Source organism: Bicyclus anynana, chromosome 5, assembly GCF_947172395.1.
Source record: "Bicyclus anynana chromosome 5, ilBicAnyn1.1, whole genome shotgun sequence".
Taxonomy (NCBI): Eukaryota; Metazoa; Arthropoda; class Insecta; order Lepidoptera; family Nymphalidae; genus Bicyclus; species Bicyclus anynana.
In genome coordinates this window covers 12229248-12517605 of record NC_069087.1, presented here as the reverse complement: position 1 = coordinate 12517605, position 288358 = coordinate 12229248, and the positions used below count along the sequence as shown (strand labels likewise).

Sequence of the window (288358 nt, the reverse complement as noted above, 5' to 3'; positions counted from 1 at the left end):
AACCAAGTCCTTGGTAGAAGACACATGAGTCACATTTCTATTTCTTAATTTTCTAAGAATACATTCAAAACTGCACTTGTATGACGCAGTATACTAGCTACTCGCAGTTCAACGACCTCTAGATAAACGTGTGTATTTATGACGAATGGAAGATACTTCATATGTAAATTTTGGTTATCACTCGCAGCTATCTTTATGATTTTATACGTAAAGTTGTGTATAAATTTTGTATGTAAAAAAGATGTGCAAAATGCGAGACGGAGCGACTTTGAAATGACGTGAATTGATTGCTAACTGCTAAGCTGTTATATACTTTGTACAGAGATATCTTATTACAAGGTAGGTACATACACCTGATCGTTAACCTTACCAGGCCCAAAATATTTTTTACGCTTTAGGGAATTTAAATTCTACGTAGGTACAAATAATAATATGTAACCTAAAGTATCCACGCGGACTACATATAAAGTCATCAATAACACTACTCCGATATATGTATAAAGCTATTGTTACACATGCTCATTTCAAGCACGACACCATGCTACTATTGAGCAGTTGCTACTTATTAGCATGTGTATCGCAACATTGCTAATAATGAGCAAGCTTATTTCGAGCTTGCTCAAGAATCAACAGTCGTGCGATTTATGAGCTTGCTACTTGCTGCGCGGGTGGAAGGGAACGTGCTTTTAGCGCGTCTGAACAGGTTTGCTTATTGAGTATGCTAGTCGATTGCTATTCTGTTCTGTTTTCTCTTCTGTATTCTCTTCACCTTCATCTCTCCCTGTCTAACCGTATCATGTTAGACAGAGATCGATAGATACAAATTACCATGTGTAATTAGAATGTTTGCTTTGAGCATGCTTATTTAGGAGCATACTTAAAAATAGCATGCTTATTGCTAGCAAATGTAAACTGATGATAAGCATGCTCGTATGGAGCATACTTAATAGCACGTTTTTAGCATGCTATTTTAGAGCATGTGTAACAGTACCTTAAGGAATACTACGACCCGTTTAATACGATGCGTCCGATACGTACGATGCGGATCTGTGGACGCCTACCATAATTCGATGCACTTTCGTAATTTCTTTACTTTCGCTTATGAAGTTATATTCATATATTGAGGACATCTGGAACCAGTATCTGTAGTAATCTATCCGTGCTACCGTTAAAGCGTGTCTACGGTTAATTAGAGGAATTTTAAATAAGGTATATATCAAAACCTCTGACGTTAATCTGAAGGTTTGTGACAAACTTATCGAATATGTAGAACACAAAGTATTGTGTTCTAAATCTTAATCACATTTCCGATAAAGTATCATCGAATGTTTTTATAGGTAGCAATGTCGAATGGACAGCAACTATTTTCTTTTGATTATGTATGTGCCGTAGGCTCTATAATGGGATCTCAGGGGCGTCTCTGGGGCAATTACAGCATTTTTGACCTATTGATATATTGGTCTTTTGTATAACAATGCTGCGTACGTCTAGCTCTATGTCACAGGATCTATCTACATCGTAGGAGTTTACGGTTACTGAATTTTCTTATGTATGTGAGGATGAACGTTGTCGAGAGACATGGAAATCATCTGATAGTTGTTAATTTAGCTATTATAATGGTGATATTTCTATCTCAAAAATACCTTTCATCATACTTAATGAAAAAATGGTATTTTCGGACTGACTTAGGGATATAATGGAAATTCAATAACCATTAAAAATCTTCTTCCAAATCAGTCTATAGCTGTAACGGTATAGCTAACTACTCATTTTCTAGCCGGGTGTAAAAATATGTCATTACTGGTTTAGAAGCCAAATAATTAGTTTTGCAGATTATAATAATTTTAGTTGTTCTTGATTTTACTTTTGATTGACAACATTTTCTCAACAAAAGAAAGTGACAGTAATATTTTAAAGCATTGAATTAAAATCTAGCTGTAGAACAAAGTTTGGATTAATTCTTAAACTCGTGCTGTCACAGTTGGTTTAACACCTTTGTGCACGACGCGTCCTTTGATTACAGAACTTTCGAATACTTACTTACCAAAGTTAGTTTATGATAATATTATTGTAATATGTTGTAGGGTTGCCAGTCTGCCGGGTTTCTACAGGGTTTATTTCGGAGAGTGCCAGGAACTTTTCGATCTAGTTCCGTCTTCACCTTTTTATTACAGAACTGCCAGGCATCGTAGAGGTCTGCATCCATACGTAGTTGATGTCCCTTGGACGCGTACGAAGTGTTTTGGCCCTTCGTTCCTGATAAATTGTAGAATGGAAATCCAGCTTCCGTTTTCCCTACCACATGGGTATATTAAAGTCAAGATTGAATATTCATCTGCTAGGCATATGCATTCCCCAATAGGCTGCAACATCGCTTACTGTCAATCAGGGTTGCAGCCAAGCGCTCGCTTATAGGTATAATCCACCTACCGTCATTTGTCCATATACCATCTCTTTTTTAATACATACCGATAACTATTTTGCTCATAATATTTCACTTCAATTATAGGCTTATTAAAAGTGTCATTATATCACTCTACGGTGGCTGTATTAACCATAACAGTTTTAGTACCAATTTCATTGTAACTGAGCTGTTAACTAAGTTATTTACTTTTTATTGTTTATTTCACAAGGTTTCCAATAGTTGGGAATAGTGTTTTTGTTAAGTTCTTGTCCATCTTGCTTGTTTACTTGAATTTTTTGATAGACATTTTTTATTGTTTACAAATATAATACAGTTTCGGTTATATCCGGACATTGTGAAGTTCCTTCTTTGATTATGTAAATAAGAAAAACAATGTTACAGATTTTGCTACTAAATTTATTTTTGACTAGTTGACGCCGCGCGGTTTCACCCGCGTGGTTCCCGTCTCCTTAAGAATATGGGGATAATAAATAGCCTTCCTCGATAAATGGGCTATCAAACAATGAAAGAATTTTTCAAATCGGACACCTAGTTCCTGAGATTAGCGCGTTCAACCAAACAAACAAGCACACAAACACTTCAGCTTTTTAATATTAGTAGAGATAAGATAAAGAATTTAAGTATTTGTCATCTTTATTATCCAACGGCGTCAAACTTGGCTATAAAACTGGTGATTTGCACCACTTGTTTTTATTATGACAATAACTTCTAAAATTATAAATACTGTTGGATTTGGCAGTAAACGATTGTTACAAAGATACAAAGAAAACAGTAATATACCATTCAGTTAATCTTTTAGCTAAGGAAAATCGATGACGTTTTTCATAAAATTGTTCTAAATTGTTAAGCTGCACTTCAGTTATTTTAAAGTAGAAATATAGTCCAAATCACAATAACCTTGCAATGGTGTAAAATTGTACATTAATTATAGACAAGATCTATATGTAAAATTATATAGAGATTATTTTCGTTTTGGCCATGTTCATTTTTAGGCCCACCTGCTGAGAAAAACTCTGCTGAGGTCATTGAGCATGGTACTAAGGCCATCCAGAGACTCTGCCATGATGAATACATCATCTGTAAACCGGAGTTAAGTGATGTACTCGCCATTGATGTTGATGCCTAGTCCGTCCCAGTCCAGAAGCTTAAAGGCGTCCTCCAATGCGGTGGTAAATAGTTTTGGAGAGATAACATCTCCCTGACGCACTCCACGCTGCAAATGGATTGGCCTCGTATCCTGTATACTGTAATAATAATGGAATAGTTGTAAGAAAGGGCGAAGTGGTAGCAACTAAATATAATAAATGCAAAATATTGTTGGTATACGGGTATATCATCCTGAAGGTAAGAGATTCTCTCTGCCTCTTACAATGTATCTTCTACATTTATAATATACGATATACGTGTATCCATACTTTACTATAGTTTTGTCCTCCCCTACCTTAATTTTCCCAATATGGTCTGAAGGCCGCGTATTAACCCAAAGCAAAATTTATAGCGATGTACCTATACTTATAATGAGGTATCTTTATGACTGTAATATTATACTCATTGCATAGTGCCGCTTGCAGTGGATTATTTTAATGAACCCTCCTTTGTTCTCCCTGAAAAGGATTGTCGGAATAAGAAACTAGAACTTTCGCTGCTATTTTATTTCGTAATTGAATTGAATGGATGAGTGTGGCTTAAAAGGAATCCCTTGGTATTAGACAAATAATATGCTTCTGCTTTAAACTATAGCGAAAGGAATTGCTTGGTTTTACATGTAATAAACTAGTACGTGTTGTGGTAGAAAATTAATTTCTAAAACAGTTTAAAAATCATTTATATAAAAGATAATATAGATAAAAAAGTGGTACACCATAATTTTCTAAATACATTTTTAATCTACCTACGGACAAACATCACTATTTTTTGCGGTCCGTTACACTATATTTATAACTACCAGACGTCCCGCGTGGTTCCTGTTCCCTTGAAAATATTAGGAAAAAATATACCCTATAATACTCGCAAACAACGTGGCTATCTAGTGGTAAAAGAATTTTCAAAATCGGTTTAGTAGATCTAGAGATTACCCCCTATAAGATTTTTCACGTACAGTTTCACTACATTTAAAATGTAGACTTTAGCTGTTTGTTTTAAAGCACCCTTTATCTGGGACTTTCAATGGCCTTTTATTTCTCCAAGTTAAAAGTCGTTAAGAACATAAAAATAGACCTTATGACCAAAGGGATAAGAGCTGGCTTTTACGTCTTACGTTCACACAAATTGTTGCCTTGTTTGCCTCTCGGGAGGTTCAGTACTTTGTCCTCAGCTAGTCTAATGAAATGAGGTAAACGAATACACGTCCTGATTTCCCCAGCGAGAGATGCTAAACGATTTCGGTTGAAAGGCTTCCTCAAGGATTGTAATAAGTGACTGATATGCGTTTGATTACGTTCTTTATTCGAATTATAAGTAGGATGACTGAACTGTGTGGATCATGATTTTGATGATTACGAATGTAAAGAAATGTAACAAGTAAATCTGCCACTTAGAATATGTATGCATATGCATTGAAATACTGCTAAATATAAATATTTTCATTAATTCATTCATCGGCATTATCAACCCACATTCGGCTAACTGCTCGAGAGTCTCCTCTCAGAATGAGGGGTTAGGCCCACCGCATATATAATCCACCACGCACCACGCATGGCTCAATGCGAATTGGCAGACTTCAACACGTATAGAATTTAGAAAATTCTCAGGTATACAGGTATCCTCACGATGTTTTTCTTTCACCATTTGAGACACGTGATATTTAATTGAGAGCCGTGATAGCCCAGTGGATATGACCTCTGCCTCCGATTCCGGTGTGGGTTCGAATCCGGTCCGGGGCATGCACCTCCAACTTTTTAGTTGTGCATTTTAAGAAATTAAAATATCACGTGTCTCAATCGGTGAAGGAAAACATCGTAAGGAAACCGGCATACGAGAGGATTATTTTAATTCTCTGCGTGTGTGAAGTCTGCCAATCCGCATTGGGCCAGCGTGGTGGACTATTGGCCTAACCCCTCTCCTTCTGAGAGGAGACTCGAGCTCAACAGTGAGCCGAATATGGGTTGATGACGACGATATTTAATTTCCTTAAATGCACATAACTGAAAAGTTGCATGAAAGTTGCTGCATGCCCCAGACTGGATTCGAACCTGCGCCCTCCGAATCGAAGGTAGAGGTCATATCCACTGGTTTATTGTATTATGTAGTCGTAAATATTAAACCTATGTTGAATAGCAACATTAAATTAACTAATAATAGAGATATCTTGTTAAATAGTAAGAATGTAGTAGTTTGCCTGTATAACTTTCGCTTTCGTTTCATTAGCATAGAGACATTATTCAAGGCCAAAGCTCTGCAAGGATTTAGCCCGCAGGCGCTCGCTTTTCCATACTGCAAGGCAACTTCGAGAAAACTTATCCCCGCTGGCAATTGGAACGTCTTGCTCTGATAATAGAAGGAGCTACAAAGGACTTGAATTTTCATTTTATTACAGTAAGTGAGTTGGAAATGAAAGTAATATCTTTGTATTCTTCACTGTAAAAGTTAGGATAGACGATCCAATTGAAGCCGTGGAAAACAATGCTAAATCTTTATATCACGCAATTACTTTTTACCACAGAATAGAAAACGCTAAAAGCTATCTTTAATCCGTGCTTTTTACCATGGCACTAATGTCTAATGTGCCTTTATCTATTTGAATATACTTTGGGCCCATACAAAACGATTGGCTCCTTGTTCATGTTTCACATAGCAACTATATAGAATGCGCTTTCAGCTTGCTTTTTCCCTATCATCTTTTCATCATATCACCCGATAGACTGCAGAACAGGCCTTTTGTAGGGACTTCCAAACATCACGATACTGAGCCACCTGCATCCAGCGGATCTCTGAGACTCACTTGATATCGTCAGTCCACCTGGTGGGGGGTCGACCAACACTGCGCTTTCTAGTGCGGGGTCGCCATTCCAGCACATGGGGACCCCAACGTCCATCGGCTCTTCGAACTATGTGTCACGCCCATTTCCACTTCAGCTTCGCAACTCGTTGAGCTATGTCGGTGACTTTGGTTCTTCTGCGGATCTAATCATTTCTGATTCAATCACGCAGAGATACTCCTAACATAGCCCATTCCATCGCCCGCTGTGTGACTCTGACTATATTTTTTTTACTAACTACATATTTAATAAAAATCAGTTTGATAAGTTTGGGAGGTAATGAATTATTAAAATGATATTTATGATTAAAATGGTAGCGTAAGTATTTTCCAACACGGTTGTAAATTCTAAGCAGCATAAAGTTAATGGCCTAATAAAGGACTGAATTAACAAGCAGCCTTAACTTTTAAGACAACTTGATCTTAAATATTAATATCTTGAGTTAAGATTAACGTAATTTATCACTAGCAATAATGAAATATATTTAACTCCACATGACAGGTCGAGTCGTTTCTGTGGTGTCACAGATTAAAAAATAACTGGCAGATAGAGCGCACGGAACACGGCAGTGATGTATTCCAAATACAAATTCAAAAACCACTACATTTTCGAATCAGTATACGACATAAAGAGTTGCATCATTAATTTTCTATATTATTCAAGAAAAATGTTTTTAAATATTTTAGAAACCGTTTACAAAAAAAAATGAGATGGAGTGTTTTTTTATAGGTAAATATTGATCATTACTCTAATAATATATATACGTAATTGTAGTTAGTATTAATATATTAATATATATAATTGAAAAAAGTTTGTATATGTCAAGGACACGCGTGACGTTTGTTTTATTTTCATGGGTGTCACCGGCTTTACGGCGCCCCTTCTAAAGACTCATTCTGTCATCATCATCATAAACCCATATTCGGCTCACTGCTGAGCTCGAGTCTCCTCTTAGAATGGTTAGGCCATTAGCCCACCACGCTGGCCCAATGCGGATTGGCAGACTTCACACACGCAGAGAATTAAGAAAATTCTCTGGTGTGCAGATTTCCTCACGATGTTTTTCCTTCACCGTTTGAGACACGTGATATTTAATTTCTTAAAATGCACACAACTGAAAAGTTGGAGGTGCATGTCCCGGACCGGTTTCGAACCCACGCCCTCCGAAATCGGAGGCAGAGGTCATATCCACTGGGCTATCACGGCTCCACTGGGCTACAGCCGTGATAGCTCATTCTGTATCATTCTTTGTTCTGTGTGTGGTGTGAACAAGATGGCGTATAAATTGCGTTCACACTGCACAATGGGGATGATGACTAGGTTGGAATATATTGATTTTTATGATACATTTGGATAAATAGGGTCAATGTTAACAAATTTATAAATAAAAAGCAAAGATTGTCTGGATATTTGCAAAATAAATGAGATTATAAAATTTCAAAAACTACTAAAATTTTTTTATCGTAATTAGATAAAAATTTATACAGTTTTAGCTTCCTTACATTAAATGTGACATTTTTTAATAAATGAACTATAAAGATAAACGCACAAATAACAAAGATATTAGTAATTTTGTTTGAACGCGCATACAAATCTAACGATCATTACATTGCCTATGACGTCATTTTTTCGAGCCATTTTGTATGGAGCGTTTTTCAGGGATCCGCGGCAGCGCCGCAAATCTGACTCTTTAAATCCCTGTAGCTCCAAAAGTAATGATCGCAGACACCCTGTTCCTTTTACAAAATTGCTTTACTATTAGTATACTCTTAATTTATATACAATTTAAAAAACTGTCATCATCCCTATTCTCGCTACCCATAATATTGAAGACATCAATCATTGTTCGCAATTTACCGTGTGCAATGAGTTGTTGGGATTTTTAAAAAGCTGCGGAGGATAAATCTTTAAAATGATTGAATAGACCAGAACGACTTTTTCCATTTAAAATCGTTTATGTACAACTAGCCATCGCCCTGCGGTTTTACCCGCGTAGTTCTCGCGATATGGGGATGAAATATAGTCTATAACACTCACAGATAACGTGGCTTTCCACTGGTAAAAGAATTTTTAAAGTCTGTTTAGTAGGTCCACAGATTACTCCCTCCTAAACTTAACCTCTTTATAATATTAGTATAGATGGAAGTACGTGTGTGTAAATAATTTAAAAAAATAATTATTTTCATGAAAAACTTCAAAATCAAAAATCATTTATTTCAAGTAGGCTCAGTTTACAAGCACTTTTGACACGTCAGTTGACTATTTGTAAAGATTCTACCACCGGTTCGGAAGGCAGGTTCTGCTGAGAAGATACCGGCAAGAAACTCAACAGTTGCTCTTTTGAAAAAGTCATACAGTATTATAATTTACAATTAATAACAATTACTGTTTACATTTCTTATAGTTTTACTTTCTGTGTGAAGGTGGAAGCTGATCCAACGGCCTCCAAGCATCAGCACTTACGACATAACTTCTATTTACTCGGTTCAGCGATACCGCTTTTGCCCATTGTCCTTTACACAAATCTCATTATAATATTAATTTAGAAGTTTAGATTATTATCATAGCGAAATGGATACTTTTCTAACTAACTAACATAATTAATTTAATTATTAAGACAAGTTAATTTATTATAATAAGTACGAAAATTTATGAGCTGTCCGAATTATTTATTAATATTTCCCAACTTTGCGAAGACATTTTTAGCAACGAACTTTTTAGGTAAAACTCAAAATAAAACAAGTCATATATCATGTCTGCTCCGTTAAATTTAGTCCAAACTAAGACTATGCGTAATATTAAGACGGATATAATAAACATATAAATATGAATATTATTTAAACGGGTACATACCACGATAAAACGAAATTGAAATTCGAAAATACAATAATTTCAATCGGGAAGATGATTTCAAACTAGCCAGCGAATGGAACCCGGTGGTAGAATTGTGCAAACCAAGAGGGCGCCGCGAAACGCCTAATAACAAAAGCGATGTCGTGAGTGTGGTTTGCCTAAACAGCTAAAAACGCGAGGTTGTTGAAAAAAGAAAAAGAACAAGAAAGAGAGTAGATCGATTCTGCCCCTAACAACTTCGCATCCCGCAACTTCAGTCCCGTCGTGACCACGATCCATGCAACTGGGTCGAAATATCGACATTCAAAATCTCGTCGTTTTATCGTGGTATGTACCCGTTTAAATAATATTCATAACAAGCTCACCGCGCGCGGTTTCACCCGCATGGTTCCCGTTCCCTTAGGAATGCAGGGATAAAATATAGCCTACAGCCTTCCTCGATAAATGGGCTATCTATAACACTGAAAGAATTTTTCAAATCGGACCAGTAGTTCCTGAGATTAGCGCGTTCAATCAAACAAACAAACAAACTCTTCAGCTTTATAATATTAGTATAGATGAACAACCACGAAATAAGTTTAAAATCATTAACATATAAATATGTTTAGTCAAGTTCGCCTTTCAGCAAATGTCAGATGATAATCGTACAACATCAAAGGGGACGTTTACGCATCGTTTCGAAATAAAACACTGGCCGGTTACAGATTACATCGCATCCGGTGCATCCGAAACTGAAGTGTTAACGGAACAGTGGGTCAACGATATAAACAGACACAATGACACGTATAGGACATCAACTTGGTTCGCTATACAATCAAAATGACACGTATACGAAACCAACTTGGTTCGCTAAACTTACTGCCAATATACTGATATTAGAAGATTTTTTTTTTTTATTACTTACAAGTTAGCCCTTGACTACAATCTCACCTGATGGTAAGTGATGATGCAGTCTAAGGTGGAAGCGGACTAACTTGTTAGGAGGAGGATGAAAATCCACACCCCTTTCGGTTTCTACACGGCATCGTACCGGAACGCTAAATCGCTTGGCGGTACGTCTTTGCCGGTAGGGTGGTAACTAGCCACGGCCGAAGCCTCCCACCAGCCAGACCTGGACAAATTAAGAAAATCCCAATCTGCCCAGCCGGGGATCGAACCCAGGACCTCCGTCTTGTAAATTCACCGCGCATACCACTGCGCCGCGGAGGCCGTAAAAAAGATCCGTAAAAAAAAAATCCGTAAAAAATCCGTAAAAGATCCGTATTTGAAACGTACTTCACCCATCTTTCAAATCAAACTCATTTATTGCCTTTTTTTTTCTGTCTGAGTAGGTGCCGATAGCTCTCTGCGGAACCACTACGGCGTCACCGGGAGGGTTGGGCGAGCGCAGAAGCATCGCCTGATGTGACCCGAAGGCTAAAAGAAAGATAGAGGACGGAACGGCTCTCTAAGGGCGTCTCCTATGAGACTCGGACCTCGGCTTAGAGGGCCATTCTGGAGGAGGTAACCGTGACCTGAGTGAATCAGTCCGGACGCCCCCAAGATCGTGAGTTAGAAAACCCACGTCCGGGTGACGTTAGATATCGGGGACCTTTCATTTATTGCCAGAATCAATGATATATTTGGTAATGTACAGTTATTCAATTGGTGTGGCTCAATTATAATCTGCCTAATAGGCGTGCAAGAATTACGTGCAAAGAAAAAAAATATACGCGTCGAAATGAGAACTTCCTCCTTTTTTTTTGAAGTCGGTTAATAAAGAGGTTTAAGTTTGTAGTATTGTAGCGTAATCTCTGGATCTATTAAACCGATTTTGAACATTCTTTTACCACTACAAAACCACGTTATTTGTGAGTGTTATTGACTATATTTTATCCCCGTAGACTAATAGTGATTAAAAATTGACACTTTCCATTTTTCGCAACAGACTACATCAGAGTAGCTTTGTTTTAATTCAGTATCTTTCACTTTTAATTATGATATAAACGTCCTTGACTATGAGAAATGAGGCACAAGTTCTCGAAGTTATTTAATTTGCTAATGAGTCTTACTCGAAATTTGTGATAAAACTAAAAGGTTATTTATTAGCACTTTCAGAAAACTAATTCAATTGCTAATCACAATACAAGAAAAGCTAAATTAAAATGCACGATTATTTTTGGCAGACATCTACTTAAACGCATGCATGCATGTAGGTACATTGTAAAGATACTTGGCTTGCGTTTTTACCCGACTGCGTCAGAAGGAGGGTGATGTTTTTCGAGCGTATGTATGTGTGTATGTGTGTATGTATGTCCATTTCTTTGGCACGCCCTACAGCACAAACGGCTGGACGGATTTTGACATATGAGGTGTCATTGAGTTCGTTAGAATTGTGGTAGTGACATAGGCTATATAAATTTTCAAAATAGCGCCCGTAAATGAAAAAAAGGTGGGGGATGGGTTAGTTTTTTTTTTACCTTACTCTAACAATATGGGTATTGAAAGGTCGTAAAAAGACAATTTCAAACATATTATGTTTATATTATTGTTTTAACACAAATTATCAAAAAAAGCGTACCAATTATATGTATTGGGAACATTGAAGTAAAATTTACTAACTAGAAAGGGTTCAAGTTAGGAATGGCATTGTCTGTACTTACTTATTTTAAAATAAAATGTATGTCTTGAAGAAACTAAAAAGTTCTAATAACAATCTATACTAATCTATACTAATATTATAAAGAGGTAAAGTTTGTAAGTTTGTAAGTTTGTCACATTTTTTAAATGGGGTAATCTTCGGAACTACTGGTCCGATTTTAAAAATTCTTTCACCAGTAGAATGCTACATTATCGGGGAGTGCTATAGGCTATATTTTATATTGGTATCATATATATTAGCCGAGTTATCACAGTTTTTGTCATACAGGTCGGACTGAAAATCCTCTTAAACAGACTTATTCGCATGCGCTGCCTTAACTATTGTGTTAAATTGAAATTAATGTATGGAGACTTTATGTATCTTTAAAAGTTCTACAAAAAAGTCCGCGACACCATATATCTATCTTCTATATATTAGCAAATATAGTACCTTTTGTGTTTTAAAAATTATTAATTTTATATACCTAGGTTTACGTCATTATTTATACAACTAAACTTCAATCCTTATTAAAATAAATTATTTAATAATCACAAGGATATTATGGAGATAAGATTTGCCCTTTACAGTATGTTAATTACTTAAATAGTTTCGGAGATAATACAAAATTTCTAAAAGACGCAGAAATTCCGCTATATGACGCCCGGCGCTATCATTTACGTAGTTCCCGTTCCCGTGTGAATATGGGGATCAAACATAGCCTATGACATTCGCAAATAACGTAGCTTTCTATTGGTAAAACAATTTTCCAAATCGGTCCAGTAGATCCAGAGATTACCTCCTACAACCACACGAACTTTACCTCTTTATATTATTAGCATAGAAGTCTCTATTTCTCTTGGTCATACCACCACTCTCGAAGGACTGGACCGATTTTGCTAAGGGTAGGAGTAAGATAGAGAAGTTACAGGGTAGGGTAATGTACGGGTAGGGAAGCGTAGGGGTAGTGTAGGGGTAGGGTAGGTTTAGGGCCGGGTTTAGGGTAGTGGTCGGGTAGGGGTAGAGGTAGGGTAGTGGTAGGGTAGAGGTACGGGTAGGATAGGGAAGTGGTAGGGTAGGGGTAGGATAGGCGTAAGATAGGGGTACGGGTGGGATAGGGGTAGGAAAGGGATAGAGTCGGGGAGGGTAGGGGTAGAATGGGGGTAGGGGTAGGATGGGGGTAGGGTGTAGGTAAGGTAGGGTTAGGGTAGTGGTAGGTTTGGGGTAGGGTAGGGGTATAGTGGGGGTAGGGGTAGGGTAGGGTAGGGGTAGGGTAGATGTAGGGGTTGGGTAGGGTAGGGTTGGGGTAGTGGTAGGGTAGGGGTAGTAGTAAAGTTGACATCGAAATTTACGCGGACGAAGTCGCGGGCGTCCGCTAGTATTATTATAAAAACAAAAACCCCGACTGCTTAATGAACTGAAAAGAGAAAAACAAGTAGGGCATTAGGATCGATGACGAATAATCACGAATTTTCAACCAACTTCAAAAAAAAGAGGAGGTTCTCAATTGGACGCTTATGTTTTTTTTTAATGTTTGTTACCTCATAACTCCGTCATTTATTAACCAATTTTGAAAATTCTTTTTTGTTTGAAAGACTATATACTTCCAGATTGGTTCCATTTAATTTTTATGAAAATCAGTTTCGTAATTTTGTGTTAAAATCGAAATAACTGAAATACCTACGTCTTCGAAGTCGGTTCCATTTTATGTTAAAAAGATTATACCTGTCATTGATATAATTATAGTGTAGAGGAGGCGTAACAATCTTACCAATGCTTTCAGACTCTTTTTTCCAAAATGATTTCATTGATGCTGTAATCAACCCGCGTTTCTTTGACAAGGATTTACAATTAATTTGGAGACGGTATTTAATTAAACGGATGGTAAATTTGTTCATTACTGTAATTGTTTAAACTTCCTGATAATTAAAGTCTTGTCAATGGTTACCAATTCTCTAATCTTCAATTGGGAGTTCGGGACACGGGCGCAATTTACATAAATGTCGATGACTCTCGTTAATTTACGAAAACGAACCTTAGTTTATTTACGAAATAATTTAACGCTATTCCCGATCGTTTTAACGAATTTTGTCAACTTAAAAAAAATAGTAAAATTGGTATAACGGATTTCTTTTAAAACTCCATCAGAAAAAAAAACAAATAAAAATGATTTTTATTTTAAAGTGAAAGGTTATTTTTTTTAATTTCGCACTATCTTGATGGGAATTAAGTGGATCACTTACTTCCAAGACATCATTTTCACTAGTTCGGAAGTCAGGAAAATACTCAAAATCGGACTACATATTGTACTAATGTTTGTTTTTAAATGAGCATATGTTTAGCATAATAATGATAGCAAAGTATGTTAAAAAAATACGTTCTTATTAAAAACAATTAATAGATTAATAAGAATAATTCCTTGTTTCAGATACAGTGTTATTCTGACAATATCTACAACATCCTCCGACGGGTTTGCTCTGATAAACGGTAAGTATACTTAGTAATGATGCAGCTTACTGTGCCGTTTAGAAGCAATACCATGTTACATAAGGAGCTTGTATAAAACATGGTGCCGGCTATAAGCGTAATACTGTCTGATTTGCTACGTATTTTAAGTATGGTGCACCAGGATTTTTTTCTCAGTGTATAGTTTAATTTTTTGATCCCATCATTACTATCATATCTTTTTTTAATATCTACAATATCTACAACATCCTCAGATGGGTTTGCTCTGATAAACGGTAAGTGAAGACTTGCATACGCATTACTGTTTTTACAGAATTGAAATTTATTTCCAGCGTAACATATACAAAGCAAATACTATGGGATTCAAAGTCATTGACATGGACAATTTGTGTAGCAGTCACTAATGAATTAATGAATCATAAACATTATGTGTAGACCGCCGGTTATGATGTTGCCGCTGCTTAGGACTTTTCCATAAGTCCAATTTTTAATAATCTTTATAATGTTCATTAAAAAAAAATATATATTATTAGGCAGCATTGGACCGCAGGTTGGTTATTGTACAAGTTTGCCTAACTCAGTAAAAACGATGTCGGTAAGATTACCAGAATATCACTCTTCAATATTACTTTTATGTTACTGTTAAAACATGAAAAAGTTTTAAGAATATGTTCGCAACTCACAGTTAAATAGGTATTTCTTTGGACATTCCTCTAACAAATAAGCTCCATTGGAACCTTCAAAAGATTCTTCTAATAGGAATAATTTAATAACAAACTGAAAGTACACAACACAACACACAATGAAAAGTTTGCTACAAACTTCTTAATAAAGTTGCGTAAAAGTTAAATTGAATCACTTACGAACTTTGGAGAAAACGTCTTGGCATTATTAAATAAATTTATATAATGTCAATTGATACGTGTAAATATTTGTTGGAGATTTAGTTTAATTTATCATTATTTCAGCCGGTAGTTGACTTAAAACATTTGGATTCGACCAAAATTCTTAACTTTTAACAATGAGGAAATGTCCAGGTTTTTATTACGATATTTTTGTGATCAAAACGTAGATAAATGCAGATGGTTTGCATATCTGTATTCCTTAACGAACCAGTGTGCTATTTACTTATTTTACTAATATAATATTTTTTCTAATTTTTTGATCCCATCATTACTATCATATTTTTTTTGTTTCAACACATTACACGATTCCCAAGCGTACATGAATCAATCATGTCAGATGTAAACTTGTAAAACAGTTATTGGACAGTATTTATTTAAATCAGTACGAATGCTTTTTTATATACACTCAATACCCACGTACCTTTTTTTTATTCTTTACAATAGCCCTTGACTACAATCTCACCTGATGGTAAATGATGATGCAATCTAAAATGGAAGTGGGCTAACTTGTTAGGAGGAGGACGAAAATTCATAACCCCTTACGGTTTTTGCAGGACATCGTACCGTAAGCCTCCACCAGCCAGACCTGAACCAATTCAGAAAACCTCAATCGGCCCAGCCGGGGTCGAAGCCAGAACCTCCATCTTATAAATCCACCGCGCATATCACTGCGCCACGGAGACCGTCAAAAAATCCACGTTTAAAATTATAAATAGAACAAAAAGTGAAAACATTTTTTACATCGTTGTTGCTTATTAAGCTGTAATATCCACAAAAAGCAGAGGACACATGACGTTTTTATTTATAGCTTGGTAAAAAATAACGTTACAGCCCTAGTAAAAGATTTATTTACGCGCGTTACGCTTTATGAAGTCGGCTTTAGCTCGTGGAGGGCGGCGCAAGGGCGGGTAATGTCAGACGGTCGATTCTCCCGTTCTTTACTCGTAATCTAAGATCCGGTATTAAAAATATATACCCTCATCTGTTTTTTATTGTTGATGAGAAATAAATGATAGATAAAAGTTACAGTGACACATTGCACATAGGATGCTTAGTTAAATTGCGGCCAGACACATTTTTCATACAAAATCTATGAAACCATGAGCAAAAGCAACTTAAAACAGTTTAAGAATAAAATAAGCTTTCCTTTGACATCTCTCTTTCTTCTCTTCTTGGTCGCATTCTTCATTGCTGAAGGTCGTGTCAACACTGCAGTCCCCTCGATGCGTTGTTTACCATTCGCCTCCAAACAGTTCGGTTCTCAGGTTTTCTAATGGCTGTTGTTACAGGGAGTCTAGTGAGTGATTTAACCTGGTCAGACCAGCGAGCATGTGATCGGCCGCGTGGTTATTTCCCTTGCACCTTGCCCTTTGACATATTAGATGACTAAATAACTGATGAGGATATTGTAACATTAATTAACTGTTTATAAGTCTGCCAATCCGCATTGGGCCAGCGTGGTGGACTACTGGCCTGACCCCTCATTCATTTTCTCATGAAAAAAGACTCGAGCTCAGCAGTCAGCCGAATACCCATGGATTGATAACGAACATTTATTTCACTTTATACTGTACAACTTTATACAATATGTCAATGTGAATATATTCTATCATTTATTTCTTATTCCAAATATCAGATGAGGTATATATTTCTTATGCTGGATCTTGTACTATAGCCTAATTGCTAACTAATCGCGAGTGCAAACTGTGAAAGACAGAGCTTATCGACTGGTCTTTTATCGCAAGATCCGTGTTCATTATGTTTAGCAGCATTTTCCTTGTTCATAATTGCCAAATGAAAAACATTCGTTACAGCTTAATAAATGTTCGTGGGTATAGAATGTGTTGTTTCGTTTTTGAAGATTAGTTGTAGGTACGAGATATAAGACATATTTCAAATATGATAATATTAAATACGTAGGTAACATAAGAATACATAAAAATAAACGACAGATGTGTCGGTAAGAAGACTTTTTATACAAATCACTGAATATTTTTTTTCAAAATAGAAGCATTAATCGGATACACATGCAAATATATATAAAATTCTACTTAATAAGTTTTGTGTATAAGCAGATATATATAACTTCAGTAATTATATTATACATGTACCTATGTACCTATATCGTGCCTATGTCTATAAATGTAATATTTTAACCTTTTTTTTTATTCCTTACAAGTTAGTCCTTGATTACAATCTCACCTGATTGTAAGTGATGATGCAACCTTTGATGGAAGCGGCCTAACTTGTTAGGAGGAGGATGAATATCCACACCCCTTTCGGTTTCTACACGACATCCTACCGGGACGCTAAATCGCTTGGCGGTACGTCTTTGCCGGTAGGGTGGTAACTAGCCACGAACGAAGCCAAAAAAGCCTAAAAAGCTCCAATATAAAGAGTCCAGACTTAAATTCGCAAGGTCTAGATTCGATTCGCGCTCGTCGGACTGACTGTAGCTACTCGTAATAACAAGCTGTTTGCTTGGGTGTTTTAAAAAAACAAAATCCTATGAGCATTTTCTCTAATTAAATTTAAAATTCGAACTAAAAGTCGACACGTGCAAAATGCGAGCGTGCATAAAAAAAAAATCTCGCACCCGCACAAGTAAAGAGGCCAGCGCAGTAATTGACAGCGACACTGTGCGGCGGGGGGAGGGGGCACCGCTCAAGGTCACCGGTGACGTCACCGCCTGCGGACAACGACCCCCCAAAACAGTGATGGCCGAACGTCGATGATGACTTGTCGCCACATTACCCACTTACTTATTTTCATTGTCAATTTGTTTGCGCTACATTTTAAACAGTAGGTCTCACTTGATACAACATTGACTGTTTAAATTATTTATGTATAAGCTAAAGCTAAGTGCCGTGATAGCCTAGTGGATATGACCTCTGCCTCCGATTCTGGAGGGCGTAGGTTCGAATCCGGTCCGGGGCATGCACCTCCAACTTTTCAGTTGTGTGCATTTTAAGAAATTTAATATTACGTGTTTCAAACGGTGAAGGAAAACATCGTGAGGAAACCTGCACACCAGAGAATTTTCTCTGCGTGTGTGAAGTCTGCCATTTCGCATTGGGCCAGCGTGGTGGACTATTGGCCTAACCTCTCTCATTCTGAGAGTAGACTCGAGCTCAGCAGTGAGCCGAATATGGGTTGATGATGAAGCTAAAAGCCGTGTATTCTTTTCATAAGGTACCATTAATAAATTAGTCTAATTTCAATGGCTGTTATGCTGTCCCTATTTTATTAACCAACTTCAAAATGGAGGAGGTTCTCAATTTCATCAGTATTTTTTTTATGTATGTATTTTTTGTTTTGTTTTGTTTGTACATTATTAACTATCCATCCAATTTTATTACATGTACATAGTTCTACACACATATTAAAGTTAAACAAAGCGTAATTGCCAACACTTAAGTGTGATCTCCCCCCTTAATTACGTAGATGGTCGTAAACTAGGGTTGGCATCTATTAATTGAGAGGTACAATCAGTTGTGTTAAATTATCGTAATTACATAAACGCCTGTTAAGATAATATTTTATACAAGTGTATGCGATCTTTATGTAAGTAACTATAACAATAATAAAAATATATAATAATAATGAAGAAGAAGAAGAAAAAAGACACAAAAAATATATAAAAATAAATAAAAAACGTTAAAATGAATAAATTAAACTAAGAACTAGCATGCAAAGGCGGCTTTAATGCTGTAACCAATCTCTACCAGGCACCTCCTGATGACAGGACTTGCGAACAAAGAGTGGCTATGTAAGGTGAGGTCCGCGATTTTCTCAAAAACTTTTTTGGTTCCGATTTTAATGGGTTTTACGTCGATTATGTATTCCATTGCTACAATTTTATATTATTGTACTATGAAATGAGAAAGAGAAGAATGTATTTAATGAATTCTTAATGCAATTAATTATATTGGGCATCATTTTTATGCAAACTAAAAATATGAAGCTGTCAACCTTATATAAATTACCAATAGACAAGACAAAGTGAAAATGAAGAAATTATCATCTTTCACAATTCGCTGACGCAGATAATTATAGCTTGCTTGTCTGAGTACTACGCCTTTAATCATAATTATCTAATTATACTGTGAATGATTCTGTTAATAAGTTAGCTACGAATAGATTAACGAATTATTACTACTTATAAGTATGTTTCACAAAAAATAAGTATATTAGATTTAAAACGACTATTTTCACAAAAATATTTTTGTTTAGAATTACTTATGGAAACTAATTAGATAGTAGCACCTGCTTTTTGTAACTAAACAAAATTTTAGCTTCGTCCAAATTAAAAATTCCATAGCAAATATGGAATTTAAAAAGGGTTAAAAATACAATATGAAAGAGAAAACTTTCTTCCAATTATTTTTAAATTGTCTCTAATAAAGAATTTATACAAACGGGTTAAAAATAAAATAGTAATAGGGGTCTATTCATAAATTGAGATGCGGGCAAAGGGACCACCCAGCTTGCATACTTCGTACATATTGTTCTAGAACATTTCCTGTAAAATGTAAGCCATTATTTTTAATATAATAATTATGTATGATGTTAGTCTACCACACATTTTACCCTTATCTCTGTACCAAACTCACAAAAAGATCTCAAACCAAGAAATATCTCACAGTGAAACTAAGGCAGCTATAAAGGAGATGGTCCAAAATTGTATGGAGCCCAGGATCAGATAATGTACCCTGGCGGAAATAAAAGCAAATATTATTTTAACTATTTTTGATTATATAAATCTACGAATTTATTTAATTCTTTCGAAATAATATTCATTCTCTCTTAAGAAATGCTACACTAGTATGGGCACAGAAAACATATGTACAAGGTATGGGTATTAATGGCGGATTGATGACGTTTTCATTGCAGTAGTAGATTGGACGTTTGCTGTCAATTGTCATGTCATAGTTTCTCTATGGGCGCCATCTTGATAAAACTCAAAAACTTGGGTTTTAATTTTATTTACTTCTTTTTATTTAGTTAGATTTATTCACTTATTTAGATTTTAATAAAATCCTTGTATTTTTTAAATTAAATTTTTTTTTAATTTTTTATATTTCAAGGGGTACAATGAAATGGACCATCTTCTTTGACTAATTACATGTAATATTGAAATCTTTTACTAATCTAATGTACATATTTTATTGTAATACTAATAACGGAAGATGAAAGTTAGTTATTTATGGTTCGTAAACATAAATAACTAACTCAAAGTTAAAAAAAAAAACAATAAAGTAAAGTAAATATTAAAATAAACGTATCAAGCCTCCACAAAAAGTAGGCACGAATATAGCGAATGAAATAGGAAACAAAATAGAAGAAAAACGTTCTCCGAGTCCGGGGCTTAATGAGTTTCTATTGTGAGATTTAAAACGAGAGCGATTAATCAAGTGTACAGAATCACCTGAAATGATTTACCCAAGAGCTCACGACCGAGGTGACAAAAGTGCAATGCAAACAATCGTCGTCATCAACCCATATTCGGCTCACTGCAGAGCTCGAGTCTCCTCTCAGAATGAGAGAGGTAAGGCCAATAGTCCACCACGCTGGCCCAAAGCGGATTGGCAGACTTCACACACGCAGAGAATTAAGATAATTCTCTGGTATGCAGGTTTCCTCACGATGTTTTCCTTCACCGATAATGCAAACAATAGCCGGGTTTTATTGCCGGGCAGAATGGAATTTTACTTAGGCATGATGTAAAATATGTCGGTAATAAAATCCTGCGCAGGCCGTGCGACGCGTAGACAAGTACGCGCGCATCCTGTTTTAAAACGAATATGTAGAAAGCTATGTTTTGCATGAACATTATGAGGGACGGTTCTAGTCTTATTATACAAGTACTAGCTGACGCCGCGCGGTTTCACTCGCGTGGTTCCCGTTACCGAAGGAATACGGGGATAATATATAGCCTATAGCCAGCGCCGGACCGAGGTGAATTTTAGAATGGAGCGAGATCCAATTATGGCGCCTTTCCTGTTTGCTCCTAACATTATATACTAGGGACGTTTGAAAAGTTCGTAGAATAATATATATATATATAAATTTCTTTTCGATCTTGTCTTTACCATTTCGGCGCCCCCTAGGATTTGGCGCCTGGAGCGACCGCTCCGTTCGCCGTATGGACGGTCCGGCCCTGCCTATAGCCTTCCGCGATAAATGGGCTATTTAACACTGAAAGAATTTTTCAAATCGGACCAGTATTTCCTGAGATTAGTGCGATCAATCAAACAAACAAACAAACTCTTCAGCTTTATAATATAAGTATAGATTTAAGAATAGATTGAATTCACAGTAGACTTGTGACTATCCAAAGACTATAATCAGCACATTAACATTTATAAAATAAGCAATAAATATAATTCGACCGATTTCTTTCAAAAGTTCCTTTCATTACCATCGATTTTTTACGCCCATCAAAAATTTAAAAGCCCTAAACATTATAACTGTTCATCTTAGTTAAAAGAGTGCACCTCCAGAGTCCAGATATGGGTGATTACTAAAAACGAACATCGGACAGACACATAATTAAAAGTAATAACTTTGACTAATATATCCTTAATAAAGTGACGACAGTCCTACTAGAGATATCCATCGTTTCTCAGATTATTTCTCTATTCTGAGCGTCGCTTATAAATTTCAGAAACTTATTCAGTTTCGTTAGATATCGAAAACACGTTATATCATCAACTTAGCAACCATTTGCCTTTTCAAGTTCAAATAGCGGGGGGATCAATTTAAAAACTTGGTAAAGTTCAGTCTGGGGAGCAAGTACTTAGCAGTTTCCTCCATGATTCAGAAAAGGTTCAAGTTACATACGTTCGATTCAATCTAAGAGATTAATTTTGACGAATAAAAGTGATCGTATTACTGAAAATTGATATTTAAATTGAATCTTTCTGACTCTTAATTTAGTACATACTCATCCTTTGCAAATATTAATCAAATCCATGATTTTGGTTTGGAAATTACCTTACTCTTAAAACAGTTTTGTGGTATAACTTCCCGTAGCTGCAAATTTTTCAATTTATATAATTTTCTGATTCTAAGATTAGTATTACCTAAAGTGATTTTAACAAAATTTCTATTCGGTGCCTATTACAAATTTCACTTCGATTTATTTTGTCAATAACATTACAGTAAGTCTTACTTGAAAAATTGGACCAAAAAACTTCCTCGCAACATCCAGAATCATAATCTGCATGAGATCAAAATTGTGAACAGAATTCGGTCCTCATATCACGCACACTGGTCTATAATATAATATTAAAAATATTTTTTCTGTCTGTTTTATAGGATCAAACAGAAAATATCTTCTTATGCATAATATGCACGGAGACTGGAAGGAAGTTTATAATATATATTTGTAATACAGATGTTCCACGTGTAAGAGCAGGCTTATTATTCTGAGCCAGTGTCGCGAATATTGATATCATATTAATCATAATATCATGATACCCACCCATCAATCATATCTGCTCGGTTATTTTGGTACGGTACAATTTATGTAACTCAAATATGCGTGTACGTGGTACATCCTAATTTGAATCAGATTTTTCTGTCAGAAGATTTTGTTCGATTTTGTATTTATGTTTTTTTTTTATTATTCAAGCAGAAAATTGGCTTGTATAGTTATTTATATTAACGTTAGGTATTTAATTTCTTACAAACTTAGATAAACTGTGTGCCTAGTGGAATTTTTCAATATTTTTATGTTACTATCGCGTTAACGTAAACACGAACGAACGAACGACGAATGACGAACGAATTTATATGGAATCGAAACAGTAGTGCAGTAGTGCCACTAGAGTCAATTTATTTACAAATATTATTTTTTACCTGTAAAAGTTTTATTCTAAATCAAGACCTAAATTATTGAATTTAACATAATTTATACCTACTGTTTTGGAATGAATGAAAAAATTGGATTTTCCATGACATGACATTTCAACATTCTCTTATTTACTCGGGCAGATTTAGAAAATAGACTTTTCAAAAGGAGGGACGGAGGTAGATGAGCAGCTAATTTTGCAACGCCAACAAGTTTATTTATGTAAAAAAATATAACTGTATACTGCACTACAATCTATTTATTTATTTATACTTTATTGCAAATAAAAACAAATTACAGAGAAAATAGTAGAATACATAGTATAAAGGAACATGTGCAAAAGCCCTTTACTAAAATCTACTAACTTTTTTTAGTTTCTGAGATCAGGGGATGTCAGTAGTTTCTGATTGAAAGCAAATATCTTACGTGCTCAGTTATATTTTGTTATTTGTTCACATATATTTTGTTTATTAATTTTTTTTTAATGTTTATTTGTATTTTTTAAATTTTTTTTTTAATAATGTTTTGTGTGCAATAAACTTTTTCTTTTTCTTCTACATTCTACAGTTTATTAAAATTATTAAAATAATTTTATTGGATGTATTTTACAGTTACGTTATAAAATTATTTCAATAAATAGCAATTGTTCACTTGCCGTAAATTTAATAGTAAAGTTTCAGAGACCCTTAAATTTGGCCAGTCATACGTAAAAATTATCTATCAAGATACGAGTTATAATGAGAATTAGCTATTCCTATGATAATAATGAATGCCTGTGAAAATAAATCTTTTATTGTAAACCATAACTGAAGCGAATACAGAATTACCAAGTCATGCTTAAAACGAAAATTAGAAGCATTAATAACCGCTTTAGTAACCAAGGACATTACTATAGACATGTTACACGCCTACAAAATCACTGCAAAAAGTGATCCAAATTTAGCTACTGCACTGAGCGCATACATGCACAATTTTGTGTTTAATTCGATTATATATTTCCTTATAATATAGTTTTTAAAGTTTACTAAACTCGAACTGAACACACAACTCGATATTGTATACAAATATTTGTGATATACTATTGTAACCATTATAAAATCTTTGACCAAAACACAAATTAAGTAGGTATGCCAACTCGGACATAACTTTTTCCACAAAAATTACACGTATAATACTTGTAAAGTATACTACGTGAAAAATGCATTACATAAGTAGACATACATACCACAGTAGATAAAAATTATCATCTAACAAATTAACTAACTAAAAATGTGGTTATATACCGTAGAAGTGGGTGTAAAAGGAACACCAGCTAAATTTATTTTTAATCTTCTTAAACACCTCAGTCTATCTAGAACTGCTTCTAAGAAGCTCGATATAAGTGTAATTATCCTTAGCTGCTCTATCATACCAAATTTGGTTAGGCAGGGAAAACAACACGAGAAGAGAAGGAGAGTGTTTATTAGTTTTACAGAAATTCCCCACAAGTCGTTGATTCTTATGCTTATATTCTAAAACACTTCAAAATTCCAATAGAATTCCCAGCTAAAAAGTGATAAATTAAAACAAAGAATTTCCTGGAAAGTCGATAACTAAACAATAATTGCCTGTCAGACCTCAGTCTTCGCAGTTCGCGGCATGTCTCAGCTCTCCACTAGTCAAGCCAGGCACCATTAGGCTTAAATTTTCATTACTCCATTGATTCCAAGGATCTGTGGCAGTCGCAAATTTATTGCACCATTACTCAGCCTGGGGCCTAATTGATTACTTTGTTTACTTCATGGGAGGGTTCTGTGGGCAGATTTGTTTTATTATCGCATAGTACGCCTTGGCTGCGCCATTTAAAATCGTCTTCAGAATTTTCTAATTAGGCAGCCTCTCTGCTTAGACGGGGATTCTGAAATTGTTTTGCTTTCTGCATTGCCTTCAAGAACCTATAAATACCTTATGTAAAGAAAGAAAGAAAGAAAAGAAAAACGTCTACTAAAAAATTGTGGCACACTCCACAATGCATAAGCACTATTGTAGTGTCTGAAGCCTCAAGCACCTGGGCAAGGCAAGACCATAACATAAGTCGAAAAAGCATCAAACACCACACCAAATTGTCATGTTTGGAACAACCTTGAAAAAAAAAGTATCAGCTCAGGAAGCTGCTGCATGAATCTATCCACTAATATTTCAACTGCTAATGAAAAAAATATTTGTGCTTTGATTTAATAAGTGGAATATTTCTAAAAAATGCTGCCCCCACTTCTAATCTTGTCTTTATCCATGTACTTTGTTATTCTGTCCATCACAACCATTATCGATTTATCCTCAAGTATTAGGTATTCCAAAACAAAACCAATAAAATAACGTTCGAAAAAACAAAATGTTCATTGGCGAAATGTTGCCACCGCATAAGTATGGGCGGATTTTTTTCAGTCAGGTCACATACAATAAGCTGTTAAAATAGTATATGCACGTACTAGATGACCGATAAAGGGGTCGTGGACGAACAAAATAATATGAGCTAAGACCTCAATGTCACAGGTTTCAATACAGTCTATTGTATATTGTTGGTTTGTTTGTCATAAAATGAGACAACTCAACTGAACGAAAATGACATTCTCATGGTCAGTTGAGTGCTTTGTAATAAGATACGATGTGATAGATCCCTTGCAAACTTAACACCGCTTTGTTTAATGGTAGAACGAATATAAATTCTTAGATATTATAATATTTAACTTGTTGACCCTGATCTAAATAATTAAATATGCAATATTATGCATATAATAAACATAAACAAAGAATTCCTCGTGTTCATTAAAGCTGAATGCTTCGTTAACATTTAAGTTTCTCCGGACGGAGTCACATGAAAAATCTAGTTAGTTAATGTAAAATGTATAGATTCCAAAGCTAACGATTGGTCTAAGGGGCGACGACCGACCTTGCTTTCGAAATTAACGTAATTCAGTTGGAATTATACCAGTTGGTCACGCACAGTGTTGGTTCAAGACAAGCATTACATAAACTATAATTGCTTGGAATCGTTTAGTCCAGCGATTCCCAAATAGAGTGCAGTGACCCAGCTCATTTCCAGGAAAATGTTGCTCTCCTACCGCGTCTCTTTAACTTGCAACTTTGTTAGGTAAATGAATTTGTAATCTGCAATGTAAGACTATGTTCTTGTGCTAGATACGAGTAAATTGTTTGGGGCTTATCATACAGTTAGCTATTAACTGATATCTTAAACAGCAGCCTTTGAAGAATTAAACTCATATGCAAAATGTCAGGGTCTAGCTGCATTTAAACGGCGTTTTATTTTTTACTTTTTAACTTGTATGAATTTCAAAAATGACGGTGTATTCGATCCTTATGAATCGAAATTATAGTACGTCTTAGTTTTAATCTAAAAAAATATTTATTGTGATATTTATGGATGAGGTTTTTGTTATTTAAAGCAAAGAATATATTTGCTACCGGTTTAATTTTCCCAAATTTTGTTAGGAAAGCACCCAACTACTAAATAAAAATATCCAAAACATTAATAAAAACTGTACTTTTTACGTAAGCTGTTAAGTTTGGGGAACTGTAGTTCAGTAACTATAGTCTATTTAGCGGTCACTCCTACGAGCCGAGTCAAGTACAATAGGATGAGGTCATAGATGCAGTTTTACGAGGCGATTATTTTGTGGGTGCAGTGATGCCACTTGTAGCTCGTTCTCAAATTGGCTCGACAGACGGCGCGTCGGATGTTGCAATTGTCACCCACCGCCAACCGCACCCAAACATTGCTAATCGCCACTTGGATTGCTTCAGGTTAAACTAATCTACTGTTGTTAGGCTACTTTTTGATGTAACATTCGCAGACAATGCTTACGACACCTTTTTTATCAGTTAGTTAACAAGACAAGTAATGAAATACCTTTTTATCAGTTAGTTAACTAGACAAATAATCAAAAAAATATGTGCATTTCATCAGTGCAATATCAAGAATTGCATTTTTATATGATATTATGTATAACAACAACAAAGTTTTACTTTATTCAGTCAAGCGTACAAAAAGCAATGAAATGATAATTACGTGCACTTGACATTCATTTAACTTTTTTATTATTTTGTTTATAATTTCTTTTACCATAATTATAACCATAATTTATTAGTCTCAGTCTTAAAATATCTAACTTTACTAAAAATTGTTGTTCATTGTCTCTTAATAAGTCACTTAGCACTACTATTTTTGTATTAGGTATTTTATCAATATTCTAATGATAATTTAACTTCATCAACCTCGACTTTAACTCAAAATCTATTTCAATAAGCATAAAAGTAAGTTTTTTTTTAACAGATACTCACGCATAATATTATGTCTGAATTTACTTACTCTAAAAGACAGTCATACAAGAAATTTTATCAAAATATATATATATATATATATATATATATATATATATATATATATATATATATATTAGTAGTTAACTGGAAAGTAAAAGATCGTGTGACAATGATTGCTTGTTTCAAGTACGCAAATGGCATACAACTACCACTGCAAACGGCTCACGTCCGCTTACCACTTATTCGAACATGTATGGGTACAATGAAACAGCAACCAACTATTTTACATCTGTGATATTATGTGTATGTGTGACTTTAAGTATTAATTGAATCAAGTATTTATGTCTAGCATAATTAGAACATTGATATTGTCTATTCAATTTAACTCTAACTTCTATTTCAGTGATAACTACATTGTCATTCTTACCACAGTTATTTGTAGATACTGTTTGTCTATTTTTGGAAGTCGTTTGTTTTTTAATGAAGAAGTTTTGTAGCGGTAATACCAAGGCAAATGATTACGTAAATGACAAAATTGCTTGGAAATGAAATGTATTAGGTACATGACATGTACATGACAGGCTACTTAATACCTACTGTTAAATGGTTATAAACTAAAAAAGGATAAACCTGGCTGAGTTTGTTGTGGGCTCTTCTCGGACCAAGGCGCGTTTGGAACCCTCGTAACTTTAATTTTAAGTTTTCGAATAATTATTATCACCATTATCTTAAGTTTAATATTATTATCTGACGTTTCGAAAGAGCTTGTAAGCTAAGCCTATTTGAAATAAATGAAATTTGACTTTGACTTTGAATGGACTTCCTGGAATAGATTGACTAATCATGTGTTAAGAATTTGATGAGAAAAAAAGGTTTGTTTTTATTCCGTATAATCGGAAAGAGTTTCGAAATTTCAGGTAGTTTTATTAATTAAACTAGATTTTGTTTCAATAATAAAACTACCTAAAATGCGATAGCCTTTGTCGTGATTAAAAAACCAAAACCGAACAAAATCAAGTAAATAAGTGTGACAAACATAAAGAAAATTCGTAAACCTTGAATGAAGCGTTACATTCAACGAACTTATTGTGAACTATATATTTATGTATCGGCATGTAGCCTTGAGCTCTGCGGGCGTACGACCTCGTTGCCATCATAGATCACACTATTCCGGTGCGTCACTAGAGTATAGCTTGACAATTGATATATTTACTTCAACCTTCGCTGTAATAATTATAATGGTTACATTTATGACTACACCAGACAATGATGGCAATTGCACTGGTTTATTCGTCATAGGAAATTACTATCGTGATAGTGTTATCACATTAAATTACACTTTCAATGGTGAGCTATTGGCTTCATATCACGCAACGGTGCTCTAACTGTCCTTGTTACCAACTGTCAAATATTTCCTTAGGGGCGTTACAATAGCTGAATAGCGAAAATCTATACTAATAGTATAAAGCTGAAGAGTTTGTTTGATTGAACGCGCTAATCTCAGAAACTACTGGACCGATTTAAAAAAATATTTCAGTGTAAGATAGCCCATTTATCGAGGAACAGGAACCACGCGGGTGAAACAGCGCGGCGTCAGGCGAAACCTTAATATTCAAAAAAGTTGTTGACTAATTCTCTGAACCAAATATTTTAAAATAAATATCATAATGAACTTCAGTTTCTGGAGAATAAAGTTACCATTTAATATTTCTTTAATATTAATACTTTTCTTAAAACAGCAATTAAAAAGTGTTCCGACGTACAAAAAAATATTTTACTCATTCAAAAATCAAACAGGTTTTTGCAATTTTTGCAGAATTTTTAAGTGTAAGTCGAACGGATAAATTGTTTTGGAACGAAATTACAAAAAATGGTAAGAACAATATTGTTTTTAAATTGCCGTTGAAAGAAAATTGATTTTTTAACATAAAATATGTAACATTATTCTTTACAAACTGATGTTTTTTATAGTATTTTTTTATATTTCATTTTAGTTTATAATTTGTTTAAAAGCTATTTACGTGATTCAGCTTTGCATTCCCCTCAATCGTTATAAGTAACTTAATTTACTCTCTTGTTGTGCTTTGAAGCACATTTACATAGTCTATGCCACCCTAAGCATGGTAAGCGTTAGAGGAGCGGAACACTGATGAGTACGAACACAGATATAAGAGGTAACTAGATTTATAAAGTGCCAATTCTTTGTATTAAAACCAGCGTACCCAGGGACGCAGCCTAAATGGCTGTTTAATATTAAGTGAAAAATGAAATATGTCACCCTTACTTTAGAGTTGAATATTATTTCATCCTTTTGTCACAGAACAAAACAAGACTGGTAGTACAAGCGCGGACACGCTTGCGATGTTCCGCACACCCGGGTGTACGCGGGCCACGCCCTCTTGCTACTTCTATTGCTAAAAGCGTTGGCTTCGTTGTCTGTTCTGTGGGTACGCATATAGTTTTGTACTTGACAGTCACGTGCTGGAAAGGAAGCCACAGGTCTCGTGAGCGAGCAGGATATTCGCCCTACAGCGGTCGCCGACTCTGACTCTAACCTTGAGATATGAACGCCTACTATGCTAATATGAGATCGATTCGCCGAAACGTTACTAGGATTCTCCGTTGTTGCAGGTCAGTTTGATGCAAATGGGTTACGTTCAAGGATATATTTTTTACGGTTTACTAAAAACTCACATTTAGGTAACCTACGGTAACAATTATTAGTCTAGCGGATTTATACTTTATTGTTATTTTTTATTGTAAAGTTGCAATGAGGAAACATTATTTGTAATTCTTTGAATTGAAATAGTGTTAAAATTTTGCACGAAGTTTTCTCTTTTAAAATTCCGATACCGGTGCGTATTTGCACAGTTGTTTTATTATAATTTACTACTAATGAGATGTCTGTAGGTAGGAATAAATTTTGAAGAATTTATAGGATATAAACAAGATAGTTGTATCCTCTATACTTGAGCATTTATTGGCAATTACGTACTGCAATTAGCTGCGCGGAGTTACTGCACCGATAGCTGCTGCAGTTCGCTCCCCTCCAGTCAAGCCATCTAATAAAGATAGATTTATATTAGCCTCAAACATAAAATAACGCAAAGCTATATTACTAGAGTAATAAATTCATATGGGAGATGTAAATTCAAACGCACACTTCCTCGTGTAGGTAACTAAATCTTTTTTTGTTAAATGAACTCATAAGTTTAAATAGTGAAATTCACATCTGCAGTAATATAAAGTATAATTATAATAATTAAGAGAATTACCAAAAAGATAAATCTTTAGATCTCACACCCGGATTAAACGAACACCGAAAGCGTGTGAAAAATCTGGCCTCCAAAACATACCGATCAATGCAACCAGAAACAGAATCACTTATGAGATTTTTGTACAAACGAAAAGGAGCGAAGCAGAATTACTCGTAAAAATTTTTCCTTTGATAAAACAGCGAAGCAGTGAGAATAAATTATCGTGAATGTCACATGTATAAATCTTGATATTATTTTCTTTGTGTGAAGTGCAGTGTGATTACCAGGTGACCAGATAAGTGTAAGCCATCGTTCAAACTGGATACATGTGGCAATAATCCAACGTTGCCTCTCATTAAGCTCACAATCCTGCTCCACAGGTTTCGCTACTAGTTCTTCTATAAATAGTGCTACATCAGTGATATTTAAACAACTCATTCAACTACTTCCGTCAATTGATAATGAAGCGAATGCTATATTTTATAAGGTCCATTTTTCAACTGGATCTTCCGCTACTTATACGTCATTTGGTAAATAAACTTCAATGTGCACAGTGGCCCAGTCGCAAGTGGTGGAATGAAATTCGTAGACTGCTTGCACTTTCAATAAGTCTCGCTTTATAACTTGATTCAATGTTGACTCTCTCTGTATAACTTATAACAGCTCAGATTTATTATAAAATAGCTTAGTTTTCAATCAAACAACTGTAGTTCAAAATGTATTTTCGCTAACAGAACGAATATCAGTCATTTTACTTTTTAATATTATCAAATAAATGAGCGAATTCACCCAGAATTATTAACCAGGTTTTGTTTGTATAATACGTAAATAAGCCATTATTAGTGAGCTAATATAGCTTTAAATAAACACTAACCAATGCGCTATTATAATAGGTACTTGTTATATAAAGTGTATTCTTGTAGCGAGTTAAAAATGCAACAATTTACAACAACTGCACCCTTTCAGAAGTAAATTGTTTGCTACCTGTATTATAGAAGCAAATTGATTCCGTTAGATGTTTATGGGAAATAATTGTATAAGACTTCCTTCGTTTCTTGGAAATTGAAACCCACACTGGTCGGGTTGTTTAATATATTCCTTCCTATCCTTTATCGATGTGTAATTTTAAAATTCACGTTTAGTAATATAAAATTGTTAGTGGGCATAATTTTCAATAAGGCAAGGTTCATTTCGGTTTAATGTTAGCAAATTGGAATTTATTTCAATAGCCCAGTTGCCCCGCATAATTTTATGCAAATCTCTTACGAATATGGATACTTGATGTTTGAAAAATATAATAAAACGAGATGATTTTGTGACTCACACAACGTAATTATAACGTCGAACACATTCTAAATATGGACTTTTGTTATACATAATTTATTAGTCGTCTTTTACGTGTACCGCAAGTAGGAAATATCAATTCCTTTCAAATCATTTTTTTTTTATATTTCAAGTAGGCTTAGTTTAGAAGCACTTTTGAAAAGACAAGGTTGGCTATTTGTAAAGACTACAGGCTCGGAAGGTAGGTTTTGCTGAGAAGAGCCGGACAACTGAATCTTCTCTATAATTTTTCTATGTTTTTGTTTATGTTGTAATACCGATCCTAAAAGTTTCATCTTTCCTAAAATCACGTAAGTCTGGGGTGACGGATGGGATCTTGGTCTATAAAGCCTCTATAATGAAATTTGATTTTTTAGAATAACATTGTATATGTGTAAGTATAGTCTATCAACTGCGAACTAGAATGTGCTTTTGGGGAATTTTTTAGATGAATTTATAACGTCTTTAATCATTATATGCCTTTAAATAATTTTCAAAAAACACGTGACTCTTGTCGTGGAAAATATATTTATGCCCGTAATTTTGAAAAAAAATTATTTAAATGAATATTAGAGTGATTATTTAATAGCGAATGGAGTAGGAATGTACGACAACCATATAAAGCTTTTAATGTTAACGATGATAAAATTGTTTTACGGTGATGCATACGTTATAATCTGCACCAACACAGCACGGTAGCGGCTTCTTTGTAACGCCATAAAGCCACTCGCCTAACGATGCATCGGCTTACCCTCCAGCAAGAACCAAAGCTATTAAATAACAAACACGGTTTAATTGTGTAAATCGATTACGATGATGAAGATAAATAAAAAATTAATGATTCGTAATCCCTTCAGCGTTTAAAATCGATTAAAATTGATGAAATTAAAACTTTAACTGGTGGTGACGCGTTTTTAATTGAATCTGATACCTCAAAAGAATGAAAAGTTAATTATCCATAGTGTCTAAGCTAAATCTTAGATGAATAAGTGCATATTATGCTAAACTATAAGATAGAATTAAAGAAATCTCTTTCAATCAATATTAATAATAGCAAATAATACACTAATGTAAGAATTGAGTGGATATTTAAAGCTTGAAAATTTAGTAAATGCAAAAAATATTCGCTACTGGCTGATTTTATATTTAAGGTTTATAATATTTCTTGAATAAACGTAAGCCTAAGTATATTAAAACAAAACTCTTTTAAAAGTACTATTGTTGAATTTTTCTATTTAGATTATCGCAGTAGTCGATCTAAAAGCGATGGACAATAGTATCGAAGTCAAGTATTTCTAGCCTGTAGTAAAAACCGCAACTTCGAAACAAATACAGTTGATCACACAGCTGCTGTTCTAGTAGCTCCGTTATACTGAATGCAACAGTAAATATCATGTAATAAAACCACAATTTTAAGGTTGACGCAGACGTTCAGTTGACCAGTATCCAATATCCTGTTGAATAAAAAATGTAACCTATCCTTGAATAGCGCACAGTGGAACATTGTCCGGATGCTATAAACAATTCAATGTTGTCTTACAGTTTGAAAAGTGCTATTAAAGATCATTTTGTTTTATTCAAGGGGCGAGCTAATAAAATATATATCGTGCAAGCAAGCACAAGTGCAGCACGAATGAATAGCTCTTTGTTTCGTACACCACTTAAAGTTTAAATGTATTTTAAATCGCTATGCTAATTTGATTGTAAGCAGACTTTAAATATACGTTGTCCTTTGGAGTTTAAGACACATGGTTTAGCCGAAAGCAATTAAATCATTGAGATTTATGTTTTAGCTGTGGATTAGAGATTAGTTAAGCCAGTAATCTAACGATGTATCCGAATCGTTAAAATTTAAAATGCAACATGAAAATGTTAAAAAAACTATATCCTCACAACGGTATAAACATAAGTAAATGGTAAAGTCGACTATTGTAATTGACATCCATCAAACTATATATCTACTGAATGTAGGTTATGTTACGCGATTATGATAACGCGGTCGAATATTCATCAAAATAGGATGAAAGTGCCACGGAGGAGCATACCTACAAAAATACAAACATAAGTATATTATATACATATAAAATTATAATCCTACGCCGTAATCGGGTAAAAATACAATGTGATTCCAATAAGAAAGCATTTAGCTTTCATAACTGATTCGAAAAATCCTAAACGCGACCCAAAAATGTAGCACGGACGTCGGTAAAAGCCAAGCGCTCTGATTCCCGTTACAATACAGAGATTAAAGTCAACGAAAGAAAGCTTGAGAAGCTGGACTGCATTCCGTGTGTTGTTTTTTCTAACCGATTACGTCAAGCGCGTTGGCCCATCGAGTTTTTACTTCGAATCAGGTCAAAAATTTGGGTTGAACTCACTATAGACGTTTGTTCACCTCTCTAGGTCACGCTGGCGCTCTATCTCGCTCACACATAAGCAAATGGCCGATTTGGCAGGGAAAACTATTATGGCAATCGACGTATAAGTAGCACAACATGAATCGCTTTTCGCTTGATAGGTGGGACGATAATTGTGTTCTTTGCTTTTAGTGTATTAATCGTTTACATTTATACCTGTTTGATATTCTTAGGATACGATGATAAGTACCCTATTAGTTATATATAAGTACTACAACCTATTATTATTTGATTAACTACCTGACAACTATATAATTTATTATAACATTCTTCATTACATAAGGTATCTTTGAAATGACAGTTTGTCTGACTCCAACCACGAGTTCTGTAAGCAGACCCTACTGAGAAGAGTTACTTCACAGGCTACTGTTATTACCTACGAGTATTTCTTTGTTATTTTTGCGAAGGAACTCTCGTGATTTTAGTTTATTTGCACAACGTCGTCGAATTTTCAATCATTAATCGAGGTTAAACAATTCAATAAAAGACATCGTATGATGTTATAAAGCTAAATAGATCGTAACAAGTGAAACACTAGATTCTAAACAAGCGATAGGAAATGCTAGAATCTCCCTCGCACACTGACCCAATGGACGAGTAGGAATGGTCTAAAAAGGAAATCCTACTTGCGCCCGCAACAGATATGAGTGCCGCGTTCTACAACCATTTCAATTATACTCCACTATATATAATTAACTATTGAAAGGTCGGAATAGTTTGCTATTTTAACTTTAGAACAATAATATTTTTCGCGGGTAGGCATACAAAAAGTAAACACATGTTTAATTTGTTCTCTCATATTTTTAATTAAATTATTGGTAAAATCAGTATAGTTTTGTGAAGTGATGTGTTAAAAGTTCTTTTACCTACCAGGTAGTGATTCCTATTAAATCTCCACAGTGATTTAGGCGCTATATTTTCCAAAGTGATACTGTCATTAATTTCACACTTCAATCTAACACTATAACTCAATGGAATCTATTCAGCAAACCGTTACACAACTAAGTGCACATTTTAATGAGCGAATGGATGAATTCCAAAAACAATTGCAGCATTCTATACCAGCTACCAGTCCTACTTCTAATATTGCAGCTCAATTTCAGTCTTTTAGAAGTTTTGTATTGACAGCGCTCGAAGGCCTCCAACTGCAAATGCAGCTCCTTCATAGATCCTTGGATGATTTGGAAATGAGAAGCCGGCGCAAAATTCTGTTGGTCCATGGCATATCCGAGGCGAAAGACGAGAAGTTGGACTCTGTCACTGTTAAGACGCTTTCTGATCATTTAAAGATGCCAATCAATCAAGAGTGTGTAAGTCGCTGCCATCGTTTGGGCCGTCCTAAGGATGGCAAACCCAGAGCCATTCTAATCAAGTTTCATGATCTGTCACTCAGGAACAATCTGTGGTATGCCAAAACCGCTTTAAGGAACTCAGGCATTACGTTGTCTGAGTTCCTCACTAAGGAGCGACACGATCTTTTCATGGCAGCTCGTCAGCGGCTCGGAGTCAACAAATGCTGGACAAGGGATGGGAATGTCTTCGCAATACACCAAGATGGGTCCCGGCGCCATCTGCGTTCGATTGCTGATCTGGATGTTATTGCAGCTCCAATGGTGACAGTCCCAGCGCCAATAACTTCTGCTGCTGTTCCCTCTGTTGCTTCAGGAAGTTCTAAATTTCCACTGGCCCCGCGAGCCAAGAGGGCACATAAGAAATAGAACTCTTTTTGCCTATGATAAAGGCTATGTTGCTGTTTTGTTTATTGCAAACTTGTATTAACTTTTCTTTTCTGTTACTTTTGTTGTGAGGCATTAATATTATGTTTGTTCTTTATTAAGTAGTTAGTCTATGCAAATATCACTCTTTTAAAAAGGGTAATGATATAATTTTTAATTTTTAATTTTGAAGGTTCTTTAAATAATGTTTACAAATTACAGGATGTAACTGACGTCTGACAATGACAACCGAAATCGTACGTCAGTATTGCCTATGTCAACCACAGAGTAGTATACATGATGTCAACTTGTCATTTGTCAACGTAGTGTCAAAGCACCACAGGCTAATTAAAAATGTTTACTAAAAATGTTTAAATTGATACAAGCATCTTGTGGTTCTGAGGAATTTCAAGATTCGTTTATAATAATATAAAAATTAATATTTGGAATATCTTTACCATTCGTGCTCAAATTTCTGTTATTAATATTGCTATTTATTTTTGACTTAATTCTCTTTTTTTTTTATTATTGTTGCTGATTCTGTGTGTTAGCATTATTAATTAGTTTTCCTTATGTTTATCTGGAAGGTAAGGGTTCGATTGGCGATCAAACGTCACAAGGCTTATTTACTTTTATATTTTATATTATTTTATTATTATTATTATATTTTTTTTTTATTATCTAAAATATATATTTATTTTAATTATTATTATTATTATAATTTTTTTTTTTATTATCTAAAATATATATTTATTTTAATTAGTATTATTATTATTATTATTTTTTTCTGCTTTAACTATTTTTAATTTATTTATATAGTATATTATAGTACTATACTTTACATGTCTAGTCAAAATGAAAACCTTGACGATTCATTTTTTTCACTTTCATCCCTCGAGGGAATCAATAGTGATTCCAGTTTTCACAGCCTTCCTTCTTTATCTGATGATCTTACTTCTCACTTCTCTGATGTTCCTAAAAATTTTAATGTTGTTCATATCAACGCCCAGAGTATTCCTGCACATTATCCAGATTTGCTCTCATCTTTTGATAATAAGTTCATACACGCCATTCTGATTTCAGAATCATGGTTAAAACCGTGTCTGTCCTCTACAACCTATGCAATCCCGGGATTTCAACTAATACGTAATGATCGCATTCACCGGACTGGGGGTGGTGTTGCCATATATTTACGCTCTCACATACCCTTTAATATCATAAATTTATCTGACGCCCAGGCCGCGCCGGGAGCGGAACATTTATTTATCGAAGTATTATTTTCTAATACTAAAGTTTTACTTGGCGTGTATTATAATCCCAATCTCACTATTGACTACTTCCCTGCTTTTGAAACTCTTTTAGACAGATTTATTCCATTGTATTCGCATAATATTATTATGGGGGATTTCAATACCTGCCTGCTAAAAGCAGATTTCCGCTCTTTGCGTCTAAAAACAATAGTGAGAGCAGCCAACTTACAAATACTTCCTCTTCTAGCTACACATTCTTTTCCTAATTCGTGCCCATCTCTTCTGGATATCATCTTAGTTTCTTCCCCTGATCATGTCGCCAAACATGGCCAATGTCCCGCTGATGCCTTTTCGTATCATGACTTGATTTTTCTCTCATACAAAATTCGTCCACCTAAAACTAAATCGAGAATCCTTCTGCTGCGTAATTTTGGTAGTATGGACATAAATCGCTTGAGGGAAGACGCTGCTGGGATTGACTGGACCAATGTTCTTACTGGAGCTAACATTGACAGTAGGGTTGAGAGCTTTAATTCTCTCCTTACTCAACTATATGAAGTACATGCTCCAATACGTCCTGTTCGGCTTAAGCACCTCCCTGCTCCCTGGCTTACTGAGGAAATTAAAATTTTACAGGGTAAAAAAAACTCGGCTAAAGCCAAGTATAGATCCAACAATTGTGATGCCAATAAGGAAAAATATCATATTATTCGGAATCGCTGCAACAGGTTGTGTAGAGACATGCAACGACGCCATATCCACAAATCCATACTCGAAGAAGAAGATTCAGGTCGAGTGTGGACATTTCTTAAGTCTCTAGGAGTTGGGAAAGCGCGTCAAAATAATAGCTCCTTCAACATAAATTTAAATCAGCTTAATAGCCACTTTTCCTCTACTTGCGTCATTGATGACGCCACTAAACTTACTACTAAAAATAATTTACTAGCTTTACCCACTTCTGATGATCCTGCTTTTATTTTCTGTCAAGTCACTGATAGTGATGTTGAGAGAAGTATTCGTGAGGTCAACTCTGATGCTATTGGTACTGACTGCATTAGTCGGAAGATGATTATTCCTCTCATCAACCTACTAGCTCCAATAATTAAATCCTTATTCAACTTCTCCATGTCTTCCGGGAGTTTTCCTTCCTCTTGGAAGGATGCTCAAGTCATTCCACTACCCAAAAAATTAAATCCTTCCTGCTTTTCTGACTATAGGCCTATTTCCATCCTCCCATTCCTTTCGAAAGTTTTTGAGCGTTTAGTCCATCGTCAATTAAGCCTTTTCCTAACCCGACAGAATCTTTTAAATCCTTTTCAATCTGGTTTCCGCACTGGTCATAGTACGACTACTGCATTAGTAAAAATTACCGAAGATATTCGTTTTAATATGGACAATCAGTGTGTCACAGTGTTGGCCTTACTAGATTTCAGCAATGCATTTAATAATGTCGATTTCGAACTTCTACTAGCCAAACTAGCTTCTCTCAACATATCTCCTAATGTGATTGACTGGTTTCATAGTTACTTGTTCGGACGTCGGCAGCGTGTGCGAGTCAATGACTCTGTGTCTGATTGGTGCACAATTTCTGCCGGCGTACCGCAAGGTGGCGTGTTGTCTCCTCTTCTTTTTTCTCTTTTTATAAGTTCTATTACTCTTCAACTTACCTCGCTCTATCACCTGTATGCAGATGATCTCCAAATATATGCTCAGTCCAAACTGGCTGATTTACCCAATGCAATAGATGCCATAAATAAAGATTTAGATTGTATAGTGCAATGGAGTAAGGCTTATGGCCTTAAAGTCAATCCGTCTAAAACCCAAGTTATTATTATAGGCAGTCACAGTTTGGTTGCACGTATTGACTGGGATAATATTCCATACGTAATCTTTGATGGAACGCGTGTGCCATTTAGTGACACGGTTAAAAATCTCGGAGTTACTTTTGACAAGTATTTCACTTGGGCCCCTCAGGTAAGCAGAGTAAGTGGGAAGGTGTTTGCATCCGTGGGGTCACTTCGTAGGTTACGAAACTTCCTTCCTTTATCTACTAAAATTGCGCTTGCACAATCTCTCCTGTTACCAATTCTCGATTACGCGGACACTTGTTATCTAAATTTGAGTGAAGAATTACTGGATAAACTTGAGCGCATTCAGAATGTTTGTATAAGATTCATATTTGGACTTCGCAAATATGACCATGTTTCCGAATTTCGCGAAAAACTCAAGTGGCCCTCGATCCGCCTTCGCAGGAATACTCACATTCTGTCTTTTTTGTATAATGTCCTGTTTAATCCTACGACTCCGATTTATTTAAAAGAGCGTTTTAGCTTTCTAAGTGATAATCACTGTCGCTCCCTTCGCTCTGAAGACAACCTAATCTTAAAAATTCCTTCCCATAATACTTCCTTCTATTCTAAATCCTTTTCTGTTAAAGCTGCTCGGCTCTGGAATTCATTGCCCTTAGACATTCGGCGTGCCCAATCTCTAACCTCTTTCAAACGGCTGGTAAACATGCACTTTTTTCCTCCCTGATCTTTTAATTTAACTTATTAATCCAAATTACGCTTGTATGTGTATTATGTTTATTTATTATTATTTTTGAATTATTTTGTTTATTTATTTTTCTTTTGTCTTCCCTTAGATGCCGTCTTGTTTTTATGTTTTGCAGGTTTTCATGTATGTATGTATGTATGTATGTATGTATGTGTGTATGTATGTATGTATGTATGTATGTATGTATGTATGTATGTATGTATGTATGTATGTATGTATGTATGTATATATGTATTTCTTTGTATATATGTATGATGTAGTTAAGTATAGTCTATGTATTATTATTATGTATTATTGCTTAATATTTATGTATTTAAATTACTTAACTTTTCTTATTTTTTGTGTGCGTATACCCGAATCGGTGCTTACGTTTTTTTTTTCTCTTCCACAGTGGTTGTCTGGAAGAGATCGCTCTTTAGCGATAAGACCGCCATTTGTACATTAGTTTCTAAGTGTTATTATAAGTTATTGTTTATTTTTGTTTTTAATGTACAATAAAGTATATTTCTTCTTCTTCTTCTTCTTCTACTTCAAAAATACAGACCTTCTCCAATTTATTTATTTATCTGTTTTATTTTTATTTTTTTTATTGAGAAAGAATACAATAAGAAACTTAAGCTAACTTATCCTAATAACTATACAAATCATGCCACCATCATCATCTGTTTTATTACATTTAACTCATCCAAAGTTTGTATTCATGTTCAGTGTTTTTTTTAAATTCCTCACCTTGTGTATAAATATTTATTTACTTATTGAGGAATTAAAACTGAAAAACACTGAAGATGAATACAAAGTAATGAACATTAATTACTTTTTGGTCGTCTACATTGTGTGTAAGTTTCATCTTAAATTCAAAATCCAGAATTCATTTATATCTTGCTTAGTTTAGAAGCAATTTTGTAATATTAAGTTTGAATATTTTGTAAAGACTCTGCCAATTAGATAATTTAGTTAATTCTTATATAATCGTGACTAATGCAGTCGTATAATTTATGAGTGTAAAATAGTCTATAGTATCTAATACTAATTCGCTTTCGTCAGGTGATTAATTACCTTTTGGTTTATAAAACCTTTCAACTATACTTATATAGTTATCTATATTAATGTTTTAAAAAGGTGAGTACAAATTCTGAGTAATATCGACTAAGTTCTCGATCGACGTTATTATTGCTCTCAAGCTCCAATACATCGCCATCACTGCCAATCGTTCGTAAAGGTAAAACCACACTTTTATTATAATAATTAAATTTCGTCTGGAAATAGGCACCACCTAGTTTTGATTCCAAATTTCTTTCTCCTCTAAAATATCGATACACATGAGAATATACGTATTACCACGATTGCTATGCATATCAACAATAACGCTTCGAGCAGCGGTTAAAAGTTTTTGATCAAATGAAATATTAATTATTTTTACACGTATCGACATCATTCAGAAATGTGAAAGAACATTTTAAGGATTACAGACAAACATAATGTCATTAGGGTAGGGTACTGTCTATAACTTTTAGATTTGAATAAATTTGTTTTCTTTGTTTAACATAAATGCAATGTAATTTTGTTTACCATTTCTTCAATTTTTAATATAGGCATACTAGTTACAGAAACTGTAGCTCTGGAAATTCTGGTATATCTGGTTGTCATGTTTTCAAAAGATTGCCAAACAATAATAGATCAGACATCAAAATTACTTTTATATTTATTCGTTATTTTGTGATTCATCAACAGACGTTGTTAGGTTACCTAGATTAGATCAGACTACAGACATCAGATCAATTTTTTTAAGTAATTCAATAACATAGGTCCCATTACTTGAATCGAAACAGTATAGTTTAACCAACGAGGTAATTGCTACAAAATCATATGTTATTGTTAAAAATATGCCAAGTGTGGATGCGGCTTTAGTCGTACAAATTGAACATACGAACATAATCGCTTCATCCTAAATAAAAAACGATCACTTCAGCATTACAACACCCGCTGCTAAATAAATATAGAGGCATAAATCAAACACCTTTGTAATTATACAAGCGAAGGTGCGTTTTTATTTATGCGTATTGATTTATATGAGATTATCAATTCAGTTTGGGTGGAGCGTGGGTGGGACGTAGGTGAGGGTTGACTATATGCAAGGCCGACGTGACCTCTGGAGGTGTTAATTGCTAAGCGCTGCAAGCAAAAACCGACGGTAGCCGGATAATAAAAGAACCGTTTAGAATTATTTTCGTTTTATGTAACGATTTGTGATTTGATCTGTAAGGTGAATGACTGCCTCGTTGGTCTAATGACTAGTTAGGTCCGTATCGTTAAGTCCTGGATTCGATTCTTTGGTTGAGCTAAGAAAATGTTAGGTTGTTAATGTTGAAATTCTTTGTAAGAGCCTGGAGTTGGGAAGTTATGGTACCGGTCATTGTTATTACCATTCGATAGTGATTTTTAATAAACATTGTCTTAAGCTCTAAACCCATAGGTTCATGATCTTTATGTTTAACTTCATCAACATAGAAGCCCTATTTTGAAGGGAGATTCAAGAGGTCCTAAACAATTTTAATCTGTTGTTAATTTTCATTCCATTTTCTTTTAATTCGATAATAGTGTCTTTGGTTTTAGCACTTCTTACTGTGTTAATAACTGTAAATTATATCAACAATGTTAACATCTAACGAAATACACAACTACACTTAGGAAATGACATAAGACATGCAATATACATACAGCTGAACATAAAAGCTCCTCTTTTTGAAACACAGTTCAAAATACTCTTCATCATTGCAAATAGAAGTCGCCTAACAATTGGCGTAGTAGGTAATTAAATATATCATCATCATATCATCGACAACCACCCTTTCCTTATGTATCTATAGAATTCGATTCAATTTTAAACATTAAAATTTTATAATCTTGTAATCCCTTTTATAGCGAATTCGTTAGAAGATCAAATCTTACCAAACCTTTCAATAAACGCCCTCGCACCGTATATGCAAAGTTTAATTATTATTAAAATGTTCGTTGCGTTTATCGGATCAATTATTTAGTGTTAGCATTTATAACTCAGACCCAAAAAGGTTTTTAATGATCACTTTTATGAAATATCAAAATAAGCATACGGGGATGGTCATTGACCTTGTCATTAGAAATCAATAAAGCTTGTTAATGTATGACTTAAAGTTATGAGATATATATTCAAAATTCATTTATTACAATTAAACTTACTTTACAAGCACTTTCAAAACGTCAGGTTATTATATTATTAGATAATGGTTATAATAATTAATCGAAAACTTAAAATTAAAGTAACGAGGGCTCCAAATGCGGCTTGGTTTTTTTTTTTTTTATTCTTTACAAGTTAGTCCTTGACTACAATCTCACCTGGTAAGTGATGATGCAGTCTAAGATGGAAGCGGGCTAACTTGTTAGGAGGAGGATAAAAATCCACACCCCTTTCGGTTTCTACACGGCATCGTACCGGAACGCTAAATCGCTTGGCGGTACGTCTTTGCAGGTAGGGTGGTAACTAGCCACGGCCGAAGCCTCCCACCAGCCAGACCTGGACAAATTAAGAAAATCTCAATCAGCCCAGCCGGGGATCGAACCCAGGACCTCCGTCTTGTAAATCCACCGCGCATACCACTGCGCCACGGAGGCCGTCCGAGAAGAGCCCACAACAAACTCAGCCAGGTTTTTCTTTTTTAGTTTATCACCATTTAATATTTTAGGAAGTTAGTCGTGCAGTAATTTGAAGCTTCAGTGTTGTTTGCTTGCAGTAGGTAAATCTACTAGCTACTACTAATATTGACGTTTGTTACTTTTCATTTACGAAATTAGCGGACGTCTGCGACCTCCTTAATCCGGCCCTATCACAAAATCCGTTCTTAGAGATACTTACTAAGTACACTACATTATACACTACCTCCCTGCCAAATTTCATCTTTGTACATCAAGCGATTTTTGAGATTTCGTGAGGAATGGCCTTTCGCATTTATATATTAAGATTTACCAACTAGTTAAGTATTGGTAATTATTTTGAAGTCATGTGATTTTGTACTCACTATTTATTTAATGTGAACTGATCAAAATTGAGATTATAAGTAAAAAAATGTTATTCGGTGCCTACTGTCAACCCTTCGTGGATCATAGAGTAGGTAGATGACATTTCTCAGTTGACATTATTGTTAACAATGCGGTTGTTATTAATTTGACGTTTATTCCATTAGGAATCTAACTTATAAATGTCAAATTTAGTGAATTGACCTCAGACCAATTATTGTATAGGACCTGCCTCGCTAGACATTACTTTTCTGTCAAAGTATATGATCAACGATCTAATGCGATTATAAAAACTGTCTCTATAGTATCGATGTTAAATAGTTGTATTCGTGTTCGTCGGTTAAAGAGCTCCGTAAAAATACCTTTCTGTGTAATTGCTTGGTGTAATAAAAATTTTAATAAAAAAAATTCAACCGACTTCCAACTCAAATATTAACCTAAACTAAAAAGCAAAAAATAACATCTTACCTACGTGCTAACTTCTGATCAGTTTGAAGGCGGTGCCAAGCCAGTGATGTTTTAATTCAAGCCGTATAAATTACACAATTTCGGTGGTTCTTTCAGAAACGGCTTTAATTAAAACATGTCACTGGATTGGCACCGCCTTCAAACTGATCAGAAGTTAGCACGTAGGTAAGATGTTATTTTTTGCTTTTTAGTTTAGGTTAATATTTGAGTTGGAAGTCGGTTGAATTTTTTTTATTAAAATTTTTATTTTTTAATTTTTAGTGTTAGCACACCTACTGAGTGTGAACAAAAATTAATGAGCAATTAGTTGAAACGTTATTTTCTTATGATAAGTATCTAAGTCCTACAATTCCAATTTTAAAAATACTACCTTAACTCATATACAAAATTTCACTCCCCCTTCACGTAATATGAATATTCAGAAAAACGTGAATGGTGACTGTCTTCCGTCTTCATCACCAGACCCCCTGTGCAGTCACAATCCATATGGGTGGAAAACATCAATATAAAATTTATCAAGTCCAAACACAAGGTAGCTACTGTGAACCGTCGAGGAGTTCCCTTAACTCTCCTTCATCTCCATCACCAGACCCCTAATACAGTAACAATCTATCCAGGTGGAAAGTTCTCATCAATACAAAATTATCAAGTCCAAACACAAGGTAGCTACTGTGAACCGTCGCGGAGTTCCCTTAACTATTCTTCATCTCCATCACCAGACCCCTAATACAGTAACAATCTATCCAGGTGGAAAGTTCTCATCAATACAAATTTATCAAGTCCAAACACAAGGTAGCTACTGTGAACCGTCGCGGAGTTCCCTTAACTCTCCTTCATCTCCATCACCAGACCCCTAATACAGTAACAATCTATCCAGGTGGAAAGTTCTCATCAATACAAATTTATCAAGTCCAAACACAAGGTAGCTACTGTGAACCGTTGAGTAGTTCTCTTAACTCTCCTTCGTCTTCATCATCAGACCCTTAATACAGTCACAACCCATCTAGGTGGAAAGTTCTCATCAATACAAATAAATCAAGCCCAAACAAAAGGTACCTGCTGTAAATCGTTAACGAGATCCATCGTCTGTGTATCGGCTCCATCATCAGACCAACTCCAGACCTTCATAAAATTGTAGTGGTTTAAAATACCTTATGGAAACACTAACAAACGCACTAGCCGTCTTTACGATTTTCGAAAGTTCCCCTCGATTTCTCCAGGATGCCATCATCAGATCCTGACATGAAAAAAATGGGACCACCCTGGAATCAAACCCTTCAAAATAAAAAAAGAATTTTCAAAATCGATCCACAAATGACGGAATTATCGCTGGACATACATAAAAAAAAAAAAAAAAAAAAACATACATACAGCCGAACGTAGAACCTCCTCCTTTTTGGAAGTCGGTTAAAAAACGGGCAAAAACTTCTAGTTTAGTGGAAGATATATACCAAATCTAAGCTCGTTTTCTTCAGAAAATGACAGACAATTTTGTTCGTGACTATGAGTGCGATACAGGTCCTTTTATAATTGGTATGAGGAATTGACCGACAAGACTTCCTCCAAGTTCGAACAAAGTTAACGAAAATTGACTATAACGTTGACTTATTCAGAAGTTCCGAGCTGGTAATAGCTTGTTTGTAGTCAGTTATGACTGTTTGTGTCGCGGTTACGTTCTTGCAAAATGCGAAAATGCTTCGCGCACTGCCCACAAAAAGATCTAAACGTTTATGTGGCATTGTCCGGCTTTAGAAGTTTTCATGCCCATCAAGCCCTTTGTCCCGTCGGCGGACTTTCACGTACCTGGAGCCCCATAACAAACCGGTGGGCCCATTCAAATGCAAGACCGAAGTTATCTATGCGAAGACCACACCCATGCCTTTTCTCCTCCTTTTTAGGTTGCGAGAAACAAAGCTGTTCGGAAGCAACATTTTCATTATTCACCCGCTAAAACTATACATTTTTATTTACATTTATGTATCTTCTGTTGGTTTATCACAAGGCCAATTATGTGCTGAATTTGTATCTTTTCGTTTTTCAGTCGTTCGTATTACGAGTATGTATTTAATCAAAATCAAAATACATTACAAAAGTAGGCTTAGTCTCACTCACTTTTGAAACGTCAAGTACATCTATTTTTACACCGTTATGTTAAAGGTATCAAGGTATGTACAACCTCAGAATACAGAAAACCACCAGAAGCCACGTTTAGATGTCAGTCTATAGTGCGCAGTGTGTCCAAAAATTGTACACAACAGCCTGCACTCGTCGCAATTCTCACCCGCGTAATGTTGCTAGTACATGAGGCTGTTAAATTTTTCCCTATTTTGTGGTAAAAATTTATAATGTTAAAAGGAAAACAATAAGTGTACAGTTCATCACATTAAATGTTAACTTGTATGGTAAATAATAAAAACAGTGGGACCGGTTTTCTAGTGATTGCTAAGAGTCAGCAAGAAAATGAACTCTAAAAAATTTAAGACAAGGACAAATAAATAATAGATATAATAAGACGGTTATTATAAAACTTATCAACTAACAAACTAAAGAAATACATATTTACCATAATAATTTTATATATTCCATATAATTATATTATATTATTATTATAAATATGTATTTCAATTGTGTGCACAGTTATTATTATCTCGTCTTATTTCTCTAATTTTTATGTCTCTTAAAATTCAAGTATAAATAAGGCCATTGAATTGGTTTAATATCTTTTAAGAATGTGTTTTGAAGATAAAAATATTTTATTTCATCCTCTTGCTCAAATAAACAAGCAAACAAGTAGGTACACAAACAAACAAAAGACCAAACAAGCACACGAAAACAAACAAATGTGCAAACAAACACACAAACAGACAAGAACGAACGAACTTATTATAATATAGCACGCCATTGTTATTTGTAAAATTTTAAAGCTTTAAGATTATTTTACACTTTCTTTATCTGCGCTGAGTACCACAATTTTATTTCGACTTAATTGCCGGAACCTATGCCTACCTATTTAGTTGATTAATATTTTACATAAATAATAAATCCTTGAATTGAAATTAAAAGTAGGGAAAATCAAAACAATTACATTGGCAACACTTACAAAATGAAGTCATCGGTTTCTATGACAACTAAATTCACGTAAAAATTATTCATTATTTTAACATAAGAATATTTATTTGTGCTACTCACACGTGAAATGTGATCCTATTCAGTTTCTTTTTTCTACCAACGGCATTTTTACACGAAGGAATAGCACAAGACGGCTTAATTTAATTAAATTTGTCACCTGTATAGCACGTCAAACAACACGACAAACACAGAGTGAGTAATCGTAAAATGTGTAGTTTAAATGGCTTCACTTCTTTGCGCTATCACTCCTTCTGGTGGTTTTCTGTATTCTTAGTGTACAACATAGAAAATATAAAAAAAAATGTTCTAATGCTGATCGCCCAACATTGGAGATGTCCGAAGTTGGGCCCACTTTTCAGAACGATACAGAAATCGAAAATGTATTAAAAATATACGCCAACAGAAAAAATAAACTGATTTCATTATTTGCATATAGTTTTGCAATAGTGATTTTTGTATCCTCTTTGATGTATTTCACTGATTGTCAGTTGTATTTGCCAACGCGGGCTGTCAATGTCAAAGTCAATCAATTAATGAGATGTCAATGTCAAATGTTCGGTTTAACAAACTGACAGTTTTCCTAGGGATTTGACAATATTGTCTAATTGTGTCAAGTTAGTGTCAAATCCTTATTAAAACTGTCGCCTGTCAGTTTGACACTGATAATGTAGTGTATTTTATGTCAAAGGGATACGAATCATTGTCCACCTGTAACAAGTAATTTAACTGATTAGGCAAATATAGATTTCTTTGAAAACTGGCCTCATGAGTTCTCCTTAATTGTCCTAATTTACGGCCAATTTTCAGCTCTATACCTTTCGTACAATTTGAGCCCGAGTTTGTATGGAGATTGGGTTTCTCATTTACATTCAATCAATTAAAAGATCTATAATAAATCTGCCCCTGTAGCCAACCGGCAAGTCGATTCTCTTTCTACGATCGCAAACGCTTTGAAAATTAGAAAAATGTATGGGAATAACATTTGCTATCGACAGGTCACGTGATCAAGATTTGTAATTCCCATACATTTTTCTAGTTTTCAACGCGTTTGCGATCGTAGACACAGAATCGACGTGCCACGTAACTACAAGGGCTAAGTAGCAAAGAGATCTTATATACTGCATGTGCATAAACCGTTAATAAAAAAAATATGTAACATATTAAAAACGTTTCATGCTCGTTAGAGTAAGGGAACATAAAACGTCCCGCTTGCTCCAACCATTAGTGTACGACGCTAATTAGACGACTGGAAACTTCACGCCATGCGCACGCGCGTACAGCTGCATTTCTACATGCATTACATCCTTGCGTTAATATGTAGGTATACTAATGTAACGTGGATGACATACCACTATATATCATCTTATTATAAGCGGCTAAAGTTTCTGATAGTCATAATCATTATCAACCCATTTTCGGCTCACTGCTGAGCTTGAGTTTCCTCTCAGAATATGAGAGGTTTTAGGCCAATAGTCCACCACGCACGCCCAATGCGGATTGGCAGACTACACACACGCAGAGGATTAAGAAAATTCTCTGGTGTGCAGGTTTGCTCACGATGTTTTTCCTTCACCGTTTGAGACACGTGATATTTAATTTCTTAAAATGCACACAATTGAAAAGTTGGAGGAAAAACATTGTGAGGAAACCTGCACAGTGCACATGCAGAGAATTTTCTTAACTATCTGCGTGTGTGAAGTCTGCCAATCCGCATTGGGCCAGCGTGGTGAACTATTGATCTAATCCTTCTCATTCTGAGAGGAGACTCGATCTCAGCAGTTAGCCTGAATATGGGTTGATTAGGAAAAAAATGATAGATAAAGAACATGAATTTATTGAAAATGTTATAAAACAAATAATATTAATTGTTACGCTAATAGCAAAGCGTTTAAAAAATTACAATTTTATGACGTCATTTCCAGTCCCGCCCAATGCTCGCGTGACGTTTCCCCCGAGTGTTCCTGGCAATGATCCGGGCGCCGGCGGAAGTGCAGATTGGCATCCCGGGCGACTTCGGAGGAACAAACGCGATGTTGTTTGAACAACACTACATCCCGTTTAGAATGATCGCAGCACGTTTTGAAAACATACTATCCTGAAAGGATTTTTATTGTAAACCTTGTATTTATATCACTGTAATAGCAGGATGTGCAGACGTAGCCCGGTGGTTATGACCTCTGCCTTCGAGGACGTAGGTTCGAATATAATAATAATCCGGTCTGGAGCATGCACCTCCAACTCTTCTATTATGTGCATTTTAAAAAATTTAATATCACGTGTCTCAAACGTTGAAGGAAAAACATCGTGAGGAAACCTGCACATCTGAGATTTTTTTTATTTCTCTACGTATTTGAAGTCTACCAATCCGCATTGAGCCAGCGTGGTGGACTAAGGCCTAACCCCTCTCTAAGAGACTCGTGCTCAACTGTGGGCCGTTAATGATGAATAGCAGGATGTGCTGATCTGACCAAGTCCGCACTCCGCACCACATAAATATAGAAAAATATGGCACAACATCTTAAGGAATAGATCTTATACCTTAAGATGTTGTGCTATCTCTGATCAGAGATGGAGGTGGTCACGACCCTCACACATGAGGAGTGCGACTCACGGAGGAGGAGCAGCATATAGCGTGCAGATCAGCTGATGTTATGTAATCATTGCCGCCCATTTTCATTTGAAATACCAGAGACAATTTAAAGCGTCGGCCTTTGGGTACCTAACCTGTTAGGCTGTCATTTCATTTCATTTCATTTCATTTCATTTCATTTCATTTCATTTCATTTCATTTCATACCTCAGCGGGTGTTTTGAATAGTGCAATTGGATGAAACGATCTGGTAAATCTTGTGTAAGGAAAGGCCTCCTGTAAGGAAGTTCTTACAAAAAGCCTTTGGAAATCCAAACACCATGGTCTAGAACCGATAGCATCCAACGGCTTTCCGTAACCCGCTTGGTATAGGGGGTAGGTTATTCCTACGCTTTCCGGTGCGAGGTTGCCATTCCAGCGACTATCAGCTCTTCGAAATATACACCCCGTCTTTAGCTCTTTAGCTTCATGACTCGTTGAACTTAGTGACTCGGTCACTTTGAAATTTTTACGGATCTCCTCATTTTCAATTTGATTAGTCAGATATACTTCGCTCGATCTATCGCTCGTTGAGTAACTCTTAGTCTTCTTATGAGGCACATAGTTAGCGACCAAGCTGAACAACACATGCACTGTTCGAAGATTTTCGTCGTCATCATCATCAGCATTATTTTATAGTATCTTTGATAACCCACTTCTGGGTCAGACCTTTGTCATTGTATCAGAGGTTCTGGACTTACTCGTACCATGCTACCCATTACACATCCGTGTTTCCATTAAATACTTGGATTTCTGATAGTATTACGAATATCACAATCGAAAGCAAATGTTTTGTTTCAGTATCTTCAGTAGGTTCTCGTATTTATTTTCAGATTTGTTTAATTAAACTCATTATTTTAGATGTCGCATTAAAGTCAATTTGGCAAAGAATACCTGACTGTTTGGACGTTTTGTTAATTAAGAATCGTGGTTCTTCAATATGAGAATAATTTGTTGTTTCCCCGGCTTGATGTGGCGTGACGCCCGCGGCACTCCGTATCTCTTTTCATACGTCATTTCAATGTCACTCCAACTACTATAATCCAAAAATAAAAGCGTATTTTCGCAACTTGATGCCGTTGAGAAAAAATTCCAAATTCTCGAAACAAATGTTATTTTGTCAATTACAGTCGGGGACTTTTTTTGATCTCGAAAGATATATGGATACAAATTTGATAATAAAATCTGACTGCTACGGTGAAGGTGATCTACCTTTTACGTTGACGTCATTGTTTTTAGCTACTGTTATGTCTTAATTTGTAAATTCAAATTTAATTGTTCTTTTAAATTTAGCTACCTATATTTTTACTTCTTACATTTCTGTTATTTAATATGGGTATTTTGTTGAAGGTATCATTAATATAGGTAATTTAATCTTTTACTTTTTCAATTCCTAGCAGACTCTCGCGACTTTTTAGGAGTAATCCCGTTTTCTATTTTCTATTTTGCAATTACCTGATTGTTAAAGAATCCATCTTCCGTGTATACAGATCGTTCAAGTGACAGAAATTCATACAATCTTTCAACTACATCTATTGCACCCCTTTAATTTTGAATTGCCTTACAAAAAATCGCTTAGCTATGTTCTCGAAGGACACTTGGTGGTTCGTGAAAAGGTGACAGAAAGACTGACAGACAAACTTAAAGATGGATTTTTAGAATTATGTTGATTGTTGTAAATTAAATAAAAAGTAGATTTATTACCGGTATTTGCGTGTTGTTGATATAAACTTAATTTGAGCAAACATCAAAGGGACGCGCCAGTTGATGTTTCAATAGTTGATGACGTGATCAAATCATCTCATTCAAGATTCTAGTGAGATTTTAGTGAGCGCAGTGCGTGACGCCGTCGTACGTGCTCTGACAACCTTGAGCGTGTTTCGCATTATAGCCGAGTAGATGCGATGTATGGCTAGAAGCTAGCCGGCTAGATCTCGCCAGCGCTCACTACGCCCGCTATTATTAAACGAGTTCATTGGAACATCTATTTGCGCAATTTGTAGCATCGCACCTAAAGCATTCCGATGACCTTACTCTGCCTCCGCGCATGCATTCATTGCTTGTTACTTTGTTATTTCTTCCTTTAAAAATGGCACTCAAACATTTGTGATTGGAATCTGATAAAAAAATAATGATTTACAATTAGCTACAGCTTTCTTTAAGTTCTTTAAGTCGGAGCTCTTACAATCATTATTAATTCTAACACTTCTCATACGACCGAAAATTTAACAACGACTTCGAGGGCGCCGTAAGCGATGCAATGCTTCTTTCGCGCATCGCTTTTCATTATATGCCCACAGAATCCTTTCAATGAGACGTCGCACAGTGTAGCGTTGGTTAAGTTAATATTCAATCTATTGGTCGGCGTCGCTTCGACGGACTTCCAGATTTTAAAGTCAAATTTGAAATGAAATTTTAAAATATTTATCGGTAAATGCGTTCGGCTCGCGGCGGAGACGAGCGGGCGGCGAGGCGAAGCTCCGCGCCTCCCGCGAGTGTGCGCGAATGCGCGTGTGGTGGTGAAGCGGCGCGCCGTCGCCCGTCGCCCGTCAGTCGGCGGCAGCGAGTCACGCGCGTCGTCTCGTCCAGCTCTCTCGCCTCGCTGCACTCCTGCCCGCACACCTGCTGTCGCTCAGCTTCGTCGGCTATCACGCGAGCGGAGGTCGCTGCGACCTCGCGACTCTGTTTCGGTTCTCGGCGATTTCACCGACCGCGTGTTACAGCAATCGCCGCGGTCTCCAAGCGCGAAGTGAAGCCAGTGCTGTGACCGGACCTCTCCGCTCTGTGACAGTGAACTCGTGTCTAGTTAATCTAGTTACCTTGGTGCGGATGTGCAGTGATGGATCAATGAGACAGAAGCGCGAGTGAACGCGCGAAACGACGAGTCTTCTTTTCTTGGGGTGCGAGAACGGGCCGTCAAAATTGAGCCCAAACTGTATCTAGGTTGGTATCCGATCAGGAAAGCCGGTGAGAGCGCTGGCTTCTGGCAGTGTTCGCTGAATATTTATAGCCTGCAAGGAAAGTGTCGCGTGGTGGTAGGTGGCCGGGCCCACACTATGGCATGGTACACATACTTGCTCGCTAGTCTCTCAGCTGATCCTATACTCTCCCACGAGTACAAAACATTTCTATTTCGTCACAGTTAAAGCGGCTAACTATATGCCGTGACATTTGATTGATGTATTTAGTTCATTGCTTGTGTAACGTTTAATAATATAAAAAAGTCGTCTGGTGATTTATGATGCTCACCATTGTTTCTTGGGAACTGTTTCATGTCCCTGTCATGCCAGGCTTAAATTACACTAAGTTTGGGCCGCCAGCACAATGAAGATTGGATAACCTATTTCAAATGTCTGTCATAAGCGGCACTGATAACATCGCTGCGGCATTAATTTGCTGTTTAATTGGAACTAGAGACTGAACTAGAAATACTTGTAGATATCTATATACTCGTAACGTTCTAATAACTCCTTTATATCTATTTGCTTTTAATAGATACCAAAGTAGAACAAAATCAATATGTAGAGTGAGAATCTACGTAGGTACCATTTTATTTAGTTCCACAGTCACATAGAAATAGGTAATTTAAATTGTAACAACTGTAATATTGGTAGAATTGGTTGTAATTCTGGTAGATATTGTTTTCTACATTATTTCTGCTAATTTGCATAACCTCATTTATGAATACCTACGCGATGTCTTGTACGGGAAAGTAATTATAATGAAAACGTTTATGTTTCATTTTACTAAAATTTTAGAAACCTACTTTTCGATATTTGATACTTAAGTTACTTGTGTTATGTAAACATTCATCATCATCATAATCATCACTTCCTTCCTTCCTTCCATCATCACACACATCTTCTTTCATCCACTGCAACCACCTCTTCGTAGTCCTAATCAAATACCAATTATGAAAAAATAAATATGAGTGAAAATTTTACTCATTTTTATTTATGCCACTGTAGCACGAGTGATTTTTGTGCAATAAGGCAAAGCCGAATTGCACAATAGACCGCACGAGCAGTGGTATACAATACTTTTTCTTTGATCATAATAAAAGAAATAAAAGAATTAACAAAACTTGGTAAATGATGAAGCCTCCTCGATTTTGTATCGCCGTGGAATCTTAGATTTTGTCTCTGGAAGCCCGAATTTTTTCAGCCAATGAGATGGAACTATCTAAAAATTAAAAACAAAAAACATTGTAGCACTGTTTCCCGTTAGGTAATGAACATTACCAACATCCTATAGGAATGAATACTTTTGTTATAAGGTTAGAGTATTTATATTGAGTAGTTTACGAAATGAGTGTAGAAACATAATATAGTTACTCGATAGTTGACAGTTCATAGCTGACTCAGGTCAACAACATGCAACTGTAAATAGCTTAACGTTAGCTGCGCAAATTGAATTAGATTCCCTCAAGTCCAATAAACTAGTATTAGAAATAATGTCCTCATTGCATAACAGGTTAGTGCTGGTTTTACTGATACTTTCATTTCCTACATTTCCCTTTAGTTCACAAGAAACAACCTTTCATAACTTTCTATCTAGAGCATTTAAATTATGATCAGGTAAATTCTATTGGAATCGGAAAATTCAAAATTGGAACTCTTGTAATTTTATTTCTAATTTTCGAGTAATTCATGGTACCATAAAACAATGACATAATTTGAAGTCTCAAAAATGTATGTAGGTATACTAAGCCTAATGGAAATAAATGAATTTTGATTTTGACTTATTTTGACTTTCCATGAAATGGGTTTCAATTTAGTAACAAATAAAACTATAAATAAATTTTGACCTCTATATTTTCTGTCTTCTGAAGTAATCAAAAAAAATTGCAACACATGTTTTCTATATTTAGTATATGATTTACACCTAGTTAAATAAGAGTATGACGTATCTTCATTATTATATTATCTATTTAAACTAATATTTAAGTACTCGTATGTATGTACACTGTTTCTTAACTCATCTATCTGGATCTGGAAAATCTTTCGTAAAAACAGTTCGCTTCATTTTATTCTAGCTTATATGGTCTAACTTCTGTTGATGTTGTCCTATATGAACTACGCAAATATTTTGGCTTTTACTTTCAAAAGTATATTTACACACAGCCTTACGCCGGTCTTAGCTAACGATATAATATAGCTACTTTCACCATTTGTAAAGTATTCTTAAGTAGTAATACTATATATTATCATTTCACTTTTATATTACAGCTAAGTACAACAAACTAAATGGAATGTATATATTATTTGTTTTATTAATGTTATTTATTAAATAACCCAAATACAAACAAACTATAATAAATTGAAACGTATTAATTCTCAGCTGTTCTATTAAATTTCATGGAAGAGATCCGCGCGCTCGTAAATAAGACTTGTACCACTTAGCATATATTCGAAGAAGCAAATTAAAGGCTACTAAAATACTAAATTATTAATAAATAAACAATAAACATATAATAATATTGCTCAAACATATAGTGCTAATGTTTTTCTACCTTCTAATTTAAGGAAAAAATTGTAAAATGAATGATAACATAGGAAATGAATTTGTCGGAATATGCAAATACTTTGCTGAGCAAATCATAAGGATATTGACATAAATATAACTAGTATCTGTAAATGTGATGACATAAAATCATCTATTTAAGTAATACTCAATTGAAAATTTAATACAAAAAATACAAGGAAGAGGTCACCGAGCGTTACTAATAGAAAACAGATAAATAAGTTTCCGTAAACATCAGATATCTGATCTGAATACAAACATTACAAAGAAATATCACGAAAAGTTGCTAACACCTGCTTGGAAGAAATTAAAAAACCATTTTCTTCGTTTGACAACATCAATACAATTTCTGTGGAATGTGGCTGGGCGTGACGGCTTCGTACTTGCTTACCACTGACGGTCTCACAACGAGCTCAATTGCTGTTTTCTTGCTTTAACAAGTGGTAAATTATAATGTATGCAATGATATAACCATCGGGTTTGAACCAATGATATATTTATCGGTACTAAACTTAAAGCGCGCTGTAAGTATTAAGTATGTTAACCCTGAGGCAGTCTTTAAAATTCAAAGCACGCGGAAACCTTCTGAAAGTACTTTTAAACAAGTCAGTCATAATCACATATATAAAAGTAATAAGATATAGAGTAATAGTAAATATAGAGTTATAGAACCCTTTTTAAAAGTCCTCCCCCTTATTTATCTATACTAATATTATAAAGCGGTAAAGTTTGTAAGTTTATAACATTCTTTAAATGGGATAATCTTCGGAACTACTGGTCCGATTTCAAAAATTCATTCACCAGTAGAATGCTACATTATCGGTGTCAGATAAATGTAGCATAATTGAACATCTAGCAGCAAAATAAAAATCCATCAAATGCCATTGTAAAGCAATTCTGTAGCTTAGTTTCTGTATTAGACATCCTCTTTTTAATTATTTATTTATTCTTGTTATCTTGTTCTTGTTTGAATTGTGGGTTAAATTATAACTGACTATTTAAATATTGGTTTCAAATATGGTATTGCCATGTGATTGCACATAAAATGTTACAATCTAAAATTTACGACTACCTATAATTACATAAATATGTCCAGGTAAATGGAAATAACAACTGAGCGAGAAGAAACTGACGAAATGCTGAAATCATACATGAATAATTCATTTGTAGTTCGCTTAAGAACATTCAAACTTTGCAACTTCTTTTTTCTGGTAACGGTCGTCCATTAAATTGAATGTTTTGGCGTAAATCACTTTATATTGGAAATGTAATTTTTGACAACCGAAAAAGTGTGAGGTATCTTTGACTGGTTTGTATTAGTTATTACGTTGGCCATGATTCAAAGAATAGAAAAAAAATGTGCCAATTTTTAGAATCAGGGCAAGGTTGTGCCCCCGTTTTGCATATGGGGATCATCAAGTACGTGAGTAAATTCGTCTGCCTCTTGTAACTTGATATTGACAACGCAGTGGTGTTCATTATGGTGATTTGTTGGCTTAATTACAATCATCATCAGATTTTGGGTGCTTAAAATCATCACTAGATTTGGTTCTACTTTGTTTACTTTTGCTTAATTAAGCTCTTAAGTTTAATTATTATTGTCATTGTATGATCATTGATTATCAACTGTAGATAAAACATTTTACCTTCAGAATCATCAACTTTCTATTAAATACATTTTCTATCAATGTCTATAACTTTGTTATTGAAACATTACAATTACTCTTATTTCAAATTTATTTCAAATTTTAAACATAATCAAAATCTAGATAATTATATGGTTCTCAATTTTAATCTACACATTTGGTAGATATTTCTGTGCTTAACTTCATATTTTATAGTCCGTACTTTGCATTGTACTATGCGTGACGGTCACGCTCATCAGAACAAAAGTAGATAGCTTTAGATTCCTATTTGTCGTTTATATCTAGCTCCACTCTACCTATAAAATATCTAGGAAGTTTCAAGGTTAGATCACTAAAAAAGCAGCGACCATTTTCTTCATTAGTATCAATGGCTTCATGAGTTCGAACGTCTAATGACGTAAGCGAACGCGTTAATTTCCTCCTCGATTTGGTATTCAATCAAAACCGGTTGTCCTTTCGAGAACATGAAGTGGGTATCTACTTGCGAACAAACTTAATTCTAAATCTCGAGTGTATTGCACCGACATTCATTATCACTTTAGGCGTCATGTCGGTTGTTCGTTGCTTATGTCAACAGAGACGCGATTGCAGGTGCCTTAGTACGCGCGGTCGTTCACCCCGGCTGACACCGATATTTGGCTACCATACACACCCATACGTTTATAAGAAGATAACGGACCCGCGCCGAATGTTGTCGGGAACCGGGACTCGTCACGATGACTAATTTTATTTTCGAATGTCTAGTCACTTGGTACTTTCCTATTGCCTGGTACTTCGTTTCATTTACATATTCGAGTAGTGTGTTCATAAAGTATGAATATTAATATTTATATGGCCTATTATTACTGCCACGCAACAGATATCATTACCAGAACCGACAATTTATATACGATGTTAATTATAAACTGTATCACGTGAAATTAGTTCAAACTCTATACAAATAAACCATTGAAAATGCAACTAAAATATACAAGTAAGTAAAGTTTCTTGGATATAATTTTCTTAATGAAAAGTAAAAACTTTATATACTAAACCAAAATGCGTCTTATCTCATAAAATCCTATTGAAATCCTATATGGTAATTAACCGTTAAGTATTATTAATTTTGTTATTTCTAAAGAAGCAATCGTAACCAATTTTTTTTCCGATCATTTTTAAACGTAGACTCAAAACCGGTAGTTCAGGTTTCAATTCGGTTCCAGTGTGCTTGCGACAAATGTTCAGTTGGGTTCGGTGTCACATTACATGACTGTACTGTCAATTTAGCGGGTTTAATTATTTGTTGAGACATTTGCAAAAATAGTTACATTAGCACATGCTTACATATTGGGACAATTATTACGATAACTTACTTCATTGTCTAAACACATTCATCAAAATTAAAAAATGCATCTACTCGTAGTTCGCTATACCAAGTGTTATAGCCAACTAGATGCACAACCGTATCATCGTCATCATTATCATCATCATCATCATCTCCTTTACCTTCTCCCACTTTAGTGAGGTGGGCAAATTATTTCAATCTCCATTTGCTTCTATCATTCTTCAACTTATTATTTACTCTTTTTACACACATGTCTTCTTTCGCACACTCCAACCATCTCTTCTTTGGTCTTCCTTTCCTCTTGTTTCCTTCCACTTGTAATTTCAACATTCTTTTGGTTCCGCATTACATATCAACATCAAGATAACCTTTTACTCCTCAACTTTACTGTCACTTGCGTCACTTTCAGACTGCCTATTATTAATTTTTATACTCATTTTATAATTTATACTTACAAATATACAAAGTTATTAGTAAGTTATGAGTTCTTAGCTTCAAATTAAGAATTACTGTCTATTAGTTATGTCGACATCGTCGAGTAGGTAAGTGAATTTCCTTATTGACTTCTAAATGTCGCGCCGTTTTAAGCTCGTCTTCTTAGTTTGAGTATGTAGTATTTGATAATATAGGTGTTTTCCGATTATAATGTAAAGCCTCTATTACTGACACTTAAAATCACATGTAGGAAGGGTTAAAATGTCTGACTGTAAGTTTAGAGTGAATTTCAGAAACTCGACGGACGATTTGTATAAAAAAATGTATATTATTTGATGTTTTTGAGCTTTTTACGTTTGTCAATATAGGTGTATTTCCTAAGTGATTTTACATGAAAAAGCTCACACGCCCAGGCTTTGAGAAGAACTTATGACACATATATACGTCGATACACGGAAATAAATACTTGAAACCTGCTCAAAGAAAACAGGGGGCATAAATTGTTAGCATTTAATCAATATATAAATTTTATTTAAACCAAAAAATGCTCGAAACCCGTTCACAAGAATACATGGAGCTACAGAATGAGATTACAATATTATAAATGTAACTTTTTATCGCTGGATTTCAAAAATCTAAACATACTATCTTAAACTATAACTTTATAAGCTAAAACATTAATACGTTAAATTGTTAGCATTTCATCAATTCTTTATACCGAAAAATGCTCGAAACCCGCTCACAAGAATTTAAACTCATTATCGTATTGTAAGATGACAATTGACAATCTACATAAAAATGTTAGAAAATCTGATCATAAGAACTCAAGGCTTTTAACACATAGGTAATAATCTGAACTATTAATACGTTAACATTGCAATTGTAAGGCTAAGATCACACTATATCGAAAGATGCTCGAAACCTGCTTAAGATCTCAGGGCCTCGCACGCGGTCAATCACACGGGGTTAAAATCCGGGCGCGCCGGTAAAAAACCGGGCGCGCGTCCAGACCTTACACGAGCGGGACACAGAAGTGGGACACCGTGCGAGTTATTTCGGTGCCCCGAATTGGGGCAGCCCGTTAACTTCGGGGTTTCCGAGCCGAGGCGATAAAAACAAATAGTTAAATATAAATATTTGAGTGGGTGATTTTTTTCTCTGATAACGCGGTAAAGTGGGAGATAGGATGTTAGATAATGAAATTTACGATACACGAGTACAAATATAATTTTTTTGAAGTTAGGTAACTGTTTATTAAACAACCAGCAGGCTAATTCACTAACGTTGACGTTGACATAACCGAAATTGAGATTCTATGTAACAAATGTCATCCTAGCAAATGACAACCCTTTAGTGAATGTCAAACAGTAGGTAGGTGACATCATGACCAAATTAATGAATAGGCTGATATGGTCAAAAATGTTCTCTAACCTGTCCAGTTGTTAATTTTGGAGATCAAACTATTTTTAGTAGATATAAATAATAAATTGTTATTTAATAGATTTATTTATTGAGAGAGTCTCCGTAGTTTATTATTTAAATGTAATACAGCTCCAAATTTTTCTGAGTTGTCTTCATTGACTAAAAAAAATTAAAATATAATTTTCTAATTTGTAAATCAATCCAGTGTAAGTACTATGTAACTTATATGATACGCATACAATAATATTTCTGTATACCAAAATAATAAATACTAATTGAGATTTAACTTTATAAGTAGGTATTAGTTAAAATATAATAGGCATGCAGTTGGCATACTTCTAATTAGAAACTCAATTATATGTTTCTCTGTAAGTATAGTTAATGTTGGCCAGAAATGTTCCAAGTTATCTTTAAGTAATATCCAGTTAACTATCGTGCGAATGTGAAAATTGTCGTTCGTCATCTGGTTTGTCGGGTTTCTTGCAAAACGCGGGCACGAGCAACTTGCGCAGTGAACGCAAAAACAGAATCAGTTGCACATAATAATACAATTTATGAGAAGTATTATTGTTAATTACATGAACTTTCATCATTTTTCAAAAAAAAATCTTACGTACAAACTCTAAACCAGAAACTGAAACCTGCTAGCCCACAACATTCGATTTATCGTGTACATCGCAAGAAAATCGGTCAGCTAGAGGAACCATCATATTCAGCTCACTGCTATGTTCGAATATCCTCTCAGAATGATAGGGATTAAGCCTAAACACCACGCTAGCTCAATGCGGATTGGCAGATTTTACACACGCATAGAATTAAGAAAATTCTCTGGAATGCAGGTTTCACGATGTTTTTCCTTAACCGTTTGAGACACATGATAATTTCTTTAAAAAAAGCTAGAGGAATAAAAGCTTCAGCTAGAGGAATAAAAAAATTTAATTACTTTAATATTAATTCAGAGTCTGACCCCTTTAATTGCGCAGTGAACGCAAATAACCTTTAATTTATGAGCGATTTTTTTATTACTAGCGGCCGCCTGCTAGTATGTTTCATTAAAATTGAACAATTAAAAAAAAAAACATATTTTTTGAAATTTGCTAGCTCAAAACTTCAGATCTTAAGTGTACATTGCACGAAAATGGGTCACGTAGAGAAATAAATTATTATGGAGACATTCCTGGTACAAAATATCGAAAAATTACTTTTTATACTTGGACAATTAAGGGTATGGGGCCTTAAATCCTCTCACCTTCCAAAGCCTTACTCCATAATTGACTACCTTGCTTATCAAAGTTCGGTGCCTAGGCCTTTCTAAAACGAGTATTTAGTTATCTAAGCTCTCGATTTGCTAGATAGCATAATATATTAAGCAGAGGAGCTGGCAATTTGTGTTGCGTCACTAGCCGGAAGAGCTAAACCTAATGCTTGATTGACGGCCTCCGTGTCTAGACAGTAAATATAGCCAGATTGAACACTATTCAACATACTAATGAAATGAACAAGTAACTTCAAGGTCTCGTGTCATTTGAAATTTTTGTCATCGGCATCTTGCAAATTGATTTCAACCTACCTACGAATAACTCCGTACCAGGGCCTGTATCCACGTGGCACATCGATTCTCTTTCTATAAACGCTAACGCTTCGAAAATTAAAAAATGGATGGGAATGATAACTGCTATCGACAGCTCACGTCGTGATCAAGTTGTCGATCGGATTCCCATACAATTCGTTAGTTTTCGAAACGTTAGTGTTTGTAGAAAGAGAATCGATGTGCCGAGTGGATACAGGCACAGGTTAGTCAAACAAAGTTTTCCTCGGAATGATAGATAAATAGCTCGTAGTCGTGTCTTCAATTTGGACGTTCTTAAACTACTGGTAATTGTGCTGCGGGCTCTCTGTTCGCAGTTAGGAGTTTCAAAATGTATTTAAATAGAATTTGTTGCAAATTTTGTGCTTCACAACTATTTTACTTAATAAACATTTACATCATTGGCGCTAGATGAACTGAGATAATCGGGTCACAATAACTGATTTGACCTTGAATAACTTCGGTGCAGATTCGAGATATTAAATGACTTGAGACTAGTTTTGGATCAGGAAAATGTGTGTTTGTTTATTTTATTCTTATTATCTTATTATATTTGTATCAGCTTATTATCTCTTATTCTGAGCCTCTGAGGTTAACCTCTTTATTTTGCTTTATTGACTGGGTCATTAGACGTTATTATTAAAATCTCTTTAGAAGTAGTAGTGCCGATTTCGACCAAATCCTTTACCAATTGGTTGTGTTCTTTTCAAATTTGGTTGACGGCAAGAACCTGACAATATTATTCATGTTTGTTCTCGTCGTTGAATAAATTGTATTTTTTTGGCCAGGTCACTGGTTACGCGTGCGACTGTTTTTATGCATAGAATATTATGATAATTTGATTATCTAACCACATCGGTGGTTCTGAGCCGGTCTATTATAGCTATGAATTACACCACATTATTACGGGTAATTTTGATTCAAACAATCGGGTACGAAGACAATTTTAGCGAGCGATACAAAAAAAGAACATCCCACGTTTCGGAGCAATTATAACAGGAAAGCAATTTGTGGGCTACACATATTTCGAGTTTGTTTATTAATTTAAGTACATAATTGCGAGTTGGGTAAAATTAAATTATAAGGCAGCGGAATCGGTAACGAAAAAGTCGATAGTCGACGCACTCGAATACACTTTCAAATCACGCCATCTCAGTCCGTCCCAATGCATTCCACAACTCGCTCACCCACAGTGGACCGGTCTTCGAGCATTGTACGAAACTTGACTACACGCACAAGTTGTGTAGCCAGTTACTTGGCTTATGAGTGGAACTGGTCAAGGGATATTTTCATGAGTAGGATTATACGAGGCGAGGTGCGGTCTCAAGGTAAATCGGCGCGGTCAACACACGCTCGGTTCGATTGAATGCCTAGACCAAACATTGCCGCGTGCTCAACTACGAGTATAAATATGTAATACCAAGCCTTACCCTAAATTTTTATTCGTGATCATCTGGCTTTGAGTGTTTGGACAATGGAATTAGTTCATTAAATTCATCAGTTACTAAATCGTAGGTAATTCTAACAGCGATATGCGGATTGAAAACACGTGGATTTTTTTAACCGACTTCATTAGAATAATAATTTGCTATAATTGTTTATTTAGGCAATTGAAGTAGGTACCTACTTTATCTGGACCTCTCCACTTCCTCTAAGGAGCTGAGACGTGCTTAAAGATCGGCACACCGAAAACGGCTTGACGTCTTCCACATGTGGTGCTTAAGGAAAATGCTCCGGAACATATGGGAGTGCATTTCGGATTAAAGCTCAAACTCTATATATACTTACTTACCAAACTCAAAACCAGAACTAGGCTCTCTACAATGCGAATCATTGAGTAGGTAGGTACTTCAAATAAATTGCCCAGAAAAACGGGAAATAATCTCGAAAAACTAAGGTCTATTGAGTGAATAAATTTATTAGCCTAAACGTAACAAACAAACAAAAAACCTAATCTTACATCTTCACAATATTAGCTTAGATTATTTGTCAGTGCAGACGAATTAAATACCTATTCGGGTTAAAGATCCCATTAATAAACATTTTTTGCTGATCGGTTACCGTGACTTCATTATCTATGCTCCGATTTAGCGATAAAAAGTATAGTGTGAAAAACAAAGACTGCGTGGGCTTCGAATCTCGACGCTCGTAAATATAATTTGCTTTAGAAGCCGGAACTCCATGAAATTTGAGTGTTTAATTATATTTGTGATGAAAGAACAAACAGTAAAGTAAACTTTATTGGGGAATCACTTGATTGATTAAAATCCATGAAAATCTTAATAAAATTACTTTTAAAGCAGCACTTTTTAAGACTTGTTGTTCTGGACTGGTCATCTACTAAACTGTCATGTCTGCAAAGATTTAAAACCAGAATAACGTGTGTTAATAATAATCGTTATCCTCCATACTAGAGGTCTGGAGTATGGTGGGTTTTTACATAAATAGGATACATGGATTTTATTGATCTAAAATACTTACCTAATGTAGAGTGTCACTATCGGCAACTAAAAGCTTACTCCGTTATAAGCGTATCTATATAATTATGTTGAATATAGACGTAAAGCATACTCCGCATTAAGCATTTTTAAGTCGATTTTCCCCTCTCCTACTATAAGAAGGAAGGTCTGTCCCAATTGTGGGCCGTTAAATAATAGACTGATAATGATAAACCCCCACCAGGTGGACTGACGACATCAAGAAAGTCTCAGGGTATCGCAGGATGAAGGCGGCTCAGGATCGTGAAGTTTGGAACTCCCTACAGAAAACCCATGTCCTGTGGACGTCCGTTGGCTGATATGATGATGATGATGATGAAATCGATTGTACATACTGTCACTAATTGGTTTCAGACTGTACAAGTTATTGAATTAACACTATACAATGTACATAATGTCTGCTTTTTTGCCATTTGATTCAACCAGTTCCAAACAAGTTCGCAAAGGGTAAATTTGAAAAGCTCTACTTATGCGGTGTTACATAAATTCGGCTCGCACGTGCAGCCTTGTCAACTCGTATGAGCATTAGAGCCAAAGCTTTTGTGTAACCGACGGCATTCTTCATTTAGTTCATTAGGGTTCCTTACCTAAAGGTAGAGGTGTAGCGTGCCTTGTATTAAAATTATTTAGGGGGCCCATTTGAAGGATAAAGATTTCTCACAAAAGAAACAAATAGCCGCTTTAAATGAATATGGTAGTGACTTATCCTATATAGGATGTGGAGACACGCTTAACCAGGAAAAAAAGAAATTGTGAATTACCTACATTTTACTAATTTCTGCTTTCACACGTTAGGGGGCCCCTATAGTCAGGGAGCCCCGTATCTATACTAATATTATAAAGCTGAAGAGTTTGTTTGTTTGTTTGATTGAACGCGATAATCTCAGGAACTACAGGTCCGATTTCAAAAATTCTCTCAGTGTTAGATAGCCCATTTATCGAGAAAGGCTATATATTATCCCCATATTCCTACAGGAACGGGAACCACGCGGGTGAAACCACGCGACGTCAGCTAGTCATTGATACGACTAAAACGGCGGTAACTACGCCCCTGCCAAAGGGTAAAGCTCTATAGTAATAGAGTCCTGCTTTACCCTTTGACTATCTGTTTTTCGTCCGTCCGTCTGTTACCAGGTTGTATCTCATGAATCGTGATAGTTATACAGTTGAAATTATCACAGATGATGTATTTCTGTTGCCGCTATAACAACAAGTACTTAAAACAGAAAAAAATATTTAAGGGGCCCCCATACAGCAAACATCATTTATTGCCCTTTTACTTTTACGGAACCCTGCGTGCGCGAGTTTGATTCGCACTTAGCTGCATTTATTTTAAATCCTAACCCTAAATATCGATGTCAATGGAGCGGGCAGAATGGGGGCCCCACGGCCGTTGACCGAGATAAAAAACGAGAAAGAGGAACCGGCGTTTAGAAATTTAAGACTCGTGATTCGTATTTGCGCGGCGCCTTTTGCTCTTTTAAGCATTAACCGAAGAGTTAATTTTATGTAAAACGAGCCTGTGCAGTCAAAATCTTTTGAATTGAAGATCTTTTGAATTTGATACGGTGTGTGATATTATTCAGAATGGAGTAATTAAATTGTTTAGATGGAGGTAAACAATTTCTAGCGTAACACAAATTGTGTAACAAAAATATTGCATGTTCGGTGCAATTACTATGCCTAACAGTTTAATAAATTAATCTTTAATTAGATCCAAAAAAATAAAATCAATAATTGAAAGTTAAATGATTAATTGATTACAATAACTTTGACAATATTTATTGATTTTGTGTTAGCTAAATTCCCTAAAGCCAGTTAACTAAAAATCTTTTAACAAAGAGTAATCATGACTATTAGCCTATTTTTAAGAGCCTAATTAGAGAATAGACCCTACATTGCTCCAATGTGGGTAACTGGGCTATATCCTATAGGTCCAAAACCTTACCTAGGTAAGTTATATAAGTACCTTGGACTCGTACGAAGCGTTTTGGCTCTACATTCCTGGGCCCTGTAGCCATGTGACAGTAGCCATATTCAAATTATACCTAATTACGATACATCCCTGTATTTGGGTAACTAAAATGTATATGTGTACCAAATTCCAACTGGATAGGTCAAGAGCATTCGGAAAAAACAGACAGACCTTAAAATGTGCGCGAGGCGGATTATAAGGGTTACGTTTTTGTACTACGTACGTTCGGAACCCTAAAAAGTATTATTAATAAAATTGGTTTAATACGTTTAAATTATAACCTACATCTTATTGTTTATAATCAACTTAAATAGATTTTTACAGACAATGGAAAGGGCGTGGGCCAATACAACTAGAGCATATCTTCAGATGCCCTAGATAGATATATCTAACTGCATTACACGCATAGACGGGCATGAAACGAGTTTCATAGTTGGTTCTAGAGGAATTTAATTTCTTGTGGCATCTAAAATTGCCAGAATTTTAGTTCTGTAGATATTGAGTTTGGTAGAAGTAAAAAATGTATATTTCATTATTTACACAATAATATCTTAAATTAGGTAATTTTCCTTTAGTATATTTAAATGCAGATTTAATTATTTACATACTAATATTTTAAATAACGATGTCCTAATTTTCCTTCCGTTTAATAAATTTTGATGGATTTTGTTACAGCGACAAATTGAACTTTGAACAATTTTTGTTGCTTCGTAGATGCGGCATTTTACGGCCTTCGTAGCGCAGTGGTATGCGCGGTGGATATACAAGACTCAGGTCGTGGGTTCGATCCCCGGCTGGGCCGACTGAGGTATCCTTAATTGGTCCAGGTCTGGCTTCTGCCGTGACTTATGCCGTGAGTGACGTAGCGTTCCGGTACGGTGGGGTAGAAACAGAAAGGGGTGTGGATTATCATCCTACACCTAACAAATTAGTCCGCATCCATCTTAGATTGCATCAGGTGGAATTTTTAAAATCATAGTCGTACTCATAGAGTAGGTATGGTATGGAGTTGTTTGTCTAATTTTTTGAGTTGTTAGTCGTTCAGTATTTTAATACGAAGCTTTGTAGTAAAAATAGTCCACAAACGAATTAACAATTACGAAACATATTTAAACATAGACCTACATAATTAATAATGTATGCGTCATTAATATATGTTTGTCAAGTTTAAGGTTATGGTAACCAGGACCTATAATAAGCGCCAAAAATTTTCCTCATCCTGAATCAGCGGTCTCTTATCATTAAGGGCAATGAACTCTACACCAACTGAAGGTCAACATACGCAATGTAATAATGGATTCATTTTCTATGCAGTTTAACTTAAAAAGTTTGCCATGCTACTAAATTAAATGACTTAAAGGTTGTCAATTAGATACCAAGCATTGTTGACTCCTTTAAATGAATCATCAAAGGTGGATAAATTATACCATGAGTCTATACAACCCTTGCTATCAACTTACAAGTTTCAGAATAATCATTATCAATCCATATTTGGCTCTCCTGACTGCTGGGCTCCACGGAGTCAAAATGCGGATTGGCAGACTTCACACACGCAGAGTATTAAGAAAATCTGCGTTAGCGATGGTAGAAAGAGAATCGACTTGCCACTTGGTTACTGGGGCTGGAACGCGATAGTCAGTCACAAAAGCAGCTAAGGATACGACCGGTCGTAACGCTGTAAGTGACCAATATTCCCGCTTCTCTCCAATTAGTCGGGAAATACTGTGTTAGGGATGGTTATGATATTATTGGAATAGAAATCAAAGCTTTAATTATACAACGACTTGTTATAGTCGTTAATTTTATACAAACCATACTCTGTGTCTATAGTGACTATATTAATTCCTCTGAGTCTCAGTTTTTATTCAGTAACGAGTGATGATCCATCACAGACAGACGCTGTCACGCCCAAACTCTCGAGCTTGTTCAAACGACACTGCCTGCTCAATATTTTTAATTAAACCGAACGAGGCCAAACTGCTGTGACAAGCCACAATCTACGCTCTTTAATTATGTAAAGATTCTTCTTATAGTAGCTTCGCACAATTACGCTTTTTGAAGATATTTTTGTCATTGCTATTGCGGTACACTAATTCACTCGAGAACTCCACGTAGTTCCCGTTTCCGTGGGAATACGGGGATAATATCATCGTATAATGTATACTTATATACTAACTAGCGGACGCCCGCGACTTCGTCCGCGTAAAATTAGTTTTTTTGGAAATCCCTCGGAAACCATGGATTTTTCCGGGATGAAAAGTAGCCTATGTGTTAATCCAGAATAAAATCTATTTGCATTCCAAATTTCATCCAAATCGCTTTAGCAGCCGCAGCGTAAAGGAGGAACAAACATACACACACACACAAACTTTCGTCTTTAAAATATTAGTGTGATAGCGGTCATGCTTTCGCTTTCGCTTTTACTTATGTACACATCTTCCCTACCCCTACCTTACCCTACTCCCTACCTAAACCTACCCAACCCTACTGTGCCCCTACTTTTCCCTTACCCTACCGCTAACCCTAACCCTACCCTACCCCTGCCTTACCTCTACCCTAGCTTACCCTACCCCTACCCGTACTCTACCCTACTCGTACCCTACCCCTTCCCTACCCTACCTCTATCCTACCCTTCCCTATCGTACCCCTACCTCTACCCTACCCCTACACTACACCTACCCTACCCTAACCTACTCGTACCCTACACCTTCCCTACCTTACCCCTACCCTTCCCCTACCTTTAGCAAAAACGGTCCTGCCCTTTGAGCGTGGTGCGATGACCAAAGGACTATTTGCCAAGAAACTAAAGTGGGGTAATCTCTGGATCTAGTGGACCGATTTAGAAAATTCTTTTACCAGTAGTAAGCTACGTTATTTGCGAGTGTCATAGGCTATGTTTGATCCCCATATTCACACGGGAACGGGAACTACGTAATTGAAAGCGCGGGGCGTCATGTAGCGAAATTTCTGCGTCTTTTAGAAATTTTGTATTATCTCCGAAACTATTTAACTAATTAACATACTATAAAGGGCAAATCTTATCTCCATAATATCCTTGTGATTATTAAATAATTTATTTTGATAAGGATTTAAGTTAAGTAGCATAAATAATGACGCAAACCTAAGTATATAAAATTAATAATTTTTAATACACAAAAGGTACTATATCTGCTAATATATAGAAGATAAATATATGGTGTCGCGGACTTTTTTGTAGAACTTTTAAAGATACATAAAGTCTCCATACATTAATTTCAATTTTACACAATGGTTAAGGCAGCGCATGCGAATAAGTCTGCTTAAGAGGATTTTCGGTCCGACCTGTATGACAAAAACTGTGTTAACTCGGCGAATATATATCATACTAATATAAAATATAGCCTATAGCACTCCCCGATAATGTAGCATTCTACTGGTGAAAGAATTTTTGAAATCGGACCAGTAGTTCCGAAGATTACCCCATTTAAAAAATGTGACAAACTTACAAACTTTACCTCTTTATAATATTAAATATTAGTATAGATTAGTATAGATATACAAAGCTGAAGAGTTTGTTTGTATGATTGAACGCGCTAATGTCAGCAACTACTGGTCCGATTTGAAAAATTCTTTCAGTGTTAGATATCACATTTATCGAGGAAGGCTATATATAGGCTATATATAGTATCCCTGTACCTACGGGAACGGGAACCACGCGGGTGAAACCGCGCGACGTCACATAGTATACTACTACTACTACTACTACATCTAATTCAGCCATTATGATGATTATCCGACTTCCAAAAAGAAGGAGGTTCTACATTTTACGTGTCGTTTACTGATGTGTGTCGGTGTGCGGAAAAACTCAATAGAGTTTATGTCACACCGGTAAGTTACATTGAGAAATGTTGAAAATGTAATGTATAGATATTATTGAAATAAATATCAGCCAGTAAAAGTCCCGTAAAAATTGGTCTAGTCGTAACAAGTCAAGCGGGAACAAATTGACAGATGTAAATTTTTAAAATATTTTTTTTAAATACAGTGACGATTTGGTAATTTAATATTACAAATGATAGAAAAAAAAGGAAAGCAATCGGCTCCGTTGTCTTCTGCACGAGACAGGTTGACATGAATTGTACGAGTGAATTATTGTAACTTTTATTAAAAAAAAACTTCGTAGTGGCTTTTTTCAATAGGTAGAATATGTATCAGATTCTGTTTCTAAAGAATCCCTGTGAAAAAGCTAATCCTACAAGTCTACTTCAAATAAATGAATTTCATTTTAAATATTTTTTTCAAAAACTCGTCACGAATTAAAAAAATGAATCAGGAAACAGGGTAGTCAAGCACGAAACCTGTCGCCGTTAAAAATAACCTTAAAGTGTGCGTTCACTTCACATTCCACATACTGGATTGCTCAAACATATAAGAAATGTACGGACTTTTTGTACGTCGAAATGTCGATGTCCATTAATTAGATACGGTCGAGATATCCTTTAGGGCATTACACCCAAAGGGATAATTCGATTCGTGTCCTCTACCTCTACTGTTGTCAAAGTTTCTTCTATCGTTTAAACTCATCTATCTCAAGGAGATAATCTCTTTTAAGGATGAGAGGTCAATGTTTTAACTGTAAAATTATAGATGCAGCTGATGAGCAATCTTTTAAGTATCAATATTTCTAGCAAAAATAATGAAACCGAACTATGTGTGACCGAATTTTGATTTTCATACTCTCTTCCTTAAGAACCGTGCTGATTTTCTAGATCTTACTAATATTATAAACGCGAAAATTTGTATGGATGTTTGTTTTTTTTTTATTCTTTACAAGTTAGCCCTTGACTACAATCTCACCTGATGGTAAGTGATGATGCAGTCTTAGATAGAAGCGGGCTAACTTGTTAGGAGGAGGATGAAAATCCACACCCCTTTCGGTTTCTACACGGTATCGTACCGGAACGCTAAATCGCTTAGCAGTACGTCTTTGCCGATAGGGTGGTAACAAGCCACGGCCGAAGCCTCCCACCAGACCTGGACCAATTAAGAAAATCTCAGTCTGCCTAGCCGGGTATCGAACCCAGGACCTCCGTTTTGTAAATCCACCGCGCATACCACTACGCCACGGAGGCCGTCAAATAAGGATGTGTGTTTTCTTTAACGCCGCAACTTCTGAACCTATTTGGCTGAAATTTTGAATGGAAATAGATTTTACTCTGGATTAACACATAGGCTATCATCCCGGGAAAATCCATGGTTACCGAGAGATTTGTCAAAAACTAAATTACACGCGGACGAAGTCGCGGGCATCCGCTAGTGACCAATATTGCCCCTCTTGGTCCCAAAGACTGTGTCAGGAGTGAGTGCGACAATAGTCCACCTGGCGGAGATCGTATCCATGACTTCTGTGTGAATCTGGCCCGTTTACTGCGAAGCTATAGAGGCATACTTTTTTTACAAGTTAGTCCTTGACTGCAATTTCACGTGATGGTAAGTGATGATGCAATCTAAAATGGAAGCGGGCTAACTTGTTAGGCGTAGGATGAAAATCCAAACCCATTGAGGTTTCTATACACGACATCCTACCGGAACGCTAAATCGCGATACGTCTTTGCCGGGTGGTAACTACCTACGGCCTAAGCCTCCCACCACCCAGACCTTACTTCCTTGAAGACATTATAAAGGAGAAGGAGGAAATGAGGAGAAAAACAACAACAACGACATAAGATATAGGCAAAAGTGTTACCGTGTTATAGGCTAAAAGGCGGGAGGGGTTTTTGCCGGTAAGAGTCCGGCACTACCCTTTAGGGTGTCCATGAGGATTTCCTCTCCTGAAAGTAAAAAAAAAGCCAGACTTGGACCAATTAAGAAAACCTCTATCGGCCCAGCCGGAGATCGAAACCAGGATCTCCGTCTATGCCACAAATGCGCCACGGAGGTCGTCAATACTTTCTTGTCCTACTTTAAGTTTTCATCATGGAGATCTACGGGTTACAGGGTTCATAGGTCTTATTGCGCAAACGCATTGACAATGGGCGCCGGAGTCGTGTCGACCTACTTGCCCATTGTAGCGGCAGATGTGAAATCCGGCCAAGGTGATGTGATTGTAGATTATGGCTTATGGCTTATAAATCGGGAACCATTCAATACTGTTAATAGCCTATTCAAAATATAAGTGCTTTTTGTGGTACATTTTAATACTTTTAGGCGAAAGCTAAACCAGTATTGCTTTCATGGTTAATTTCCATTTGTTATGCTACCTTCAGACGTTTGACTTTACAGTCCTTCAGATCTTTATAAATCACTAGCTGACGCCGCGCGCTTTTACCCGCGTGGTTCCCGTTCCCGTAGGAAAACGGGGATAATATATAGTCTTTCTCGATAAATGTACTATCTAACACTGAAAGAATTTTTCAAATCGGACCAGTAGTTCTTGAGATTAGCGAGTTAAAGAAAACAAACAAACAAACTCTTCAGCTTTATTATATTAGTATAGATACAAAAGCAATAAATACTTATTTAACTGACGCTGGAAAAGTCGGCTTATTTTTTCTTAATTTCCCAACGAACTTAAAATTGAAGATTATTTAGACCACGGCTTTAATGCTTTGTCTAAGTTCCGTAACTTAATGGTTTATTACTTAAATCATCTTCATGTATATGTACCTACTTACTAATTATTAAGAACAGGTAGAGTTTGTGAGGTTGTAGGGGGTAATCTCTAAATCTAATTAACCGATTTTGAAATTTGTTTTATCAGAAATCTACGTTATTTGTCAGTGTCATAGGTTACATTTTATCCCCAAATTTTCCCGGAAGCGGAAATTACGCAAGTGAAATCACGAGCGTCGGATAGTACAATTTAATTTAAACTAGTTCTAGTAGTTGGTTCGTGATTTCTACCTACTAAGTTATTGCGAAACTCAACAATATTACTGAATTAGTAGTCGGAAGTAGAATAGACACGTGTAAACGTTCATCTAGCAACCGACTGGTTATAGTAGACACCGGACTATCGATCGCAGGCCAGTCGCCGCCGCCTCCGTTACCGCTAAAAATACTACCATCCGATTATATTTACATCCACTGTATCCATTACTCGCTGCTTAAACAATGAACAGCAGACACTGCTAACAAAACCCGCAGTGGAAATATACTTCAAGCTTCTATGAATATAGTCTGCGTCGGTTACATAACACCATCGGTCACTATTCTCTATACGCCACATCAACAATGTTGCACACTGGCACACCGGCTCACACACATGCGCATTCCTTCGCGTGACTGAATAAATATTTCAAGTCTTTCGATGTGTGCAGCGGAAGTATTTTTTTAAACACATAGAAGAAAAAATGCTTGTAGAATGATGGGAATTTGCTTTATAGGTACTTTCAGTTATTTGATATTCTTTTATAGGTCGTGATTGCGAAAATCCAAAACGTGTTAAGTGTCTGTGTAGCTCAGCATAAAAAATGTTACGCAAAATTAGTGAGTAGGTTTAAAACCCTTGTTTTTTTCATGTAGGTACCTATTTTAAATGACTAAAACATACTAGGTTAGGTACCTTATATATATTCACATAGAAAACTAAGTCATTAGCTGCGTTGTTGATCTGTTCGCGATAAACTGGATAACCACTGAATGTATTTTCATGTGGTTTTCACCAATAGATAGAATCATTCATGGGGAAGTTTTAGGTGTATTTCGCAAATGATGTAATATGTCGATATTTGTTGGAAGTATCAGAAAAGTCAAGGCTTTGTATTGATTTACCAAGGAGGTTTTATTGATAAGCCTTAACCCCTTGAGATATATATCAAAACATAGTTAGCTATCCATTTTCCGCTCACTGTTGAGTACGAATCTCCTCTCAAAATGAGAGGGGCTAGGCCAATAATCGTTATGCTGGCCATATGCGGATTGGCAGTCTTCAGAAACGTAGAGAATATTAAGAAAATTCCACACGATGTTTTTCGTTCACTGTTTAAGACACGTGATATTTAATTTCTTAAAACGCACATACTTAATTGCAAGGTTGGAGGTGCATGCCCTGGACCATATTTGAATTGACGCCCTTCGAATCGAAGGCAGACGTCATATCCACTGGGCTATCATGGCTCTAACGAAACTATGGATATTCCACTTTTACAGATGTATTCCACGCGGCTCATCTGTTTGTATTGTTATACAGGATGTTGCGGAGTCCTTACCTTACCTTATCAGTCCCTAGACGTCCATTGGTGGACATAGGCCTCTTGCATGGACCTCCAAGCACAACGATCTCGAGCCGCCAGCATCCAGCGGCTCCCTGCAACCTGTATTTCCCTTAAATTCAAGGTGTTTACAAGTCTTCGTATAGAAAATGAACTGCATAACTATTTTTTTTTTTTAACAATAAAACCTTTTTTTGTTTTCATACTAAGTAATCAAATAATTCTGACAGTCCATGTATTTATCGATATTGACGAGATATCGCAACTGGCACTCCGCACTTCACTAGTAAGCTACTTCATGATATTTATCAATGAATAAGTTTTGCTAGGTCATAATATATGGATGCGACACAATTTAAAATTCATTTACAAAAGAAATATTTTTTACTCCGAAAATATTCATTTTAGAAAACAATGTTTCTTAGACATTGTTAATTAATTTTGCTTAAAGAATATATCCCTAGAGTTATGAAAAATACTCCCGAGCACCCTGTATATTGTACAATCTTTGAAGTTAGTATGTTATTAACTTGATAGGGGACCAACTCGGTTCCGTGTGTGCAAAGTTGTAGGTCAGTGAAAGTCGTGTTCCCTAGTTCGCAAGTAGTTACGTTGAAGCAATTTTTAATGCACATACATTTGTCTTGTCTTAACTTTGTGCACTACTTTGCTGAACTACCAGAATATTTTACTGAAACTGTACAAAGTTACACAATACAACACGATATGTATACAATTATTTATATGGAATCCGAAAAATATGAAGGTATGTAAACTTATTTCATAAGAAAATAAAGTTTAACATTAAAGGAAAATCATCGTGAGGAAACCTGCATACCAGAGAATTTTCTTAATTCTCTGTGTGTATGAAGTCTGTCAATCCGCATTGGGCCAGCGTGGTGGACTATTAGCCTAACCCCTCTCACTCTGAGAGGAGACTCGAGCTCAGCAGTGAGCCGAATATGGGTTTATAATGATGATTAAAGTTGAGCCTTTTAACGTTTTTACGAGACTGTAATTGTGTTTACACATTCTACATAATAATTGAACAATGTTTTATTAATCATCATTTATAATGATCATATTTCTAATGACCAACTATAGAACCTGGCTCAGTGGCGTGCATAAGGTTTTAAAGTAGGGTATGCACTATAAGTAAAAATTGGAAAATTCTTGGTCCAACTATGTATTCTGTGATCCAACATAGGTTTGTATTTAGTCCTTAGGGTAGGCAGTGCATTTTTGTATCTGTGAAGTGCACACGGGGATTTAGAGCTTTAACTCAAAACCCTACTCCTACGCGTGTCGGTTGCATTAGAGTAGACCTAGTGCCATTACTTAGCATACTCTCCGAGATACAGGAATGCTGTATCAGCCACTTCCCGAATTCGGGAATTTTCTTGAAAAAAGATAAACTAAATATTTCATAGCCCAACCTATGATTAAAACTTAGGACCTTATGATCCAAAGCCGCATAGCTTCACCAGTGAACCAATGAGACAGTTCAAGTCAACAGCTGAATGGGACTGTATCTTGGCAAATTCGTTCGTAACACTCCCGATCGTTCGCGCGGGCCGGGCGGGGGGTAGCGATACCCCGCGCGCACACAAGCTATAGGTCCAAAGATCCAAACCATTCCTGTTCAACCAAATCTTGAATAGGAAGTATACACGATAACTCTGTCAACGAGTGCGTAAAGCCACCCATTACAGTTTACTAAAGTGGGGCTACACGAAGCGGTGCCCCTATTCCGTCGAATTAGGAATAGATTTCTGGGAATTCTTCGATATAGTTGATGGAAATATGAGGAAGACGAACTTTGTAAGACATTTACAGACTTGCCAACTCCTTAACTCCAATATACATGTTAAAAGTCGATTTAAATTGGCCTAAACTATAAAAATAGTTGACCTTTTTTAGTTGGATTAGTAGTAGAAATAGCAGCAGTTCAAAAGTTCAGTACTTTTAGGTCTGACTGACGGAATTCCTACAAACAATTTTAAAAGTGCAGATCAGCTGTGGACTGTTTGCAAGCAAAATATATTTGAGATTGTAGTCAAGGGCTAGCTTGTAAAATAAAAAAAGGGTTCCGTTTTTGTACTACGTACGTTTGAAACCCTAAAAAAAAAGGAAAATATATATAAAATCTATAATTGCATACCGTACGTACCTACAGGAGCGCAGAATGACGCAATTTCAGTTTTTATAAAGTGTCAACGAAATTCTAGCCATCACAACAACAAAAGCCTTGATTTCCACCATACATTCTGCACTATAGAAGTACATTCGATATTTTGATGATTCCAAGCAATTACTCTGCTATAATATGTTATCGCCGTGTTGGCAGCTTCTAAACTTACATGTTTTTAATAAATAGTGTAGGAAATAGTAGTCTGTGACGGATATGACGTCGCTCGATCTCGTGTTGGCTTCAGTGTGCTCGTAGCGTTCGAGCCATCCACATCTCTTGTTGTGTAATTCTTTATGGGTTACTTGGGCTAGGCGGGGAGAGTGACTTGAGTGGAAAAGGTGAATGTTTGTTAACAGTCAAAGGTACCTTTAACCCTACACATCGTTCACAAGTACGTGACTTCACTCAAGGTTGGCAGTTGTCACTGCAAAGTTGGCAAGAATGGCAGAGAATGTCTGCCATTCTAGGGTTATTTTAGTTACAGTTTGATTTGTTACTAAGTTGTCCTGACAAATGTTGTGAATCATAACCTTTGTTCGACATTAGTTTTCTTATTTTTGTAATCACCTTTGAGTCTGCTAAAAAATAACAACGAATGTACCCGTTAACGATTTAATTAATCATTTTCGAACAGTCTGCCGTTAAGTCGGTGCTGTTAGAAATTGGCACGTCTGTAGATCCGTGTATTGATTCGGGGTGTTCGGAGGAAGCGGCGCGCGGGGCTGGTTGCGGCAGAGGCGCGGCCAGCCGTTTGGGCGGGCGGTGCGTGCCGGGGTCAAGGGCGGGCCCATTCAACTTTGAACACGTGCCCAAAGTAAATATAGTACTCGCACATCCGTAGTACTCCGCCGTAATATGACCGCTAAATTAAATAATTGCCCCCCCTCTTGTACGGTCTTTTTGTGTTCGGCTTTTGTGACTTTAAGGTCTGATGTTGAAAAATTAAGTTTAACTTTTTTTACTGTTTTGAAGCATATATAGGTTTCAGCCACGTAGTTTCCATTCCCGTTGGAATACTAAATAAATATAATACTCTATTATTAGACAAGCCAATAATTAAAAAAATAAAAAAACCCGCTAACCTAACCTAACTGCTCGCACCTAGTCATCCGCCTCGCGTATTTTGTATAAAAAAGTAAATAAATAATAAAATAGCCTTTACCTATTAATGAAGATTTTTGTCAACGATATACATTGTATCGTTGATTTTGGTACACTTTTTTTTAAATTATATAGGTACAATTAAAAGATGTCCCTAATCTCATTGTGCCTCATGGCAAAGGCCTCCTCTAGATATATATTATTATTTTGTATCGCGATTAATAAATAACGTTTTTCTAATTGCAATTTTTTATTTAATATGGCCATTGTATACCATTTTTAAATCATCTTGATGAGACCTTGAATTTGACACCCATATCACAATATTCGAAAACATGAACTAATGAACATCAAACCCCTTCTTAGTCTGGATCGCTACTTCCAAAAGTATGATTCAAACTCCATAGTTAACATACTTGTATAATGAATGATGAATATCGTTTCCTTCTGCATTTGTACCGCAAATTATATTAGACAAACTGAATAAGCAAACAACAACAAGTTGAAGCTAATATCGTGTAAAGGAACTGTACCAACAATTCAATAACACTGTAATAATATTCACGAACGTGTCTGCTCCAAGGTTTGCAGAGATCTATTAGCTGTTTATTTTGAAGAGAATTTTCGTACACTACATTTATGAACTCTATTCTATTCGTTTCAAGAAAATAACAACACAATTTTGAACGTTTCAAGTAAAAACAACACAACGCGTTTTGGTTTTGAATTATTATCACGAAATGTTCAATTCTGTAACTACAGAGATAAACTGAAGGTTTAAAACTGCATGTGTGTAGCACGGGTATATAACTATTTACGCGTGCTACAGACGTTCAGTTTTAACTACACAATGTTATTTGTACAGTCGAACTGTTCAGTTAAATATAGTTTTCGTCAGTTTCAACTGTACAGTTTTTTCTAATTAATTTTATTGAAGTTACGATCAGATAAAACTGTGCAGTTAAATCTAAAGATCTGTAGTCTGATTAAGTGAGCTGTAAAAACCTTTCTACACGAGAAACTGTACATATTTTAGTCCCAATATTATTTTTAGCGTTGGGCAGTTATAAAGATGAATATTTCTATGACTTCTACTCGAGTAAGTAACTCGTACAATACGTTCGAAACTGAATAAAGTTCTGCTTTATCGTTTCGCAGTTCAAAATGCTAGCTTAATAAGTTTATTGTCAATTTTATCAGGACCCAGTGTAGCGAATAGTCTTTCAGCTATCCAGCTTCAGTAATAATCGTGTTGACAATTGCCGGAGATAAAATTTACAATATTTCGAGACGAGCACGGGCATTCTGCTGCTATTCAATAGAATTCTTCATTATTGGACGCAAACAGATCTTAAGGAATTTAATAACGAAGATTTTTGATGAAACAGGATCAAACAGCGCTTTGTGTACTTTACATTGTAGAAATTATTATTGTACTTAGTAAAAATGTACAGTTCAGTTCACAGTTAACAATATATAATATTTTATAGCCGCGATAGCCCAGTGGATATGACCTCTATGCCTCCGATTCCAGAGGATGTAGGTGTGAATTTGATCCGGGCATGGACCTCCAACTTTTCAGTTGTGTGCATTTTATGAAATTAAATGCCACGTGTCTCAAACGGTGAAAGAAAAACATTGTGAGGGAACCTGCGTGTGTGAATTCTAATAATCCGCATTGGGCCAGCGTGGTGGACTAATTGGCCTCACCCCTCTCGTGTTGAAAGGAGACTCGAGCTCAGCAGTAAGCCAAATATGGGTTTATGATGTAGAAGATGAATATTTTATATAAAATTTCCTAGTTTAGACTATTATTTTTTTCTTGCTACTTTTCTGAATATCTGTTTGCCAAAGCAAAGGCCTCTTCCAACCTCATCCGTACGAGTTTTTCTTTAGCTACTCTGTTCCGTGTCATGCCTGTCACTTTTCAATAGGTCAACGGTAAAGTGGAGACACTCACGCTGAGAGGTCATGGGTTCGATCCCTGCATGGATTATTATCGTAACCCGGTTTTTCCAACTTACTGGAGGGGAAATTAAATTAAAAATATTAGGCAAATGTACTATATGTTATACTTTCTGGTTTTCTCAGGAATGTCGAAAATAAATCACGCAGTAATGTAGCTATTTGTATAAGCTCTAGTCATGGATCCATTGCAGGAGCGGCAACAGAGCGCTCTCCCGATAGCATCGCACGCATTGTACGCAACGCGATCAATAAACAAACACTGGAACAAGAACAAAACTGTCGCGGAAATATGTAGCCAGCGACGCGTTCAAAGGGCCCCTTATCCGTGTTCCCGTATAATCATAAACATAGAGAACGCACAAAAGCCTCTCGGCGTCGCGTCGCTGTCAGATAAAGTTGTTGCATTTCTTTTGCTAGACGCGGTAGGAGTGAGGGAGGGAGGTGCACGCGAGCGAGACGGCCGCCGCCGATCGTTAGCCCTGATCTTCAGCGCGCCACAAACACAGAGCCCGACCGAGAGCGAAATTGCAGCGAGAATGCACCTAGCTGTGTTATTACCGCGACGGCCGCTGGAAAACGGCCTTCTTCCTCCCATAGCGCAGCGGAAACTCGACCTAAACCCGACCCCCCAAGCGCTACGTTGCCAACGATGCGCCACAACCGGTTATTTTCTCTGAACAAGCAATTGTGGACGTTGTCGTGGCGACATAAGTTCCGTTGGCGCGATGCATTGCAGGAACGCGGCGGGCCTGTATATTTAGCCCGCATTACGAGCGACTCTCACAGTGGGTGTATTAGGTCGCTCGCACGCACTGCTGAACTAGTCGGAGGGCTTCCTATTATCGATTTATGTTGCTGTAGGACGGCCGCGCGGCATGTTTTTGCACTTTTTCCGACTACTTTTTCTCTGTTTTTCAATGCGACGCGATTTCTCTTTCATAGGAAACTTCGAGTGAAACTTGTAGACGGAAAATATGATGCTTTCACTTCATGTATTAATTCCGATCGCGCTTGGAAGTCTTTGATGCGTTCCGTGAAGCGGATGCGCGCATCTGCACTTGTAAACAATTGAACGACGAGCAGCATATGGTAGGATTTATTAATACTGCAGCTACATTGTATTCACGTAGTCTACTATACCTAAATCATTAATAACCTTGTGCGATTAAAATCTACACCTCACCTACAACCACGTACTCACATTTAGGTAAACACCGTATTTTCGTAGATTTCAAAATTCTGCATAAAATCACATAGAACATTATAATTTGTAGGGATAAAAACAAAAACAAAATATAACACCGTACCTATTAGTACGGTGTTATATTTTGTTTTTGTTTTATCTATAAAAACCATAACATCACGATCTTATACAAAGATTTCCATCCAACGAATGTAATTCCACCTGTAATTACTACAATAAGTACTACGCAACCGCACAGTACTCGTATGTAACAAATGGAAGAACGAAATACTTTCAGAGTTAAGCCCCTGATACACGTGCATATGTGCATGTGATTAATTTTGTGCCTTTTTCTTGCTTTTCTGTGTGACATTACCACATAGAAAAAATACACAGAGTAGGTAACAGGTACAGGAACAGAATTTAGTAGTCAGTATTAAGTCGTAAAACACATCAATCAAGTCCAAGTTATTGATGAATTTGACAACGATGCTTCGAGTTAACTTGACCGGCTTTCATTATCACACCGTAAATAAAAGTAATAAATAATAGTAGTAATTGTAAAAAATTGTAATTTGTATAAATATTTTTTAATTAATATTTAAAGTAATGATTATTTCAAAACAACAACTGCTAAGTTTCTTGCCACCTCATCTATATAAAGTAAAATCGGTCATCAAAATACTGCCAAAACTGTACTGAGGGCCCAGTGGCAGTTTGATACTTTCACGATCACGTTAAAGTAAACGCGAATTTCTAAGGAATTGGAACAGTGCCATCTAGTGGCACTACTGCACAACTGTTTCAATTCCATATAAATTCGCATTTACGTTAACGCGATAGTAACAGTATGAAAACATTGAAAACTCCCACTCCGAAACAATCAAACTTTACGTTTCAAAAGTGCTTGTAAACTAAGGCTTTGTTACTTGTTTTTTTTTAATTTCTTTTTCGCGTGTGTATCACGCGCCTAATAGAAGTCCGGAAATCTAGGGCCGGGAGAGGCTTGCGGTTACGCCCACACGCAACGCGTTCGCTCTGAAACCACAAAAGCCGGCTATGCGAACAAATAGTAGAAAGCCTTCCAATGAATATGAACCCATTTTAAGTCTCGTGCACAATATTCCCGTGCGTTATGGCTTTCTTACCACCAATGTTATGTTGTCATAGTTTCTACAGTCTGCTCTATCTGTAACTCTACAGTATACAGGTTGGTTTGTGTGTCTATTTATGTTGTGTTGTATTTTTTTTAAATACAAGTTAGCCCTTGACTACAATCTCACCTGATGGTAAGTGATGATGCAGTCTAAGATGGAAGCGGGCTAACTTGTTAGGAGGAGGATGAAAATCCACACCCCTTTCGGTTTGTACACGGCATCGTACCGGAACGTTGAATCGCTTGGCGGTACGTCTTGCTAAATCGCTTGGCGGTACGTCTTTGCTAGTAGGGTGGTAACTAGCCACGGCCAAAGCCTCCCACCAGCCAGACCTGGACAAATTAAGAAAATCTCAATCTGCCCAGCCGGGGATCGAACCCAGGACCTCCGTGTTGTAAATCCACCGCGCATACCACTGCGCCACGGAGGCCGTCAAAAATTCATCATTCTTTTAAACGGTTCACTACACTGACTTTCTTATAGGAAAATGGGGTTTATAGTTTCGACCCATGACGCTGCTCCTATACGGTTAAGTAGGATAATATATTGAACGATCGCTATTCGATATCATTCATCATCATTCACCCATATTCATAGCTCACTGTTGAACACGAGTCTCTTCTCAGAGTGAGAGCGTTTAGGCCAAATGCAGGTCTAGCACGCTGGCCCAATGGCTGGCAGACTTCACACACTCAGATAATTGAGAAAATTCTCTGGTATACAGGTTTCACACGATGTTTTTCCTTCAGCCTATCACCTAAATGATAATGAACGGGATCGGAATCAGCTTAACGTGCTCTCCAAGGCACGAACGAGGTTGTTACAAGCGAACTTTCCAATTGTGAACTACTAATTAGAAATTATTAGAAATAAGAACATTTAAATCTCGAACCCTGGACCCCATGATCAGTACCCAGACAACTTTACTGAACCAACGCGGCATTATAACTACAGGGACACGAGGCTTTATAAAGGAAAACATCGTGAGGAAACCTGCATACGTTCCTACTTGCGAATTTTCTTAATTCTCTACGTGTATGAAGTCTTCCAATCAGCATTGGGCTACTGTGGTGGGCTATTAGCCTAACCCTCTCATTCTGAGAGGAGACTCGTGTTCAACAATGACCCGAATATGATTTTGTTAATGATGATGATATATGACATATATCATCATCATTAACAAAATCATATACAATTCGTGTTCAAGTAATTAGTACTTATAATGACTCCTTTACAACTCTAGCGTGATGTGCATCAGTACCTTGACAAAGGGAAATGGGAGTGACATCTATTCACACAGTTCAATGCTGTTGCCCTCCACAATAACATGCTAAAGCTACACACTTAATAACAAGTGTACAAGTAAGCCAGCTCCTTGAAACTCGTGATTATTTCCCAAAGTATGGGTCCGAGACGTGCAATTGTTATTTGTCTTGACAACTGGGCAATAAAAAATGCAGCCTTGCGTATTGAATGGAGTGTTTGCGAGATTTGCCTTTTTAATGTAACTTTATTTCCGAGAAGCAGCCATGAAATACGTTCGAGAGTTAACTTTTTGTACCGTCCGCGGAAAAACTAAGCGCGAATCCGTTTTGCGCATCGAAGCTTTCTGTCTGTATTAATTTCCTTACAATTAGTAACGAATAATTCTTAATATAATTTATTTATAATGTAGACAATTTTGACTCTATAGTTTGAGCATTGCTTATACCTAGAATTTTAATACGAACGCTTTAGGATTTTTTGAATTTTGCACAAAAACCAAACCGTAAAATTTCGGCTAACATAATTATATTGTGTTATTTTAGTAGGTCTTGATGTCAGCTATCACCCTGTAAAGTATGTCGTAGTATTTACGGGACACCCTGTATATAATCCGCCCTTACAAAAGTAGTTATATCCTTTCAGGGAAACCCTACGTACATTTTCAAAATACTGTAAAATGAAACAGTACAAAAATAAAAGAAGATGGTAATATAAACATTATATTCAGTCTAAAATGTGTCCTTTTTCAAGTTAGCCCGCTTCCGTCTAAGATTGCATCATGACTTACCATCAGGTGAGATTGTAGTCAGATAACTTGTAGAGTATAAAAAAGTCTGCACTCTATAGTTTCAGTATTTGTAATACCTTCATGCCTTTGCCATATAATATCATATCAGAGAAACATGGCATTCAATTTCAAAGTCAGGTCAACAGTACAAAAATAAAAGCAGGTGCAATACCTAGTAAAATACACTGTTCAGTTTAGATAGACTCTACAGTCTGCACAGCCCCTCTAGCCAAATGGCACGTCGATTCTCTTTCTACGATCGCTAACGCTTCAAAAACTAGAAAGATGTATGGGAATGACATTTGTTATCGACAGTTCACGTGATTAAGATTTGTCATTCCCATACATTTTTCTAGTTTTCAGAGCGTTTGCGATCGTAGAAAGAGAATTGACGTGAAACTTGGCTAGGGGGGGCTGTATAGTTTCAGCACTATACGTATAATCGCGCCCTTGCTAGTAGACTATATCCTTTCAGGGAAACCCTACAATCATATTGAAAATACTGTAAAATTAAAGAGTACAAAAATAAAAGTCTATAAAATGGTAATATAAACATTGTGTTCCGTCTACAATGTGTCCTTCTACAGTCTGCACTTTATAGTTTCAGTATTTGCATAACCTTCATACCTTTGCCGTATAATATCAGAGTAACGTAGTACAATTTCAAAGTATCGTGATACATAACAGTACAACAATAGTAAATTAAAGCCACAGCTTAGTCTAGACTTTACAGTCTGCACTTTATAGTTTCAGTAGGTATTTGTATAACCTTCATACCTTTGCCTTATAATATCCGTTCAATTTCAAAGTATCGTGATACAAAACAGTAAAAAATAGTAAAATAAAGCCACATCTCAGTCTAGAGTAGACTCTACAGTCTGCACTTATAGTTCCAGTATTTGTTTAACCTTCATACCTATGCCGTATAATATCCGTTCAATTTCAAAGTATAGTGATACAAAACAGTACAACAATAGTAAAATAAAGCTACAGCTCAGTCTAGAGTAGACTCTACAGTATGCACTTTATAGTTCCAGTATTTGTTTAACCTTCATACCTTTGCCGTATAATATCCGTTCAATTTCAAAGTATAGTGATACAAAACAGTACAACAATAGTAAAATAAAGCTACAGCTCAGTCTAGAGTAGACTCTACAGTATGCACTTTATAGTTCCAGTATTTGTATAACCTTCATACCTTTGCCGTATAATATCCGTTCAATTTCAAAACATCAAAACAGTGATACAAAACAGTACAAAAATAGTAAAATAAAGCCACAGCTCAGTCTAGACTCTATAGTCTGCACTGTATAGTTTCAGCACTACGTATAATCGCGCCCTTGCTAGTAGCTATATCCTAGCGGGGAAACATGGCGTCCAATTTCCGAGTACAGTGAAATGCATCGCTAAATATAGGCCGTCGGGAAGCGAAGCACCTAGTTGTGCGTGGTCAGGATTCGTCCCCCTTCCCGCCTCCCTCGCCCACCCCCGCCGCGTCCAGGGTTGCCTCGAGGTCGCGCTACTTTGAACTTTATACTGCGCACTATATAGTAATGTAATATTCTTATTTTAACTAATAATATGAATTTAGAGACTCAATAGGTCTGCGTTTATAAGCGTTTGGCTGGTGGGAGGCTTCGGCCGTGGCTAGTTACCACCCTACCCTATTAGCGACTTCGTCCGCGTGGAAATCAATGTAAACTTTCAACCCCTATTTCATGCCTTTACAGGTTGAATTTTAAAAAATCATTCGAATCACATTATACTTCGTATTTTTTTAAATGATTTATAAATAAATTTTTAAACTATAACTCGAAAAATTAAGGACATTCCATATAAACTTTCAACCCATTCTATCATTTTAGCGTCAAAAATACCCCAAGTTTTGTTCCAAGGTCCCATTTACCATTATACCAAAATTCATCTTGATCGGTGTAACCGTTTAGTCGTGAAAAGGTTAATAATAATAATAATAATAAATCTTTATTTCAGATAATAAAATCCATAAATTACATTCAATTGATTAATTTTTAATATCCTATTGTTAGTAATATTACTAGTTATGTTGGTTGACACGACATTAGTTTTTTTTACTTACTTCACTAACTTCGAACTACATGAAACGAAGCTCATTATGTTCCCAAAACTAAAGGTTCAATGTTTTTGAAAACCACATGAAAATCTAATTGGTAATAAAACATTAAGTGAATTTAACAATCTTGGTTTTGTTACTTTTGTTCACCACAAAATAATGTCTGATATTATAATATTCAATGTACAGATTTACTACTTGCAGGTTCACTGGTTTCGACGCTGTTTCAGTCCAAAGGTCTAAAAGTAGTCCATTTTCAAAGTGTTTCAAAGTGCCGTATTTCGGTAACAAAATATTGCCCTACATAGCACCCGTTTTGCTTAATTTATCACAAATTTAATGTTCTATACATTACCTTTAAAGCTTCCGATGAAAAATACATGGATTAGGAGATATAGAACAGAATCTAAAACAATTCCAAAGTTTCGCAGTTTTTCGTGCGTAAAAATTTTTCCAATATTTGGGTAGGGAATAGGTATACAAAGCCATAAAGAATAAGATCATCATGGTTATAAGAAATACATAGTGTTTTACGAATTAAGAGATTTTTGTGCCGATTTTGACTGGCCTAAAAAGGCATTTACTTCCAACATTGCATTTCGTCAAATCATAACATTGGCTTCGGACAAACTTGATTTAATTTAGGATTGTTTGTTTGACCTGATATTATTTATTCAATAATGTTTAATACATATTTAGGTACATATTGAATACTAACAATATTATTTGGCAGTGTGCCAGTTTTTCATCTGTTACCAATTTGTCCATGCGAAAGTACATTCAGTACTGTGGTTTATTTTTTCCAAGCGTGTTCTAAAAAGACGTATTAAATGTAACGGGTATCTTTTATATGGCAGAGGTACGAAACAATTCTTTGTCGTATTTTTAGGGTTAAGTAGACTTTATGGTTTCGACATGTCGATTTGCCAGTTTGTCCTTCTGGGTTTAGCTCAGATATTATTGCACATGTCTCCATAGCTAACTAAATAGGGTTTTTTTTTTATTCTTTACATGGAAGATGATGAAGATATAAGATAGAAGCGGGCTAACTTGTTAAGAGGAGGATGAAAATCCACACCTTTTTTCGGTTTCTACACGACATCGTACCGGAACGCTAAATCGCTTGGCGGTACGTCTTTGTCGGTAGAGTGGTAACTAGCCACGGCCTAAGCCTCCCACCAGCCAAAATCGTAATCGAAATTGAAATAGTTACAGACGGACTGTAGTATATAGGACTGCATGTCAATGACATGACATGACAAAATTCAGTGTTATTACCGGATGTTATCAATATTCTGACAGCCGGGTGCAGTCAGAACACGATGTCAATATACCAAGTATTGAAGTAACGAGTGTATAAATACAAGCCTCTCGTGACGGTGGGGCTCATTCTAGTATTATAGCGACAGCAATAGGGTACTAAGTAGATACAGTATTCAATTAAGTGAAAGTAATTAATTGAGTGATCAAATTACTGATTAAGTAAATCACTAGTGTGTGCGTGTACATTACACGGAATACCCAAAAAACACTATTCTATAATGACAATAGTGACGTACACTTGGCCTATTTTATTTTATGTATTAGATAGGTTTTCGCTTGACAACAATCATGTCTGATACAGCAAATACATGCCAGGAACTGTCTGTCTGTTCTGAATGGCATTCCACAAGCTTTTCTAATTAGAAACGTAGATGAGAATCGTTTCGTGCGAGTCGACTGAATGTCAACTACACATGGATGCCAATGTTCACGACTTTTCACTGTTCTGTGTTAGAATGAAAATGGAGAAACTAGATTATGAAGTTTCAGAGCACACTCTTCAGTGTAAGTGCAAATATACCTACAGTAAAGACTGATATACGAGAGACCTATTCAGATTTAGAAAATATATAACTACTAATATTATAAACGCGAAAGTTTGTATGGATGTTTGTTTGGATGTTTGTTACTTTAACGCCTGAACTACGGAACCGAAAAGTCCTTAGATTTTGCGAGATTTGCGAAAAACTGTACACGCGGACGAAGTAATTAATAGTTAGTGAAAGACTAAGATTAAGTTATTAAACGCTGAATCGGTTGGCGGTACGTCTTTGCCGGTAGGGTGGTAACTAGACACGGCCGAAGCCTTCCACCAGCCAGACCTCGAACAATTAAGAAAACCTCAATCGGCCCAGCCGGGGATCGAACCCAGGAGCAGAACCAGTAAATTCACTGCGCCACGGAGACCGTCATGAACGGGTCCGATGTCTTAACGAGCTTTCAAAGGTTTCCCGACTCCAGGTGGCTAAGAAGAAAAATCCAATAAGTTTAGTGTCCTAGGATTCGATCACAGGACCTCATGATACGCAGACCTTAACCACTGATAAACTGCCAATTCACGGGACTAACGAGACTTTATAGGAACAATCAGTGGATTGCACTTAATAGATGCAAAAATGCTTTGCCCCCTATAGTCACTCAATTTTGGACCACAGAATTGTTGGACAAGGAGTTTCCAATTTTTATTTATAGTGCATGCCATAGTAAAACACCTTAAGCACGCCATTGGCTACAATGTAGGAACATCGGCTAATTAACTAATGCAGTTGTTATTTAAAAACATCCTTGGTGTTCGCTTTACATTCCCCCCTCGTGGGGAAAAAACCAAATCAAAATTTCAGGCGCGTGACTCAAGTTAGTTCACAGTTGTTTATAATTCCTGACCTAAAGCAATATATGCGTCTCGTTTTCCCCACTGACCGTCCGACGTTTTTAATCCGCCACCCTGAAATAGCCATTGTGTATTAGAAAGTTTACTTTATTCACAGTGTGTTAAAGTTTACAGTCATTTGCGTATACAGGGCTGTATATACGGATTGTTTACAGTTTATGTATGGCAAATGTGCAAAACGACGCAAGCGCAATTCTCTTATGGTAAGGTTTCCCTTGGTATACAATCAAGGGGTGTCATATGTTTAGGAACAAATAAAAATAATCATCCATCTAAAATAGTTTTTTTTATCAGTCAAGATTTTTATTTACATTTACTTTTACAAAGATTGTAAGGAATAATAAAATCTAAATTGAAATAAATTAAATAAATATTAAAATTCATCTAAAATTAAAAATACCAGTTTGTCTAGTTGATTGGATTTAGGCTAAGTTTGAAAACAAAAACGTCTGAATGGATTCAAATAAAATTGTTACAATATTTAGTGCTTCCTTTATTTAAAGAGCTGTGATAGCCCAGTGGATATGACCTCTGCCTCCGATTCCGGAGGGTGTGGTCCGGGGCATGCACCTCCAACTTTTCAGTTGTGTGCATTTTAAGAAATTAAATATCACGTGTCTCAATCGGTGAAGGAAAACATCGTGAGGAAACATATCTGCATATCAGAGAATTATCTTAATTCTCTGCGTGTGTGAAGTCTGCCAATCCGCATTGGGCCAGCGTGGTGGACTATTGGCCTAACCCCTCTCATTCTGAGAGGAGACTCGAGCTCAGCAGTGAGCCGAATATGGGTTGATGACGACCGACCTTTATTTAATATAGTAATTGATTAGGACGATACGAGTATAGTTTTTAAAAACATTAAGGACTGGGTAGGCACTACCTACTTGAATTTTCAAAAATTTTCCGAGTGAGTGAAAATTGTGTTCATTTTTAAAATAAATTGTGTGTTAAACTTTATCCTAATTCTTTTCTGACTTTTTAGTGTAACTTTATATGTAAAACATGAGTACCTAACTGATACAATACAATTACCGGCTTAAGCTAATATCTTAATCATCTCGACTAAATCATGCAAACTAAAAAATCTTACGTGTAACTTCTAAGGTTGTCTGGAGGAGTTCTCTTTTTGGTGATGTTTCGTTGCCATTTGATTTTAGTATGAACAATTTAATAATTATAATCTTTTTGTGGTAAATATACAAAAGTTTTACATGAATATATTTAGCTTTATTTCTGTTTGTTCTTTAACAAAACGAATTAACTAACGTGCGACCTTTGTAATCCTCTTAATTTAGATTTAATGTGGTTTTGCGTTAATCCACCACAAATGCCTTATAACTAATGTGATTTAGATCTGAAGCCTGGCACTGGACTACACAAATAGACACAAAGGACTATAGTTGTATGTAAATAATCGCTAACGTCCGGTCGACTGCGGCGTTTGTAAATAAATAACTTGGAGCGAGTAATATTGCAATAATTGGTCGGGGTTTAGTTATTGAATGTTGGTTATAGTTTTATAGCAGAAAGGGGGACGAAGGAACTTCGTTGAAATTGATTATTGTATTGAATGTTGGTTATAGTTTTATAGCAGAAAGGGGGACGAAGGAACTTCGTTGAAATTGATTATTGTTTTGAATGTTGGTTATAGTTTTATCGCAGACTGCCACAAGGGGGACGGAGGAACTTGGCTGAAATTGATTATTGATTACAAAAAGGAAAAACTTATTGTGTGACCTTTTAGCATTTTTTGAAACGTTTTGTTTGTTTTACAATCTTTCAAATCTATACTTCTATACTCATATTATTAATGCAAAAGTAAGTCTGTCTGTCTATTTTTATTAAAAACATAAAAACATGTTTTATAGATTTTTTTTACGAAAACAACTCGGTTAGTTGAAGAGAACAAAACGAGGTCGCGAACCCACGCGCACACACTCACGGCGTTATGTATGTGTGTGTAAAATAAACAGACCTGTCAACACTTACACACACGTGTACAACAAAATAATATAATATGTACGTTCATTTGCATGCCGTAGATGTAAGCAATATGGCGGCTCGCTATCGAGTAGAATACTCGATCAGTATGTCAGTTATGAAATTATAGTTAACGATTTTAATTGCGAATTTAGAAATGTACCTATCTAATTTATTAGATTAGAACAGAAGAGACTTGTTAGGACTTTAGTCTTCTCAATTTTCCTTTATCGCGCCGAAGCCTGGACGATAAGGGCCACAGACAGAAAGAAGATAGATGCCTTTGAGATGTGGTGTTGGAGACGGATGCTTCGTATAACGTGGACCGCTAGAAGAACAAACATCTCGATACTGAAACAGCTTCGCATTTCCACTAGACTTTCAACTGTATGTTATCAGAGGAGCTTGAGTTACTTTGGCCATATAGCCCGTCGCCTTCCCGATAACCTGGATAAAGTAATAGTGGTGGGCAAGGTGGAAGGGAAACGACCACGCGGCCGATCACCTACCCGCTGGTCTGACCAGGTTAAGTCACTCACTGGACTCCCTGTAACAACAGCCATTAGAAAAGCAGAGGACCGGACTGTTTGGAGGGGAATCTTTAACAACGCATCGAAGGGACTACAGTGTGGACATGACCTTCAGCAATGAAGAATGCGACCAAGAAGAAGAGAATTTATTAAGAGCTTTAATTTCAGATTTAATTAATGACGATAAACATCAAAGTCAAGTATAATATAATGCCAAAACTAAATAATAAATAATCTACAAATACAAAAACAAAGTCTGTCGTTGGCATTTCAAAGGAGCCCATTCAAATGCCAAAAATAGATTCTAAAACTTTTCTTTTAATAGGATACTAGCTGACGCCCACGGCTTCGTCCGCGTGAAACTCGATGTAAACTTTCAACTACCTCTACCCTACCCCTACCCTACCCTACCCGTAAAAAAAAGTATAAAAAAAGTAAAAAGTATTCCATGACCTTCTCCTGGCTCTAAACTACCTCCCTGCCAATTTTCAGCTAAATCGGTTCAGCCGTTCTTGAGTTATAAGAGGAGTAACTAACACGACTTTCTTTTATATATATAGATTTATAATTCTATTAATGAGACATGGTGAGAGTTGGAATACTAATTCCACATTAATGAAATGATATCAATACGTCAGTCGTAGTCACCAGTGTCTATGAGCTCTATATTTATGCGCTGGCTCCAATGATTGGGGTCAAAGAACAGTGGTGTAATCACTGACAGAACGTTGCGTAAGAAAGTGTCGTTTACCCCGTGGCCTTCGCGCATATTTCATAGACCATCATTGGCATCATTCACAACTACGCCATTTAATTTTATGGATATAGTGCTTGTTATATGAATTTATTGCATAAAGGAAATAAATAGTTGTTATGTTATGTTATATTTCGGCGATAGTTATGTAATGAATTAGTATTATTTATATCTGTCTAGGATAGTCCTTGAACTTTAGAAGTATGGAACGCTAAATCTTTCCTACTAATATTCTAAATGCGAACGTTTGTATGTATGTTTGGATGTTTGTTACTCTTTAACGCCGCTACTACTGAAGCGATTTGGCTGAAATTTGAAATGGAAATGCTTTTTATCCCGAAAAAATCCATGGTTTCCCGAGATTTGCGAAAACTGATGATTTTGATGATACGAATGTGTGTTGCTCTTTCACGTCTCGACTACTGAACCGAATTAGCTGAAATTTGGTATTTAGATATTTTATAGCCTGAATTAACACATAGGCTACTTTTTATCCCGGAAAAATCCATGGTTGCCGCGGGATTTGTGTAAAACTAAATTACAAGTAGTATATGTATTAATCCAGAGTAAAATCTATTTCCATTCCAAATTTCAGCCAAATCGCTTTAGTAGTAGCGGCGTTATAGAATAACAAACGTCCAAACAAACATTCAAACATACATCCAAACATCCATACAAACGTTCGCGTTTATAATAGTAGTAGGATTAGTAGTATCTTTTTGAGTAGTTTAATACAATTTAGTAATTCTACTCCGTGTTCATTCTTAAATATGAATTGAAAGATCTTTAAAATGACGAGCTCATTTTTGTCAGTCATTTTGAAGATTTTTTTTAATTCTTATTAGACTTGCGCTTGACTACAATCATGCCTGGTGGAAAGCAATAACGAGGTCTAGGTTGGAGCGCACTTGCCTAGAAAATGCCTATTCACTCTTGTTACAGAAGCCGAAAGGGCATTCCACATCTTCGCTGTTCTGTCGATGCGACGTTTTGTGTGAGTCGACTGGACATCGACTACAAAAGGATGTCAATTTGCACGGTGTCTCGCTGTTCTGTGGTAGAATGGGGATGGATGTACTTGATTGAAAAGATCCTGTTCGCTCCTCCTCCTCCTATCTATCCTCCGAAATATATTCGGTAAAAAACCGAAAGACAGGCAACGTTACGTCGGTGTTGAAGACTTTGCCCCCGACCCCGGTCCTACGGTCCCAAGAATTTAACAAATAATAAAAAAATCAAAACAACCATATCATAAGAATGCCTTCGAATTTGGAAAGTGTTTGTAAATTAGAGTTTGAATAAAGAAATTGTACGAAATTTTATGTGTTACGTACGAATACATTATAATTGGGAATTGTTTACCGGTCTCGTCCCAAATCTGTATGAAAGTTTGAGAAAGTGTATTATAATCACTAATTAAATTAAATTAATATAATAATTTTATTTTATTTTGTTGCAGATTACAACGCCGCCCCGCTGTTCGCCTCCGAAAACGCCTCCAGTGGTGAGAACTATTTATTTATTAACGTATTCCTTAAAGTATTATAAACAAAGCGTTATACAATAAGTGTTTAATATTAGATTTAATATAACTTAATATAATAGTTCTTAATATTAGATTTAATAGAACTTCTGCCCTGAGTAATAAGTTGTCTCTGTTATAAAAACTTTAATTTCAACAAAACGAAAAAATGATAATTTTTATTTAAACAACATTATTTTTCGGCATCTGAAAATTCACATAATAAGTAGAGAAACTCTCGTTCGACGATTTCCTTAAAAAATAGACAAATTATTTTTCAAGGTCGTTGGCATTAGGAGCAGCCTTAAGTGAACTACTAATTGTTTGCTATTAAACCAATAAAACAGAGATCTTTAATGATCTCAACTGCCAGTTCTGCATTTCCCGTCTGCTCTATGATAAGATTTGCACAAGCGATGATAAGGCGAGCGTGATTGCACACTCCAATACTCGGCTATAGGTTGTTAACCCAGTGAGATAAGGTATCGCGCGCGCGTCGCGTCCTACATACTTCCGCGCGCGGCGGTATGCGCTGTCTGCAAGAAATTTTGTTTTGTATTTATTTGTACGTGGCTATCAAGGTCACCTGCACTTATCAATATTCAGGGTTAATAATAATGTATTATTGACGCATTTACAAATACCTACATTAAGAAGACTTAAACGGATAAAATCATTTTAGTTTTCTATATACTTCTTTATAATGACTAGTGTAGTGTTTAGGGCTATGCATTTAATATCACATGAACAAAGTGATATAGGCTAATAGTTAAAGTCAATTAAGTTATTGGACTATATCGAGTTATTATAAATTTGAGTTGAAAAGTCAAATTATAAAATAGAAAAAAAAATAGTAGTGGAACATCTTTTTAATATGAGAACCTAAAAGTATTAAAGTACAACAATTAGCGTTCCTTCATCATTTTCCAATATTGAGATAGGCCTCCCTCCATAAAGGATATGAAGCTTAGAACCACCACATTCCAATGTGGGTTTGCGGGCTTATGGTAATAAAATTTCGACTATTTAACAAAAAATCCGGGCTAAAAATTTGCACAGAAATTTCTAGTAAGAAAGAAAAGTTCAGTATTTCACACAAACTACATAAGGACTACACAGAGACATACCACTACATATATAGAGAGCCGTGATAACCCAGTGGATATGACATGACCTCTGCCTCCAATTCCGGAGGGTGTAGGTTCGAATCCGGTCAGGGGCATGCACCACCAACTTTTCAGCTATGTGCATTTAAGAAATTAAATATCACATGTCTCAAACGGTGAAGGAAAAACATCGTGAGGAAACCTGCGTACCTGAGAATTTTCCTAATTCTTTGCGTGTGTTAAGTCTGCTATTGGACCAGCGTGACTGGTCTACTGACTATTTGGCTAAACCCCTCTCATTCTGAGAGGAGACTCGAACTTATCAATGAGCAGTAAATACTTCGCTCGCCACTAAAGCGAGCAAATCACGATGTTTGCATGAGCTTGAGAAAATATCAACATCAACTGGTTTCCATGTGATCATTTGCAATATATTTAGCATATTAGACGCGGTCTACGGCGGTTATTAAACGAAAGTTGCTGCCATTGACCCCGTGGAAACGTATGTTTGCAATGGAAATTACTTTCTCTTGTTAACTATGAATGGTGTCTGATTTCTAATCTGTAATCACCTAAGTGTAAGGATATATCCAGTGCTGTTTCAAGTGATATAGCTATCGTTATTAACTATCTGATTATTATAGTTATTGACGTGCTTATGTTAGGTTTGAATGCATAGAAAAGAATAATCCTCCCTATGTTGTAGAGAAAAGGATCTAATAGTTGTCTTTTTTATACAAGATAGGCTCGCGTTTGACCATGATCTCACTTGACACACTTGCCTATAGTCTGGCAAGTTGATAACACTCCCATGATATGCGGACGACAGGGGGACCCCCCCTACACAGCAAAAAAATAAAATTGCGTCCTCTAAAAAACGCAAGTTAAGGCCTAAAAAATGTAACATTTCAATAGACTATAGAGATGCATAATTATGAATAAGCCTCCGCTATTACGGAGAAAAATATTAATGTCACTTGTCATGTCTATGGTTATTACGTCACTACGCAGCCTGGCTTTCTTTTTCCCGCCCCCGTACGATCTGCGCCGAGTAGAGTAATACTCTCGTTTTAAAGTACTTACACACTTTCAGTATCAATTATACGTCTACTGTAGACGTATAATTGATATACTGTAGACGTTTCATGTAGTAAGGTGCGGGTGACAGTTCGTTTCACTCTTGAAATTTTGCCACGAATCGCGATAATAGTACGTATTATTACATACAGATTGTGTTTCCTGACATCTACAATTTGTGCACCTTCAAGGCAATAGTGAATAGGCATCTTCTAGGCAAGCGCGTTTCATCTTAGACCTCATCATTGCTCACCATCAGGCATGGTTGTAGTCAAGCGCAATCCTATCCAAGATAAAAAAAGACTCACCGTACCCATGCTATCTGAAAAACACTTCAACTACTGTATCGAGTTAACAGTACATCAACAGCTCATAACCGAGAGATTGAATAAATGTTTTCAAATAAGCCGATACAAACAACATCAATATTTGTGTTGTATGCCGGACGTAGTTCATTGGGTACCTTTGATATAATTGAACAACAAAATTCATAATATGCGCCTTCACATCCGAATTTGACTTTGAAACCATCCAGGTGCGCCTCTAACCGTTGCACTCAACGGACTACCAAAGATGTACCTAATACAAGAAATAGTCGGAGAGACAATGACCACTTAATAATTAGTAGTTAGTTAAAAACAAAAATATATTTTTAACAAAAAAAATTAACCGATTTCAAAATCATAAAAATAAACTAAAAAGCGAAAAATAACATCATGTGCTATCTTCTGATCACTTTGAAGGCAGTGCCGATCACGTATTAATTAAAGCCGTTTCTGAAAGTACCACGGGAAAAAACTTTCTTTATATCATAAAACTTTATGATTTCAACACTTTCTTTAAATCATAAAACTTTATGATTTAAACGGGTTTGGTCTGCTTTAGTTAATGCATCACTGTTTTGGCACCGCCTGCAAAGTGATCAGAAGGTAGCACATACGATGTTATTTTTCGCTTTTTAGTTTATTTTTGTGATTTTAAGTTGGTTCGTTTTTTTGTAAAATGACTTAATTTTTTTCTATTTTTAGTTTGTACTAGCATAGAAAACGATAGCGCCACAGTACGGGCAATTTCGTTATTTTCCTTTTAACACAACATTACTGAACCGATTTTCATGAAAATTAAATGAGACCAATTTGAAAATATACTCCTTCAAAGAAAAAAAATACTTTTAAAATTGGTTAAGAAATGACGAAGTTATAACAAACATTAAAAAGAAAAAAAACACGCGTCTTTTTGAGGACGATAGGTCATTAAATTAATTAAAAACTTACAATTGTATACTTATCGAGGTTTGTACATTGGTATATAAGGGTACAAGTGTAAGTTTTTTGTACAGTTTTCGTTGGTATAAATTCGTGTCTATTCTTTGCAGTTACAAAGTTGCTGGTAAAAATGTATGCTGGTAAAAATGATGGTGAATTTTCAATATAAGAATAAAATTTTAAAGTGTGCACACACCCTGTATATTGTTGTCTGACGGTCGCCGATATAACAGAGTGATAGTACTTTAATCTGGCGATCACTGGCTCTCGGTCAATAGCGATAGCGCATTGGTCGGCTTTCAAACGGGACGTTGAATAAAGAACGTGTTACCAAATACATTGAAATTGATGCAATCGGTACATGAAACTGCGTCAATGAAAAGTGGATATTGCCGGTGTCGGATTATTTTAAATTGCTTCACTGGTCGATATTTTTTTTTATTTGTTTGAAATCTATGTATAGGTTATATTTATCGTCAATTTAAATCAATCAATTTTTCCTTCCTTTTACACGCGAATAAATAAAATAAAAGTGCCTGTTTGAAATTTTAAAGGAGATGTCTGCAATTTGGGCCCACTTTTTAGAACGATACTGAAATGAAAAATGTACTAAAAATCTTGTATATTTTACTTGATTACTCCATTAGAATCTTAGCCGACATAATATTCGGCAACAGAAAAAATAAGCTGATGTCATTATTTTCATATCGATCGTAGTGATTTATGTATCCTCTTGGATGCGTATTTCACTGATTGTAAGTTGTCTTTGACAATAGACTGAGTTTCTCCTTTACAGTTTTTCGTAATATGAAAATCATATGTTTAAAAAATCTATTTTAAGGGTTTGTGGGTCGGTTTGTTTCGTTTAATCTCTGAAACGGCTACATCAATTTTGACGGGACTCGAAGTTAGCTGATACAATATGTTATAAGAAGTGACACAGGTTAGATTATAGCGGGGCTAGTCAAAAATAAACGTGAAATGTAAAAATATGTCATAGCTAAAAGCTTCAGCCTAAAATTTCTTGTATGTTATTTCTGTGAGCGTTTTATAGGTCAGCATAAACAAATGGTTGTTATTTATAAGATTAAAAAATTGCGATTCCATTCAATACCGATTCGTCGCGCGTTCGTTTTGTTTAAAAACATAACTTTTTTATCGTATAGCGTCAGGGTATTTACAATACTCTACCGTATATTGTCAATTTCTCCTGGATACGTACTAAACTTTTCACGTTTTGATTCCTCGTTATACGAAAAGCCGACGCTCGTCGGTTTCACCCGCGTAATTCCTGTTTCCGTGAGAATACGAGGATAAAATATAGCCTATGACACTTACAAATAACGTGGCTTTATAGTGGCAAAGAAATTTTCAAAATCGGTTTAGTATATCCAGTGGTAATCCCCAACAATACCAAAAACTTTACCTCTTTATAACGGTAATTCAACTACGAGATTCACTGTTTTCGATTTTTTTTCTTTTTGCTACATGGTTCTAGGTCAATGAACTCGAACTCGATACTTAGACTTATGAAGATTTACAATTCACAACCGCATAATTACTTAGGTTTCAATGGTGCGCACAAGGTTTTAAACTAGGGTAGGTTCTATACATAGAACTTGAACAAAAATGAAAATTCCTCTTTTAATACACGTTCATAATGAATCCTAAGGATATGCATTGTGTTTATGCATCTATTACTGCACGCCACTGTAGGCTTAGGTACATATCCTCCTGAAATAGCATTTTAATTTGTAAGCAAAAAAATAACTGTCACAATTTGTACAGTCGCGAAAGTTTTAAGTGTACTTATTCAGCTTTCTATTTCACTTAAAAAAGCTGTTTACCGTAAAAGTTGAGTCTATCTTAGGCTCTTTCGAAACACTGCAAGAACTAGTTCGTAAACTTTCATCTGATTTACGTTTAGTAGTTACATAAAAACAAGCTTGTGCCCGGGATTTCTTCGTGTTGATCATACTACGCACATATCACTTTAGTTATTTTTTAGTTCACTCTAAGATAATGCACAGTGAATAGGTACTGAACGTTTTTAAGTACCTACGATATATTTTTTTAATATTCGCCGTGTCTTTTTAAACATTGCTAATATTCTTTGCCCCAACTTAATCAATGTTTCTAGAATAGGTACGGTATAGTTATTGATATACGGTATTCCGACTATGAGATGTGATAGCCAAGTGGATATGACCTCTGCCTCTGATTTCGGAGGGTGTGAGTTCGAATCCGGTCTGGGGCATGCACCTCCAACTTTGCAATTGTGTGCATTTTAAGAAATTAAATATCACGTGTCTCAAACGGTGAAGGAAAACATCGTGAGGAAACCTACCACCAGACCAGAGAATGTTCTTAATTCTCGGCGGTTGTGAAGTCTGCCAATCCGCATTGGGCCAGCGTGGTGGACTATTGGCCTAACCTCTTTCATTCTGAGAGGAGACTCGAGCTCAGCAGTGAGCCGAATATGGGTTGATAATGATGATTCCGACTAACAGGAATCAAACCAGACATCTCTGTCTGTGTTCAGCAGCCTTGATTGTTCAGTCTTCAATTTCCCAACTATGGAATGTAATATTTTTTACTGAAAATTAAGATATCTATCTCACTACCATTATATAGGCGAAGTTTGTGTGTAAGTGTGTATGTTTGTTCCTCCTTGCTACAGAAGCTATTTGGTTGAAATTTGGAATGGAAGTAGATTTTACTCTGGATTAACACAGACTATATCATCATCCCGAAAAAAATCTATAGTTCCCGCGGGATTTGTAATATACTGAATGCCACACGGACGAAGTCGCGGGCTCGCTAGTCTTAGATAAAGTACCAAGTACCTAGTGATCTAAGCCACATAGGAACGATAAGAGGCAGATTTTTCTATATACATATTTTCAAATCCTTTATTTATAAAAATAAAGGATTGTGTAAATATTTACTCAACCCTATCGAAAACGCACCTACCTGTGCCATTATTATTTTCTTATCGTATCGTGTTGGAACAATGCTGCAATACAATTTATTATTAATATAAATAGAACAGGTATTCCGATTGTATCTGCGTAACGAATTAGGGACCGCGGACGGTTGACATTGTTCGTTTTTATCCGACCGGTTATATCACAGCATACGGGTAAACATGATCACTCATTTAAGCCTATTGTATATTTTTTTAAATTATATAACGCCAGTTACACACGATCAAGTATAATGTCATGTCTGCAACGCGCTTTGGTGCAAGGAAAAATATCGAAACTATATCCATCGATACTTACGGTTTTTTCAAAAGTATTCAAATTAGTTTTAGCTAAGTAGGTGGTGTATCTACCATTTGTTTTTTATCCATTAATTACGGGATACCCCGTAAGTCCCTATGCGCGTTGCAGACTTGACGGTAAATTTGACCGTGTGTGGTTGGCGTTATGGGCTAACCATGTTGAAATTCAGTCATCCGAGGTTGTGGAATTATGATATTTAAACCTTTATAAACGTACTAGACTTCGTCCGCGTGGAATTCAGTTTTTTACCATTTCCGCTGGAACCATGGATTTTTCCGGTATGAAAAGTAGCATGTATTAATCTAGAGCAAAATCTATTTTCATTCCAAATTTCAGCCAAATCGTTTTAGTAGCCGCAGCGTAAAGGAGGAACAAACATACTTACACACTTACACACACGAACTTTCGCCTATAAAATATTAGTGTGATGTGAAGTGTAATTATACGAGCTCGTATTGCTTTAAATCGCAATTAAATCTATTTAACTCATTTAACACAACGGCTGGTTGTAATTTTGTGGTGAGTACATACATACACAAGTACCTTTTCCTAAAGCTGGCTTTTACATAGTGGATATACATATATCCACTTGTATATCCACTATGTAACTATATATAGGTTTAGTTTTGCACTTACTTTTTTAAATTACCTAGTTATACAATTAGCAAATATATCATTTTCTATTCTAGGTAGGTCTTCCTCTCAAAATAAATGTACCTGCTATTACTCACATTTTATCTTAAAATAATTACAGATACGTGTCCAAGATATATATGTTTGGCTTTGACGTTAATAAGTCCTCTATGAAAGAAAATCCCGAACGGAATAGCCAAAAGTAGGGTGGACATTATAGAATCATTTGTAGGACTCTTGAGTTGTAACGAATCCCTTTATAGTGAATTTTTATGGTTAATGTAGAGATAATTAAAAACTCTATACTAAAGAGTAGAGACTAAATGTCTGTACTTGATAAAATTAGGAAAACAGAATTCAAATACCAAATTTTTAAATTATTTTCTGTCAGTCTAACTTCCAGACCTACTCATCAGATTCAGATGCAATTTTCACAGGTAGGTTAAACTTTGTTATCCCAAAAAACACAATTTCATGCAGAAGGGAGTGCGGTCATGGATGTCATCTTCTAATGTAAATACTTATATCGAAGTAATAAAGCGAAATAGTAAATAACTGAAAGGTCATCTCGATATCTCGAAAATCTAAACGTAGAAAGATGGTCATGGAGGTAATTTATAGTTAGTAGACGTCCATTATGAAAGGATTTTCCGACAGGGCCGGATTAAGGAGGTCTAAAAGTGGACGAAGGAACGGGCGTCTGCTAGACCAATATGATATTAGATCTAGGGCTAATAATTTTTTGTAAAGAATATTTGCTTTATGTTTTTAACATGACCTTCTGGTCCTGTCTAAATAGCCGGAAAGACGGAGTGTTAGGAGTGGGTACAATAATAGTCTGCTGGATCAAACCCAAAATTAAAAAAACCGTATAAAAAGTTTACAACTGAAAATATCATCCATACAACGCAATATCTTTGTATTATATCCTGAATCGGCAATATCGAAGATGGTTTTGCTATACCGACGGGCCCATTGTCCCTTTGTCAATGTGTGAAAAGTCCAGACAAAAGGGCGTATACTCTGTGAAAATACGTGTTTTTCTTGTATCAAATCCGAAATTAATGGATAGATATTATATCTGATTTCGTTGTTTTCACTCGTGCCTCAGCTTAATGAATACATATTATCAGCATTTCGTAAGGCATTTTCCTTGCATGGCCTGAAAAATGATGAATTTTCCACTTACCATCATGTGGGCCAACTGCTTAGTCAATTAAAAAATTATATTGGAAAGAAGCTACAATACCCAGAATAAATAACAGCACCCATTACAAATATCAATGCATTTTTATTCTACGAGTTATTTCAATAATTCTATACGAAATAAGTATATCTATTTGCAAGTGCCTGTGCTAAAATAAACGCTGTAATAGTTATTACAACAAAACTCAGAGTCACATAGCGGGCGATGGAACGAGCTATGCTAGGAGTATCTCTGCGTGATCGAATCAGAAATGAGGAGATCCGCAGAATAACTAAAGTCCCCGACATAGCTAAACGTGTCGCGAAGCTGAAGTGGCAATGGGCGGGGCACATAGTTTTAAGAGACCACCCACCAGGTGGACTGACAACATCCAGCGAGTCGCAGGGATTCGCTGGATGCAGGCGGCTCAGTATCGTGATGTTTGGGAGTCCCTACAAAAGGCCTATGTCCTGCAGTGGACGTCCATCGGCTGACATGATGAAGATCATGAATATAATATATAGGTATACCAGGTATTATAACAGGTATTTTTATATAATATAAATACCTGTTATAATAGTTCAACATTAGTAAAACTTCTTGGAAAAGGAGGCGTGGATACACACTACACTGGCAAGTCAACGGGTCAAATATGGGTTGAACAAACAGCGAGATTGTTATTGCCGATATCGTATCAATGGTCTATTCAAACATAACCAAGTTCAACTTTTACGTCAGGCACCAGTCAGTGGGAAAGAAAACTTCTTAACGAATTGTAAATTACACACAGTTACTGTAGGACACAGAGTCACAGGCTGATTGGAAGATTTCGTAAAATAATGTAAATGTAGAGTCCTTATCGTGAAAGAATTCCCGCGGCTAAAACCTGATCTAATAGACAGCTCCTTACACAATTGACAATAAGCCAATAAAGCATTAGCGCCGCGTCAGGGGGACTTCCTTCATGAAGGAATTAGCGCCGCGTCTGCGGGACTTCCTTCATGAAAAGGACTCTACATTTACATTATTTTACGAAATCTTCCAAACAGCCTGTGACTCTACACAGAGTACCTATCATTTAGATCACTAATTTTATTACATTATCATGGACTAACGACGCTTACCTACTTACTGTATTTGCTCAGGAAACCGATAATAAATGTAAAGTAATTATTTAATCTTTGTAATTTTTTTACTGTAAAAATTAAGTCAAAATCAGAATATTTTAAAGATATAATGCACTATATTTATGTATCTTTTCAGGAGTTAACATAATTTATCAAAACTTTACCAAGCTCTACTGATTTTTCTTAGATATTACACCAACAAGTTATCTCTTATACCTTTAAGTAACTCGTACCTAAATGCACACAAATTCAAACTGTTGGTAGATGATATTGGTAATTCTCTCAGTAGCCTGACGTTATGTTTGAATGAACCTTTGAAATGGTTGAAATCGTTGAAGCGTGTATCATATCTGTCGTTTAATGTCGCAAGCGATATGTGTATCAAGCGACGCGGCGGCTCGTTGACCTATAAACTAAAGTGTTGTGGTACAAATTAAGCATAACATTTGGACAGGTGGCGTGTGTAAGGAAATGTTTTGATTGTTTGTGTGGCCCAATAGCCCAAAGCTTAAGCAGTCAAATCAGAAATGTCGTGTATTCGATCCCCGCCCCTGGTGTATCATCATACCACTACGGGAAGAATCATCAAAATCAAAACTTTTGTACACCTTGGGTTATATTATTGGAGTTTCAGGAAGGATCCCTATTTTTTTGAAAATATTTTATAGCCTATAGCATTCCTCGATAAATGGGCTATCTAGCACTGAAAGTATTTTTCAAATCGGACCAGTAGTTCCTGAGATTAGCGTGTTCAATCAAACAAACGATTAAACTCTTCAGCTTTATAATATTAGTATAGAAGTATAGATTACGGGACACCCTGTATACTCGTATATATCTATGTTAAATCGCGGTTAATTACCTCCTCTACAGAGTGGCAATTAGCTGCTCAACAAAGCAGCTAGTCAAGTTTTTGCGCAAATAATCAGCGTATTAGGTTATTCAGCGCCGAAATTCAGCATACTTGGCACCATTCCACGCTTGTAATTAAATTAGGTTATTGAATCCATTACTCAGTCACATGAAATCTTTGAACTAGACCAATTAGATTAGAGTGTGAACACGTGACTTTATAATCACGTCATCTAACATTAAAATGATTGGTCGATGTGACCAATTATGACATTGTTATAATATTTAATGGTAGAGCCATCCCCCGAGTGTGGAAACGGGTTGAAACGTACCGAGAGGGTTTGTTTATTGATTTCCACCGCAAAACCTATATAATAGGAAAGTGAATAAATTACCCATTTTCATCTTAACATCTGAGAATACTGCGATTTCGCTTTAATTTGCGATATTTTGCAGATAAAAACAATAATGTAAATGAAATATTCATTGTTAATAATAAAATTCCGGAAAACAACCTGTTCGTTAATCAACACTCTTTGAAAAGGTCAACCTTGGAAGTTATTATGGGAGAGTTTATTCATTAACGTCAATTCATTCAAAGTTTAGACATTATATGAAATCTTGCTGATTACGGAGGGTCATCAAACAATTGTACTCATGGTATTACGTTTCCATGACGTTACAATTAGGTATTTTCTCTTTATGAGTACGCATTACAAAGAATTTAATATAAATATAATAATAATAATATGCTCCCGACCTACTTTCTCGGTCACGGCGGCTAATCTCATGGTGAGATTAACCATGTACGCAGGAGATATTATAGTGCACAAGTGTATGCGCAAGCACAGGTGCACTCTCTCTTCCCTCACTCTCGAAATCCGATGGGACGGCAGCGATACGACCGGTGAGAGATCAGGCGCAAGACCGACGGCTTTACGTGCTCTCCGAGGCACGGCGGTGTACTAACACCGCCAACTTCCCAACTCCAGGCTGCTATTAAGATTTTCCTTGTAAGAAAAATACCAATTTGTTTTTGTTGGCCTGACCCGGGATTCGAACCCTGGACCTCATTGTCCGTAGCTGAACCAGCTAACCACGGGACCAATGAGGCAGTAAATATACTAATATTATAAAGAGTAAATATTGTAAGGAGTTTGTTGATCTCTGGATTAAACTGATTTTTAAAATTCTTTTACAAATAGAAAATCAAGTTATTAGTGACTGTCATAGGCTCTGTTTTATTCTTTTATTCCTATAGGAATGGAAATAACGCGGGTGAAACCGCGAGGCATCTACTTGTCATAGATAGAATCTTTCGATTACGAAGAGGTACTCGTATCAAACAGTGTACTAATTACTCGTATAATCTCTTAACAGATTTCGTACGAATGAAACTTGCAAAATGTAATACTATTGGCACATTTTTTTTAAAACCAGTTTACTGAAAAAAACGCACGAAAATCCATTAGCTTATTAGTGATGCTTAAACAAGGCAGACAGACGAAACATTTTAAGCAGCTGTTTTGTTTTTTTTTTCATATTCTTAACAAGTTAGCCCTTGACTACAATCTCACCTGATGGTAAGTGATGCGATCTAAGATGGAAGCGGGCTAACTTGTGAGAGGGATGAGAATCCCTTTTTGGTTTCAACACGACATCGTACCGGAATGCTAAATCGCTTGGCGGTACGTCTTTGCCGGTAGTGTGGTAACTAGCCACAGCCGAAGCCTTTGCTTTATCATTATTATAATTATCAGTCTATTTTAACAATCCCTGGTCTCGCTCTTTGTAGGATAAGGGATATAGCTTAGACCCATTACGCTTCTCCAATGTGGGTTGGCGAACTCACAGTTTAGAGATTTACGAGATTGTTATATAATAGGTAATAGTCTGACAATATTGCAAATCATACTATTCGTGTCTCGGCCCAGCAAGGCACGTACTCATATTGATTGTAGCTCGGATGTAGGTTACCGGGGTCAAAGGTCACGGGTAGGTCACCTGCAATCTATCTGTAACCGACGTATGGACGCGCCTACCTATCTTGACTATTACGCCTTTCACATGTAGGTGTGACATTCACGTCGATATTGTTGCTAGGTTGCGAGCTCTTCGAGAAAGTATTACCTACCTATTTCTACCGCCAGCAACTTTGCTATATGTATCTGGATATTTTTTTTGTTACAGCTAACAACTGCTAGTTTAATGGGCGCTGGACAGTGCTTAGTTACATGTTTATAACACTAGTTAGCTACACACGATAAGTTTACTGTTCAATAGGATTGATGACAGTTCAATCCTACTAATATTATAAACGTGAAAGTTTGTATGGATGTTTGGATGTTTGTTACTCTTTAACACCACTACTACTAAAGCGATTTGGCTGAAATTTGAAATGGAAATAGATTTTACTCTGGATTAACACATAGGCTACTTTTTATACCAAAAAACCCCATGGTTTCCCAATATTTGCGAAACCTAATGATTTTGATGATATGAATGTTTGTTACTCTTTCACGCCTCGACTACTGAACCGAATTAGCTGAAATTTAGTATTGAGATATATTATAGCATGGATTAACACATAGGCTACTTTTTATCCCGGAAAAATCCATGGTTTCCGAGGGATTTGTGAAAGACTAAATCCGCTAGTTGTATATAAATTATAGGGTGCTAATAGTAAAGCAATTTTGTAAAAGTAACAGGATATCTGCGATGATTACTTTCGGAGCTACAGGGATTTAAAGGGTCAGATTTGCGGCACTGCCACGGATCACAGAAAAAGGCCCCTTACAAAATGCACGAATTAAAACTAGTACTAGTACCTAAATATCACTCAGTATATTAACAAACCTTTACCTTAACCACAAGGTACAACAAAGTAATAAAGACGAAACAAACTGTTAAACATTGTAATTTGCAACCTACATAATGGGACACGGTCGTTTTAGTTTAGCAACTTTGTAGGAAACGCCTTTGTACACTTGTATTTAGAAAATGAACAACATAATATGTTTTGTATATTTATTATGTTTTAAATTTTAGTATAGTCAATCTATTCCAGGAAGGCTTTGGTTAAGTCAGCCATTGACGGTCAATTATTCTCACGTTTCTGCAGCACAAACGGCAGCGAAGACGTTTTATAAGTCGAGCCTTCATGCACGCAGTGACCAATACACGATCAGTTACAGTCGTGGGTGCTGCAGAAACGTGAGAATAATTGATCTTCAATGACGTGCATAAGATGGAAGCGGGCTAACTAGTTAGGAGTAAGGTGAAAATCCACACACCTTTCGGTTTCTACACGGCAACGTACCGGTACGCTCAATCGCTAGACGGTAGGTACGTCTTTGCCGGTAGGGTGGTAAATAGCCACGGCCGAAACCAGCCAGACCTGGACCAATTAAGAAAACCTTAATCAGGCTGATTGAGGACTAGAGAATCGAACGCAGAACCTCCGTCTTGTAAATCCACCGCGATACCACTGCGCCACGGAGGTCGTTGTCAGGTGGGGATTCGGGCTACGAGGCTTGGCCTCGCCCGAGTTAGACGTGGGGGTGCTTGCTCCCCTGGTCATTTCTTCCAGCAACTTTCGAGACTCAGGCGTCTCGGCCTATGAGTCGACTTTTTTTTTAAATCTGATCAGTGCCCCTGCGCAGACTGCGATACCTCGCTACCCAGACCTCCTTGGATAAAAACTGTTTATTTTTATTTTACTAACGCGCCGTTAGTCAACTGTATAATTAAACACTAGTCTATACACCCCACCACTATCGCATTAGTCAAACAGACTTTATGGAAAAGTAGACAATCTGTTAATTATTATTGACGTTTTAGAATTTAGACGACTACAAAGGTTATTTGATGAAAGAAGATAAATCATTTCGAGAGATGATTTTCCTACGATTATATATTATGTACTTTAGTTAGATGGAAACTATTTAGTAAGATTATTGACATATTGTGTAATGTGTCATATGGTGTTGTCGCCCACATTATGTAGTTAACGAAAGATAACAAAAGTTATCTCTACATTGCATAAAAGGAAGAAGTCGTTTCCACCTACTTCCGTAGCGTTCACTTCGTAAATCGTTACAGTTTCACGTACTCTATGTACCTATTATTGAATTCATCAGTTCAAAAAGTTCAAAAGTTCAAAGAGTTGTTAAAAAAACGCATCTGCGGTAACGTATAATATTACCCGTGTAGGAAAAATTTTAAGTCTTTAATTATAATTCTTACGATTTTCAAATGCAACCTAAATGGATTATTATGTCTTGCCAAGATCATTAGCTCTGTGTAACAGCGTATCACTCTATTCGTTATATCTTTGAGGATGTTCCAATCTTTTAAAAAAAATACACAGAAATTGTAAAAAATATCACAAAGAAGCTGGAATAGGCTTTCTCATTAACACAGACCTAAAGCTAGCACTCTGCTCGAGTACCTACACATTGTTGAGCTTATGTGCTTGTAATAACTTTCGATTTTGAGATAGGTAGTACCTAAGGAGTGTCATTAGATTTACAACATCAGACTTGATGACTGCACTTTCCTAGACATCGAGACCGGCTTATTGGGTCTAAAGGTTTTTTCTTTTTTGTTTTCTGTTTTTCTCATGCAATCAGCCAGCAGACTATCAGCGGAGGTGTTGTAGGAAAATTGATGGTAAACCATCAATGGAAAATTTTCCAACCAGATTTTAACATTCGCATTCGACTATGCACTGTTGCAACCAACAACTAACTTACTTAGATTATTTAAACCAATTATTAACAAACGGAATGGCCGGAAGTTTTGTCATATTTCGACTGCTTTAGGATTCATGAGAATAAATGCGCCAGTTACACAATAATGCAGAGAATGTAACGTATAACTCACCATAGTTTACATTACCATATTACGTAGGTACGTTTGCCTTATGTAGTTTAGGACCACCGACAAACAAAAGCCTTCCCTTGAAAACAATGTAATAAATCCTAGAGAGTTCACTCCAAAGTGGTATTGCGAAGTGAAACACGACCAACAACAAACGACCTCTTGTTCAAAATTATGTGTAAGAAACTGCAGTCGAATCTAAATTGGCCGTGTAAACTGCATTGATACTTTCTCACGCTTTGAATGCACAGAGCCAATTTTCCACAACAGCAAAAATAACACGAATTCAATTAGGGTGCGCTTTCTGTTTTGCGAAAGGGAATTTATGGGTGTAACGTAAATAGTGTTGGTGAGAGCCAATCAGCAGATGGGGGGAAGCACGGGCAAAGTGGTACTGTAAAAAAATGCAGTCGGAAGAAACTTTTCATTTTATTTCTGTTCCCCACTTGCATAGTTTAAACGTAATCGTCCAGTCATCTAAGGGCTTAGATTTTCATGAACCTTTATTTTGCAATTCTAAATATTATCTCACAAAATAGTATTTGAAGTCCCGAGCGAGTCTCCTTAAATAATCAAGGTCAAAGATAGCAATGTTGTTTCCAACAAATTTTGTATGAAAAATATTTTTTGGAAAATATTTAGCATGGCATTTTTGTAAAAATATCTCAACAGATGTTTTTGTAAAAAAAATATGATTTAACTCCCTGTTCCTAGCAATCCTACTTGACTTCTCAAGTTGCTATTTACTCGTGAAAAATTTGTGTTTAGCAAATAATATTAACTATATTCTTACTGTTCACAATTTTTCTATGCAGCCACCTGCATTGAAAAATTAGTAGGTAGTGTTAGGGGTAGAGATAGTGATCGTAGGGATCATTAGCTATCAAATTGAACAACAGTATACCGATTTTGAAGAAAAGAGGCTTTTCTCTTTTTTTTTCTTTTTTTGTATATTCAACCAGGACAAACTTATCAAAGCAGTATTCCAGGACTTTATTTACTCTGGAGATAATACTTTACTTTCTTTGAAGTCTCCTAAAAATTTAATAAATATTCACTCAAGTAATAATCCAAGATTAATTCCAAGAGTAAAACAGCTAGACGCCTTACTTAATATGTATTTTGAGGTAAAAGCTGAACGATTCGATAGGCTGAGACGGCATCACAGAAATATTCGCACTAGAAGGAATTTTATTCAATATCTGACTTTAATTGAGTTGGAACGGGAAGATGATTTAGCGGAAAAACTTCAAATAGACTCTCTTTTATACTCACAATAAGAAATCGACGGAAATCAGATCATCAATCAAGTGGCGGACTTTTATTCGCAAGCATCGGATAGTAAATCAGCGGTGGAATTTTTATTAAAAAGTATATAAATAGGTGATTTTAATAGTAATGTATACCTACTTAGTATTATAAAGTTGTAGATTTTGTTTGGTTCAACGAGCTTATTTTAAAAACTGCTTCGTTTTTTAACCGACTTCAAAAGTTGACCGGTATCTTCTAGCTATCAAGCCATGAATATTGAAAATTTTTCAGACAGTGCTCTTTCATGTTGTACTAAGAACGGCTTAAATTAATACGACACCGTCTTCAAACTGTTCAGAAGATAGAACATAATAATATTATGATGTTATTTTTCACTTTTTAGTTTTGTGGGTAGGTTTTGAAGTCGGTTGTATTTTTTTTATTAAAATTTTATTGTGATGGATAGTCCAACTATCAAGAAAGGCTATAGAGAATTACGGCATGATTGGATTATTAATAAATTACATGCATGCAAAAAGGCAAAAAATGTGGGTCAATAAACTATTTCTTTTGAGAGATAAGATACTACAGATACAGATCAAGAGATGTAAGTTTTAATAATATCCCAATGTTGAAGTTATTTATTCGTTGTAAAAAAATCCACAGTCCGTAGCAATTGATCGGATACGCGGCAGCGTATCAGCCAAATTTAAACGATTGCCAGCCATTAAAATTTCATTATATCAGCCGATGGACGTCCACTGCAGGACATAGGCCTTTTATAGAAACTTCCAAACATCACGATCCTGAGCCATCTGCATCCAGCGAATCCCTGCGACTTGCTTAATGTCAGTCAGTCCACCTGGTAGACCAACACTGCGCTTTCTAGTGCGGGGTCGCCATTCAAGCACCTTGCACCCCAACGTCCATCAGGTTTTGTGGAAACTTCCAAACATCACGATCCTGAGCCGCTGCATCCAGCGAATCCTTGCGACTCGCTTAATGTCAGTCAGTCCACCTGGTAGACCAACACTGCGCTTTCTAGTGCGGGGACGCCATTCGAGCACGTTGCACCCATCCATCGGCTCTTCGAACTATGTGCCCCGCCCATTAAAATTTTCCGAGAAGAAAACCTTCGTGTCCAAAAACTGTTTTGATGAATGTGTCCGAGTAACCTGTATAGCCACTTCGAGCTATCTTATACCCTTGTAGGCGCAGTCGGGCCGAAACGAGGGCGCCGGATCGATAGCAGACTCAGACACAACAGCCGAGCGACCGCGCACTGCGAGCCTGCGGGCCTCCCGCCGCGCCTACAGCCTACCTTTAAAGCCTCCGCAGACTAACAATAGGCTAGTGACACTTTTTAATAGTTCTCAAATTGTTCATTATCAATAACGCACATACAATTAAAACAAAGTGTGGACCAGACTTGACTAACCACGACTGAAACGCGTTGTGGAGGACAGGAAGGCTTTTCACATACTGACTACTCTAATATAGGGATGGCACCACGTGATCATGATGACTTGGAATAACGGTCCGAAATATACCTAAAGTGATTAATGGACGCCTCCCGTGACCAGAAGGCGGTAACTTCGTTCGTAACACTCCCGATGGTCTGCGCGGGCCGGGCAGCGTGTAGCGATGAATGAAAACCCCACGACTGATGCACCTCAGTCTGTGGGTGAGTCCCCATGAGTCCCATGTCCCATGAGTACAGATGGGGAGTCTGTCCCCCCATCGCCCGCATATCATGGGAGTGTCATCAACGAACCTGGCAGACTATAGCAATATATAATATTTAGCTATACTCGTACCTATTAGTACTGCGATTAAGTCGGTCATCTTACAAATGTCTGTGGGTACCTACTCTTTGAAACAAACATAGACTCATGAGTCATAATGTAATTGGTGAACTAAATTTTAACGAGACCGCGATCGTGCTTGTTAATAATGCACTCGTTTTCTTACGTCTCTGTTGCAAGTTTGACTTGTTTTGGATGTATGGTTAATGTTTGTGTTGTGTATATCAGCTGATACAATATGTGTTTTTGTTGAAATATTCCTTGTGTCAAATAATACGTACCTACAATTGTGTTTAATTAACCTACAATACTAATTATACGAAGGTGACCGGACGAAAAATGTGCACTTTTAAATGCGATGTGAGCATATTATTATAATTATGTAATAATATGTATTAAAATGTTATTAATTGTACTATTTACGAATACAATTTTAACGGTAGAGTCTGAGGAAACTAAGTATAATAATAACATGAGCATAAGTCTCATCTTAGAATGAGAGAGGTTGGGCCTTAGTCCACCACGCTGGCTCAATGCGGATTGGCAGACTTATTATTTGTACTATTTACGAATAAACTTTTAACGCTATGGTCTGAATAAACCAAGTTTAATAATAACATAATCCTACTAATATTATAAACGCGAAAGTTTGTATGTTTGGATGTTTGTTACTCTTTAACGCCGCAACTACTGAACTGATTGGGCTGAAATTTGGAATGGAAATAGATTTTACTCTGGATTAACACAGCTACTCTTTGTCCTAAAAAAACCCATGGTTTCCCGAGATTTGCAAAAAACTGATGATTTTGATGGTATGAATGTTTGTTACTCTTTCACACCGCGACTAATGAACCGAATCACCTGAAATTTGAAGTAGACATATATTATAGTCTGGATTACCACATAGGCTACTTTTTATCCCGGAAAATCCATGGTTCCCGAAGGATTCGTGAAAAACTGAATTCCACACGGACGAAGTCGCGGGTGTCTGCTAGTTATTTATAAGCGAACTAGAAGCCATACATTCGAACATTCATTCGAGTGAAGTATTCAATAACCTTGGCCATTTCAGTAAAAGTCATACGAATCTTTTTATGAACATCCGACATCACGATCTATATTTTCTCTAAAATATTTTTAGCATTATCTTTGATGTTATTAACGTTCAAAAAGGTATAATAAGATTTGGAAATTATTACATTACGATTTAAGGTTGTTTGCATGAGTTCTTCCATTCAAATATATTTTTATTGCACTTACATATCTTGAGAGTACATTTTTATTGCACCTTTATTGGTATGCAGCGTTTTCACCATTACAGGAATGTGAACTCCTTTGTTCCTCCAATATTCATTGCTTTATGATATTTGCGTAGATAAGTAATAAAATATGAAATATTGTTATGACTTCCTCTAGTGATACCTATAGTAAGTCTCTTGAATATTGTCCGCAAAATGTAGTTGTTAAAATATTCCGATGATATTTGTGATGGCTACTTTATTATGTTCTTAACTTCTACTTGATACTAACATCTTAAATTATTAAATTAATAGATGGATTTGGCACACACATCATTCTGCTGTTTCTGATCTGTGCAATACAACATCTTCTGAAGATGCTCTGATTATGCAGAAATATACGATGGGTGTATTTATGGCATAAATAGTAAATAGTGAATCTAGAAATTAACTGGAGTTCTTCTATTGAATAGAAGCGGTCTATTCAATAGAAGAACTCTAGTTAATTTCTTCAGCTAAGATCTTTCAACTAATCGTATTGACTATCCTAATTTGTACCTCTATCGCATGTAGAAAAGCATTAATTTATTCATTAATTTGATCTAGAGGTTTTGGTTTTCGATTTGTTTCGCAGCTCGTGTCAATTTAGGATTCTATATTTCAAAATCTTTGTATTTTCTGGAGAAATGCGGGTGCGGTTTAGTAAAGCTTCGGTGAAATACTGCCAAGAAATGTAGCATTTTCCTAAACCCAATTTCTGCATATAAACCAGTCCAGTGACATTTTTATTATTGTCATCATTAACAACCCATATCACTATTTACATATTTGGCTCACTATTGAGTCTCCTCTCAGAATGAGATGGGTTAGGCCTTAGTCCACCACGCTGGCCCAATGCACACGTAGAGAATTAAGAAAATTCTCGGGTATGTAGGTTTACTTACTATGTTTTACCTGACAAGTTTTGAAACAAGTGATATTTAATTTCTCAAAATGCATATAACTGAAGCATTTATGATTTTGCAAAAAGAAACAGACTTCAGAATGTCATCAATAAAAATATAGGCATCAATATGAATTAGGATTATTAAATATGTTTCATCAAGATAATATTATACATGAGTAGGTACTGATTGGACAAATTACAGAACCAAAGAAGCATACGATCATAGATCGTAATTTGCGAAAACCAATTCATGAGGAAATCATTAAGGTCAATTAGATTAATGTTGTTTACTCTGAACGGAATTGTCGGAGGCCTAAGTAAACTGAACACTCATTGCTTTCAAACACGTGAATCGGTCATTTACGAAATTGTTTCAGTAGAACATCTTTATTAGAAGAACTTGTATCTAAATATTTACTCTGAAAGCTTAGATTTGCAAGCTTAGGTGCCTTAGACACAATATCAATCAACAAAATTTATGATCATCATCATCATCATCATCATCATCATCATCATCATCATCATCATCGTCATCGTCATCATCATCATCATCATCATCACGGGAATGATGTCCACTTCTTCCTGTCACCCGCTCGATGACGTCATTCCACCTAGTAGGGAGTGTAATATTAAGAGTAGCGTAGTGTTGGTCTACCAACTCTACGGTCTTCTTCTTCTTCTTCTTCGTCGTCACACTCTTGACAGAGTGGTCGTGGTCGTCATTTGGGCGCGGTGGCAAGCCTCACTATCCGTCGCCATTCCTCCCGCAGTGTGGCTCTCCTAGAACATTCGTGGAGCGATCCATGGAGAGCGGTTTTTACTTGATCAGTCCAGCGCATTGGTGACCTGCCACGTGCTCTTGTGCCCTCCACCTTTCCTTGCACCACAAGTCTCTCTATGGACGTGTCATCTTTTCTTGTAATATGACCAAAGAAAGTCAGTATGCGACATTGGACTATTGAAGAAAGACGCTGTTTGATGCTCAGTTCTTGGAGGATTGAAATGTTGGATCGGAACTGAGTCCAGGATATGCCAAGCATTCTTCTCCAGCACCACATTTCTAGAGCGTCTATCTTTTGTTTCTCGCTTTCTCTCAGAGTCCACGTCTCAGCACCATAAAGAAAGATGGGAAACACCAATGCCCGGACTAATCGCATTTTAGTGGCCTTTGTGATGTTCCTGTTTCTCCATATCCTTTTGAGTCGATCCATCGCAGATCGTGTAATAGCCATCCGTCGTTTAATCTCATCAGCGCATCCACCACTATTTGATATTAGTGCCCCGAGGTAGATATATAATTGAACAACGTCGCAATTCGCAATTTTAGTAACTTCGGGCGAATTGCCATTAGCTCGATCGATAACCATAATCTTTGTCTTGCTGCGATTTATCTTTAGACCGAAATCAAGACTAACTTGCTCCATTTTGGCCAGTAAGCATTCCATATTTTCGATGCTAGTTGCAAATAATGTGGTGTCATCTGCATAACGCAAATTGGATATTTTATAGCCTAACTCTACGGTATTCAGCGCGAATTGCCATTCCAGCACTAAAATTTATAAAGAACCGAATCGAATCCATGAGATGTTGAGAATATCAGAGAGTCATAATACAGATTCAAAGTTGTAACTGTCTTTATTTATTTACAGTTAACGGCATTTTGTTTTTACTATAATAAATGTTCACTATTTTTCATGTAAATGCAAAGAACAAGAACACACGACATTTTACGGTGCAGAAAATTCGTCCACATTTACGTTCTTTTAGTATAGTTGCTCAACACTTTCATTTAGATAAAGGAATGCAAGTTTTGGTGCGCCAGTGTCGACGATGGTACATTTGGATGCAAAATTCAACTCGCACGGATGGCTTCAGGCGCCCTGAACGTAGAGCTTCCATCTTATTCTGAATACAAACTTCCAAGTTAAAACATTCTGAATCAGCTCCAACAAGGAATATAGCAAAATTTGTAAAACTAACTTGGATAACCTTAAACTGCTTTATTATATCAAACCTGATAATAACATGATTTTATAAAACTTAAAGAATAAGATAGGAGTTTTTAAAATTCAATACTAAACTCAATTTGCATACTAGTAAAAGCACATTGTTAGTTATATCGATTGATTGGTCTTCTGCATGGATTCCATGGCGCATTTTACTTTTTTTGTGTTTTCTTCATATGTTTTGTGAAATAAAGATATCTATCTGAAGACAATATTTTCTATATTTATGATGAACTTCGTGAAAAATTAGATATCTTGTTTCTCCATATTAAACTACACAGGTTTTGTTAAATTGAATGTCATACGACAATAATTAATTTGGCTAATCTAGTTCAAAACAGCATGAATCATTAAACGGTGACAATAGTTAATTCTCATTGACTAGTAACACGTCTAATTAATCAAACAAAACCTTGATTGGTGGGTCTTTGCTCTATTCAGTATTTTGGTCTATAACCTATTAAAATGAACATCAAATCAATTGAGAAATGTCATCTACCTTCTGTATCATATCCACCAGATAAATCGAATCGTGAGTCGTCATGTAGGTATTATGTTTACTCGATTGGTAATTAAATTTCCACACAATAAATACAACACCTCCAGTAGTAGGCGGTTATTTACGACCGCCATAAAAAGATACAAAGGACACCATCAAGATAAATCCGGGCAATTACCGCCGAGTGCAGATTTAGTGCGGGCGAGTCATGTACTTACTCATTACTTCTGTGAGGATATTTTGAATATTGGCACGATTTTCTTTAATACATACCTCGTTGGCTCACTGGTTCATCAATCAAAAGGTCCTGGGATAGAAACCTGGGTCCATGATGCAAGAAATATTAAGCTTTTCTTTCTTGAAAAAAAAAATAAACAATTAAAATCTTCAGTCTGAAGAATTGGTGGTTTACACTTTACTTAACTATTGGATATCAATAGGTACAAACAGTGGCCTGCATAGGGTTTTTAGGGTTCTCTAGTCCACAAAGAACTCTTATAGTTTCGACATGTCCGTCAGTAAGATAACTAGAGTTTGTTAAAACTAGAAAGATAAAGTTTTGTATGGGGATGTATATTAATTTCGTCTATGAAATGGAAATGTTTGAAAAAAGAAAAGTATTTTGGGTTTCTTCCTTACATGCAAAGTGAGGATGAATTTTTCATCGTCTATCCCATGGTGTGGAAAGTACGCTTGTGTGCGTGTCGGGGAATGAAATTAGCTTAGCTTTACGCTCACATGGCCACAGAAGTGACTTACGTTTGGAGTAAAAGATTGTTAGGTTGTGAGTCTATAGGTTAGTCTTAGTCTCCAAAGAAAAGTGTTGCACTGCGGAAATATAACTTTGAGTTAAAAGGGAAAGCTATATCTTATTCGTATGGATACGAATCTTCAAGGATAATTTTCTTTTATCCTAAAATATGAATGCTCTCATTTCTCCTAACATAACTACGAGTTCAGATTTATTTTATGTTATATCGAAAACACATTCAAATGCATTGTTCGCTGGACCATTTTGCAATAATAACAAATCTGTCGATTTGAAAACATTTTCTATATGCATTATACACCACGCTATAAAATTCAGAACTTTATTCTTTAGTACTAATAACTGAATAGGAAAATGCTAAACTACATAAATGTAGTTCAACATGAATAAACTACATAAAATAAAAATAATAATATTATTAAGTATACAAACTGTAAAGTTAGTGACACAATTTAAATTTTCCCTTACAAAAGAAAACTAAGTTGAAAACCTTAAGTTCTAGCAAACATTGAAGTTTGCAATAACTTAAGGTTATAAAGAACAAACAAAAATCTTCTTGCATCGTCAATTGTTTGTATACTTAAGTATAATATTCATTCTGTGGTTACATATTGCAGCCATAATGTTATATGATATTTTGTTACTGAACCTTTCATTGTAAATAAACTGAACCTTAATTTTTTAACTATATTAAAGGAGAATGGCGAGATTGAATATATTTTGGGACTAGTTGATAGAAGTAGCGTGCATTATGGAAACCTATTAATAGCTGTTTATCGTGATTAAACTAAGAAATAAGTAAATGGTAAGCAGTCTTAAAAAGCAGGGAAAAAGATATACCTTAAATTAGTAGGTACCCTATTTAAACATAAATGTGAAAAACACCACCTTTGCTTGCTTGCTTGGTTGCTTCATAAATACGACAAGGCGTTGTTACAAACCACATTTTTAGTTAATAAAATGCACTTTCTTTTCTTTTGATTCCCGTTCAGTAAAACCCTAATATTTTTTTACATGTATCTTACAAAATAATAGTTTTAATCAATACAAATGTATAAGTGTACGACACTTCAGAGTGTTACTCCCACTTTCGCCAACCTCCTTTGTTATAATAACAATAAATAAATAGAATGTGAAGCAACAATACATAAGTTCTTATGTTATGGGCCTTTGTGCTCAACTGCTCATCTCTATCTACTAAACTGGCATATTTTCAGTTCGCTTCGTTTTCTTATTTTTCCACGCAAATGAAGTCATCTGCGGCGGTGAAATAATATTTTGACCTTAGATTATATATAACCTACAGTGGACTTCAGGTGCTTAATCTATGGTGTTGCCCTTTTGTGACCAATTTATACTAGTAACTTACTTAACTTCGGTATTTACTATTTACTCTTACTCTTAATCATCTTGATCATCAACGGATCTTTTCACAAATCTTTTTGCGAGACTTTTTAATTTTACTCTTCTCTTCCAATAACAGTAACACGATTTTGTTATAGTATTTAATACTTTTATCATCTTCTTAAGCAATGGGAGGCATATCAAATGGCAACTCAATTATCTTCTTACATTATGATACAAATACGGAACATAATGTGCAATTACAAAATATGAAACGGTCATCTTTTATCCGATGAATGTTTGACTCTCCTTTTGCAAGACCGTACATGGTACGATCAAACCACTCTTTCTTAACCATCCTGACATATGGTATACTTTTAAATCATTCATATCACATATCGGTAAGGTAATCAGCTTAGGTTTAATCGTAGGTATAATTTCATATAAGACTTTCGTAATATATAACGAAGTCGTGTCAAGCTTGTAACTGGTTTCCATCTTGTGATAAAGTTCTGCCATTTTATTGAGCTGTCTAACAATCGAGGCGTGTGATATATCTATACAATTTGTATTGTTCATAACGAAATTATCGTTCTTGCATTGAGTATTAAATTCGCCTCTTTAGTTTCTCAATATTAATACTATGTACAATCCTTAATTCTTCAATGTATAACTTTTATTCTATACCTTATCAGCCGATAGACGTCCACTGCTGGACATAGGCCTCTTGCATGGACCTCCAAGCACAACGATTTGTCGAGATTTATTCTATATATTTAAGTATTTTTGCAGGTATTTGGAAACTACTTGGTTAAGGCTTTGGATCAGTAGGATCCTTAAAGGAAGGACTCATGACTGTTCGAGTTGTGAGTCCTTCCTTTATGGATCCTTTCGTATGAATCGTACTCTTTTAAGAAATCTCAGTTACAATTGTCGGTCATTATCATTAATATCGTATAGTGCTTGTTATAAGATTTAAACATTATCATCCTACGCCCACCATTTACATTTTAGTGGCATGGTGGGTTGTAGGCCCTGCAGTGGGCCATAGAAATAGGCTAATAAGTATGACTAATACAACTGTCTGGTAAAATAATAAATAATAAATAGAAAGCCTTTATTATTTCCCATTTACAAGCGATAATTATTCTAATAATCTTTTATACAATACAAAATAGTTAACACTTTTACTTATTACATTGCAATAGGCATATCTTTTTATTTTTGTAATGTATTTGCTTTCCTTTTTGTATTTGTGGTGTACTTACTTTTTGTATTTCTGGTGTACATTATTTCGTTATAGTTAAATCTGCAATTTGTTATAATCGAAAATTATTTATGCATTATGCTTAGTATTTATACATCTTTTTTTTCTTCATTTTGCATTATTTTCAGTATATAATTTTAAATACTGTCTGATAAAACGCTCACTAAAATATCACGATGGAATAAATTTATTCAATAATCCTTATAGAATACGTCTTCATTTATCATACGTTTTAATATTATGTAAAGAAACTAGATGAAAATCCTCCTTCACTCACTATTTTCAATAAAAATACGAGTATCTCTAGCCAGATAAAGTATTCCCAGGATTTCAGGAGCATACTCTGTGAATGCGTCGATAAAATTGCGACGTGATTCCTTCGCTGAATTCTCCAATCTTTTCATTTCCTTTGGATCGTCAGCTATAGCAACTATAGGAGTAGGTAAGCATGTAGAATATCGTCTGGTGTGAATATCTATGGCATTCACATTCTGAGCGAATAGAGAAATCGTGTTACCGTAGCACTCCCGCGTGGATATTGGAAAATATTGGCAGTTTCAAAGATTTGTACGGATTTTGTTCTATTTCAAATAAGTCCAAACATTATAACGTCTGACTCACAGATCCAGATGAGCTGTGATAGCCCAGTGGAGATGACCTCTGCCTCCAATCCCGGAGGGTGTGAGTTCGAATCCGGTCCGGGGCATGCACTTCCAACTTTTCAGTTATGTGCAATTTATGAAATTTATGAAATTTAAATATCACGTGTCTCAAACCGTGAAGGAAAACATCGTGAGGAAACCTGCATACCAGAGAATTTTCTCAATTCTCAGCGAGTGTGTCTGCCTATCCGCATTGGGCTAGCGTGGTGGACTATTGGCCTAACCCCTCTCACTCTGAGAGGAGACTCGAGCTCGGGATTGAGCCGAATATGGGTTGATACCGACCGACTCACAGATCCAATGTAGAGTGTTTTTAAATATTTTAAAAATTATTCAACAAGGTTACGTAGAGTACTGTGAAATAAAAAGAAAGTGATACTTGGAGTTAAGACATCTAGTCTGCAATCCTTGAAATTTCTCCAGGGCGCTGCATGCATAATGTAATGTAAAGATTGTCGCGGCAAATGTTATTTAACTTTTTTAATTTATTTAATGAAATTTGCTCTTGTCGGGCGGGATATAAAAGACGACAGCGCTCACAGTAAAGGAAAATTCTCTCATTTTTGTAATTCATCTAGTCCATTCATGTCATTATGCATTTTGATTCGGATACACCGTCTGACTGTAATTAAAATCTAAATTACAAAACTTTTGTTTAAAAAAAAAAGAACCGGCGAAGTGCGAGTCGGATTCGCGCACTGAGGATTCCGTACAAACCTGGGTGGCTATTCTGTAATGATGTTTTGTATTCAAACTAAACGGTAACGGGAAAAGTTTAAAATGATAAAAATATTTTATATTCGATGTACCTAAAAATTTATGGTTTTCGCAATTTTTCTTCTAGCTACCTGTGCTATAAGACGTTGCTTCCTACCATATTTCAAGATTCTCAGTTCACGGGAAGTATGTATAGGTTTTGATTATTTTGATAGAGTCGAAAATTTTTAGATAAACGAATGTATTTTTTGATTGTATTGGCTTAGAAGTTTGATTTTTTCACAACTCTAAGGGACAGTAGACCTGAGTATTTGATATGAATTTCAGCTTGATAGATCTACGTGTACCTCAGAAAAAGGGTCTTAACAGACAGACAACGTAGTGATCCTATACGGGTTCCGTTTTTTCTTCGGAACCCTAAAAAGGTGACAACCACCGTAGTACCTACTGTTTATATATAATGTATATAAGTTAATTATCATGGGACTACATCCCGTGGGAATGACAACAATTTGCTTCACGTCACCGTTGATTTCAATAATTCATGACGCCCGCGTCCGCTGCGCCGAACTCTCTAATTACGGCATACAACACAATCGACTTATTCCCACCTCGCTCGGTTATCGAACTCACCTCCTAGGACCATTACGCCTTACAATCGCGATAACAAGGTCGTTAGTCCATCAATGACGCAATAAACCGACGGTGACCTCGCCGAATATATCACGCAGCGCGCTAGGGTCGCTTCGCTCGTAAATTCTATTTCCGCATGGACAATTCCTAATCTTCGTGAAACGCAATACCTACGTGTTCACGGGCACTGCATACAGATTGCATTATTTCGAGTGTTGTGTCGCGACTAGCAATACATCATCGTGTCGAATGAACCTATTGAAATTCAGGGACGTACTGAAAAATTTACACAATGGTATGCATTACAACAATGTAGGTAGTTTGTTAAAACTTGTAACATCAATATATTTGTCAAATTCTCAATAAAAGATTGTATTTTGTCTTGTCTTGTTAAATGACCTGCTCATTCCTGATTACGCAGAGAAACTCTAAGCATAGCTCGCTCCATCGCCCGCTGAGGGACTTTGAGCCTAGAAGGCTCAAAGTCCCATAAGGCCCATAGTCAGAGACTTCTCCAAGACTTTCACATCCTCAACCGATTTTAATCAAACATGTCTAAAAACATTCGCCCGTAAATCACCTTTATTACAAAATAAACTAAATTGAAATCGCTTCATCCGTTCAGAGTCTCTGGTGCCACAGACAGACTGACAGACAGACAGGTAGACAGACACGTCAAACTTATTCACCCCTCAACACCCCTCTTTTTGCGTCGGGGGCTAAAAAGAGAATCTCTTAGATTTTCATTGTTACTGAGAATATTAGAAACGTAAATAGAGTACTGATATATTCCTCTGATTGCTCGCTACATATTTTACCCTAACATTATCGTAATGAGCCATATAAGTTTATCGTTTGTCGTAAAAGAGTTTCCTCTGTTTGGTTCGAAGGCTTGGAGTGATGACGTGGGATCGTCGGCGTCGATGTAACGATGTGGGCGATCTGCGATCTTAGACCCACGGGATTGAACTTTGCACACATTATGCTAGCCACTCACTATCCAATAAGTTTACAAGTCTGCAGCGTTAGGATATCCGATAAAACTAGTCGTGTGTTGGTCGCGATGTGCGTCATGCACATCGTTTATGTCCTGCTGTTAGCGATGCCGGTACGATGTCGCGTAGACAAGTAAGCCCACTTCCATCTTAGACTGCATCGTCACTTAACTACAGATGAGATCAGGGGCGTAGCCCGCCGTATCAGCCGTATCAATGATACGGGGGCCCCGGACTGCGGCTTACGTGTGAAAGTAAAAAATTGTAAATATTAATCTACAATATTACCTACTTAATGTGGTATAGCTTCCCAGGAAAGAAAATCATAAAGCTGCAGAAACGACAAAAGTAAAAAAGCAACACTTTGTGGTGAAAGAGTTAACGTAGAGCAAATAAAAAACTAAAGAGATTCTTCTAATATAATTGATACAAGGCCCAGTACCCAACAAATTTTGATACAAGGCCTTGCTAAGGTACGCTACGACACTGGATTGACAAGGGCTATTTGATAAAATAGTTTAACTTGTCCGTAAAATGGAATCCGTTAATAAAATGGACCTGTAGCTAAGTTACACATCAATTCTCTTTCTACAAACGCTAACGATTCAAAAACTAAATAAGTTAAATGTAAATTATTGACAAACTTAACAAAAACTCCGAGTTAGCGGCTATAAAGGGGGCATTGATTTATTTATATCAATAAAACAATGCTATTCAATGAATAAAACTCAAGTTACATAAATATTATTATATTTTTATAGTTGAAACCGTCTGTAACGTAACAAATAGCGAACATCACGCAACTGTGAATCACTTCGAATTAATTATATTACGTTTGCAACTGTCAGCTATTTATAACCGGAGCTTACTATCAGATTTATGAGTAGTTTATTTTAAGCATTTTGGCATATACTTGTTACTGTAATCAATGGTGTAAAGACTTCATTCATTATCATTTCAGCTTTTCAATGGAGCTTTCCGATTCTTTCTCTAGGTTAAGTTCTAGTTCGCTTAATTTCTTCACTTAAGTGCATATTACTTCCTCACGTTATTCAGTAATTAGATATTTCGTTGTCTATTCTCTGTACAAATATAATAAATGCAACTGGGAGTCAGAAGAAATTAAATAATATTAACAAAAAATTAAAATATAATAGCAATGGGGCATACGTTACATGAAAAGGTACAAGAAAGATTTTTCAGAAATGTATTCTAGGGATGGCAAAAGGAATAAAGGGAAGATGATTTCCGGAAGGTCACTGGAAATAAACGAACAAAAAGTGACAGAAAAATGGATATCGGTGGGAGTCTATATCGAAGGAAAACCTGTATGTTACCTATACGTAACTAAAATTATGGGCCTCATAAGGAGACTCGAGAGTCTTTCAGCGAACGACGGAGCGAGCTATACTCGGAGGTTCTCTAAATGAAGAAATGAGGAGATCCGCAGAACAACAAAAGTCACGGTTGTAGCTCAACGAGTCGCGAAGCTGAAGTGGCAATGGACGGGCACAAATTTCGAAGAGCCGATGGACGTTGAAGTCTCAAAACGTTTGATAGCAACCAGGCATTGGAAAGCGCAGTGTTGGTGACTCCTCACCAGGTAGACTGACATCAAGTGAGTGGCATCAGAGAGTTGCTGGATGTAGATGACTCAGGGCAGTAGTGTTTGGAAGTCGCTATAAAAGGCCTGCAGTGCACTGATGTGATAATGACCTAAATCAAGTCTGTTTTTGTGACTAGTTCCTCATTCATCCTCCTCTCGTTAATGTACTATCGATAGATAGATTTTCATCGTTGATTTAAGTTATTTGTAATCTAATAAAATGATCTTACTGCGCAAGGAGATTAGTAGTTTCTCCTATAAAACGATAGGCCTAAGTATATACTGGCGAGAGACCGAGAGTCAATAGAAAGCTCGACATTGGCCGGTATCGAAGTGGGTTGTTGCAGCGGCGGCGGCGCAAGTAGGTGAGCGTGTCGAGGCCGTGACGTCACTCGCTTTCTCTGCGCCCGCGTCCGTTGTGCAACACTAGCGTTTGCGATGCGTTTTTCGGAGTTTACGTATATTTTTTTTTGTGCGAAATACCTATGCACTACATTTAATACTTTCGTTATTATCATCATTATCATCCGATGGACGTCCAATGCTAAATATAAACCTCTCCTATGGACTTCCAAACAACTATGTTTTGAGCTATCTGCATCCAGCGGCTACTTGCAATGAGCTTGATATCTTAGGTCCATCTAGTGGGTAGATTTTACTTTCACTTTAAGGAACAATATTCCCCCTTCCTAGTAGGTGGACTTTGCTTTAACTTCAAGAGATTTCCTCCTTCCCCTTTTTAGCGCATGGCAGTAAGACGCCGCATGTACTTGCATGTGATGTGGAAGTCTAGGTAAACAATTTGCTTCCATTTCTTCAAGGCAAGAGTGAATAGGCAACTTCTAGGCAAACGCGGTCCAACTTAGACCGCATTTTTTATAAAAAAAACTTCTTCGTTAGTCAGGTTTGGTTTAAGTCCGGATCCTGGGTTCGATTTTAATATTTGACGAAACAAACGTTTAATAATAGTTTATTTCATGCATTTTTATATATACTCGTATGTACCACTCTCTAATCATATTAGACTTTAGATTACTTTTACGGATTACGGGGGACACCTAGTTTATCGAGCTCAGAGCTGTGATAACCCAATGGATATGACCTCTGCCTCCGATTTTGGAGGGTGTGGGTTCATGCATGCACCTCCATCTTTTCAGTTGTGTGCATTTTCAGAAATTATATAACACGTGTCTCAAACGGTGGAGGAAAACAACGTGAGGAAACCGGCATACCAGAGATTTTTTCTATTTCTCTGCGTGTGTGAAGTCTGGCAATCCGCATTGGGACAGCGACAGGTGGACTATTGGCCTAACCCCTCTCATTCTGAGAGGAGACTCGAGCTCAGCAGTGAGCCGAATATGGGTTAACAAAGACGACCTAGTTTATCGACGCTGGCCCAAAATACTTATATATTTTTATAATAAATCATCCTTCATATTTAGAAAATAAAATTGTGGATTAAACAACTATTACAAGACAGAATAAAGACCGGGAGCTGCAGCAGAACATGCTGAAAGCGGTAACTGGCTCAAGTATGCCTCTCTGACTGATAGTTACATATTTGTTCCTTTTGCCGTGGAAATCCTTGGGCCGTGGGATCGCAGTGCCAAAAACAATTCTCTGAATCATTTCACCGCGGCTAGGTGCCCCGCACCGGAAAGTTGTTGTCGACACGTCGACACAGTGTTGGTCGACCCCCCACTAGGTGGACCGAGGACATCAAGCGGGTTGGAGGGAGCCGCTGGATGCTGGCGGCTCGAGACCGATTTGTTTGGAAGTCTATGCAAGAGGCTTATGTCCAGCAGTGGACTTCCGTCAGCTGTTAATGATGACAATGATGAGGTGCCTCGACTGGTGAAGGACTGGCTCATTTTTGCGCAAAGGATCAGCCTGGCTGTCCAGCGCAGAAATGCAGCTAGTATTCTTGACACCATTCCATTGTCTTCTTCTTGTTCCTTCTTACTTCTTCTTATTCCTTATTGTATTCTTCTCAATAAAATACCTTAAATAACCTATTACAAGTAGGATTATTTAACTAGTTTAATGCGTTGTGAGCGGAAAACCGCCATTTACTCGTAGTTTATGCGTCGGGTTCATATTCTCGTGCGTGTTTTGTGCAATACACAATTTATATTTTATATTCTGTCGTAAAATGTTTAAGACACAGTTTAGTTTTCCTCATAAAACAATATAAACATGCATATCTAGCGCTCGAATGCACATGCAACCCGATTACATTTACATCAACTGTTTCGTACAATTTTAGTAACTACACAGGTAAGGTAAGGTAGGTAGGTATAAAATAATCATTTAACTAAAAATGGAACCGACTTCAAAGATGTATTTCAGTTATTTTGATTTTAACACAAAATTACTAAACCGAATTTAATGAAAATGAAATGGGACTAATCTGGAAGTATGTTCTTTTAAACAAAAAAGTATTTTCAAAATTGGTTAATAAATAACGAAGTTATGAGGTAACAAACATTAAAAAAAACAAACATACGCGTCGAATTGGAGAACCTCCCCTTTTTTTTTGAGTTCGTTTGAAAAGTTTGTAATATAATACAAACATTTTATTCTCGTTTATCTAATAATAACTTCCAGATGTCTAAAATTATAAATCTTTACTATAATACATTTGCCTGCTTGTAATTATCTAATTAACAAGTACAGAATTTTAAATTTCTTTGACATTAAATTTCTATATTGTCTGATATTTAAAAAAATCTGATCCTATCCTTCTCGAACTTCTTTGTAGTCGGTAGCCGTACGTGTTATTATCCTTTTCTCTACTACTTGTACCTATAAAAAATTAAGTAATTAAGGAATTTAAATATACAGGTAGGCCTTAAATATAGATAATTTTTTAACCTATTTTTAATTGAGCTGTACAATAATATACATAAGTATTCTTTTTTTTATTATTTACAAGTTAGCCTTTGACTGCAACCTCACCTGATGGTAAGTGATGATGCAATCTAAGATGAAAGCGGGCTAACTTGTTATGCGTAGGAAGAAAATCCACACCCCTTTCGGTTTGTACACGACATCGTACCGACACGTCCTTTGGCTTCTTCTTCGTACGTCTTTGCCGGTAAGGTGGTAACTAGTCACGGCTGAAGCCTCTCACCAGCTAAACCTGGACCAATACATTTTATTTTAGAGCTCTGTAGGGATTGAATCGTGCCTGCATAGGTCTGTACAGTAAAAATTTATAACCCTAACAAACGGTCATATAATAAAGTAACTAAACGAGTAAAGGAAAAGTGCCACATGCATTTTATTTTATGTCTTTACAAGCGCGACTCACCAAGCAATGGAGATTCGAGATTTCTCGTTATCACGATCAACTGTAGACGAGTTAACCTACTTCGTGACAAAGTGTACTTTGTTGTTGTTTATTCAAAAAAAAAAATATCCAAGGTCGTAATATATGACCTTATGAACAATGATATGTATAACAATAATAAAAGTTTGATCGGTATGACTATTAAATTCTTGATTATTATTTGAAGGATGAAATAAAATAGCCGAGTTTTAATTTAAAAAACATTATTTTGAAAATTACTTTAGTGTTTTAACCGACTTCATATTGATAGAGCTCGTCTAGAGATTATAACCACCATGTTATTGTTCAGTTGAACAGCATTGCTGTGTTTTGATCTGATGCTTCCTCAGTTGAGGATTTACGCTACAGCCCAGAAGGCCCAGGCGTAGAGCGGCTAGATGTTAGGGACGGCCATTAGTGACAAAAATTAGGGAATAAGCAATGTAAAAAATAACCAAATTTCGCCAATTATAATAATATTTAATTTTAACACTTTATTTTTCTTAAAACTTGAAATCGTTTTGAATCTTTTGTTAATACACTAGCGGCTGTATTGACTGTAGCTTACACTGACTGCAATCTCACCTGATGGTAAGTGATGATGCAGTCTAAGATGGAAGCGGGCTAACTGACTTAGAGCAGAGAGTTTCAGGACGTGCTTCTGGCATGATCAGCGACCTGTTGCTCTATTATACGTAATGATTTTCCACTATACTTATTTAATTTTTTGTCGTATTCATAGTTTAACGAATCAATTTTACCCCCAAGGGTATCCAAATCCACGATATATCATGCAATATCGCCGTCGGTTCAACGCTTGTGCCAAGGAAAGGTCGTAAAAGGTTACACCCTAAGACGCTAGATTGTAACTAACTAGAGCTTATAATTTGGCTATCACGATTTCAAGGCACACTTTAATTAACTAGCCGTGTATGAGCCAGCGTCCTTCGGTTCATGTTATCCACTAATCAACCTTTACCTGAGACCGGCTGTTAATTTACTTTGATATGAGTTATTTCACGAGATCAGGTTGTAATATACGGTTTTCATTTTAGGAAATAAGAAAATTTTGACGTATACGAGCGTAGTGTAACTAAGTAACTAGCTATTCCGTTTAAAATTCTATCTATACACCTAAAAGCCACTGTCGAGTTGAGACTCTTCCCGATATAATCCTGCCTCCATTCTTAATATGACAGACTTGATTATTCAGAAGGGCTTTTATAGAACCTATCTACTCCAAATAAAGCTATTTTAATTTTAATTTGAATGTATAATAAATGTGTAGAAGCTGAAGCAAATTCTGTAAATTTTAATACAAAGTAAGCAAAAAATAATCTTATTAGTTTACTTATCTATTAAATTAACATTATCTTTTACGCTCTTGTTATTAGATATGCCGTTTTGTTTCAACGCTGTGTAATGTTTTGTGCCAGTAACTTAATTTGAATTACCAAAAGACAAAAAAGACGTACGCGTTGAATTAAGAACCTCCTTCCTGCTTTTTTAAATAGAGATAAATAGAGAGGTAATTTTTGTTCAAGGGCTTGTAGTCTATTATATTTACTAGGCTATCACGGCTCTCACGTGGCATACAATACTTAAAAGTGTTTCTGTTTTGTCCGCAGAAGTGTGGAGCGCGAACGGCGGGGGCGGCGCGACAGCATGCGGTAGCAGCGGCATGGACTTGAAACACGAGGTGGCGTACCGGGGCATCCCGGGCCAGGTGAAGGCCGAGCCGGGGGTCAGCCACAACGGGCACCCCAACGGGCACGTGCGCGACTGGATGGCGGGCGGGGGGTCACCGTCGCCAGCCGCCGCGCCGCCGCAGCCCAACGGGTACTCCTCGCCGCTCTCCTCGGGAAGCTACGGCCCCTATAGCCCCAATGGTAAAATAGGTGAGTGTTTCATCTATCTCATCACCACCGTCATCACCAGCATCACTTTTTTTTTATTTCTTCACGTCATATCATTCAGGATCAGACTCAAAACATTCATTATGGATCATGGTCACCGAGGTAATGGGTGCGATTCTGACCGTTGGACTATGTAGCCGTAGCCACTCCTAACAGAATCCATATGAACCATTGAATGGTTTAATTAAAAAATATCGCTAATACTCTTGCCAATGGATGTCCACAGCTGGGCATGGTCTCTTTGTAGGGACAAGCGCGTATTAGTGCGAAAGGTTTCTGTAAACACGAACCAGAGGTTGACTCTAAAAAAAAAACATCGATGCAGCTTGTTCGATGTGATCCGAATTTAGCTACTTTTACTGAGCGCACACATGCACAATTTTGTGTTTACTTAAACATTATATATTAATGTAAATAGTTATACAGTTTTAATACTTCTTGGACACACAACTCGACATTGCAGACGATATTTAGGTGTTATTTGTTTAAATTACTTTCGGTTTTTATTGTGCGACTAATGAAATTAAGACAATTAGCCACCTTTGTTCGCCCCAATTTCAACGCGCTAGTGATTTATCTATTAGTCTAAAATCTTTGATTATGAATATTAAAAAAATATTAGAAGTAGGTACCTAAGGATACTTTATGTACAGTTGATTTTATTGATACAGTTTTACAGTTGATATCTTGTCAATGACGCTACAAATACAAAGTTTATACATACAAATTATATTTAACCTTTTTATAACCTTCGCAGGTAAGTACTTAGATATATAATGTGGCAGTTTCGCTGCGGGCGACGGGGGGAAAGACTGCGCGGGTGTGAAATCGTGCGTGCAGGAAAGTGAGGTACATCAGTCGTGGGTCTTTCATTAATCGCTATACGCCCCCCGGCCCGCGCGGATCGTCGGGAGTGTTACTAACGAAGTTGCCACGCTATAGGTACTTATTACACGCAACCCATATTTCAATTTTTTATAACGTTCTCTTTGAACTTTTCTCGAAGCCATTTTACAATACAATACCAAATAAATGAATGTAAAAAAAATACCGCTGTTTATTCGAAAAGTAAATATTCCCTTTCATTCCTCGCAATATGATTTCTTTCATGAGTTCAAAGAAAATCAACAAACAAAGAAACGAGCTACTGGAATAAACCGCTACGTAGTTGATATTTTCATTGAATAGAATAAATACTCATTCATTTCCATGTTGTTTAGCCAAATCTTAAATATTTTAGAAAATAAAAACAAAAATTTTCACATTTTTTTTTTTTTTACAAGTTATACCTTGACTACAATCTCACCTGAGGGTAAGTGATGATGCTATCTAAGGTGGAAGCGGTTTCTGCACGACATCGTACCGGAGCGCTAAATCGCTTGGCGGTACGTCTTTGTTGGACGGGTGGTAACTAGCCACCCACCAGCCAAACCTGGACCAATTAAGAAAAACTCAATCGGCCCAGCCGGTGATCGAACCCAGGACCTTCGTCTTGTAAATCCACTGCGCCACAGAGGCCGTCAAATCTATACAGGGTGCTGGGGAGTATTTCCTATAACTTTAAATTTATTAAAAAATAAAATTTTTGGAGTAAAAAAAATTTCTTTTTGTAAATATATTTTAAAATGTGTCCCATACAAGCATCATTAAAATTATGACGTAGCCAAATTATTATAATTTTTAAATACAAGGATAGATAATAGCGTGTGTTACATGGACAGACGGAAATTTGAATTACTTTGTATTAAAATATACATATTCGGCTCACTGCTGAGCTTGAGTCTCCTCTCAAAATAAGAGGGGTTAGGCCAGTAATCAACCACGATGACCCAATGCGGATTGGCAGACTTCACACACGTAGATAATTAAGAAAATTCTCTGGTATGCAGGTTTCCTCACAATGTTTTCCTTCACCGTTTGAAACACATGATATTTAATTTCTTAAAATGCACACAACTGAAAAATAGGAGGTGCATCTCCAGACCGGATTCGAACCAACACCCTCCGGAATCAGAGGCAGAGGTCATATCCACTGGGCTATCACGGCTTCATTAAAAGATTAAAATATACAAAGTACTCCTAAATTCGGCTAAGGACTAGACACCTTGAAGTTATGGTAAATAATCCCCAGCACCCTGTATAATTTTCGTAATAGGTATATTTGTCCAATCTCGTTACAAAATAAAGTTCGTTGAACAGGCTTTAAAATCCATTAGAAGGAATGAACACGCAATCTGACAATTAATAAATCTACATGGCTTCATGTTACACAGCATAAAAAATATTAAACAAAAAAATGTTATCGCTGCTAAATGTTTATACACATTTTTATACACTACTCGTAAAAACATTATCATACTGTAAAGGAAAAAGTAATTTAAAGTACCTACTGCATTATTATCCAGAATCCCTAATATTGTGATTCGGTTATTTTTAGAACTTATTATCTAACTTGAGAACTCGGTGTGATATCGGATTTTTACGCATCGCATCAAATGGATTTTAGTATTCTTTGTATAGAAAGTCATATAAGTGCGTCCACTGATCCACATGGATCGTAACGAACGATGCGATGCGTCACGTACGATCGGATCAATTTACATCTGCCATTACAGGATTTTTTTGGAGTGCTCAGTGCTCAGGGGTGGAATTCCCTTATTTTACACTCCTCTTCGAACTTTTGCCCGAACACGTATTGTTAGAATTTGAACTTAATGTTTATGTTATAACTAGCTGACGCCGCGTGGTTTCACTCGCGTGGTGCCCGTTCCCGTAGGAATATGGGAATAATACATAGCCTATAGCCTTCCTCGATAAATGGGCTATCTAACACTTTAAATCGGACCAGTAGTTCCTGAGATTAGCGCGTTCAAACAAACTCTTCAGCTTTATAATATCAGTATAGATGTCACAATTAAAATGTGTGTGATTTCACTAAAGAAGTTGCCATGGAAACGAATGACGTCACAGCTCTGTAACTTACAGAATGCAGGGGAAGGAAGCTTATAATTTAGTTCCTCCATCTCCAAACTACAATAGAACGTCGAAACTCCTTTTGTTGTTGACATCTAATCGACTGGAATGTTACATTTCGCATCGACGTTTCTAATTAGAACATCTAAGAGGAATAGCTTTCCGCCGTCAGTGTTTCGTGACACGTATGATTTCACTTTCAAGACAAGAGTGAATAGACATCTTCTAAGCAAGCGTAAGCCTTTTTAGTGTAAACCAATTAGAAACGGGATCAACTCAGATTAAATTGCAGGGCACTGCTAGTATTTTATTTAGTTTTTGTTTTACTACAATATCACCTGATGGTAAGTGACGATGCAATCTAAGATGGAAGCGAGCTAACTTGTTAGAAAGAGGATGATCCACACCCCTTTCGGTTTCTACACGACATCGTACCGGAACGCTAAATTACTTGGCGCTGCGATTTTTCCGGTACGATAGTAACCACGGCCGAAGCCTCCCACCAGCCAGACCTGGACCAATTAGGAAAACCTCAATCGGCCCAGCTGGGGATCGAATCCAAGACCTCCGCGCATGCCACTGCGTCACGGAGGCCGTCAAATAAGTAAAAAATATGTCAAAAAGACATACCTACTTATTAACTAATCTTAACAAGTAAAAGTGAACGAGTAAAGATGTTGAAACATACCCACATAGTAGATTCGTTCTGCGTTAAACAGTAGGGTGCTTCCCACTTTAGCCCACATACTGTTTGCAAAGAGCATTTCCTAAAAGCCTCCAGCCATCAACGGCGGAAGTTGTATGTATAGCCATATTGCTATTAAACAAGGATACACACATTGCTAAACCTTATCTTCTCAATTGAATATTTTATTTCAGATATATACATTAGTTTCAAATTATGAAAATAAATATTAAGTTAAACATACGTGATAGCACAGTGTATATGACCACTGCCATCGATTCAGAAGGCGTAGATAGGAATAATCATAACTTTTCAGTTATGTGCAATACCCCGTGTCACAAAAGGTGAAAGAAAAACATCGTGAGATCTGCATACCTGAGAATTTTCTTAAGTCTCTACGTGTGAGACCTCTGCATACCTGAGAATTTTCTTAATTCTCTACGTGTGAGAAGTCTGCTAATCCGCATTGGGCCATCTGAGCGCAGACTCATGCTCAACAGTGAGCCGAATATGGGTTGTTAATGATGAGTTTCAAAATATATTTTCACGCTCTCTTAGGAAAATTATCATAGCATAGAGATGGAATATGGATAAATAAATATTGTATTATTTTTGAGGTACAAGAGCATTACAAACCTCGCTTTTTTGAAAAATTGTACAAGTATGTGTAACAGTACAGGGCCTGTAGCCAATTAAAAAAAAATATGGGATTGAAATTTGCTATCGATAGGTCACGTGATCAAGTTGTCGATCGGATCTGTCATTCCCAAACATTTTGTTAGTTTTGAAGCGTTAACGTTTGTAGAAAGAGAATCGACGTGCCATATGGCTACGGGCTCAGTTTTGTCCTTTTATCTAAACATTTTGTCTATAGATTTTTGACAAATAAAATACTTAGAATATCTTAAACAATCATTCACGTAATATTACTACTTCGGTACGATATAAGAGTCGAAAAACTCTGTAGCCTTGACCAAGTAAGCTTCATGTAAATCATGATAACCTTCAAATTATTTTTAACAAGCAATGCCATTAACCCAAAATGGCTATCAGATGTTGTATTAAAGAATCATAAAGGACGTCTGTCGTCTTTCTAGTAAATTTTTGAATAAGACATTGTTCCGTGGTTTTAAAGATACCGTTTATTTTCTTTCTTCTTCTTCTTGGCTAGACTGACTTGACTTTAAGACTTTTTTAAAGTACAAATTTTTGCGTATTTAAAAGAACGAGATTGTATAACTCCTACGAATTAAGAAAGTTTCAGTAGCTAATGAGAAAAAGAAGTACTAAATCCTGTAATCAAAAGCATGCAGGGCGTCCCAGGTTTTATTATGCGGATTTTCTTTTGTTGTCATCAATTGTAAATTATAATACTGTATGATTTTTTTTAAAAAGAAAAAACAGCCGGTTTCTTCTCAGCAGAAGCCTTCTAAACCGGGGTATAATCTTTACAAATAGCCAACTGACGTGTCAAAAGTGAGCCTACTTGAAATAAATGATTTTTGATTTGATTTAAGCACCTCACAGTGAGGAATTCGAAATCACAAGTAAGCCTTAACATTTGCCTGTAATTTCAGAAGCAACGTTTCATTTCGATCAAAATCGTGGTGTTAGTATGTATTGACGGCCGCGTGGCGCAGTGGGTAGTGACCCTGCTTTCTGCATCCGCGGCCGTGGGTTCGATTCCCACAACTGGTAAATATTTGTGTGATGAGCATGGGTGTTTTCCAGTGTCTGTGTGTATTTATACATTATATAAGTATTTATATGTAGTTTATAATTATATATTAATATTATAATATCAACTATCTTAGCACCCATAACACAAGCTCTGTATGCTTACTTTGGAGCTAGATAGTGATGTGTATTGTTTAAGTAAGTATATATACTGACACCAGTAATCACTGCAATGAGTGACTACTACTACTATATTTTTTTTCCAATTTTGACTACCTCTAAAGATATTGAGAACACCGCGCGAGGTTAATATATCAATTTTTACTGTGACGTAGCTCTATGTTAACCACAAACAAACAAATTCAATTCGGTAGGTAACCAAATATTGACTAACCTCTCTCGACCTGAGTGACACTGCGCAGCCAAGGACGTATCTTATATTATCGCATTCCTAACCAAAAACAAATCTGTGAAGTTATGACGTTAAAGAACCTCGCTTGCCAAAAAAGCGTTCGGTATTACAGCTCATATTAATTTGGCTGGTCGTTTATCTTCGTTAAAGGTTTTTTCCGTGTAGCTATCGTGCCAAACCCGATAATGAGGGCAATGAACTAAGTAGCGTGATGTGCCGAGATAACACAGTGCTTATAATTTGTACTGAAAATAAATGCATTAGACGTAAGCTTTATGATACTATCATTACGTAAATAACTGTTAATCTACATATATATATACTTATATAAGTACAATAGCAGACGCCGCGCGGATTCACCCGAGTGGTTCCCGTTCCCGTAGGAATACAGGGATAGTGTAGCTTCTCAACAGTGAAATAATTTTTCAAATCGGTTCAGTAGTGCCAAAGCCTATTCAAAACAAACATCAAATCTTTCCTCTTTATAATATTAGTATCGATTAATATTATTTGTCTTCGTTAGTCTTACTGAAACTGCTTGATAAATTGTTTTGTTTTATTGGGAAAATCCAAAAGAACAGCCGAAAAAAATAAAATAGTTAAAAGCTTATAATTTTGTACGGGGACTTCGTCAAACACTCTAGACTAATATTGTGGAGGTAAAGTTTGTGGTGTTCTAGGAGTAATCTCTGGATCTACTAAACCGATTTAGAATTTTTTTAACCCCTAGAAATCTACGTTATTTACGAGTGTCCGCAGGGCGTCGGCTCGTTAATAATCTGAATTAACACATGGGAAATATTTTATCAAAAACGGTTTAGTAGATCCAGAGGCTACCCCTACATCATTTATCATCATTATCAACCCATATTCGGCTCACTGCTGAGCTCGAGTCTGAGTCTGAGTCTGAGCTCTCAGAATAAGAGGGGTCATGCCAAACCGCGTTGGCCCAATGCGGATTGGCAGACTTCACACACGCAGAAGATTAAGAAAAACCTCCTGTGTGCAGGTTTACTCGCGATTGTTTTCCTTCAACGCTACAAACGGCAAACTTGAATTTTTTACACTACAGATATCAAAATATTTTAGGTCAAAATAATTTAAGGACAATAAAAATATCAACTAAGGGTTGTTTGTAACCTCTATAAATACAAGTTCATGTTATCTGAAGAGCATTTCCTGCACAGTCTGTACGCCCCGTTGTGCATTGCATTACACTACATTTATTTTGTTGAGTGTTTAAGTGCTTTCTCTATCACTGAGCTACGCAAGCAATGCTCGACCTCCTCGAGTCATAATACGGGACCGGCCTGCGATGGCTAGACAGACTTCTTTTGATGTAAAACATCTATAGCCGCACGTAAAACCGATTTCTTTCGTGGCGACGCATGCTGTAGCGACGCGTCGCTACGCTATATGATGGTATATATAAAGTCTATATGCAGTAGTGTGTACGGTGGCACGTCGATTCTCTTTCTACAAACGCTAACGCTTCGAAATCTAATAAAATGTATGGGAATGACAGATCCTTTTTTTTTTACTCTTTACAAGTTAGCCCTTGACTACAATCTCTGGTAAGTGATGATGCAGTCTAAGATGGTAGCGGGCTAACTTGTTAGGAGGAGAATGAAAATCCACACCCCTTTTCTTTTTCTACACGACATCGTACCGGAACGCTAAATCGCTTGGCGGTACGTCTTTGTGGCGGGTGGTAACTAGCCACGGCCGAAGCCTCCCACCAGCCAGACATGGACCAATTAAAAAAATCTCAATCATCCCAGCCGGGGATCGAACCCAGGACCTCCGTCTTGTAAATCCACCGCGCATACCACTGCGCCACAGAGGTCGTCAAAATCCGATCGACACCTTGATCGCGTGATCTATCGATAGCAAATTTCTTGAACGTGCTGCAGAACTTCTATTGACTTCTCATTCTTACAGCACAGAAGTATAGAAAGTGCGATCCCTAAATGATATTTGCAGCATTCGCTGGTAAACCTTATATTTAGTAAATTAATATTTGAGCATTGAAGCAAGGCCAAAACGAATTTAGTGTGAAGTTTTGTTGCTAAGCGAAATGAAAATGGAAATGGAAATATTCCAACGCGGCACTTGAATTCAAATTGACCGCAACGTGGGAGGCGGATTGTTAGCAACTCTGCGCTAATGAATCTATGAAAACAATGACTATGTGGATTGTAAATACAATACAGTGTTCAGTATATAGAGGCAGCACATTCATAATGATCGAAATATTCCTGCTCCAATTATAGAGGAATTAAATTCAATGTAGGTTTGAAATATGAATCTTGGTTCAATTATAGAAGAGTATTTCTATAATCTATCTATTGTTATCGCCGCGTTTTAACGACTTGCGATACGGACGGTGTGCTCGTGGCGTTCGAGGCGTCCACAACTCTTGTTGTGTAATTCTTTATGGGTTACTTTTGACAGGCGGGGAGAGTGACTTGAGTGGAAAAGGGGAGTGTTAGATATCTGTCAAAGGCGCCTTTAGCCCTACACACATCGTTCACAAGTGCGTGACTTCAATCAAGGTCAGTCTCTGACATTGTAGGGTCTTATTTTGGTTACAGTTTGATTTGTTAATTAAGTTGTCCTGACAAATGTTGTGAATCAGAGTCTGCTAAAACTATACTAATATTATAAAGCTGAAGAGTTTGTTTGTTTGTTTCATTGAACGCGCTAATTTCAGGAACTACTGATCCGATTTGAAAAATTCTTTCAGTTTTATTGAGGAAGGCTATAGGCTATATTTTATCCCTGTATTCCTACATAACCACGAGGGTGAAACCCCGCGGCATATACTAGCTCATTAATATACGTACATTACTACTGAAATACAGTAATACTTCTTTACTAATACTAACGGACGCCCGCGATTTCGTCCGCCCTTAAACATCTCCTTAATCTGAACCTTTTATAAAATAAGTTCTTAGCGGCCTTCTATTAACTATAAACTACCTCCCTGCCAAATTTTTACTTGGTACGTCAAGCGGTTTTCGAGATTTCGATGATAATCTTTTACTTATGTAAAGTTTATGAGATTGTATGGATCTACTTAACTGAAAAATCTTTTACCAGTACAAATCCACGTTATTTGTAAGTGTCATAGGCTATTTTATCCCTAGGTATTCTCACAGGAACGGGAACTACGCGAGTAAAACCACGATGCGTCGGCTAGTCTCCAATAAGTCAAACAAAAACATCCTTAATTCACCAAAACCAACGATAGCTCGTATACCTAATCCGCAAAGATAAAACCAGTTTTCCGGGAACCAATTAAGAACAACTTGTCTCGAAATATTCGCCACCCCACTAAAAGCATCGTGTTGCGGCGTCCCTCATTAATTCCTCGTTAAGATTTATTTCATGACACCGGCCGCCAAGCTCTCCGCCAAATAAAACACTGATATTATCTTATTCTACATTATCTATACTTCAGTCGGCCAAGAACTTCGGTTTAAAAACTCTACAAAAAGTAATACATAAGATTCTATAGCACCGGATGCATAGATTTTGCTTAGGTTTATTTCTTTGATTGCTTTATGTGTGTGGAATAATTATTGTGTTCTTACAGTAGGTAAATTAATCTTGAGGAGTGATATAAGCTCAGAGTCACACAGCGGGTGATGGAACGAGCTATGTTGGGAGTATCTCTGCGTGATCGAATCAGAAATGAAGAGATCCGCATAAACCAAAGTCAGCGACATAGCTCATCGAGTTCTGAAGCTGAAGTGGCAATGGGTGGGGCACATAGTTCGAAAAGCCGATGGCTGATATGATGATGATGATGATATAAGCTACTTTAAAGTTGGAGTACTAAAGTTAGCCGGAGGAGGTTGGAATGGATGAGTTAATTTTCTATGAAAGCATGTTTTTTTCGGTCTCGGTCATCTGCTTGTCTAGTTTGTAAACTTCTATTTTTTTTTAATTTACGTGTAGTAATTTTATCGCTATAATAGCAAATGGCTCACTTGATGTTATCTGAACTTTTGCAGCACTATTAGAAGTGCTGCTAATGCGTTGCCAATCCTTTAATTTTTTTATTTAACCTTATAGACGGAGAGCCAGCGCAAGCCAGACCTTCGCTATTTTATAAAAGCTGAAAGTTTGTCAGCTCATGCTCTTTCCATAGATGAGTACCGTACCTTTGGGAGGTAGCAGGCTTCAAGGATTCAGACCCTAACTATCGGCATAATACAACAAATGATATCCCCATTCACTTTCAAATTAAATAGTGTTTTTCGAAGGGTTGCCATGAAGCTAAGTGACTAGCGACTAGGAATATAACTTCTTATATTATGCCGAGGAAAACATTAAAAAAAATTAAACTTTATACTTAAATGGTTGAGTGTCTGGATGCTTAAAACCTGCTACCTCCCAAAGCCACCACCATACGTACTTATGATAGGAACATGAGCTGACAAACTTTCAGCTTTTTTAAATTGACAAAGGTCTGGGGTTTACGGGCTCTTAGACTAAGCATTCAACATTTGCTTCCAACACCAAACATTGAAGAATTACCGCTAAATGTCACACAGTTACTTTAATCCTTTGATCATAACTATACAATGACAGCAAACAGTACATTCTTACAGGCCATTTAGAATGCAACGATCAAAGAATTCTAATTTAATTCTTTACAAAACGTTCGCAGCACAGCGTGGGTTGCACCGGGACGGTAATATTTTAAAATGCACTAAAAATAAGACTTTTATTGAAAGTCACAAGAACAGGAAATTTCAATTATTTTATTTTCAACTTTTTTTATGACCAAATTGCTACCGCAGAGATGCGCAAATTATCTTTGTCATCAAAAAATTCCACTTTCTTCTGTAAATTATAAAAAAATAATTATTATAAACATTAAAAATGCTACACTAATGTATTAAATTGACGCGTTTGACGAGTTTTTGTTTAGAAGTGCTTAAATCTAAAATTAATTGATTAAAAAAAGAACTTTTTGTACTTGAGGAATCAATCAATCAATCAATCAAATCATATATATCGTAATAATCGTAGACAAAAGTTACAAGCCATTACAACATAAACTATGTTTTATTGTGGATCATGATCATGAGGATGATAAAGTACAATAGAACTGATACTTGTACTGACTAGACTTTAGCGGGTTAATATAAAACCGCTCGTGATCGAATCAGAAATGAGGTGATCCACTGACGAACCAAAGTCACTCACATAGCTCAGTGAGTCGCGATGCTGAAGTGGCAATGGGCAGGCCACATAGTTCGAAGAGCCGATGGATGGGGGTTGGAATGCTAGATACTAATTAATTACCAAGCCATTTACAATCTGATGTGATGACTGATAACTATGTATGATTGATGCATCAATAGATAGATCGATAAAAACATACTTTCACAACTCTCAAGCAAGGCGACCTCGTTACAGAGTCGGTCCCAGTTAATTATAACATCGGAGATAACAACCTAGGTGGCTTCTTAATTAAAATTTCTTCAACCTTTTTATATCTGTCAATCATGCGTACCTTTAGGGTACTTAATAAAATCTTAATGCTCGAAGTCTGAATTATTTTGTATCTCAATGGACAGGTCATGAACATAGTGCAATTAATACCTTCTTTTCATTGCGTAACATTCGTGACCAATGGAGATGACCTTCGTGTCAGCCACTGACGATCAAGTAATCTCATGCTGGCATGTGAAATTACTTGATCGTCAGTGGTTGACAATGAATGCTAATCGAGTCTACGGTATAGATTATGGCACGCGCGGTGATATTTAAAAATGCAGTAACTGGGCGACCAAGATTTGTGTGTATATTTTTCTCTAAAACTGTATTTCGTTTTTATAATCACTCTGAATGAGCAGCTCCACAAGATCATATTTTCATTTTTAACCCCCGACGCAATAAGAGGGAAGTTATAAGTTTGACATATCTATCTGTCTGTCTGTCTGTCTGTGGCACTTGTGGCACACACAATTTAGTTAAAAATAAACTAAATTGTGTATTAACATGTTTGCTGCGCCACTGTTTTTTCTGTACTTTTCTCTGGTGCGGTACGAGATTTTTTGACCTCATACTAGAACTTTATGTGGTGTGGTGCGTGGTCAATTGACCTCGTGCCGCAGCGAACGTGTTAAAGGTGACTTACGTGCGAGTGTTCTTAAATATGTTTAAAAGTTGTGGGGGGGTGAGAATGGGAAAGAACAACCGAATCTATGCAAATATACTCGAGTGCGACCTCAAATGAAAGCGCACTGAAAGAGAATATTGATGACTTGATCGAGAGTGTTCTTTGTTTCGTTTGATGAGAAAATTGGTGGTGAGAAAATTGGGACATGGAAATCCGATTGTTCATGAGCTTCGGGGCTTTTTCAAAATTTTTAATTATATGTCATTAAACCAACATAGTATTTTGAATGCTTATATGAATTTATACAAGGCACGTTTGAAGCCCTAGTGACTCAAATTTTCAGTTTTCAACTATAAAATTAAATTATATCACTATTATCTCATAACCTGACGTTTCAAAAATTCTGATAAACTAAACCTAATTGAAATAAATGGGTTTTGACTTTGACCATGCACTAATACTCCTCGTTATTTCCAAACGAATTACGTTTGCGATTTACAACTTGATTTACTTTTATTGGTGAATGTGCAATTTTGTTTATTTATGCGGCAGTAAACGCAGCTCATTGCTAGTTCATACTAAACAAGCCAATTCCTCCAATAAAGATGGTCAATGAGAGGCAATAATACATGGAAGTAGTGATATCATCACAATAAAGAATCCACTTCGCCCTCAGATTCATACACCTAGGATTGCCAACAAAACCATAAAATATAGTATTTTCCACATTTAGCTATAAAAAATATAGTACGTTTAAATAAAATATAAACATATTATAAACAATATTTATTTCTGAAATACATTTAATTTTAAAATTTTGAAAACTAAAAGCTATTTTTTTTTTGTTTTTGTTTGGAACTCCATAAGTTAAACAAGTTCGGATAGTCTAGATGCATTTGTCAAAATGTAATATTCATATAAAATGAAAATTTTGTTCGTTAGATTTCAGTGTTGAACAGTATTTTTGCGTATTTCTTCAACAGTATATAGTACGCAGACCCGAAATATAGTACAATATATTATAGTACGGTTGGCAACCATAAAACACCTTAGAGATACTGGCAATATTACTGACCCTTTAACACTTTCGCTGCGGCACTGATTTTCCTGTATTTTCCTCTGGTGCGGGGTACGAGGTTCTTTGTAGTCATACTAAAACTTTATGTAGTGTATTACGAGGTTCATCGACCTCGTAACTCTTTACCACGCTAGACATACAAGGTCAATTGACCTCGTACTGCAGCGAACGTGTTAAAGACAGTTATTTTTGCTAAAGATTTAATACGAAATATATCTCGTACAACGATCCGGAACGTATATATCATAAGGATGAAAAGAGGAAGATAAATTCCTCAAGATTTTCTGCAATTTGATAATATCTACGTCCAAGCCAATATACCGGTTTATTGCCCATTATACGGACCTATACGTTATAAACCCATTCGATTGCGAGATCTTGTACATTAATATCAAGTGTAAAAAGGACTTTGAGTACTACTCCTGTAATATAATCATTTATGAATCGGTATCAAGTTTAACGACTTCTAGTGAATTGGGAGCCATCGGTAATTGCTTGCTTACAATAAGTATGTGAAATCTTTAGCTTGATTTATATCCATGCCTTCTTTATATGCATGCCTTCAATATATTATTTCTAGAAATAGTAAATTAGAATATATCTAAAAATAATATATTGAAAACCAAATTCCTCATTACAGTTGTCTGAGTTCAATGAAATTACATGAAATTAAATGAAAAAAAAGGACCTATTTAACGGATTTTCATACAATTTTCACCAATAAACGAAAGGGAGGCTCATTTATACAGGATGCTTGGGAGTATTTCCCATAACTTCAAGGCGTTGACAAGTCCACTTATAGTAGCCGAACTGCATAACTATTTTTCTTAACTAAATTTTTTTTTTTATATTTTCATACAAAGTAATTCAAATAGTTCCGCCTATCCATGTAACACACGCCTTAATATATCCATGCAATTTAAATACGTAATCGTAGTGGTAAGACTGTCGATATCGACGAGATATTGCAACTGGCACTCCGCACTTCACTAGTAAGCTATTTCATGATATTTATCAATGAATAAGTTTGGATAGGTCATAATATAAGTATGCGATATATGGGACACAATTTAAGATCTATTTACAAATAATACTTTTTACTCCGAAACTATTCATTTTAGAACACACATGTTCCTTAGACATTTGTGATAAATTTTCCTTAGAGAATATAACCCTAGAGTTATTGGATTATATAAATAAATAATTAAATTTGTGACAAAAATCACACCTCCTCAAAATACTCACAAGTAAATAGCTAGAGACTGATACCACAAAAAAGTCCTAAAACAAAAATGTTCTAAGATTATCATCAAAAAAGATCCTACTTCAACGGTTCTCATATATTTTACAAAATAATAAGTCAAAATACTAAGAAATACTATAGACACTGTTTGCCAAGTTGGCAAGATCATTCCATCGACATCGGATTGCATAAATTAAAACGACCATTTTAGCTTTTGTGTCTTATTTTACGGCGCGAGAACACATTTCATATTATCAACAATGTAATGGCAAATTGAAAACGAAGCCAAATCGTCAATCGGCAAATATATTATTTATTAATTCATACATTGTATCAAAATGTATGAAATGATGTAGGTACCTCAGAACATGATAATATCAGTACATTGTGGTAGAGTTTCAATATTAAGTATTCCTGTATTACCTATGTCGTATTATCTTAGTCTGGCAGTATCATAGTAGTCCTAATGAATATACTTTCACTATTTGAGATGGATCTGTAAAAGATAAAGTGCAGTAGGGATTTCGACACAGCCCTGAGTGTCTGATATAGATGCCTGAAACCTCAATACAAAACTGGTCGTACCTACCTATTCTGTTATTTAATAACCGAGAAATTATCAGTTCAACTTTCTGATATTTATTTGTGTTTACGTCAACTCATAGTGCTTAACCTGATAGTAAACTTTATTGCAGTTGAATAATTCGAAGGCGAAAGCCGCGCGCATGAGGTATACGTACCTCAATAATATGTATACACTAGCTGACGCCGCGCGGTTTTACCCGCGTGGTTTCCTTTCCCGTAGGAATACAGGGCTAGTATATATAGCCTATAGTCTTCCTCGATAAATGGACTATCTAACACTGAAATAATTTTTTAAATCGGACCAGTAGTTCCAGAGATTAGCGCGTTCAATCAAACAAACAAAGAAACAAACTCTTCAGCTTTATAATATCAGTATAGATAATTAAAAGTGTCCTATGTGTTACTCAAACTTATAAACCACATGTGCGCTCAAAATTTTACGAAAACTTCTATATAATAGGTAAGTACTCATAAGAACAACATCTTGCTAAACATAGTTGCCTAAGCAGTACGAATTACGCTTTCCCGTAGATTTCATAATCTTTATTGTGTACGGGCACAGAGGCCAAGGCCGGCGTAGCACAGTTGAACCCGTGTGAACCCGCGTGTGGCAACATCGCCTATATCGTTAGAACCACCCATGTACATTTCTCCGGAACATTTGCAAGCAAATAAGAACTTTTCTTTCATTTTAGAGTTTCTAATTATTGCCTAATCATCCTAATATCATTAGCACCGACATTATTCACCTAATTAATGACCAAATTGGCATTTAATATGTTTTATATTTACCTATTGTGGATCTTCGCGAATTAAGATTCAGATTTACCATTGCACACGTAATAGTATTTTCACTACTCTTGCTCAAAAACACTGTCATATTAACACTCCACAGCGGGGCTAAACAAGCAGGTTTTTCTTTTTTAATTTTTGTCTATTACTAGTATTTTTTTTTATTATTCTTTACAAGTTAGCCCTTGACTACAAATTCACCTGATGGTAAGTGATGATGCAGTCTAAGATGGAAGCGGGCTAACTTGTTAGGATGAAAATCTACACCCCTTTCAGTTTCTACACGGCATCGTACCGGAACTCTAAATCGCTTGGCGGTACGTCTTTATCGGTAGGGTGTTAACTAACCGCGGCCGAAGCCTCCCACCAGTCAGACCTGGACCAATTAAGAAAATCTCAATCTGCCCAGCCGGGAATCGAACCCAGGACCTCCGTTTTGTAAATCCACCGCGCATACCACTGCGCCACGGAGCCCGTCAAAGAGTTTCTAATGAATGCCTCATCATCCTTATATCATTAGCACCGCCGTTATCCACCTAATTAATGACCAAATTGGCATTTAATATGTTTTATATTTACCTATTGTTGATCTTCGCGAATTTAGATTTAGATTTACCATTGCACATGTTATAGTAATTTTTTTTTTTCATTTTTACTTGATTGCAATCTTACCTGATCGAGACGAATTCAAAATTTACATATAGTACAGGAAATCTATTAAATATGACTAAAATAATTACATGACTCGAGATTTTTTAACCATCTGTAGGGTGCAACAACCCAACTATCTTGAGTACATCGACAAATTGGGGTGGCTCAAAAACTCGAAAATTTTTATATTGCATTTTTCTCTTAAACTATGAGTTTTACATTAAACTTTATTTGACAAAAAATGTAGAGGATATTCTCATCTACAATTAATGTCATAGAGGTACTGTCGTATGACTAGATGACTAGACTACGGATGTTAGGTGGCGCAGTTTCTTGAAATGTGTTTTTTCAGTATTTATGTAATTCTTTTACAAATCTTATAAGATATTTTCACACAACAACGAAATAGGGCATGCGTTTTGCACATAACTTAACTGTTTTTACTATTCACTCTCATTCTTATAGGAATAAACAGGACACTGAAGCCTGTATTTTCCAAAATACCTCCTTATTTTGGAAAATACAGGCTCCAGTGTCCTGTTTTCTATAATAAGACGATGGCTATCCTACTATTCTTACAGTGTACGGTCTAATCTTCCCCGCTCGTTAGCGTTGATTACGCCCCTATAAAAAGCTTTATTGATATAATCTATAGGAATGATCAGTTTGTTAGTGGGCAGGGAATTTCTATTAATCAAACGTATTTTTTTTTATTCCATCACCGGCGGCCTAACGATGTGCGCTGCATCCTAAAAGCTATGTAACTTATTTTTCCGGAACCATAACTTTTCGCGCTAACTCGAACAAAAACTTGTATCGCATGTTCCTGTGGTAGTTTCCTGTTGTTATAGGGAAACTTGCTATACTCGCGACTTGCTAAGAGGGTCGTTATGATAGTTTATAAAAGAAGTGTAACGTATTTCAAAATCAGATTTAGTTAGATTGTTAATTTAATTATGCATTTACACATTTATTTTTCTGTATATTGCATACAAATTTGTCTATGCACTTAAATCAGTTGTTTCTATGAAGTAACGCCTATCCTATCTATACCTTTACCTACCATCTATACCTACTATTATTATAATTTATAAAGAGGTAAAGTTTGTGAGGTTTTAGGGGTAAATCTTTGAAAATACTTTTATCAATAGAAAGCTACATTATTTGCGAGCGTCAAAGACTATATTTTATCCCCGTATTCTCACAGAAACGGGAACTACGAAAGACTAACGAAAACTAGAAACGGGAACGGGAGCTGGTGAAACCGCGGAGTGTCTGCTAGTTAGCTATAACTTTAGACGTATCAGTTTCCTTAGGCAAGTAGAGTAAATGGCAGGCTTACAATGTTACTTTTGTAACTTCATCATCATCATCATTATCAGCCGATGGACGTCCACTTCTGGACATAGACCTCTTGCATGGACCTCCAAGCAAAACGGTCTCGAGCCGCCAGCATCCAGCGGCTCCCTGCAACTTGCTTGATACTGCTTGTAACTTAGTTGCCGGCACAAATAAGTAGGAGTTACTCCGTTCAATTTACATTGAGATGGTGGTATGTTTCATTGCTACTACATTATTAACACCTTAGTCCCAAAAACGTACCTCTTTCTAATATACCTACGTAATCTCTAATTCAAATCAAGAAACGGTTTAGGATTACAGGGTGAAGTACGTTTTGGTTTGTGCTATCAAGTATCTAAGGCTGCATCATCTTCGTCAGTTATGAAATTGTAGTCAATCTTCAACTTGCCATTAAATAGACATAATGTAAGCCAATGTGCGTTCAGCCTAACATACCGCGAAATAAACAAAGGCATTTGCATGATAAAGCCAAGTTTAAGATATAGGAACGTTTGTGTGACTGGAATTCCTAGTGTTGCAACAATGAGGCGTGCTGGTGGCATGACCTTGTACGAGACTGTACAGTGTCTATGAATAACTATAATGCAACTTAGCTAATTGTTTAGTTGACCATTACATGTGTAATGGTTACTAGGGTATGGATATTGCAGAGGTTTCCCAATGATCTAATCAGCTTTAAAACCCATCAGCCAGTAATATAATTTATTGGTGAACTATATGCTAATATTATAAAGCTACTCTTCAGCTTTTTAATATTAATATTAGTATTATATTTGTTCGTTTGTTTGAACGCACTAATCTCAGGAAGTACTGGTCTGATTTGAAAATTCTTTCAATGTTAGATAACTCATTTATCGAGAAAGGATATAGGCTATGCATTAATACCGTATTCCTACGGGAACGGGAACCACGCCGCTAAAACTGCGCGACGTCAGTTAGTTTGAAATAGGTAATTTAAATCGGTCACATTATGTAATTATCTCAAATTATTTCACCATCATCATCATATCAGCCGATGGACGTCCACTGCAGGACATAGGCATTTTATACTTCCAAACATCACGATCCTTAGCCGCCTGCATCCAGCAAGAAATCTGGCTCTGCGCTGAATAACCCGCATGCCCAGCGTGGTCAGCATCGGGCAAATTTTTGTAAATGGAACGACAAATTATTTCATCATTATCAACCCATAATCGGCTCACTGCTGAGCTCGAGTCACTCTCATAATGAGAGGGGGACAAATTATTTAATTATATCAAACTAGCGGACTCCCGCGACTTCGTCCGCGTGAAACTCGATGTAAACTTTCAACTACCCCTACCTTACCCTACCCTACCCCTACCCTACCTCTACCCTACCCCTACCTTTTCCTGAATTTTCTTTGCTATAAACCTCACGGAGCCCGAGACCTTTCCAACGAATGCAAAATCGTGGAAATCGGTTCGTGCTTTCTGGAGTTATAACGTCAGGAAGGAAAACCCGACTTATTTTTATATAGTAGATTATTTAATTATGCCAAATAATTTAATTATGTCAAATAGTTTATTATTTATTAAGTTTAAAACTGTGGAATTACAAATCTTATATTTAAAGTTTAAGATTTACTTTCGAGGTGCAATGTTAATTTACAGATTACATAATTACATGCAATAAAATTTACTCAAGTATTGCTTTTACAATTATTGATCCATTCAAACATACAATGGACGTGTATAACCAAAATTCACCGAACTACGTGTATTTTAACTCTAAATCCGTCGAAATCTCACACTCGAATCTTCAATGCTGAGGACTGACGTTTGATTGGCACTGCTTAAGATGAAAAAAGCTCAGCAGATAGAGGTGGCCGTGCCGCCGACCTGCCCATTAATTTAATTGGCTTCTATACGTCGTCTTATCTGAACTTAACCAATCAATCTAGATCAATACTGTCAAATACTTTTTCCCTGTCTTCGATTAATTTTCATGCAGCAAAGCCAAAATATATTTGCTATTATATAGTATGAAATCCGGCATATATACCCTCATCTGTTACTTGGGATAAAAAAAATATTTACATTGACACATTGCACATAGGTTGGCTATTTAAATTGCGGCCGAACTATTATTTTATGATTAATTTATTAAATCATTTTTATTGGTTAATTAAAAAATATCGTACACTAATTAATATAATATACCCAAATTCATTGAAAAATTAAGGTTTTCTACGTTCACACTGCAACTGTGGGGTTGCCAGATAGAAACAGTTGACTTATGTTATTTATATACCCTCATCAGTTATTTAGTTGAGCCGTGATAGCCCAGTGGATATGACCTCTGCCTCCGATTCCGGAGGGTGTGGATTCGAATCCGGTCCGAGGCATGCACCTCCAACTTTTCAGTTGTGTGCATTTAAAAAAAAATAAATATCACGTGTCTCAAACAGTGAAAGAAAAAACATCGTGAGGAAACCGGCATACCAGAGCATTTTCTTAATTCTCTGCGTGTGTGAAGTCTGCCGATCCGGATTGGGCCAGCGTGGTGGACTATTGGCCTAAATACTCTCATACTGAGAGGAGACTCGAGCTCAGCAGTGAGCCGAATATGGGTTGATGATGAACTAATTTAAAGCCACTGTTTGTAACTAATTTCGGTGTGTGAAAATGAAGTAAAGCCTACTTCTATTCAATAGCCAAAATAATGATTTCCTAGGTATTTTGCTCTGTTTCAGACTACGTTTTGAAAAACAATTTAATATGCAAATAAAGTTTCAAACAGATTGCAAAATATTGGTAATGCTCGTATTTTTTGTGTACTGTCTGTGTTCTATTTCTCTAAGCCCGGATAAAATTCCAATAAAAACGGCTCTGTGCCGAAATTTAAAAATAAATTCAATACAAAAACGTATTTTCATTTTTGTGCTTTCAGTATTTCGAGAATATGAAATAGAAATATTCAAATGTTACAGTTTTATACCAATGTATATAACATTTTTGCTCTGCTTAACTGCAAATATAAATGTGTATTTTTATCTAACGCCGATGACTAAATGAATTACTTATTTTTTGGGGGAATTATTGTGTATGGTCAATGATATATTACTATACTTTATTACTATACTAGAGATAGGTCACTAGCGCATCAAAACTAAGGCGGACAAATGTGGATAATTTTGTTAATTTTATTTAAACAAAAATGTACATTGTTATACAAGGGGCTAAAAAGACCCATTATATACGAGGTATTTTTAGGGCCCGAGACGTAAGGCGAGGGCCGCCTAAATAGAAACCGAGTTTATAATGGGTTTAGCCCCACGTATTACACTCTGCTTTTCACTACGATTGCGAGAAAATAAAATAGCTTATTACAATATTCAATGATTTATTTTAATTGAAAATTAAATGTAAAAAATCTACCATTTTGGATATTAAGGGAGATGCTTTTACCCGGTAACATAAAATCCGACTACTGTGAAGATGATTAATAAGTATGTGAGGTAAACGTGGGAGATAATAGTTTAAAAAACTCCTTTCGTAAGTGAATCCATTCGTTGTTGTTTTCTCCACTTTACCTTAACGGTATGTAAGTAAATGCGTCTCGACTTTGATGAAAATTTCATCCATCTCGAAATTAGGATCACCATTCTCACTAGATGAAGACAACAATAACAATTATTGTTGAAAAATATGTAAGTTACGGTCACAGATTTACAATTAATTTCCTAAAAAATCATGTGTGTATTATTCACGCCAATTATTTTTTAAATTCTCGCTTTTTAATTTTATTTTTTTCACATGAGAAAAAGGCAAAGGTAAAGGGATGTCCCATGTCTTCAAATCTCGCTCTATTCGAAACTCAATAAAAATTAAATAAACGCAAAAAATGAACGCATTCCACAGACAAGAACGCTACATTTCATTCCAATTTAAAGTTTTTTATTTATTTTTCAAAACAATCAGGGCCTTACCTATAATGATTCTATTTTCGAATAAAACCTCCTCCGTTTTGTATACGTTATAGTAGACTAGTACTCGTAACAGACAAGAATTAAAAAAACAAAATTACTTTAGCCCCTAGAGCTGAAATGCTTGATTAGCCCCGCTGTGGAGTGGTAATATGACAGTGTTTTTGAGCAAGAGTAGTGAAAAAAGCAAGAGTAGTTAAAAACAAAATTGTGCATGATCCGTGATCCGAATTTAGCGACTCCACTGAGTCTGTCTTCACTTTCATCACTTTATGTAAAAAAAAGCACTCACTTTTTGTAAAAAAAAAACCGCACAAAAGGTTAGTTTGTCTTCGCACCTTGACAACGGAAATGACCGGCTCACTCTTGTTTGGAGTATAATGTAGCGCACGCATGCAAACATTCAGAAAGGCCGTGAAATTGATGCACCTTGTGGCAATTTTAAGTAGCTGACAACTGTTTGTATAGTTGTTTTTTTTTCTGATCGTGTAAGTGCCTTAGGCTCCTTAATGAGACCTCAGCAGCGTCACCGGGGGGCAAAAGCATTGCCTGATGGTGCCCGAAAGCCGAAGCAGAGTAATCTACTCTGAGACTCGGAAAAGAACCTTCAATAGCGAGACACGCCTAATTTTATGAACTGTTTTTCATTTTATGCTCCTATCATCGCTAATTACGGTAATCAACTATGAGCTTTGGACTGTAGTGGCTTTGGAAGGTATCTGGTATTAAGGGTCCAGACCCTCAATCGTCCAAGTATAAAGCATAAGTAATTTTTTATTACATTCCTCGCCTCCTCGGCTTATTATGAGAAACCGTGTCATCGATCACTTAGCTTCGCAACTACCCTTCGAAAATCACTGTTAAATATCAAACTTCTAGAGTTTTTAGCGAAGGGTTTGATACACAGCTAAGAATCTTATCCTTTAATAAAGTCAACCTGAATGTGCAATGTTTACTATAAACAAATTTAAAATGAGGGTATAAATCATTTACTCTGTGATATAAATAAATAGCTATTATTTTACAACTTATAATAATTTTAATGAAAGTGTTCCTAAATTAGTGAAAAAAAAATATTAATTACAATTAGATATATAGCTTGGCAACTTCGTTCGTAACACTCCCGATGTTGCGCGCGGGGCAGGGGGCGTGTAGTGATGAATGAAATACCCACGACTGAAGAACGTCACTTCCCCGCACGCACGATTTCACACCCGCGCAGCCTATGCCATTAGGCATGACATGCCTAATTTGTTTGTTGATAAAGATTGTACAGCGAGTTTAGCTTTTTAGTACTTAAAGAAACATTGTTTTATAAAGTCTGTTGAAAATGCAAACGAAGTTGAAAATTGCTGTCTGTTACGCGTTTTATTATTTATTATCTTTTAGAACCATAATGAAATATAAAGTAAATTACTCAATTTATTTATATAGAATCCATCTCCCTGTATATTTATGCTCTCCCAGCTACGTATCGAATGTAAATGATGATTGCCACAGCACAATGATACAGACACCACTACGATGGGATTTCGTGCATTGTTTTGTAGCAACCGACCATGAAATTACTAACGCTTATCTCACTTTACCCATATGCTATATAAATAACATATCCAAAAGGGTTTGGATTCAATGAATTATATTATTTTTTTGTTCATTGTGTTTGATACTCAATGAATTTATTTGTATAACGCTGAACGCGTGTAATAATTTTGATTATCTGCAGGTCAATTCATTAACTTTGACGTATATTAGTGGATATGACAAAGTTTACCAACTAGCTATTGCTAGTAGGTAGTCCATAAGTCACATGATTTCGTATTCACTATATATTTATTGCTGCTAATTGATCAAAATTAAGGTCATATTAAGTGAAAAATGTCATTCGTTGCCTACTGATAACCCTTCGTGCATATAATAGAGGTAGATGACATTGCCTACAAAGATTTTATAATAGAGATATGCCACTAGCGCGTCTAAACAGAAACGAACAAAAGCGACCAATTGTCTTAATTTCATTGAGTCGCATAGTAAACAACGAAAGTTATTTAAATAAATAATACCTATATATTGTATACAATGTCGAGTTGTGTGTTCAGGAACTGTTAAAACTGTTTATACCTACATAAATATATAATGGAATTAAACACAAAATTATGCATGTGTGCGCTCAGAGTAGCAAAATTCGGATCACTTTATGCTTTGATTTTGTAGGCACGTAACATATCTTTAGTATACAATTTCGTTGCATTGCCTACTTGATAATTTGTTTTTGTTATGGGCTTTAGGGAATACGAAAAATGCGGTTGTTATTGATTTGATGTTAATTTTATTAGGTAGCTAACATAGGTTCAAGTTAGTGAATTGGCCGGCTGGTATAGATACATTTATTGATGATAATTTTAAAAGAACAACTGCCTGAGTTTCTTGTTTCTCCATCCTGAATTTGACATTAGAATGTGATTTCTAAAAATATCTTTCTTGTTCCAGGTAAGCAAAAACTTGTATAATCTGGCGCAAACGGTAAGGTGAGTTTTATTTATAAGAAAAACGTTAAACAATGTTCTACTTTGAATCTTCTTTGAAATGAAGTTTTATGTCGACAATTCTTATTAGAATTTGCCTCCCTAACTGGTTATTACTAACTGGTTGTTACTAGGTGATACTCACAATGATATTTTCTACTAGATATGGGGCACTAACGCCTCAAAACTGAGGCAGACAAAAGTGGAAATTGACTTAATTTCATTTAGTCGTTTATTAAACAACGAACCTTATTTAAACAAATAATTCCTAAATAATCGTCACACAACTCGACGTTGTGAGTTGTGTGTTCAGGAAGTGTAAAAACTATATATACATATATATTAAAGACAAAATTGTGCAAGTGTCCGCTCAGTGGTGTAGCTAAATCACTTTTTGCGGTGATTTTGTAAGGACGTAACCTATCTATAGCATAAGATTATCATTGAATAATTGGATTGGTGGACTGTACTGTACCACGGAATATAAAAAAGCGTCAGCTCTAACGTATTCTATTTTCTGTGGTGAATATGTTAGGATTTAGAAGAGTTATATTTAACTGTTGGTGAAGAGTTCAGAAGGTTTGTAATTGAACATTAAAACGACAACTGACAATTATTTTATTCAACAATAACTTAAACTTAAAAGTAGCAAAAAATCCTCGACCCTCAAATTACAACGAAAAAAGTATTATAAATTATAGTGGAAACAGTTCTAAATTAATATTTTAAATCTATAATTATAGTTTATTTTAGTAGTACGAGTAATTAAATTCCCTTTTTTGTTGTAATAATAAAATATTTAAATGACATTCTTTAAAAATATAAATAGATTATGAATTTGCTTCTAACGTAACAAAGTATCATTAGATACGCTCAAGAATTCACCGTTGTTCAGGGATCTCTAAATGTTGTTTAATTAAATTTAAATCTTAATTAATAACTGTTTCCGAATTAATTTGGAAAGCTGTAAATACTTTGTCGTCGCTTGGAATTTCACGTTAATTATTCAACTTTCGCGAGTTTCCCTAGTTACGATGAATTTGAGATAATTTTCTCCATACTGCAGAACTGAACATAATGTTTGCAGATTTGTAATAATCAAAAAAGGTTTTAATAAAAAAATACAAAAATGTTTCTAGAAAGCGAAAAATAACATCGATTATTATTCATTAAAGTCGTATCTGAAAATCCCGTTAAAATGTTAATGACTTAAACGGCTTGAATTATTACATCACTAACTTGGTACCGCCTTCGAACTGATCACAAGGTAGCACATAATAAGATGTTATTTTTCGCATTAAAAAAAAGAGATTCCTGACGAATTGATAACCACCTCCTTTTTTGAAGTCGGTTAAAAACAGATACTGAAATTAAATTAACTTAGAACAAGAGTTTGATAATGATAAGTGACAGGGTTAATTGCTACTAACCGCAGAAAATAATGAACTTATTGTATTTTTAACCCCAGACGCAAAAAAGGGGTGTTATAAGTTACACGTGTCTTTCTCTGTGTGTGTCTGTCTGTGGCATCATAGCTCCCGAACCGATTTCAATTTGGTTTTTTTTTTTTTATTAAAGATGACTTATGTGCAAGTATTCTTAAATCTTGAAAATCGGTTAAAAAATTATTGTAATTTAGTAACACAGCCGTGCATAGAAATAGGTACTCTGAGTACCGATTATGAAGTATTAAATATTATTTAATTAGATCGAGTCTGTCATTAAAGGTAGGTTTATTAATAATTGTAATTGAATTGTAAATCAGTCAAAGATTACGTGAAAAATTCATGCTTGTCGGTAAAAAATTATCAACGCAATACAATCTATACTAATATTATAAAGCTGAAGAGTTTGTTTTTTTGATTGAACGCGCTAATCTCAGGAACTACTGGTCCAATTTGAAAAATTCTTTCAGTGTTAGATAGCCCATTTATCGAGGAAGGCTATAGGCTATATATTATCCCCGTATTCATATAGGAACGGAAACCACGCGGGGGAAACCGTGCGGCGTCAGCTAGTACTTTGATAAAATAAGTCAGATATCACAAAACACGAGATATTTTTGAATGTGCAGCTATTTTTACTTAGCCATAACTTCTGACCTTTGGCATTAATAAATTCATAGAACGTAATGAACCATAATGGGCTTTTAGATATACATCTCTCGAAACAAAGTGTAAAAGACAAAGTTGCCACTTTGTAGGGATCGTTCCCCCGAAATGACTCGTAAATCAGATTTATCGTTACTGCCTTTATTATATTTTAGGTGTAAATATGTAAAAGTACGTTTTATTATGAATTTTAATGTTCATAAAGTGTATATTATCTTGAAAAATTAACTCAATTCGTTTCTCTCACGTGCTGCTAGAATATTCTTTTGCAAGTTTATGGATGTCTGTTTGCATTGACTCAACAAAAAAGGTAAAATTTTGCGAGAAACGCCTTATCTTATCCATAAAATCTATATTAACAATAGGACTAAAATACCTATAGAAGAAGAAAATAGTTGAGCTATTGAGGCTTGGATTGTAGTTATTAAAACCACAAGTTATCAAAGATACCTTAATCTTAATACTGAAATATGACTTTTAATAGAAAAAATTACCAAAAATGCTGCATTACTTTGGAACCTAACTGGGGTTTTAATAATTATAAAATATATACTTCAAGATACAAAATAATTATTAAAACCTTAAATTTCAAACTGCAACTCAACTGCGGTTATTATGTAACTCGGTGTACCATTCAAGTAATCAGTCACTACATCGACACACACACACACACCCCAGCTATTTTTAATTTTGTCTACCTTAATAACTTTTGTCTTTTTAACACGTTTTTATTAGCTTCACTTGTAACTATGTATGTAAGAAAATCTTGAAATCTCAGTTTGACCCACTTCCCGGTCTTCGATTAGAATGAAATTTTGCACACGCTCTGAGTTCTGATGACAATACATGACTAGTTAAGAAACGTCATTACAAATCCAATATGGCAGCCTCCCCAAGATGCTGGACTGGCTGCTTGAAATCCACCCCCTTGATGTGGATATCAAATGAAAGGGTTTTCTTACAGAAATTCGAAAAAAAATAGCCACGTGACTTAAATCCAATATAGCGGACGTCCAATATGGCAGACATGCTTTTTGAAATGCACCCCCATGAAAGGGTTTGAACGTGTTTTTTAGTTTTTTAAACTATTATTATATTATTGGTTAGTACCAATAAGTACGATAACTTATCTTTAGCTACTGCTTTTGACGGCCGCGTGGCGCAGTGGGTAGTGACCCTGCCTCTCTGCATCCACGGCCGTGGGTTCGATTCCCACAACTGGAAAATATTTGTGTGATGAGCATGAGTGTTTTCCAGTGTCTGTGTATTTATACATTATATATAAGTATTTATATGTAGTATATAATTGTATATTAATATTATAATATCAACTATCTTAGCACCCATAACACAAGCTACTCTGTATGCTTACTTTGGGGCTAGATAGTGATGTGTATTGTTTAAGTATATTTACTATTATTACGAGCAAAATCCTTCAGTATAGGATTACTTAATTTATTATATTTTTAACATTTGAGTTTAATACGTAGCTTTCCCGTATATTTTTTCTGTTTTACTAATAAAATAAGTAAAAAGGCTTGCGTGAATACAATAAGTACTCGTATGTGTCCCAAATATCGTTTGTAATTCCCACAGGAGCTCGCACGTCAAATATTAAATCAATTTGTACACGCGGTACTGAGGCTAAAACAAATAGGTCGTGGGGCAGGTCACGAATGGAATTGGGACGCCCTACTTTACCCGGGCTGACGACTCGGTCACGGGGCAGGCATACTTGATCGAGACTTTATAAAATTATGATATTACATTACTAAAGTGTATGATAAAATCTATGTAGACCTTTTTACTTTAAACTCTCAAAGATAGATTTAAAATTTATGGTTTTCGTGATTACTAGCTGACGCCGCGTGGTTTTACCCGCGTGGTTGCCGTTCCTGTAAGAATATGGGATAAAATATAACCTTCCTCGATAAATGGGCTATCTAACACAGAAAGAATTATTCAAATCGGACCAGTAGTTCCTGAGATTAGCGCGTTCAATCAAACAAACAAACAAACTCTTCAACTTTATAATATAAGTATAGATTTTGTATCTTGAAGTATCTATTTTATAATTATTAAAACCTCAGTTAGGTTCCAATCTAATGCAGCATTTTTTGGTAAATGTTCGCAGTGTCAATGTCATATTTCAGTATTAAGTAGGTTGGTCTTTGATAAGTTGTGGTAACAACAATCCAAGCCTCAATAGCTCAACGGTAAAGCGGTCGGAATTATCACCGAGGGGTGGTGGTTCGATCCCCGCCCCGTTGGAATATTATCGTATCAACTCCTAATACAGTATTTCCCGACTCGTTGGAGGGGAATGGGAATGTTGGTCATAAAGCTATGAAATGAAATGAAAAAAATTGTCAACCCCATGGCCTCATGGTATATTAATAAGACGGAAACCCGACACCACACTTAACACACTCTCCGAGGCTCGAAATTTTACTAACAAACAAATGAACAAACGAGTTTTTTCAAATTCTGATTATTAAAATTAATTTTTTACTTATCAAACTACTAGCTAAACTCTCGCGAAATCCGTTCTTAGCGGACCTCTAATTTCTATAAACTACCTCCCTGCCAAATTTCATCTTTGTACGTCAAGCGATTATTGATAATATAAATTTATATATTAACATTAAATCAATTTGTCTTACCAATGCTTAGCTTTGCTAAACATTTTTCGATTATAACAGAGAAACAATGGTAAGTTTTTTGCCGTCTTTCCAAAATTTCCCTTAGAAAATCTGTCATCCGAACCGGTAGAAGAGTAACAAAATGTATGATGATGCAGTCTAAGATGGAAGCAGGCTAACTTGTTAGGAGGAGGATCAAAATCCACACCCCTTTCGGTTTCTACACGGCATCGTGCCGGAACGCTAAATTGCTTGGCGGTACGTCTTTGCTAGCCACGGCCGAAGCCAGACCTGGACAAATTAAGAAAATCTCAATCTGCCCAGCCGGGGATCGAACCCAGGACCTCCGTCTTGTTAATCCACCGCGCATACCACTGCGCCACGGAGGCCGTAAAATGAATTTTTAGACATGGCATTTTAATTCAAAATTTCACGCGAAAAGTTACTTAAATTGTTATGTAATGTTAATATAAAATAAGTATTGTTGGCAAGGAAAATAAAATTAACTCCAGCGGTACAGTAAAGTTTAAACAAGTAGGTCGTAGGAAGTAGGCCACGCGTAGCATCGTCCTAGTTATCCTGGAACAAGCTGCCTGGTGCCTATGTTCATAACACGAGGCCTTGAACGGTACCTAGTTTCCTAAGCTATAGCCTTTAAGATATATTCATAACTATATCATTGGAATTATGTCTTAGATGTTCTATGTTATGCTTACGGTTTTGCTTAGGTTGTGTTTATAAGGTGTTTACACACGTTTGTGTGTAAGTTTAAGTAAAGTAGATACGCATTGTTAAGTTATTTAGCGTATTTAGAGTTATAGAGAGCGAGGCTTAAGACATCAAATCAAAAATCAAAAAATCGTTGTGTTCACTCAAAGTCAGATGATAATTTAATATACGCTTGTACTTGTTGACGCTTTTTTAGTTTCACATATGACCGCACCTGTCTGTAAACCTTACTACTACAACCAAAGCGTCATCATAAAATAGAATATCGATATCGTTTTTACATGGGACACTCAGCTTTATAGTGAAAGCTGGTCTCCTCCTCACCATAACCTGGACATAATGGATCTTCTATGATTATCAGTATCTTCAAGTGTCTATTGAGAAGACATTGTCCAGTTGTCATGCCTGCTATCAGTGATATTTTGGTTCTGCTAAGTACCAGTAGTTGTTTTGTTTTCTTCTTGTCGAATGACTTCGGGAACATTTTCGATTGTCTGTATTTTGTCGAGTCCGTTCCAAATGAAAGTAAAGAATTTTGCAATATAGGATTTTGTAATAGCTCCACGATTTACGACGATGGCACCTAATGGTAATAGATTTGGTCTAAAGAGCTGAAAAGTAACCGACTGACTTATTTGCTTCAGTCAGATGTAATCATCCATGTATGTAGTAATGGTAGGTTTTCTAATAAGATAAGTTACATTAATTATTATCATTACTAGAATAAAATGTTATGACGCGAAAATTATACGCATGTTCTTCTCTGAGACAGTTTGATTTTTTTTATTAGGTCATCATCATCATCATTATCAACCCATATTCGGTTCACGGCTGAGCTCAAGTCATCTCTCCGAATGAGAGGAGTTAGGCCAATAGTCAACCATGCTTGCCTAATGCGGATTGGCAGACTTCACACACGCAGAGAATTAAGAAAATTCTCTGGTATGCAGGTTTCCTCACGATGTTTTTCTTTCACCGTTTGAGACACGTGATATTTAATTTCTTAACACAACTAAAAAGTTGGAGGTCCATGCCCTGGATCGGATTCGAGCCCAAATTAATTAGTCACATTATACGAATTCAGTAAAAAGACCACTCTGATAAACGACTAGTCGCCCTAAGACTTTCGTACTCATAAAACTAATTTTCACGACACACTCAAGGTTAATACAACTTTTAATCGAGTTGACCTCAGCTATAACGTAAACATTAACGATGCTTTTACGGATTGTTAAATTCCTATTGTTGGACACATCTACTGAATTAACTAGTTAATATATTCGACTAACTGAGCCAACGATTAGTCTTATGAGACCGCTTCTGTTGAAAGCTCCAAATGGGTTTGGAATTCATAGAGATTCGTTCTTGCAGTTATAATAAATAGCGCGTACGTGAATCATGACTTTAATGTGTAGGAAATACTGCAATAGAATTGTACACTTTTGAAAGTCATGTATGTCTGTGAACAGTGATTATACTACCGGTTCAGAAAGCAGATTATGCCGAGACTTTTTTTTTTGGCATATGAGCAAGCCTAGTATGTACCGACCTAAGTATTCACGATATAATCTACTCTTGTGACTAAAATTATTGGGGTCGAATAATATTTTACAAAAATTCTCAATTACAGTTTAAAGTTATTGTAAAGCTACATGTTAGTTGGGTAAATATTTTCAAAATGATACCTGGGATTCAAAAACTATCCTCTTTTCTAAATAGTTTCTACCACGCATAATCCAGTCTTTTAATGTAAATATTTCTATATATTTTACAAAAACTCTTAATTACAGGTAAGAGTTATTGTAAACCTCCTATCAGATTCCTGGTGTTCGAAAACCACCCGATTTCCCATATTGTTTATTCCACGCACAATGGAGGTTATGGAAATAAGTGCTGTTTATACACAATTATAATATGGCGAACAGTAAACATGCCAATGGGCAGCGGTGATCATTTAACATCAGGTGACCCGCATGCTCATTTGTCTGCTATTTAAGCGGTAGGAAAAAAGATTGTTGATTTAGAATCGAGTCCATCGTTAGAAGTTGACAAAATTCATACAGGAATTTGTTATACAAACTTATTAAAATATTTTTATAGAAGCCACAGTCACAATTAGGGTCGGACTCAATCAAGAGGTCGTGGGTTTGATTCCCACCCGCTACACTATTTTTTTTTAAACTTTATTTTAAGGAGCTGAGTCTGAGAGTGAAAGGTGCGCAACCAAGGAGCAGCAGGCCAACAGCGTGCACATGCACAGAATAGGTTGCGCACAAAAAACGTAACGTTGTCATTCATCGAATTTTACTGCCCATATTTTTTTCATACCCGGGGCTATATATGGAAAAATCGATTTTCAATGAGTAAACTCCAAAAATTACTTTAAGATCACATAAGATATCACGCAACAAAAGTGAGTTGAATTAAGCAGCTGATGTTTGAAATCGATAAAGAACAGCTAAAAATACGTTACACAAAATGATCTAAAGACGGCTAAATCTCCGATATAGTCGTACAACAAGACATTATTACGTCAGTGCACTGAATGTTCTGGAACGCTGCAGGCGAGCGCGTCGTCCTTGAATACGTATGAGGCCCTCATGTGTATGGATGCAGTGCAGTCCCCACTAGTGAAATGTTTATCTCCAACTTCGACGTGAATTGGGACGTTTGTTGATTGACTATTGCTTACCGATACAATCTCATATCATAATCATAATCCTTTTCTTCTTTATTTTGAGTTTGTGAGGTCCAAAGCTTAAAGAAGAAGTAATGGCTGTATTTGTTATGAGTATGGATGTAGTGCAGTCTTCGCTAGTGAAATGTTTATCTCCAACTTCGACGTGAATTGGGACGTTTGTTGATTGACTATTGCTTACCGATACAATCTCGTATCATAATCTTTTTCTTCTTTATTTTGAGTTTGTGAGGTCCAAAGTTTAAAGAAGAAATAATGGCCGTGTTTGTTATGAAGTGTAGTCTTCTCTTGTGAAATCATCAACTTCGAGGTGAATTGGGACGTTTGTTAATTGACTATTGCTTACCGATACAATTTCGTATCATAATCATAATCTTTTTCTTCTTTATTTTGAGTTTGTGAGGTGCAAAGTTTAAATAAGGCATGCATCCATACACATGTGTTATGCGTATGGATTAGAGCAGTCTTCGCTAGCGTTTATCTCCAACTTCGACGTGAATTGGGACGTTTGTTGATTGACTATTGCTTACCGATACAATCTCGTATCATAATCATAATCTTTTTCTTCTTTATTTTGAGTTTGTGAGGTCCAAAGCTTAAAGAAGGAGTAATGGCTGTATTTGTTATGAGTATGGATGTAGTGCAGTCTTCTCTTGTGAAATCTTCAACTTCGACGTGAATTGGGACGTTTGTTGATTGACTATTGGTTACCGATACAATCTCGTATCATAATCATAATCCTTTTCTTCTTTATTTTGAGTTTGTGAGGTCTAAAGTTTAAAGAAGGCATGATGGCTGTATTTGTTATGAGTATGGATGTAGTGCAGTCTTCTCTTGTGAAATCTTCAACTTCGACGTGAATTGGGACGTTTGTTGATTGACTATTGCTTACCGATACAATCTCGTATCATAAGCATAATCTTTTTCATCTTTATTTTGTCTTTGGTAATTCCAAACCAACATAACGGACTTTACTAATGTCCAGTTGTTTAAAGAAGGCATTAAAGAAGCAGGCTTTTCTCATGTGTATGGATGTAGTGCAGTCTTTGCTAGTGAAATGTTTATCTCCAACTTCGACGTGAATTGGGACGTTTGTTGATTGCCTATTGCTTACTGATACAATCTCGTATCATAATCATAATCCTTTTCTTCTTTATTTTGAGTTTGTGAGATCTAAAGTTTAAAGAAGGCACGAAGGCTTTAATTGTTATGAGTATGGATGTAGTGCTGTCTTCGCTAGTATTTATCCTCTATAATTTTCCTCCACTTTACTTTACTATTGATGACCTCCAAGACCAGAGAAATCTTAATTGAAAAACAGTCGACTCAAGTCGATATTTCCAAGCCGTTATGTGTAGTGACAGTCAGACAATCAAGTTTAGTGACAGCACATCGTGTAGACTGTAGATAGTAGATGAAGACAGACGTCGAAAGCCGCTTTCACTGGCGTTGCATCCATACGCATGAGAAATTCATCCGTATTCAAGGACACGCGTCGTGCTGCAGCGATCTGGAAAATTCCATGTACTGTATGATATGTATTCTATGTATCTATGATATCTTGTTAAGCTAAATATATACCAAGAAGCATAAGAACTTTTGTGTTGGAAGAAAAGCATCGGATTTATTTAACACCTTAGATTGATTGACACAGGACCTCACTTTATACAACGTCTTCAGTAACAGCTTGATGGAACATGCCTGATGATAAGCAATGATATTTTTTACTTGTTTAGGATGGGCTTGCCTAGAAAGTGCCTTGAAGTTGTATGTAATGTAGGTGACAGGAAACATAGTCGCCGGAAAGGCTTTGAACGTTGATTAAAAATTTGAAGAGAAGGGAATTTTGAAGGGAAGAACCTTAGCTAATACGAGTAAAAGCCTATTAGGTATATAGTCGTATTAGCTATTACTTAGTCATGAATTACATTATTCAGGAATTCAGTTACAACGGTGGTATTTTCTCTGTTTTCATATTTAGGTTACCCAATCACAAAAGATTTTATATAACTGAATCAGTTCCTTTTTTTTAAAAGTGGATTAGTACGACCTCAATCGTTGATATTGGAATGAAATTCTAAAAATATATTTCTTGTTCCAGGTAAGCAGAAGCTTGTATAATCTGGTTAGATACATCCGTTCGTTGACGGTAAGGTAAGTTTTTAAGAGAATTTCTATGGAAAAAGCTAAAAGTAACTTCTACTTTGAATCTTCTTTGAATTGTAGAAGTAGGAGGACATTTGCCGCCGTATTCTCATTATCTATAATTTTTTTTGTATATTTGGTAAATAGTAGAAAAATAAATCGTTTTACACCCTCTTTTTTATCGCAATTTTTTACATATGAAAATGGTACAAGACAAAATAAATTTTCTGGAAAATTTTTTTTTTCATGTTAGTATGTGTGCTAAAGAATAAATTTTTAAAATATAGTTGAAAAAATATTAAAATATTTCAAACAATGTTGAAACCATTTCACAATATCCAAGAGTCAACTCCACTTAATAAGAGGTAAAACCGCACGAAGAGGGAAATGCAAATATTTATTACGTTAGAAAGTGCCGAGGTTAGCCGCTACACCGCCCTCCTGTTTAAATCTAGATAATCTAGGTATCTGACTAGTTACAACGAGCAATAAGTAGAAACCTGAAACTATAGAAAACTTTCCTTCTATGTGTATTTAATTGAAAATCTTGCTAAATATTTTTTATAACGGCACTATTTTCCTTATTTACTTAGTATGTTTATGTTTATCTATATAGAACTAGAAGGTAGACATAACATAGCTAACCTAACTTTGGTGGGCGATGATGGGAATTCATCGAGGATCTAGTTTTCGAAACCCAACCCAAACTGACATACTTACGGGAAAAAGTATGATATTCCTCAATTTTTCAAGTAAAAAATAATTAAATATTGCCGTCAAATTACACCTATTTATAAATAAAAATCCTGAAAATATGCATTAAATAACGAAAACCCCATTGGTAGGTACGTCCATAAACCCATCCAGCAGGGCTATTATGTAACTCGGTGTATAAGTCAAACATTCAGTCACTACGTCGTTATTCATTGTATTTTCGTTTTTGCACTCATCTAACACTGTGTTTTCAATGAAGTGACATAATTATGGTCATTTTACGTAAAGTAAAATTAGTATAGTCGTGCTAGAGCCGACAGAAATATTATTTTAACGAAAAACTAGTATTTACGTAATTCCGTTGAAATAATCATGTTAGATGATCGTAGAAACTAAAAAAAACATTACGATTTGATGGAAAATGGTGCAGTTAAGGTTATTTCGTTGAAATAACTATTCTAGATGATCTCTGAAACGAAAAAGCGATGAAAAACGATATAGTGACTTATTATTTGAATGTACACCGAGATACATAATAGACCCGCAGGTCGGAATATCCTACAACTTATACTTAGGCATTTTAGAACCCTCGCAACTTTAACATTAAGTTTTCGGCTAATTATCAAATCTAATAATATTATTACATAACATTTCAAAAGTGCTTGTAAACTTAAGCCTAATCGAAATAAATGAATTTTGACTTTGACTTATAATAGTAAATAAAGCATTTAAATTAGGTCGTTTACAGAAACAGTAGATTCTGACTTTTCAGAAGTCGTTTAAAATTAAATATTTTACACCAAAATAATATTTTTGGTGAATGGAACCAATGGACCAACAAGGTAGTTATATTCAAATTATTTCAAAGAAACTTGGTATCCGTATCTAACGATCCGTCCCTTTTACTACACAACTTACTGATTCAAACAATACGGGAGGTATTACCGTGGTCTTGTAAATTTTCCCCATAGGTTTTTCATATGTTACACAAACATTTCACCCTTATAAAAACCTCATGGTAATTAAAATGCTATGGCACAATAAAATGGCAGTAACATTTTAATGATAATGAACAATAGATACCCAATTTGCCGCTCCGCCGCCGCTAGAGGGCGCGTCGTGAGACAATAGCGCGTCGCACCCTCTATTGTGGATGACATTTATAGTGTGTCTACTTTTGGATGTCTGGTTGGCTCTGGATGTAGTGGTAAGGGTTCAGCAGGGTTATTATGTGCCTCGGTGTACCATTCGAAGTCACTACATCGATTTTCATAGTATTTTCCCAATTATAGTTATCGTCATTTTATGTAATGTATTATTATTAGGTATAGTAGTGGTATCATTAACGCAAGTAGTAACGGTATTTTTAATAAAATCGGTTATTTACGAAATTTCGTTAAAATCATCATGTAAGATGATCGTAAAAACAAAAAATCACTGACACTTGATCTAAAATGGCGTAGTCATGGTCATTTCGTTGAAATAACTATGATGAAAGGCAATATAGTGACTCATTATATAGATGAACCGAGATACATAAAAACCCTGCCGACAAGCTAATGAAAGTAGACACTTGATAGACAATGTTTAAACTGAAGCAATGTTATTTAATGAAAGCAACCTTAAGTCTGGGTGGGTACACAATCGCGTTTAATGTTATCTTACCATTAGATACATTCAAAGAAATTTCTAGAATAGATTGACTTTACCAGCATATTGACGTAGGTAAGCTAAGCATAAAATAACCTATAATCTAGGATTACTGAGCTATATATAAAACAAACATAACACGCTCCAATATGCTCCAGGTTATTCGGCAACGACCACTTATTTTACTTTAAACGTATCTAATCAAGATTTAGGCATTAACATTAGAAATGAAAATAGGCCATAGTGACTTATATTATTTGAATTTGACTCTATTGAAACTAATTGTGCGATATGTTTTACTAAATCGTTAGGTAAATTAGATGAAAACTACAAAATTACGGTAGGCACCGGTGCTCTAATAATCAAATATCAAAATAAACTTAGTAATAGATCATAACTCGTCATTTCGCCACTAGATGGCATTATTAACAACAAAGATGTGTTAAATTTATGATAAATCGTTATTCCTTTAACTTATCGTTGCGCACTAAGTGTACGAGAACGAGCGTAACACGAGAATTTAAAACTTAAACTATCATATAAATAGTCCTTATTACTAAAGGAATAAAGTCTATAGTGACATGAAATTTACAGTAGCCCACGATGGATGTTCGCATCGAATTTCATTAGGCCAGTACACTTGACGGCCAATGAGTAATGGCCCGATGAGATCACTTTCAAATGGTGCTAATTTAAACCACCCGACAACCCTGAGAGTCGTTACACTCACTTGTCTTGCATCCGAACAATAAAGCTATAAAACAAGTAAGTAACTATGTATGTCCTTGAAATAGGTACCTAGGTCATGAGAATATTATTAGCAACATTTCAAAAATCTTCAAAACCTAGTTTATTAGAAGCTAACTAAAATACAAAATTCAAAACAGTCGATTTAAAGAAGGAAGAAAGTTGTTAAGAATATCCCTAGATACAACAAAAAGCGACAATGTGATACAATAGTAGAAATTTCAAAATTTACCCTTCTAGTTTAGATTATCATAACCCAAGGTAAGTCCACCAGAATAGTATCTCGCCTTCTTAACTATTTATTTAGAAAATATTAGATGAGGCTATGAGCATTAAAACAATAGTACTCTTTATATAACTAGTAGCATATTTGATTAAAATTAACAAAGTTGTAGTAATTATGTGCCTACTAATAGAAAAAAAAAATTAAATAAGGCTGGCTGCGATTACATTATTTCGTAAGAGCGCCATCTATTACAAAACGCTTGAACTTCATCGCCGTACTACGTCGTGTCGACATTGACCGCTAGGTGGTGATAGTTGTACTCGTTATGAATGACGCTTGCGGTAAACGAACGTTCTTGACTTAGCCACTTGAGTTCATTCCAAGCGCCCGGCACAACACTGGAAATCGTGCCGTAGATTGAACTCGCGTGCCAACGTTACCTTGGTTACATTTTATACATAATACTAGACGTGTTTCTAACAACCACTAGAAAATTTAATAGAACTACCTATTTAATAGACTTTACTGGTGTGAATTTATAATAAGTAGGTAGGTAGGTACCTACTTCCCTATATTTCTAAACAGGTTGGTAGGTAAGTAAGTACCTAGGTAAATAGGAAAATCATTTCAGAACCTAGGTAGGTATCTCTATTATCTTACACCTATAGGCACGTGTAGAGAAAAGTATTATTTTGAAATATTTTAAACATATTACATATTTTGTTTGGTTTGAACTTGTTTTTTATAGTGACGTTGTATCTCTGCTTTCAATAGATGGCAATAGTAGTAATTTTTAGCCACTGTTACTCTTTAATGGGAAATAGATTGAGCTTTTCATAGAGAAAACACCTAAAAGATCGGCTTTTAATAATTATGTAGGTAAATTGTAAACATGATATTTTATGATAACGTTTTACATGACAAACTTGCAGATGGATTAGGCAATAGTTAAGTAGAAAGTTAGTGTCTTTTTTTCTTTATCCATGAGAAATGCGCGGGAAATGGGCGGGGGTTTCGGCCTCTAGGTGACTACTTTTCGGTCATGTATTGTAAGCCACTTTCAGGGCTAGGGTTTAGACCTACGGCTTATGGGTTCAATTCAAAGATCAATTTAACTTAGTTTCACTTCTTCCCGATAGATGGCGGAAGGATTCGTAGCTTAGTGGTTTTAATTTTCTCCTCTATAAACAGTGTTGCCAGAAGGTTACTTTTGTAACCTTTTAGGTGATTTTTTGACTGCATTGGTAACTTTTAGGTTACATTAATAAAAAGGTTACTTTTACGTGATATTTCGACAAATGCTCAAGAACTCATCGATGTTTCTGTGTCAATCTCACTATAAATGAAGACGTTACAATTGACGTTGCGAAATAAGTAAGTTGCAGTCACATTGAATTTCTTAAAAAAATCAAGTATGAATTTAAGAAATTAACGTCAATTGTTTTTAAAATTCTTGCTCTTTAATTGTATTTTTCTTATCCAATGAGGAAAAGGCAAACAATCAGGGCCTTACTTAAGATGATTCTATTTATGAGAAAAATCTCCTTCAGTTTATAGTAATTTAATACTTGGCAAATCCTAACAGACAAATCGGTATTAAAAAAAAAAACAAAATTACTCTAGCCCCCAGAGGCTGAAATAGTGGTTTAGCCATGCTGTGAAACGCAAAAAGCAAGAGTAGTTATAGTTAGTGAAAAGGTTACTTTTTACACAAAAAGGTTACTTTTTTAATATTTCGGGTGACTTCTCACAAGACCCAACTGGCAACACTGTCTATAAACTTATTTAGCTTAATACATTAGGTATATAAAATACATAGTACATAATTTATATACTTTGTTACTTTTTATGTAATGGCTATTTTGTACCTACAAGTACCTGGGCTATTGTTTGTAATTACATTGAGATTACGAGATTACTTACAATAATTAACTCAATAGACATTCCGTATATCTCGGCTTTCCATAAACAGTGAAAGGGGCTGAGCGAAAGTAAAACGTGGAGTATTATTTGATATTTTACTAGCCGTTGCCTACGGCTTATCACTTCAATATATTTCGTGAGGATCATTACCATCATTATCAACTATCACTACAGAGCTAAACATCACTCCAGTAGGAACATTATGTATCTCAGTGTATTACTCAATTAATAATCAGTCACTACATCGTATTTTCGTTTTTGCAATCATCTTACATTGTGTTTCAACGAACTGGCATAATTATCATATTTTTAAGTAAATTGGAATTAGTATAGTAGTGGTTTTAGGAGGTAGTAACTTTGTTTGAACGATTAACATGTATTTACGTAATTTCGTTGAAATAATCCTGTTAACTTTTCTGTTGCCGAAGGAATACGGGGCTAAATATAGCCTACTAGCTGACGCCGCGCGGTTTCACTTGCGTAGGTCCTGTTCCCGTAGGAATACGGGGATAATATGTAGCCTCGATGAATGTGCTATCTAACAGTGGAAGAATTTTTCAAATCGGTTCAGTAGTTTCAGAGCCTATTCAATGCAAACAAACAATCAAATTTTTCCTGTTTATAATATTAGTATAGATGACGTAGTCAATTTCATTTCGTTGAAATAATTATGTTAGATTGTCACAAAAACGAAAGTACGATAAAACGATGTAGTGACTTGTTATTTGAATGGTACACTGAGATACATAATAGGCCCGCTGATAGGAGTGCTGATTTCAAAAAGCAATATTTTTTTTTTATTTATTTCACATTACCCAGTGTAAAAGGTCCGTTAGTCTTGTCGCATCGTTTATTATAAGCATTGACGCAAATAACTTGCAATCGTGATCAAATCATTATTCATAATTATACGGTATTACTAACCGTGTAAAATTAATATTGAATTTGCCTGTTGCATATTTTACATAGTAGATAACAAAACCTTGATGACTGATAGGTCCTATTTAAGAGTGTTATTTATGGTGTATAATGTACCCAATACTTGTTACTTACCTAATGTATTATGCTATTTAGTATTTATATATATATTATATGTTATGGTTTATAAATGATAGCAACAATGGATTTGTACCTATCTTTTTGAAACCTTGAGTAAACAAAATCGAAACCAGTCTCTACAGAAGAAAAATTAAAAACGCTGTACTTATAAAAACCTCTTTTAATAATTCCAGGCCTTTTTTTTATCTACTTAGTTATTATTTTGAAAATTCTAAATTTTTTCACGATTTGCCCATTTTATGTTATGTCATTGTTATTTATGTCATTGTACCTATGTATATGTACCTAGGCAAGTCACTGGCTCATAAGACACGGGCTTACCTAGTTTAAGGGCTAGGACGGCATTGTAACCGTTTAATGAGTATTTAAAATAAACATTTATTTATTTTTTCTTTCTTCTTATTATCACTGAAAAAAGTAGGTTTTTGAATTTACAACTGGGCTTTATTGAATTCCCGTATTCACACGTGAATGGGAAATACGCGGTTGAATCCCCGGACCTTCGACTAGTTTGATGTGACAACCAAAAATTACAGTTAGTAGATTTTCAGGGAGGAAGGGTAGGGTACAGTAGGGGTAGGGTAGAAGTAGAAGTGCACAAAATTCAAAGCGAAGCTTAACCCGTATTCAAACGAAAACGGAAAATACGCGGCTGACACCCCGGGCCCTCGGCTAGTTTGATGTGTCAACCAAAAATTACAGAAAATAGATATTTAGTAGGGAAGCGGTAGGGTAGGGGTAGGGTAGAAGTGCACAAAAGTCAAAGCGAAGCTTAACCGGGTCCGCTAGTGATTTATAATTTTAATATTTCTTGCCACTGCCGTTGCTCGGTGTGGTACTGATGTCATCTGTACATTGTGATTAATGTCCGCGTCGCCCATCGTTTATAAATTATACTCGGACGTTATCCGTCGATCTCTAATTGAAGGAATTGTTGCAATTTATGTAATAGTGCGCCTTTGGAGTGAATTGAGCAATTAGCACCGACGTCGTGCCGTGCTCTCGATAAAGGAGCAATGAAAAGAATAAAGTTCAACAATTTCTCCGACTTGTGAGCAATTTTTAATTGCTGTTTTTAATTGAATAAAAAGATGCTGTATCTAGCTTGCTTGGAGCTTGGAGTTCGGAAACCAGCAGGCTACTAACTTTTCAGAGTTGTCGATAATGTGATTTTTACAAGATAAGATAAGAATAACCCAGCCCATGCTCCTACCTCCGTAAGTAAGGTGACTAATAGGGTATTCTCATATCAAATTTAATATAAACAATATTAATTTCGTGTAGTATGGAATAAGGATCCGAAATATATCGATATCAATTAATAAAAGTTAAGGATTCTGTATAAAACTTAATTTAAATATCACGTATTATTTCAAATTCATTTCACTGAATCACTGATCCTTAAAAGTCCATTTTCTGGTACATTCTATGATAAGAGCTAGAGACGCTTTTTATGTAATTTCAAAATTACAAAAAACAACAATAAGCGAAATCGATTCGACTGAGTTCTAATTTTGACTTCCGCAGTCAACATGACAGTAAACATGACGTTATTGGCTCGTTGACTCGTAAAACGGTGAATAAATAGAAACAATTAGACGTCTGTTTCCTATTTAGACCACACATGCGTTTAAATAATGTTTAGTACACATGTACATAATATCAGGAGCTTACCTAAAAATAAGCTTAATATAATTTTGTGATAAAAACCTAGTATATCTATCTAATGATGAAAACCGCATAAAAATCCGTTGCGTAGTTATTGTTTTAAAAAATCTAAGCGTACAGCGGGAAGAGACTTTATTTTATATTATGTTTTATACTCTTATAGTATATTGATTTTAGATGCAAAACAATATGTCGCCGTAAGAGGAAACAACATGAAATATTAATCTATTCATTATGGTTTGCGTATGCTGATTGATTTTATATTACGTGCTTATGAATGGACATTATGATCTACCGGAAGCACTCTTTGATCCGCCGATCATGAAGGCTATATCAACATACGGATTAACCATCCGTTGATTAAATAAATTTGTTTACATTAACGGATAATCAAATTGTAAAAAAAAACAAAGAAATTATGATATTCCGTTTTGTAACATAATAAAATATCTGTCCTGCAATAATGTCCTCGATTCTTACCTATGTATCATTCTTGCAAACCACATAAGGTACATACAGTCTCTAATATCTATGCCATAGACATTAGAGACTGTATGTATATCAGTGGCGAAAGATGGAATTTAGATGAAGGTAAGCCGTCCCAAAGAAAAGGAAATATAGCGTGAAACAAACTCTGGTATCTCATATATCTAGACACAGTACAACAGTAAATATGCATGGATATTTAAAAGTAACCCGACGGGAATCGGCTTGCGTGAACTCTTCGCCGCTGATGTATACAGGAAGAAATTTTTTTTAGTACAGATATTTCTATATTTTGTACATAAACAAAATTTAATGAACATGTATTTTTTCTTTTTTTTTTTAACTCAAAACTAACAAAGTTATCGTTAACTAAAGTTATTTACGTTTAAACAGAATTTAAGGGTCACCCTATCGCTGTACTAGGTAATAGGCAACTACATCTCTTCATACTTTATTGGGCTTAGGACCATCAATAATGCCTGAAGTGCATGCGTAATAATAATGAACTACCTATGAACCTATGAACTTTCGATTGAAATAATGAAATACAAATGATGATTATTATTACGCAAACTTTTGCATTAAAGACGTATTATTTACATTAATCAATGATATCTACTTACTAAGTTTGTTTTTGTTAATTTTAAAATGTTAATCACTGTATTTTAACAATTGTTCGAAATGAAGTCCATTCCTTTCAAAGCACAACCGAACACGTTTTAATAAATTGTCATTTAGTTTATTTAAAACACTTGTTCCTCACATTAGGCACTGCGGGGTTCAGGATTCCTTGGGCTCGTAGCCTAGGAACACAATACAGTCGCATCATTTCGTAATATTCGCGATTTGAAAATCCCGACATAGTGCGTCTTGCAGTGCCGCCAGCAGTTGCACAGTTTGTTTGGTAATGTGTCCATTATTTTGTTATTTCTGAGACATAAATTGAAAAAAAAATATTACATAAAATGTATCGAACTGTTTGTAGATTTATGTTCTATTAATGATACAGAACCACGAAAAAAAATATCGGTACTAAAGTCCGAATCACCCTGTATATACTCTATGGCGTCTTTAATGTTATACGAGTATAGGCGTTAGATTGCAACTTTTAGTAGTAGTTTTTACACAAGCAGTTACTTTAAGTAGGTTTACTGTGTTTAGTTAGTTGCAGTTTCTTTGAAGTAAAAGAAGACGATCTGAAATTATAGCAATATCTATACCTATTTGTTTTTACGCTGCCTATAGTTTAATGTATGATTGAAAGTGATCATCTGAATTTTCTGATCAACTACCTCTTGGTTATTATCCAAGTTGGAGCGAGTAAAGATGGCATATAGAGACATAGACAAGCAAAGGAAATTCCACACTTTCTCTTGAAAATTCACAAAGAAATATCTGATCTTTATGTCCGCCAGAGTTGCAAGTGTCACTAAAACGATGTAATACAAACAAAAGCTTAGGAATACTTATTGAAAATGCGATATAGAGACGTCGGTTTATACTTTTATTGCGCTGCGTTTCACAACGTTGCCAGTGGACGCTCAGCATTATGCGACTATAAAAGAGAACGTAAAATTTAATGTCACGAGGAATATGGGGACTTGGTTCTCTGGGAAAGATATGAAGACCGTCTCGGACACGCCATTCCAACTTGAGCAATAATAACCTCTCCGCGGAGTCTTCCACTAAAAACATTGAGTCATTTTGACACTTGGGTCAGTGACAATGTTCTCACGTAGTAGGTTTCCATTTTCGGTGGGTATTTGTTTAAGTTTGTAGATACTGTAGATAGTGTTGTGAGTTCTGTTGAGTTTTATTACTGAACTAGCGGACGCCCGAGACTTCGTCTGCCCTTAGAACTCTTTAATCCGGCCCTCTCACAAAATCCGTGCTTAGTAGACGTCTACTACCCACGGACTACCTCCCTGCCAAATTGAAACTTTGTATGTCCAGCAGGTTTCGAGATATCGTGATGACCTTTTGCATTTATATATTAAGACTAAACTGACGCCGCGCGGCTTCACCCGCGTGGTACCAGTTCCCGTAGGAATGCGGGGCTAAAATATAGCCTTTCTTAATAAATGGCCTATCTAACACTGAAAGAATTTTTCAAATCGGACCAGTAGTTCCTGAGATTAGCGCGCTCAAACAAACAGAAAAACAAACGAACTCTTAAATGCATATTAAATATAGATGTCATAATAATGATATAGCTACATAGAGAATGCTCGATATTAATTAATGTGTAGATTAAATACTTTAGGTAGGATTCACTATCTTTCCATTCCATTCCCTCAGGAAGGATGATCCTAGGGACATACGTGTAGGGTGGTGGGGTGCCGAGGGGGTGCTCAGCAACGCCGACTCTCGGGTGGCGGTAAAATTAACCTGACACAAAATGGTTTCCAGTGACCAAAAAAAAAACTTTCTAATAAACTGGATCTGGAAGCCCACCACACTAGTTTAATCCCAAGAAAACCCCAACTCACCAAGCAAGCTTGTGTTAGGGGTCACAACCCTCAGTAATGAGGAATACGACGCAAGGAGGAGGAAATTAAATACTTACTTAAATACGATGACGAATACTATATATATATATACTATTCCATAGACTTTAGTTCAGTTTTATACCTGACCTTGAAATAGTTTCTATAGTTACATCTTACATTGTAAGCGGCTAAAACTCTGGTTACCGCCGATAGCTTTCATGCGATTGGTTACTTGCTTAACTGCCAAAGCGAAGCTTGACTGGGTCCGCTAGTCTTATAAGCGGCTAAAGTTTCTGTTTTACGCCGATAGCTTATTGATTGCTTCCGTGCATTGGTTGGCTAGCCAATGGGGTGAAGTTGTCAAAGCGAAACTTGACTGGCTCTATGTTAAATAATTCATAGTGCTTCATGTAAGAGTTAACAAATTAAATATATTAATAGAATTATAGTTAATATATATCCAATTAGTAAGTACGTATACATTGATTAATCAATTCATAATCACATATACAATCATATATGTACTTAAGTATAGTAAAAAAGATTATATGGTTGATACAGCACCATAGCAAGGCAAGCAAACTGGTTAACATCCTTGACATTTAGCCGTAAAGGCATCCAATACAATGCGAGGAATAAAAAAATGATTTATAAGCCACAGAGGAAATCTCTAGATAGTGATCTTATATTTATTAATCACCAACAATAGACTTCAATATCTCGAAAAGGAACACCGTGTTTTAAAAACTGAAAACCCGCTTTTTTAAACTAAACCATCGCCAACTTTGCGGTAATTTCTAAGTATTTTTCCAATATATTTGTATTTTCTAATATATAATATATTTTCTAAGGTGTATATAATCGGTGTTTAAGGTGTATCGAGTATACACCTTAAGAATACAGTGTACTCATTCATATTACATTCATATAGTACTTAAAAAGTAGAAAATATTTTTAGTAACACTTTAAATAAAAATGGAGCAATTACATCACTTCATTCATTTATTGCGGTTGTTGTAAATTGTTGGAAAAATTCATTACAATAGTATTGTTGCTAAATTGACGGCTGTCGATATCTAGTTACCCTAAGTAACGCCTGCCGATACCTACCACTAAAATCAAATTTAAAGTATATTTAAAAACTATTATAAACTAGCTGACGCCGCGCGTATTCACCCGCGTGGTTCCCGTTCCCGTAGTAATACGGGAATAATATATAGCCTATAGCCTTCCTCGATAAATGGGCTATCTAACAATAAAAGAATTTTTCAAATCGTACTAGTAGTACCTGAGATTAGCGCGTTCAATCAAACAAACTCTTCAGCTTTATAATATTACTGGGAATCGTACCCAGGACCACATAGTTCATAAAGCAAGGCATTCCCAACCCCGCCAGACAGGTAAAATAGGAGTACACACTAGACATTATAATTATGTACTTAATTTGTATACATTTTAGTTAGCGTCGGTGAGGTCGAGGCCTTGATTTCCCGTGAATTATATTTCGCTGGAGGAATACACTTTGAAGGTCAGAGCCACTCCATTGAGCAAATATTATATCTAAAATCAACAGTTTGTTTGGCATTATATCTACCCCTCCTTTTGAGTGCTTACTTACGTTCGGTAAAGTATTTTTGGCTTGTACGAATTGACTGTTCAATATTTCAAAAGCAGAAACGTTTTTCTGTTAAGGTATTAGGTATAAATACATATTATTATAGGTATAAATTACTTACTTAAAAAATGTTGTTAAAATAATGACAACCATAATTAATAATACATAAATACCTACCAAAAATTAATTAAAATCATTATTTTACAAGAAATTAAACTATACATACCTACTATTTAAAAAAAACACAGCTACACACGTATTGTATAAAACAATACACGTATACCAACCGTATACAGTAGGTGTCAAGTAAAAAGAGCGCTGACTGAACTGCTGCGAACGAAGAATACGTCGTAAAATAACTTCTTTTTTATTACATTAACGAATTGGTTAATAATAATATTATGTTTTAAATCTATAAAAAAAAAATAGCAAAGCCATACTAATAGATAAAGATAATTCTTAACAATTGTTGTTCTTGTGTACAGTAATTACAAGTTGCCATAATATATGTAATTACAAGTCGGACCGAGCCTTGAAAGATACTGCGATGTGGATGAATGATAATGTTTCCAATACGAACATCAGCTCTTTTATGGTAGGCGTCCACAAATGCGCATCGTACCTACGTATCGGATAAAACGGATTTTTAATTTTACGGTAGTTAAAATCCGTTCGATGCGACCCATCCAATACGTACGATGCGGATCTGTGGACGCCTGGCTTTAGATTGCCAGCGTTATTTTTACAGGATAAAGCATGTATACGTAAAATTTATATCATTAAAATATAAACGGAATTTACATAGGCCTGATAAGTGGGTAGGTACACGTACATTGAAATACGAAATGAAAATTTGCGTTACCAAGCCCGGGGTGTTTGTATAGAGGAGTCACTCGCACTCGGCTGAAGTGGTCAAACACTCCAGCGAGATATCTTGAGAACTCGAATGGGTACATAGTACGTACTACATGCCCATATACTCGTATCATTGTACATAGTTACGAGCAGATGGGCATATTGGTTGCGAACCTCTTTTAACAAATTATATATCGAAAGTTGCCAGTTTGTCAGTGTTTTATAGGATATTTTGGAGAGTGTGCTCAGGTGCTATTCGACGTCATACCACCTTTGCCTTTTTAGCATCGCACCGCAAGACATAGGGTGGGTTTTTTATTCCTATGTTGTAGATATCCCTAGGGCTACAAAAGAACTACTAGAAAGGTACAAAACCCTTTGCGTTTTCTTTTCTCTTGGTTTGGAATACCCTTCCCAAGTGTGACTTTCCTAGGTCTTATAACTTGGGTATCTTATAGAATAGGCACCTTCTAGGCAAGCGTGTCCCATCTTAGACTATCTTCACTTACAAACATGTTAAATCATGATCAAACGCGAGCCTTTTTGCATAAAAAAACCCTTTTCTTTATTATCACACTAGCGACTCCGGTTTGATGCAGGTATCACTGAGTATCAATATTACATCAGCTTCTTTCATTGTTATTAGTTTGATAAGCATTAATACTGTATTTTTTGCTTTCCAATTACCAAATTCAGTGTGGCATTTTTTATAACTTGGAATTTTAATAAGCTATCGTTAAATGCCATCTCAGACTTTTCTGTGGAAGTGGATCAATGCCACCATGCATTATTTTATATCTAAGCGTTCGTCGAACTTACTTGCATCTATAATCGTGTTTGCCTTCGTTAAATTTCTAGGTATGCATAACCTAAACTGGATTCAATAATTATATAAACGGAATGGCATAACTAAAGAACGAAAGAAAATGAGGGCAAATAGACAAACTTTTGATCGCATATAACTTAATTTCTCTGTGTGAAATATATTCTTTACTATCCAATTTCTGTAAGGGGACGTTCATTATTCAAGTTTAATTGAACTTTTTTATAATAATGTATATAAAAACCATATAAATTATGTTCGTATTATCTATAGTATAAGACAGCTATTTATTGACCTGTCCTGACTGACTACTGTATTTTTATAGGTATGAAAAATCGGCCAGTATTGAAACTTTATTTATCACAGTAAAAAATTTATGTATTCAACTATTTATGGATTCCATTGACGTCATCACCTGAATCGCTGTTTTCATTGACAGTCAATGATCCTCTTTATGATCATCGATTCGTTTCGATCGTCGGCATTTTGATTTCATCCTGAAAAACAACTGCAAACACCAATAAGTGTACACTTTACTTACTAGCACCTAATCAAATAAGCCTATAGCGTCACAGTCTAAAAGTGTTAGCTTTTAACGTTTTCTGTTCTGTGGTCACAGTCTACCATTGCCCTTTTTACGTATCTCGATTTATATAAAGAAGGTCGTACCAGACGAAGATATTAACAGAGATATTAAAGTACTTTCACGTGTTTTAGCGTTCAATTCTATGACGTTATCTAGGTATACTAATGAATAATATTATAAACAATTATTTTATATATTGAAAGCGGATGAGTTTGTTTCTTGTTGGTTGGTGGTTTAAACGCGCTAATCTCTAAAATACTAGTCGGATTGTAATAAATCTTTTTGTATACGATAGCCAAATGAAAAACTACAATTCTTCATTAGGAGTGATAATATAATTCATATTGATTGCTATTTATGACATAGGCTTACTAATGAAACCCCATTCGAGTATTTTTGCAAACATTCTGTTATTCTTCCCCACAACTTTTAAACAGCTCAACCGATTATCATAGAACATGTCTAAAACACTTGCACATAAGTCACCTTTAATACAAAAAATAAACAAAATTGAAATCGCTTCATCCGTTCGGGAGCTATATCACAGACAGACTGACACTGACAGACAGCCAGACACGCCAAACTTATAACACCCCTCTTTTTGCCTCCACCCCCTTTTAACCTCTGCAGTTTTTCCACATTCCATACCACCTTAGACTGTTTTGTCGTGCGAGAAAAACATCTCAATCACTAATCATAATTTGTTGTGGTTTAAAAAAAAAGAAAGATCTAGTTATTAAAAGAAATGCCATCCTATTACTAGTTCGTCTAGTAAATATTTCACTAACGAACATCGGAGCTAGCTGCATAGAAGTGCACGGGCCGGGGAAAGCGAGCTGGTCGTTGACCCCGGCTAAATTCGGCCAAGGTCTGGCGGGACACCGGGCCGGCCATTGTCCTGGTATGAGATTGTTTGTCTTATCTAGTAAGCCTGCGTTTGGTAAATCCTACTAATATTATAAACGCGAACGTTTGTATGGATGTTTGTTACTCTTTAACGCCGCTACTACTGAAGTGATTAAGCTGAAATTTTTTAATGAAGATAGATAATAACCTGGATTAACACTTAAGCTACTTTTGATCCCGGAAAAATCCATGGTTCCCGCGGGATTTGTGAAAAACTGAATTACACGCTAGTAGTATGATATTACTACTATACCTATAATTATGTATGTACCTATATTATGTTAAAAGAATGAAGCTTTTTTTTCGATTCAAAATGTTTTAATTTTATCTTTGAAGTTGGCATGTGAAATCCGTATAGTCTGTGGATTGTTTAATTTATAATTAAATGTAATGACGTCAAACAAAAATAAAAAATAGGTAGATACCTATATTAGGTACTCAGTTAGTACGTAAATATGCATCAGAATTCTAAGATTATACTTGAGATTAAAGTTTCTGAAATTTTTTTGAAAAAGATTCGTTTACATTCTATATACGAGAATATAGGTGTAGGCAGGTACTAGCGAATTTCCATGTCAGTGGAAATACGAGGATAAAATTTATGTTACACGGTGACATTGTAGCTTTCCACTGGTCCAAATATTTAAACTCACATTCATTTATAATATTAGATAGGATAAAGCCGGATTTATATTTATCTGACGTGTCGTGTCGTGACGCATCAGAACAGAATCATGGCAACATTTACACTTATGTGTTGTGACATGTCGTGATGACTTCTGATGTCGCGCATACAAAATGTATGATACCGATTCTGTTCTGATGCATTACGACACGACACGTCAGACAAATATAAATCCGGCTTTAGTATAGTTCATAGGTTAGAATGACAACAAACGAGTTAATAAGCATGTCTTATAAAGTACCAAGCATAACTTAAACAATTTGTTCGTCGACCCAGATTAAATTGCTTGAGAAGACTCTTCAGACATAAAGGGATTTGCTTACAACGATGACACACTTTAAAACGTGTACGACTGTTGTCTGTCTCATTGCATAAAAAGATCTCTCAATTCGATTGTAATATGAAATTAGAGATCACGATAAACTTCTTAGAATCATAACTATGTTACGTGTTATTGTTGTAATGTGATAACTACAGATAGTTTCGATGTACTATAGTGGACTGATTTTATACTATCAAGCCGATTAAAAAATTCAAGACGTAGATAAAAAGTTATAAAAAGTCGAAAAAGTACGAAAATTTCGTAATATTCTATAGTGATTGATTTCTAGCACTAGTACTTTAAATAAAGACTATATTTTTAACCGACTTCAAAAAAAAGGAGGAGGTTTCTCAATTCGACCGTATATATGTATATATTTTTTTTATCATCATCATTATCAGCCGATGGATGTACACTGCTGGACATACGCCTCTTGCATATTTTTATGAAGTAATTAAAAGATGTATGGTTTTCGGATTTTTCCCTAAGGTACCTGCTTATAGTGTTAAGTCAACGGAAAGTATCCTATAAATTTTGATTCCCTTGACAGTGTTAAAACTATTCGTTTTTGAGCAACAAACGGTATTTTTTATTAACGTTATGATTTTTTAGACCTGAGTTTTAATTTTACCTCGATTCCCAAGATAAAGTTTCATTTACGTTTTTTCATTTTTCTTACTGAACTCTAAAATAGGCGTAGTGTCTCCTATGTAGCAACCTATTACCTATGTAACAATGATTAGGTACACTTCAATCAATATGGAAGCTGGCTAGTTAGCTGAAGAAGAGGCGAATAAAACCAAATAACTGAGCGATGTCGTCACGATCGTTTCCCGAGGCTTTCTCTAAACATTTTCCACGGCTTTTAATAACACAAATGTACCATCTGGTCTGCGCTATGTATAAATAAATCGAGATCATAAGGAAACAAGTTCAGACATAAAGTTTATCGTCGGGCGGGAAAGTTATAAAACCGATCCAGTGATTCAAACGATCATCGAACCTGGCGTTCAAAATCGGCCAAGGTTTCCCCGGGTTGGCGACCTCTGGCGCTAGAAGAAATCCCTGAATCGGCATACCGGGCGTTCCGCTCGGATATTGTGCGAATATATTGGGCGTTTGACATAGCAACATTCCGATAGTAAATAATGCAATAAAAGGGATACAATGATGAAAAGTAAAATCGAATGGCGTAGAGTTTGTCGAACCGGGTCTAAATGCAGCCAAGGCTGAGATCAGGTTGAAGGGCGCTACGTCCGACTGCCGACCGCTTTGTGCCGGCCGTTTACACCGCCCCCCTCCTCCCCCCGCCGATAACAAAGGGTTCGTGACTACCTCACTGACTCATATCTAGAGGTGCATTACTTTCTTTGCAAGGTGAAAATATTATCGCCTCATGTTATACGCTTTTGTTTATTTAGTGATAATATGTTGTCTGATGTCTCGCAGTGCTTTTGCCTCTATTTAGATACATTTTATGAAATTGTCTAGTAACTTTTTGGCACAAAATATCCTTTATTCGAGTAAGTTTTTATTTAGTAATTAACATACTCGTATGTGGTTGTTTTAGTGATAATTAGTTGGCTCGCAGTGCTTTCACGTCTCTACCTAGATTTATTAGAAGAAATTGTCTAGTCTCTGATGATGATGATGATGATGATGATGATGATGATGAACTAGCATACATAATATTTATGTAATTACGAGTACCTACATTTTATATTTTCTATACTAATATTGTAAAGAATAAAGGCTGTTTGTTTGAATTGAATACGCTCTGAAATTGCGAGACCGATTTGAAAAATTCTTCCACCATTATTCTACATTATCTGTGATGAACATAGGCTATATTTTATCTTCGTGTGCCGCCGGGAAGGAGAACTACTTCTGTTTATATTAGAGTATATACCGCCAAGCGATTTAGCGTTCCGGTACGATGTCGTGTAGAAACCGAAAGGAGTGTGGATTTTCTTCCTCCTCCTAACAAGTTAGCCTGCTTCCATCTTAGATTACATCATCACTTACCATCAGGTGAGATTGTAGTCAAGGGCTAAGTTGTAAAGAATAAAAAAAAAAAGTATGGGCCTCATAAGAAGGCTCAGAGTCACAGCGGGCAATGGAACGAGCTATGTTAGAAGTATCTCTGCGTGATCGAATCAGAAATGAGGAGAACCGCAGAAGAACCAAAGTCACCGACATAGCTCAACGAGTTGCGAAGTTGAAGTGGCAATAGGCGGGGCACATAGTTCGAAGAGCCGATGGACATTGGGGTCCCAAAGTGCTGGAATGGCGACCCCGCACTAGTAAGCGACGACATCAAGCGAGTCGCAGAGATTCGCTGGATGCAGGTGGCTCAGTATCGTGATGTTTGGAAGTCCCTACAAAAGGCCTATGTCCTGCATTGGACGTCCTTGGCTGATGTGATGATAATGATGAATAATATTTTCGCTGCTAAGGTATAAAAATAAATTAAAAGGAAAATGTTTCGATTTAATTAATACGACCAGGTCCGAAACGCAGCGTAATATATTTGCGCTGTACACCGTATTTTATGGCATAAGAATTTGATTACAATCGGGGGCACGGACCACCCGACGTGTTACATGGAGCTCAAAAACAAAAATTAGATGCATTTGAACATTTTCACCTAAAGGTTAATAAATATTCCGGAGACGTAGAGGGACCTCCTTTGGAGTTTCTGTGTTTCGTTATTTTTTTGGTTGGAGGAGGCTTTTCGTTTGACCGCGGTATGGTTGCGTGAGATGGCCAGTGGTCACTAGAATATCACTGTCATGTTTTTAGTTTCAATGTAAGCATAGTTACTTTAAGACTGTCAGCTCTTAATTAGATTATCACGTGAGTAAAATGAAAATATCGGCTTAAAACAGTAGATTTTTCTTTTTACTTAAATCTAGTTTTTGTCTTGAAGTTGCCTGGCAGATATACTGGTAGATGCTACTATCATCTACTTTAGTTTCTGTTTTTATTATTTTTTTTAACTTGCTGTGCTGTAGGTTAAAATAAAAAACAAGTATCATATACATATATTTGTCAAATATTTGAGCAGTAAACGTAACTTTTAAATAAGTATTTAAATTACATTTAAATTTGTTAAAAAGTTAATGTACACTATCTATTAATGTACTATCTACATGAGACCAGTTTATTATTATTAACAAATCTAATAACGTAAAGGAAAGTAAGAGGATGAAGCAGCGTGTAATAGCGTAGTGGGGTGCTTACATAGAAATACTAATAAAAAGTTAATAGAAATGGCGTGTACCCGAACCTATCGCCGCGCGCGCTTATTAATACACCTCAAAAATTATAAAGAAAAACCTTCATCACAATAACCGATTGTAATGTAACTTACAACAATATGACGTCTTCGATTATATCAGGAGTTTGCCGTTGAATGAAAAGAAATGTTTGTCATTGCTTAGTATATTGTTAGTCTCTATAGTCTGGCACGTTCGTTGATAACACTCCCATGATATGCGGGCCACAGGGGCAAAGACTGCGCGGGTGTGAAATCGTCCGTGCGGGGAAGTCACGTGCATCAATTGTGGGTTTTTCATTCATAGCTACACGCCACCCGCCCACCGCGGAACATCAGGAGTGTTACGAACGAAACTGCCAAGCTAGTCTCTACTGCCAAACTTGACGTTTCATAATTGCTTGTAAATTACTTGAAATAAACGAATTTAGATTTAGTTTCCGCATTTGACAATCTATATAATTCTCTTATTACCTTGTATATCCTCCGATAATGGTTTCCGTCATTATCATCATTCAGCCTTCCACAGTTTATAGGAGCAGCACTTTTTATAGGAGAGGACATATACAGTTTAAACCTACCACTCTCTCCAACGCTGGTTACCTATGGTTTGTGTGACACGCCATTTCTATTTTTGTAATATTGAGATATCTATGGGTACAGGCAGTGTCTAGACGCGGTTTTGCTCCGCCGGGCTCGGCCGCTCGTTACGAGTTGCGGTGAGCCCCTGCCGAGTTCCCACAGAACTGAACGAGCTTATTACAAGAAACACACCTTTTTTTGTTATACGAGAAGTTGATTAGAAAAATAATACCTATATACACTCTATTATTTGTTATTATTATGATATATAGTCGTTTTAGTCAATGGTCTTGTAACAAAAAGCTTCGACCTTTCGAGCTTTCACTTAACTGTTGGATAAAGAGTTAGAAGGCAGTGATTCTTCAGACGGCGCGTATTGTGAGGAGGTTCCTCACTCTGGAGCCCTGACCACCGGTTGCTTGGGCACTCAAATGTCCCGCAGCGGGATGGTTGATTTTTTTTTTAATTTATTAGTGTTTTGTATTTTATTATTATGTTAACATTGTTAAAAATTAAAAAAGGACTTTTAAATAAATGAGAGAAAAAATTGTTACGTTGACTTATAATTTGATATTTTTCACTGCTTCATGGGACTGTAGAGTACTGACAGACAGACACAATAAAGTGATCCTATAAGGCTTTTTCTTTTGAGGTGCTTACAAAATGCTATACACAATTTTGTCCATTGAGAGGTGTTTGTTTTTAAAATGAAATAAATAAAACAAAGCACATGTTCGTGCCTCGACATCTAAGTAACTAATTAACACCTACCATTTACCCATTCTAGACCTACCTACTTTTGTTTTCTCTCGCTTTCAAAAGAAAAAAAGTAAAAGTAATAAGTTTAAAAAAAGGTTACCTAGTAAAAGTTTATTGAAAACCTCTGTATGTGTTGTTTTAAGTAGTTTTAGTAGGTATATATTAGGTAGGTATTATATAGAGTTTAAGTAGGTACCTACTGTGTTACTAATATACCATGAAATCTTCCAGAGCCATTACAGTCCAAACTGCTATAATTGGAGTACAGTTACTGTTGGTTTACGGATCCGAGACCTGGTTACTAACTGTGGCCCACATAAGAAGGCTCATAGTCACACAGCGGGCGATAGCAAGCTAAGCTTGGAGTTTCTCTGCGTGATCGAATCAGAAAAGAGGACATCCGCAGAAGAACCAAAGTCACTGACATAGCTCAGTGAGTCGCGAAGCTGAAGTGGCAATGGGCAGGGCACATAGTTTGAAGAGCCGATGGACGTTGGGGTCCCAAGTTGATGGAATGACGACCCTATGAAGTCTATGCAAGAGGTCTATATCCAGAAGTGGACGTCCATCGGATGTTAATGATAATGAATATGATGATGTAGGTTTACTTACCAAAGATAAGAGCATAGGCTGACAAACTACTAGCTATTAAAAAATAATGTCTAGCTCTCATTATAAGCGAAAAATACCACCGCACACAACAAAGAGCTAAGCAAATATTTAATACATACTAACAAAGTAATAAATTAATGGGTAGATAATGTGAACGATACGAACGTAGGGCATTAACCCCGACCTGCCCCAATGTTTTTCGCATCGCTGATAAAGTACACTCGCTGGTACATTGTACTTAGTCTGACAAAGCGAGGCCGAAAGCAAAAATTGCTTTCCGCACCGCGGTCGTGTGGTTCCCTTAATGACCTATATTCGCTCCCCCGTCACTTAGGGTTTACAGTAGAGTGCCTGTGCCTGGGCCTGACCTGCCTCAACTGCGACGTGCTTGCGATCGCTAACTAAAATAACCGGGACGCGAATCAGTTGTCCCACATACTTAGCCGCTTCCGCATTACTTTTACTGTTGCGTTAATTCATGACGAGAGTCTACAAAAGGGATCCTTATCCTTAGTTACAATTAAGGACCCATGATGTAAGGTTCTGACTTCTAAATGTAAAGAAGGATACTATGCATATAGTTATATCATCTACAGTTTAGTGTTGACGATTTTGTTTGAAAAATCCACGCGTCTCGTACAAGTCTTGGTCGCAATGTTCAGTTAAAAATAAAAAGGATGCCTCGTCTACTTAAAATTATAGGTTACCTAGTATACAGATGTCTCAGTGTTGTTTTCTCCTTTAAGAATAATGGCACCTATCAACATTACCTAAAATACAGAAAACTATAGATCAAAATCATTTAGGTAACAAAAAAGTAAAAGAAAATCTGTCCATTCATCTTTATGCTCTAAATGACAATATTAAATGAACTAAAAAAAAGACAAAATAGTTGCCAAATCGTAACCCAAATAAACTAACGATTCGGTGATGTTTTTTTGTTTTCTTGAATAACTTAAACCACTTGGTTTTATTATGCTGATTTATTTGAAATAAAATTTTACTTCTTCTTCTTGCTTATTTTACTGGGGCAGATATAAAATATTTCTTACATTAATCAGGACTTGTCTCTTCTAAAAAACAAAAGAGGTGTGGATTTTTACCCTACTCCTAACAAGTTAGGCCGCTTCCATCTAAGATTGCATCATCACTTACAATCAGGTGAGATTGTAGTCAAGGACTAACTTGTACTATTCCTATTAATATTATAAACGCGAAAGTTTCTATGTTTGGATATTTGTTACTCTTTAACGCCGCAACTACTGAAATGATTTGGCTGAAATTTAGTGGTAATAGATTTTACTCTTTATTAACACAAAGGCTTCTCTTTGCCCTGAAATAATCCATGGTTTCTTGAGATTTGCAAAAAACTGATGACTTTGATGGTATGAAAGTTTGTTACTATTTCACGCCGCGACTTCTGAATCGAATCAACTCAAATTTGACATAGATATAGGTTAAATCCTGGATTAACATATAGACTACTTTTTATCGCGAAAAAATTCACAGGTCTCGCGGGATTCGTGAAAAACTGAATTCCAGACGGACGAAATCGCGGTCGTTTACTAGTAAAGAATAAATAAAAGATCAAGTTCATAAGCTGTAATAATAATAATTACCGATATTGGTTTGTCCACACCAAGGTCAGCTATCTTTGTCTGGAGTTCAATCACCCAGCAGATATTGATTAGTTTTTACCAAGAACTTCGTTACACGACTAAAAATACATATATTTTTTACAATTTTATTATAATCAACTTCAAATACATGTACAGATACAAGATTATATTCACACAAACATAACCAATATTCCACCACAATGGAACCAATATTCACATTTACGATATTGTTGTAAGACGTAACATTTGAAAATTAATGAAAAATCATTTTAATAACGCAAAAATAATTTCAAAATATAAATTTAAAGAGGATTTAAGTAAATATCTTAAGACGAAGTACTACAAAAAGTCCTTAATTACCCGCAAGAGTTTAGTGATCCTACCATTAAAAAATATTAAATATTCCTATTGGCAGCTTTACCTTTATTTCTTTACATAATTATGGCATTCTAATTTACAGACACTAAAACACCTATATTTATTTAAGCTATATTATATAAATATAAAACTAGCCATTTGTATTAATGCATTTCTTTGCGAGATTATTAAAGTTAATTCAAACATGCCTAAAAATTTCATTACAATATTCCTACTCGCAGCTTTACCTTTATTTCTCTACATAATTATGACATTCTAATTTACAAACACTAAAACACCCTTATTTTTAAATATAAAACTAGCTTTTTGCCTAAAATAATTTATTACAATATTCATACTCGCAGCTTTAGCTTTATTTCTTTGTATAATTATGGAATTCTAATTTACAGACACTAAAACACCCATATTTATAAATATAAAACTAGCCCTTTGTATTAATGCATTTCTCTGCAAGATTAATTAAGTTAATTCCAGCTTATGGCTTTAGGGTAACAAACGTGCCATGAAAAATTATACCCCTAATAAAATCTTAATACTCTTCAATGATAGTCAGGCGAGTACTGAATTTTATATCGTTAATTATTCGACTCTAATTAATGCTTGTAATAAAAAAGCCGTTTTCAATGAGTTAAAACAAAATTATTATAACAAACTAAACGCTATGCAATGCTTAGCAATAATGATATGGAGATTTTTGACAAAAAATATTTAAGCGAGTATACTAAAAAGTCTATAAATGATGTAAGATGTTATAGTACCTATTAGACGAACAACTCAATAATATTTGCATGAAAATTAATACCAAAATATAGTTGAAGAAAGAAAATAGGTTATGTGATTATTATAAATGCAAGCGTTAGACGCGTGGTCGAGTCCTAAGTAAAAGTATTGATCGTCTCGTGGACTTGTGGACACGGTATGTATGCAAGTATGGCACGGAACTACTTGGGCGTCCTATATTGATTGGCACTACGATGCATCGCGTTGTTTGAGGGATCGATCCCTGCGCGTCTGTCGCCCCCGCTTCTATTTTTACCGCTTCATTGCTTCCCCCTCGCTGCCTGCTTCCTGCCTTTTATTAAACTATCTGTATGTTAATTAACAACGGCCTCGCCGCTCGGCCTGCTTCTGTTTATTTTTCTGTTAGCTCGCCTCTATGAAACGTTTATTTGCTATTTAAGGAGATCCTATTCGAAACGTACTTGAGCGCGTTCGTTGGCGCATATTTTTACAGCTGCGTCTATAACGAGTTTTTTTCCAGTTCCATCATAGCGATCCAGGCTGCTATAATGTCACATATTATTTCCTTTTATTTTTTCGAGGCCTTCAACTACATTAATTAGAGTTCTCTGCACGTTGTCGATCCGAACTGAGCGCTAGTCCCATCTTGTTCTACCTTCAAGGATAATTTTATGGTCGTCTCTTTCTACAGGGGCATCTGGTATACATAAACCTGCGTCTGTTTACGTCTATGTATCGTTTGGGTGTGTGCGAGTCTAGGGGTGCGAGCATGTGTGTGGCGTGCCGTCTACAGCTGTTGTGGGTTTGTAGAGCCAAGCCGCTATCGGCTCTTCTAAATTTATGCTTCCCCATGACCTACGCCCCGACTTTAGTGAAAAAGCATTAAAATCGTGACTACAGACCACTTTAAGTTCTATGCAGGACTTTATAATAAGAATTGTCACTTTATATTTCTATTCATGCATATTCTATTGCTAATTAAATGTGCTTATTAACCATAACTCTTTTGGAGGCTATACAACTAAGTATAATTACGAGAAGTCACGTTAATGAATCAGAGAAGATTTTGCTTATGTCGTCAGAGTCATTATAGCAATTGTCGAAGAGGAAAATAATGATGTTATTATCCACGGCTCTTTTGTTCCGGATCGTGTGTACCGGAATGGTTTCTGTGGCAGCCCATCTTGCACTTGTCTCAGACACTACAATAGTTAAACAGCTGTCGAGAGGTCATTGACACCGGTGCGCTAGTGCAAATTGTATAGAAACACATTTAAGCAACAAAAAATAACAACCGTTTCGATCCCTTTATCTACCTGTTCAAGGAATGAAGGAATGTAACTGACTGAAATAGCTTTGTGAAGAAGTTGAGCTCATTAATTTCTACTATTTGTTTATGTCCATATAATTAGATATCTATTTATTTAATTAATATTTAAACTTGAATCTTTCGTGAACTTAAATACACTATTAGAAACGTTTTATTTAATGATGATTACGTATTGAAATCTAGATCTAATAAAATCTATATACTTCAATGTTAAAGTTTTTAATCCTCTTTCTACAGCTTCAGTTGTTGTAGTATTCTGGAATCCAAACTATGGTGAAGATGACGTCACTCAAAAACCATGGGGTCGATGCACGGGCTTTTACCTGCATTTTTTATTGCATCCCTTCGTGACGCAAACAGTCTACAAAAAGGGACAGTATTTCTAACAGAAAAAAATCCTCTTGTATTCATCTTAACATTCCTTTCGATAATAGTTAAATCCAGTTTAGGTTAAACTTCCTTATTAAAGAAACAGTTTAGTTAACTGCAAATTATATGAAACAACAACTGTGAAAAGTCGTATAAAGTTGTATTATACTGCAAATTGATACAGAAGTCGTAAAAGTGGAAGATTAGATGGTAAGTAATGAAATTATACATCTTGCCGACGCACTACTACGAGGTACTGTAAAATTATAGTTTTATATTCGTAATGAGATTCATTAGCCTATGTGCTCATCATATTATCTGAAAACCGCTTCCCTATGAAATGAAATGAAATTTTGAAGGGAGACAGACTAACTATAAACTACCCTCTTGCTAAATCCGTTCTTAGCGGTAAGAACAGATTTAGCGAGAGTGTCGGATTAACGAAGACTTTAGGCGGACGAAGTCACGGGTTTCCGCTAGTATTTATAAAGGACATGTTAATTTTGATCCAAGTGTGAAAGTGCCAGCCAAAATTAAAAATGTGCTTCATTGCGTTAGTAATTGTCCATCTAACTAAACATTTCCTATTATGACAATGAAGTCGTATATCACTATCCTTGTTTTATTGCATTCAATATTTCTATTTTTTACTATTAAATTGAATTTCTAAGCTCATTCTTTTACTTTTTTGATTAAATTACATAACATACAAAAACCATAAACGTTTGGTTGATAATGATGATGTCGTTTGTATTGATGCTGATTTTTGTATTTATTTGAATTATTTCAGATAATGTTTAAGATTATAAAGAACATGCCCATCCATCCATCCATCCGGGAACATCCTTGTCCCAGAGCCCTACTTGAACCAACGGGGTTCCCGTTGCGCAAGCCGTCGCAGGTCGCTGATCCCTACAATTGGGCCGACCAAAAATGTGTCAAGTTGAAAACGGGTCATTCACCCCGAATGTTTACCTCTTTCGCGACGCAATGCCGTGACGTAAGTTCTTTAATCACAACTCTCGGTGATGCGTGCGAAACTTTTGAGACAGTGCCTAAGCCTTTGTTTTGTCTTTAAAAATTCTACGTTGGCGGTTGAGCTCAGCATCATTAAGGAAAATGTTTCAAAATTGTAATAAGAATTATACTATGCTTATACTGGTAACTAACTATCGTACTGAAGAGCAGAAAGAACATGTAAAAGCAGTAATGTATGACAAGTTTTCGCGACATTCTTAGTAGTTAATAAAAATACAATTGACTAGAGGACGCCCGCGGCTTCGTCCTCCTGTAATCCCGCGGAAACCATGGATATTTCCGGGATAAAAAGTAGCGTACGTCTCAATCCAGGGTATAACTCCATTCCAAATTTCAGAAAAATCGGTTTAGTGATAGCGGCGTAAAAGACCATGACCAAAATTTCATGTTTATACTATCTGTGGGATAGTGGGATTGTGGGATAAAAACAGTGGTTTTTGTAAATTGACAAAGGAAAAAATAAATAATTTAACGACGTTCTTGTGCGCTCAAGTACTTGTTTCATTTGTCACAATTAACAAGTCACAATACCAAGTGCTCTGGGAACGTTAAAAACTTCACAAATAAAAATCTTGTAATGTCTTCTATATGTTAACGTTTTCCTTTTGTATCGAGAAAAAAGAATAACTCTATTAAAGGCTCCTGTATCCTTTATAAGACTATTTATAGCTACGTTCGCAGACAAACTTCATTCTTCGAGTTTTAAAACGAGTTTCAGTCGAGACTTGCCATATACTGTAGCTTAAACAGTCAGGTACTTGCTATTCACGAGTTGTTGCCTCCGAGTAGAAAAGAAATAATTGTAATGGTGTCTACGTGAGAAATAAATAATTCATGGCAATCTTTTGAAAAATATTATGGTCGGCGGCGCGGGCGCATTATACTTGTAGATTCCTGTGGACTTATTCTTATCTCTGGCAGCTATAAAACTCTTACTTGTAAACGTTGGAGCATGAGATTTATTACTTGAATCACGCAACTCACTGATTCATAACCATATATGTTCCGACCAATTATTATACTTAAGTTGTGAGCACCAATTTTTCGAGTGTTAATATTATTTTGATTGGACTTTCATATGGTTTAAAGATCAAGTACAGTAAATTCGTCTGCGTGATATTTCACATATGAGTTCACTATGAACTTAATAATGTACGTGACTATTTAAATCTAATTTGACTTACAAAATATATTCCGTGTTTACGAGAACCCCCAAGAGAGTGCACAGTAATCAAACTTATAATTAACTTAACAAAACTAGTCACTCTACCTACTCTCAAAGTTTGATGACATTTTAAATTGCTCTTTCAAGCCTGCGTAATGTAATTTGTATTACACACATTACACATCAAACAATACGTGGAAAGTACAGACAAAGAAGACGAAATAATTGGATTGGATTTAAGGAATGTTTCCGAAACTTGTAAATTTATTTTTGAGGATGAAAATATTTATCACGAAATTCTTGCGTCAGATTTTACCAACATATTATAACATACAGTTGAAATTTAAAAAATCAATAAATATACGCAAGCAGCTGACGATAAATCCGACTCCAGCCCCAAATAATGTCAACGGCAACACAATAATAAAATAGTTAAATGATCTATTCAAACTCATCGACTATTGTACACATTCGTGTTCCAAGTGCACAATGCATTCATTGATGCAGAGATAGCACACGTCACCCATGGCAACGGGAATTAAGCAGGGGATGCTACCCTATGCGGCTCGCCCACGAAATTCCGTCCGACGGAAATCCCCCGGAGAAGATTTTTTTCAACCGTATTCTGTTACCTCATTATTTAGAGCCGCGTGCCAATAAGTTCCTAAAGTTTTCGGATCAATATAAAAAGATACATTTTGTTAGAGATAAATTTGCGACAAAAGATCCAATTTAAACTTTCATTTACTTGATGACAGAGATCAGGGAAAGTCCAGCAATTGTTGGAAATATGTAGGAGTAATTTTCTAGTAGATTCGCTATATTAAGACTCGAATCTCCGCCCTGCGGTGTCTCATTTTCTATCCAGACCATTTGCTCTAAAAGTTTCACTCCGTAAAAACCCGCTACGTTGAATAAGGTGAAAAATTCCAAATTGGACGAGTAAAGCGAATAAAGTTTTCCAAGTGAGTTGAAGCACTTTTACACTCTCAGAGAAATTTTTAAATCTTCGTTGCAGCGAAACGAAGTAAGAAACAGTTTATATTCGGTAACATACTAAAACTTCTAAATACGTAAACCTTCTCCCTCCCAATGCCGAGGCCACTGGAAGACAGAAGCGTATTCAAAATAACTTCTACGCGTCTTTTGTTAACGCTCAATATCCCACGCCACTCCAGATGTGAAGAATGCCTCAGCTCGTACAAAAAAAAACTAATCTAAAATGCGACGTGGTCTGCACGAAGGATAACAAAACAACAAAGCTTATGCAACATCCTGCTATATGACCGCACGGTAGGGAGGGTTAGATATAAAACTTGTGTAAGGACTGAGCTCGCGTTTAGTCTGTTGTGGCCTTGATTTTTTCCAAGTCGTCGAAGCTGGCCTCGAGCCGGCAGGTGATTAGGTTACATAAACTAAGTCCTTCCCCACTTCCTGCTGGCGCGCTTTGCAGTTGTCGGAGGCTTCTAAGAAAAAGCCGAATTCGCAGCCCGCCCCTATTGTTTTGCTCGTGTTGTTTTCCCAGTTGTACGCACTTAGGTTCCCAATCCACATCAGGTTTCAAACTATAGCTTTTTATTAATTCGTTATGAATTCATGCGTTACTTTGATATTTATGAATTAATTCACTATTCATCATTATTAGCGTATAAAGAGCTACCTGTTTCGTGGGATCTTATACGAATTAATTACCCATGAAAATTAATAGCTTCTAATTATTTTCAAGTGCAATAACTTAGCGTCTGACAGGCTCTAATTTGTGTTTGACGGAAATTTTATTTTTGATTAACGTTATAATTTCAATATGCATAAAAAAGAAATACTTTAAAGCGCAATGGTCGTGCTGCCTTATGTTTGTAGTGGAGACCAGCATCAAACTGGTTTGGCCGCACGCGATCCTGCTCCAACGAAGGGACATGCAACGAATAAAAAGAAACCTAAATGCACCTCTAGGAAACGCTGACCTTGGACGCAAGAGGCACGGCACCTGGCGTTTTTATCTGTCCTTCGTAAAATTTGCGAACCACTTTATAACGCTTTATTGTTAGAAACTTTTCGGCATGTTCATTATAACAAATTTTATTGAAAAAATATGTAATTTGAAAGTAGTCATTGTTTTTGTAACTCAAAACATTACACAGAGAGAAATTCAATATTCGTTTATTTCAATTAGGCTTAGGTTACAAGCACTTTTGAAGCATGTATCGTTTGACTATTTAATTCTGTAGATACTTGAGACTTAATCACCGGTTCGGGCAATAAACTCAGTAGGTAGTTGCTCTTTAAAATCATCATTCTTTACATTACATTACGAGTACATACATAGGATTAATAATTCTACGTCTTGTGTGAAAATGATAGCCGATCCAGTTTATCATCTGTATCATTTTGTCTTTCGGATTGCGACAATGTATTTGTATATAATAATTGTTGTAGCCATTGCGTAGAATATGTCACCGGGTGACAGTGGTGCGCTTTCATTGCAATGATATGTCGGTCGTAGTGGTTGCGTAACCGGTGTCGAGTCGTGAGGAAAGTGAATGCAGCATTTCGAGGTCGCGTAGAAAGTTACCGCCACGCCCGCCCTCTGCCGCAGTCAAAGACATCTCTACCAATGCCCTCTTTAAAACAAACTTGAATTCAATGAATGCACTTGGCCTCACAGATCTTGTGAATGGCAAAGTTGAGACATCGTCGACGCGAACCCACGACGCCGAAGAACAAAACGAATATGCAAAATGAATACTGTCTTATAATTTAGAAGTCACGGCACTATTTTAAACATTTGAGTGATTTGTTACTAAAATATCTTCCCCGAAACATATTAATAAGTTGCATAATAAGATATTCAACTCAGAAATCCTTTCCGAAATAGTATTAAAGAATGTCAAGGAGTTTTGCACAAAAAGTTACACGTGCCGACCAGAACAATCGCTCAGGGCTATTGAAATTTTGACCGTGCCTGGTCGGCCCAGCTCAGGTATAATAGGACATCAATTCTCCTGTCGGTGTTAAAGAAAAGAGAAGAGTGGATACAGACAATATAAAGCAAAATGAAATTTTCGCTTGCTTACTTTTCATTGGATCGTATACATCTAATAACTATGTGATCAATTTAATTCCTGTTTTTCTAAACTTAGGTATAATAGTAATTTATTGTGGAACGAGTTACTTTATATTGTATTTTATTTTATGGGAAAGTAATTGCTATCGGCCATCATTCATCTTAGTCGCTCTATACCTATAGACGCCTACATTGTATTTTAGTCCGCATTAAGTTCGACTCATGGACAGACGGCATACAAAGTAGCCTCACAATAGTGACTATAAAAAACAATCTAAGGTACAAAATGTGGGAGTTTTTGTGCCTTTCTTTAGAATATATTCTTAAAGAATATATAATAACAAGTAATATTTTTAAAATTTTCATTTAAAGCTTAATAGATACAATCTGCATGTTCTTTCATTAGCAAAAGTTATATTATACCTATTTGAAGAAGAACGTTTGCCGGTCAATTAGTAATTTTAGTAATTTTGGTAGTTTCAAATTCTAAAATTGATAGCTGTATAATTTTCACCCACTGTATTTAATACAGTGGGTGAAACTGGCATGCATAGCTATAATGTTTCCAGCAACTAATCCCCCTTTGCTTGTCACGTTCGTTTGTATCGTGCTCACGTATTCGTTTGCATATAAGACGGAAGAGGGTTTCGATGTTCTCATTTTTAATGCCCCCTTTTTAAGACCATTGTCCAAACTCCTTACTGTCGTCGTGAGTTGCCCATTTTGCATTACCTTACAAATATGGTTTGTCTCTGTCAATTATAATGATAGTTCTGTAAGGTATAAGTACTTTTGCTTGCAAACTTTTCAAATGACTTCGAATATATGATTTGTGTCTATTTATGTTCTAAATAGTTATTAATATTCCATATTAAATATACCATGTCAAATATACATATAAGTTGATATATTATTCATACCAAGTCAAAGCCACAATTACATTAACATTTGATTGCACAAGACGCACTAAGAAATATGATTTCCGGTAGATGTTTAAATTAAGTAAATCGGTTTATTTGAACATATTTGCGTTATTAACTTAAACCTATACATTCTCGAATCATTCCGAATAATAATTATAGTAAAATAAGCTATGTAATAACAACTATCATTAACTGAAGTAAACGACGAAATAGATAATATAAAAATTCTAAATAAGCTTATAAACAAAATTCTCACAATTTAAATACTGTATATAGATAGAGACAAACAACTTCACTTGCATCAAATCACGTACTGATTGGTAAAAGTAAAAAATTGCTCTTGTATACCATTAACGATCTCAAGTGCCAGTCTAGAGCCAGGAAGGCATCGTTATCTGTCAAGTCTCACATCAAGTGTCCCGCTTATCTCCCCACATGTTTGATCAGGTGCCCGCGAGGATACACAAGCCACACTATCACTATCCAGCAACCCACGCTCCAAGGTCTCCACTCGGTCCATCGGTATGACCATGAAAATTGGATCCTGTTTCGTTTATCGAGTTATGTAATACGGCTTCAGGTCCAACTATTTGAGGATATTGCGTTACAATATTTTTTTTAATTTAGAAACTTTCTTAATCTCAAAAGTAATAAACATTATTTCAGTGATCAATTAAAATAATCTATACTAATAATTGTCGGTCCATGTACAAGGCGGATCGTGATGGTTGGAAGTCGCTAAATTTTGGCCTATGTCCTGCAGTGGACGTCCATCGGCTGAGATGATGATGACGATACTAATATTTAGAGTTGTTAAATTTAAGTTTGTGGTGTTGTAGGGGGTAATCTCTGGATCTACTAAACATATTTTGAAAATTCTTTAAAACTACTAAGCCACGTTGTATGTTGTATAAGGTATATTTTATCCCCGTATTCTCAGGAACGGGAACTACGCGGGCGAAACTGCGAGCGTCTTTTAGATGTTAATAAATTTAAATAAATGAAATAATACATCTGTATTAGTGTGTGATGGTTATTTGTTCGGTCATGTTACATTTCTAAAAAATGTAAAATTTGTGCGCAAAATTCAAGTATTAGTACCTACTAGTAATAGTACAAAATAAACATAATTTGTGCGTACATTTTAAGTAGAGCTCGTAGTACATAATAAACATAATATTATACTGGTGGCAGGAAATGAGGCATTATTAATTGTAAATGAATAGGTTATTATAATAACTCAGTGAGGTTCTGAAGGCCAAAAATTTTAATCAGATTAGTTGGGGACGGACGTTAAATTAATAACGTCGGATTTGCTGACAGCTCTTAGAAAGGTTAGTTGTCGAGAATGTCAAAGATTAGAACTCGAAAAAATCTTTATAATACTTGATGTTTGTTATACTTATGGGTTCTGTTGTAAAGTAAATATTTTTGTTGTGAATCGGTTTTCCTCAACTTTATGTAAATAATTTTCATTTTAACAACTCAACTGCTCTCGTAAACAAAATGTAAATCTGCGAATAACATTTTTTAAGATGAGGAGAATTTTCAAACACAAAAATACGTGGATTTTTAATAATGAAATTTTACCATAATTACATTCATATTAATCCAAATGTTAGAAAATAAAATTAAAATTAATCATTCATTAAAAGTGAGCAGGTAAGTTGTCACAAACATAAAGAAAAAGAAACAAAAAATGTCGAACCGACATGAGTCAGGATACTCTCTGGCTTTTACTTAAGGAAATTTTGCCATCTCCTTCTAAGAATCAAGAGGAAATTGTGCCGAGCCTCAGATGGACAAAATTACATATGACGCAAGCCCTTAGGGATTTGATCTTTGTTTGACATTGCAAGTTGCGACGGAAGGGCAAAAAGGGTTACGAAACATCTGTTATATATTTAGACTTTCGATGTTACTTAATGGAGTTTTTTTAAATTAACTTTTAATTTTAACTTTTATTGCAATTTATATATATTTGTTATCTTGGTATTCTTGAATTAATTGTCAACATATTTACAATTTTATAAATTGTTGTGTAATATTAATGTAGATTTACGTTTTAACTAGCATTTGGATATTTGCTTATTACGTTTTGGCGTAAGAAGTTTAGACATAAAGATTTTAGTTATGGTTTATAAAAATCAGAGGTCCCATACCTCTGATTTTTATAAATAATTACTAATGTGTTATAGAATGAACTTGTTAAAAAAACCTCTGCCAAGTAATTCCACTTACATCTTAGATTCATCGTGACATAGCATTGTGTTAACTTGTCATAGAATAAATAAAAAAAAAATACTGTAACTCTTTTACGGAATATTATTTAGTCAAACATAAATAATATAACAAAAAACAACAACAACATGAAATGACACTACACTAGTCCATTAGTCCATGAAATTGATAATATACGAACACACACCACATCTTGGTGGATTGGTGTCCACATCTAAGATATAATATGACGCAATGTAGATGACATGAATAAATCTATGAGTAATGGGAGAACTATGTTTTAAAAGCTAGACAATATAAACATCGTGAGTCATATAATTAATCTAGATTCACATGAATGAATTTGATTGACCGTAAACTAAAGGAAATATTAACGAATAAAGCTTATAGATTCGTTATATTACATCGCTAAATTACAATTTATGACACAAAAGTCGTCAACATAAGTAAATTTGATTGGACAAGTAACATTTGGAAAAGCATAAAATTGATACCTTATATTTTAGTTGAATATTTAAAACACAGTAGATTATAATACATTGTCACCATCTTCTTACCTGGTAGTAAAAACTTAAAATTATCAAATTTACAAGATTTTATTATTTTCCACCATGAACATAGAAATTATGGAACCAATTGTCCGCTTTGTTCACCTGCAGTTTAAATATATAGGGAACGTGGAGGAAGTATGAAGCCATTACTTTAAAGACAAGAAACGTAACGGACCCACATTAGCTTTATCGGTTTCTATATTCTGTGGTAGTGCTGTTGATTGCTGTTATTTGATGATCTTGTGTGTTCTATTACAGAAAACCTACATTCAATCAACAATAATAGAAATTGCAACAGATATTTTTCTGTATACATTCCATCGTAGTAATTTAACTAAGCACAAATAGGATCTTTTAGAAGTTCCTCTTTGATATATACCATTTCAACCACGCTATCTCATCTAATTACTCACGATCTTGTTATTAATACATAGCGATATGTTCAAAAGAGCATTTATTTCGGTTCGCCAAAAGCAAAAATAATGTTGGCTCATGCCATTAACGTCGGTTTATCGGCCATTGGGATCATTCTCTTGAGAGAAATCAAAACAAGCTGCTGACCCAAATTGATGGTAAATTGGCAGATAATAAATAATAATATGGTCAGTTTAATTACTTTTTTCTGTTTTTTATTAGTTATCTTCAATCGCAATCGATGGAAAATATGTTCCAGACAGCATTGGTGTTTTCTATTATTGAGATGTCGGTATATTGAAATTCAATTAACTTCATAGACATCAGATATGGAAACTAGGACCATTTTGCAAGAGTTATCTTCCTTCCTTAAATTAGATATTTTCCTTCATTTCTGTGCTTGATAATTCAAGTCACGTTTTACGACTATTAGATATAACTCTACAGTCATATCTAAAACAAACAAATAGTGTAATTTAGGTCTAAATAACTTTATAATTAAAATATTAAAAAAATATATAGGCAACAATCGGCTATTTGTTGTCCGAAGGATTAATGTTCAAGTGGATGACTAATATCGAGGTTCATAAAATGCCACCACTACTCGTATTTATTACTAGTGGCTTTTTTTGTACATGATCTTTGTTATTTTATACGTCAATCTCTTTATTGTATCTACTCGTATTTTCTTGAGTTATGGCCAAAAAAGCAATTTTAAAATCATCATTCACTTGAAAAGGCATTATGTGTGGCTACGATAATGATGTAATATTTCTAGTTACATAAATAATAACTAATAGATACAATAACTTAGCATAATCTGTGGAAAATCCATACTATTGATTATTAAGAAAATTTTAAGTGTAGAATTTAGACGATTGTAAAGGAAGGCAACATTACGTACAGAACACATAAGTAATGCCTGCCTTCGTCTTTATGAGTAATCGTGTCACGTGAAGTAAAACGTGATTACTTAGGAAGTATAAGTTAATGTTAGTTTATCTCAGAGCCAACAAGGAAAGGATAACTGCATTATTCAATAAACTAAAAGCAGTCAAAAATATTAAATGACAAATTGTTATATTGATGTATACATTGAGACTCCTATTTATAATTTTTAGACATTTTTAGAAATAAAAAATAGAGTCACAATGTAATTGCAATAAAAAAAATCCTTTAAAGAGTAATAGAGAATACAGCTGCAATAGTTATGTCTTGAACTTTAAAAGCATAAACGTTCAATAGTATAGATGCCAAACAATTCGCGCTTATATACTAGGTAATTCACTTTAAAGTTTGCTTATCTTGGAATTGGATACCAAAACAGTCAATAGTTCAATTATAATCAATCTACATTCAACTATTTTGGAGAGTTTTAAACTATTCAAACTAGTTATTGAAGGTCCTTCTCTAAATACTTAAGATTGAGTTATGAATACTATACTCAAATTAATAAATTTTTTGCATAATATCAATAGAGATACTCATACTTAAAAATAATTTGAACTTATTAGCTTTATTTCTAATATATAAACTCTATTCCTCTGTACACAATGCGTATACAATTATTAACTAACAAGGCTTGTTATATTTGAATGTCATTGTAGCGTTGCTAACCAACAGTGCGGAAATAAAAAAAATGTATTATCACAGATCCGCGTTCATAGATCAGAACTAATTATTCTCCCCAATGGAAAAAGCGTACGCAATTCCCATGACTAGAATCATAAGAAGCAATGTGGAAACTTAACAATTACCAGATAATTGCAATTTTTGATATTATCAATGATCCATTTTTGTAAAGCTAAATTGGGAGCATCTATGCCACAAAACATGAGAGTTTTTATTACGTACATTGGACCTAGGAACTTATTAGTAAACAATAAATTTATCGTGTCATTCCTTCTTTTTAATAAATAAATTGTGTATTTTTTTTTAAAGTCCACTCTTTATTATCATTGTTGATTAATTTGCAAGATTACTTATAAATTATGCTGTAAAATATCTGAAGTAAGTGTTCAAGCAAGTAAGTATGAAATGAATAGCTAAAATATTTCATTTTCGTAGATGCAAGTTTTACGCAGATTAAACCAGTATGTTTTATAAGGAATCTTATAAAAACATCTCTCGAAAACTCAACCTTATGCCTTACATAAAATGCAACCTGTTGTATTAGATTATATAAAGACGTGGAAGCAAAAAAAATTAGTCAATGTCCCCCAGGCGGACGACATTCCAAGAGGTTTTTTGGCTCGGCTTAATAAATATTTTGCCTCCAAAGTCTTCGAGGCACACCGTGACGTAATGCAACGTGAGACGCACGTAGAATGCGCATTTTGAAGAGCATTTACAACATAGGTCGTCGTTATCAATCTAAACTAGCAAGACTAAACAGAATATCTTGCAAAAATAACCATAGGTCGTCTTTATCAATTAAAACTAGCAAGACTAAATAGAATACCTTGCAAACTTAGCACAAAATAACCATTTAACTCATGAATATAGTAATCAAGAAGCAATTACACATAAATTAAGTAATTCGAGATTTTAATTGCGTAGAGACAACTAATTAAATGGATAAACTGTTCTCTGATGCTGACATTTGATACTACGCTTAGTGTCACGCTCAGAGTCTTTGTTTCTTAAATATATTGTGAACAAACTGCCTTCCGAAACGGTGGTACAGTCTCTACAAATAGTCTTACTTGATGTTTTAAAAGTGCTTATAAACTAAAACTACATGAAATAAACGAATGTTGATTTAGAGCAAAAATAACATTATTTAGTCTTGATAATTTAATCTGGGGTTAAAATATTGAATTTGTATTTCAATAACTACGTTAGTTCTTTTCTTTATTATTATAAACGTCCATAGTCCATTATTAATAGAATTAAAATAATAATATCCTCAATGGAAACTTGTAATTATCTCATCGCTAGCAGTAAAACCTCAAGTTTGAAATATTGCTGCTGTAAAACATCAAGATAAATTCGTCTGAAAATAATATTATTACAGGCAATACGTTTTTTATTGCAGGCAACACGTTTTCGCCTACTGACAATGATTTCCTACTTGCGACCTTGATCATGGCGGACCTTGAATTGAGAATTTGTTCAACTTAGAGCGAGCAATGCGCCGCAGCGCTGCGTTCACTAAACTTTGTGATTACGTCACTCCGTATTTTGGTAGGTACACAGTTTGGATGAATAGCCTCCATCACGAGTTCTACGGTCGGAATATTGCCTTCGTTTTCAGTCTTGTGTTTTAAATTGTCTCTCATACTACGTTGTTTATACGATTTCTGTAATGTAACTTGAACGCCGATTAACTGTTTGTTAATGAATATGTTTATACATATTTTTTTTCTCTAATGAGATTAGAATCACTGTTGGATTTGTTTTAAATTTATTATTTCCTAGTATTTTTGTATCAGTCTTTATATTTATTATACAGTATCACACACATATTTAGGTAGATCAGAATATTGTATATCGAACTTTTTTTTTTATTTAGATAAGATTTTATACCCGAGAACATAAATATCGCTCTTAATAAAATCAATCCAATTAACTGTTTGTTAATGAATATGTTTATACATATTTTTTTTCTCTAATGTGATTGGAATCAATGTTGGATTTGTTTTAAATTTATTATTTCCTAATATTTTCGTGTCAGTCTTTATATTTATTATATCTATATCACACACATATTTAGGCAGACCAGAATATTGAACTTTTTTCTTAATTTTGATAATATCTTATCAATTGTCACTTTATCATAATTATTTCTTAGAAAATCAGAATGTTCATAATTATGTTTACATAACAGTAAATTAGTTACAAAAATACTGAAGACGCTCCATTTTGCCATTAAGAACACGTCTCTAGTGAATTGCAAAATAAATGTAACGAATCTATTTACGTAATAACACTATCGTCCTAAAATATATAAGCCGTAGTAGCGTACATATTTACTTCCCACCCACTCGCCTCTGAGATGACGAATATTTCGGTGTCGTCCTCGTCAAAATATTTTTAACAAACACATTAAGTATTTGAAAACGTTAATAGTGTGCTTTGCCTCAGTGCACATACGACATTGAAAAAAGTGTAATAAAAATGAAGTATTTTGGCACAATTTAACGACACAGTTGAAAATGAAACTAGAGTTAGAATCTTGTGAATTTAGCGAGACGTTAAATAAATCAATTCGCTCAGCCCGTCAAAGTTTGGTTTTAATACCAGTTCAATTAATTCGAATAAAGTAGAAGTGATCATGGATTTGTAAGATACGAAAATATATTCCAAGTAAAGAAAGCAATGATATTTTCCCTGTTCCAGATCCTTCTTTTGATAACTATGATTAATATTTTTTATTCGGAAAATGATTCGTAGATATAAAATGGTACCATAGTTATTTATTTACGCGTAGTTATCAGCATATTAGTACTCCTTCAATGTCACCGAGTTGCTGAGAGGGCAACGGACGCAATATCTGAACACATACACACTAATTCACGTATGGAAGCGTTGTTTTATATCAACTCACACTAACAATGATGTGTTTTCTATCTGTAGCTAGGGTTGGCAAAAATAAATCTCAACCATCAACTCGATTCTTAATTCTTATCCCGCATCAACCGCAAAAGCTCTGACTTGTGTTCCTTGATCTTGAGAAATATTGCGTTTTTAATTTTCATCAACATCATCAACATTTCTATTAGTTGAAGTCTGATATTATTGACTGTCTGATTGGATCGTGAGGTCCAAAATCTAAGTCTTAGAAATTTTAACAGAATACTGCATTTAAGATGTCTTAATGATAGTACAACCTATCTCCAAAAGCACATAAAGCCTCCAGTCCCGCATCTGATCTAGCTCAGGTAGGTTCAGAATGGAACAGAAATTGCACCTTCGCTTGGATACACAATTGTATACTGAACATCTTTAGCATAAATGGCTAGTCTCGAGATGAGATTGGCCGCACTGATCAAAGTACAAAGTACATAAAGTGGCAGTTATTAAACACATTGAAAGAAATTAAATAATTTCTATTTAGTGACACACATATCTTTCGGTAAAAAACAGATTGTACCACTGATAAACGGGGAATTATAATTCATTGCCCTTGTTCTTTATCTTTTATAACGTCTACGTAGGTACGTAGTGCTCGTTAAAAATAATACCAATTTCAGAAATATTTATGGTATTTTATCAAATCGATGATGCACTTTCTTAGATATTAATTACTAAATATTTTTGGTTGTTGGTACGCAAGTTTTTAACAATATGGTATTAGATACCTGAGTTATTAATAAAATTAATTGCTAGTAAGTTACTTGAAAATTGGAAAATATTGAAGTACCTAATGGAGGTGTCCTCCATTTAAACGTTTACTGTATTACTGAAAGAATAATTAATTATAAAAAGTGACACTCAACCCTTTGCGTAGACTAAATATTACGTAAATAACATTTAAACTGTTAATATTTTTTATAATTTGGACGAGATTCTTTGTAATCTAACCGTTTAAATTATCTCGAATGCTTTCTATACGTGCAATTTTCATAGAAGATCGTGAACATAGTCGAGAAAGATATTACTTTTAGGTATACAAGAAAAAAATATATAAAATTTATCATCATTGTCAGCAGATGGATCTTATAAGAACTTTCAAACAACAATCTTGAGCCGCCAGTATCCAGCAGTTCCATAGGTTCTTAGCCACAAGCATATGCTAAGTATCCATGTACCTAACCTAATCATCTGTTTTGGGGAGTTAGTGAGCTACGTAGCCCTTTCCCTAAAGAGCACGTGCCGCACTGGAGCGAGACGATGGCTGCGTTTGGGGAGTTAGTGAGCTACATAGCCCTTTCCCTAAAGAGCACGTGCCGCACTGGAGCGAGACGATGGCTGCGTGGTTCTGGGTCACGGCGTTGGCTTGCGCAACCATCACCGTTTTCTCTCAGATCCAAGTTTACCCGTCACGGATTAACATTTAGATGTTATTCAGTTCAACAACAAATTGAGTAATGTCGTCATTTCTTAGAATTATACGCGCTGATTTAAATAAAAAATTTAGCTCTCTCACTAACTGTTCGTTTTCTATTTTCTCAGAATTAGTATCTGAAATGTATTTATTGAAAAATATTTTGATATGCTATTTTCAATTATTAACAATAATTTTAAGAAATTAGATATCACGTGTCTCAAACGATGAGGAAACCTGCATACGAGAACATTTTCTTAATTCTCTGCGTGTGTAAAGTCTGCCAATCCGCATTGGGCCAGCGTGGTGGACTATTGGCCTAACCTCTCTTATTCTGAGAGGAGACTCGAGCTCAGCAGTGAGCCGAACATGGGTTGATAATGAATGAAAATGAACTCAACTTAAGAGTAAAAATTTTTATGAGATCTAGTACGTATTAAAAATGAATTTTCGAAAATTTCATAAAAATAACATTATTATTTGTAGTTATTGCATTTATAAGATAAATAAAATAGATTAAATAGTATTATAGCCAAGTTTTCATTTTTGTAAATACTATTTTTACCTTTCGTTAATAGTTGAATTAAAGTCATACTTAAACTGTCCTGTTACAAATTACAGTACATAGTTGCAAGCAATAACTGACCGTTAACAATTTTACTTGTATTGTACGCGTAGGTACTTCAAGATATAATGGAAGTCATTCACACCGAGGTGTAATCTGTATTCGCAAATATAATAAAAACTAAATTGTTTATAAATCATAAAATTCTATAATGTGTGTGATAAGAATGCATTTAATACTATTATCTGGAATTGTTTGTGATATGACCAATTGGAAGTCTCATTGTTATTAATTATTATTTATTATTATATAAATATTTACTGTAATTACCAGTCAGGGCAAATTGCCCATTGCTTTACAAAAATACTTTTTGTCTTATATTCTTCTTTTCTACTCATCATCAACTGTTGGAATATCTTTGCTGAAATTTACATTACCTACCTTATTGTTTAAATTTACTGCCAAGTGTCACTATCTCTAGCAAAGACAAACTTCTATATTATTTTATTTAAATAGGTTCCTGCTATAAACAAAATTTATTTTATAGATTTTAATTTTAATACCTTTTCAGTAACGACGTGAGATCGTAAAGCATAAGTTTTAGCTTTAGGATCGTATCGTTTCGTATTGTTTAGTCTATTAGAGAATCTTCGTGATTTTACAAAAGCTGCAAGTTTTTTAGCCTTTATTCCAACCACATGTAAGCATGGTAGGCAACTATGTTTAGACTGTGGTGTTTTTGGAAGGTTTTAAGGGTCCAGACCCTCAACCCATTTTATTATTTTAGGGCATATTTTAATAAGCACAATATGAAACACCATGCCCCTAATTGCCAGCCACTTAACGGTGGCAACCCTTCCAGCCCCAAAGCCACTATGAACTCACCTTAGTCACTAAATACACACACCATGGTCATTCCATTGTTGCCTTACCTTACTTACTTATGGTAGGAGAATAAGCTGACATTCAGCTTTAATAAAATGATGAAGATATTACAACAGTCTCTCAATCCATAAAATAGTCAATACCCTTCTGTAAATTACAAGGTTCAAGTATTATTATAAGGTTCAAGTATTTTTGTTACACGTAAGTCTGATGGTCGGCCGGCGTTGCTATTTATGAATTCTATACAGGTGCTAGGGGCGGCGCAGGTGTCGCATTGTCGACTGCATGCTATGACCTTTGCATAAGGAATACAGTTTTGCACCGTAATACAAAGTGTGTGGAGTAAGTACTTCATGCTAATGGGTTTCTACGAATGTAATGTGCGCTATTAATTAGTGTCAATTGTATACGTTTGGAGTCGACTAATTTGTTTTCAATATTAAAATCATCATCAGCCGTTAGACGTCTACTGCAGGACATAAACCTTATGTTACTTTCAAACACCACTTAAAATAGAGTGTACATAATAACTGAAATGAGATACGTGATAGCCCAGGATCCTCCAACTTTTCAGTTGTGTGCATTTTATGAAAATTAAATATCACGTGTGTCAAACGGTGAAGAAAAACATCGTGAGAAAACCTGAATACCAGACAATTTTCTTAGTTCTCTGCGTGTGTGAAGTCTGCCAAGAGAGTTGGTTATTTAATCTTACAAACGCAAAAATCCATATCTACAAAAGTATAATACTTGTTCTGTTAGCAAAAATATAAACCGATATTATTAAACTTTTAAGAACTTGAATTACTCTAATCGCCATCAGTCACCATAATTCAGTCTGCGGCTTTGCCCATTGTGTCATATTTTTTGCCAGCAGAATTTGGCAGTGACGTATCTAATTTGCGATCGACAGGCGAAAAAAATACGGCAAAGAATAAATCGAATCACGTTCTGATTGCTTTTTGTGATAAACAATATTTTATTTAGGTATATCATTATTTCGTTAGATGCCTACTGTCTACCGCAAATTGATTCTCTATGTATGATGAAGATTACTCTTAGTTATTATTTATATAAATTTTCGTATAGTCCTTATATCAAACAGTGGAAAAATGTTAGTCATCGAACGGACATTCTACCACTGCTATGCTATAATGATTGTTGCCTATACATGTCGAAATTTTGATGAGGATTTACTTGGGAATAGCAATCTGTATGGATGCGATGTACAAAATTATTTGTAATTTTGATATCATTAATTTAAATAATTTAATTGCAGTTTTGTTAACTTTATTTAGTAGAGGCATAAAATTAATTACGAGTATACGTTAGTATTCATAAGACCCTTCGAATGAATCGATAACGATGGAAAATAATCGTCTCTTTTAAAAGACCGGTTCGGATGTTGATTTACTAAAAAGAACCTTTTATAAGTTAAGTCAACATTTTGAACGAGCAGTTTAAAGCAAGCCGACTGACGTTCGTAAGACCGATGATTTAACGAGCTCCGTAGTTATAGTAACCAAAATTAACAATCTATTCTTGAAAATGAACTAAGTTCAAACAACGAGGTCGATTGTTCAAACGCTTGCAGTAAAAAGAGTTCGTAACAAGCGATCAGATGGCGATGCGCCTGTTATCAACGTACCAAAGTAGTCCAAGGGCGGTCGATAACAAGGTCCCTGTAACAGAGAAACATTATTTAACTAACTTATATTCTCTTCCAAAGGCTAGTTTAAATATAAGTAAAACAGAAATCTACAATTGCATACAAAATACTTCATATAAGGTAAATAGTGATCAAATTAAAGAGTCTGAAAATTACCTTATCCATCAAAGTGAAGACACATTGTGTCTTTACTGAATAATAATTACAAATTAAAATTAATTATTATTCACTCCATACCCCTATTATTATTTAAATCGAATTAAATTACAAAAAAGGACACAACTACTTATCGATAAAGGTTAAACGGCACGAAAATGTTGCATTGTAAACGATGACACTGTTAAGCAGCCAGAATTCATTAAAAAATTAAATTCTGCCAACTGTTTGCACGATTTTATAATTTCGCAAACTCTATATTTAACAAAGACAATTATATATTTGTTTGCAACGGTCTGTTGCGTCAGGTATTGTTATAAAATGTGTTCGGTCGATGACTTTTCATGGCATAATAGAACTTTTATAAGATATGGTAACGTATGAAAATGTTTACGTACTCACGTGTGATTGTCCTATATGATCATTGAATTTTTTTTTCCCATCCTCTCATACGATATATCAATTACTACCTACGAACATAATATGGTATATTGCTTTATTACTAATTACTAGATTGTTCTTTAGTTTTGCAGCTTGCAAAAGTTGAACTGTTATTTCTTTGTGCAATTCAAATACATTAATTTCAAGATGCATGTATATTAATTAAACTGGTGGTTCATTAAGAATAACTTAAAGCAGTTAAATATCATTAAGGATTATTATTATTTATCTAGCTCCTAATAATATACATGTTAATTGACTACTCAATAGTATAATATTATTGGTTGCAAATTCTTATTAGAGGTAAACCACTTATCATTGACTAAATCACCGCCAGCCATGCCGCCAGCTAATCCGAGCGTATTAAATCAGGAAGGTCGTTTGATAAACGAATGCATCGTACCCATTGTATAGAGGTCACAACTGATAACAGATCCACGACCTTGTGAACGAGGAAGCAACAAACTCAATATTATTTTACCAAATTACGACGACGTTTTGCGAACAAACGAACGTTTCATACGTAGTGCTAACATTTTTTGTCTGACCAACATTGTAAATATGTCGCCGACAAAGGAGTTTCAAGGTTGACCTCGTAGATAAAGACGCGATAATTTGGAGCATGTCTGTATTATCGCGTCAAAATAAGGATATACGTTGTAGACGTCTGTAAAAAATCCGCCGTAAGATTTTTAGTAGGATTACAATGAAAGAGGTTGTGAACCTCTTTTTTAAGTATTATATCATTTGTCTGCCATCTCGCTTTAAATAAACATACTCGTAAGCTAAGTCGATATTTTAATATTTCTGTCGTAGTATACCTTTACTCTTTTGTCACGAGGTCGTCGGTTTCTCACATCAACCAGCATGGAAAGAACTATGGGCACTGGAGAGTCAGAACTTATCTAACCTCCCTCAAAAGTCCAGTCAATCCAAACTTCCCTCTAAGCAAAGATCCAAGTCACACAAGACATTACGCCCTTAGTTGTTCCACCCCTCATTTATTTGCCTAACTATACTTATATTTATTGTCAATAATGATTATTTTCAATACCAATTTTCTCGAAGATAATATTTTAGTTTTCGATTGATATTTGCTTCAAAATCACCTTTATGGAAAATATTTTTGATCAGCTATCTCAAGTAATTGCCGCTCAAGCACTACAAATAGCGCAGCGTCGAGTTAATAGAATAATGCTCCCTCCACAGCCTTGTCCTCGTTCGGTGACCCAGTTGCATCTCCTGAGCAGGATGCTGTTTTTACGTCAACAATTACGGTATGGGAAGAACCAGCCTCTACAGTCATACGCTCTTTAAACTAAATTCCGCAATTTAAAGAGAAACTTCTGAAACGAAATTTCTGACTCACAATGTTTTTTTATATTTGTTATGATGCCATGCCATTCCATAGCTATTAATTTTTTATTAAGATTTCCTTAACTAACATTATATTGATTGCTAAATATTGCGTAGGTAGATTTGTTGCGTAAATCAATAAGCAACACTGGTTTGGATTTTGTTGTTATCTACCAACCAAATTATACTTATTAATAATGAAATTGTCTTTCTTATATTAGTCTCATTGTCAGTACTTTAGTCATCATGGACGTATTCTAATATTTTTTTCTACAATACAGACTGTGTTGTCTACGGTAATGGTTACTGTTATCAGTTCAAAAACATGGTGTTGTCACGTATTAAGTATTAAGTAAGTTTATGATTTAACTTAATAGCTATGCGTGCAATTTGTTATCATCAAGTATAGATGTCATCGTAAGTAATAAATACTTAAGGAATACTAAATTGTAATAGTGATATAAATAAAATTCTGAGTAAGAAATTGAATATTTTTTGTAAACTTGTCAATAAATGGCCAAAATCTTTGTAGTTTTGTTTTTTTTTGTCGAAATGTGAGAAGGTGTTTTCCAAGTACCACGAATGTGTCACAAATACCTATTTCATAATCTTTCATAATTATAAATAGAACGTAATGCAAACGCTCTGTGTGCAGATGCACGCGACACGCTGAATCAGGCGCGGCCAGGTCAAGGCTGACGGCACGATCCGATGACCTGGTTACATGCTCCCAATACAATTTTGTCAATGACTTCTAGAATTAGGATCACCGAGATTTATATTGAATATTATAGCTTTATTCACATTTTATGCAACTTTTCTATACACCGTAACTTTTATATTTTATAGCTACCGATCATTCTTTAGAAGACATTGTAATATAATTTACCTTTCTTTTTTATTTTGCCTTATTACATTTTTCTCAATTTTCTTTTAATATGTTGTCTGTTATTCGAATTCCTCTTATTGCCTTTTTGTATATGAATGTTGCTTGTAACCTCTGCTATATTGAGTAACATTTTATCAGTCTTGGTGAACTCATGTGACTGGTCTTGAACTTTTATCGCTTTATCCAAAAGCTATTTGTCACACGAGGTCAACGTTTCGAAAAGAATACATTAAGTAACCGAAATAAACAACTTTGTCTATTATATTAACTTTTATTAAGTAATAATGAGCTGTATAACATTTTTAATTATATAATCTTTGATTTTTATCCTGTTTCATATTATTCTGTATAAAGTGTTGTTCTAAATGAAAAAATAATATCCAGTAAGCAATAAAATATATTGAGAAACGCAAAACATGTTTTGTAATATTATCTATTTTCGCTAATGAAGACATAAAAAGTTTAATTTATTAAAGAGATCGTGAAATATTTTCTAAAACATTTTCGCTGTGAATTTCTTTACATATACCTCATGAAACAAAGTACTACGTATTATTTAGTTTAATGACCGATATATTTTGTTCGGCGTGCGTGATTTCGTGCAATGAAATCAAGATGTAAAGTAATGCGAAGGTAGAGGGCCGTTTAACAGAAGATTAGTTTAAATTGGAAACGCCAAAGAGTGTAGAGCCATAAAATCTTTGGATACGTCCAATCGTTTAATATTATACAAGATACGAGTACATTCCTCGTCTCGGTGCATTGTATTACGTAATTCCTCACACGACAAGCGTTTATTATCACTTTTCAAGGGCACATCCACTGGTGCAGGCAACCGATTTGTTCATGGCATGAGTATAGACGTCGTCATAACGTTTAGCCATAGATAATGGTCGTGCGTTCCATAGATAACGCTTAATGTCGTGTTTATTGTCTTAAAATAGTAAAACCGAGAATTTATAAGTTTTTACTGGAGACATTCTTTATAGAGACTATATAGAATCACTGTTAAGTGATAGCAAACACTAAGACCAGCTACTACTAATAGATTTAAGAAAATCTGAAATATTGTTTCAAGCAGTACACCGCAAAGTCGATTGAACTATCTGGTTAAAATTAATATAAACAATATCTTATAAAATGCTACAAGTGGAAGTACAGGTAAAACTACAAAAATATATATTGAATTAATTGCAACTCTTTCAGATTATTTCGAATAAAGATTCGATATATTAACAGAGAAGAGATGAGATAGTAAGTACTCATTGTTAAGATTCATATCTTTGTGCGAGTAGCGACTATTTTAGTTGATTAGAAAGAGTGGTATTCTTAGTACTAAAAATTCACAAATTACATTTTGTACAAGAAGACTTACTCTCTAGGTATTTAAATTTAAAATATTGTATCCATTCCATAATAGTCGGCGTGGGTAGCTGAAATATTCATTATCCATACTAAGACGTACTTCCCACTCGTGACAAGAGGCCATCATTTATATGAAGACTTAACGACGGTTTTTTGCTTAATCTTCATAGACAGATAACAAATTGAGTATATTGCCAGTTTACGCTTGTTTTATAAACGTTCAGTAATAACAAAGACGTAAAGTGGATGATTTACTGCCGCGGAAGCAGTTAACTGTAGAGGAGACAACGGGGGCAGACAAAATGTAGGATATTCTGATTGATAGACGTCAGACTTATCACTTCCGACAGTCCTAGTGTGAGCTATTTTGTAGAACATCCTGACTCAGTTAATTATGTTTGTTTTATCAACATTTTCGGTGCTTCAAAGTCAGGTTGTAACTCTATACTTAAATAATCGTTAAACAACAATTTTATAATTGTAATGTTATCGTTTATGCTTATTTAAAAATAGACGTTAAACGTAGTTGCTATGAAAAAATACTAGTTATTAAACTTTCATAAATGTCGAGTAACACGAAGAAAGGACGCGTGACATAAAATAAATGGACAGATAAGGATGGGAAAAAATAATAGTAGCTATAATTAAAGCGATAGTAACCGTTGAAATGTCAGACTTAATGTGCAGTATAGAGTCAGTAAAAAAGTTCATGTTCTCGCGACGTGATCCGAGAACTCGTGACACGGAGCCCACATTGTAACGAAGCCAGCTGCAGAGACATGTAATATTGTTGGAGCTTTTTATGGAAAGATCCATGTAATGATGAAAACAGACAGCAACCGAGTATTAGACAGGACATTTTTTTCTTACAGTTGACAGAAACATCTTGCGGACTCAGATCATTATACCCTTAAAAAGTTTGATGTCCTTTCTAATATTTGATTTATAGTCTGTTTACTTTTGGTAGTCTGTTTGGCTTTGGATTATTGCTCAGGTATTCAGACAAGTGATTAGTATGGACATGTAATGCGGAGGGAGGAAAGTCTTATTACTAGAAGAATGTTATTGAAGGAAGACCAAAGAAGAGATGGTTGGAGTATGTGAAATAGGACATGTATGTAAAGGCAGTGGATGATCAGTTGACGGATAATAGAGCTGAATGGAGGAGATTGAGTAAGTGGGATAAGGTATAGGAGATGATGATGATGTTCAGAGCAGCGATTAATAGTAGGCAGTATCTACAGCCTTGTAAAACTGAAGGTATATAAATTTAAAGCTAAGCGAACTTGTGGTAATAGAATGACTATAAAAGCTAACGATTCATTCCTTACGATCTATTCATTATCTGAAAACATTAATTACAAATACTGAATACCGCATGAGAAGAATTTAACGTAATAATTGTAAAGTTGGTGAAGATACAAAAAGTGATAATAATAAATTGCATTAAACTGATTCATGTATCATTGATATAGAGCCTCAGGAATGATTTATAATTTATAATTCCGCGGCCGTTACTAAAGGGCAGCACCTCAATTCAACCAGGCCACTCGCTCCACTTCGCCATTGTCGGTTACGTTCAATAATTAAGAGTCAAAAGGTTGCCCCATTCTTCTTGTTTATCGTGTAATAGCTGTACCTGTAATTATAGACTTATTTTGTAATAAATTTTTAATCGACGACATCTTGTGCAGTTTAAGCTTTTCACAGTATAAATTTTGGTGTTTCGATTTATAAAACCGACATACCTACGTGTTTGTAGTATCTGCAAAACCTACCGGATAAAGGTTTTTGTAGTAAAGAAATTATAACATGTCGATTTGATAGCACCTTCCATTTGGAAGTCATTTGAAATTGGAGCCAAATAAAATGCAAGAAATTACAACCAGCAGGAACTCATTACACCCGATACGGTAGTAAAACTTGAATTATTATTCCTGGCTATGAGTAAGGCAAGAGTTTAAACAAGTGCAACTGCACATTTCTGACGCCACGGTAAGCCGCATAACCATTTTTATTCTCCAGAAACAATGGGCTTGCCCACGCCAACGTTAGTGCCGGCTTTGTTGCCGTTCTTCGATCACAGCAACAAGTTATATGCCATAAATTTAATATAGAAACGTATAAGCATCGACCGCGAGGCATTTGAATTGTAGCTAACACGCTCGAGTAATACAATCCAAGTATTTGCACTTGACTATTTTCATACAAGTCGTGTTATATGCTGGGACATTTTATCGTGTTACATTGAGGGGGCCGTGTGTTGTTCCTTTGTACGTGACTTTGGCAGCGTTAGGATATTGCCAATTTTGTTTGTATTTCTTTCCGCAATAATAATAATTCTTTGTTATATTCTCAGCGCTCGACTATGGTTTAAGAATATAAAATTTAGGCAACAATTATAATCAGTTGTTTAGAATTTCCTCCTTTGAATTGTTATACTCTCTACGTCAGGGATGCTGATGTCTTAACGACTCAGAAGCCAGAGCCGAGGCAAGCATTAAGGCATTTATAATTAAAAATTGAAAGTCAATTTGAATTGTGAATAGAAATGATTTTGTTGTGCAAAATTGCTTATAATAGAATTACTCTTATTTATCAATAGCATAATCCCTGGTAAAATGGTTGAAAATACTTAAATCTCCGTCTGGTGAGTGAAGTGTTGGCCGTTGTCCAGTGTTGCAACTAGGACAGGCGCTCGTAGGTGTCTATCTAGAAACCGTTGTTGGCAATCTCCATAATAGGGTATCCGGAATTCGCTAGGCTCACATATTGCATAAAAATACCTTCACGAATCACCTCAAGCACGTATTAGCTAACACAATGATGGAAACTATTCCGAGCGGCAAAATTTTGATGTTCCAAGGCTGTACTCGTATGAATGCCTTGCCGTATTATTTTTAATTGAATAACGTTTCGGTTCTCAATGTCTGTAGCTAAATTCTGGAAGATATTGGATTTGATACGAATTTGTTAATCATTTCTGTGATAGCATTTATTATTGTATATTAAAACATGTATTTATTTTATATTGCATCCACAATGAATTAAACACATTAAAAAAAAAGTATTGTTAGTATCAGCACGAATAATAATGAATTTCCACTAAAATAACATATCAATTCTTCAAAAACCGTCATGTCCATGTCTGATGTTGTGTCATTTCCTGTACAAACATAGGTAGGTATGTTGAAATTAAAATAACACTTACTATCAACCTTATTAACTTTCAATTTCTGTTCTTCTTTTATTGTCTTTTCTTTCTTTCTAAATATGATTTTACTAAAATAAATATAAGACAACCTAAAAAGAGATGAATGAAATCGGCTAAGTCGTGAGAACCTAAGAGTATTAGGAATTAATTTATTTTTATATACATACATATTATAATGTTTATATTATGTACTAATATACAAATAGATAACAATTTAGTAAAAGATGCAGTTCCTTCCTTCTCATATTCCTGCTTATTGGTGCTTATTGGCCATGACCGTGACTCGCAATTAGATATAATTATCTTCAATTTATACTACTATCAATGCTATTACTTGTGGTCAAACGTGACGTTTCACTTACTGTATAATTACAGTCTTCAAAGGTTTACCTTCGTGTAACATATGTGATAAAAAGTGTTTGCTTTTTTTTTTTTTTAAATTCATCCAACTGTTAAAAAGGCAACATGAAGATGTAGTTGTTTATATAATAACATTTTGCTACAGAAAAGCTGTTTTTTTATTGACATAGTTATACGTAACATTTTTTTTTAAATAATAATTAAAACTCATATTTAGCTTTTTGATAGCTTGATTCTTTCGTTTGTTTCGTTCGTTTTCTTACAATACTTAAATGTATAACTTGCTAACTTTTGCTATATTGTTTCAAAATATTTGAAGAAAGCCCCGGTGAAAGCGTTTTAATAGTAAAAGAAAATTAACAAAGCATACACGTCGAATCTCCTCCTTTTTTGAAGTCGTTAAAAACGAGTTTTGAATTTTGAAAATGTTTTGTTCAATCATTAATTTCCACAAAAGTAACGAGTACTTCTATAAAATGAGTCTGGTTATTTTATACTCGAACAAACCATATTATAGCACATCTGGTAATTACTTGCCGATCTAAATAAAAACTATGATCTCGGTCTGTCAGTAAAACAAACACATGAATATTTTTTGTTTCAATTAGCGACCATTATTATTTTTTCTAATTGCAAAGTTGGCAGAGACGCCGAAGACGTCCCAGGTTGTCTGTCCGTTTCTATATTAAACTTTTAAACTTGGATTTTTGGCAAATTCCCTAACACCTAGCTGGAGTCAACGTTTCCCCTGACAGCTACACGGTACATGTCAGAAAAATAAATAGATACTTAGTTTTACAGAATGAAAAATATAAAAAAGTGTTTGTCTACATATTGTTCCGCTGTGATCATGAGAAATGGTTCTTTCCACCTACTGTTTAACTAATTTGTTTTTCAATTTTAAGAAGCTATTTTATTCACCATTAGGTACGTGTTAATGACCTTAATGTAACGTTTTAATAGAAAGCATCCCACCAGAAAATATGACTTCACTTTCAGGGATATTCTGAGGATTAATTGGAGAAATTAAGCTTTCACATGGTAACAATGTTAACCCAATTCCATATTGAATCATCACTATCCTGTAGCGAGGACAATATGTTACGCAACTAATAGGTATATTATTCTCGTACGGTGGGCGACTGATGGTGCACATAATTCTGACATTGTATCCTTTATGCGTAAAGTGATAAGAGCTGCATTCTTATGCGATTGTGCTACTGTACACATCTGCAGTCAAATCACGCGCATCGTACAACGGTCGACGTCGCACCGATGCATTGCTGCTGACCTATTTGAGTCTAGTATAGTATTTGAATTGCAAGTGTTTACAATTATTTCAAAATCATATTATACTTGCCGAAGCCCCGCGGTTTCAACCATGTAGTTCCCGTGTCGGTGACAATACGGGGATAAAATATAGCATAAGAAACTCACAAATAATTTGGCTTTTAGACATAAAAGTGTATTCAAAATCCATTCAGCAGATCCAGAGATTACCCCCTATTATACAACACAAACTTTCATCATCATCATTATCAACCCATATTCGGCTCACTGCTGAGATTAAGTCTCCTCTCAGAATGAGAGGGGTTAGGCCAATAGTCCACCACGCTGGCCCAATGCGGATTGGCAGACTCCGTCCATTGGAGAGTCCATGCTACACGGCAAACCGATTGTGGTGACGGGTCGTTCTAAACCGCCACCAATCTACATGTAAGTCCGCTAAATCTGTGGCTATTATCAAAATAAACTGAAAATGTAATAAAAATACACAACACAAACATTACCTTTATGCAATTTTAGTAATTTGTTTGTCTCTTATTTAGGTAAAGGTGTTTCCATTTAATGAATATCTGTTGGTGTTTAGACAGGCACATTGGCGTGTGAAACTAAAGAAGCGTCAGCAATTTAGAAATTTAGTATTATTTAATTATCATGTGCCTGTGAATGGTTGCTATGCAAAGGTTTTTTGGATAAAGCGGTGTGGATGTTATACGCCTAGTGTGACTGTAATTGATTTATGAAAGCTGTTCTAACTTTCCTTTGGTTTACACACTAGCCGCGTATTTGCTATTAACTCATTACCTACTACTTCCAAAGCTTCTTCTTGTAAAAATATTTTAGTTTTTTTTTTAATAATTCATGTTCATTACTTGAATAGCAATTAATTACAACATTCCCCGGTCCGTGTTTATTTTGGTCGATTTCCTGACATCTTCGAGAATTATTTGCACAGGCTCGCAATAAAGAGTCCAGCATAAACACATAAAACAAACATCGACATCTCACATTAAGTTTGTTATTTGCAAAAATAACCGGTTCCTTCGAGGATACTCGTAAATTAGCCCATAAAGTACCGACTGCTTGTTCTGGTTGCAAATATTTTTCTGATTTTAATAATGATTAATGATATTCCTTTAGCTCTTTGGGAATACTTTGTAACAATTTTGGCATTGAAGTTTTATGTATAAAAGTTTAGATTTTATATCCTCGTCTTCCGTTTCCTTGCCATAAATAATATCCAAGTCTTTAGCCATGTTACATATAGTGAAACTATAAAAACTAAAACGTGTACTTATGGTAATGACATTCGTTCTTGATAGCTCACATGATCAACCTATCAAACGGATATATTATTCCAATAACTTTTTTAGTTTTCGAGGCGTTAGCGCATGTAGAATGAGAACCGATATCTTAAAATGACCCACGATTTTAATTCCATATATGCCAGATGATACAATATCTTGAATCGTTTTGCAAAATTTACACATTACCAATTCATGAACAAACCTCAATCACGTCTATCACTTCTCTGGTTCGCTAGTTACATCACGTAAATGATAGGATTTCATGTACTAGATTCAAAGAATCATATAATACTTTAATGATTGAACGAAATGTATCCTTATTGTCTGAGATTTTAGTTTCACATTTGTAAAACAGAGAAAACTTTCAATCGTTACACGAGCGCATAGATGAAAAGTGTGAAGCAATGGCGTTCGCAAGCGAAAGTAAAGCTAAGGTTCTTCACTCAAAGGCTAGCTTCATCTGACATTTGATGCGCATTGCGTAGATATTATGCAAGTGTTCATGTGACTGCGAAGAACAGAACGGTTCCTTACCAGGTCACATTAGTGGGCATGACATCAGTGACTGTCAAGTGCATAGGAGTCAATGAACAGGATTTGAGCATTGCGTATTCAATAGATGCCTTGACTTCCTTTAGCTGCACCTAGCTGTTATGGCGGTTTGGTATTTCCAACACAAATCGACTTATTCCGATACTAAAAGATAAAAATATGACATGAGATAAATGCCAGTCTAAAGGTTCATGACCACACCAACCGGCAATTAAAGGACTGGATAATGGCATCGGTTACCGGCGGCACGGTTGCCTTATTATTCAGCTATAAAGCGTGACGAATTGCCAGTCCTATGCAGGCATTTAAGACTATGCAGCCGGCGTGTTAACCCAGCCATTATCTTTTAATACCATCGTCTTTATTATGCGCTACATTTTTTGCACTGGCAACGAGGCGCGGCAGGCATCGCGAGTCGCCGACACGGGTTTGATAACCCGGAGACCTTGGTCTTAATTGCGTTTCAGCAGACCATTCCGCCGCGGCCACTTTTTATGCGCCTGCATCACTAGTAAAAACACGACAACGGCTACCCACCCGACTTAAAAAGGTGCGACAAGTCAAGGAAAATGCGAACCGGTTGGGTACATGCTAACTTGTCGCGTAATCGAGTGTTCTACCAAGAAAGCACTTTTAATTGCGGACTGGTGATCCATAGACTGAGCTTGGTAATATTGAACACTTTTAAAAATATTAATTTCCCGTGACTGGAAAGTGCTGATTTTCTAAATATTCCACCGATTGAGGTACATTTCACATTATCACACTTATACTTACTAACTATATGGGTGAAATTCGTGTGCATGTTTGTTATATTTAACACTGCAACTACTGAAACGGTTTGGCTAAAATTTGGAATGGATATAAATTAACGGTTCCAATAGGATTTAGGATAAACAGAATCTCAAGCAAACACAGCTTACAGTGCTTTACCTTTAATATCTAATCTTCAGGAAGAAATTCTCTAAATGATAATGAAATCAACATCAAAATTCGGTGCTTTGCATTCTGTAGAGAACAGCCAAGAAAAGATGCAGACACCAAAAGCTCTTTTATTAACCGACTTCAAAAAAGGTAGGAGGTTCTCAATTCGCCTGTATGTTTTTTTTTAACGTAAATAAATAAAAACACAAATTCGTTGTGCAATAGGTAATGTTTAGCTACCTACTTAAAATGTAATATGCCTACAGATTCTTATCTTTTTTGCGTTAATGACACTGGTCCATTATTTCTTTTCGATAATTTATCTAATGCTTAACTTTTTTTATCTTCATAAGTCGTACATCTTATTATTCATGGAAGAAATCAAGTCGGATCGTGACTTGATTTTTCCATGAATTGGCTTTGCAAAAAAGCAAAACCTAAATCATGTCACATTTCAAATTATTTATTACCATGTAAAGCAAAAATATAATTTATTATGATTAATATCTATATCGAAAAGAAACTGGCATCGTTTTTAATTTTATTTTTGTTTATTTGTTACAGGTAAGACAACTGGTTTCAGAAGCCCAGCACGAAGCTTGTTGCAGCACGAATGTTGAGGTTCGTTTGGATGTTTCTATGTCCTAGTATAACCGATGTTCCCATACTTAAAAAATAATTGCCACATACTCCTTCTTCTTTAAATACCATCTCTTCTACGTAGATTTAACTTTAGAGGTTGCAGCACTGAACGATGCTCTGTCTGCTGAGACACTTATATTTTAATGAATATTATTTCCTTTTCTTCGGATGAAGGGATCTTGGTTTTAAGCTTCCCAAAACTTTTTTCCCCAAGTTCAACATTCTAACCCAATAAATTTTGGTCAAAAAGTTCATACGTAGAACTTTTTATTTCTACAAGTCAGACTTCAGTAATTTATTGTTTTCAGTGAAATTGCATATCTTTAATGGCCCACTGCGGTATTCTGGAAGCATATAATAAAAGCACATTGGCGGTTCAGATCGTACTATTTATTTTGACATTGACAGTTTGACATTTTAACAATTACACTTTCACAATGACACAAAAGTTTAGAAACAATTAATATTTTTGATATCATCTGTAACAAAGCAACCACCATTTTATTGCGATGTCTCCCAACTTCATCAAGAATTATTCAGGTGGTACGATAGAATATTTTGAACCTTTTGCTGTGAGACAAATGCGTTTCCGCCTTATGATGAGTTAGAGCGAATTGTGGTGGTAAGAAGTGGGGGGAACCAATCGAGCACTCCAATGCACGCACGACTGGCCAACCTCACGACTGCGACTGTACAAAGTACAAACACAAACAGTACAGGCGGGAACAAAAAACCCATTGTTGTTATTTTGACTTGTCATGATTTTTGGTCGATCGATGTTACTGACGCATTATGTCAGGAGGTTTTGTAATTCTCGGGCTTACAACGATTATTGTGATGGAGGCTTGTAAGCTGTTATTTATAAACATTGTAAGTTTTGTACTGCATGCAAACTGAAAAAGTTAACCTTTTCGTGTATAACTGCTTAGTATTAGGGTATCCAAAGCTGCTCTAGTAGGTAGTATCTTACCAAGCTAGGCAGGGAACTGTCGCTAACTATGGGCATCATAAAAAGGCTCAGAGTCACTCAGCGGGCGATGGAGCGAGCCATGCTTGGAGTTTATCTGCGTGATAGAATCAGAAATTAAGATATCCGCAGAAGAACCAAGTCACCGACATAGCTCAGCGAGTCGCGAAGTTGAAGTGGCAATGAATGGGCAGGGCACATATTTCGAAGAGTCGATGGATGTTGGGGTCTCAAGGTGCTGGAATGGCGACCCCACGCCGGAAAGCGTAGTGTTGGTCGACCCCCCCGCCACTAGATGGACCAAGGACATAAAGCGCCGCTGCCAAGCCGCTGGATGCTGGCGGCTCGAGCTTTTCAGGGCAGGCTACTTATGAATTTAGAAAATAATCTACATAACCAAGTACTTATCTACTCTATATAACTACGTGTATATTATAAAAAATTAATTATTTGAAGTATGAAGCTGGTTATTATCTAAAATTAATCTAACAATTTGTTTTTAATTGGATCTACTCATAGATATAAGCAGAACATTCAAAACAAGTTATTAGTCAAAACCTATACAAATAATAATCTTGTTTAGTGTGAAAAATAGCCCTAACGATTGAAAATATATCATGACGAAACTGGGCGAAGCATACAAATGAGTGTAACACCCAAATGGATGGAAAATTAAAATTGATAAATTATTCATTTCTTGGACCATTGAACGCTTGTAGATAAATAGTTTTAATGTCACGGATACCGAATATACTGGCCGGTGTAGCGAATACTCGAGATGCGTATTTCCAAAACATAAAGGTCAACGATCCGCGACACGTGACGTGTGGCGAGAACATGATGTGTGACGTCACAACACCTAATCTAATCTACATCATTTTCAGTCAGTCGGTAATATATTGCTCTATAATAATGTGGGTATCTATGGTTCCTATTAACTTTCTATTACTTACAACTACCTTGGTGGCTGGTTAGCCAATGGATCACGAGTATTGTGGTTCGAGTCCGTAGCGTTATTTTGTAACATGTTTTATAACTCGACAGTGTGAGATTCGAATTCGTGTCTGTCGCTCTCTATTTCTAGTATCTTATTAGACAGAGAAAGATATACAAATTCAAAACCCACAGTGTCGAGCTATAAAAACATGGTTGTGGAATAACGCTACTGCGTCGGGTTAGTAACTGAACCTTTAAGTATTTCTTGCAATAAATTTTCAGTAAAACTTTTCAGTCCGGACTTGGAAAGATGGTGGTGATACACCCCTGTGCCTCAGAGTCAAAGAGTTAAGCCCTTAGTCTCGTAAATAGTGGTAATTATTTTAGTCAAACTTTGTCACACTATAGATCCGCATTAGACGCATCGCATCAAATGGATTTTAGTATTCTTTGTATAGAAAATTATACAGTGCCACTTGTCCGCATCGAACGGATTTTATCTATCGTAAAATTAAATTTTTTTACGATACAGATCAGTGGACGTATCATAAACCTGCCAACCTCTTCTTTAAGGAGGAAGTTCTGGCCTTTATAATAATTTAAGCTAGAGTCTGTTACCTGTGCCTCTATTTCCTAATTCTAAAATCAAATGACCATGAGGTAGGTATGCAGGAATATTCGAGACAGATAATGAAGTGTGCCATCGCAAAAATACAGATAACCTACATGCAATTTAGGGCAACTATGATGTGCCAATTTTGGTAACGACCTTACCTTTATCATCTTGAAATATTGTGATAAAGGTTCATCTAGACAGGTAACTAACTTAACCAACAGACACGATAGGTACCCGTTTCTATTTAATTTTAGTTTAGTGCATACATGAACATGACTCTACTTCGATTGTGCAGGAAATAATCAAATAATATTATAATGGGGATGATGACTAGGTTTGTCTATATTGATTTTTATGATACATTCGGGTAAATAGGGTCAATGTTAACTAATTTATACATAAAAAGCAAAGATTGTCTGGATATTTGCAAAATAAATGAGATTATAAAATTTCAAAATCTATTAAAAATATTTTATCGTAATTATCTAATTACGATAAAATATTTTTAATAATAATGTAAGGAAGCTAAAACTGTATGAATTTTCATCTGAAAATTCATACAGTTTTAGCTTCCTTACATTAAATGTGACATTTTTTAAATATATGAACTATAAACATAAACGCACAAATAACAAAGATATTAGTAATTTTGTTTGAACGCACATACAAATTTAACGATCATTACATTGCCTACGACGTCATTAGTTCGTGCCATTTTGTATGGAGCGTTTTTCAGGGATCCGTGGCAGCGCCGCAAATCTGACTCTTTAAATCCCTGTAGCTCCGAAAGTAAAGATCGCAGATACCCTGTTCCTTTTACAAAATTGCTTTACTATTAGTATACTCTTAATTTATATACAATTTAAAAAACTGTCATCATCTCTATTGGGAGCCTTATATCGAAATACCCATTTATGGAACAGTTAACAGTAATAACCTGTAGATAGCCGCTGCTGGCGGCTTGAGAGAGTGAGTTGTGGTGGTGGCTTGGAGGAGCCTATGGCTGATAATGATGATAATGATGAATAAGTTGAGTTGAGTCGTAATAATTATGTACTGTATCTAATTAGATTTGATTTATAATAATTATATACTTACATAATTATTAATTAGATTTGATAATGTTTTGTCTAGTTAGTTTTTTTGATTCTTCTATTGTGTTGTTAGTGCGAATTAAACTCGTAACTTTTATTTACCTGTCAAATCTCTATATGATTGTAGGCAAATGTCTTTATTTATGATTGTAGACAAGAAATAATTTTGATAAAATGTTTACCAAAATGTTTTTGACGTGATAACCTAATTGTCTTATAATTCGATAGAGCCGGCTGCACGCTCGAAAAAAGATGACGTCATGCGTCGTTCCCTCGCTCTAGGGTTGCCAACTTTTTTTACAATAAGTAAAGTATATTTTGGTCTCTGAAGATTATTAAGCAGTATTTTAGAAAAACGAACATTTTCTTTCCAAAAATGCTCCCATTCCATCAGTATTTTCTTAGGACATTGTCACGTTCAACTATCGTCAGTAAACCGACTTTACAGACAACCGTATTTTTTTTCAATGGCATAATCATTGAAAATAACGACGCTAGTCTGATATTTGTAATGGACGGTCAGTTCAGATTTGCTTACTGACTGGAGACAAAGTTGTACTTTATAGAATAGTGGTGTTATCAGCGCGCTACATTCTGTGGCTCGGTGACTTGACTTTCTGTGCCACGGCTGCGCGCCGGCGGCGGGCGGGGGGCGCTGCGGGCGCGGGGCGGCGTGACGTCACGCTCGACCGTGGCAGTGAGTAGTGAGAGCGGCCGCGTCGCTTGTTCGTTGCGCTCGCTCTACGTACTTCGTTGACGACGGTCGCACGCGTGGATCGTGTTGTAAATTCCCATCAAAGTTCGCGGTAACTTATTGCGATTTCAAATCATCGCACCGTGCAAATTCTTAGAGCTTTCATTTCAGTAGTGCAAAGTGCCAGCAAGGGATTCCCTGTGAAATATAAAACTTGAAATCTTATTGGAGTGAACCCGAAGCCGGTCGGCCGGCGAGAAACGATTCGTTTCGGTTTCGACGCCGCGCTAGTGGATGTTAATGTTTACAGCGTTAGATAGTTGTAGTGCGAAGCAAAAGTGAAGTGTTGGAGGAGCGTAGGATGTCCGTCGGCAGTCGAGGAACCGAGGGCGTGTGACACGCTCTTCGACATGAGACGCCGCTGGTCTAACAACGGAGGCTTCCCCCTGCGTATGCTGGAAGAGAGCTCCTCGGAAGTGACTTCGTCGTCTGCGCTGGGGTTGCAAGCGGCTATGGTGATGTCGCCGGAGTCCCTCGCGTCCCCGGAGTACGGAGGGCTGGAACTCTGGGGCTACGAGGACGGCATGACGTACAACCCGGCTCAGACGCTGCTCGGCAACGCATGCACTATGCAACAGCAACAGCAACAAATACAACCGCTGCCGTCGATGCCTCTGCCGATGCCGCCCACAACACCCAAATCTGAGAACGAATCTATATCATCAGGTCAGAATTCACTTAATTATTTCAAATAAAAACTTTTTAAATTTTCGTGCGAAGATATCTGTTTTGTATAACAACCACCTAAGTTGTAGGTATCTTCAATTCAAGAGTGAATGGCATGCAAGTATTTATCTGTCCACGTAAAATCCTAATAACATTTTAAACGCTAATGTTTGTATGGATGTTTGGATGTTTGTTACTCTTTAACGCCGCTACTACTGAAGCGATTTGGATAAAATTTGGAATGGAAATGGATTTTACTCTGGATTAACACATAGGCTACTTTTTATCCCAAAAAATCCATGGTTTCCCGAGATTTGCGAAAACTGATGATTTTGATGATATGAATGTTTGTTACTCTTTCACGCCTCGACTACTTAACCGAATTTGCTGACATTTGGCATTGAGATATATTCTAGCATGGATTAACACATAGACTACTTTTTATCCCGGAAAAATCCATGGTTCCTGAGGGATTTGTGAAAAACTAAATTCTACGCGAACGAAGTCGCGGGCATCCGCTAGTAAATTATAAATTAAAAAAGTTGTCAATTGAAGAACCTTCTAGACAAGCGACTCCATCATAGGTTGTATCAGGCGTGATCTTTGCCTAGCGCAAGCAATATAAGAAAAAAACGCGGGTTGAAGTGTTTTGTTTTGGTGGTGTATTCGCCAGAATAACGTTCTAGACAGTCAAACGACTCCACCGTTGGCTGTATCAGGCGTGATCTTTGCCTAGCGCAAGTCTATATAAGAAAAGAACGCGGGTTGAAGTGTTTTGTTTTGGTGGTGCATTCGCCGGTGCCGGTACAGAGGCGCTCTCGCCGCGCGCTGTGACGGCCTGTCATCGACCTTTGGCCCGGATACCTTGACCGGGCGCCCCGGCCGATGTCTCCGCTCGCTGCACAATACTGATAAAATCCTAATGTTTTGTTTACATCCACTGATTCTGTATTTCAAGCGCCATATTTAATCTGTAGCCACTATCTGTAGCTTGCGGTTTTCATGTCACATTTCGCAATTGTATTGTTAATGACAAAAATACATGGAAGTACTACTCAACTCTGGTTTCTTCTGCACACACAACAGAATACCCCGTAAATATTTTTAGTGACATTTGCATTTTTTTAAAGAGCAACTGCTGAGTTTTTGCATTCTCTTATTAGAAGAGTCGGCTTTCCGAGCCTGCAATAGTCACTTCACACATTTTTTTTTCTAAAATTTTAGTCTAAAAGTGTATTTAAAAAAAATGCTTGTATGTAAGTGTATATCTACGAGTACGTATGCAATAAACGAATTAGTCAAATAATTCAAAAAAGCCTCAAAAAGAAGTAGAATATAAAATCTCAAAAATGTCTACATCGTATGCCCTCTACTAGACAAACTAAGGAATATTATGGAACTGGACTGCATGACGTATAGCTTTATGTAACAGTCTAAGCTCTTAACCAGTCAAATATGCTTGTGACTAACAAAAACTCGGTTAAACCTACAGTTTAACATTGAAGCAAAAGCTGCAAACATAGAAATACCTATTTGTAACCTACTTATGTTAACTAAGTATTTATTATTATTAACAATCATACATTTCTGATAATCTTGACCTTTTCAAACAAAATCGCAGACGATCAAACTGTTTGACAAACACTTATGATTTGACTAAAAAATTGATTGTTTAAGTCGGCTATTGACGGTCAATTATTCTCACATTTCTGCAGCACAAACAACAGCGAAGACGTTTCATAAGTCGAGCCGTCATGCACGCAGCGACCAATACACGATCAGTTATAGTCGTGGGTGCTGCAGAAACGTGAGAATAATTGATCGTCAATGGCGTGCATTATAGTGTCCTTTACAATGCCACAGCAACTCAAGTACATTGCAGGTGCAACCTAAGCGAAGGCAGGCAGATCGCTAGTTACAGATAAAACATAGTAGTCCCACTACCGGTGTATATATACACAAACACTACAGTTCCTATATTGCGTTATAGCGTCGCTCCATCTATTCTCAGCAAACAATGCTGCCTATGTTTGATTAGTGACCGCTAAATAACTCATAAGACGTAGGAGGTACAGGTATGAGTAATTCTTATCGCAACACCGTCAAGGCTGGCATGGAAAATTTAACAATACCTACTTAACTACCGGCCCGGAAGTATTCGGGCTTGTCATAAAAAATATTAAGGACAGTAACTGAATGAATAAACCAAGAGTTGGAACTTTCGTAATTCATCCTAAAGAACGAATATTTTTTAAAGAACCTACTTTTTATACGTTATACGTTCACTAATGGACGTATTCTTTAACTCTAAAGCTCTAGTCGTTAATACTTAAATATTATAATCACTAAATAGGATACAAAGTTGCCTCTCGCGTTTGTACGCTTAGATTTTTTAAACTAAGCAACGGATTTTAATGCTGTATTCAGTGTGAGTGATTTAAAAGAAGCTTTCTACGTATAGTAGAATAAAGAATGTCGAATCTTAGGACTTCCATGTGGGAACAAAGGTCACCGAGTGGTGTTGGTCCAATCCCTGCCCCATTGGTCTATTGTCGTACCCACTCCTATACTTCGTTTCATGTATGATGGTTCGGATGACAGTTCGTTTCACTCTTGAAAGTTTGCCGCGATTCACGACAATAGTACGTATTATGAACGTCATACAGGCGACTGTCACCGTACCCATGCTATATGAAAAACACTTTAATACAGTCTTTCTTGACTAGTTGGAGAGTAATGGGATTATTGGTCATATAAAAAAAGATATGGCAACTATTCTTAAAAAAAATACGCGATATTTTTGGCGTTTTTCTGTGTCGTTGTCAAACCATTAAGCAGGATTATGCAAATGATTACTTGAACTTCGCCAAAAGACATTATAATAATAACGCTTAATTTTTTTTTTAAATAAATCATCTTATGTAAGTGTGTCTATTATATTCAAAATATTACGCAGAATGCCTTATACAGGAGGTCCTGCGTTTGATTTCTTAATTTTACCTTTTGAGTGTTGTGCCTTGGTTAGTTATTAGTCAGACTTATATGTATGTTTATGCTAGCCACTCACCCATCCAATGAGCTCATTATCTTGCAGCGCAAACGGCAGGAATTGCGATAAAACTGATCATGTGTTCTGCATGCATGATCATCTGCATGATGTCATGCAGACCAACATACGATCAGTTTTATCGGATGTCCTGCCTGCAGGCACGTGACCTTATTGGATGGTGAGTGGCTAGCATTAAAGCGCTGATCCGTTAAATGATAAAATGTCTGCGACAGACAATTGATGTGATCTTATAAGGGTTCCAATTTTGTAATCGGACCTTCGGAACCATAAAAAGAAAATGTATTAAAAACCCCAAAGATTAAATACCAATGACCGATTAACCTATTACCTAACGAACGATTAACATTATTTTAGGAACAGTATTATGAAATATTTCTTATCAAGGCCTTTCAAGGTTAGCGTGGAAAACTTTAACAAGTTATTATTAATTAGCTAGGTATAATGTAATTTTAGGTGACTAACTTGACTTCAATGTCAAATTTAAATTTTGGAAAGAAAATTAAATGAGACCGTTAAGGGGTTACGTATGACTCATTGCGTGTATTTTTTGTGAAACGACAAAATTTTATAAGTTTTTCATTGTAATATTTGGTTTTAACTTTGAGGCTTTTAAACTTTAGTTATAAAATTATAGATCCTCAAAAGTTCCGCGGTTAAATGGGACAAATATGAAAAAAAATGTAGGGTTCGATCCCCACCGGTAGGACTATTGTATTAATCCTAGCAGAAACTGTTTAAGGTGAAAATGGTAATATTGGACATTTTTAAAATATATTTTTTTTTAATATTAAATTGTTACTCAGGTTCTAAACAATAGTAGTTAGTTTATACATATGTATAAGACTAGTGGCGTGACTTCAAAAAAAAAAAAAGTTCATAGATGTATAATTAATGTACTACCTACCCTGAGGATTCAGTACGACCCTGTATTGGAAGAAAGAAAGAACAAAATACACTTTATTGTACACCACAAAGAACATAGAATACAGTAGATACAAAATAAAATTACAAAATGCACAATAGGTGACCTTATCGCTAACAAGAAATCCAGGTTCTTCGAGGCAACCTAAAAGAACCCAGAATAGGCGTTGGAGAAGGATTTTCCATTTTGTACAATTTGTGCGTATAGAGCCTCCCTGGTATACGCCAGGTTACGTGTTTATTGTAACACGTGTAACATTGTACCTAAATAGTGCCAAAATTCCAGTCTTAATTACAAAAGGTCGTACACGTCCTTCTCTACGTTGACCTAACAAGCGTTTAATAAACTAAACGCAGGCGTTAATACCTCGCGTTATCGCAACTCGTTCAAGGTTAACTTGGAATATTTAACGCTAATACCGGTCCGGAAACGCATTCCAGTTTAATCCGACTTCGATATGAATGACACAACAGACCCACCAAGAAATTACTTACTACTAAGGTAACAACATTGTTAGAATTACCATACTAAACTTATTTTAGCTTGCGTTATTTCCTAATAGCTGACCGCGCGGTTTCACCCGCGTGGTTTCCGTTATCGTAGAAATACGGGGATAATATATAGCCTATAACCTTCCTCAATAAATTGGCTATCTAACACTGAAAGAATTTTTCAAATCGATCCAGTAGTTCCTGAGATTAGCGCGTTCAACCAAACAAACAAACTCTTCAGCTTTATAATATTAGTATAGATAGATATCGCCATAAGACTAGCGGGATCCGGTCATGCTTTGCTTTGACTTATGTGCACTTCTTCCCTACCTACTTTACTACTTAACTATATTGTCATACTTACCTATGGGTTTGACATACTTTTATCATCATGACAAGTCATATTCGGCACACTATTGAGCACGAGCACCGCCACCTAATGCGGATGTGTGAAGTCTGCCAATCTGCATTGGGCCAGCTTGGTGGACTAATTGGCGTAACCCCTCTCATTCTGAGAGGAGACTCGAGCTCAGCAGTGAGCCGAATATGGGTTGATTAATGAATGATCGTTACAGAGAAAAATATGATTTAAGTAGCGTGGTAGGTTATACCTCCAAGACAATTAAATGTTCTGATTACTATGAACCGACTAGACATTGATCAAAGGATGGGAATTTTCATCTGAATTCCCGAAATACATCTAACCGTGTCTTGGGAATTGATTCCAATTCGAACTAAAATAGCTGATTTATTAATTATCTATTGGATAGATACCTACTATCTAATTTTAGCTAAATATTATATAATCATATCTCACTATTTACATCATTAGCAACCCATATTCGGCTCACTGTTGAGCACGAATCTCCTCTCAGAATGAGAGGTGTTAGGCCAATAGTCCACCACGCTGGCCAAATGGAATTGGCAGACTTCACAGACCTTTACCAGAATTTAGTCTATACTTGAGAATTATGAAAATTCTCAAGTATAGACTAAATTCTCAAGTTTATAGGTTTCCTCACGATGTTTTCCTTCACCATTACACTCGTATTTACATAGCTGTCCTAAAACCTCATATGTACGTTGTCACGTTTCAGTACATTACTTAATCTATCATCAATCTACGAGGGAGAAATAGCTGGGAGGGGTTAGAGGGCCGCTCCCTCCCATTAGCATTCAGACTAGTGTAGGGTTGTCAACTTACCATCTGTAATACCAAGTAACCCTAACAATATAAAAGAAACTAGCTGACGCCGTGCGGTTTCACTTGCGTGGTTCCCGTTCCTGTAGGAATACGGGGATAATATATAGCATATAGCCTACCTCGATAAATGGGCTATCTAACACTGAAAGAATTTTTCAAATCGGACCAAGTAGTTCCTGAGATTAGCGCGTTCAACCAAACAAACAAACTCTTCAGCTTTATAATATTAGTATAGAATATAGATAAGGGAAGTAACTCTAAGGGTGTCTTAATCAAAATGTTGCTATAGTGCAACAAGTGTCTTACGACTAAGAATAGATTTTTAAGATTTTTCATATCACCTCTAAGTCAGATCACATACACATACACATACACATCGATTGTCTTCTACAATCGCAAACGCTTCGAAAAATAAAAAATGTACGGGAATGACATTTGCTATCGACAGGTCACGTGATCAAGTTGTCGATCGGATCTATCATTCTCATTCTTTATATTTTGTAGATTTATTAAAGAGAATCGACGTGCCATCATGGCTACAGTCCCTTGTCTTAGGGTTTAAGATCCTTGTCACTTGTTACGATTACCTCTAGCTACCATGACCCAACTCTATAGCGCAGGGTTTCTCAAACTTTTGGCTCCGAACGAACCCCTGTTAAAATTTCAATTTACTAAACCCCCCAAAGAAAAAATAATTGACTATTGAAAAAAATAAGGTTTTTATTTGAATAAAAGGTAACACATAAAGCACCAAAAGAAATGTCTTTGTAATATTAATGTGTTGGCTGTGCTTGTTTCTTGTCGCAAATGGATTCAATGTTAGGAGTAATTTTGAACAATTTTAACCTTAATTCTGACCGTCACCATTACGTAAATCTTGTCGCGAACCCCCTGCCGTCGAGTAGCGAACTCTAGGGGTTCGCGTACTTTGAGAAACCCTGCTATAGCGGCATACTGTATACCTATCATTTTGAGCAAAACTTTAAAGCTTTTATAAAAAGCCAGGCCTTTAGACACAGCTTTTAGACCGCAATGGAAAAATGGCCAGCCCTTGTCATCCTGCACCGCTCTATTTTTGGTATTTTAAGTAACTGAACTATAAAATATATCTTTAAGACCATGTAAATAAATTGCTTATAACAGAAATCAACTTATTGTGTTTATCAAGAAAATTCGTTTGAAGGAAATTACAGGAAATTCGCTATAATGTTACTCAACGTTGTTAATCTCCCCTTTTATTGTGGCTTTTCAATTTAAGCTAACAATTTGTAATATGTCGGCTTTTTTTGCAGACTAATGTATTTTGATTATAAACGATTTATCTTATAGTTAAAGAAAATAAATTATCACAAAAGAGATAATTTTATCTATGCGTAGGCGGTTTGGAGGTCGTCTTTAGTAAAAATAAATATATGTAATTAATTACACTAATAAAAGGAAGTGTCGTTAAATTTTTGTTTAAATTTTCTTTTATTTTCTAATAAAAAGAACCACATCTAAATCGGTTCCCCCGTTTAAAAGCTTCAAATTTTGCTGTGTCAGCACAATCATATTATAGCGGTCTAACTTATGTACAACACCCCTTTTTTCGCATCTGGGGTTAAATACCGTATAACTCGCAAGTGCGAGTATTCTGTAACGATACTTTGTATAACTCGCAAGGGCGAGATTCGAATTCACCTCTATCTCTCTTTGTCTAACACGATACTATAGACAGAGAGCGATAGATATGAGTTCGAAACTCACACTGTCGAAGTGATAAAAACATTGTTACAGAATAGCCTCCCTGAATAGCACTGATAACCACATCACGTATGGTTCAGTGAAATTGATCGACTTCGATTTTCTGAGCCATTAATTCCCGAGTAGTCCTTACTTAATACAATTTATATAAACAATTTAAGTAGTAATTTGGATGCATGAGTTTCAAAGAAGCTGGTGTTGCCGTGCCGGTCCGACCGGTTTAGATACCACTTCTGATGGTGTATCGCGCCATACACATGTTGATATAGATCGTATGACATATTATATGGTCAGATGTATCGCTATGGACTAAAAGCCTGCTTTGGTCAGACATAATATGAACACATTACGAATCTGTATTAAGGCAGGAAGATTCCATTTCGTATTTTTTTTCATGTATAGTGCATGCCATAGTTAGCAACCTTATGCACGCCACTGTTCCTACCATATGTAAATAGTCAGTTATAAACTGAAAAGTAGTAGCTTTCATAGCTCCACAAAGTATACTTAATGTTTTATTTTTATATTTTTCTCGGCGTTATATATTACAAACTAGTTTCACCTGCGTGTTTCCCGTTCCCGTAGGAATTCGGAGATAATATATAGCCTAAAGCCTTCCTCGATAAATGGGCTATCTAACACTGAAATATTTTTTTAAATCGGACCAGTAGTTCCTGAGATTAGCGCGTTCAAGTAAACAAACAAAACAAACTCTTCAACTTCATAATATTATAGTATAGATTATGATCAATACGGGATATTAGAAGGAATCATGTCACTTCAAAAAACACGGTTAAAGATCTAACTTTAAAGGTCTCTAGCGAAAGGTTGCCAGATAAGCTAAGGGTCTGATGACTGGAGAAATTATTTCTCGTGAATACCTATTCCGTAGTAAATAACAAAAAGTAGCAGTTTACAAAAAGATACGTATTAAATGAGGATTTTTTGATACCGGCTACCTTCCAACGTAACCTACAGTAGTAGCATGGGCTGACAAACTGTCTCATCATCATCTTTATATCAGCCGATGGACGTCCACTGTTGGACACAAGCCTCTTGCATGGCCTTCCAAGGACAACGGTCTCGAGCCACCATCATCCAACTCCCTGCAACCCGCTTGATGTGCTAGGCGCAGTGTTGGTCGACCCCCCCACTAGGTGGACCACCTACACCTCTGGGGGTCGACAAACACAGCCTTTATAAAATGAAGAGTGTCTGCCTACCGCAGGCTCTTGTACTACTATGTTAAAAAGCAGAATAAAATTGGTACGTGTTGTACGAATAAGCGAGCTTTTTTGTAGTTGACAAGGGTCAGAAGTGATTTCAGATTAGAAAATGGAAGTAACAAGTCAACGATCCTGAAACACGCGGAATAAATATATATCAAAGCTTGTTACTATGAGATACATTACAATACATTTACAATGCGATACAAATTACACAGAATACAATCTTACTTAGTAGTCTTAAATATTTTATAGTTTTCATTTATTTATATATTTATTTTGAATTAAAAGTTACAACATAAATACGTAAAAACCAAGTGTATATTATTAGATCTGAGGGGTGCTTTGACACCTACTGTAGGTTAGCCTGTGTCATAGGTGTCAAAACATGATATTGTACAGTTTAGGATTTTTTTTTTAATTTTGAACTATTTACCACCAAGTACCAGGACCTACTAATTTTAATTTAACAAAATGTTCATAATACGTGTATTATTAACTAGCAGACGCCACGCCGTTTCACCCGCGTAGTTCCCGTTCAAGTGGAAATACAGGAATATAATATAGCCCATGTTACTCGCTGATAATGTCGCTTTCCATCTGTGAAAGAATTTTTAAAATTGATTCAGTACTTTTAGAGTATATTCAATGCAAAAAAACAAAGAAATGTTAACTCTATATGATAGCATTACTTAAATAGATATTAGGTATAACAATATGTTTCCATCATATTACTGATGAGCCCCTCCTACGACCTTTGCATAAATCAATCGGTATTGATATTTGCGACAACGTATGTAGGTGTTAAAATATTCAATGAAATATACCTACGTTCAGTGAAGTGTCATAATGTTTCGACAGTATATAAAATTATTATGCAAATCACGCATGTATGTACCTACTCGTATTCAGGATAATTTTAAAGTAAGGAAATAGTGGACATGACCTCTGCCTCGGGTTCGAATCCGGTCCGGGGCATGCAGCTCCAACTTTTCAGTTGTGTGCATTTTAAGAAATTAAATATCACGTGCCTCAAACGGTGAAGGAAAACATCGTGAGGAAACCTGCTTATCAGAGAATTTTCTTGATTCTCTGCGTGTGTGAAGTGCGCATTTTGCCAGCGTGGTGGACTATTGGCTTAACCCCTCTCATCCTGAGGCTCGAGCTCAGGAGTCTGCCGTACATGAGTTGATAACGAATGGACAAGCAGCGCCTTGAAGCAGACTAACACTTTGCAGGGCATGCAAGGAACACGCCCTATAAACTGACATCCAGTCTCCGTGAGCACAAAAAAAAAACGAAATCAGTTTTTTTTTAATTTGTAGCACTTTTTGTAGTGACATTGGTGTTAACTGTTAACTATTAAGCCTCATGTGCCTAATTTAAAAAATTAGGTATATACACATAAAGTTTAAAACTGTCTGGTATAACATAACTTCATGTATTAGCACCTATTCAAGGATATAAAAGTATGACTGACAGAAAATATAATATTCGTTCCATTATGAAGAAATTGGTCTACTCAAAACCAATTTACTCCAGACAGCGACGTCGGCGGTCGTGTTTTTGACTATTTTTACTTCATTTGTACTTTGTTGGCAAGGGTGGGTAATGGGTACCTAGACTCAAGACAATTTGTTTTATACATGCAGCAATTTTAACATAATACAAGACTTACTGCCCAGCAAAATGATGATTAAAATAAATTATTTATCCTATTCTACTAATATTATAAATGCGAAAGTTTGTATGGATGTTTGGAAGTTTGTTACTCTTTAACGCCGCTACTACTGAAGCGATTTGGCTAAAATTTAGAATGGAAATGTATTTTACTCTGGATTAACACATAGGCTACTTTTTATGTCAAAAAAATCCATGGTTTCCCGAGATTTGCGAAAACTGATGATTTTAATGATATGAATGTTTGTTACTCTTTCACGCCTCGACTACTTATTTTATTATGAAATTTGGTATTGAGATATATTATAGCATGGCTTAACGCTAAGCCTACTTTTTATCCCGGAAAAATCCATGGCTCCCGAAGGATTTGTGAAAAACTAAATTCCACGCGGACGAAGTCGCGGGCGTCCGCTAGTTCATTATAAATTATTCATTCATTATTATCAACCCATATTCGGCTCACTGCTGTGCTCGAGGTTCCACTAGGCTAACAGTAGTATATCAAAAATCATGAGTCAAGTAGTGTTACATCCCTTACATCAGTGAGCTCGTTAAGCCAGTTCCGGTCATTATCACTAACATTATTGACCAGCTGTTCCTAAGAGTCGAACATTATTTATGGAACAGCGTGGTGGGTCTCAACTCCAACCCTTCCTCTAGTAAAGGCCATTAAAATAGGTTTATAATGATGATGATGATTACACAAATAACGTGTTGGAAATTATTGAATATAATTATGTATTTAATAAGACTATATCAGTCACTTTTCTTAAAGAAGCAACGAAGCAATGAATAGGTACAGACTTTTCACACAACTATTATCTCAGTTAATTGACTTATTGTTTTTTTTTTGCTTTCTACCTTGAGATTTTCTACTCTACCAACCTTCTTCAAGCTTTTCATGTTGATTTAATTAGTTACTTGTTTCGGTATCATAGAATGAGTTAAGTTATAATTAAGTGTTATTACTGATACCGTATATAGTTATTACTTAATTATCATAGGGATTAGCTAAGATTAAAAGAAAAGATTAGCACTACGTTAAGTTGAAATTTAACAAACAAAATACATCTTGATGGTGATAACTAAGGACGAAAATAGTGACGTGTGTTTAACAATTACGTGTAAGACTAGTCAAATGGCTAATACATTTATACGTCAATATCACATTCTTTCTTTACTACCAGTACCTACTTACTCTTAAGAGGAGGTAAAAAGGCTACTTTTTGTCACTAGAAATATATTATATAATAAAGCATAGCACAGCATATTTTGTATTGAAAATCCTTCAATTATTCACGAATATTGGTATATTGGAATATTGATTACAATTTACATAATTGAAATTAGTTAATTTCATGTATGTAGGCATAGTTTACAAAAACTTTTGAAACATCAAGTTTGATTTTGTAGGTTCTACCACCGTTTTGGAAGACAGGTTTTGCCGAGAAAAGCCGACATGAAACACAAGTTGACTTTCCTGCTGGTTTTTCTGAAAGCTTCTTTAATGAAAAGAGCGATTCGCATAGCGAGCATTCGCTAGTTCACATATAAAACTACTTAGATGTAATTGTCAAACAAGCCACGTGCATCAGAATGGTAGCAAGAATTCTACTCCCACCTGTATATCCTTACCGGCTTCCAGTCTATGAATATGTAAATAAATAGTTATTGTTGTTTGCTAGAGTAAATGGTTTATACTTTGTGTACAATTTAAATAATGCCATCATGCTAGGGTTGCCAGGTCGCCGAAATTAAAAACCGGACAATCCAGTGTTAGCTATTGACTAGCAATTGTTAGTAATAGTTTCAATATCAATATCATTCATGTTTATATATGCCGCCAATATGGTGACTGAATGTAATGAACACAGTTGAACATTGACTTCCGCCAATATGGCAGCAAAATCTCTGGCTCTTTTGGCTACAAAAATCGATACTGGCTGTCATAGCGGGCTCCATTCTTTGTTCAACTGTCTTCGCGAGAACAACTATCAAGTTTTTGTGGGTATGTAATGCAATATTATTAAAATATCAATGAAATAATCAATTTATTTAGAGTATATTGTATTATGTAAAGAAATGTAAAGAAATTATAGTGTGATAAATTAGTTTTGAACACCAGTCACTTTGGTCTGACATTTGGGTAAAAAGACGGACAGCCATTATTGAGGATTTTGTGTACATCAGCACTACATTACATACATTATTAGATCCGACATTTTTTTTATGTACTTAACTTAATTAATTTATGATTATTACCGTAAATTTTGTTCTCACACACACTCTTTTTCCGCTCGTTTGCGAAATGTAAAGCCTAACATCGGCCAGACACGGCACAGAAAAGCCTAACTATGGTTGGCTTTATCCGGAAACCTGGCAACACTAGCCATCGCTCGTATAGTCCCTAGATGGTTTCATTGTTGTTTCTCAAAATAAGTACTCGCTTTACCTATTCTTGTCTGTGAAATGATAATATTGAGAACTAATTATTTTCTATTTTATATAAAAGATCCTTTATGCTGAATGAAAGTTTACAATTTATAGTTTGTTTTTGTTGTTTTATTCTTTCTCGTTTTGTTTCGTTTCGTTCCAAATGTTGAACGGCTACTGCTGGAGATTTCTAAAAAAGGTTTTCCATGATTTTAAGCATAGGATTTTCTTAGGCTAACCTAACCAGTTTTCTTTCCTTTACTATAATTTCAGTTTATACACGTATATTATGTAAACTGTAAAGTTAGCTCTCTATTACTAGTTTCAGTCGTCAGCTAGTTATTAAATAAACAGACATTGCAGGTAAGTTAAAACAAAATATGTTATACCTATTTGTAATAATATAGATCATATTACAATTAAGTAAGTAATTTTTATATGATACGAGTCTAATTATGGAGATTTAGTAACAGGCACAGATTAAAGAATAATAGGCAGATAAAGCGCACGAAATACGACAGTGTCGTAGCCGCTCCGAATACAAAATATAAAAACGAATACATTCTCGAGTCAGTTCGTCACAAAGCGTGGCATCAGTAATTTTTAATATTATTCAAGAAAATGGCTTTTTAAATATTGTAAGTAAAAACTTTTCACAAAAACTAAAGATTTAAATATTATTACTTAATATATAATAATTAACGTAATTGTTGTTAGTGTTAAATTTTGAAATACAAATTATGAGAAAAGAAAATGCGGATGTCAAGGAGACGCGTGACGTTTGTTTTTTATGGGTTTCATCGGTTTCACCACGCTGCTTGTAAAGACTCAATCTGGATCATCTTTATTCTGTGATAACAGGATAAAATTAAATATAATTAAATAGGTAGGTATAGCAAACAGCTTCGCATGTAGTTTTTGTGTTAGCTAACACAAGTGATGTGGATGTCAGTGACCGCTAAAATAATGCGGACAAAAGTATTTTTCACTTACAGTGTTTGTTTAACTAACTGTCGCCCCTAACTTTGATGGATCACGCCCTATCGCCGAACGCATTGGGCAGAAATGAAGGAAATAATAATAATTTAATAAATATTTTCGGTAAGTATTTTAAATTAGCCATTTCATTTGATTATAAACATGCGAGATCAGATTTGGGTTGTGAGCGTAGACTTAATTCTTTTTATATATTGATATACTTATTAAGTAATATCAAATTTAACGTGTTTGAGTCATAACTTAGTAAATAGGCGGCGAATAAAAGTAAAAATAAGTATAATAAAAATATTTATGCTTAATAAATTTAAAATTTTAGAAACTTGATGTTTCTAGACAGAAAAAATATCAAATTCTATTTATAATCGCTTATTACTTATTTTAGCTTTTTACTAGGAATATATTTGAAAATTCACCCGAATTACAAAAATAAAATTATCTTCATCCAAAATATAGGTAACTTTTTAATTTTCCGTTAAAACAAAGCGTCCACAAAATCAAGCCACTATTTCACGAAGTCTCTCAGCTAATTGGCACTTCGTTAGTGGTGAGAGAGGTTCTGCAACAAAAAAAATATCAGTTTTTTACTCCTCTACTACCTTTTTAAAACAAAGAAAATGGCGGTTTCATTATACGGTTAACAATAATACATTCCTAGTGACACGTAATCTTTCTAGTGGAAAGCATTTAGAACTAGAATCATCATAATCATCATCATCATTGTCATCATTGTCATTATAATCATCATCATCATCATCATCATCATCATCATCATCATCATCATCATGCAAGGACTTCACGATCTCAAGCCAGCAGCATACAGCAGCTTCCTTCAACCCGATTGTTCTCATCGGACTAAGTGGACTACAATATTTTTTTAATTGAAATAATTAACGGAACAAACAGATGGTCTATCTGATGTAAAGTGGAAAGCAGCCGCCCTTAACAAAGGTCCACCTGGCAGGGCCGACCGAGTCCGACAATTAGATGAGGCGTAGCGATTAAGTACGTATCAAGTTGCTGTAGCTTCATCAGCGATTAAACCATCTAAAACTCAACGTAGGTATTATAAGTATGGTGGTAGTACTTCCATCTCGGCTCAGGCAGAAAATTATATGTTAAATTCTGAGAACGTAGATCACACTGTGCACCATATATCCGGCTCTATGCAGAATTAGAGGAAATGTGACTTTGCATTTGTCGTTTTTGAGACAACAATACAATCCGAAACCATGAAAAAAATATTGGGTATTTCACCATTGTCCTGTAAATATGTTAGCTATGTTTTAGATCAACGATGAGCGAGAGCTTACTTAACAAACTAGAACTACATATTTCAAAGTTATCCTTTTTGGCGAGTTTAGTTTTTCGGAGGTTTTCGGGGACATGTTTTAAAAGTGTATAAAGTATGTATAATCATCATAAACAGCCGATGGACGTCTTAGACAGGCCTCTTGCGTGGACTTTCAAACAAAACGATCTCGAGCCGCCAGCATCCAGTGGCTCCCTGCAACCCGCTTGATGTCCTAGGACCACCTAGTGGGGGTTTGACCAACACTGCACTTTCCGTGCGGGGTCGCCAAAGTATGTGTGTGGCTAATTCTTTAGCACGATCTACATCGTACACTGTTTCACGGATTGTCTCATATACTCGTAATGTGTCGTTAACTCGTCTTAATTGTAAGAGTGACTCGCTACATAATATTTCTCAGATTTCCAACTTAGTACTTTTTAGTAGAGACTGTTTTTTTATCTTCTGTAATACATAATATTCCATGCTGATTATCCTCCACCTAATAAAGTGACCCGCATCATGTCGACACACAACGTTAATAAAACTTCTCTAAGTCACCGAGAATTAAACTATCAGCGATAACTCGTGTAGCAACGAACACATGCGGGTGTGTTACTCATAATACTTAATTTTAATTATAGGAAAATATTATACGTAAAAATGTGTTTATAACACAACGTTAGTACTCGACTAAAATACTAAAGTAGTCCGAACTAAGCATTAAGGGATCCTTCTAAACTTAGTAGGATCCTCCATCCTATGAAATTGAAAATTACATTTTATAAAACGGTTATAATGCTCGAAAAGCCCTATTATTAAAATGTTGCCACTTTAATTATTATCATCCATCTTCCTGGCCCATAATAATCCTAATGCTAGCCACTCACCATCCGATAAGCCCACATGCCTGCATCGCTAACAGCTTGACAGCCGATAAACGTAATCGTGTGTTGGTCGCGATCGGCATGATGTCATGCACATCGCGACCAGCACACGATCAGTTTTATCGGTAAGCTTACTTGATCGTCAATGGCTGACTTAATGTTGAGAATCTCAACAATCACCAATGCAATCTCAAATCTTACAATTTATAAAGTAACACTCGTAGTAAAGAAACCTCACTTCAATCTATGATCACTTGTTTACTTCTCCTAACGCAAGAACATGGTAAGGTTCGGACCTTGCTTTGGTAAATAAATCCCATGTCTATTTTTGCCATGAGAAAATACACCGTGAGGCGAAAACCTGTAGGGCACATTTTCATACCTCAGAGGCCCGAGCTGAGGTGAATGTATCTACGTCCGAGTGGGGGCGCCAAGGTCAATGCGGTTTTTTGACACGTCAAAATATAAATAGTGGCGAATCGAACCGTCATGTACCTAGCTCACCACGTTTGTTGTAAGGTTGCTCACACACCGTCAATATTGTCAATATCATTGCATTTAGGGTAAAGTCGTACCCCGGCTTTATGACAGTATTAAACGCAAGTTAATAGAAAAAAAATTATTATAGTTAAAGATTATTTAGAGGATAAAAAAGCTCGACAATTATTAGTTAATTTTGACTTTGGCTTTATTATTTCCGTAGAGGCAACTGTAGCCTAGAAGCCTAGATAGCCAAGTGGATATGACCTCTGCCTTAGATTCGGTGTGCGTAGGTTTGAACCTGGTCCGAGGAACGCACCTCTATCTTTTTGGATAAACCGCATTGGACCCTCGTGTGTTTGTTAATGATGATGATGATGAACTTTACCTTACGCATATTGTCAATAACACTGGCAGTGTGTGGGCAGCCTAATTCTTTTTCACACACACGCTTAAAGATCTTGGCCCTTTAACTGATTGAAAATTCATTAATTAAAATCATACCAAATCGCATTCTGGTATGATTACTTAATAATTTGAAAGGAATATTTATACATTATTATGTTTTTACATATTCACACTAATATAAACTTAGTTTACGGATACGAAGTTGTAAATTAATTATTAGGTCGAAGTAGAATTCGTGGTCAACACTTTTTGGGTGAGAATTCGTGGGTCTATAATTTTTTGGGTTTCATTATTGGTCTTATAATTGGGACACCTTTAAAGGAACTCTTCTCTTTGACATCAGCACATGTATGCTAAATGAGTATTCTTATTCATACAAACGAAACCCTAAAACCTAATAACTCAACACATTTTAAAGACTTAAATTTTATAATGGGCTGAGATAACGAGTATTATAGTCCGGATATGACGCTGGCGAAATCGTAGAATAGCCACTTCATAATAAAAATATAGATTGTAGATAGTCCACGGAGATATATTGTGAATTATTGCCATCTAAATGTCGAGCACACTGAATGAAAAATATTTACTGGATCAGTTTGATTATTATGGATTATTACGAGTTTTCTAGTTTTTATTTAAGAGGATGATGCAGATACTCGTACAATAGAACAATAGGGTGTCTAACTAATGAATTCTTTTTGTTTGTTAATTATGAAAATCGCAACGAGTTATCGATTAGATATCGATACATTGAGTAGTGACATCTATACTAATATTATGAAAAGGTAAAGCTTTTACTGAAAATTCTTTTACCTCTAAAAAGCCACGTTATTTGTGAGTGTCATGGGCTATTTTATCCCCGTATTCTCATGGGAACAGGAACTACACGGGTGAAACCGCGGGGTGGGCTAGATAAGATGGAAGAAGCCCTTATATCACACACTCTTACTTGTTTACTTAGTCTTACGTAACTGGTTTACCGAAGCTTATTATCTAGCTAACATCCTGTTTTGCTAAAAAGCTAGAGATAAAACTGAAACCCGAAAGCTTTTATGTGAAAATGTACATATAATTATTAATCATTAGAACTAAAAATAGAGTAAGGTACAAGTAATGTTATGGGAGATATGGAAGTCGATATAATTTGTGCTCATCAGACCTGAGATTGAGTATAATTTGCGTAATCACTGAACTCAAATGAAATTTATATAATAACGTTCCAGGAATAAATTGTTCAATTACCTATTTACTTGCGATAAAATATATAACATTTCAATGGCGTGAAACGCGATCTCTTCGTGTACGGTACGCAAGTCATGATTGATGATTCCTTAATCAAAAAGGTCACCGACCTCCCTCCGTATAAAGAGAAGATAGCTTATGACTTCATCTGTTTTAAATAATATTATACGTATGTAATAATAAAATTGGATTCATATCATCTATATTATAGGTAATATGTTGTTTCAAATCGTTGAAACTTGTTTTCTATGGCGAATTCTAATTTCCATATCGACTTACGTAATATATACCTATGTTTAAGAGATGTAATATTTTGCTTAACGTATATAAACTTCAGTGGAATTTATTCTAAACATGTAAAATTAAGTTTTGCTTTGGTGTTAGAATAATACACGTATTCAATTGAATTCTAACCCTCAAGCAGCTGGCGAATGAGGGGCACAGATTTTATTAATAGACCCGTGATTTTGCAACCCTTTTGCTGTATATCTAATGGTTGTGCTGGCCCCCTTTGATTTTCTATGTTCACGCACATGACGTTAAAATTCATTAGGCTGAGCTCACATCTGTAATTTTTAGTGTAACATATCAGATCGTGCTAAACTAAGTATGGTGTACTAGTTTGTCGTGTACTATGTTATTTCTCTTAATGATTATGATTAGGGTCTAGACCGTGATTATGAGATAATATTGGTCAAAAATATCTAAACTTATATCTATAATTTCTATCATTATTTTACTTTATTTTAGTGTTTGGTACACTAGAATAAAATTTCCGAAATTAGGACACTATTTTACGGAGATAAGTACTTTCGTTTAAATGTTTTATCCGTGACTATCTTCAGTGGCAGCTGTTGCCTCAAGTAACTTGATATCTAGTAAAGTAAAGAGGGTCTAGTTAAAAGTACGTAAAACATTTTATAGAAAATCACAGAATAAAGAATGATCCAGAATGAGTCTTTACAAGCAGCGTGCTGAAGCCGATGAAACCCATAAAAAACAAACGTCACGCGTCTCCTTGACATCCGCATATACAAACTTTTTTTTATTTATATTTCAAAATTTAACACTAACAACAATTACGTCAAATAATATAATGATCAATAATTACCAATAAATAAAATACTCCATTTTATTTCTTTATTTTTGTTAACAGTTTTTAAAATATTTAAAACTTAGAAGCCATTTTTCTTGAATAATATTAAAAATTACTGATGCAACGCTTCGTGTCGTACTGACTCGAGATTGTACTAGTTTTTGAATTTTGGAACTACTATGACACCGTCTGTTCCGTACGCTCTATCTGCCAACTATTCTATAATCTGTGTAGAAAAGTTGATCTAGGAAGGCATCGCAGCGGATATGTGGTCGAGTGCCCGTCTCGGTCGGCAGAGCACGCGTTGCCATCGTCGCTCGTTACTTCTATTACGAGTATCTCCCTTCGTAACCACTGGGAGATGGACAACCTTGATACAGGTTGTATCCATTTTATTCAACACCAAGATGTAATCTTTGTCAATCTAAATAATGACTTAAGTTCCCACTATGTTCGCGTCTTCCGTTCCGCCAATAATTTTGAGATGTTATCTAGTTGGAAATTTAAATATATCTCGAGGAGCTTTGATTTATCGCAGATAGGATAAGTTACAGTGCACATGTTACATTGTTTCAGATAACTTGCAACATATAGATAAATGCAAAAGCAAGATTATAATCCGAAATTGCAGGTTTGAATGTCCTGTTTGGTTAAATTCTGTAGCATCTGTAGAAGATGTCACTTGTGGCTACAGCAATAACAAGTCCTGAGTTAAAATTACAAAACAATTTGGTAACTTTATAAAACTTTACAAAACTGGTAACTTTGTAGAACCCCCTCACTATAAAGTTACCATAATTAAAACATTTTATACTGACTTCTTTCCTGGCTATTTCTAATATATTTATTCAAGTGGTCTGGTTAGCAATGTTTATTTAAAATGAATTCAAAAATATTAAATTAGGGAAATAAACTGATTTAGTTACTTATAAACAAAATAAAGTAGTTGAAATCATTATTATTATGGCTACTCGATTTTCATTATTTCATAATAGACGCTGTTACCAAAAATATTTTTTTGCAATTTAATAAGAACAAATGACATTTTAAATGGATCATAATCAGATAAAGAAACAATGCCTTGGTTATAATCAAGTTTGGAGTAGATTTTTTATCCTCTTACCTACTAAGTAATGGTTTCATTTATCTTGCCGAGGGCATCTGTTATATCGCAAAGTACGTTCAAACAAAGTTGGCTTTGTTTACTATTTAAGTACAGTGTACGCTGTTTGACAGAATCAAAGAATAATTTCATGCCATTATAGTTCTTATTCTAAAGCATTAAGATCTACATGTGTCGTCAAAAACTGATATATCCTGATCATCGGAGCACTGGTCCAAATCTGCTACTCATAACGGAATCACAGAGATCTGTTGAAAGCATTGTTGTCATACGTTCGTATTTGATTCGGGTACTTAAGAAACAGCACGATGATCTTATTATCTTGAACCGGTTACTATTAAACGTTCGTCACGAGCGTACTTATTGCCAGAACATGTTTTGGTTCACTTTGCTAACAAATTAAACTGTACGTAGTAATATAAAATAAAAACTTTACTAAACTGGTAACTTTGTAGAGCCCCCTCACTATAAAGTTACCACATTTCTATTTTGTTGTTTGCATCATTTGTTTTAGAATTTATAAATTTTCTATTAACGTCTTTTCTTTGTGATTGCATATTTAATTGCTGTTCTGCTGGTTTTAGTTTTAAAAGGAATGAGCTGGTGTATTTGTGTTTACTTGCTATTTATTTGCTTATAATGGATCTTTATAATATGAAAGTGCAAAACTCAAAGTATGGGCGTTAAATTATGTCACTAGGAAAAGAACTAAGCGTTAGAAAAGGAAACACGCCTACGTGTTTCGCATAACAGGCGTAACTCACGTAGCTACTTCCTCAACGCGCTGGACTCCATCCACACACACTTGTATAGTTTTGAAATTATCCATCACTTAAGTATAATACATATATATTAAATTGGATTCTGAATGGTTTATAATTATTGCACACTTTGCATGTATTCCATTATTCATATAAATACGTACTCTCTTATCTTCCATAGTTTTCCCTGCTAAAGTATATGAGTAACCGTAACTAGCTCTTGCTTTTGTTATTTATTTTACGAAACACAAAATTGCAATTGCACGTGTCGCAAATCAAAGAATTAACACCATATTGAAAAGCATATGAAAATTCCCACTGTAAAAAAACATTATAAGAAAAATTAAAGGAATGTCTTAATTTTGCTTAATTAAAATGTCAGTCGTCATCGTAAATTGTATTTGCGATTGTTTGCAAATGAAGCTACTAAAGTTAATTCAAGCAAGACGCATTTTACCGTGTAAATAGGTATTATACTTACGAAAATAGAACTATTCCCAGACGCAACAAATGTATTGACGAATATATTCAATTGAAGGAATATTGTGTACTGTAAACCTAGACGGGATATCGTTATCGGAATAATATCGATATTCCTTTTGGAACTTGTTAAGCCGCCCCCTCACGTGTGTACTTCGACACTTTATTGTGCCATCTTCGTATACAGCCCACACTAAATATTAGATTCCTTGTACTTGATCCTCGTACTGACTTGTTCGTGTGTTCACAGGGAAATTTGAGACACCACAGCGTTTGTACGTTTATTTATGGAGCCAAATTCTAGTGAATATATGATATATGTGACATTGGTTCTTTTGAGCAAACACAACTTACAATTCTAGTGTTTGATGGTTTCAGATGGTTTAGTAGTAGTAATCCTCTATAATAGATTAAGTTGTGTGGAACCTATTAAACTATGAAAAGTTAAGGTACATGCTCTATCCATTTCAGGTCAAATGAAGTTAATTGAAATATCTCGGAGAAGTCAACAAACATCCTCCTACTCATGCGCTCTAATGAAGCAAACATTTACAAGACTTCAAAGAAAATATTTTTCACAAAAAATAATGGTGTACTTATAAAAAAATGGCGTTGCGATGAAAATAATTTTCGTAATATAATGTAATCGTTAATTTATATTTGTGTCCTTCTGTAAATAATGTCTCTTTATAAACGTCAATTACGTTCTTAGATCTAGTGAATAATATAATAAAATGTTTTGACATAATCATCATGTTCTCAATCATCACTGACTTAAAGACTAGATATATTTATTACGTCCACGAATCATTAATTCAGAAATTTAATAATACCTAACATCAAAGCAATAATTTATATCATAATTAGTGAGCTATGTCTCATATTCAGCGCCCACAAATCCCACAATTTCGCGGATGTTTAATCTGTAAGATAAAACATGGCTTTAGCGATTTACGCACGAATGAAATTTAAAAAATCTCAAGCTAACTTAATCACAAGATCTAAAAATATAAAGTTTGTGCTTAATTAGTCTAAATTAGTTTCGCAACAAAGCCAGAAAATTTCTGATACGTTTACATTTATTAAAATTGCTTGTTACTAATGTAATTTTAAGGTCGCTTGGCCTTGATCGTTGTGCATCGCTGCACGGCGCGTTGGCATTCACCTTATCGTATGTTGAACTGTTCTATATCAAACAAACCAGAGATGGGTCTAAATTCAGAGCTATTTTACACTGCCACGTATAAAAATATCATGAGTGTATTTTTAAAATCATAGAAAGAGCGGCTACTGAACGTACATCTGAAATCAGACGAATAATACCCATTCGCTAGCTTTAAATACATTCGTGACGAATACATTCCTGTTGTATATGTGCGTGTGTGTATATGAAGCTTGATATACGAGGCAGTAGTCAAGGTCGACAATGTCATTGTACGAGCCCGGCGCAAATTCACACACTGACACAACTCGCACTGTGTGTGGTTGTGCTGTTGAAGTAATCTTATCATATAGGTCACCTTACACTGTAGATTATAAACATACTGATTGCTAGTAGGCTGCTAAAGGAATGCAATGATCTGAACTAAATAAAATAAAAAGTAATTTATTTAAGTTTGTTTATTTACTTAATACGAGGACATTTGATTCGAGAATTGATCCGAGAAAAGAATTTGCGATTTTTAGCCTCAATTTCAATGCAAATCTTGTTTAAATATTTGACCTTGGGGACGTGGAAATTACCTGTTCATTTTGTCAATAGTGTGAAAAGTCAATGACACTTTAGTTTCGTATGTTTGTCGTTACTCATTGTCGCAAAAAGTTGGATAAACCACAGTGCCAAGTTTAACATCCGTTTCAGTACTAATTTTAAATCACAGTTGAGTTTGTCAGAGAGAAAAGTTTAGAAGATTTAGAAATTATCCTATGTATTAAATATCTTCGTAGAATGGAAGTCCACAGCGTAATTAACAATTAAACCGATATAACAATTTAGTAAAAAAAATTACCCTTACTTTCAGATGATCAATAGTTTTAAACATACCATTATAATTTGAAGTCGCTTATAAATAGAAATAACAGTAAGTAGCAATAGCGAGTACCTACATGAAATGGTAGGGTGAGGCAGAGCAGCGGCATGCAAACGATTGACGCAAACAGCGTCAGTTGTTTACAGTACTACCGCCTCAGGTTATTTACATCGGGGTCACAGACACATCGAAGGAGACCGTCCTATCGATATGATTTGTCTACAGCTTACCTGCAAGACGCGGGTGAACGCCGAATGCAAAGCGCGGCAATGACCTCCTTTGACACCACGAGGTCGTTTATGCAATAGCCTAAGTGGGTGACTCCAGCAATAGCGCAGAATGTAGAGATGATTGAGCAAGGCCGCGCTTTGCAACAACGTGAACTGTATAACGCAATTGATAATGATAACTTGACGATTTCAGCCGTTTGCCTGCGTTTCGTTTAATGATTGTGTTGTTGAAATTTGTTATCGTGCACCGAATTTTATCAGATGTATGATAGACACATTATCGGTGACAATTTAGTGAGGTCAACGATCTTTTTTCCACGTGTTTGCTTATGCAACGCTTGTGAATAGTTAATTGAGTTTAGTTAATAAATAAACTTAAGCTTAAGTTCCTTATTGTATTCTTTCTCAATAAACTTGTCTCTTTAATTTTTTAAGTGTATAATGAGTTGACAAATTAAACTAGTAGGATTAAACGGAATTAGTTTATATTATGTAAGTGAGAGTGAGAAGTGGATTTTCCAAGTTATTGAAGGTCCCGTCTCTTAAACTAGTTGGTGATTTTATCGCATATTCCGACTCTACAACGAGCTAGCCTCGGTATACTAACAATGTGAGGAGATATCGATCAGAATTAAAAGCCGCGACGTTAGCTGCGTCCCGGGGCAATCTATCACTCCGTATCTGAATTGTTCGACTGCTTTATTGTTTAGATTTAACAATCCTTTACCGGTTGTAGTTTTTGTTGTCGCTTCTTGTACTTCGTTTTAAATCTTTACACAGTACACTTTGGTACATAACATTTTTACACATTAATAATTGTCACTTGCGCCATTTATGTATGCAAAATAATGAACATTTACATTTTAATAATTCCAAGAAGAAATAATAATTATTTTGGGGTACGTCAGGGCTGGACTGTTAGGCCCTATTTTGTTTCATGCAGATACAAGTGATACAATTGAAGAAGTTTTACGTTATTTCAATTATCAACTGTTTTAATTATTAAGTATATACTTATAGGCCTTGTAATGAAATAATATTCAGAATCTACAGAGCAGTTAAAACTAAAAACATTAAGAAGATGGATGTTGCAGGGTCTATTTATATCTGAACGAGCCATAAACAGCCTGCCTGAAACCGGTCAGCCCGGCCGAGGAATGCTCTTGCTCTCGCTAACTACGGCAGCTATCACTGCTTTAGAGCGATTGCAAATGTACCAACAATATATTGTTTCTGCAGCACTCACTGGCGTCAGATTTTATCGACGGAGTTGCAATGAAAATTTGCAATTCTGAAACGAACTATTGATTGAATATTTACAATGTCAATTGTGAATAGAATTTAATAACCAGCCTTGTAATTATTATAATGTTGCATTTACCAACAAAAAATTAAAGAAATTTAATCGTTAAAAAAATATTTAAAAAAATAAAAAAGAAAGATACTAATTTATTACTGTTTACGTGTGAAATTTTATGTCAATAGAAAAATCAGTGCACCAAACAATTAGCAAAACAATGTATGTACTCACTAACTCACGGTGCTATTTTACTGAAAGAACTAATTACATGGTTAAAGTAAGATTTTACATTGAAGGCGTATCAGATTATTAGAAAATGTTCTAAGTTTCTCCTTACCGCGAATAAAGACGATGAATGGAAAGTGGGTGGCAGCCGGGTGGTGGAAGAAAGTTTTATATGTCTCCGCATCGTCATCGTCGGCCCATCCATCAAGCTGACAACACCGATTATTGTGGTTCTCACAGCGCTAGCAAACCCTTCTGGATTTGCGGAGGCGTCGAAAAGGGTTGTCAAAACCTACATTAGATGTAACTAAAAGGATATGTATCATTTAGGCTTATTTTTTGATAATAAATCTACATATGTAGCTTAGCTATACGATTTTTACAAAAACAAAATAAAAAATTAAAATGAGTGTAAGTTTAATTTGTTACGCGTGTAAAATTGTAGGGCATACTGCCTAAATGTAAGATGATTTTGAGTTACTTGCTATGGATATTATTTTGATGCCTGAATACTATGAGATGGATCTACGAGATCATAAGAAATGCGAAATATAATAATGTATATGAGTTTTAACAAACTTTGAAAGGAGTCTTAATTTTAAGAAACCAATTTATCGAGGAATTTAACGACACAGCCAAGGTTAGAAAAGAATTGAGATTAAAGGTAGTTAAGTAAACTATTATGACGGCGGTTTAGTTTTTGTTGAAACTATAAATGATAAAATCTGAAAGGAAATCAAACCTAACAGATTTCATCAGACAATTAAGACGTTTCAAAGCCAACATATATTTTAACGATAGCAACTTACCAATGGTGAACAAAATTAAATAATAATAAAACATAATCATAAAATAATTTGTATAAGATTGTTGAAATATGTTGAGTCTGAGTTCCTTTAGCGTTGTGAACAAGGTTAAACTTTACTTAAATATAAGTGTAAAATAAGATTAAGTGTGTTTATCGAGTCTCAGACGGCTTTACGGAGCGGAGTGAGTGCGGAGGGCGGACGACCTTCCGCCGGGCGTGGGCCGAGCCCATGACACACTTCACGAGATGTTCAACTACGAACGATTGTTTCTGATACATATTTTCCATATTTTAAACAAATATCAATTCAAAATCATCAAAATCTTAGTAATATCAGAAGTCATACTCATGACACGGTTCAACAGATATCTATATTTTTATGTTTTACACATTTTTCATTTGTTTTGACAGTGTGAGTTTCGAGTTCTTCTTTGATTCTCTATTTGTCATTATCATTTGATGACAAAGCGATAGATCCGAATTTAAAAAAAAGACTGTCTAGTAAAAACATATTTATAGAATAGCTTGGCAGTACTTAATGCTTTTGAAGCATGCACTACTCATTCTACATAATTATTTTTCCTTTATTGCAAAGTAATGCTGATCGGACAATTCACTCAATTAAAAGTAATGCTATGAGGGTGCCAAAAACGGTTACAGTTTATACAACACAAAATATATCGCATAATATGCATAATTTTAAATACAAAAAAAAAGTAATTACGTTCTCCACTTATTTATACAGAAATCGGATTGGTTGGTAATACAAATTACATAGTATTACGAGTATGTAAGGCTGCAACATTTAAACAGAGTTTATAAGAAATAAAATTTTTAACTCTCAAGGTAATGTAGGTATTAAACCTATACGTTTACATTGCTACGAGTAATATTTCTCTGTTATTAGTAAATTTTTCCTATGGAAAGTTATTAAGAAACTACTTGCTAGGTTAAAGAAATTCAATGGGATTAGATATCTATATCTAATCCCATTGAATATTGCCGTATATTGATTAAAATGAAATCAGAAATTAGAAATTGATTTGACTAAATTAAAACACATTTAATGTAGACTTCAAAAATTCTGTTATTTTTTTTATGACGATGTTATTTGTAGGTTTATAGTGCAATTTAAGATGTACACTAATTTGAAATGGCTATGGTTTATTCAACCTATTAACTGTTAGGTTTCCTAGCTCGAACGTGACAGTGTTAACTCATTTGGCGAAACCATAAACAGTATCCTCTCTGAGAATTTTATTTTGGACCTCTCTCTTGTAAATCAAAGTGAGGTTGATTTATTAAATGTGCAAAGAAGTGTCGGTGTTATCACGCATATTATTTTCAAAAATTCAATTTCATTTATTTTATGAACGATATCAATTGATGGCTTTTGTTTAACATATTCTTAGCTCACGCATACCCTGCAGCATATAAATTACTTACAACATGTTATTAGCTGTTAGCCCTACCAATTTTTGGATATGACTTGCCGATTTGTAATGGCAATGGCGATATTAAGGTTTTTTTCGTCTTTGTGTTTTTGCTCGTTACGGAGATGAAGTCACGTTGTTAAGTCCTCATGTGGCAACGTCAAATTGTTCAAATAAAGACATTACCGATCTTGATTATACAGTATTAGTAAACTGTACAACAGCAAACTCTTTAAAATCGCTGGCAGAGTTGTGGCGGTGCATTATACTAAGAAAGACTTTACCTTTAAAATAAAGTCTCTTTTTGTTAAGATTTGTTATTAATCAATGAAAAATAGCGTAAGCACGTATTTCAATTGCATTGATCACTTATAAAATCCACCTTATAACACGTCAGTTGTTTTATCTCCCAGTTATGTTATGATGAGTTTAATCATGAGAAATAAGTAAGACAATTTTGAATCTCAGTGGCCTTCATGAATTTTATAATCTCCAACAACGGCCAAAAGAAGGAGTGACATCGCGCCTGGCTGCCTGGTAATAGTTATTATATCTTTGTAAATTATCGCATTGTCAAACAGGCGATTGATAATAATTTATTTTGTTTTTTACGTTACCTAATCAGTGTTCTGCGTCAAGTTTGTCGAAAACAAAGGCGTTCTTTGGCGGCCGATAAGCATTCCGAAGTAAGCTTATCTCATTTGATACCCGGTCACTTACCTCTACGTACCCGGATGGCCTGGCACATTAATCTACAGAATACTCATCTAGACCACTTTCTAGTTCAGATTAGTTAGTTTTTGATGACATCTATTTTACTTTATTTATCGCAATATGTTTATTGATTAATTAACAATATTATATTACAAAGAGTAAAAGTAAGCAAACGAATGTGATATTTTTAATAGATTTAGAATTTCTGTAACAAATGTCCACACAAATGAATACGTATCGAATAATAAGACTTGCATCCAAGTAAATTAAAGCATTAGATACATTAAAAATTGACAATTGTGGAGCAGGTGTCGATGTCGTAATTGCTAAGATATGCAATAAAAGCTATAGTTATGCGTACTAATTAGTACGTAATAGTTACGGGTAATTTATGCCTAAATTCCTTTAAAACGGAGACTCGACCTACATTGGAACGCACGTTTTCCTTGTTGAGGTTAGTCTTATCTTCACGAATTGTTTGAACGTTAATGACCTATAAAGCGAAATGTTTTGTTTGTACGTTTCCTCTTAAATGTCACAAATTGTAATAAACATTGCTCAGAAACAAGGTAGTAAACTAATAATTACAAATATTTCAAGAAATGCTTCAAGGAGAGGTAAAATTCTCATTTTGAAAGACTTTTTGAAGATCTTTGTTTCGAGAGATTCCTTTTTCAATTGATTGAAAAAAATATTGTTTCTAAGCTTCGGTGAAAGTCGACGTTTAGTGTTCACTACATTTCACGTGTAGTGACGATATCAATGTCATTAAAGAATTAGGATCAATCTACTAGTCCGAATTATAAAAGGGCGATTATTGTAACCCAGATTTGACAGTGTGCCAGATCTACACGGGGCGAATGCAAGGAGGTTAATGGTTTCTTGGGCAATTGCCATCTGAATTCGGCTCCGCCCTAATATCTTTGAGCTTGACACCTAAAACTTCTGTTATGTATGCTAGGCAATACAGAAGTAAATCTGTGTCATACTTTTGAATAGAGTGAATTTCGGTTAGACGTTTGTGTAGTCGCCGTAGGTTCGATGAAGTGGGAATTCGACTATGTCAAGAAATTACGTTGAATTGACGGATACTCAATGGGAAAATGAAGTCTATATTTCAGTGTTAGATTTAGGAAGATGCCTTTACATGTATTTTGTATTTTTCCCTTGAAATTGCGTTTATGCAAAATATCGCTGTACTTATAATAATGTAAGCATTTCCTACACTGGGTAATGGACATTTTCGCGTCAAAACATACCTCTAAAAATACAGCATACTGTCTCAACTCTCAATTAACTAATTACGAAATATTTAATCGAGTTTAAAAACAAAGCATCATCGAGTCGTTGACCTACTTGGTTGTGTCTTTTTAATTAGCCCTTATGACGACGGACAGACGGGCGATAACGCGGCCGCGTCACCCACACCCGCCTTGACCCACTTGCTGACTGTATAAAAGATTCATAGAATCAGGCTAATAAATAAGTAATGTTGTGGTCATGAGCAATTGTAAATACCAAACGTACTAAGGGTTCATAGTGCAATGGACAAGTGTCAAGGGCGTCATAGAGCTGTCGAGTCAACTGTTATAATACTAGTTGCGTACGTTTATGTTACTGATTAAGGGCATTGGTACGACGGTAATACCGAAAGTACTTAACGGTAGGTATTAGTAATGATTGGTTCTTAGAAACACCTTCCGATATAATGAATCACTGTACATCCTAATAGCAAACTAGGTTTTAATGTAGACTGGTGTAAAGACTAGGATCATTAAGAAGTTTATTATAATTGAACCTAGATTATTAAACTAGAAGGTATACTTCAAACGTTCAAATATTCACGCAATAATATCATAGACATTGAAGTATAACGTGAGAAAGTAGATATAGATTAGTGTATTTTACATATTATAGATGAAAAAACCCTTATACTATTAAAAGTATATTTTAATCTTGTTATACACAAACGGGTTGCGATGCCAGTGGAAATCATCACGGTAGGCGGAGATAATATAAAAAAAAATGCTCGTACCTCCTTCATAGAATTCATAGCTGATTCTTAGGAATTGTGAGCCATATTGTGTACAACTTAGAGTTCATAGTGCAGTGTACAAGTCAAGGACATGTAGTTAGAGCTGCTAGGCGATGGTGTAATTAATGTAGGACCACGACAGATCAAGGGCATTCTTATTACACACATGGTCTAACACCGTCATAAAAACGAGCTTAATGTTATGTTATTATTGTTATATTTTATGGTCTACGTCTTAAATAGTTTTAACTGGCAAAGAAATATCCGTATTCCTGCTTGACGGCTTTGTTTCAACATGCCCAAGATAACCATAGACCAAAACCATCGAAGGGTTAATTGGTAGTCATATTCTGAAGCTAGAACATCATTCATTTATCATCATCATTAACTTCTCATAGTCGGCTCACTGCTGAGCTCGAGTCTAATCTCAGCATGAGATGGGGTTAGGCCAATAGACCACCACGCTGGCCCAATGCGGCTTGGTAGACTACACACATGCGGAGAAACCCTATTGCGGCTCGCTAGAACATAGAAAGCGTGAATTTCTATTTAGAACAACAAATACCTATTATAATTTTGACAGTAAAAATAAATATGCAAGAAAACAAAAACGAGTATAAAATCTAAACGGAACTGAAAAACACTAGTTCATCCTGTTAAATACATTGGCATATGAGTCAGCAGCTGTCAAAGCTTTTAAACCTCAGGAAACCATGCGGCAATAATTCTAATTATACCTCCCTTTACTATTTACCCATTCCAATGTTTACCAGAAAAGGCGTACTGGCGTGGGTGCACACCTCGTGTACTAAATTAGGGAGCAGAGAGAGACAAAAAATGTGGCCCTATGTTTATACGCTTGGAAAAAAGAGAAGCTCAATGTAATCTGGCACCGAACATGCTATGGAATGGGGAGCTGTGGCATATCTGTTACGTTCACCTATGTACACAGGCGTAAGTGATAACTGATGACCACTTTCTAGTTTACGACTTGAGTGACGAAATATAGAAAACTGTGTACCTACCCATTAAAACAATATTGTCGCTCGTTCCATTATTGTTGAAATGTGGAGAGGCATGTGTTGATAGCTTCTAATGAAAGAAGAGACACCAAACTTAAATTGAAATTAAAAAAATAACGATTTACTTCAGACTAAAATGGAGAGAGTTTATTCTGAAGTAATCCATTGGCCAAACCTAATCAAGGCCGTAAATCACCCCTATGACACTGGTTTAGTTAAGTATTTTGAAATATTATCACTGACGTTGTTTGGCGCAACAAAAGAACATTCGAGCGGTAATATATTACAATGTTATTTTTTATTATCCTTTACTATGCTACAACTTATCGTACATCATATTTTCATGCACATTTCTCCAGCCTGTTAATTTTGTCAAAGTAAAAACAACAAGGGAACTGAGAACCTCCTCGAAGAATTTTCAACCACGTGTATTGTTTAAAACATCTAAAACATAGCTATCCCTGTTTCTTACAGTCGAGATTCCCGTGTGCACGTCTATTTATTGCTGGTTCCTTTTTAGTGACGTATTGTGCGGATGCAATTCACTCCCGAAGAGTGATCCGTCGACGGATGTAAACACTTTCTACGCGCCTGAAAACCGTGGCATCTGCTGTTAGTTGCATCCTCTATTTGTATTTAGTTCAAGCCAGAAATAGTAAACGTATCTTTTTTATACTTAAAATTATTTACAGGTTTTATTTATAATATTGTCGCTATTTAAAATGCTGCATATTAGCATAAACATTTTGTTTAAATTACTAGTGTTAAATTCGATATCAATTTCTAATCCACAATTTTGTTTGAAAAGCAAACTATGATGAACTTTTTACTTATTAAACAATATATTATCAAACATATTTTGCTCTATTTTTCTTTTTGCTTAATTTGTTTTGGTACATATCGTTTAACCTAGCTCTATTTATTACTGGTATCTATTAGTCTATTGATTTATTTTTTATATTTGAGTCAGTCTTTAGTCTTTTATGCGTGAAATAGTGTAAAACTAAAATTAAAAATATCCTATCCGAAGTGTAATCAAATTAAGAGCTTTAGTTTTAAGAATATCTTTATACAAAGTAGTGTTAAAAATTACACACATTAAAAATGTAATAGCTAATCGAAATTTCCACGATATAGCGTGTGACGTGAAAATGGCGATTTTCACCGCATGCGATTTCTATTTCAATCCAATTTTCCCGGCGCGTGGAGAAACCGATCGCTCTAGTTGCGGCTCCGGCCCACATCTCTTGCTAGAAAGTATTGTAGAAAGTAATATTGTGATCCGATCTCCGCCCGACCGATGCATCGATCACGTGTACATCTTTTTTTATGCGTCACTTTTTTTGCATCATTCGTCTAATTAATTCCTCGATTATTCCAGCATCGAATTTTACTGCTCATTTCACTTGATGCTTTCATTGTACTTTCTATTTTATTATCAAACTCGCCTTGTTAGTCTTTTTTCGATGTAATCAACATTTTCGGAGATAAAGATCTTCCCTGAGGAACTCCTCAGCAACATAATATAAATCGGTATATTAAATCAGTTTTCAGTATTTTCTCTTATTTTATATTATTACTTTAAAAAACATCACAATATATGAATTGGTTGGTAGCTGATTAATATAAAAGGCGTGTTGCTACGAGTGTGCTTACTTTCGCCGCACCCGAATTTCAATGAGGTGTGTGTACCATAGGCTTGTGCAATACCTAAGTTTGGGCAACTTTCACTGACTAGTAGTCGCTTACGCGGTACGCCTGCAGAGTGATTGCGTCGCCGGTTTCTGAGGTCACAGTGAAAGTTTGTAGGTATTGTTCAATCAATCGAATTTGCAAGTCTTCTGCAAATTTGTAGGTTGCTATGGATTTGTATATGAAGATAATTTATGTTGCTAAGAGGAAAACCTTATAATGCCTAACAAGGTAAATTGAGAAATATTCATTTATATGTATAGGTATAATACAGAATAAAAGTAATCTGTGTTGGTATATGGTTTTTATGATAATGAGATTCTGGTTAAAGTGTTTGCTACTCAGTAACTGATTGAGTTATTTTTTTTATAATTCGTTAATTTTACTGGTAGTTCATCTCGCTAAAGAACAGTGCCTAAAAGAATGATATATCAGAAAGATGATTGATGTAAACCTTGATTTCTCACCATTTTCAATACTACCATACATACCTCTTGTTTTGTATTTCTTTAGCACGCTAAATCAAATATTACTAATGTAATTTATTATTACAAAAAAAATGAAACCAAATTTACTTAATTCATATCAACCTTGGTACGGATGTAATTGCAATTTAGTTGTTAACGACTCTTAAATTATTCAATGTGCCGTTTTATTTTGGTATCTACTTCTAGAATTAGTGTTAATTTTCTCACGCATTCATTCATTCGTATTTCTAACATTAATAAATTAAGTCATTCATTTCCGTGAGATAATATATCTGGAAGTTTAGTCTCATCGCGTAGTATCATTGCGTTTTGAGACTAAAATATCTGCTCCTAATTCCTGTTGATTTTGTGTAACTGAATGAAATTTGGAACAGGTGTTGTTTATAAACATTTCATTACAGTACTGAATTTCATCAGACGTTAATGTGACAACTAGATGACACCATAAATTGTAGTTAATTAATTGCGCTACCGTTTTATAGCTTTTTAACTTGTAACTTGTTTAGTGATATTTTTTCTAGCTGGCATCCTATTGATCACTAGACTATTTTATTTAATTGACTAAATTAATGTCAATGACTATCCAAAAAATGGGACAAACATAGAGACGGATATCAGATATAGCAAGTCTTTAAATAAGATCGAGAATTTGAAACAGTCAAATTGAATGTTTGGATAGAAGTTTCTAAACGAAATAGTTATGTTAGTTGTGCTGTTACTTCTTCTCAGCTAGGTGGTATTTAACTACTTCTTACTAATTGGTATTATTTTCCTGGTCTTTTGCAAAGCGTATTTATTCTAAGTGGTCAGAGCTAGTATTAACTCAGTACACGGTGAGAATCCAATACTAAGTATATAATGTTAGTGAAACTAACTTCGAATAACCAGCAATTTGATTACAAGTAATTCCGCCTGTTCACATAGTTCAATACCAAGTTTGGTATCGCTTCGGAGTACAAATCCAAAAGAAGTGTAAAAGTCACATCGCGTGAGAGGAAAAACGAGTTATTATTAGCTTGTAGAGAATCGCGAGCTTGCTCCGAGCTCAGATGCTATCATAAATAATGTGGCGGCGCGGCGAGCGCTGTGGCGGGCGCGCGGGGGGAGGGGCACGTAAGAGTCAAGGCCGCACGCTGCCCCCGGTCGTCGCTCGCGCCCCACTTGTCGCTCGCACACCCTCTCGCTCGCACGGCGCACGCCTTCCCGCTTGCACAGCCGAACGCGCACGACGGTCGCCGAACTCTCACGAACTAGACCTTCTATGCGCCCGCGCCAGAACAGCTGAGACGTAACAACATAACACACTGACTCGGTCATCCGTGCATTCAACTTTTGATTGGCTTTCTTTTTCATGAACACCGATTTGATTGTTGGCTCTATTTATTTTATGACATTAATTGCTTTTCGTTGAATCATTTATTATTGCAGAATGTATTTTTATCTAGGTAGGTACACTTTTATGATTCGTTTACAAATCATAAAATTAAATTTAAGCTTAATCTGCGTATACTTAATAGGTCATTTTACCTACCTAAATCATAACTCACTTAAATATCAATATTATTGTAATGTAACCGAATTATAATTACTTATTTTAAAAATTGTTGTTTTATGACCAAAATTTTGTAACCTAAAAATACTTAATATACCTATAATAATAAAAAATAAGTAATTATTATTATAGATTTTTTAATTCACCTAATTTAAAATTTAAATCGTAGGTGTCACAAAAAAGAGCGCTGAGCATTGCAACTTCGCTACGTGCCTCCAGTGCTGTAGCGTTTGTTTTAAAAACATCATTACAAAATTGTACTACTGCGGTGGCAATCATTTACCTTCACGAAACACCAGCTTTGCACGTTAACATCAGCGTTCTTATTGAGTGACGCTTCTTATAAATGTGTTACGTATTCAAACAACATTCCTATTAGCTCATAAAGCGCTATACAAGAATTCGTAATCAAAGGTGTCGTTAAAACTTGTCACAGTCTACCAAAGTCGCGTCCAATGGGCCGGACCAGTTCTAGCCATCTCGGACACTTTCACCGCGATGAGCATTGCGTCATCATATTCATAACCCACTAAAGTTATAACACCATTCTTTTGACATCGTTTTGACCACAATCGCTTAAACGCTTTATCTATTCTGTGGTTTTGAACACAGACTCAAGAGCGCTTTATCTATCCTGTGATTTTGACCAAAGTTTTATGAGCGCTAGCTTAAGCACTTTTTCTGTGTTATGATTTTGACGACAGATATAAGAGCACTAGCTTAAGCGGTATATCTATTCCGTGGTCTTGAACACACCGCTAGTTTATGTGCTTTATCTGTTCTGTGGATTTGACCAAAAAATAAGAGTTTCCGCTAGTTTAAGCGGTTTATCTATCCTTTGATTTTGACCATAGATATAAGAGCGCTGGCTTAAAAACTTTTCTGTGCTGTGGTTTTGGCTATAGATATAAGAGCTCTAGTTTAAGCGTTTTATCTTTTCTGTGATTTTGACCACAACGCGAGTATGTGCTTTGTCTGTTCTGTAATTTTGTCCACAAACATAAGAGCGCTAGTTTATGTGCTTTATCTGTTCTGTGATTTTGACCAAAAAATAAGAGCGCTAGTTTAAGCGGTTTATCTATCCTTTGATTTTGACCATAGATATAAGAGCGCTAGCTTAAAAGCTTTTCTGTGCTGTGCTTGTGGCCACAGATATAAGAGCGCTATTTTAAGCGGTTTGTCTTTTGTGTGATTTTGACCACAACACTAGTTCAAGTGCTGTATGTATTCTGTGATTTTGTAGAATAAATTATTACATTGTCTTTAATATTTGACTTAATTAGAGTCTACTTAGTTATCTACATACTTAGTAAAGTTAAGCACATTAATTCATAACATAAATTATATATATTTTTTAAATAATATGCCGATTGCTAACATTCTGTGTACTGTTTGATAAACTCTGTATCAGTTATAACAATAACATTAATTTTCACTTATATAAAATGAAATCTCAATGTTTTTGTATATAAATTGTTGCCACGACACGAAACCTTGTGATTGATGTTTATCTTGTTTACCTTTTCGCTACGAATGGGTTATTATCGTTAATCTCATGGTCTCATGAAAGTCAATATCCAATTAAACCAAGATAATGTAACTATTTCACACAAAAACAAAACTTAATATTTGTATAAATCTATAAAAATGCAAATAAAGGTCCTGAATGAGTACGTTTTTTAGTAGGTACCCATATGAATTGGATTAACAGATATATGTATACGAGTAGCCTCAGTTATCTATACTAATATTATAAACCTGAAGAGTTTGTTTGTTTGTTTGATCGAACGCGCTAATCTCAGGAACTACTGGTACGATTTGAAAAATTCTATCAGTGTTAGATAGCCCATTTATTGAGGAAAGCTATAGGCTATATAATACCCCCATATTCCTGACCACGAAGGAACCACGCGGGTGAAACCGCGCGGCGTCAGCTAGTAAATCTATAAAAGTGCAAATAAACGTCCTAAATGAGTACGTTTTTTTAGTAGGTACCCATATGAATTGGATTAACGAATTGATTGATGAATTCTGTTATAAAATAATATATATTCGAGGAATATTGTGTGTTCACGGAAATTAATTCAGCTGGTTCGCTCATAAAACAGTTCTTTTGTCACCGTGGACTATACAGTTTTATAGTAGGGTAGGTAAGCAGTAAATTATTATGAACATAAATTTATAAACTGCCTTATAAATCATCGCAATATATTCTTTCAGTCAATGCGTTAAAGTAGGTACTCGCCTACAGCACAAACCTATGAGGTTGTAGGGGGTTGTAATATCTGGGTCTACTGAACTGATTTTGAAAATTCCTACACCAATGGAATGCAGCATCTTTAACGAGTAACCTTTTATATTCTATCCACGTATTACCACAAGAACGTGATTACGTGACCTACGCGGGTGAAACGCGCGGCTTCTGCTAGTTTATTGATGTTTGTACTATGGCCCCCAACGATGTTTCATACTAGATATTTTACGTGCCTAAATAAATCACCTCAATAGTGACACGAATTTTTCACTGAGCGCACACATGCACAATTTTGTGTTTACTTAGATTAATAGATTTGACACAAATCGACATTGTAGACAATATTTAGGTATTATTATAGAAAAGTCGTATTAAAGTGTTAATGATGATCTAAAAATAGTGACCCGAATTTTCCACATGCACAATTTTATGTTTACTTACATTAAAAGTTTTTACACAACTCGACATTGTAGACAATATTTAGGTATTATTATAGAAAAGTCGTATTATAGTGTTGATGATTATGTAAACGACAAAATTGCTTGAAAGTTAAAAGTATTACATGACAGGCTACATATACACCTATTGTTAATTGGTGATAAACTAAAAAAGGAAAAACCTGGCTGAGTTGGTTGTGGGCTCTTCTCGGACCAAGGCGCATTTGAAACCCTTGTAACTTTAATTTTAAGTTTTCGACTAATTATTATCACCATTATCTTAAGTATAATATTATTACCTGACGTTTCGAAAGCCTATTTGACATAAACGAATATTGATTAATTGATATTTGTATAAATAACTTTCGTTGTTTACTATGCGACTAAATTAAACTAAGACAATGAAGTAGCCACCTTTGTTCGCCTCAGTTTTGGCGCGCTAGTGATATATCTAAAATAGTATAACATCATTGATGGCCCGTGATACCGGCGATCTGACATCTCACGTGGGGCTAGTTTTTTGGCGGGAGTCATTTCGGCCGGTTACGCAACGAGCTAAAGGCCACCGACCCGCGTCAACTCTGGTTAATGGCCATAATAAAATGTAGGTATAATATAAAAATTAATTGCTAGAGAGAGGCTAAACAACCTTGCACGGGTCGGTTGTTTCGCTTTACGTGAAACTCACAAATCTGGCGGCGATTTGGCTGTTTTTTTTTTTTCGTTTTCTGCTTGCTCTTTCGACGTTATTAATGTTATGCTATTATTGGTTGAGCCTTATTTTAAATATTGATTAGTAGAGGCACGTATGTTTAGGTTTAGTTTACAATGTATATTTTTAAATACAAAAACATACCGCTCTTTATACACGCCACAGGTACTTTAAATCAACATGTATATTAAAAGACATTTGACGGCCTCCGTGGCGCAGTGGTATGCGCGGTGGATTTACAAGGGTCCTGAGTTCGATCATCGGCTGGGCCGATTGCTCCAGGTCTCGCTTCGGCAGTGGATAGTTTCCACTACCGTACCGATGCCGTGTAGAAACCGAAAGGGGTGTGGATTTTCATCCTCCTCCTAACAAGTTAGCCCTCTTCCATCTTAAATTGCATTATCACTTACCATCAGTTGAGATTGTAGTCAAGGGCTAACTTGTAGAAGGAAAAAAAAAAGACATCTTCTATATCTTGTACGAGGGTAATTTAAGATGATAGGGTGTAAATCATCTAAAATTTTCATAATTCAATTGACTGGATATTCTTCGCTATCTACCAATTAATATTTAATTATTTCAGATTTTGTTTCAAACATTCTAGTAGCGTCTTTATTTCATTAGATAAGGTTACTTAATCAACCATCGATCGACTATTATTCTCATAATCTTAGCTATATTGGTCTACTTAGAGGAATCCTATCGGAGGAAGGTTAGTAAAAGAAAAGTTCGATTAATGTTTCAACTTTTAAGGAGTTCCGACTGCCGAATTAATTTCCAATTGCCGAATTATTTTCCACTGCGCATCGCATACGTACCTACGTGCAAGTTGAATACAAAACTGGTGGCAAATCTCATTTGTATGCGGACAGTGACTCTAGCCACCTTTTGTTTGGGCAGGAAGCATCCAAACTACCACCGAAAATCACTTATACACATACAAGTCGTATCTCACTCACACAAAACATTTTTTTTTTTTACAAGTAAGCCCTTGACTACAATCTCACCTGATGGTAAGTGATGATGCAGTCTAAGATGGAAGCGGGCTAACTTGTTAGGAGGAGGATGAAAATCCACACTCCTTTCGGTTTCTACACGACATCGTACCGGAACGCTAAGTCGCTTGGCGGTACGTCTTTGTCGGTAGGGTGGTAACTAGCCACGACCGAAGCCTCCCACCACCCAGACCTGAATCAATTAAGAAAACCTCAATCGGCCCAGCTGGGGATCGAACCCAGGACCTCCGTCTTGTAAATCCACCGTGCATACCACTGCGCCACGGAGGCTGTCATTAACATCTCGTAAAAGGAACGTTGCATTAACAATAATGTACAAAATCTCTTTATTAATAGCAGCCTGGAGTTGGGAAGTTGGCGGTGTTAGTACACCCCCGTGCCTCGGAGAGCACGTAAAGCCGTCGGTCTTGCGCCTGATTTCGAGAGTGAGGGAAGAGAGAGTGCACCTGTGCTTGCCTGCATTTGTGCACTATAATACCTGCGTAGGTACATGGTTAATCTCACCATGAGATTAGCCGCCGTGAAGTCGGTCGGTCGGTCTTTATTTTCTACTTTAACATATTATTATTAAAGTAGAAAATAAAGATTTCCACCCGCCCGCCTACTCTGTAAATGGTTCATGAAATGTATGCAAATTTTATAGCGTCCGATTTTAGATGTTTTCAACACAGCGTTCGCTGGGCCACCACTGGACACCGAGTTTCGTTTATTGCGCAGTTGCATTAAAATTAAAACCTGTTGTTGATGTGTTGTAAACATTAAATTTAAGGGAGTAACCTGTAAATAAATAAAACTTGTTATTCCACTTTATGTTACAAAAACAACAGCAAATTCTCGCAACACCAGACATCTAGAAACACTTTCTATTGCCTGATAACGATTTATATGAAGAGTTTTTATAAAACTTTTTACGACGTTTTTCTGTATGTTTTACGCGGCAAATATTGTACTTACTCTACCTTCCTAATGAGCCTTAGTTTATCATGTTAAGTAACCTGTAAATAAATAAACCTTGTTATTCCACTAGTCACTTTATGTTACAAAAACAACAACAAAATCTCACAACACCAGACATCTAGAAACACTTTCTTTTGCCTGATAACGATTTATATGAAGAGTTTTTATAAAACAATCTACGTTTTTCTATATGTTTTACGCGACAAAATACTTACTCTACCTACATAATAAGCACTAGTTTCTCATATTATACTGAAGTATATCTGGCCAACCATACTAACGACTACCAATCTTATTAAAGCGCACCAGATGAGTGCACAAATGTGTGCGCACACTTGTCTATTCCCTCATCAGCATCATTATCATCTGCTCATGGATGTCCAGACAGATAGACATGGGCCTTTTATAGTTTCTTCTACGGTTCTGCAACCAGCACCTGTTGATATGTTTATGTCGTCAGGCCTTTTACTGGCGAACATTTTCCTTAATACAATAGCACTAACAGTCGTTTCCCCTCTATTCCAGGTCGCGAGGAGCTGTCGCCAGCGTCAAGCGTGAATGGCTGCAGCACAGACGGCGAGGCCCGACGGCAGAAGAAAGGCCCGGCGCCGCGGCAGCAGGAGGAGCTATGTCTCGTCTGCGGCGACAGAGCCTCCGGATACCATTATAATGCGCTCACATGTGAAGGATGTAAAGGTAAACACGCATATCCATACTGTAGCTTGGCAAATTCGTTCGTAACACGCCCGACTTCATACCCGCCAGTCTTTCCCCCCGTCGCCCGCATATCATGGGAGTGTCATCAACGAACTTGCCAAGCTATAGTATATCTAATTAACATCATCTCTTTATCCTTATTCCATTCAAGACAGCACCATACTTATGTCATCTTTTCCATTCACTTTTGTCAACTTATCACTAACTTATCACTAACTCCTTTTACACATCTTCTTTGGTTTTCTTCTCCTCTTGTAGTGTATCTATTTAACATATTACAGTCCATTTGGATTTAGTGGTAAGAATACACCAAGCGCGTTTGTTTGTATTTATGCTAAGGTTTAGAACGTTCCTCCAGTTACGCACCAACGCTGTCTTCAGTTGATTTTTTGTCTGTACCCTTTACCACTACTTCCAAAACCAAACGAACTTCCAAAACTGGACTAACTATATTATGATTCTCGTAAACTTAAGTAAGTAGTCTAGGAAGGCATCGTTTTCATTTCGCATCATCACTGCCAAGCATTGTCTATTGTCATTTGTAATATTTTGGACATCCTCATAGTTTAATAACCGACCCGACCGGAGGGGGAATATGTTATTTGACTGTATGTTTGTGTGTCTAAACAAATATTTTGATTTTAGCTTGTTTGATAACATATAATAAAGATAGTTACGAAACTTATCACTACAGTTATAATCGTATTAAACCCAAAGGAAAAACTACTTTAACATACATTTCCTGTGTAGCGATCGTTTGGCAACGACAAATGTTACAAAACAACTGCAGTTTCATCAGCACAATTGGCGTAAACTTTACTACAAGCACCACGTGTTTGCATACGCTAAACCATAGGTTCTCAAAGTGGGCGATAAAACTCTCTTGTGGGCTTTTGGAATTTTATGAGGGTCCCTTTATGACATGATAACACTCCCTATCTCTGTTCGTGTTTTCTCCCTGACCTGACAAATTTGGTAGACCATATTAGTGCAGCTTTGGATATCAGCTGTTCTGATACATTTAGAGATTGCTGCAGTTTTCTAGTAAGGCTAATAAGCAGAGAACAGAGAGATTTTGCTGGTATTGCGCTCTGAAATATCATAAGGAATTGCTTTGAAATTGAATTGAAATGCTTTCTTAAGCTTAAGCATAATATTTCAGGAGGTTCGGGTAAGAAATATTCCGTTGGGCACAATAAAGTTGAGAATCTATGCGCTAGCGATATCACCGAGGCCCTTGTCCACCACGCGCCCACGAATGCGCCAATTTAGCGTTGAATTGGCGCATTGTATCGGTTATCAAGGCTGTTAGGCTAACACACTGTATGGCGAGACAGAACGTCACAAAGCCCGTCTGCTTCACGTCTACTCGTATACTCGCCCGATTCATCCGATCTTCCTGTATTGTTATCAAATGTATTTGAACATAGTAAGTAGGTAGGTGCGTGTTGATAATTTTTTGCCTCTGTGATTTCCCGTTGACAATGAGGCCATTTTTGTATGGAATTTTCTATATCGGTTTCTTTTGTGTTCTTTTTCATTCTTCCCTTTTCATTTACATAAATGTGCTCTTGACTTTTTTGTGGTATACAACGTATTGGTGGGCAGATATTTATTTAGGAAGGTTTCTACTTATACCTACTATTTAAGTCCTAATACAGTATTTTCCGACTAGTTAGAGGGGAATGGGAATATTGGCTCCAATGTATGTCCTAAACACAGATAAGAAGTAACGTTAGCTTTTAGAGCGATGCCTGTTATTTTTTTTTTTTATTTTTCATTCTACAAGTTTGACTACAATCTCACCTGATGTTAGGTGTGGATGCAATCTAAGATGGAAGCGAGCTAACTTTTAAGGAGAAGGATGAAATACACACCCCTTTCGGTTTCTACACGACATCGTACCGGAACGCTAAATCGCTTGGCGGCACGTTTTTGTCGGTAGGGTGGTAACTAGCCACGGCCGAAGCCTCCCACCAGCTAGACCTGAAAACCTCAATCGACCCAGCGGGGAATCGAACCCAGGACCTCCGTCTTGTAAATCCACCGCGCATACCACTGCGCCACGGAGACCGTCAAATGTGGTTCTCAACATAAACAAAACACAAAGATTAGCAAGCATAGATTTTATTGCCAGGGAAATATTAATTTACATACTTTTAAAAATTGTATATCGAATTTAGCTGTACTCCTTATTGATTTGACAGATCCTAAATTAACCTAAAAATAAAATATTGTTCGCATGTAAATGTTTAATATTCATGAACGATTTAAATTTTAAATGCATTAGAAGTGGCAAAGGTAATGAAATTCGGTAAAATGTTGTATTATGTTCACGGCGGGCCGTGTTAAATACATCTTTATTTTTAACCTCTAAACTACGCGTTCTGTTTGTTTGATGTAAGAAACGTTCACCTCGTAACTTTAGTGTCGATGCCCGCCGCCCTTAAGACAACCTTTCTTATAATTTGCGCTATCTTATCTCGGTCTAAAGTGCGTCTAGGTATAGTAGGTGCTATACCTATTGTTCTAGCACTTTTTTTTTTGATGAATCACGCCAGAACAGCTAAAGGATGTGGAATTCACAGATGAGTTTATTGATAGCGTTTAGCAGAGCTGGCCCGTCCATACGGCGAACGGAGCAGTCGCTCCAGGCGCCAAATCCTAGAGAGCGCCTAAATGATAATCCTATACTCAACCGTAGACGGTACTGCGCCTGATTTTCAATTGGTCACCCCAGAGTATGGTCGAGATCTTTGCGTTCCATTCTTACTTAACGCTCATAATTTGGTATAGGTATCTACATATTATTAGGAACAAATAGGAGAGGCGCCATAATTGGATCTCTTACTATTTTAAAATTTACTTCGTGCCGGCGCTGGCGTTTAGGAAGGCTTCCATTGTGATACAGGTCTTGTTTTGCCAAAATGGCACTTCGACGCTTTCAAATCTGCCTAACCATTATAACCTAATCTCCAATTTTGGCTATAAGCTATAAATATAGGATAATGTTGTAATTAAATTACCTAGATTAACTTTTAAATCATTACTAATATTAAAGGCTGGCTGCTACATTATCAGCGCTATTGTAACGATAAAAGCACTTTTTTTAAAAGAAGAAGGTAATGGGAATATTGGTCATATTAACAAAAGATATGTCAAATAGACATATCTTTTGTTAATATGACCAATATTCCCATTACCCCTCCAACTTGTTGGGTAAGACTGTATGAGTAATAATGAGTGTATACGACAATAGACCAACGGGGCGGGCATCGAACCACCACCTCTCTGTGATGAGTGGGCTATTGAGGCTCTAACGCCTCTTTCTCGCCTCGCCAAAACAAGACACTACTGTTTTTTTTAATCCAATCCATGCTAATAGTCCCTAATTATGTTTAAAATTTCAGGTTTCTTCAGACGGAGTGTCACAAAAAATGCGGTGTACATATGCAAATTCGGGCACGCGTGCGAAATGGACATGTACATGCGGAGAAAATGCCAGGAGTGCAGGTTAAAGAAATGCCTCGCGGTCGGCATGAGGCCCGAGTGCGTGGTGCCGGAGAACCAGTGCGCGATCAAGAGGAAAGAGAAGAAGGCGCAAAGGGAGAAGGACAAACTGCCAGTCAGCACAACCACAGTAGACGATCACATGCCGCCCATAATGCAGTGCGATCCGCCGCCGCCTGAAGCTGCTAGAATTGTAAGTTGCCTTCATCGTTATATTTTCATGAGCTACCCGGATCAACAACCGGCTGTCCTATTATAAAATTTGTCTGATTTATAAGATCGATCTAAATGTAAGGTTATTGACAATGACTGGGCCCGACGCGATGGTTGAAGGTGCTTTTCCAGGGGTAACACCATTAATTTCCCAAATCTGGGTTGGGAAACTAATGCCCCAGGGCTTCATGATCCCAATGGGCATAGTTACATAAGGTTACTTGATAAATGAGGCAGTTTGCCTTCAATGCATGCATAAAATTAAGACCAAGTACATTGTTTTTGATAGTAGTTACAACTATCCTGTGATTTTTAGTTTAATTGATTATTAAGTCGTGCCTAACTCAAAAGTACTAAAACTAATGAGATTTTGTTGCAAAAATGTTTACAAAATAATAATTCCACTGTAAATTTTTTGCCCTCGACATTGTCTGCGAGAACTTTGGTATAATATTTTGAAGAGTTAGTTTTCTTGTTCGTCCTATTTCAGTAAAACAAAGTCCAAAGGTTAATTTTTTCGCAAAAAATATTAAAATCGGTCCATTTGTTTGTGAATGATGCTTCAAAAATACTTCTCAATAATTGCTGAGCATATTTTTTTTGTAAAGTATAATTTGTATATATTTAGAAGTGCATGCATCATACATACCTCTCTAACGTCACCGACGACAAATGATTAATGTTTGTTGTTTCCTACGTGAAGCTGGAATGTTTGCAGCACGAAGTCGTGCCGCGGTTCCTATCCGAAAAGCTCCTGGAGCAGAACAGGCTAAAGAACATCCCTCCACTAACGCCGAACCAGCAGTTCTTAATCGCGAGGCTCGTGTGGTACCAAGACGGTTACGACCAGCCTTCAGAGGAAGATCTCAAAAGGGTTACACAGGTAAGAGATACTAAATATGTAATAATAAATATTAAAAAATAAATCTATAATAATCAAGATTACATTGGCATTATTGATAGGACTGGGGCCTTCTTTAGTACTGGACCTTATCAGAATTAATTAATTTAATAAATATCTTATCCCCATCACTATCTTAGCCCCAAAGTAGGTACAGCCTGTATTATGATAGCAGATTCGAAACACATCCAGACACTGGAAAACACCTATGCTCATCACACGCATATTTTTCAGTTCTGAGTTTCGAACCCATAGCCGTGAATGCAGTAATCAGGGTCACTAACCACTACTCCATCCGACTGTCTAGCAAACTCCACCGATAACTTCAATTTAGGAAATCCATTTTATATTAATACTAATTGACAAACAGATAGCCCATCTGATGTTAAATGGGAAACCATCCTTATAGAAACGCTTCGCAGAAACATGCTAGGAACATGTCTTACAATGTGTTGCACTGGACCTATAAACCTGAGGCATTTTTATGTCTCGTGAGGCTTTAATTAGAACAACAACCATGCTCTTTACACGGAAAAAACCAATGTTATTTGTCGGTAGACATAAGTATGGCGACATTACTTCTCCATACTTACCACTGTTAAAAAGAACTCTAGCTTTAGTTCTTTTTAAACAAGTATTCTCGCTTCTTTCCTGCATACCCTTACATTTTAATACCCGAATCATGGGGGTGCATAAAGATAACTGGTTTACCATCTATATAAACTTGTATTTGTTCAAAGTAAGCCCGCTTCCATCTTAGATTGCATCGTTACTTTAAATCACATGAAATTGCAGTTAACTTGTCTTACTGTTGTACTTAAAAATCGATCTTTGAGAATTCATCATATTGAATTTTGAATAACATATCATTCACGCAAAATTTCAACAAGATCGTTTGAGGGCGGGACATTTAAATAAAAATAGTAAACTATTTAATATTTCAAGGTCAATTGAATCTTGAAAAAAGTGTATTATTTGTAGACTTGGCAGGCAGACACAGAAGAAATCGGCGAGGCGTCCGACCTGCCCTTCCGTCAGATCACCGAGATGACAATCCTGACGGTGCAGTTGATCGTCGAGTTCGCCAAAGGCCTGCCAGGGTTCGCGAAGATCTCCCAGCCCGACCAAATCACACTTCTAAAGGTAAAACATTTCTCAAATCTCACAGCTTTAAACTATTATCTGTCTGTCAAACAATTAATAATTAAAAATCTAAAATCTAATCGTTCTACACTTTGCTCAGACACTGGTGTCCTATACAGACTAACCGGAATATTAACCACATTTAAATTTAATATTACCCTAAACATTGTCCTGATACCATGAGTCCTATAAACGACAACCTTTATAATCCTCTTTCTGAAACTGAGCGTTATAATTATGAAGAACTATTTGCAACGAATGGGATAGTAATAAAATACGTTGCTGGTAAAATATAGTAGCTCAAGGGAACCATACTCGTATGCGAAGGTATAATATGTGCCGACATTAACACATTAAATGTACCTGTCTGGTCGAACCACTTTCGAGGGACAACGCCCTTTCCCTTCACAAGATAGAGTCTATATTATATAAAGTTTATAATTTTTATAGCAACATAACAGTTGATACATATTGTACTTTAGTAATACTAGATACCAATATAATAAAGTATATCGTCAAATGTACCGTCACTTAATTTTTCTGTATAATCTTACACAAATGAAGTTACTACTTAAAATATCTTTAACAACGAATTAGCCAAGTTGTTCCAAATGCTGAGCGGGGAGCATCTATGACAAGTTTTCACATACGGAACGATATAGTGACAATCGAATCTATATAACGTAGGTACAATAACAATGTACTATGTCGCTGAATTTGACTCTATTTTCGAGTTCTTCACAGTGCTGTGCTAATGTGTAGGTAGAGTATAACATTAATCCATACTCATAAGGTTCATGTTTGTCTGGCAGGCGTGTTCGAGCGAGGTGATGATGCTGCGCGTGTCGCGGCGGTACGACATGTCGACTGACAGCGTGATGTTCGCCAACAACCAGGCGTACACGCGCGAGATCTACAACAAGGCGGGCTTCGGCTACGTCATCGAGAACCTGCTGCACTTCTGCCGGTGCATGTACGCCATGTCGTGGGACAACGTGCACTACGCGCTACTGACGGCTGTGGTCATCTTCTCAGGTCAGACATTCATGAGCCTATTTTAACGGCCCAGAAAAGCCTTATACAGGGCCAGGCCTCCCATATCCGCTCCAGTCCAGTGCGGATTGGTGGGCATAGTTTAGACCACTGCCACATTTTCATGATAAAGTTATCCCGGTAAAATCATCGTATTTTACTTGACAAATAAAAGTTGCCCAGTTGCTTAGTTTATCTTTTGAGAAAATGAGTAATGTACGTGTAGTGTGAGGCCAACATATTTTATACAATTTTATATGTATATCACACCTAGTCAATTTTCATAATAATATCATTCCATTTACCATATTAGCAAGTTTAACAGAAGAAATCTCTCAAATACGTACTCTGAATACGGAATTGTTGACTATAGGTACATTATGCTATCATGTTCTTGAAATTCAATTCCACATATTGTAGGGCTGTCCCCTCTCAATGTCTCGTCGATGGAATATCTCATCATAAACATTTCGCCGAGGTGACGTCGTTACTCGTTTAAAATCGTATTTTTCCGCTTACACAAGTAATTCTCCAAACGCATACATTATTCAGGAGGGGTCGATTTTAACAATTCAATTTATTATAATTTCAGATCGGCCCGGCCTCGAGAACCCGCAGCTAGTGGAGGAGATCCAGCGGTACTACCTGAACACGCTCCGAGTGTACATACTGAACCAGCAGAGCGGCTCCACGCGGTGTCCCGTGGTGTACGGGAAGATTCTGTCCGTACTGTCGGAGTTGCGCTCCCTGGGGATGCAGAACTCCAACATGTGCATCTCCCTCAAGCTGAAGAACAGGAAGCTGCCCCCATTCCTGGAGGAGATCTGGGACGTGGCGGACGTGAACTCGGCGCAACCGCCGCCCGTGTTCGACCACGCCAGTGACCTCTAGCCCCCGCGTGCGCCCCGCCACACACCGAACGTTACGTTACGCGAACGCGTAACGCCGCGCGGCCTCTAAGACCTCCATCCAGAAAGTGCGAATTCACCGCAAATCCTCACACGCGAATTTGCTTTAATACAAGTATATACGCTAAATTCTCGCGCGACGATTCGCGGCGAATTCGCTCATTCTGGACACTGGTCTAAGCTTTACTTACACGGGCTTTCGTTCCGCATCTTCGTACTATCCTGCGTTATTTCGATGTGTTCGTATAAGGAGAAATGTCACAGTTACCGTTATATGCCATCGTTTCCCCCGATATTCCTTTTCGTTTAGTTGTTTCTAGTGTAATCAAATAGTTCATAGACAATAATCTGAACTGATAAATGCGTATTTGTCACATTATCTAGTTCTTTTGTTAAAATACTAGCAACGAAGATGTAGCAACTGAAATATGCAAATGTTAGAGGGAGTTTGTGGAATAATGGCTGTGACAGTTCGTCAAGGTAACACTGCTAAATTCTTTAACAAGACGAGTATAGATATCTCCATGAAATAACTCGCTTAGCTAGATCTAAACGCTTTCTAAGTATTCTTGAAACGACAGCTTGTACACGTTTACATGGTAAAAGTCAGACTGTCGTTTCGACATGGCGCGTGCGGCACTAGAAAGCGTTTTCATTCTAGCAACGCCTATTTTTTTAATGATTCAATGGAGTGACAGTAGAACCACTTGTAATACTTGTTGATATAAAAATAATTCACAGCATTTAGGTCTGTGGTTTGGCTTAACAACCATTAACTAATTTATTGATCAGTTCGCATCAAGTAAGTTTAGATAGTTCAAATGAGTACACAGATATACAATACGATTGAAATTAAAAGATTAATAACAAACAATACAAATATACAGCAATATGCAAGTGTGGCTTTATTCTGTCAGCAAATTTCAGAGGTAAAGTTATTTGACGCGAACTGTAGGGTTAGACATCCCTACAATATTGTCAATATAGTAATGTGTATAGATTGACCAGAAAAATAAACAGCCACGCCATTTTGCAGAATAAAAATTACTAAGCAGACTGATAAAAAATACTTGAAAATCCAGGTTTAATATTTTTCTGTTCAGGCTACATAACAGTATGACAAACATCTCTTAATTACCCCTAATAGAAAATATTGCCAGGGTAGTATAAGCTGTTACATTGGCAATATTGTGTGTGGAGGGGGAGCAGGAGGAAATAACTATAGTACGAGATCCGACATAAGAAATATATACCCTCGTCTGTTATTTAATTGGGATAAGAAATAAATGATGGAAAATATCGTACACTAGTTAATAGAATATATCCAAAAGAATTGAAAAAGTAAAGGTTGTCTGATTCCACAGTATAACTTTGGGGTTGCCAGATATAAACAGTTAAGTTATGTTATCTATATACTCTCATTAGTCTAATATGTCAAATGAAAGCTTATTTTATGCTTAATTTAACTGTATTAAGTTGCCTTTGATCTAGTTCATGGTTTCCTAGATTTTATATGAAAAATGTTGGCTGCAATTTTACTAGGCAACGTGTCTAATGTGTCAATGTGAATATTTCTTATCCCAAATATATAACAGATGAGGTATATATTCCTTATGCCGGATCTTAGACTACTATTGTATTGGCAATATTGTGTGTGGAGGGGGGGGGGGGGACTAGTATTGAAATGGTTCTACTGTAGTATATGCTTATGTTAGTGAGTTTAACAGTGCCGAAGATATAGCGACGCCGTATATACAGTGTGCGGATGCGGGGCGCTCGTGTGCTAGTGCCCTCCGGAGAGAACGCTCATAGACTGGCTAGTTTAAGTGAAGTGCTCGGACACTCGTGATGGACGTGATCAAACGTATTTATAAGGACAGTGAGTTTTACCACTTAGAAGGTACCGAGGTACCTGATCGTACGTATTCGGTGACCGACCGCGATGCGAGTATAGTGAATATATGTGCTGTTGAACGTTCCGAGAATATATTTAGTGTTGATAGTTTAGGATACGACTGGATACCGAGTCGGTCGCTCGGATACGACCGTATGATAAGACTTCTATAAATACACCCTCCTAAATTACGCATGTACGCTATGAGAGTTATAAAGAGAAAAAGAAAGTAATATATGAAAGAGATGTTTCTATTGGGTGACAAAAAAAATAAAAAAGTTGATAGTTGTGTTTATTTACCAAAATTAACTGTGCGTTGATTGACGTTTTTCGATTTATATACATATGTATATGGATATTGTGAAGTCCGCCGACGATCCGCGGCCCGCCCGGCCCGGACGTTGTTGTTCGTTTGCCACAGTGATGCGTGATATTGAACTATACTATATACACAAGCAATAGTATACACTAGACAGAATACATCGAATGTGTTGTGTAGTAAATGATAAATTGTAGAAAAACGAGGTCCAGATACTTATGACATTGAAACCTTCACAAAGTGATACTATTTTGTGTCGTCACATTAGGAACGACACAAAAATATATAATATAAGTTCGTAGACAGAAATAAATAGACAGAAAGCATCATATCGCATTTAAAAAAGAGACAAAAAAATCACACTTAGTTATTTTACACTCAGTATGGTTTATTGGTGTGCCGGTATTTTTAAAGTTAGCCCTTCTTTATGGGAAACGACGACTGTGTGATTAATTAGGTCTACAGTACCAGTCTTCAACCACCATGTCCAGAAAGGCATTTGTCATATATAATGCAGCAGTCTATTTTCTTCTCTGTCTAAGTTCTTTTAAACTCAGAATACCTGAGTGGATTGATTAGTACCTATTTGCAATACTTAAAAAAGCTTTTGATAAGATCAAAGTTAAGATATAATCCGATATACTGGTCTGATTGTATATAGTCATGTATACCAGTGCTTGTGTATATACTCGTGTATATCACCTATCAATGTCTGCTCCGTGTTTGTTTATATATAGTTTATGTCACGCGTTATCGTGTCCCGTCGATTTTAGTTCCGACTCATGTTCCATTGTCCTGTGCCCGCGTCCCTCGATTTAAACGAATAATTATAATTTATTGCTGTGATTACATTTATACATGTTGAAGTATCTTAGGTAGGCTGAGATAAGTGTGTCTTATTATTATATATAGATGTTCTACTGTCGCAGTAGCTTTCATAATGGCGTCACCGGATTCTCCTTTGAGTGTTTTTTGATAGTTGATGTTGAGTGTACATATACAGGGTGATTCATTTTCTACTATGGTCACACTGCCCCGTATCGAGTTTACTTTAGTCTATGGTGGTCTCGTAAACAAAATATTGCTCGAGCGTGCGCGTCATCTCTTTGACTATGTTCGAATTGAGACTGTCCGAGTTGTCTTGGTTTATGTACATCATCCAATCATTTAGTTCGATTATTTCATAATTTTAAATAAATATTCGTTATATGTATATTAGAAACTTGCGTTCTAAATTCAAAAATATTCAAATATGACAGTTGCAAGACATTTTAAACTTTTTTTTATATTAGAACGGGCAACTGGACTTATTATTGGTAAAAATCATCGAATTATTGTTAAACAAAGCCTGAAGAAAACTGAATTGATCAATTCTTATTTAACTCAGTTGTTGTAACTTTTGTAAAATAATTAAAGAATTCTATGTTAAAATAAATTTATTGTTAAAATATGTATGGTGTACAATAACTTTATTGTACGGACAGTCTCTTTTCGTATGACTTTTCTAACTTATTATAAGTGTAGGATATGTGTAATATTTTTTTTATTTATGGGACTCTGGATGTTTGTTGTCGCTGGTCGTCCGCTGTGCCGGGTGCTCTGGCGTCCAATTATACAGGATGATTGATTTTCGTACCTCGTGCAATGTAACCGTAGGTCTATAAGCGATGTGTATAGGTTCAAAAGATAATAGATTTGTGTCACTTGTTGTTAAACGTAGCCGTGGGGGCAGGTTTGTTTATCCCAGTTGATATTTATTCTTGAAATGTTTTCTGTTTTTTTTTTATATTGATTATACATTCACATTGCGCGTACGTCGGTTTGGGCAGCTGTTATGTAGATACGATGTTAAAGATATAGTCCCCATACTTCTATTATTATTCTGTAAATATAATTTTTAAAGTTATTTAATAAATAGTGAGTGCAATCCAAAATTAAAATTAAAAAGGCAGCTGATTTTTGTCCATGTGTTTCTCTATCGAACTATTTGGCCGAGCTTACTAATTGTGGGAACAATATTGGTATAGTATTAAAGTAAATGATAGTACACGTGCGCGCAATGTGATGTCCAAGGAATCTGTCCCCATTTGTACTGTAAGCGAGGATTCACACGGCATTGTATTGCACGTCGTTTTGACGTATACGTATTTAACGAATATATAGTGGCATATACGTTGTTCATAGATCCTTTCACACGATGTTAAATACTGCTAAAAAAGTCGGTTTACTGGCGATAGTTGAACGTGACAAGTCAGAATATACTTTATTTATTGTTAAAAGTTCGCAACCCTAGAGCGAGGGAACGACGCATGACGTCATCTTTTTTCGAGTGTGCAGCCAGCTCTATCGAATTGTAAGACGTTATTATTACTTCAAATATTGGTTGTCTATAAAGTGGACGATTTTTTATGTGATAACGTCATAAGAAAACAAGCTAAGGTCATCGTGCTTTTCTATAGTTTGTTCTGTACTCTCTGTGACACTTTTTTGTGCGTACAGCCGACGTTCATCGAATTATGAGTCGGTGTCACGTCAAAAACGTATGGCCATATATATGTTTAGACGTATATGATGAAAAATCGTGCACTACTTTGCCGTGTGAACGTAGCGTAAGAGTCAATCACTACAAACGCGTCACACTATGGTAAATAAACTGCCCACTATACACAAATTTATTACACATACGAATTGCCTTATTTCACGTTACCTGTACTGCGTACCTACATTGTTGAATGGAATATCATAGTATATAGAGCCTAAAATTAATCGATCTCAATTACCCGTAAGCGTTGTTGAAGCATAAATTAAGCGTGTTTTCCGTTTTATCGCTGGGCAATTTGATATTTGAACCCCGTGACGACTTCCCGCGATGGCCCGGACTCTCGATGATTGAACTGCGGTTTGACGTCATACTAACAAATGACGTCACATCCGTTGAAGATCATAGAGAATCAGTACTCTTAGTACGAGATTGCATTTTTAGTGTCGATTCTACTATTGAAATATTGAAGTCTTATTCGTGTTATTTAACAAAAGTTCGTTTTTAAAATGACGAATCTAGTTCAAGTAGAAACATTGAATGAAATAAATACATTTGTGATTGTTTGGAAAGGTTTAATTGCAATCCCGCACTGAGGGCACCTACAGGGCTCAGTAGTGTCTTGTACAGTGTCCGTCGTTACATTCGATGTTGTTGGCGTCTCGCGAGCGAATCGCGCGTCTATTAGGTGTACATTAATCACCGCTCGCCTATCTTCACCATCCATTAACATTTAATGCGATTAAGATATAAATTTAAGTATCTGTCTGGTGCGTGTTGAATGTGTCTTCTTTACATGCCACTAAGTGTGTTGTAAATTTACATGATACGTATGCCTGAGGTTTTTGGAAGCATTTCTTAATATACGTATAAAGAATTCAGTAAGACGATCGAGCTTGCACCGCGGACCGCGTGCTAGTCCGCTTTTTAATACATCTTTTCGACTTGTATATAATTTTATTGTAGCAGTAGGGGATCTCTAAAATAATTAACGAAGCACAAACGTCACTGGAGTGTCTTACGTCCTGTGTGCGCAGGGGCGAATCGACAACACACACTGCCATTATGCGTATGTTCATGGTGCGTGTATGAATGTGGTCATAGCGGATTTTATATGACACCATTGAGTATCTAGGGTTATATGTCTAGGTGGGTTAGGGGTTATACGTCACATAATGCTATAATTATAACTGAGATGCGTCATACGCCGGTAAGCGCTCGAACCGCTGGTGTACGCTCTGAGAACGTGTGAATATATTATTTATTAAATAACTCACAGGATTCGATAAATATATTAAATCAAACACAGAATTCACAGACGTTGTAGGGGCACCCCCAGGGGTCCATTCACCCGCTGAGTGTCAAATTCTCAAACAAATAGAGGTTAAATTCGACACTCAGCGGCTGAATGATCCCCTGGGGATGTCCTTATAACGTATATGAATAATGAGTGCGCCGGACGCGTGTATATCACTCGTTGCATAGCGTACCCAGTATATACTTTGCATCTCAAGTTTGTGACAAATAATACTGCCATTCGATAAGTAAATTGTTATACATCATTTGACGCGTAGGGAATCATAACGGATAGCTTCGTAGTTTACGGAACCCGTCGGTGCATAGCCGGTCGTATTTGATACATATTATTCAATTTCGAAATTGTAATAGATTTATTAAGTACGTAATAATCTCACACGAGAAATTAATAAGTAAATACCCTAATATAATTTGTGTCTTTAGCTGATAATGGAATAGTACGAAAATAAGTTTATATCGCTCGAAAGGCGTGGCGCGAGTGATCGCGCGCGCGGTGAGAAGGGCCGGGACGAGTGTGAGAGTCGACAGCGCGAAGTTGATGGACCGGTTGCCCTTTGCCTTCAACTCTATTTATTTGTGTATCGGAAGCGAGTACAGCAGGGCAATTCTGTAACGATGGTTTGCATAACTCGCTAGTGCGAATTCACCTCTCTGTTTAACACGACACTATAGAATGAGAAAGATATAAGTGAATTCGAAATTCGCACTTTCGAGTTGTATAAGGTATCGTTACAGAATAGCCCCCCAGAAGTGACCAACGTGGCACGTCCAGTCGGTGTACGACTTGTACATAGATACCCTTTAGATTCTATTTGTCATATGTTTGACATATGTTTAATTTTATTCATCTAAGAAAGTACAGATGGCTGTTGTTATTTTTATATTATTTGGGTAGAAGTATATTTTTTTGTAAATGACCTCTGTATTTATCTTTTCTAAGCTTTGTAAGCCGTAGGAAATTAGATTAATATTCGAGCTACGAACATTGTGATCGACACTCGATTGCATTGGATTTGTATTTACTGAGATATTTTTGTTCTGCGTATATGATAATTGATTAATAATTATTGTTCGTTCGGACAGATTTTTCTTAATAATTTTTTTTGTTACTTCAGAGTGCAATATGTACAAATATTTACATATAAAATATTAATTGTACAGTCAATTTTTTTAGTTTTAATGTGTCAACGCAATATCCTTCGCTACTCATTCGTTGAATGTACACCGGGAAGCATAATAAGTTATATCACAAGTGAGCCGATGGGCCCACTGCCACTACCGCGTTTTTCTAATACTTAAGCGATTAATTTTATAATAGTTCGGACTAGGTGATCTTTGTATTTAAATTTGCTAATTTTTTGTAGCAGATTAGATTTGTTTACTTGGATAAGATGAATAATGTACATTTTGAATTGATTTTAAAGTGATTTAGTTGTTATTTAGTGACGAATTTTTCTTAGGTGTAACTGGCAGCCTCGTGGCCAGTCCACTGATACCAGTGTGATTTGTGCAATGTCCATTAGAAAAATTGTATACATACATACGTGCGCCCCCAGGCGCGCCTCGCCTCCCCCGCCTCGGCCACAGACACGCAGACAGATAGAATATACATACAATTCATTCAAAATTTTCATTTAAATTCACAGAAGTTGTGTAGGACATTAACTTTTGTGTACTAACTTTTAATTTGTAATGACTTGTATAGTGCATCTAATGTACATATAAATGTTATCAAAACAGATCTGAAAATCCGATTTTTACCAAGTGGTCTTTGCGGACGGTTTCTGAATCTTAAGATAGCTTTTTTTTAAAATTACTATTCTGTAAATAGTCAATAACAGTTTCTTTATCAGACTTCTTGAAAGCATAACAAAAATGTTTGGATATATTCTATCTGTGCTTGTGTAAGATACCTACAACTTCCGTTACTGAATTGAAGTCTTTTTCGAATAGACGTACCTAAGTTTACGTACTAGTTTTAAATTCGGAAGTTGTTGGTGGTCTAGTGTTGTACTTTGAGTTGAGGCGGAACGGGAGGGACTGTTTCTTCTACTCCTTATTAATCTAGTGCCACGGCGAATGATTTTGGAAGGCTGATTTTACATGTTAAGAGCCCATTCCGATTTTGTGGAAAAGTTTTGTATATCATTTCTCGATTCTTCAATGTCCGCAGTTAACTATATTTTATTCCCTTCCTTTTGCCTCGGCGAAACCCTCTTTTTTATGTATAATTTAACAAACGGTGAAGCGAATTAGATATAGGGAACAGACATGATGATATGTTAAAATTTTAGAGTCAACTTTTATAAAAGATAAAAACTACAAAACAAACGTGAAAAGGTGTGTACAAAACGAGGAAATTTGTATGAAACATTGTTATGCGAATAAACTTACACCTCAATATAAAAATATTATTGTTTTTTATTTTTTTACAACCCTTTTGATTATTTATTTTTCTAGAACACTTAAGCCTGTTCAGTTATTATAACAAAGATTTTATTATTAACCCTTAAAAGGTGCAACGGTGTTTTTACACCCAGGTGATTTAGTTTTGTGTCAATATCTCCTTTCATTTCTGACTCAGGGCCTTGAGATGTTGTGTATTATCCTAAGTCGATAATGGCCCTAGAACACGCGGTAAAATATTTTATAACACATTTGCTCGTAAAGTATGTCTTTCTTTACCAATTTCAATATCGTAATGTATCTCATTACGCACATGTGCCGTAATGTGATATAAAACCTTTATCATCCGTCTAAAAACGAACGGTACTTTCTTCTTGGCAAAGAGTTTTCATGTCAGAAAAGTGCTCAACATTCTATGAGTAAAAATTAACTTTGTGAGATAAAATATAATAAAAAAACACATTTAATTTTTTAATTTTAATAATTTTGACAGTAAATGTCAACCATTTATCTGTATCAGAAACACAAAAATATTAATAATACTGGCTGTTTTTGGTGCCTTTGTCTAAAAAAAAAACGCTGGTGTACGCACTTCGTTATCTCTGCAAATATGTCATGCGAATCAAACTGTCATCTTAAGGAAAACAAAAAAGATGCAAATTCATTTTCAGAAAGTGTGTTTAATCACAAATGTGTTATAAAACGTATGACATACGTGCGCTTAGATGATTACAGCCTATGCTTCCTTACTATGCAATATCGCCTCGGCTGTAATTTTCAACTTACCCCACTTATAACATGATTTTGCGCGAGCTCTGGTTTTGAGTTATAATCGCAACCGGGTGTTTTTACATCCATTGTAGTCATAGTAGTATACAAAATCATTGTAGCCTTTAACCCATTTAGACCTAAAACAATTTTTTTTTGTAAAATAAGTGTTTTTGTCTAATTTAATGACATCATAGAGTGATAGAATATAAAAAAAAAAAACATTACAATTCCATAGGGGGCCCAGAAAGGGCTGTATCCTATGTGATACGGTAGGCCTAAACGTATGCATAAATTCCATAATTTGAGTACAATGTCTTTATTCATATCACATGAAGTATTTTTATTTTTTGGTACAATATGAAAGAAAACCAGTCCTATATTGTACTTCTTCCATGTTACAGGACGTTTGGAGTAATATTTACACCTTATACTTGACATTGACACCATGAGTAAACAAATTGGTATCAAGGGTACTTCATAATAATCTATACTAATATTATAAAGTTTGTAAGTTTGTAAGTTTGTAACATTCTTTAAATGGGGTAATCTTCGGAACTACAGGTCCGATTTCAAAAATTCTTTCACCAGTAGAATGCTTAATTAGTTAAATAGTTTCGGAGATATTACAAAATTTCTAAAAGACGCAGAAATTCCGCTATATGACGCCCCGCGCTTTCATTTACGTAGTTCCCGTTCCCGTGTGAGTATGGGGATCAATAAAATCATAGCCTATGACACTCGCAAATAACGTAGCTTTCTATTGGTAAAACAATTTTCCAAATCGGTCCAGTAGATCCAGAGATTACCTCCTACAACCACACAAACTTTACCTCTTTATTTTATTAGGATTGAAGTATATAGGGTAGAAGTAGGGTAGGGTAGGGGTATGGTAGAGGTAGTTGAAAGTTTACATCGAGTTTCACGCGGATGAAGTCACGGGCGTCCGCTAGTTTATTATATTTGATGTATCCTATGTGACACGGAAGGTCTAAATGGGTTAAGGGTTAAAGACAGCTATATATTGATTTTGATCAGATATAGAAAAAAAGACGGAATGGTAGGAATCTCCGTTATCACAATATTTCGCTAATGATCAGATTCATGGCGCCCCACGACGATGGGTTTTTCGTGGAGCCAAACGCACGCTATTGTTTGTATGAGTTTCTTGCCGGCTCTAGCAAAACCCACCTTTCAAATAAGTAGTTTTATGTAGCCAATCACATTGGCAAAGTATTAGAGATAAAAAATAACGCTAGATTTAAGAGTAGATATCGGGCATTAACATCGAATGCTTGCACGGACATATACATAGTAGAACTATAAATAATAGGCAGGTACGCATTAAACATTAAAGCCACCAATAAAAATAATTCAAACGAAGACGATACGAAAAATACGAAAAATTCAAAACCTAAAAACGTACCCACTAAACTAAAAAACGAAAAATAACATCGTAATATTATTATGAGGAGCTGTGATAGCCCAGTGGATATGACCCCCGCCTCTGACTCCGGAGGGTGTGGGCTCGAATCCGGTCCGGGGCATGCACTTCCAACTTTTCAGTTGCGTGCATTTTAAGAAATTAAATATCACGTGTCCCAAACGGTGAAGGACAACATCACGAGGAAACCTGCATACCATGATACCTGAGATTTCATTCTCTGCGTGTGTGAAGTCTGCCATTACGCATTGGGCCAGCGTGGTGGACTGTTGGCCTAACCCCTCTTTTTTTTTTTTTTTTTTACGTTATATAGGCTAGCGCTTGGCAGCAATCATGCTTGACAGTAAGCGATGATGCAGCCTAAGGTGGAACGCGCCCTCCAACCTAAGGTGGAACCCTCTCATTCTGAGAGGAGACTCGAGATCAGCAGTGAGCCGAATATGGGTTGATGATGATGAATATTATTACGTCCTATCTGCTGATCAGTTTGAAGACGGTGCTGAGCCGGTGTCGTATTAATTTAAGTCGTTTCTGAAAGACCATTTTACAATATTTATGGCTTGAATTAATACATCATCGGATTAGTACCGTCTGATCAGCAGGTAGAACATAATAATATTCTGATGTTATTTTTCGCTTTTAGTGTAAAATATGAACACCCTATCATTCCCTCCCCTCCTTAAATTCGAAAATTCCTTTATCAACGAGGAGTTCCCTTAACTAACCTTCTTCATCATCAGACCCCTAATGACAGTCATAACCCATCAAGCCCAAACACAAGGTAGCTAAGGTAAACCGTTAAGGAGTTCTCTTAATTGATCTTGGTCTTTATCCCAGACCCCTAATGACAATCACAACCCATCTATGTAGAAAGATCTCATCTTCTCTGTCAAATTGAGAACCTCCTCCATTTCGAAGTCGGTTAATAAATAAGGAAAAAGTATCAAATACGTGTACCTAGCTCACGTGTTTACTGCCATGTGGAATTTTGAGTCAACTGTTATTGTTCAACATCATTTTAAAACGCTTTCCGTTGACTGTTGGTTCAATGGTCGCACACAGAATGAGGATGATGACTAGGTTTGTATATAACTAATTTATAGGAACATAAAAAGCAAAGATTGTCTGGATATTTGCATAATAAATATTTGTAAAATAACTATTTGTTAGTAGTGTAGTAGAGCATGTTTGCTTATGTATAACTTACAATGTACAGTGTCAAAAGCTATAGGTACTAAAGTCTTAAAATCCCGAAACGTACATAGTGCTGTCCCTAAATTATCTCTATCGTCACTTTCATGATTACTGACCCTCGGTCATATCACAGTCGGTCACATTTGTAAAATGTGAGACCGAGAAGACATTCGTTCGTTTATTTTATGCCACTTTAAATATAATCAATAACAAACACTCAAACCTTGAACTTTTAGGTGGTTATTTATAAAACACAGTTTTACCTCTAGTAAGTTAACGTTAATAAAATGCTCGGTTCTTTCCCGGCTAAA

At 35.7% G+C, this 288358-nt stretch overlaps 2 protein-coding genes across 5 annotated transcripts; both read left to right on the top strand.

Moving 5' to 3' along the window:
* Positions 1-52719: 52719 nt before the first annotated feature.
* LOC128198110 (ecdysone receptor-like) lies at positions 52720-222340 on the top strand. Of its 2 annotated transcripts, none has more exons than XM_052881712.1 (4): positions 52720-53154; positions 93999-94043; positions 130173-130442; positions 222191-222340. In XM_052881712.1, exons 3-4 carry the CDS (start codon positions 130226-130228, stop codon positions 222244-222246), a joined length of 273 nt encoding a protein of 90 aa, XP_052737672.1. In that variant the 5' UTR covers positions 52720-53154; positions 93999-94043; positions 130173-130225; the 3' UTR covers positions 222247-222340. The 2 variants fall into 2 exon arrangements, with proteins under 2 accessions (XP_052737672.1, XP_052737673.1); XM_052881713.1 differs by lacking the exon at positions 222191-222340 and adding an exon at positions 131218-131705 and having other exon boundaries at positions 52724-53154.
* A 4213-nt stretch (positions 222341-226553) lies between these two features.
* On the top strand, positions 226554-284646 carry LOC112043737 (ecdysone receptor). Of its 3 annotated transcripts, none has more exons than XM_052881711.1 (7): positions 226554-227301; positions 268268-268438; positions 271870-272162; positions 272901-273065; positions 274074-274226; positions 275039-275261; positions 275851-284646. In XM_052881711.1, exons 1-7 carry the CDS (start codon positions 226986-226988, stop codon positions 276147-276149), a joined length of 1620 nt encoding a protein of 539 aa, XP_052737671.1. In that variant the 5' UTR covers positions 226554-226985; the 3' UTR covers positions 276150-284646. The 3 variants fall into 3 exon arrangements, with proteins under 3 accessions (XP_052737671.1, XP_052737670.1, XP_052737669.1); XM_052881710.1 differs by having other exon boundaries at positions 226561-227301; positions 274065-274226; XM_052881709.1 differs by having other exon boundaries at positions 226566-227301; positions 272886-273065; positions 274065-274226.
* The last annotated feature ends 3712 nt before the right edge of the window (positions 284647-288358 follow it).

Bases quoted from the DNA above. Each gene is read 5' to 3' on its own strand.
- LOC128198110 (XM_052881712.1), top strand. From the start codon at position 130,226: ATGGACTTGAAACACGAGGTGGCGTACCGGGGCATCCCGGGCCAGGTG. The intron at 130,443-222,190 runs GTGAGTGTTTCA...TATTTGTTACAG, and splicing joins TAGCCCCAATGGTAAAATAG to GTAAGACAACTGGTTTCAGA.
- LOC112043737 (XM_052881709.1), top strand. From the start codon at position 226,986: ATGAGACGCCGCTGGTCTAACAACGGAGGCTTCCCCCTGCGTATGCTG. The intron at 273,066-274,064 runs GTAAGAGATACT...TATTATTTGTAG, and splicing joins ATCTCAAAAGGGTTACACAG to ACTTGGCAGGCAGACACAGA. The intron at 274,227-275,038 runs GTAAAACATTTC...TTTGTCTGGCAG, and splicing joins ACCAAATCACACTTCTAAAG to GCGTGTTCGAGCGAGGTGAT.